The sequence below is a fragment of the Lingula anatina genome, chromosome 2, assembly GCF_051362555.1.
Source record: "Lingula anatina isolate TDL-2025a chromosome 2, LinAna3.0, whole genome shotgun sequence".
Taxonomy (NCBI): domain Eukaryota; kingdom Metazoa; phylum Brachiopoda; class Lingulata; order Lingulida; family Lingulidae; genus Lingula; species Lingula anatina.
This window is the reverse complement of record NC_141768.1, coordinates 17,191,929-17,406,878: the sequence shown is the minus strand read 5'-3', so window position 1 is coordinate 17,406,878 and position 214,950 is coordinate 17,191,929. Positions and strand designations below refer to the sequence as shown.

The window sequence follows — 214,950 nt, the reverse complement described above, 5'->3', positions numbered from 1 at the left end:
CCCAATACTATTATCATTCCTTTATTGATACTAGCACATTTGCAACAGTGACTATGATCTAACAATTTTGTACGTGATATACTGATGAATGACATGAATGCATAGTAATATTTTGAGATGAACAATAGTATATATTATTGCTGTTCATATATATAATAGAATGATGTGACGATCAGACATGTATCATAGAGTGCATTCCCAGAGATTTAGATCGATCCATCCGGATCGACCTAACTCCCTGGGGGTTCACGCTAAATTGCAGTCAGCCGAGCGCTCACGGTAGTTAATTATCCCTTTACAGCCTTTAGTAGGCGGGACAGCCGGCTAAGCTGACAGTAATCTAGTGAGACTCCCCACAGGGATAGATCGATCTAAAATCTGTGGGAATCGGGTACTAGACCCCATTCCCAGAGATTAGATCGATCTACTTTAGATCGACCTAGCTCCCTAGGGGTTCACGCTTAATAGCTGTCAGCCGAGCGGGCACGAAAGTTAATTACTCCCTTACAGCTTGTAGTAGGCGGAACGGACATTTTTAAAAGCCGGATTATCTGACAGTAATCTAGTGAGACTCCCCGCGGGGATAGATCGATCTAAAAGCTCTGGGAATACGCCCTTACACTACTACACTACTTAGAATATATTTGCCTCTACATCAGTGCGTTGACTTTGTGGTTGTTCTTGTAGTTCTGATCTTATTTTACTAATTTTTGTGATGAAGTTTGCAACTTTTTTTAAAAGGTTTTTATCATATTCTTTTTTGTTGGGCTGTTGAAATTTTATACTTTAGATTTTTTGGAGATAACCTGTCATTTAGTTTTGAAACTTGGACAGTGGAGGAGGAAGTGGAGTTCATATTCATCCCCTGCTTTCATAGTTTGCACTTTTGTTCTGATACTATACAGGCAGTACAGCTGGCTTCTGATGTCTTTCCCTCATAATTTCAAAATCGTGGGCCCCAATACGGATTCTTTCCAAATGTATTTCCCATTTAAAATGATCTGTTTCAAGGAATTTTTATATTTTGTGTTTTGTTTGAAATGTTTTCTATGTCCTCGGCATACTTCTCTCCCTTTTATTTCTGTGAAAATAAGGTTTTCATGATATTCTTTAAAGGCCCATCAATTTTGTTTAATGGGGATTCTGTAGTATTCACTTCTTATTTGTTTAAGATATCTCCCATCCCTGCTACTCAGTTTGTACTGGTTTTATGTTAAAGCAGGTCGTTGAGATACATAAGCTTTGATAAACTGTTGTTATCCAGTTTGCTTATGAATGTTTTCAAAGATGTTTTTTTACTGAAGTGCTTCTATGTGATCCATGCACAACTTTACTATGTAAACGGGAGCATAAAAATGTCCCTTCGCTGCAATATCGTCTGCTGGACTACGTTTCGAAGGCCAAACACACGTCAATTTTTCAGATCAACTACCTTTGTTATCTATTAGATTTATTAACTTAGGTTTCCTGTGTGCAAACAAACAAACATAACTTTTAATATGGCAACTGTGTGGAAGGTGATCAACACACCTGCATGTTTGGCATATTTTATTCCCATACTTAAACAGTTTGTCTAACGGCTGTCTTATGGCTTAAGTTTTACTGAAAATAATTTTGCGAACACAGCCATTTTTTACATTTGGGGGGGGGGGGGGGGGAGTAATTTTTTTATTTTTTGAGTATGTCCTTTATTAAGTTATTTTCACGCAAAGTGCAATTGTCCATTTTTTCTTTCATTTTTACTTTCTTTTGAACTCCTTTTTCTATCTCTTTCTCTACTAATTATAACGTTACAGTACCAAACTTCTCCGGCTTCGGGTCTTTGCAATGTTTCTGTCTATACTTTTGCCATTTCCTAGTTAAACTTTTTTATGTGATTAACCCTTTGACATATGTATGCCTGTCCATTTGACAGCTTTGCTTCTCCTGTTTGCTGTAATACAGCAGAAGATAAAGACACAGTTTATAAATCATTCTCCAAAGCATTAATTTTATGCAGATTATATTATCCTTAAATTCGCAGGATTATTGTTAATATTTCACCTGGTGCTTTCTAATAATTACCAGTTCCGTTTACTGATTTTAGTCTGTGCATTTTACAGCTTTGATACCTTGTTTTCAAGTGCTACTCTGCCTCAATTATTACCACCTTGTACTTAATAAAGTTTGCATGGCGTGCTTGAATATATGACACGGTGAAGGTGGAAAGACTTTGTTGAATCTAGCTGGGGATATGTAGGCCCTGACATCAGGCCTTGAAAAATAACAGAATGACGAAAACCCCGTTCTGTCCCAGATGTACTAATAACTGGTAGGGTCATGCAGGCAAGATAATACTGGGACACTGAATCTATGTAGCCGCTTCCAATATGAAAGTGTACGTTATACCCTGGCATTCCGTACGTACAGAATGGTGTGTATTAAATATGTTCAAAGCTGCTAGTGAACACAAGCAATAAGTAACGTTGTAATAACGGTAAATCCTTTAAAATTATTATGACAGCACGTGCCATTTTGCCACTGGGGTTCTCGGTGAAGACAGCATGTCTCGCCAGTGCTCAAACCCCTGTCCCGTGGCGTACATGAAGGGACCAACCAGCGTCTTTCCTATCAGGCGCGAACTGCCCAGTCCACTCCTCGTGCACGCACAGACCATGATGCTGACCTGGTTGACCAGTGACGGCTGGACGGTCATAACGAACTCTTCGTTAAAGACCGGGTTGTGCGTTTTACGGTGCGTTTTGGTTCTTTTGGCCTTGATGACTCTTTCTGCTACCGTGAGAGAAACTTTGAAGTACGTTCCCGCTGGAAGAGAAATCGAGCGCTCAAACACATTTCTGAAAATACATTCAAATCCGTTTGCTATTAAATAACAGTTTTATCTTAGATTTGATATCAACAAAAAATCTAGACTGATATTTTTGCAATTCTTTACAATCAAGTGACATATTCCTCTGTACTTAAGTTGAACGACACAAGATAATACCTGTTTCTCTCTCTGCCTCTGGCGGCTGCAGTTCTTTCGCCTTAATGATCCCAACTGTTAGGGAACCGACGTGCGAGTCGAAACATAGGGTTAGCAGGACTTCTCCTCGATACAGCTGACGCTGATAAAAATATAAACATATCCTAAAAACTCAATAGTTTATAAAGCATAACATTTTTTGAAATATTTTTCTCCATTGATGTATAATACAATGTACATTGGGTTAAGTCAGCTCATTAAACAAATAAAGACGGGATCTTCAATTATACAAAAGCAAAGAAATCGTGATGTTAGTTTCAATTTTTTTGAAATTGATATTAACTATCGCGGTCTTTATGGTCCCTGCATGCTATATTCTCACAATTTATATATAGCCATGAAAACCAATCAATGTACTAACTATGAAATCTACAATGTGACCAAGAGGCAGATAATATGAAACAATGAAATCTTCATTCGATTAAATGGCAACCCTATGAATATTCTATATTTCTAGTTGCTTCTCAAATCTGTATGCTTCTCAATATCCGAGCAAGACATTTATTTAGGAGGTGGGTCAATTGGTAGATTTAGGCAACCGTGTAATGTTTACTTTCAGGACATTAACTCGATTTTATCGTTCGCCTCTCTCTACTATATCGATCAACCACGTACAAAAAATATATTGAAGTAAATAGCAATTTTATTTCAAACCAAACTCATCGTGTGTGTTTACATGTATTTGTGAAGCTGTTTTGATACCCCAACGAAGTCATCGTAAAGGCTCACCGCGAGGAAAGTGGTCTCCGAATTGGGTAGCAACTATCTTCAAAGCTCACCAGACAGCAAACATTAAATGATAATATTGACAAGTTGTCCTTGTTTTGCTAACTTGATAAGCTAAGTTGTCATCAAAATTTTGAAAGTCCGTTATTTCTTTAATCAGAACTTATATCGATTAGCGGCTCTAAGTTTAGAACGAGTGTACACAATATTTAAGATAAGTCAACACCGCAAAACGGTGGCATCTGTGCTCACTGGATAAACTACACGGACCTACCGCTGAATCAGCTGACGGCGCGGCTAAATTTCCGTAGATGGAATGGCATGTACATTAAGTTGTTTGACAGTTAGATTGAAAAACTACTGCTTGAAAAAAAAAAGATTGACATTGATTTCAAGTACTGATTTTCAAACTGATTTCTGTTTGTGTTAGGATTAATTCATTTTGAAAATAAATGAAAATAAAAAAATTATTTGCAATATTCCCCCCGTTTTTGAAGCTTTTTAGCTTTCATACTATTGAATGTAGAACATGAACACCGATTCTAAACAAGTCTGATTCTCTTCTTGGCAGAGGGGGGGGGGGGGGGTAGATATAACTGTTTTTTGCAAGACATGATGACAGTTGGTTTTATCGTCTATGTAATAGTCCCGGAGGATTGTGTACCTGTGCTAAAGGTTTGAGATACGTGACAATTGATTCCATAGGCGATATTTAACCCATTAACAAATTATCGACAGCTTACCGGTATGTCTTCTGTAACTTCTCTCCAAATGTCGTCTGTTTTGTCAACTGCCAACAGGTCAACATCTTTCAACGGGAACGATATATAACCGATCACTACTTGGCGGGAAAACCTGTCATAGTCGCAGACGACCATCCGGAGCGTGCGGGATTTGATATCGTCTGGCTTTATAAAGAAATAAAAAGTTTCCTCAAATATTGGACTGGTGGTTCCCCGTTTTATTTTAGATATAAACTTTGGCTTTTTGTCTGGGAGTAAGAATAGTTTTACGTATGGATCAGCTGTTTCTTTTAGCTGTTTACAAGAAAGATGGACGGCGCGAATCAACTCAACACTTAGTCTTTCTATACTTCGGTCGTACGCCAGGGAAAAGCACACTTTACCAAGAGCAGAAGTAGGAGTCATGTGGTATTCATCAGCGCTGTCGGATCCTGGGTTATACAAATGCACAGCCAGTTCATCAGGCTGTATTTCAAATGTGCTCATGCTGCCTCGTCTGGGTAGAAACCCACTTGAGCTACCACGTCGCATGTACTGGCGTGGGGTTTGCGGGCCGGGCGCCGAACCAGGCGTTGAACTACCTCCGCCAAGCCCCGTGGAACTGGCTCTGCGATGACCAAGGTAGTTTTCCAAGTTAATGCCACTCTGGCGTCTGCCCGCTAATGCAGCAACAATAGGTTTCTGAGGTACAGGTTTGTTATAATCCGTCTCCTGGCTAGAGCGTCTTTCTTCTTCTGAAATCACTTCTTGTGACAGATTAAGTGCCCTGCCAGCGAGACTGAATCGACGCTGTGCCAGTCTAGATGGTTCCACTTGCGCCCCGGACTCCAGGTCAGAGTCAGAGAAAGTCGGAGAAATGGGCACTATGAAGTCGATGGGATTTCTGTTCACACCCGGACGAAAGGCATTCGCTATGGAAAGTTTTGCCTGTGAACTTTTTCTGCTGAGCAAAATCTTCCAGACGCAAATTCCGATGCAAAATATCAACAAAACCCCCGTGACAGCGCCGACCGCAGGATAAAGCCACGACGGATAGTCTTCTGGATAACTTGATATATGCCGCATTTTGGTGATTAGAACATCGCTGTCTTTGTCATATGTTGTGGTATCCATTTTGTTTGAAATCATGTCACTTTTCCTGGTGCACGGGGAAGTATCGACATACCTTTAAAACGAAACAGGATCTTTTTAAAAACATCAAGGCCATGGTTACTGGTGTGTGACGCTGTAAATTACCCGAATCACAATATTGTGACATCTTCAACTACTACCCGTATTTATGTGACATATCCTGATGCTATGACGTCGCTGGATAATGGTGAGGGTCGTTATCTTTCTACGTCGAGACACGCCAGAGCAGAGTGACGGGGGAGCGCTCAACCCTCTGTAGGGAGTTTATGAACTACCTTGGGTTTGGTGGCCATTATCTTATCTCGTGGGAACCACCTGATTAATTTCAGGTGCAAGGGAAGTAGTTGCGATGAGGCCTGGTATGGGGGGAAGCCCTGAAAACTGTCAAAAATGGGATTTCTACAAATTATTCACGAAACACCTCTTTTTATACCTCTTTATTTGAAACATTTTATGTCAATTATGTAAATACATAAATACTTAAAATGAGCAAATATTTGTGATGTTACACTGTTGGCTTCTTTTCAAATGGCAACTTTTCAGTGTCATTCATATCGCATAAGACTGTTCATTTTCGTGCCTGCCCTCTTAGAATTTATGGATCGTGCCACTGTGTAATCTTGAAAATCACTACGGATACTTCCCCGTGTATTGGCAACACACGCTGCGGATTCTAATGTTTACAGCGGCACACGTGTTGGTGTTCTCAACATGGAGATTAAGAAGTCATTATTAACAATTACCCTAGAAGCTTTTCCTCGTGCTGTCTGTATTAACTAGTTTGTTTTTTTACTCTGTACTTTCTTCTTTCCGTCAAGAACCGATGTCGTTAAAATTTCACTTGCTTATCAATACCAAGGCTGTTTGAAGCGTGATGGATTACTTTAATATTGAAGTGTTATTAGTTTTCTACCACGAAGATAAAACATTCTGTCACCTTGCAAGACAATTGCAAGCACATTTATTTCAACAAGAAAAAGACACAGCAAACAAAACGATTTTCTGAAAGTCCTTTTGTATCCTCGCTAAACTCTCAGATTAATTATGGGCGGGAGTGGGGGATCTTGAATCGTATTATCTCCACTTGTGACAAGTGCGTAATAAGCAGTTAGTTGCCCCCCTCGATGAGATGACAAGAGGGTGTAATTTTATCTTACCATTCTTTTTTCTTTTTGCATAAATCAACAATATTTTAGTTGTTAGTAGTTCAATCAAGATTTCTTTTGAATGTTTCGACGTAAGAAGTGATTAAAATCCAGATAAAAATCAATTTTATTTTTGTCACTGGCAATTTAAAAACACCGTTCTTGTAAGGTTTCAAAAAATGGGACAGGGGGCGTCAAGGGCTGGGTGGAGACCTTATCAATCAAATCAAATGTTGTTGATTCACATCTGAGATAAGTGAACCACGATATAAGAATATGCGAAATACTCTTTATCGTCTTGTAATCACAAAAAGAGTTATGGACTTGAGGCTTAATTGATTTTTGACAGGTTGGCAAATATAACAGGTGACAGACTGACATCGATTGCAGTGACATTGTTTAAACCCAAGAATACTTAGTTGTTTGAGTATCATCACTTGTATAAGCTCTGTAAAAGTTTGGTTTTTCAAGTAGTCAGGCAATCTTGACAACGTTGATACATTGTCGCCAGTGGCATTTAAGTTTGCCTCCGAATGAAAACAAATTGTAATTCCATTTGGTTTGAATGAGATGATGTAGTCCCATATTTTCTTTAATAGAATAAGGATTCATTATTCACTTTTTAAACTCTTTTTTTAAAAGATCTTAATGGATTCTGCACATGAACAAAGTAAGAATGCAAGTTTTAATGAAATGCCTTTGAATCCATACGTCCTTGAAATCTACCTAAACATGGCGACCAAACCTTGCACAGATCGAGTAAACTATAAGTCCTGCAAAACATAAAGCTGTCACCAAGCACCAGTGATATTTAAAAAATAAGCCCCTAAGTAGTATTGCTATCGAAAAATTGGTGTTTCGATGCAGATTTGCAGTGCTGAGGAGAAGAAATATGGGGTGCTTCTATGATTTATGGTGTCCTAATCTGCTGTGATTATTGATTAAAATGAAAAGTGAGGACGAACTCCGACTCAAAATATAGATAAAAAGCAATTATTGTAAAACACGAAGACATCGCTAGAAAAAAATCCTTCAGAGGAGATCATCTGTGTGTTTTGTTTTGTGGGATGTGTTGGTGCAAAAAGAAATCTCCGCTACAGCAATGTACGGTAAGACCCCCCCCCTCTCCCCCAACCCTACCAGGCAACATACAATCATAAACGTCATACAGTCCCCATTACAAGCTTATAAGCAGGCGAGTCGTCTGGTTACGTCAACAAGACTATTCTTGGACTAAAATCTGTAAAGTACTTTCACTACCTACAATCAGCCCTGCAGGAGTCCATCTCCGTAGGCCTACTGCCTTTGACTGTTGGGTTGCTCATAGCCTGGGCATACTCTTACTGTTCAAGATTATCGATCCTTTGAGTTCAACGAGCAAAGAAAATTGCTCATTTTAAGCAAAGAAGGGGTCTTCAAAACATACATGCAGTACATTTACAGTGTATAAGATGAACGGTGAAGAATATATATATGACCTTGATTGCTGGCAAACAATTATGATATTTATGTGAAAGATGACAGACGACAAAGCCAAGTAGACTGTGTAAGCTGTGTAACTCGTCTGCTTGCTATATTCTGTGTAGGCTCTGACTAATAACACCGTCACGCTCAGTAAAACTACTCGTCAGTGAGACCTTCAATGTCCGGCTTAATAACAGTGATGCAAAATAAAATAATTAAAATAATACTAATAAAAATAATAAAATGATTTTTATTATTCGGTTTGTACCTTTATTTGTAACAGAAAACATAAACTTAAATTTTTAATTGAAGGTGGAGGGTAATTTAAGACAAAAACGCCTTTTTAAGTTTAAAGCCTAGTGATTACATATTCTAAACGAACAACATTTTCATGGTTGATCTTTCATAGATTTGAATTTAACGAACATTAAAACAAACGAGACGTTTTCTTTTCTGTGCAGTTGGATTATCCAATACAAGTCCAATAACACAATACTGCGTGCGCACTTCGTTCAAACTAAAATCGATATCGAGTTCACCTTCGCCCTGATCTTGATTCTTGGTCCTAATTGATTGTTCTATAATAGATGAAAGCCACAGCCTGTTATACACGATTGCCTCAGTGAATAGCGCATATAGAAATATCGATCAATAGTATTCAATCAGTGCGCCACAATATGTTTATTTTATTTTGTGCGTGTAGTACAATGCGCGTTTTGCCAAGCAACTAGGCCATTACTGTAACTTGAGAATTAGCGGGAGTCCACGAACAACAAACAACTCTGTTTGCAGCGAGGAGTGTAAGTACGTCGTGGATATTTAAGTTGCTTGCTTGATTTGAAGTTCAAACACAGCGTAATATATATATATATATATGACACTTTAAAGTCACAGGTGATAGGTTCCTTAATATTGTTCACTTATCAGTCTGCTTCAGTGTTGTCAGCATGCTGAGGAATTTAAAATGCACGATTGACTCGATTTACTTCCCGTCGCGAGATTCAAAGTATAATACACCAAACAAAATGCCTAATATTGGCGCTATTCTTGTTTACTGGATTGCAGCAGAGTTGTGCAGAAATTAATTGTTGCTAGGGAGGTATATTTTCGTAAAATATTCAGTGCTTGGTCTCTCAGAGCTCCCACGTTAAGTCACAGTATTTTTTTTTTAGTTGCGAGGGGTTAATTTTCAATATACTTCCAGTTTCAGTCTGTGTTGTTAGCCCCAAGACGCTGTACCAAGATGTCCCATAACGGTAGCGAGTCCTGCAGCAGCAGTTCTGTGGGACTCCCGCCACTTCATCTCTCTAACCATTACGTTCATCAGAAACATTCGGAGGAGTGGGTGTTGCCCAGGCATTGGAAGATGGACCTACGTGAGCCGTATCAGGTACATGTAATAAATCACGCAGAATCCGAAAATTTTAAGAAAGGGTGGGTCTACTAAAGCACTTGACAGACAGTGTACTACTTTGCAAGTGGAGAACTGCGTAGGGTAAAGGGTGGATGATATAAATACTGGTGGCATAGCAAAACTTAATCTGATGACAATTAGTTGAAGAGTCTCACTTCGACGTAGTCCCGAAAAGTCATAAAAAGCTATTACAGTACCTGGGTCCCACTCTACCATCCCAGCCCCCTTGGCAAATCGCCCTTATTTGGTATGTTGCTATGACAGCCAACGGTAACATCTATCTGACCATTTTATTGACTGAGAATCTCACATTTTAGTCTAGAAACCCATACATGTAGCAGTACAATCCAAATACTGCAATATCAACTTAAAAAATTATTTTATAAAAAATATGCTGTGTCAAAATGTGAAAATGCAATGTTTCATTGTCAGAGGCAAACAAGTTCTCTATCATCAAAACAAAGACAACTTGTTTCACGAGAATTCGAAACTACCAGTATAACGGGAATGGATACCAACAGGTCAATTACACCAGGCCCGTAGCCAGCAATTTCAGAAGGGGGGTTCTTTTTCTGAAAAGTGGACCTTTTCCCATAAAAACTTCATGCACCTAGATCAAATTTTACCCAGAGTGGACCTTTTCCCAGCAAAAGGGGAGGTTCTTTCGAACCCCCCGAACCCCCCCCCCCCCCCCCCCCCCGCTACGGGCCTGTACACCCCATCATAATTAACATTCCTGCTGTCATGCATATCACTCTAGCCCCCTTCCTCTTTTCAATATCACGAATAACCATGTACCTATTCTTCGATTGATGCAATTAATATTTGACTCATTGCTTTCAGAACTGGAAATATGACGTATGTTGCCAGGTGGCGAATATGGAACAGCAACTGGTGAGTATATTTAGTCCATGCAGATAATACATATTTTACAGACATCCAAAAATGAACAAACACCCACCAAAAAGTTGTAAAAGTGCATTAAGCTATATAATCTCGTAGTCTGATTTACATGTAAAAGAAAGGAAACACAGCAGCAGAGATTCTCAACATTCATGTTTAATTTAAACGATTTCAATTATACCACGTAACTACAATTCATGAAGAGAAAAAAAACTTAAAAATTAATTTCATTTGATTTATTGTCACCAGTCACCCCTACTGACCTTTTATTCTATGCAAGTATTCTATTTTATCAAATGTCAGTTGACCAAACAAGCACTTACATGTATTAGTATTATTACGGCTGCTAAGTGTCTTTTTTAATGGCACACTTCAGTTATTTTATAGTATTGCACCTTAACATGATTAATATAACCACATTATGTTGACTTAGGCTGCCTCCCTCAGACAGTATGGGAACCCAGATATCTACGACACCCGGGGTAACAGCAACACACCCTGGAACCACCAGCGAGAACGCGAGATGGAAGAAAAATTTAGAAAAAATCAATTAGACAAGCACCGAGGAATTAACTTCGGTGGACGGCCATACAGATATTAAAATGCAATTTTATTAAGGAAACACTTTTTAAAATCAAACCCAGCTTCAAGCAGTGTTGATTGTTTTGAGCACCTTCTTTCTGTTTATCTTCTACTGAAGGATAACAGGCGGTTTATCATGTCGACTCTGCGTGGTAGACGGGCGGTCATGCTGCTGTAATATATGGAGGATTCAGTTTTGCGTTTTCTAATTTAGGATATATCAGATAACAATGAACTTGCTCCATTCAGCCCTTTCATATGAAATACGTGTCAAATTTATGGATGGATTTTAAGAAAGGGAAATAGCTCACACCCACTGTGCCAAAGCGAGTGCAATCTCGATTATCGAGACGATCTATTGTGTTAGGAGTGAAAGGAATTTGATGAAATGAATTTATTGTGTTTAGGACACGCTTTTCTTTTGTCGTGTTACATTTGGTGCATTGCTTGTCAATATTTCATTAGCAGATATCTAAGGATTATCGCAGCGTTTTACATCAGTCATTATTTTCAAGGATACCACTGAATGTGAAATGGAATCATTCAGTTATAACATGACGACGGCGTCGTCTTCTAGCGATAGCCACCTAGAAAGCGGATGCGTTGTGCATTTGTGTGCTATCGTAGCTTAAAGATATGTAGTTACACAATAGATATTTGCAGACAGGTAATTGACTTGAGATGTGTTGTTTAGTGTTCCGTGTATTCATAGCCTTTGGACAAATCGTGCCAATTTTGTTAGATCATTGAATAAATCAGGTAGTTTTTTTTTTTTTTTTTTTTTTTTTTTTTTTTTTTTTTTGAAATGATTTTTTTTTTGGGGGGGGGGGATTTTTTATTTTAAATAAAACAGACGAGCCAAGCTGTTCATCGGGTTTTATGTCCCTCGGCGTTGTTTTCTTCAAGACGTGAACAACATTATTGTGTCCATGTAAACGGGGTGTTAAATACATGACAGTCTATGAATCATTCATTTGTTGGTAACATAAGAGATGACTGGAGATTAGGTCACAGACTACGCTACCATCTGCTCAAACATCTGTGGCGTCTTCTGCTACTCTAAGATTTCCTGTGAAATAATAAAGAAGGACGCCTGTCCCCTTCGCGTAACGAGTGTCTTATTTAGAACATTAGTTCAAATGATAAATTTCCCTTAATTTGAGCATGTATTGAACAGACAATTCAGGATATGCCCCTCCCCCCTCCCCCTCTCTCTCAGCGTTTTCCTTTTTTATATTTTGTCCTATAAAAGTTTCCTCTCGACTGAAAAAGAAAGCCCTGATTGTCCACATATTTGCTTACAAATTTCGAGCATGCATGCTTGCACGGTATTGTAGATATGCTTGCCTGCCTGTATTCAATTTTAAATCACTAAATCACTTCCTCGATTTTGTATGGCTTCACATCCCGATTCGAAAAAGGCTGCGTCATGAAATATTTGCCACCTAACCAGGTAATTTTGTAATCACAAAACCGTGTTAATGGATTGCTTTCGACGTATTTGACACGCAATGTACATATGTATACATATCAATATTAAATCTATAGAAAAGACGTTCAACTACAGAATATTTTTCAAATCATCTCATCATTAAAAAAAATGAGTTGGGATGGGTGGGGTTTTGGTACTGTAAACAATCTGTTTACTGGATGCCAACTGCGTTATTTTCAACTAAAATGTAATGAACAGTGTATATCAGGCGCTGACTCCAATTCACAACACGCCAGGAATGCTTAGAATGACATAGCGAACATAGAAACAGTCGTCGCTATTATATGATTAATATTCCCTAAAGACAAAACATAACTGCCACCATGTACCCTTTGAGTTATGACTGATAAAATATGGAGGGCAGTGGTGACATTTGCATCGCAAACTTTGTCACAACAATGGAACAGCAATTGACTTCAATAAGATTCCTAATATGTATTATTATTAAAAAATTACATTTCCTAGCCATCCTAAACACCAACCATAGGTATAACAGGGTGGTTGTGAAACAACACAGTGTAAACTATCTTGCAATTGCCTTCACTTTAGTTTTAATTAATTTGCCACTAGAACAGTAACTAGAACATCGGTTTGATTGTTGTATTGGCCGCTGTTGTATTGATTCCCTCGCACTAGAAATATCTAGGTCTTCATTATGATCTCATGATTACACCATGTTATTGATAAGGGCATTGAGCCAATGATATTATTATATATTGCCAAATTTCTTCGATTCCTCGACAGGTCGACTCCCTCAATCAGACAGTGTTAGTTATGAAAGAAAATACTGCATTAAATGTCCTTTCATTGTCAACCACCTGTTAAAGCGTCACTGACAAAATTCAAATCAAAATATAAACAACCGTTTACTATGCATACCCAAAGAGAGCCAACGGCAGACCGTTAAAGCCATATCTGTTGTTTTATAAATATACGCCAACTGTTTTTCAGTTGTTCCCTTTCATGTTCGCGCATGCGCGTCCATTTATGGCCTAGCATGAAAGGAGGGCCTGCCATATATGGCAAGTCCAATACCATATATGGTCATATGAGTTGAACCGTTAGCTCTTTTTCCTAGAAGAGGAGGCCCCTGACTATAAAAAGAGTTATATTTAAAACTTCCTCATTAGTATACTACAACCTGCCATACCGAGCTCACTCGTTTATCTGCCCCAGCTTTTATTACCAACCTAATACACAATGTGTGACGAAGACGTTGCCGCTCTGGTCATTGATAATGGCTCTGGTATGTGCAAGGCCGGTTTTGCCGGAGACGATGCTCCCCGTGCAGTGTTCCCATCAATTGTGGGCAGACCCCGTCACCAGGTAAGGAAATGTTAACATAAGGACTAGCTGTCAGCTGACTGAAGTCTGTCAGGTTAACTTTAACCACCTGTTATATCGCACTCAACACGGGCTGTACAGGTGGCTGACGGCGCCTTCTTAATCGCAGTTTGTTATTTCCTGCTGTGCATGCAGTTTAAATGAAACAACATTTCACTTAAATCTCAGAAGAGCATGCAGCTTTGTTATGCTTTGTAGAATGGGTTGGTAGAAAGAAGGGCGCATCAGATTTTAATACATTGCTTCAAGTAAATACAATGTGAGTTGAGATTTAACAAGTGGCCAAGGTGAATTCCACCTGCAAATTCTGTATAGAGGTAACGCCTCAATCATATGGCTTAACGTAGAGACTGCTGGTACCGGCTCATTATGCAAACAAGTCACGTGCAATAATTCTGCATTCATTCATACCCAGCAGACTTGTTTATTTATACAGCAAATATGTTCGATCGCACCGATCATTGAGCGGCAGCCTAAAACGCTTTAAGGGCAATAGTTGTCGACTTTTTATTAGTGATTAAGGGTCATAAATCGAAATCCTAATGTGGGCGTTTTGAGATGAGAAAAAAAATCCGCAGCACCACGTGGTCTAAAGCCAAGCTGAGAAGAAATGCTATAAATAGACATTGCCTTTTAAGGCAATCTTGTTGGGAGGACAATATAGTTTTGACATAAAGCCAGCAAATAGATTACTACACGTTTTAATGTCGAGTAGGAGAAAGTGGTGCTTGCCATGGCATTATCTAGGCCCCTGCATTGCAGGGTCGACTTTTTTCATTCATTCATTCAAAATATTAGTAAATCAATCACCCAAATAGGCAGCCAGCATATAGTGATTGCTCTATGATGGTTTGCACGCCCATGTGACTGTATAAAAATTAATGCGGCAGCTGGTTGCAGAGTGAGTCACTACCTGAAGGAAACAGACGTTGAAGACGGTCGTGGGAAATACTGAATCGATTGTGTGAGGTCAAGATCAAAGAAAAACATTATGCACGCTTACTTCCGGGCCGGTAAAAATACTGTATTGTGCCAGTCAAAAAAGGCCCCATTTCCCCTCCCAATCAAAACGAACAATAACAAGTACACACCTGTAAAATATACTTCCTTGGTAGCTTTAATCATATGGATGTCCTTACAAAAATGGAGGGTATTCTACATGTGAGGTCCCTGTGCACATTTATCACCAATTGAGAATTGCTGCCTCTTACTAATAAATTCATATTAGCTTGATATACTTTGAATATTCTTATATTAGTCATAAAGGGCTTATTGATTTTCCAACCTTTTTTTAGTGGTTCTGAAAGTAAAATTCCTTTATATTTTGTAGGGTGTCATGGTGGGTATGGGTCAGAAGGACAGCTATGTCGGTGATGAGGCCCAGAGCAAGAGAGGTATCCTCACCCTGAAGTACCCCATTGAACACGGCATCGTCACCAACTGGGACGATATGGAGAAGATCTGGCATCACACCTTTTACAATGAGCTGCGTGTGGCCCCAGAAGAGCACCCAGTCCTGTTGACCGAGGCTCCACTGAATCCCAAGGCCAACAGGGAAAAGATGACCCAGATCATGTTCGAGACCTTCAATGCTCCAGCCATGTACGTCGCCATCCAGGCTGTATTGTCCCTATATGCCTCTGGTCGTACCACGGGTATTGTGCTCGACTCCGGAGATGGTGTTACCCACACCGTACCCATCTACGAGGGTTACGCCCTCCCCCACGCTATTTTACGTCTCGACCTCGCAGGTCGTGACCTTACAGACTATCTCATGAAAATCCTCACTGAGCGTGGTTATTCTTTTACTACCACAGCTGAGAGAGAAATCGTGCGTGACATCAAGGAAAAGCTGTGTTATGTTGCCTTGGACTTTGAACAGGAAATGGGCACCGCAGCGTCGTCCTCCTCACTGGAAAAGAGCTACGAGTTGCCTGATGGGCAGGTCATCACGATCGGTAATGAGAGGTTTAGGTGTCCCGAGGCTCTCTTCCAGCCATCTTTCTTGGGCATGGAGGCTGCTGGTATTCACGAAACGACCTACAACTCCATCATGAAATGCGACGTCGACATCCGTAAAGATCTGTACGCGAACACCGTGCTGTCAGGAGGCTGCACCATGTTCCCAGGTATTGCTGACCGCATGCAGAAAGAGATCACGGCTCTTGCTCCAAGCACAATGAAGATCAAGATCATCGCTCCACCAGAGAGAAAATACTCCGTATGGATCGGTGGCTCCATCTTAGCCTCTCTGTCCACTTTCCAACAGATGTGGATCAGCAAACAAGAGTACGACGAGTCTGGCCCAAGCATTGTGCATAGGAAATGCTTCTAAATTAACTGATTAATTTCGTTTTTATCTTTATCCATTTTTATCCTTCAAATTGAGAACATTTGCCTGGTGTTGCATGTGACATTGTGGAAGAGAGTTTTGTTATTTTTGTGTTTGACGAGGTGAAATCTCAACATATTTTATTTCTCATTCCTTTTCGTTTCCCAACGAATTTGCGCGCATATCTGACTTTTGTACGCTATAAAAAGTTGTAAAGCTGTTTGCATTTTGTCCAAGCCCAGGAACGAAGGTTCTGGGTTAGTGAAGCTATGAGGATCAAAAGTAATACATTTCGTCCAAGTGTCGAAGCTTTTGTCAAAAAGCGATGGCCACTGAAATCAATTGCTTTATCATGTTTAGTCGCTCACAATTGTACGTATTATATAGTCTTATTTTTGTACTTTTAAAGCTAGAACTATTGTTTAACGTTATTGTTCTTTTTAATCTGTGGTAACGCTATTTATACGTTGCTGCTAACCCTCCAAAGATCTGTCTTGTATTTACATGCTGCTATGGACAGTATTAAACCTGTAAATACTATCAATCTGTGTTTTTTGTTTATTTCAATATAAAAAATTCATTGTAAGTTTAAATTTGTCATAAAATGATGATGATAACAATACATGTAATTGAGAGAACGATGCCTCAACAAATGATTTGTTTTAAACGTACAACTACAATGATGGTCGTGTTTGTTTCGGTAATATAATGACTCCGTTGTATAAGCCTTTCTTTTATCACAGAAATGTAGAACATTTTTGTGCACAAAACCCAAAAGTAACCCCTATGATAACATTGGATTCTTGATCAAATGGATCGGCATGTGGTTTCGGTCATTAAACCGTAATATGAATCCTGGATCAATATGACTGTCTGGGAAGTCCGTACTGATGTAGTGGGGTCAAATTTAAATGCACCCTCCAGCACGCGAATTTTTCCTTATATTAAGGCCAGACGAAATTTGATAAATCGGTTAACGAGCAGTGACTCTCTGAAACCAGGGACAGTAGGCTAATTTTGTTTTTGTTTTTTAATCAAAATGTTTAACGAGCATAACAGCTAATTTTTTTTCTTTTTTGATCATTTTAGAGAGGGGGCGCGAAGATTCTAGATCAAACATCTGGTTTCCTCAATGTTAGGGTCTTCAAGGATTACCTGATTCTAATTGCTCCAATGAATCGGTGATTATAAATGAGAAATTATGTTGAATTGGCTGCAAAGTATTCTGCATCATGTATGTATATCAGCTTTTATGGGGAGGTTAATTAAATGAAGATATTGACAATGTTGAACAATTATTATTGTTTTTGATTTGTCTAACGTTGATACAGTATAGAGACTGTAAATTCTGTTAGTTGCGACAAGCGCTATACTGGTGGACATCCCACCGCAATTACCTCCAAGATAATCATATAGGAACGCAATGAAATATAGACCGAGCAAGAAAATATGGTTTGGTGGGTCTGTTTTGGTGAGACTATTTATTTTAAGTGATGTGTGGGACTATTTACTTATTTTAAATGAAGATGAAATATCCCAGAATACAGCTTTCGAGAGAGAGAGGGAGAGAAGGCAACACAACAAAGTCGAAAGCCACAATTACAATAGTTAACTAATTTCAACCTCTAACAGCAATACAAAAAAGGAACAAAACCCTGAAATGATCTTGTTATTGCATCATATTCTTGCAATTATTGGCCTACGCCGCCCCTCTCCGCCACTGACACTCACACACACACACACACACACACACACACACAAACCCACAAACTGTACACAGTTGCCGTTGATACATACTGTACCTAGGGATGTTATATGACAGTGGCGATATGATGATCACTGAAGCCTGTCCATTTAGGCAAGCTTCAGTGAAGATCGAGGGCAACCTCGAGCCGCTACCCAAAAATGTCTCGCTTCACTCGACATTTCTGCGTAGCGTCTCTCGGAAAACTCGGATTTAACCTCGATGTAGTCTAGAATTTCGCGACTACATCTTGCTTAAATCAGTCGAGGTCTCTTAAAATGCTGGAAGCCAAAGACAGAGTGATCATGTGACCTTCTTGGCATCAAGAGAATAGTGACGTTGCTTGCGTTATATACCTACATGTACCAGTAGACAAATTTAAAATCTCTCACGCTCTTAAAAAATTAGCATAAACTTTTCATGTTTAACAATTATTATTTATCATTTTATTACACTAAGTCATATCATATGTGGGTATGGTTTGAAAACGGGAATTAGTTTACATTTAAGCCACACGTGTATACAAATTATTTGTAAATCTATAACTTTTTAACGAAGGTTGTGTTATTTACCTTTTGTTTTTAAGCTGTTCATTCTTCCTCTTTATCAGATATATCGGTAAAAATCAAATGTATTCCCCTTTTGAACTTGTAATTACATGTAGCACATGAATGCTCTGAAAACCAGCACATGTATATTCCGAAACCGCCTCGTAGTAATAAAATGTTACCAAAACGTAGAATTATTACGCGTGTGGACTTGAAATAAACATCCGTTTGATTTTGACTATATTCCGTAACCGCCTCGTCGTCAGAAATAATAAGAAAAAACTAGAAATATTACTCCCGTGAACTTGTAATAAACATCCGTCGATTTTGAATATATTCCAAAACTGCCTCGTTGTCAGAAATATCACCAAAAAGTAAATTTATTTCTCCTTTGCACTTGTGAAAAATTAGTTTGACTATATTTCGGTCCGACGCTCCTTTTTTATCAGAAATGTCACTAAAAAGTAGAGGTTTTGCCTTGGGACCTTGTTTCCGCAGCAGTCCCAGCTAGGTGTGGCTCAGCTGAGACGTGCATGGTCAGTGTCGACGGTTGATTAAATACATCTCAAGACAGTTGAATGTCCACGACAAGTATTTAGCAAAAATTGACCAAATTGGTCAGACATTACGTAAGAATTTGGCGGGAGGTGACCAGCGCACGTGGACGAGTTTATTCTGTATAACATCTCTAGAGCGTGATATAGGGTCACTTTATTCGGTTTTAGGGGTGTTTTAGGATGAAATGACTGAATTTTTTCTCGGTATGTATGTCAAATAATACACTGTCACCTTCTCGCGATATATGCCATGAACACCTCTCGCTGACGCTCGAGGTGTTATGGCATATATCGCGAGAAGGTGACAGTGTATTATCTCACACGTAACACCGTTCTCAGTTGGCAATGTACCCAAACCGAGTTAAGAACTTTTGTGCCAAATTGCTATGCCATCGACCAGGTCCTATTTATAACAATTATATACCGATTTTTAATAAATTTTGTTGAGCTAATTTATAATTAAGTTTTGGTATTTAGGTAAAATAGGAAGTCAGTGATTCGGTAATTTATTTTACATGTGTCTTTCTGCTAACTTGAATGTATTTAACACTCCACCACCATCTGAATATCTCCTTTTTTCAGACAAGTTCGCCGTTATTGAAGCATGTGCAAATAAGAAATTTGGAGAACTTGAAAATTATATTCATTATCATACTTATCTTCTTTCTTTTATGAAAATCTTGGATGAATGAATCGAATTATTCGTCCAAGTGTCAGTCAACAGACGAAAATACGTTTCATTTCAGATTTAGGCACATCGCAATTTTCTGGCGTTAAGGAAAGCATTGTTTAAATCGTCACACCAGTAGCATTCATCAGTGGCATCAGCCTATTATCTTTCCAACACTGTGCTAAAGTGAGTGGGTGGAGCGTCTCTTTTCTTGACTGACAATCTACAAGGATTAAAAGAAAACAAATATTTTTTTTTGATTCAGAAAAAAAATTTAAAAAACATGCCCCAGCCATTAACTAATTATAAACGAAATCTTGGCCAGGTCCTACATTTGTACAATACCCAAAGATACGATTGTTTCACTTGCTGTGTGTCTGATTTGACCAATAAGAACAATTTTTTAAAAAATCTAGATTAAATGTTTTAAAATGCATCTGCCCAACTAGGCTTTGGTATCTGCCTGGGCTTATGATATGTTATTAAGTTCTTGTAAGAGTATAAGCCGGCGTTGGAGCGAATACAGCTTAGAATTTACCCCCTAATTTCACGGGTTTCTTTAAGTGTTATCAAATTTAAAGTATCCAATAATTTTGTACATGTAACAGGCTTTTATCGGACCCTGTGGCCAGAGAGTACTTATAATTCATGGCTCAAGCCAGTCGTTAAGATCCTTCATGCGTAAATTATTCAATTAATGCAAATATCAATTTTATAGAAATACTTGCCTCAAACCCTTTCATCTATGTAAGAACACACACGCACACACACAGAGAGATATGTAACACGCACACACACATATAATTTAATATACTTTTTTACAAGAGAGAAAAACAAAGATGTTACAATGTTATTGATATTCTTTGATTTACGCTTTGCCATATTTGATTAAAGTGCCAAGTTACTATTTTTTATTTACTGTTAACAAAAAAAGCTGCTGTCAAATATAAGACGCCTACAGTGCATTTCACATGTCTCTGGGGGCGGGGAACGTTTCCTATTATTTTCTGTAATCCCGAAATTACATTGACAGTTTGAATTAAACATGAAAACGACATTCACTTGCACTGGCCAAACTACGGGCGTTATGTCAGTGTTAAGTAAATGGATTGCTTTAAGGGCAATGGCTATATTAGTTGTCAGCACTGCTTCTTGGTGCAGGTGCACAGCTATACTTCTTTATGTTAGATTACTAGAAGTGTATAATTGTACGCGTCAGGTAGTTATGACATTAAAACAGTTGTGAACTCTTATGAGTTTATTTTCTACCGCAAGGAGCTCAGATGCAAACATGTAAATGCAATATTGGCGTGTAGGAATGTGGAACTGTCTAAAAGCGCCCCGGTACCAAATTAAAAGTCATTTATGATCATTTTTCACTTCTTTTGGCAGATAGTCGATACGTTATCTACAGCCTCTGCGGAACGTTACATTCACTTCTACACAGGAGCGTTTTCTACGTGCACAACATAAAGATTGTTACGATATTGTGGTAAGAATTAATCTAGCGCCCTCTTAGAATCAGAACGTGTCATCTTTGTCTAAATCTGTGCGTCAATGTACAGCCGATTAAAGATAGCGAAATAAATAAGGAACGGTTATATTGATGTTCGTGATAGTCAGGCAGATACCACCGAAATGTTGCTGGATGCCTTCGTTCTATGAAGCATGAATCTTGAATCTTGACCAAAAAGTATAAGACAACTTTGTCAGTTTAAAGCATTGCGCAGCTAGACACAAGACACAAAGCTAGATACAAAGCATGACCTTATAAAGTGTTTTCTCATTCTTATAGTGCCTGCAATCCCTCTCTACCTGCCTACTTCCTTTTATGTAGCAAAAGTGTAACGCAGTCTTTACCACATATCTCGTATATAATGAAAATACATTATATGAGGCATAGCCTCTCTAATGTAATATCTACATTTTGCAAGTTAAGTATCGTACTCTTTCTCTCTTCTTTTCCTCTTACATGTCCAAAAGTTCTTTGCAGCTACCGCCATATTTACAGGTCTTAGTCACGTGGTACTCACTTGGCTAAGCCGTTGAAAAGAAATGTTATAATCACATGTTCAAATGGAATTATTTCCTTATTTGCAAGGATTGTTGATATACATTGTTTGAGAGTGTGCTCATGGTATTTGTAAAATATTTTTCTGTTTTAATGCATATTTGAGAGTCATTTTGTGCTCCCTTTAAATAGTCCTAATATGTCAGTCCTCGTCCCAACATGTTTTAGACATTGGCACAATGTAATAGGCAATTTATATAAAACACAACACAATCAACAAAGAGAAGGCAAACTTGACTTGTAGAATGTGTGACTTATTCAAGATCATTTTAAATTATTATGAATATATAGAATATGATGGCAATATGATTAACACTGATGAAGACACAATGGTAAGACAGTGACTAGCTAAGACATAGCATTCTTTCCTCAAGTAATTAACGCCAAATCCACGCATCACTCAGTGCAACAACTATCTGAAAGTTGGTGCAGAGAATGTCACAGTTCTTGCACCAGTGCTGCGTAGCTGACAGATTATATACATGTTCTTTTGTACTTGTACTTTAATGGCTGGCATTACTCAGAATTCCCGATACCTTTTTCTAATGCACCACAGTGTCAGGGATTCGCTAACAGTAATTATCAATAATTATTGAAATGGATCTATCAGCGGTTATAAATTGACGGCATTTGCACCATCTGGAACTTTTTTATCTGCGAAGAAGGAGAAGGCACGATAAACATGGGTGCAACTGATAAAAAAGATAGCAAATTTAATTCTTGATGCTATTGTCCTCTATTTATGAAACACATTGTTGTAGATCACATACCATCATTCCCATCAATGTCTTGTTACAATGTCTTCTCTATCTTTTTTTTTTTCAAATAAAACATGTCACTGTAACTTTATGACATCACACAGCACCTTACAGGCACATATTGCTCGTAAAATTTTGAATTTCAAATAATAATAATAATTATTATTATTACATAAAATACAATGGTAAAAATAAAAATTAAGACACCAGAAACGGGGTTTTAGGTCATCATTTTCTGAATAGTTTTGGATAGGATTGACCTTATTAATAAAGTGCAATTTTTAAAAATTTCAGCTCTTCACTGTTTCTTTTACTTCATAAAATTTCATATTATATGCATTTAACTATTTAGATCAGGCACCTTTGCCTTTGTCAAATCATTAACCTTATTTTAAATGGTCTTATCTTGAAGTTTTTAACTCTTTCGGACATTAAGTAATATTCAATTCTGTTCGAAAAGTTTCTTTCGTGCAATGCAATTGGGTTCTTCCTTTCCACTCTTTGTGGGAGGCATTGAAGGTTACACACACACACACACACACACACACACACACACACACACAGTGTAACACTGCTTAGCACTTCAGTACAAAACTCATGCGAATTGCCTAGATTCGAGAACCACGATTTTTCATTAATCAGAAGACGGGCGCAATGAGCCATCACCTTGGGTTCAATGCCTATGTTTCAACACTTCACGTTCATTTTCCTTCGCTACTGACGTTGACCAGAAATATTAAATATGGATAAAAGATTAAAAAACAAGCTGATGGTAGAAACAATAGCTTCATTCGCGGTTTATGTTATATTATATTATATTATAAAAATGGAAGTGCGAAAATCAATATTTAGGCATCGTATTAAAAACAATACATGATCATAAAGTGAACTTTCCCTAAAAGGTATTCTAAAATCTTAAATATTCCATTTTACTCAGGAATCACAGAAGTCGCTGGTTATTATCCAATGAGATCTTGTAGTTTCGTGACGTCTCCGTACTTCATCAATGATTTCAGACCATATATAGATGATAGGCACCAGGCAGATGTGGCATTTCCAATACCTCGTCTTGTGGCTCGTCTCTGGCCTCAGTATTCGCACAGTCTGTGCATTGTGAGCGCTTGTTAATTAACACAGAGTAGCAACACAAGGAAAGTACAGGGAGCATTTCTAGGAAACCAAATGCATTAAATCGGTAAGTGGTAAAGAAATGAGATTTCAATTATGTCCTTTTTGAGAACTGTGTGAATCGTTGTTATTGTTTTTTTTTTCATGAAAAGTAAAATAGTTCCTCGGACTTTGTTAAAATATTATTGTCTAATGTTCTACAAACTCAGCAGTATGACGCTTTCAGGTTGTTCCCATAAAAATGGAAAATTTTATTGTAATTTGATAATTTACATTGCGTCCAGAAAAGGCTGGACGATTTTATTCTACTTGACCATGATCTGCTTCTGTTAATAATCAATGGTGAACAGGGACTTCACGTGCCAGTATGTGGGTCTGAAACAGTTACTATGAATTAAACTTTTTATGCTTATCATGGCTTACATTGACAAAGGTTGTCCACACGCACTCTGTGGTTAAACAATGCATAGTAATTTAAAGCTGTTCGTGATAATCCTGATAATTCCAAGATTTTGGGTTTCATTTCAAAATTGAAATGGAAAATATGAATTAAAAGGTGCATCTATCTGATGAGGCTTATGTTTGTATTAAAAAGGGGGCGCACCTGGCCTTGGGGAATCCTGAAATCTGGGCACTACAATGTCTATCGCGTGCAGACATGTCTCCCTTATAACTTCACTTTAGTGCCTTTCATAATTGTGTTAAAAGAATACTGGGCCATTGGGCATATTCCCAAAGACGACCCACGGGTGTTTTATTTTTAGTTCGGACATGCTTTTTAAAATGCCTCATTTGCATTCTGCATAGATTGCCAAGGAATCCTCACGCGTGCACAGGTTGTACTCGTCCCTACAAAACAAAAAACAAAAACAAAACTTGTCAATAATTCTGATCGTTCAGATTTGTATAGACATGCACATAATAATAAAACAAGCATTAAACATACAACACCGTACATTGTCATTTTTGGAAATAATTATGTTTATTTATCATTCTGGATAAGTCCAAAAGTCCAAATTATTCAGAGAGTGGAGACATAAAGTGAGAGATCCGGCGCAGCTGGCGGACTGCGTCCTGTGCATCCTATCAACCACGACCAAAGTGGCTATGTTAAGGCCAATATGATGATACGTTTTCCTTTGAAAGTTTGATTTAGAAAAGCAGCATGGTATTGTTATTTGTAACATATTCTTGTGAAAAGAAGTGTGTGTGTGTGTCAGAGAGAGAGAGAGAGAGAGATGAGGGAAGGAGGGGGCTCAACACTCTGCTGAGCAAAAAAAAAACTTGATTACAGCATTATGCATTTCAGGCAAAAGCCCATGGAGAGGCTTCATTCCTTGCCATCTCAATCATTTTCCAAAACTGAAGTATAGATATAAGAATAGGCTCAAGAAGCCGTCAATATCCCCTTATGTATTGAAACGTATTGGCACATTTTGGGTTACAGGGGTTGTAAGTGCATGTATGTCACGTGGAACGAAAACGATTATTTTATATATTATTTAAGTTTGTCTTAAAAATAGAGTGCAAAAATCGAAGTAAAAAACTCCTATGTTACCCATATCCTTATCATAAGCTCAGTTTAATAATTGTATTAATCTTAAAAATCAATTTTGACAATAAAATTGGATATTTAATCAACGGTTAATACGTGCGTGTGTTGTGGGTGTCATGAAGTTATCATTTGTGGGACCAGTCAGACGGTTGACAGATTAATAACCAAATTACGTGTTATAAGCTAAGACGTGTAACTAACATTCTGTGCACCAAAGAAATTACTTCACAAAGACAAACGCTGAAGTTGTATGTGCTGTCATGATCGCAAGTTTAACACCAAAACATGAAACTCGTATTTATTGTCAATTTTATTGGAGTATATGTGACGGCAGACATAACAACAGAAGTAAAATATTTATATATGTGTGTGTGTGTTGTCATCTGAAAGTATAGTCCACTCCTTATGCTTCGCAAACAGCTTTTTAGCACATGTGCAGAGTGAGAAACGACATACACCTTGAGGATAAAAGTAATCTAGTAGGTACACTGGTACACCAGTCTATTAAGAATGCATATTGACTTCCGTGATTTGGTCATGTATAAACGTCAAATTTACGTGTATTTAGACGTGAAATAGAATAAAAGCAGTATCTTACTGTAGTTTTATTTTTAAGTGAATTCGCTTTCAGCTTTAGAGTACTGAAGGCAATTTTCCTCTATGCAGTCAACGCTCTCCGTTACCATGACGCAACGGCATTCGCTGATGATAGAGTTGAGCTCCTAGCCAACGCTGAAACTTTAATGCTGGCGGAGAGCGTTACACCCACAAGAATCAAGACAGGTTGCTAGTCCATGTAAGCTAAACGCTCTGGTGCTTAGGACACTTTTTACTATGAATGAAGACATGTTATGAATGTTAGATCTTCCCACTGCTAATTCACCAGTCATTAGCCCCGTGTTCAACGCTTTCAATGTTTTGTTACTGTAAAAGGTCGTTCATCATGCGAGGCAACTTATGTTTTCGTTACATCTCACATTTTAATAACGTATGTTTCATTCTAACAACGAGAGCAACCAGATTTGTATCACGTTTGTTGTGACACGTAATAGCACCGCCGACACTCCCGTCAAACGATTAATTAGATCCTCTTTCCACAGTTGTCGAAAACAGCCTATTTAACAGAAGTTAACGGGTTTGCGATCTCCCCAGAGAACCAGTCGACATCTACGCTGGCCAAGGGTAAATGGCCAAGGGTAAATTAAATATTTATAATGGTACAGCCACAAAATGTTACAGTTACTCTTTACCTCGGAATTAATTCTTCTGAGATATATATACCTATGAATAATAAGTAGGGTTCCTGTCGGAGTGACACTAAGTGGTTTTCCCTGAAGCGGAGGATTGATAGAAAACAAAATAGGCCTACATGTAGCAAGTTAGGTCTTCAATCAAACCATGCAATTTTAATCGAACAAATGTATTTTCTTTTTGGACTTCAAAGCGACCATCTTTTGATTTCATTCTCATTTCACGGGCCTTTCTAAAAATTCTTAAGGATCAAGAGATATTGGAACACTCAACAAGTCACGTGGTCTGATTATCCTCAAATAAGGATATTCTTTTCTTCGTCCAATAAAACAATACAACCCAAGCAAATTGCGTTTCTGTTCGATATTTTATTAACTGAAACTAAAGCCGCAGGATAGGTGTGTCTATTGGCGCTTTCTGTTATCCCGAAAGGAACATAATGGCGCATTTGATGTAATAGTACAACGCCACATAGCGAGGATACAGTCCCTGTACAGCAATAAATATCGTAATTCGATAAAACAAAAACAATACTGGTTAGCGGCAATCAACTTATTAAGCTAGAGAGCAGGTGGTTGGACATACAGGTCCACATGCCAGGAAGGTCGATATAGTGCCGTTGCCTTGTTCTGGTGGTTGCACGTTTTAATTTTTTTACGCCTACTGCGTACTTTAATATTGCTACTCCCGACAGATTAAGCAAATCGAATTAATCCCTCCATCCAAAAGAAAGAAATCACCACATTGATTAGATTCCTCCTTATTCGTGAGATGTTTACTGCATGCGCGCGAATGGGATGCAGATGCACGTGTGTGTGAAAACGTACCTGAGTGGGTCAAGCACATACGTTAAAACGTGAAGGAATAAGTGTGTACGTAGTGCGAAACTGTTGGGTTGGACGACCAAGTGTTGATGCCATTATATTTCTACTGACTTTGAATATTAATTGCGGCTATCTGTCTTACTAATACAGTCATTTCCAGACAGGAGTCATTTGCTGAGGATTTCCAGGACGTTTTAATGGCGGTCACGTGGGGACCAAGTAGACACTGTAGTTTTAGTGCGCTCTCTTGCATATGAAAAGATTTGCAGAGTACAAAAGCAAACCTAGGTGGTAGTTTTGATCCTGGTTATCGTTTTGTACATGTGTATGTGTGTATGAAACTTGCAAATGACTATATTCAGACTATCGTACTTTTTTTTTGCTTTAGGACTGCATAAGAATTATTTGTCAGACAGACCTTGAGACAGTTGTTTAATATTCTAGATAACTAACAAAAGGTTTTCAAGACGACGAACTTCATTATTTGAAAGTATAAGATCATTTTTAATGTGGTGCATATTTCATTCTGATTTTAATAGTTCTACAACAAAAAAGTTGCATATTGCAGTTATATCAGAGAGAGAGAGAGAGAGAGAGAGAGAGCACATATCATTATGTTAGCCATCGCTAGGACACGTCTAACACATAATTGAAACCTTCAGGCAAAGCAGGCATATCTCGCTTCAAGCAAAGACTATATTTGTAGAAATCACGCCGAACAAATGGGATAGGACCCATGTACTTTTATCACCTTGACACCATCCTCTCAGAAGCTGAGCAGAAAAGGCTTGCAATCGACCAAATATTTTTGTGAAGGATTTTTGTTTTTGGAATGGAGTAAGAGCCTGTATATGCACATAGCCTACCGAAAGCATGCAATGATTAAGTTCGAACTGACAGTTTTGTGTATGCTCAATATCTTAACGCTAGTGTTGTTGGTAAGGAACTGAAAGCTCATATCTAGCACCTCTATGTAGACATGCACACTTCATGTACTTTATGTTATTTCGAATGTCATACACAAGTGATTAGGCAACTTGTGCTTGTACTAAATATATTATCATTGCATTAATCTACTATTTTTGACACATAATTTGCTTAAGTGAGGTAACATATACAAAAAATATTCAGAACGTCGCTGAAAGTAACCATACATAACTGAAAGCTGTCAAATTGTAATTGACTTTGTGCATGAGTGGGTTATTTGAACATGGCCGGACTACCCGATTTAGAGAAATTAGAGGAGAGCGCTTTGAAATCAATCAGTGATGTACAAATGTAATTAAGCTGCTTGAATTTTAAGTAGAACTGCTAAAGTCCAAATGAACAATAGGAAGTTACACTCCTAGAATTGCTAGACGAGAACATCGCTGTCCATTTCCAGGTCGTTAAATTGTGAACTTCATTCTGTTACTTCAAACTGGCTAACAATGCCAAGATTTATAGAAGTCTTTTTTTGCTTTGTTGCTTCATATAATAATATTTAAGTCATATAACACAAAGGTGAACTTACTAATTTATTTAATGTCCAATGTACAAACGAGCTGCTTTATTACCCGTTTCAACTGGGACGAAAACCACAAATTAAGATACCCAGGTTGTTACCGCACTGGTTCACGAGGCACTGTGATTAATATTAGATCAGCCTCTCTCCTTATTTTCCCATAGCAATTAAATTTGCAACTCAATTGTTTCTTAATTATGTCGTAAACCCAAAGACACCAATGGGACGAGTTTAAGTGCATTTTGCGACATTTGGTTCAACTCTAATATGGATACACTGGCAATGCCTGTGTACTTTTAAAGGCAGGCGAATTTGAACATGTATATTTGTGTTGTGAACAATAATGTGTTAATAAAACAACGTGGATAATTTTTTCAAAGTTTATTGCAATCTAAATTATAATAAGTTGCATAAATGAAAGCATGTGGTGCTCAGTTTCGATAAATCACGCAAGGGGCGTAAGAGAAGCATTTACTCAAGGACAAGTCAGTGGTGAGGAGAACTTAAAGGTATAGGGATGTTGTCCAAGCTTAAAAGCCAAGCACCTAACTCCCTAGCATTATGTTCAGCAAATTTCTCTTAATTCGGCATTTCGACATCTTGACTTAACTTTTCACTTGTAAGTCGCCCACTTAAATCCACAACTACATACAAGCTTTGATCATACAAGGTAGTCGTAGCTGTAACCTTCCCAAATCGGCCCATTTTCGACCTCCGGATCAATTGAAAATAGTATCTCCACTAGAAACTTAAAGGCAGATAAAATAGTTAAAACCACCTATGCAATTCTACTTAAATAAGATACCTAAGCGTAATGTTTATGCAACTATAACTTGATAAGAAAGATTTTATCTACGACACGAGCCGACCACCCCCATACAACACTGAGATTGGGCTGCTTCAATTCCATGATTCAATTAGCCATGCTTGTTATTTTGAAGTGTCCATAGGGAGACTGAGGTAGCTAATGTTTTACTTGCCCTTCTATCCCCTGATTGTGCATTCTGGTACTATGCAAAAGTGTGGCATTGTAAAAGAAAAAAACTGCTCTGAACCACGTACTGAATGGCCTTGTGCTCTGGTCAAGTAACGGTGGAAGAGTTGTCCTTTGCTAAAGTGAACTAAAAAGCATATTCTTTGAATACATTTCAAGTGATTAAATTTTTCATTTTTTAAAAGATTCGTTTTGGGAAATGATTATCTTTATCAAGAACTTTTCTCTCCAATTTAGTCTACAGGCTTTGTATTTCTTCCCCACCCCCCCACCCCCAAACAAACAAAAAAGCTCCATTGTTACGGTTTTTAAATTCAACAACAACACAGAATACGTAAATATTAAAGGCGTTTTATTGCTATTTCAATATCAAGACCTACAGGGTTTCAAGTTATTTAGCTCTATACCATTATAAAAATACACTGGGCAAAACTTTAATGTACTGTTTACAAACAACTACTGTAACTGTACTGTAGCTTATAATTAAAATGTTATAGATAACATAAAATGGCTAGATATTCCATAGGCATAAAATGACACATATAAAGTATATGAAAAGACCGTTCCAAATATTGATGCCGTTATGGTCTTATCGTTCCCAATGAGATCTCCTTCCTCCATTCTAGACTCTTTTGAATAACCAATTAATGAGGTAGTCCATTTGCCTGTGTATACGGCATATTATGATATATTGTTTCTTAGTGATGATATATTGTTTCTCAGGAAAAGATTACGATGTGCATGGTTCGACCCAAATGTCAAATGGCGTTTCCCAGAAAAATAAATAAAATCAGATCATACTTCAATTAGGACGCATTCAAAACTCTTGTAACTTAAAACAGTAATAGCCAATGAAATTCATCCGAGATAACCTAAAACGAGGCTTTCGGTACCGGGTGACCTCATACGAGGCTTTAAAATGTGCCAAAATCCGCGTGACTCTGAAAGACGGAATGTCGACCGTCTTAAAAAATAATACATGTAATAGGTGTAAGTGACACATAAAACATGTTGAATTTGTGAAGATAAATTGTAATTCGACAGAACTTCAGAGAAAACAACTATGCAAATATCTTTTGACAATTCTGTCAGCTTTTATTTCTTGACGCACAGCACAAGCTAGTCTGCCATTATTTCTCAAGCCACTCCTCTCCAAATGCCGAGAAATTTCGCTTGATTTTACGCTTAGTCGCGATACTTTGAGTGTCTCGTTTGATTTCCATTTGACGTCACCCGACGAACAGTTCAAATAGGAACCCCTATAGCGCTTAAGAATTAAAACCCCCAACGGACACTCAAGCCATCATGTGATGTCAGATAAATTATATCTACTTAGAGATAGGCGCGCCATTTTAACAACGCGGTTAATCTTGAAAGTCAAACTTCTCTCTTTATATAAGAAAATACCACATTATAATTATCACTGTATAGGCTGTTTTTTCTAAGAGTTAAAAATGCAGAAAAAAGAGGATTGTTCAGGCAAGTTATGCACAAAAGATTCATTCACACCTCGGTCATGCTAGGTTAACTGGAGATATTGCTGGAGATATTGTAGGTAGAACATACATAACAGACCTACCCAATCTTATCATTTGTAAGGGCCAAACAAGGAAATGGTAATTCAGAGATCTTTTGACATTTTGAACTGTCCTGACAAAAAGGGGTTATCCGATGGTTATAGTTTTTCATCTAAAACATTTCCTGGTGCAATATGTTTTATCAGAGTTGAAGAAAAGGTTGGACACCGTGTACTGCATTGAAAGCATAGCTAGTGCCCTTTAACTATAATTCACAAGGGAAGCATTGACTGGCAGTGCCCGCAATACCTTCCCCGAAGCTAAGTTTGGAAGGCGCTATCTCAAAAATTGTCAGTCGGGTATGGCTGTACAACTTAAGTCGGAATAATTTGAGTGACAGACAGACAGGTTGGCTAATTAGACAGGTATTTTAATGTCTATCAGACATTCAATCCCTTGGCCTTTGACCTCTTACAGATAATGATAATGGGTCCAATCTTTGACTTACCAAATTGTCTTTAGTTCTAATTCTGCCTTAAGTATAGCTTTCCCTGAACGAACCATTAGAAACGCTCAAAGCGGTTATTGTCGAAGTTAAATTATAGAAAAAACTTTCATTATTGAAAGAAAATTTTAAACTCCATTTGCCTCATGAATGTGAATAGTTTTTCACTCTCGTGTCCATAGGTTTTTGCCTCACTTTTTGAAGCAAGGGAATAAAACAAGATAAACAAACCCAAAGCATAAACAGCGTCAAGTAAATTCAACTATTTAAAAAACAACAACACGTGTACGAACAGTATGCTGATAAGGCAGAAAATACAATTATCGATTACGATGTCACAGCGACAAAAATACAAAAGACAAGATGAATTTGTCCCTCTCCTTACAAATAGAGAAACTTGGTGTAAAGCGGTGCAGATGTCGGCCTGAATATTATGTTTCGTTTGTTTAAAATTTTCAATGCTTCCATTCTTTAAAAGATCCTCTATAAGGCTTTGTCGTAATTTTCACCTTCCGGTGTTAACATGTGGGGTTAAGTCTGTGAATTATTCCATCGGTAACCTGCAGCGTTTTTCAGTAGCGTGACGGAGCATTTATCGAGTTCAGCCACAGCTAATATTTGTACAGTGCTAATAAGCGCTTTTTTGTCGATATTTCCTGAAGCAAATAGTGATAAGTTACCTCAGCTTTGGACATTCCTTCATCTGGGCTTAAATTCCCACATAAAATAATAATGACGATAACATAATCGAAGGATTCTTTATTGCCACTCCTAGAAATAGTTCTAATAAACAGTCGAATACCATTAAGTCTGCCCTTCGAGGCAAAATCCCACTTTAACGATGTGTATTTTTACAAATCGTAAGTATTACAAAAAAAAAACTGTATAACGGATCATTCACATATTCACAACCCATAAAAAATGCCAACACACATCATCTCAATAAGTCTTACTCCAACACAATATTCTGTTGATGCACCGCTTATACCTCGTCCTTCTGGAATAGAACCTCCCCCCCCCCCTCCCCACGAAAAACTGAAATTTAAACCTCAAAATATCAACAATAACGCAATATGAAACCTTTCAAACAAGTTTCGATTGTATTTGAATATTTACTCTGTTGTTTTTTCCTATAGAAAGTCCTTATACTGTATTACTACCGTCCTTGAATTTGAGTTTAGTCTCGAAGTTCAGTAAAGAGCAAAATGCTAAAAGTGCTGATGCAAGGTTAACCAAACCATTCACCGAGTGCGATATATTGTATTATAGGTGTGGCATCAAATGATGTCCATTATTATATCATCTTTGTATAATAAAGAACCCAGCTGAGCGCAATGACCTATGTGAAAGTGCAAGGATCGCACAATGGCCGAAGTTTCTTGTGTGAGGAGGAATTCTGTGCATTACTGATAAGGGTAGTCAAATAGATGTTTTGCGGCTGGAGGAAATTTCCAACGTAATAAGCATTCTAGCGGGTTGTTCATAAGCCCAAAATCCCTTCCCTGTTGGTGAAAGTCCAGTTCTAACCCCATACCCATTCAGCTGTATATGATTCTTTTGTGAACCACTGAACCAAGAATCTGTGCACATATGAGATAAAGCATCTCTGAAGCTACAGCGCGCCCCACTCTTTTCTTCAAGAAAGAATTTAAACTTCGACTGTGAATAGTCTCGTGTAGGCAGCAGACTCATTGCTTTATTAAATCATGCAAGCTTTAGTTTCATATAGGCATGTACTACTTTATATTACTTTTCTTCCGATTCTTTTTTTTTTTCATTATTTCAAACGATATGCTGATTTTAACCCATGTGGTGGTTTCGCAGGGCATCACTTCAAAATGTATATTTAACTATTTATATGAAGTCTTTATCATTTTAACCCAACTCTATGATCCCACAGTATTCGTGACAGGCAACAGCGTGACAGTTCCTGTGCAAAAGGTTCTTTGCTTTTTGCCAGTAATTCTACAATGTCTATATTATATTCTATTCAAAAAGGGCGAAAACACAGAAAACAGATCGCCAACGCTGAACTTTCCTACACTAAACTCCAGCACAGTAAAGGCATTCAAAGAGTGATCGATTTAGTCCGTATCAAAATATCAAACTACGGCAATCGTGTGTCACAGGGCGACATGAGACAGGAAACGGGTAACGGCTGGCGGTACAAGGAACAATGGCGCTACAAAGGAAATCGTTAGCGATTTTGTTGGATACAATGAATAGGCAATCGACTTTGATTACCGGCCAATTTCTCCTTGTTTCAATAGAAAAATCATAGTTAGGGGAACTAATAATGAAATTATCGGCCTGCAAGTATAAAAGAGAATATTGACCGTATTATTGATTGTTACTCGATTACACGTCAAAACGACTGACCCGTTTAACCCGTGTTGAGAAAGGGTCATTGTTGTGATCCCAATTATGAAAAAGTTTAACAATATGAGGGCAGCGTTAATGATCTGTAATGTAATAACCTATCTAATGATACATTTCAAGAGGTTTCAAAACGTTTTTACCATAATACCTAGGGCGGAGGTATGATGGACTATTTCTTTTTTTTTCGGCCCGTGCCGACTGCGCTTACACTTTGAACCAGCACTGGTAGCGTGTACCTTAAGACGCTGAGACGCGTGAAGGGCGTTCAAGTCCCACGAACTTGGAGGCTATCGGCGTCATAGTTGGCGTTAATTCAGCTATTTATCTTCAGCAACTCAATTAGATAAACACAATTTCGGGAACTTGCTAATCCAATTGAATAAGATGAGCCCTAAACTTGCTAATCGATTGTTTGAGCCGCTGGTTGAAAGTTGATTTCGCAAGAGATTTTGTTTTGTAAAAGCTAGATTTGCGTTAATAACGTGAGTCTGATGATGTTGTAAGAAGTAAGCTTTGTTCATTAGTTATACCAGTTAACTACCATGCTAAACGTAATATTTTGTGTATAATCATGAATTTCTTCGTCCAAAATCGATGTTCGATTCAAATCACTCTATAAATAAAGATGTTAAAGAATAGTTAAAAGCCGTTTTGAAAATAAAAAAATATTATCTTAATGATGTCATAGATTATAAAAAAATTGTTGTTATAAAAACCTTATTATCTAATCTTCTTGTATATAAATGTAGTACAAACCCCGACAATTTAAGAAAAAGGTCAATTTAAGCTGATAAGATTCTCAAGATTTTTTGTATCAAATGCACATTGTATTCTGTACATGTTCGAAATAGCATAAAAATTAATTGTTCAGGTTGAATAATGTTAATTTCAAGGAACAGCAATACTATACACATATATTAAATGGATAAACTCTCTGATAAAGTAAAAATTGCCTTTTAAACTACCTTAAACGGCATACTGGTTTTAGTTCAGCAGAAAGTTTTGACAAACACTCTCAGTATATTGAATGTCACTGGCGTATGAATGACATCAAGAAATGAGTGCCCAATCCCTATGCCCCCATTTTCACAGCAGCTGTAAAAATGAATTTTGCAGAATTTGACACTTTTTCTGTCGACCGAAGATCATTTTGTTATCCTCTTCGTGGGAAAGGCCCGGGTCTGAATCCAGCATTTCGTTTGAGTAAAAAGGGAGAAGGTGCATCTCACCAGTGTTACAGGAATGGTAGTCCTACGAACGAAAGTCTGAGGTCCCATATGATTAGTACAGGTTAAGGTTAGTCAAAGTATTGGGGCTAGTTAATAAGTATATGGGACGAATGACGCCTGTACAAAGTAATGGGGAGCGGACTACGGTTCTTAGCGGAATATGGTACCTGTCACACCGGCAATGTAAAGACTTTCTACAATAACCTAATTATGTGGCTTTCCGATATGTTGATAACGAAGCAAACGTTATGTCACAATATTTTCAAACAGTCAAAATATTCATTTTTTGCTTTGATTAATCCATGGAGAATTTGAAATAACTCAATACAAATTTATACTTATTCCTCAATTTTTTGGAGAAGTACATTGTGTGAATCAACTGGGACGCACCCCACCCTCTTGAGGAGTAAGTTAAAGAGGCCAGCCTCTCATGGGGCCCTCGACACATCTTAACTTCTCTCATCTGCAATTGACGCTGGTCCCTTGCTTCACCGAGATAAATTGGCCGATATTCGGGTCGATACTGTTTTCTTTCTATCGAGCGGTGCAGTCTAATGAGACAGCATATAGCTCAAAATCTATTACTTTATACGCTGTTTGGATGTAATTGGGAATCTGGCAGCTGAGACCATCTAGTTTACTTAGCATCCGATTGTCTATTACTTTGAAAATTACTGTGCCTTAATCTGATTTGTATGTATAATCTATTTCGAGTGCTGTCAAGTTCTTTGACGCTCCCCACTAAACTGTCGGTTTTTGTGCACGACTTTGACGGATTTGGGTGACTATTATTACGACTTTACACTAATACCGCTGAGCACATTAATAGGCAGTTCAAGCCCGAGTCCTTATCAAGCTATCACTTCAATTATTACCACTGTATATGTCTTCTTGTAGCAATAAACCCGAGCTGCTATCTATATACTGTATTCATTTATTCAAGTGTGGAAATTTCAAGTTTGAAAAACCACTTGAAAAACACACATTCCCAGATCTTAGCCTTTCTCCCTTCTGAACAAAAAATTCATTGCGTAGATGTTTTGACAAAACAATAAATTCCTGGGAAACTAAGACCTGGCAAAGACAAAGAACGTATATATTACTTTCGTGAGTAGGTTGTTAAATGCGTGCCTTAATTAATCTTATTTCCTAGTTTTATCGAACATTCCAACGTGCGAATCATTCTTCTACGTCACAGTTTGGGATAATTTCTTGAGTTATTGGACCCTAGTGCCTGCAAATCCCGTTACTTTGGGTTACAGTGGTTGAAGAATGATACATCAACCCCCAGATAGAAGTAACTGACTAACAGTCTGCTCACGCTATAAAACAGTTTCCATTTATAAATCCCAGATATTAATTAAAGAGTTTCTTGATACTCATATACCATTGCCTTATTGGTCCCCTGAGACACTGCTGCGACTCTAGCTGTTAATTTATAAAACTGTGTGGGTCTCTAATTGCCTGTCGTGTTTCCAGGATAACAGAGTCTGGAAAGAAACTTCTGATTGATAATTTGATGTGATTTTGCTGATAGAAGTTCGTTTTAGATATCCGCAGCCCAAATGTTTTTGGGACGACTTTGCAAACTGAAGATATACTTATGGCTGGAAACGTTGGGGATGTGAGCAAACGCTGAATCGAATTGGCACAGAATCAATAAAATTCGAACAAACTTTGACGAATTGAGGACTGAATTACATTGGATGTTATTCTCCTTCTTTAAGGAAACCAACAGCTTACTGACAGGAATGAGGAGTCGACAGCGACCACTACAACCGCGCATGCGCAAGCTTAAAATATCAGGTGACCATTAGCAGAACTTGACTCCAAGGCAGAGAAGGCGTCGGCCCAGCTGTCAAATTACCAATATTTCCTACAAGGATTGTTTGGATACGGCTTAAGAAAAGTAAGGAAAATAAAACACATCGATTTAAAAATCCTGAATTATTAATCATTTGAGAGCGAAAGTTGTCAATACGAACCTTTCTGGACTCATGTTGGTTTGGAAGCAATACATCACCCTGACTTAAACAGGAAACGGGAGTCAGAAAAAGGCCAATTTGGAGAAGTTGATTTTTATTCTAAAGCTTTTAACTTTAAGATAACAAGTAAGGGGGAAACGAAGAACCAACAGTGAAGGTGAGATTGGGTATTTTTCACATTCAAAAATTGTCAGAAAAGTTAACCTAAGCATTTTTAAAATGTAGCATCATTTAAAAATAACATTTTGATCATATGCAGGGATATTTTATATTGCCAAACATTTTGACGAACTTTTTACATTTATTTTTAGGTTTGAAAACAATATTAACAGAAAAACCGTAATTAACCACATCATCAAAATGCCTGTCGTACCCATTCTCAACGTGGAAGTGTCGGAGCTGTTCAGGAGGATCAAGACTAAAATTGAAGACCCAGTCAGCCAGCGAAGAATAATCTTAGTCATTGTGTGTATAGTTCTCTTGCTGGACAATATGTTATATATGGTCATAGTCCCCATCATTCCGGACTACCTTCGCAGTATCAACGCATGGGGCCCTCCCGCGATACTGGGGGGAACACCAGCCCCGACAATGGCACCACAAGTAAACTGTACCCCGCTTAACGCTACACAGTCACCTGTAGACTTTACAATAGACTATACTGTAGATTATAATTCTACTGATAACTTTACAGAAACAACCAGCGTGTCTATGTTAAACAATTCCGACACAACAACCTTGTTGCCGCCGTGCAATGCCACAGCCAACGCCACCACACATAAGCGCAAACTGCTGGCAGTGCTTGACTATAGCGCGGAAGACATCTCCGTTGGCGTACTTTTCGCCATCAAGGCCATCATTCAGCTTATGATAAACCCGTTTTCCGGAGCTTTGATAGACAGAATCGGGTATGACATACCTATGATGATAGGACTTGGTGTCATTTTTTGTTCCACGTCACTGTTTGCCTTTGGAGAATCCTATGCCGTGCTGTTCATGGCACGGGGATTGCAGGGGGTAGGATCCGCATTTGCCGACACCTCAGGCCTGGCCATGATTGCCGATCGGTACCACGAGGAAGGGGAGCGAAGCCAGGCCCTTGGTATCGCTCTAGCCTTCATTTCATTCGGTTGTCTGGTTGCCCCGCCGTTCGGCGGAGGGCTGTACCAGTTCCTGGGTAAAAGGGTACCCTTCCTCACTCTTGCCACAGTAGCCCTGTTGGACGGCGCCCTTTTGCTCTTCGTAATGGGACCTATCCGTCGGGAGCGTAAAGCCAAGAAGGCGGCGCAGAATTTGCCAAAAGGTACTCCAATATGGCGTCTTCTGATGGACCCTTTCATCGCCATTGCCGCTGGCGCTCTGGCCATGTCAAACGTCTCTCTGGCCTTCTTGGAACCGACCATTGCTATTTGGATGAAGGACACTATGAACGCCACAGAATGGGAGATGGGTTTCATTTGGCTACCGGCATTTATTCCACACGTGACAGGTGTATATTTGACAGTTAAACTTGCCAAGAACTACCCTAAATATCAATGGCTAATGGCTGCCGTTGGTTTGGCTATGGAAGGGTTGAGTTGTTTGGCCATTCCGTTTTGCAAAACGTATGGTATACTCATTGTCCCCATTTGTCTAATTTGTTTTGGTATAGCTTTAGTAGACACGGCTTTGTTGCCAACACTAGGTTACCTTGTAGATGTACGCCATGTTTCTGTGTACGGCAGCGTTTACGCAATCGCTGACATATCTTATTCATTTGCATATGCTTTTGGTCCCATAGTAGCCGGGCAGATTGTTCAAAGTATAGGGTTTACGTCCCTGAACATCGGTATTTGTCTTAGTAACGTGCTTTATGCACCGCTTTTGATAATTCTGAAAGTAATATACAAATACAAACCTTTTGAGAATGAAGCCGGTGTTTTAATAGACGGTGCTCCCAATATGGACTACAAGACATATATGGTGAACAATACAGACGGGACGAGGCTAGTGGATAACGAAAAGAAAAATCATCTGGAGTATACCCAAGGTACTAGGTCATATGAGAGCATCAACGGCACCTCCAACCCATTCAACACGGGAAAACCAAGCAATATAAACCCGTTTATAGATTCGGAAAAGTTGGACACAAATGAACCATGGATGCCCACTAAAATGGCCAAGAATGACCCTTGGGCAGCACCCCCTCTTTATCAAGAAATGAAGGCAGAACCTAAACAAGTAGAAGCGGTTAATCCGTTTTATAACCCTGAAAAGATTTTGTTCGGTGATAGCACGGAAGCCAATGGTGATTCTAGCTCGCATGTGCGTGCGCGTGGAACGTCGCGCGTTGAGCATGACTCTTCAGACTCTGATTGGTGATGCGGTGACAAACAGCATTTCAAAATAATTAAGATGCAGTAGCTGCTTTTAATTTAAACACTCATCAGCAAGTGAAATTAAGTCAATCACAAGTTATTTTCATCACTATAATTATAACTGGCACTTGTTAGGAAGGCATTATTGTAATTAAACTGTCAGGCCTTCTAGTATATAGGGTGCATTCTAATAAAGCAAATCACATTATTTCCCATGTTCTGTTTTAGTTTGTTTTTGTGTGTTCATTATCAAGAACCAGTGACCGCTTTTCAAGTGATGCTTCTCGTGCGTAGATTTGACATTCGGTTTTCGGCCTTTTGACTTTTGATTTCCTTTTGAATATAAATGCTACCGTTTCAAGTATCTCCCAAAAATGAATAACATTGTGCAACTATCAAAAACGTTCAGTCTACCCAACGTAAACATGATCCTTAAATCTTTCGTCGTCAATTGATATTTTTTCTCTTTCGCCCACTTTTGCAGACTTATACATAATAGCCACTTCAAATATATGGTTCCATCTCAATTCATTAAGAAAACTGAATTAGGGATAGAATGTTGTTAGGATGAGTGATGTGAAATTAAGTTAAGGATGAAGTATATTATTTCCAGCAAATCAAATAACATTTAATTAAGTGAAATAATGCCTGGCTGAAGTATTGATATTTCAACTGGAAGTCAGCCTGCAAAATCTCAAGTTTATGAGAGGAAGAATGAGAGATGAACTGTAGACGCTTTAGTGACGGGACCTCAAAGTACACAGTTGAAGTTATTTTCGCTGAGAAGTCACACTGAAGATAACGATTTCTGTAAATATGGAGCTAAGTTAAATAAAATTCATTTAATGTTGTTTTATTGCCCGTATTGCTCCGTGGAACTGAAGTCAAATTTATCAGACTAAAAAGTGGGGCGTCTTTTTCGCCTTATTTGACGCAGGTTGAATATATATCAGATTACATTTCGTTGAGCGAGAGAGAGAGAGAGAGAGAGAGAGTGAGAGAGAGAGATGAGGTTGTTCATATCATACCATATACCACATACGGTGCAGTGTGCTTCAACAGAGATCTCATATCTCTCTCTAGAAATTAAAGAAAATTTAACATATAAATTTATTTTCGAAACCAGGTTCAGAAGTGCAATAAGCATTACTCCCTAAATGCCGACTGGTTTGTTTGTAAAACATTGATTAAGCATTCCTTGGCAATTGAAATCGATATAGTTTTAAATTGTGTGTCAAGCGTGAACCGCCGGGCCCCCGGGGATTCCTCTAGTAATCAACAAAAACGTCGTGCTGGGATCCAAAAGTAGAAAGCATTAATACAGATCGGACATGCTCTGCTAGCACGGAACACGTCGATGTAAGAAGATCCTGCATTATAAGTGTACGAAAGTAATGTATAGACCGCGGTTAATATCTATAGTTTTACCTTTCGGTAGGTGTATTTTTAAGAAATAAAAAGAAATGAAACCTATTTCAAATGATTTTTCTGTTTTTCTTGTCTTCATTTAGACGACTATATCCCAATGGCGTCAGGATGTATACATATCTGATAGAGAGTTGAACTAATAACGTGTCTGTCTGATGGAGAAAACACAAAAAGGGTTCAAAGCATGGTTTGCCTTTAGCACTGATATGCACCGATAATGTTTTGCGCTAACAAATAAAAAAGATACAACAGGGTAATCAAAGACTGGCAAATGCCAATTTCTTTTGGGTCAACATTAAAAATATGTATATATTTGAAATATAACGCGGCCTTTTTGTTCCCCCACTGGATTCAAATGCTCACTTTTTATTTCATAAAATGTTTCGAATGTGTTCTTCTGACCCATGGATGTTAGGCAAGGAAGTAGCACGCACAGGGTGGTGACAGGGGATTCCATCCGTTTTGGAATCTCTTCATTAGTTGGTAATAAGAGGAAGTGCTGCATGAGTGAATTACTTGAGAGGCAGAGCAGAACACGAAAATTGATTTCGGAGGTTGATTGCCAGAAACTTTAAGTCCCGTACCAAGGAGAGGATGTCGTATTTCTCTCTGTTTAGACGACTTTTCAGTATTAAACAAAGTGCGAGCAGAGGCGGTCGTTTATCAGGATGATGTGATGTAAAACAGAAACTAACTACAATAAAGAAATCCGTCAATCCCTTATGCCTTGTGACCTGTTCGTTAAGATCAAATTTAACATAAATCATAGTTAACAATATTGCACTTGAACCGATACGTTTATTCAAATATAACTGACTTTCAATCACTTGCATCACTGGCATTTTCCCTGCTGTATTTCGGGCCCCTTGGCTCACAAGCACCTTCGTGGACCTTGGAATCAAATAATACGACAAAAACGAGAGGAAAACTGGGTATTTCAAGAGGATTGAACTATTTGCCAGACCTGATATAATTTAATTATCAACCAAAGGTTTAATTTGCAGGCTAGGTATTTACTAAAGTAAAAAAGTAAGAAGGATAACCTGATCAATACACTGTGTAATTCTTTATTTGTGGATTTTAACTTTAGTGTTCATGGAAATAGCAGGACTATTTTTTTTTTTTTTTTTTTTTTTTGCACTCTGATAAAAACTAATTTCGGAAGGATTTGCAAAGTTTTATATCAATATTCCTAGAGGGGCAATAATACGAAGGGGGAAATGTTCACGCCTGGAGTTGAAATCGACAAATATACCTAAAATATACTGAAATTGATCTTGGAAGGTGTTTTGTTGACACGGATTGATTAAAGACTAAGCTCCAGCCCAATCCTCAACGGCGACATTATTGGCATTACATCGTTTCCTCTACGGAACACATTAATAAGTTGTCGACTTAATGTTCAAGACTTAATGAAAGGGATGTTGATTCCAGTGAAGTGCATTTATGAACTAAAGTCAAATCTATTAAGCCGCTGAGATATTAAGCTTGTTGTTCTTCTCGATGTTAATGCCTGTGGAAGTGAGAAGAGAATGTAAACATGTCTTCCCCTTATTGAAATGCTTTAGGAGTAAGAAAAAACCATATTTAAATTTGATCACACAATATGAAAATAGCCTGTTTTGTATAGTATTATTTTATAAATCATAATGGTACATACGTGTATAATAATTTATCCTAAATGTCTCGATCTAGTAATGAGGTTTAATTGAAGTTCTGGGAAAGTTTATTGATGGTAATCGTGTTAGATTTCTCCAGCTCTTAGAACAATATCAATTTGGAATTTAAGAAATACTGAGATCGTTGACATTTTAGCATCACACACAATAGTAAAATTACAAAAATAGCAATACGTGGTTTCCTTTTTATGTCCTTTTTTCATCCACTACTGATTCACAGGATGCTTGGAGGTGACCAACGTGAGAAATGCCATTTAACAGTATTAAATCATTTATGTGCCTGAGTTATAAAGAACAATACAGCATTTAGAATGTATCTTCTCTGAACTTCACCCCTCCAGGAAAACATGGCCTTCATTGTGTATCACAATGCTCGCTTTAATATTAATGGAAATATCCATCGCTTTTTGTTGACAAAATAAAAGACACGCGATAAGATACAATTATTTAAACCAGTTCAATCGAATTTGTTGAATGCACTTACGGCAGGATATCGGAAGATAAAGCAGACAATTATCAAATAGGGGAAATAGTTTGTTAATTATTCAGAAAAGAACAGCTGCACCTGATACAGTTTGTGTGCACACATAACATAGTTGCCGAGTGGAACAGATTAATTACTGTTCACAGAATGGTTTAACACCTTTACATCAAAGTTATTCTAGATCAAAATGAGAATACATGAAAGCGAAACTTGTGATATACAACAGTAAAACACATTGTTATGGGGAGTTTGGAGCATCCACCCCTGTTACTGTCTGCAAGTGAAATCATGGACAAATATTGACCGCCCTTTGGAACATTTACGACACTATTGATCTGCTGCGAAACTATCAGATGGTAAACAAAACCCAATCGACAAACTTGCTGCGACTTTTCTTCATGCGTTCTTTCCTCACTACCAATTCTATTATGAACCAGTCATGCCAGCATCGAAAGTCGATAGAATCAAATTATTTCAAAATCCATTTCTCCGGCAATGTTGTCATTGCATAGCTGCGTTCAAAAAGGGTAGAGCCAATAGGAGCGTGATGACTGGATGCCAAAGTCGTGAGGTTAAGAGACATAGTAAGATACTTACTTAATTAACTTGATCTGAAACTCACGCATTTTTAACTTGAGTTAAGCGACCACGTCTCATTTTCAGCCAAATTTTACAAATCAAACAACAACATGCATGAGGCAATCGTTATCAAGCGTGTGGCCATTCAAAGGAACTGCTAAAGAAAACCTTTACTAAAATCTAAATTTTTGCACCATCAGCCAAGAAGATAGAGGATCACAGAAGCCTTTCCTTTCGTGAGATCTGAGACGGTAATCCTTGGCCGATGCTGTCGACGATATTTGCCCGCTTCTGTAAGACCGACGACGGTTGAAGTCCTGCACTGCTTACTACCGGACGTGGCACCGCACACGCACCATGCCCCATCCCGTGAAGGATTATGTCACCAGGGTGGCCTCCTTTGACGAGGAAAATTTTCCAGAATGGGACCTAGCGGTAAGTTTGAAATGCCCTTACATTTATTCTGTTATTTAAAATTTTTATGATCTTTGCAAATAACTTGAGGTGGAAGGGGAGGGCCGTTTTTTTTTTAATCTTTGACCGACTTTTCAGCTGTTCATTTTTCCACAAAAAGGTGCATTGAAATTCAGAAAGTTGCCATGGGGAAGGAAAAATAGTTTGAACAATCGAACTTTGATGAAAAACGGTCGTTTATGAGGACAGCTGCTTTATCATACATTAAACGTTTCATACAAGTTGACCACACCCTTCTTACATACGCGTGAGACTCATCATTATATCTAATGATATCAAGCTGTTAAAATTGAAGATATACAGATCAGAGGAATATACACTGACGAGTTTCATGAAGCAATCTTTTAACCTGCTCACTTACCCCACCATATAAACTAGTGGAAGGGCACCAGTTTCCGTGTATTTTCAAGGTACAAATACATGTACAAACAGCAGCTTTGCATCAATAGCACTTACGTTTTAGATGTTTTCTGCGCACTATTTACCCCGTTCGATACGGCAAGCGGCTTGGTCTTTTTCAGTTCTATTCATGTCGCTAGAGTTGCTATTGTTTTTATTTGAAGTGCTGCAAAGAAGGTCTAAGTAGCCATGTTAGAGTTTATCAGTCGATTCAGTATTTCAGAGCATTGGAGGTAGTTCTATTCGTGTTTTCACAAATAAAATTCTGCGTTTTGTCTTAAATGGAGCTTTTGAAACCTTTTTCCTCTTTTAAAGATTACAAAAAATATATAATCAGCTTGTTTGCCAGAGGGTTTATCTGATGGTCAGCGTTTAGTCTAAATATTTATATTCTAGTTATCTGTAATTTCCCAAACTGAAACCGCAAAGACAAAAGGCCCGTTGGGTTTAATTTTCCAGATTGTCATTTTATAGAATGATAACTTTTTAATAACCTGCGGTGTATCTTTTTTTTCTGTGGGAAAACGGGCGTAATAAATTGCAACTTGCCGGTAGGTTTCTTTTCTATTCGAGCAGCTCCAACATTTTATTAATTTTTTGTAACTTGTGTCAATCATTTCATGTAGTTATGAGGGTAATTTTTAGAAAAGAAATAATCCAAGTTAGAGGTAATCCCTCTCCAATATTTATTCTGTCATTCAATACTGTGAATAATTATTGCAACTGGTATGAATAACTCAGAACAAATCAGTTAATGTTTATATACTTTACGCAATGTAGGAGTAGTTTTGATTGCCGAACGGCAGTCGCGCTGCGGCTTAGTTCCAATTATGGCTGTTTGCATGTGAAATAGGGGGTGTGCTCTCCTCAATAAAATTCACGGTAAAATAATACCAAGGGGACCAACACTGTTCTAATGAAAGTTAATCTTTATTCAAAATGATAGAAATGTATCCATAAACTCCTTTATCAAATTATGCCCGATTTGATTAAACTTCATGCCAGGTTGCTTGAGCATTGTTTTCGTGAGAAAATAATATTTCAATTCTTAAAAATATGCACGTTATCTATTTTCCACTTTGTGATATTATAAAGCAAATTGTAGATGGTTTGCAAGAAAAAAGTAAAAAAAAGTGTTGTTAGACATCGTGAAGAGTCAATTCTGGCAAACAAAACACTCGGGCAGAAATCAAAGCTTGTCTCTCGCTAATTTAAGAAATGCAATCATAACAAATGAACTTATTTCGTGCAGTTTATTGATCGCCTCGCTGATGGGACGAATGTAAATGTGCATCTGAGAGTCCCACACGTCCAATCAACATCCGATATAGATATAAACGGTGGATTTTTTTCTCGTCTGGTAGAATAGCTGGTAACTTTAAAATTCGTTGACCCAAGATGCGAGTTTGTTTTGCACTCTCAGCAAAAAGTCGTTCCTGATTTGTGTATCGAAAATGTACCTTCTTTAAAAGGGACAGACACTCAGACGGTCAAATAGGGTTCATTCAATAAAAACAATTGATTTTCCATTATGATCAAAAACATTTATATACTCATGATTTATTTACATTCGTTTTGGTTTATAGCTGAATTATCAGGTCGAATAAATGTTCAACATTTTTCCAATGCACATTCATGAGACTACAAAATAAATGTGACTGGAAATAAGCAATCAATTCATTATGCATTCCCTTTTACTACGATTATATTTTATTAAATTTGAGGCGAATACTGTGAACGCTTTTTAATTTAATCTTATCAATCCATTTTTTATATCTTCCTTTTACCTGACGGTGTGTTAATACAGTGGTTAACTATAGAAAAATCAACGACGCGAAGATTTGACTTTTTTCTTATTTGATTTCCTCAACACGAAATGCAAATCTGATGCTTGGAATAAGTTTCGCCGTACCGCAGTGTCCGATATCACGGCTCAATACTTAAAAATATGTAAACTAAATATTTAATTCACTAAATATGTAAACTAAATATTTAATTCATCGTAATTATATTATTATAATATTATACTTTTATAATAGTCAATTATCTTTCTTGTCGCGTTATTTTGTGTTCTAATGTTTTATGTATATTGCACCAATGAAATTACCTTTTCATTTATGTCCACAGCATTTCTATGTTTGATGGCGTGAGTTTTTCCCCTATATACCCTTACACTTGATCTGTATTTAAACAATATTCATCAGTTCTGAAAGTTTAAAGATAAATTAACAGGTAAACCAGTTTTCCGTTTACTGTGTTATCAAAGACTGCATATAGTATGATATATGCTGAAAAAAAGCATAACTTTTTTTTCATTGCCCATGATTCCCTTGCATGTTCTAGAGAGAATAAACCACGAAGTACCTTTGGTATCACGCCTCATATCTATTTTTACTTTTAATTCAAGACCCCGCTTCCAAAGCTGCCTGTCCCGGATCTCCGTCGCACTATGGATAGATACTGTAAGGTCCTAAAGCCCATTATACCCGAGGACCAGTACAAGAGGGTAGAGGAGCTAGTAACGGACTTCTGCAAGGACGGGGGTGAGGGCGAGTATCTGCAGACGAAATTGAAGGAACTTTCAAAGGAACAAAATAACTGGGTACGTGATATTTTGTTCACTTTAGTGATTTTGAGGCACCGCGTCATACTGTAGATAATTTACAAATGGCCAAAAAAAAAAAAGGCCTTCCGTACATCGATTCTTTCAGAACAGTGAACTGAACGAAATTTCAAACATTCAAATTAATCACCGTTATTGATTTTGGTCTTTGAGCAAAACTGCCTAAAATAAACTTCAAAGCGGTAACATTGCTTGATAATACATTTAGTTAAATGATTTGGATTTAAGAAATTTGAAATGGTCATTTATCCGGATAACTGTTGCATGTCTTTTGATAAAGTTGCATTTCGCGTCATGAAAAGGTAACTTATGGAGAATTTATAACTAGCAGAGAAACTATCTGTTACTTTGCCTCTTTGTTTTCTTTCTCTTTTCTCATTTGAGATAAATAAAAGCAAACATAAATATCCTCGACTTTTCGGCCCTTTATTCGAAATGACATTTTAAAAAAGGCCGAGGGAGTTTGTTTGATTCCGGTTACACATTAAGTACATGAAACAAGCATGAAGCAATTTGATCAATCGCCCAAGGGGCTCCGACACTATTACCAGCGTCCCTGGAGATTCTTAAATCTTGTGTTATGAACTGGATAAAAACATGATATATTTTCCAAGGAATAAAAAACGAAAAACAATTACAGACCAGTTGCAGTGAGGGAGATTACAATAATATAATCATGTTAAACTAAGCAGTCGCTCCACATGTATCCTGCAATTTTGCACTAAAAGGATTAAACTGCGCAGTATTTTGTTCCACGAAATTCTTACGTTCTGTTCACTGAAAAAAAAAACAATATACAATATCTCCCTTTAATTTCATCGGTAGTATTTGTTATATATTTTCCTTTAATTTCATTTGTAGTGGGATTTAATCCACTTTTTATATGATTGAAGATGATTTACACAAAGAAAAATAGAAAAACTGGTACGTATATTTCCTTCATTTTATTCCTTTTTATACTCTCCGTAGGCTTATAACTGGTGGTTGGACGATATGTATATGAAAGCCAGGCTCCCTCTACCGGTCAACTCCAACCCAGGAATGGTGTTCCCTCGGGTACATTTCCAAGATCAGAAAGAACACTTTAGGTAAAGTAGAAAATATGTCGCTGTTGTGTAATGATCGTATTTTGCGGGAGTTGGAGTAAGTACGTTAGAATCTTAATTAAAACCACTGTTTTCAAGTGCAAGTTAGCAATGAAATATGATTATGTGTCTTTTATAGTTTTTATTTTTGGAAAGAAGATAACTCGGTAACACTGACGGCGTAAATGGAAGTTCGTGACTTAGCGAAATGATGTCTTTTTTCTCAATCAGTTGGGAAGGGAATAATTCAAATCAGTTTTTTTTTTGTTTTCACGACCAATACTGTCTTACACTTGTGCACGTAAAAATACCGCGGTATTATTTTTTTATATACTGATTCCTGTTTGATCATTTTCAGGTTTGCGGCACGACTGATATCCGGAATTTTAGACTATAAAACTATTATTGACGCGTACGTATCACACCATTACTGATATTAATTTATAGGCTAACATAACATAGTATATAATCCTAAATGAGTAAAAAGTTACCAAATTTACACAGTGACATATATGGTAATGTCTTAGACCATAACTTTTGTTTTTTATCTAATCAAATTCAGATGAAATTACGTAAAATTACAAGCGTATCCATCTTAAATGATAGGCGTATTGTTTCAAATAAAGATAACTGCGTACGGTCGAAAAAAAAACGCTTGTGGAGTTCACTTTTTGCTCATCGCTATGGCGTATACTTTGCCGTTTTAGACGAGGGTTGCCAGTGGACAGGGCTAACCACTTAGAGAAAGGCCAGCCGTTGTGTATGGAGCAATACTATAGACTGTTCTCCAGCTACAGGATACCTGGCGTTAATAAAGACACGCTCGTGACTCCTAGTGGAAAACTGCTGCCGGAACCAGAACATATTATTGTTATATGCAGAAACCAGGTAAATGGTATTTGAACATTTAGTCTAAATAACTTACTTTGTGACATTAATATCGACTAAGAAAATGTACTTTGTGTATTTTCAGTGGGAATTCAATGTGCACATACTACTATTGTCACGTACTTTAATTAAAATATCCCAATACAATAGTTTGCATGTGCTTTTGTGAGTAATGTTGTACCCGAAGTTTGCAAAGTATTACATTAAAAAACTTTCTTTTTCTTCCAGTATTTTGTGTTAGATGTGATAGTGAACTTTATGCGGCTGAGCGAGGACAATCTCCACTCTCAGTTGGAGCGGATAATGAAAGAAGCTATAGCGGGGGAGGGCGAGGCAAACAACGAGATGGTGGGGCTGCTCACCAGTGCTGATAGGGACAGCTGGGCCAGGGCGAGGATGAGACTCATGCAAGGCAAATACTCGTTTTTTTTCCTTGTCATGTTCTTTTGACTCTCGTTTGAATTCATATCTATCCCGTAGTCTGGTGGACCATTGTGGGCACCACAGATGACCTGACAACCAGCCCCTTCCATTCCACTCACATCTCTTGCCTACCTCATGACTGCACCCAATTCTATGTCTGTTTACTCCCAGATTGTGCCCTCCTGGACTACTGAAAAAGTCACGTAAAACATTAATTAAAAATGATCCAATACATGCTTATTGATTCTCCTGGAAACTCTTCTTTTTCAGATTCCACCAATCGAGATTCCTTAGACATGATAGAGCGCTGTATATTCATTCTCAGTTTAGACAAGGGAATCCCGTTGTCCTTCAACCATCAGAACAGTATTGACGAAACGTCTATGAATCTTCGTGACGACGTGTCCCTGGCGTGCCAGATGCTACACGGTATGGGGAGCAAACTGAACAGTGCCAATAGATGGTTTGACAAGACCATGCAGGTATGACACGAGTAAATAACAGGGTGACGGACTTGTAATAGGCATTTCATTTATCACTTTCAATTTGTGGTTTTAGAAAAGTCATTTTAGTACGGTGTTTTAGATTTTCAAGTACCATATATAAATGGTACGGATTTAAAGAATCTGTTGATTTTTCAATGCAATTACAGAAAATCAGTGAAGGTCAAAGCAACGAATAGATAGAAGATTATTCATTGATTCTCTGCAGATTATAGTCTATTGCTTTTTCAGTTTATCGTATGCGAAGATGGCGCTTGCGGATTGAACTACGAGCATTCACCGTCAGAGGGCATTGCTGTCATCAAACTAATAGAACATTTACTGACGTATATGTGAGTAACGTTTCAAAATTTGCATCCTGTATCCAGTTTTTCCATAACTTATCCATAAGATTTAAAACTGAGTAGATAAGTTTCGCGAACGTCATGGAATCGATAAATACTGGGTCATATCAAAATTCTGTTTGTAAAATCTACAATGTTAAACAGCAGTTATGTATAATTATGCTCTAGGGAAGAAGTTCGAGTGAAGAAGCTGGTAAGAATGCATTCTCTGTGCGAGTTACCGTATCCCAGAAAGCTGCACTGGAAACTCACCCCAGAGACCGCGCAGGACATTGCCGCGGCCGATGTTCACCTTAACAAGTTCGTATTGTCAAACTGTAAAAACTAAAATTTTGAATACTTGCAGTTATCGCATTGGTACTGTAAAAACTTAAGTGGTCAAAACATAAATATTCTATGTCATAAATAACAAACCTTTTTAATTTTCATTGTAAAATACAGGTTAAACCCCAAACACAGTTAATGGATAAAAAGACAAAACAATAGATTTTAAAAAATAATAGTTAAAGCTAATGCATGTAGTCAAATAAAGATATGATGTTAGTATAATTGCGAGAAATTAATTTTTTCAAATATTATATTTCTCTCTCTCTCTCTTTTTTTTTTTTTTTTTTTTGCAGAATCATATCAAATCTCGATTTATTTGTGCTACGATATGAAAAGTTTGGTCGAGATTTCCCCAAAAGTCAAAAGATGAGCCCAGATTCATTCATTCAACTAGCCCTCCAGTTAACACAGTACAAGTAAGATTTAATTTTTTTTTCTTTTTTAAGTGTTACTTAATTTGTCCTTAATACAAAGACTTTGATTAGAATCGTTCGTGCATAAGATATAATTACAAACAAATTACAAAATACAATTGCATAAATGGGTATCCAGTGAAACCTTTATTTTCTTTTCTGTCTATCAATTCGTTAATTTATTTACTTTGAACATTAATTCAGATCATTTATTTATTCGTGCATCTTTTCATTATTCTCCATTTTACAGAGTCCACGGTCGGCTGGTGTCTACGTACGAGAGTGCTTCCACGCGCCGCTTCCGTGAAGGAAGGGTGGATAACATCAGGGCCAATTCTGTCCAGGCGCTGGCCTGGGTAAAGACTATGACGGGGGAGGTAACAGCCACGGTATGTAGAACACCGTGAACGTGGTTTTCTCTTTAACGGGAGAGGAGGGAGAGAAGGGAGAAAAGTAAGGGGTTGCCTTCGTTTCAGTCCCAGGGCCTGGGTTATGGCTACGATAGGGGAGGCTCCACCTTTGGTTAGTTGCTAAGCGCAGTGACTATCTAGGCCCTTTTTAACTTACATGTATATTAAAGGGATAACAACTGTTCATTTTGGTCAAAAAATGAATTTTCCTGGTGTAAACAACAATTTTCCCATGCTCACCAAAAGTTAATGAATCCATTTCTACATTCAAAGTTAGTCCATGTTTTTTTCTAAAAAGATTGTTTTTTCTAATACTCTCTTAAGAGATTATTACAGAGTATAACCATCTGTGGAGGTCACATGGTCCGATGGCAACACAGATTTCAAAATTATTGCTTTAACTTGCTGTTTTTGTGGTAAAATAGAATATATATATTATACTTCTATGAGTTGTTTACAATTTTTTTACTGTAAAATATAGATCTCGTACGAAGAGTTGTTATCCCTTTAAGTGTAAACTGATTATTTCATAAATCTTATAAAGTAAGAAAGGAAAGTAAATCAGGATACGGTCAACGTTGGATACCTTGGTACAGATATATATTTCCTATATAATACTCGTAAAAATCGGTATGCATAATATCTGTCTAAGGTCAACCCCTTTTGTTTTAATAGATCTATATTGTTGGATTTTAAACAAAAAGAATCATCTTATTTATAGGACGAAGAAAAAATGACACTATTCCGAGAGGCTTTAGAGTCGCAACAAGAATTTATGATACAGGTTCGTCTTTATATATACATTATGATGTTAAGACTTATTATTTCAATAAATGTTCATCCTTTTGTCAAATACAGATGAATGAAATGAAAAGACATTTTAAGACCATGAACTGTGGTTTAAAAAATGGAACCGTGTGGCAGTGAACATAAGTAGGCCCTTTTTATTGTACACTATCTCAAATATAACAAATACACTATTGCAAAAGAAACAACTAGAATTGTCTTAAGACACATGGTGTTAGCATTAAGAATTTTATTATTTTTTCCCTTCAAGACAATCTTGGGTCACGGCATAGACTGCCATCTACTGGGCCTGAAGGAACTGGCGTTGGAGTTGGAGCGTCCACTCCACGAACTTTTTACCGATGAGACCTACACGATTGCCAATCAGTTCCCCCTCTCCACCAGCCAGGTAAGACAATCGAAAAGTTTGGCGAGAATTATTTGAAATGGAGACACTCCAGCCAAATAGATATCAGACAAACGAAGATTCACTTGTAGTAGTGTAAAAACAGTAATAAATCATTCCACCGGGTTAATTTCGTACCGTAATTCAATTCAAAGATCAGTAGGCTACTGGAGTACATATACTTTTATGCAAACTGCAGTTGAGCAATTAATGTTGACATGACATTTTATTTACTTACAATCTATGACCGCAAGAAATGTTCACGTTACTAAAAAATCCCGGTTCATTCCTGGAGCGCATACACAATAGTATAGAAACAGTTAATAAGATATGATCGACACCGTTGCCAATCAAATTATTTCACCTGTAAAAACGCCATTTGCATAATGTAATGTCCACGACCTCAAAATTGTTCTGCACAAAATCAAATGCTTAATTTTTTGGTCAGTTATTTCTGATCTTCAGAACTGTGTTAACAAATGACCGGTGGCCAACCTTTGGACATAACCAGCCGTTAAACCACACATACCAATCTAAAATTACATCGTTTCTTCAGGTTCCCACAAGTATGGATGCCTTCATGTGCTACGGCCCTGTGGTCCCAGACGGCTATGGCTGCGCCTACAACCCTCACCCAGACTACATCCTTGTCGCCATCACGTCCCTCAAGGACAGCGAAAAGACGAGCTCCGATTTATTCGGTTATACGCTGGAAGGGTGTTTTAATGAAATGTACGAGCTCTGTATGAGACTTAACCCTACCCAGACAGTGCCAGTGGAAATAAAAAATGGCTCAAACGGTGTTGAGAAACCGATGTCCTCGCAGAAGTCGAGGCTTGTACGTCAGAAGGAAGCGTGTTCTGAGTCGCCTCCACAAAATGGGATATGAATATGATTAACTCAAGGAACAGACGTAATTGCGTAAAATATAAGGCTACAAGTATGACAGTAAAACGAGCTGTTGCAAAATGCCAAATGTTATGGTGTTAAAGTAGCAATATTAATGTGGTGTTTTGGATGTGCAAACCAGATAGGACACCTTATTAAACGTAGAAAATATTACTGAAGAGAATATGACTGTTTGTTTTATCGCACAGGGTTACAGTAGTAGCGTAACGTAGAATTTTGACGCTTAGGTCTAGTGCTACTTGTATATACTGTGTTAGAAACAGATCACTCCAAAGTGCCAAGTTTAAATACACCTAGGTGAGACCTCTGCAATATTGTACAGAAGCCTTTAGGTGAAGAAATGTTTGGTGTGTTTTGAAAACATATTTATGATAATGATGATAAAAATTATGTATCCATGGAACGTATATAAATAACCTTGCATGCATATTAAATATGCATTTCGTGTTTATCTTTTGTGTAAACAAATGATACGTTACTGCATAATATTTTTGAGCACCGTGTTATGTTTCTTGAGAGAGAGAGAGAGAGAGAGACTAGTGATATACAAATTGTTCTGTATAGATATGAATATGGGAAATATTTTCCTTGTTATAAAATGATATACCGCTAGCGGTTGGTGTTACTGTGCATTCATCATGTGGTTGAATAATTATTAAACATTTATTGGCATGCAATAAAATAAATCACGGATATTTCAGAATGGAAGTGTTAAGTTGTATATAGAACTTTTTCCGGTCGCAACACGCATACGTCTACATATTGAGACTTTTCTTACATGATTTACCTGTACATACCACTTGACTTGCATCTAATGCAAAAAATTAAGACGTTCAGTTTACTATTTTGCTGAATTACAGTATTTGATTCATCACAAAAACTCTTGCTTTATATCCAAGGAACGTGTCTAGGGTTTTATAAATGGGAATTCAGCTACCTTTTAGGATTTTTTACTTTAAAAATGTCCTCTCACATAAATTCGATATTTTTCATTTTTATATACACAAAAACCTAGCAATCATTATTTAATTCGGCTTTTGGTCGTATCTTTAAAATCTAAAGCGCCAGAAACTCACCAAACCACTAAGAACTTCAGTCTTCAAAATAGGCACAGAGGCAAAAACAGTTTTGTGCAATAGTGTAATTTACTTTAAAGAAAAGACCATCTCTAGACGTAAACTGGTAGATGTTGTTATCAAGAATCTTGATGTCTCAGTCCCAGATATACACTAACGTACTTTTCTTTCCTTCTCTTATTAGAATCTCTGTCTTTTTTTGTGTCCTGGAAATACAATTATATACACACTTTTTGTGCACACACACACACACACACACACACACACACACACACACACAGAGAGAGAGAGAGAGAGAGAGAGAGAGAGAGAGAGAGAGAGATAGGGCAGCAGTTTATGTACTTAAAAACTGCTTAAATGCATTGCGCCATGCACTGTAGGGCCTATAGTTTTAATTTTTCAATCACTGCTGTTAAGTGCCAAATAAGAGTTACTTACATCAGGGAATTATATCCGATATAATTCCCTGCTTACATAAAGGCCTCCACAGCATGAATTGAGTATAACGGAAATTCTTTATTTGGGGCTCTGTCTATCATTGAGTTAGTTGAGTGTTGTAGATTGTGAAGCTCAGTCACATCGCTGAGGTTGTGGGCAGTATTGTGTTAGTTAAGATGAATGTGTTACTGACTGCACCTACCAGTGCCTGGTGAGTAATTAACCTGTTCCCACCAAATTGCGATTAGGACATTCAAAATTGATAACTTGTTTAATGAGAAGTGACTCTATAAATACAGGGTGAGTAGCAGAAATCTAATCATCATTATTTAAATACAGTGGCGGATTTAGAGGGGGGGTCAGGGGGGTCCTGACCCCCCCCCTTCGGTTTCTAAAAAATATGACACCAATATTCCCCTCTTAAAATGAGAATTTTGACTAGCTAAATCATAGTTCTAAACCGTACCAAAGGGTAATGTTTGCTCTCCAAAACACCAAATGATGGTCGGCTTCGCATCCGAGGCCTCTCGTCCCCCCCCCCTCCCGTCAAATAATCCTGGATCCGCCCATGAAATATGATGTTTAACGAGCATAGCAGCTAAGTTTTAAGGTGGATTTCTTTCCTTCATTACAGTGTTGGTAATTTTAAAATGTAGCCTATGTAGAAAAACAAGTTTTCCCAACTTAAGATACAGTGTACCTATATCCAATGCATTTTCTGTTAGGAAAAAAAAAAAGGATTCGGTAAATAAAAGCCAATAACTCAAAATTAGGCTGGATCACGCTCGTTAACCGATTTATTAAATTTGTCCTACTTAAACGCTGGTCTCATGATGCAACTCGTCGAAAAAATAAACATGCATGGGCTCTTTAACCAAAGAGTCAAAATTGAGAGAGAGATGCAATGCATGTATGTTTTAGCGAGTAATGACTGATGCGCCTTTTCGCTAATAACCCTCCTTCTTCCCCCAGCTCCTGCCCCCTCTTCCTCTCTCCACATGTGTGTTATACGTGTAACGTTACATAGTTATATCAGTGTTTATGTATAGGTATAGTTTGTGTATTAAGGTCTGTAGCAGGGTTTGTAGCCCATTTCATCTCACGTCAATGCATTAAGAACAGAACGTTGCATACTGATTCTTAGAAAAATAATACTTTTTACTTTTTTGAGTTGGTGTGAAATGCACAGCATAAAGTTAATAAAGTTGGGGCTCAGGTCATCAGATCAATATTCTAAACCCAAATAGGTACGTGTAATACCAGCACATGAATGTCGCTTGTGTCGCTTCTTGGAAGACTGTTGCGCCTCTGGCGGCATCCGCAAATTGTAAACTTCCGGTGCAACCTCCGCCATATTGCTAGAGCACTGAACGAGGGTGTGCCACGGGCACCAGTATAAATCTAAGAAAAATATAGCTGTCTTGTCATTGGTAAGTAAAATATTGCAAGAAATAACTTATTACACTATTATCTCCTCTTGCAGCGACTGTAAGTCATTAGAAATGCCTGTCGAGGGAGAACGTGTCTAATCTTGAAGCATGTGTGGTTCTTCCCATTCCAAACACAGTTGCTTGAACGGTAGATTCATTTCCGCACAGGTTGAGTCAGTGTGTGTGTGTGAATGTTTGTATGTTTTACAGTCTATATTTCTTCAGCTGTGAATATAAAAAGAACGTCCGTGCATTTTAAAAGCTTTCTGAAATCTGGCATTCGTTATAAATACTGTGGCTTGCCAAAAATCAATTTATTGTGAATCAACATTGACTGGAGTCTAGTGTGTGTGCGGAGCGTGATTTACCTAAGCAGTCCCAAAGGCTATGGTCAGCACTGCTTTAGGGCTTTTAGTGAAGGGTTTACATTAGGCTGCTGTAAACTGCATACTAAAATCAAACTGACAAATGCCATATATCATACCACTGTTATCAACTCCGAGTTGATATTTTTTGGCATATTTTTATTTTGATTGAGAAACGAAGGTCGGTTTTTGCTGATATAAGAGGGCATGGAGAATCGAGATAGTTAATCATTGGTTTACATTAGATAAGAATTGGGTTGTTCCTTAATTTAGAAATATGATGTATATTGTTCAAGTCACTGGATTTATGTTTACAGTTGGTGAAGTATGTGCAGAGGCAGGAATAAATGTGACTTGTTATTCTAATCTAAACAACAAAGCTCTTCATTTATTTATATAAAGTTTTTTTTCAAATAGAAATACAGTGCTTGAAATTTTACTCTGGAATAAAAAAAATGCTTCTCTTATTACTTAAAAAGTTATAAATCATTGTAGACAAATTTAGATAGAGTGGCCAATACCATATAATTTATCTTAAATTTATTTGTTGTTTGACATTAATAATAGTAACAACTTCTCACACAAGCTTTTCTTTGCAAATATCTTCTGGCAAGATCTTGGTATGTATGTATTTAAGCAAAATGTCTATATAACTGATCATGAGGACATGGTAACATGCTTATTGTAGAGATGGCGGTGGGGGTAAAAAATAAAGATAAAAATGAAAGAAAAATTGAATTTACTAGTCATCCTAAAAAAAAAAGAAATAAGGAAAGAAAATTAAAAGAAAAAGTGAATTAAAAGAAATAGTCTGATTTCATCATTTACCACAAGTCATGAGGTTATCTTCCGATGGAACATGACAAAGTGTACCAGATAAAAAGACAAAATGAAAGAAAAATTGAATTTACTAGTCATCCTTAAAAAAAAAAAAAAAAAAAAAAAAAAAAAAAAAAAAAAAATTAAAAGAAATAGTGAATTAAAAGAAAGAATCTGATTTCAACATTTACCACAAGTCATGAAGTTATCTTCCAATGGAACATGACAAAGTTTACCAGGAAGTGATAATGTTTTTTTTTTTTTCAAAAGTATTTTGTCAACAAGTTTTGAGCCGTTTTGTGATTGTGATTGTTTTATAAGCATTTACTCATTTCCTGATCTTATTCAGCCTGGCCTCTATATACCAGTACAGAATTCATATTAAGAATTTTAAAAATCATGGCAGACTGAATATAAATGCAATAAAATGAATCATGCAATACTTTTTAGAGTTGGGTATATTTGCTTAAATCAGAAGCCTTGCAAGTTTCTTTGCTAGAGAATGAATTAATGATTAATCTTGGTAAAAATCCTGAAAAAAAGCGAGTTTGACATAGAGGGGGTGGGACATCAAAAAGAATGTCTGTGTGAAACCAATGGGGAATAGCACAATGGGAATAACGTTTTTGTCTTACAGTAATTCATATGATAGAGACTAGCATTTCTGAGTCTCCTGACTGGCTGCCCAAATGCTTCTAGTTTAAATTGCTGCAGACTTGTGATCAAAATGATGACAAAATTTCTGTTGGTGTTATTATTACTCTTCAAGGACTACAGTGTTATGAAAAATGACCACCAATTAAAAAAATTCTAATGTGAAACCTGGGTGAACGTATGTTAAAATGATAGCTGATTAATTTTCTGGTTAGGACATGCTGTCATGTATCACTTTTGTGGTAGATTTTTGTAGATATAATCTTTCAGCAAATCTCTTTAAATTTCCCCATGGCAGTTTGATAGCTTTGATTTAACTACATATCAGAAAAAGATCTGTGCTACAACAAGAAAAACTCATACCTTCAAGACAAGCCAGCAGTTTCAGGAAGTGGCAAAAAAAGTTCCAGACTAGACTCCATATAATTGAATGTCTGGCTCAAACATTTTAACAGACTGGTCTTTACCACCTCAGCATGGCACAGAGCACTGTATACATAAACAGAGTCCAGCATGCTCTCTCTCCCAGGCACTTGGGTTCAGCTCTTGAAAGCAAAATCTATTGTTATGACCTCAATGTAGATATTGGTGATGTTAATTGCATTTTACCTACTTGCGCAGTAGCAACATTCTTTCTTATGTCATCTCCATTATTTCCAAGCAATTTATGGCCAAACTGTATGCTAGCATTAAAGAGTAAAGCCATAGGCATCAGCAGAATAATTTTGTGTTAAAGAAAATCAGTCTATATTATATTGCCTCAAGTCACTGAACAGACTTGTTTCAATCCTTAGCAATATCTTAAGAAAGTGTGAATCAGACATTGGTATCAATAATAAAGCATTTAATACTCTGTGATAACCAGTGATCTCCCATCTAGTAAAATTTTCTCGGTGTTTTGTTGCTTCTGTGTACCAAATGTGCGTTTAAATGGTTATTTCATCATCATTGTCTTCAGTAATGTTGAATCAAAACTTCCTTCTTTGTGTCTTTTAAAAGGAATGTTGTATACTTTGCAGAAGATTGGTCCATATGTGATTACATACATTAGGCCTATGTACTTCCTTGGAGCATGTTGGTTTAAAATTGATAGTTTGGTTTGAATGAGGATATAAAACAGTTCATTTATCAGAATCTTCCTAGTATCTGACTGTGTAGTTGTATTTATTTACAAAAATGGCCATTTTGATGAGGAAAGAACAAGCCTCTCTTTCACCAACATTTCTTGGATTTTATTTTAGCTCAGTGTATGTGGTGGCTTCATTAATTTCAGAATTGCATAAAAGAGATATAACTATGATATAAGCTGTATCATATGATTAAACTTATGGTCACTTACATGTGTATATACATTACATTTATCTACTGAATGTTAAGATTGTAACTTTTGAGAATAATATTGTACAAGATAATCCAGTTTGATTTTACTTCTACAATATTTCTTTGCAGTGGCAGCTGTGGTTTATATGTTAAATTTGGATAGCCATATATATATGCTAATGTGACATAACATTAGCAAAAGTATCACAGATTACTAAGTTGTTCATTAGGACATAAGGCCATTATTTATTGTTTTAACAATGGGAGATTAGATTAAGATTTCATGCCGATCTGGCAAAGAATTGTTCATCACTTGTAGTGAACTGTATTGATCTTTATCTTGAAGCTGTACAGTATGTGAATGTATAGCAGAGGTACACATGGTAAGAAGGCACACATACACACACAAGGGAGACTGGAGATCAGAGCTTCAGAAATGGTTTATTTATTATATTAGCTCATGCTTTATGTACATGAAGGGATTCTGATTCAGACCTGAGGTGAAACAAATTCCTGGATATCAGAATATTCCTTGCAGGAGGTGTGGTGGGGGAGATACTGGAATCTGCCTCTGAACACATGACTCAAACCCACAAATGCACCTGTGAATGTGCCCCAAAATTCTTGGTTAACTAGCTGACAGATAATGGTGATGATTTCATACACATATATGCAGGTACGCACAAATGCACGCATGCTTGACGCATAAACACATAACACACAAACACACACACACACACTAGTTTGGTTAGTAATGGGTTTTCTGGGTGATGGCTAGCTTGATTATTAGTTTGCGGAATCTGTGCTCACCTGAATGAAAAAAAATGAGAATTTCAGCTGGAATGTTGGAATTTATTATCACTGCTGTAGATGGAAAGTAATGGCCAGGAAAGTTTTTTTTATTGTCATTTAGATGCATGTGTATATCCCACTCCCTGTCCAACACACTACCAGTCATATTCACTGGAAATGGTTTCAAGCTGCATCTAGGACCTCAAACTGCAGCTTTTTTTAGACTGCAGGAAGAAGACAATTTGATTACACAATTAAATGTCTGGGTCACATGCATTCTACCAAATACTTTATCATTGGGCAACACTTATCAAAGGGGAAAATGGATGCATGTCCTGGTAATCAGTATAGCTGAGCATGTAGAGATTGGGGTCTAAGTTGAATGAATGTCATCAAATAAAAAGAGGAAATTGAAATTAATCTCTCTGTCTTTCACTGATAAAGGCAATCATCATCATCATCCAATTTATTAAAAAAATTTCCTCTCCCTCCCCCTTTTGGTAATATATTACTTGGATATAAATTGGATATAAAATTGAAAATTTGCTGGGGGTAGGAAAAGATGGACTGACAAATTAATCAGAATTTGTAACATTCAGGCATATACTTTTATAAAAGTCAGATATAATATATATATTTTCTTGCCAAACTGATAATGATAAGGTACTTTTCTGAAACCAAATCTATTTTTAAAATAATATTTTTGTAGGTAAGCATAAGTTATGCTGGGAAAAGTGTTGAATACTTGAAATAGGACAGTATTAGTGTGTTGTTTTCAATAAGTACTACAGGATAAATGGAAAAAGTTTGAGATTTCCCCATATTGATGTTCATTCAACATTTAAATTTTAAAAGTGATGGTTAAAAGAATGAGGAACAAGTAGATAGGATATGACTGAATAATGAAGAATGCAGAAGTTCCTATGACTTGGTATAATATCCTACAAAGTTCATGCTTGCTCTTTGCTTCTAAAGATAGCTCTCAGGTTAATACAAGTTCTGCCTCTGCTGAAAAGAAGAAAGTCAGACAAAATGTCAGAATGATTAAACAGAGTGTTGATTCCTGCCAGAAAATCCCCAGGTCCAGATTGGGAGGATGGTGGTGTTAGCATTGAAAGGTGAGATAGTATGTGGTCGAAGGGGATAAAGCACTGGTTTGCTCCTCTCCTGTAAGCAGTATGCCTTCCCAAGTGAAAACAGATAGTTTGGACAATACATATGGTTTCTGCACCCGTCTTATCAGTCACCACCCATAGCAATGTGCATTGGAGATTATCATACCCTTCTGCTGCTATCGCTGTGTGTGGAAGGGTGGGAATGTAAATATTATCAGAGAAAAAAATATGGCCATCTTGCCTGCTAGTCATGCTCTTTGGCCAGGTTCACCAATGGATGTCTTATCTCTGCTCCCCGGGATCCAGAACCCTGCCACATAAACCTCAAAAATGCTGAAACAAAAAACGAAACTTTGCACAGGACAGAGCATGTGAGAAGGAGATAAGTGTTACTTTCGCAAAAAACACATCACTTTTGAGGAGCTAGTATTTCATTGTGATGAGGAAGCTATCTGCTGGAGCCACAGGGCAATGCACTGGGGAAGAGATGGTCACGCTTATTATTAGCTGAAGGAAACCTAGATCTTAGGAGCTTTCTTGGTGACAATTGGAGATAAAGGGAATGGAGGAAGAAAGCTGTCAGTTTGACAGAGATCTCCGTGGATGTTGATTGAGATAGTGACACTTCATCTTGTGTACTGAAACAACCTCTGATTTTCACAGCCAGGTTCTAGCTTACTGCTTATAGTTAGCTACACTGGTGGAAAAAGGTAATGCTGTTTTAGCGATGCTACAGTCTTCTCCAAATCCATGAAGACTTGCTGAAAATGAGTTAAGCATGTTTTGTTTAGCCAAAATAAATCATTTTATGGAGTATTTACTTTCTGGTATAGGCCTAGAATCATTACCATGAAGGATGAAATTCTGCTGCATATTAACATGCCATCACTGATCTGATTTGTTTTACCTCTTGCAGAGTAAGTTATTTTTTCCACCAAAAAAAAAAAAAAAAAGAGAGAATGCAAACAAGGTTATAAATACATGTGGTAGTGTAATACAATGGTACTATCTGATGTGATTCCATATGAACATTAACTTCCCTTTGTGTTTTCAATACAGGATATAAAAAAACATTAATCCATAATACTGTTAAGTAGTTATAATCTGTAACTGGGTTCACCTTGTGACACCATGTTAAGGCGATGTATTGTTTGCACTCAGCCAGAATGAAGAACACATTAAGGTCGTGTTGGTATGATTCCTACATATTTTATGGCCCAGTAATGTTTACCTGAGAGCTCAGGTGGACTTGGTAGTGAATGGAGAGAGTGGCTTAGTGTTCCAGTGAGTGCAGTTAGTCTTCTCCCTACTCACATCAAGGGGGGTGCTGTACAACATCAAAGACTTGGTTTAAGGGTGAGAGAAAAAAGATGTTTCTGCTGTAGTTTAGATTTGTGTTACCTGTGGTTAATATATGACTTCTTCCAGAGGTTGGAGATGATGGAGGAGATAATTAATAGATGGTACTATTCAGGATTGTCTTAGTAGTTATAACTGATGGTAGTTTTTCTTTCAATGGAAATTTGTGGTTCAGCAAATGGTATGTAGATGCTACTTGGCCTCTATCAATATCATTGCTGACGTTTTCCAGACTACAGATGATTTCATAGTTCATCTAGTTGTAGATAAAAAAGAGCAGTCTAAGTACATGTATAGCTTTCATACAATGATGGGTAGACTCAAGAGAAACTCTTGGCTGACCATCAGTCTCAAGTGACCTCTCTGGCAGAGGTCAGCCAATCCTCTGCCAGTGAGTTACTGAAGCAGGAACATCTTAACAAATGCCACTAGCCAAAAATGGAAATTCCAGGAGTGCTTGGGCAGCAAAGGTCATCTGCCTGGCAATTCCTGTTCACTCTATTCTGATAGAGATTATCAGTCTAAATGAACTCATCTCTGCAGGGATTATGAACCTGTTTCATTAACTTGATGATTTCAGTTAATTGCTTAGTTAGTGGTTGCTGACAGAGTACTATTATATATTTATATTGAAGCTTGGTAACCCAGCCATACTGAAATGATCCACATAAGCTAAAACTTACACTGTAGTGTATAAATCCTTTATTTCCATATTAATGCTTATTTGACAAATTGATCTAGAGGGTGAATCTGTGATTATGAATATATTTCAAGGCAAAATGGTTTCACCAGAACTTTGTCAGTAAGATCCAGGCTTGTCGGTGCAAATTTAAACAATCAGATGATGAAATCAAAGCTCAAGTCATTAATACAGCAATCAAAATCACCAATTTGTGGCTCCAAGTAACAAGCATTGATTCTCATTTATGAGGCTTGAAGCTGTATTAATAGACTTAAATTATGATAACCTTTTTAACCATTATCTAAATGTGTACTTGGAATTATTTTATTGGAATACAATTTGAAAGTCTTGTTCTTAGGTCATATGGTTTTAAGCAAAACGGTAAAAAGGAAGTTCTAAAACCTGACTTCAAGAAACTGAAAGCTTATTGAGATTTCAGGTTTCTTGGTTTGGAATTTCCTTAAATTACTTATTAAATTACCCCTAAATTTCTTGATTTGGCGACATTATCAAGGACCCCAATTTATGATATTGAATATTATATGTGTAGGCAAGATCCAAGGGTTTTATGCCAGCCTCAAAGTAACAGAACCCAGGCAACACTTATGCAGTTTAATGAGTTGAGTCTTTAAATCAACATTTGGTAGAACAGCAGCAGTAACCTGAATCACCTGCCTGGGGAAGGAGAAGCTGTTTTAACTATGCAAATACCACTAGGTTTTGGAAGCACAGAAGTGAAGGGCCGCATTCAGACAAGAATGATTTGGGATCGAAAATATGTAGGACATTCATTGTTTGTTAGATTATGAATTTTTGAGAAACAGTGAATATTTTTGCTCAATGACTTTCTCTTTAATATTGTGTGATTTGCTCCTTTTAAGTTAAGTTTGACTGAATTTCAGTCCCAAGCTAATCTTGTCTGATCTGGCCTTCAGGAGAGGCCTCTGCTGTGATCACCATGGCTATCATCACTGTCTGAAAACATTTTAGAATATAAAAATAGATACCATGACGTCTGGCTCCTTGCTCAGAGCATCAATCTTGCTTAGAGGTGTGCTGTTTGCTGGATGTGTGGTTCTCATTAATTTTGAACTATTTTAAAATGCTGAACTTAAAGGTTCTAGGAATTGGGAAATATAATAGTGGAATTTTTAAATACAAGTAGGCCATTTGTGTGATGGGTAGGTAGTTATTGTAAAATTTAAACTATAGAAAATATAATGAACAAAAGCGAAATCCAGCATTTGATATTTAATACTTGCTTGGATCTATGCAGACATCCTTTAGCTTAAATTATAGAATAAATGACTCATTCTTTCAGAACTATTTAAGAGCTAATCTTGTGAGAGGAAACTTCCTAAACCCACTTATCAAGAATAAACAGAAAGTGAAATACTACGAAATTTAAACAGTGCTTTGTTCTTTTGGCTGGGTTACATGAAACCTTTCATTGCAAATGTGAGAAAATGTAAGCTGAATTATAAAAGTCACCATAAAAGTATAATATTACACAATGTGACTGGCGAAATAAGAGAGCTTCTTATTGAAAGAATTTTAATTTATTAATGGATTCCATGGGAATAATTAGTCAATTTACAAGTAATTTCAGTTTTAATTTCACAAATATAGAGGAAGCACATGCACTAGAAAATGAATACCATGGCCGATATGGGTGTTATAAGGATTGTTGGAAAATACTGGAAAGATGTATGTCACACAGTTAGACCAGTTCAGGACGTATTACCTTTGATGATACTTAAGTAATAAATCAGAAAAAAATCAGAATGATTTTAACATGGCATATATGCGTACTGTAGATCATGTAATGACAATCAGTTGCAAAATTTGCTTTATTTTGATGCGAAAAATTCCCTCCTATGCATTCAGTCATTTGCACCTACTAAACAATAAATAAATTCTATTTGGAAGTGGCACATTGAATTCATTGCTAGGCAGTTTGCAGGTCTGACTGTTTCAAAGGAAAATGCACTTACAGCAGTATAGCTTCAAACAGCTTCAGAAGAAAGTCTTAATCATGGGAGTTCTGTTGTGTAGGAAAAGCCTGATTCATCATCTTGGACAGAAAGGTATATAAAAATGTCCTTCTGCCAAAAGATGGAATTAGAGGGTTAGAAATTCTTGGCCCTTTCTCAAAGCTAAAGGTCAAAACGAGTTTCAGAGGCTTTTCAATTCAGTAGTAATTGTACCACCAGCGTTAGCGCTGGCGGTACACATGGTTTCGGTCTCGTCCGGATCGTTCCGCCGGCTCCGCCGGCTCCGCCGGACGGCTACCGTTACCGCTTCTCCTCCTAGACGGTAAGGCCCCCCATACCCATCTCATGGATTTAGGTCACCTATAATCTCAACTCGTTCCACGTAAAATTTGGGCTTTGTCGGTATTGGGGTCTGGGTGTGGCACTCATTGCAATGCACCCTTGTCCAAAAATGGCAAAATTAAATGCTAATTATCTACCCTACGGAAGGAGTTACGGGAAAAATTTCTACAGACGGCTTTCCAAAAGTCATATGTGTAGATTTCAAATATACCCTCGGATTTGACCTTTGACCTTTACTTCAAGGTCAAATGGGCCAAAATTTTCAAAAAAATGAAATTTTTTACGAAAAAAAAATTTTTGGCCCTGTTATTCAGACACCACACAGACTTAACCAATAATATTATTGGAAAGTGTTACCCTTCAGGTCATCTTTCATCTCCGTGAATTTGGGGTCAATCGGTGCATTTTCACAGGAGTAGCGGCCATAAGATACCGAAACTGAAAACTGTCTCTAATTCGGGAACCGTTAATGCTAAAGACCCATTCTTTTTTGCATTTTGTAGAGCATGTAAAGCCCAACACTGGAGGTGGTCTCGGTTTTTTTGTATTCCATACGGTTTTCGAGTTACGCTGTATCAAAAAGTACATATTGGTGGTGAAAGGAAAATGTACGGAAGCCCACTGGTGCCATATGTAGAAAAAAAAATTATCTCGAAATTTCGAGATACTATTTTGAAATTTGAACAAAAAAATTTACCACCAGCGTTAGCGCTGGCGGTACACATGGTTTCGGTCCCGTCCGGTCCGTTCCGCCGGCTCCGCCGCCATGTTACCGTTACCGCTTCTCCTCCTAGACGGTAAGGGCCCCCGTACCCATCTCATGGATTTAGGTCACCTATAATCTCAACTCGTTCCACGTAAAATTTGGGCTTTGTCGGTATTGGGGTCTGGGTGTGGCACTCATTGCAATGCACCCTTGTCTAAAAATGGCAAAATTAAATGCTAATTATCTACCCTACAGAAGGAGTTACGGGAAAAATTTCTATAGACGGCTTTCCAAAAGTCATATGTGTAGATTTCAAATATACCCTCGGATTTGACCTTTGACCTTTACTTCAAGGTCAAATGGGTCAAAATTTTCAAAAAAATGAAATTTTTTACGAAAAAAAATTTTTTTTGCCCTGTTATTCAGACGCCACACAGACTTAACCAATAATATTATTGGAAAGTGTTACCCTTCAGGTCATCTTTCATCTCCGTGAATTTGGGGTCAATCGGTGCATTTTCACAGGAGTAGCGGCCATAAGATACCGAAACTGAAAACTGTCTCTAATTCGGGAACCGTTAATGCTAGAGACCCATTCTTTTTTGCATTTTGTAGAGCATGTAAAGCCCAACACTGGAGGTGGTCTCGGTTTTTTTGTATTCCATACGGTTTTCGAGTTACGCTGTATCAGAAAGTACATATTGGTGGTGAAAGGAAAATGTACGGAAGCCGACTGGTGCCATATGTAGAAAAAAAAATTATCTCGAAATTTCGAGATACTATTTTGAAATTTGAACAAAAAAAATTTTTATCTCGAAATTTCGAGATAGCATTTTGAAATTTGAACAAAAAAAAATTATCTCGAAATTTCGAGATAGCATTTTGATATTTGAGCAAAAAAATTTATCTCGAAATTTCGAGATAGTATTTTGAAATTTGAACAAAAAAAATGCTATCTCGAAATTTCGAGATAATTTTTTTTTCAACATATGGCACCAGTCGGCTTCCGTAAAAATGTGCAGTACGGTAATGGATAATAAATTTTGAACTCCGGAAAAATAAAACATAATGCTTGGCAAAGCAGACAACTTGTGGTCAAAAATGACATTATTTTATCAAATTTAAACTTCTGCAACTTCAGAGAACCTCCCATTTCAAGAACTTTGACCAAAATGACCTTTTCTTTATTTTAATTAATTTTTTCTGTAGGAAATTTATGGCACATTATGGTAACTCCAAAATTATAACATTTAGTCCCTTATATCTCCAAAACTGGCAGAGATAGGTCCATAGTTACTATTGAAGTTGAATAGGAAGTCATATACTGGCAATCTTACTGTGACCTTGACATTGACCTTTGACCTACTTTTCACCATGAACTGAACTTTGCAAATTTTGCTTCCCTTTTATCTCCAAAACTGGCAGAGATAGGTCCATAGTTACTATTGAAGTTGAATAGGAAGTCATATACTGGCAATCTTACTGTGACCTTGAAATTGACCTTTGACCTTCTTTTCACCATGAACTGAACTTTGCAAATTTTGCTTCCCTTTTATCTCCAAAACTGGCAGAGATAGGTCCATAGTTACTATTGACGTTGAATAGGAAGTCATATACTGGCAATCTAAATGTGACCTTGAAATTGACCTTTGACCTACTTTTCACCATGAACTGAACTTTGCAAAATTTGCTTCCCTTTTATCTCCAAAACTGGCAGAGATAGGTCCATAGTTACTATTGAAGTTGAATAGGAAGTCATATACTGGCAATCTTACTGTGACCTTGAAATTGACCTTTGACCTACTTATCACCATGAACTGAACTTTGCAAATTTTGCTTCCCTTTTATCTCCAAAACTGGCAGAGATAGGTCCATAGTTACTATTGAACTTGAATAGGAAGTCATATACTGGCAATTTTACTGTGACCTTGAAATTGACCTTTGACCTACTTTTCACCTTGAACTGAACTTTGCAAAATTTGCTTCCCTTTTATCTCCAAAACTGGCAGAGATAGGTCCATAGTTACTATTGAACTTGCATAGGAAGTCATATACTGGCAATTTTACTGTGACCTTGAAATTGACCTTTGACCTTCTTTTCACCATGAACTGAACTTTGCAAATTTTGCTTCCCTTTTATCTCCAAAACTGGCAGAGATAGGTCCATAGTTACTATTGAAGTTGAATAGGAAGTCATATACTGGCAATCTAAATGTGACCTTGAAATTGACCTTTGACCTACTTTTCACCATGAACTGAACTTTGCAAATTTTGCTTCCCTTTTATCTCCAAAACTGGCAGAGATAGGTCCATAGTTACTATTGAAGTTGAATAGGAAGTCATATACTGGCAATCTTACTGTGACCTTGAAATTGACCTTTGACCTACTTTTCACCATGAACTGAACTTTGCAAATTTTGCTTCCCTTTTATCTCCAAAACTGGCAGAGATAGGTCCATAGTTACTATTGAAGTTGGATAGGAAGTCATATACTGGCAATTTACTGTGACCTTGAAATTGACCTTTGACCTACCTTACAATGAACTTAACTTTGATTGCACCATTTTAGTTATATATATTTTTTGCATATTTTGAAAATTCTTGTTGATTGCATTTTTACAGCTTGTCAAGCACAAGACTGGTGGCTGCACCCCTTATTTTGTGTATGTGGGGGTCTATACGAATGCGCTTGCTCCAGCTGGTGGTACAATATTCGGAGGCGGTATCGCCTCTCTGATCCTCTAGTTTTTTTAATTATTCATTTCCATTTTTAGGCTGAGAGGCTGTTCTCTGCCAAGGCTCCAAGATGGCGACTCTTTCACTGAAAGTAAGCATCGTGGGGAGCAACATTGTGAAGACAATGCAGTTTGAGCCCTCCACCATCATATATGATGCCTGTCGCATGATAAGAGAAAGAATACAGGAGGCAAACCAAGGAAACCGTAAGTAGTCACATGACAGTGAGGGAGAGAGAAAGTGGTGGGTGAGACGTGAAAGGTGTATAAAAGTAGGTGAAAGGGGAAGTTGTAACAGACGAGCACATGGCAAGCTTAGAGACACTGCTGGTATGAAAGTGAAGAGAAGGAAATAGAAGACACGTGGCTTCAAGAGACTAGGGGACAGAAAAGAAATATGGTAAATTGCATACTGACAGATGAAAAATCATAGATTATATTATATGTAAATGACTAGATTTTATTTTAATTTTTTTAAAGACTTTTTAATTAGATTTTTAACTATGGTTTTTAATTTGTTTAAAGAACAAATACATATTGCCAAAAAAAATATTTCAGCTAAATGCTTCTTGATATTTTTATACAACTTAAATAGCAGATCTATACAGATTAAAACATTTTGAAAGAAGTACCATATTTTTAAAGGGGAAGGTGAGTTGAATAGCATTTGTTATAATAGGACAATTGCACGTGAAATTCCAGCATGTTCAAATACTTAGTCAAGATGGAACATTTTGTACAAGATATTTCTACCAAATTATTTTAATGGAAGCCAGCCTGATGGGTTATACCTATTGATCAGCTGTAAGTTGATGACTTCCTTAGATGACTCTTATTAAAACCAAGGAGTTATAACAGAAGGAGATTACACGCAAGCCTTTCTATTGTCCGATGTCTGTTACGGTGGGCGGAGCTAGCTACGGGGGGCCTCCGGTCTCAAGGTTTCGTCTGCGTCGCTCTCCTCCGCTTGGAGATAAATTTCATATGCGTTATTTCGCGTTAGAATTCGAGATCAGTAATGTCAAAGCGCCGCTGTATGCTGACGATTTTTTTCACAGGTAATTATTTGGACGATGTGCTGGAAGGGAACTATATCATAGAAAGCGATTATAAGGTGGTGACTGAGGATGGTCGCCATGAGCTTTTTTTAGTCGGTGATAGATGGCTTTTTATGGCACAACCCGGTGAAAAATCACCAAGGAGAAGTCAAAAGAAAACGTCCCAACTGTGGTTTGTGAAAATGACATTCAAGTGAACGTCTGTCCTCACTGCCAAAGGACATAATATTAATACATTAACGTTTGGAACCTCCTGCCCTTGGGTCCCATAAACATATACATTGTGACAGTGCCTACGCTTTGTATCTGGTTTTAAATTTCTTAAAGTATTTTTTCTCTCACTCGGTATAATTTTAATATTATAATGCATTTAATTAAAATTTTAATCCAAGGTTGAGGCAATGCCACGACACGTCAGTTTACTGAAAACTCATTATAAATTTCTTTATCTTGGAAATTTCCCTTTTTTTCAGGATTATTTGACACGTACTAACACTGTTCATATTTGTCGGTAAACAAGTGCACAGTGCTATACATTAAGAATAATTTTTATTCATTCATAAATATATTTATGTACAAAATATATCAGAAATTTTAGTATTCACTGAGCTCTTTAAAGTGAAACAAATAAAGATGAGAATATTGAATTTCAAACTATTATTTACTATATTAACTTAAAATATCTTTTAAGTCAACTCTATACTCAAGCACTCTATACTCATGAAAGTAGCATCTGTGAGTAAAACTATTTTATTATATCAATAGAAGAACAAAAACAAAAATTTTACACATAAGCAGTAATAAATGAAGTCAAAAGAATGATTAAGTTGCTACAGTTTTCCAGTTTTATGCAGTCTATGATGGCATTTTTTTCAACCGTGCAAATAGAAATAATTATATTCTTTTTTATCTGACTTGCTGATACCAGTCTGTGCCAGATACTATTCCACTTACAGGCCAGCAAGGTCTGAGAATCTAATGGGCCGAATGAAAAAAAAAATCCTAGAAGATAAAGTGGTTAATTCTTACAAATAGGATAAAAAACATGGGATTTTCAAAAGGTTATTATAGATCAAGACAACACTTAGTAAGAACATTTATAAAATGTAACAGCTGAAAAAATTAACTGGTAAATAAGCAGTAAGTGACTGCTTTAAAGAAATTTCACTGAAACAGAAATTTCACTGGCAATCAGGTAGACTGTTATACCATGGCACTCAACAATTTATATATAGGTTTTGAATTTTTTTCCACGTAACAGTAACATAAAATTTTTGTCCACTTTTGCAATGTATAGAGTCAGTTAGGTGACTGAAAATATTTTAAAATGTCATAAAGGAGCACTATTAATTTAATGCAATCTCTGGTGGCCAGTCTTATCCAGTTTCTTCTCCAAAAAGGACAACTCAAGTGAGAATTTCTTCAGGGCCTTTTCTTCTGCCTTGCTAATGCCATACCACTCAGAAAAGAGAGAAACCTGTAGGTTAGAAAAAAAAAACATAATAATAGCATTATGAACTACTAGTATCCATGTAGACATTATGGAATTACGCAGTGAAGTTTAATGTGTCTTGTTATGACTTGACTGAAATAATGTTCACCACATAAATGAACAATTTACAACTAAATTTATATAGAACATCAAGATTCATGATCACAAGCTAATAACCCCAAGAAATTGAAAGAAATTGTACTTATTACAAGAAATTATTTAAATCCGCCCTGGTTCCTACTCTTCTGACAGGACAAAAAGGGGATTTCAGAGAGGCTGGTTGCTAAAAGGAAAATGCCCAAGGTTGTTGTATTTTGAAAAAAAAATTAAAAAGGGTACTGTTGTTAGTGAATGTTTAATGCATCTTGGGCATTATGACAAAAGTAACTTACCCCAGACACACTGACCTCCTTTTTTCATTGACATATTTTAATTTTTTCCAGCCTGACCATAATTCATATATTCAATGCAGCCTTCTCCCATATCTATAATAGAAAAAAAAAACTTGAGTACTGTTAAGATATGCATGTCAAATTCATTATCAATTTTGAGAGAATTTCTGTTTCAACACTACAAGATGAAATATTTAATTTCAAGTAATGAATAAACCTTAATAGAGTTCTATTCTTTTGTAACCACCAAGGCAAAGCTTCTTTCTTAAAATGAACTGAAACATCCAAGCTTGCCACCTAACATGCCAAAGTAGTGAAGTATAATTTAAGTAGAGAAGCAAGTACCCCTTAATTATAGAGGTGTCTTACACAATAAGGTGTGTCTTACACACCTTGACTCAAAGAGAGATGTGTAGTGAGATAACAGGTAAAGTAATTGTTGGAGCCTAGGTGAACTTAAAACCTTAAGACTTTAAATTAAGAAGCACCAGGATTCATGTGTGTTCTTTTTTCAAAGGTTTAATATGAATTAAAACATATATAATTATGTAAAAAGAAGACGAAATAAGTTAAAAATAACTATACCAAAGACACTGTGAAGTCAAACTTCCTGTTAGACCGCCATGATGGAAAATGCTGGGTGGAGGCAAAATTTTCCAGTCAAAAAAACTGAGCACTTTACTTTAACAACAAAGTTACCACTCCAAAGCCACCCACCATGGTGAGAAGAAAAATGATGACCAACTGTCATGATAAGTCTTTTTAGATTTAAACATGAAAAAGGTAAAGGCCAAAATGGTACATTTACCCATAACACTAGAGTAAAAAATTGGTATTCTGAACAAATCAGGTCATTTTTTTCAAGAAATATTGGAGCAGTATCCATGCAATATATACCACGCCACGACCAAGATGTTCAAGAATCTAAACACACCAAATTTTTTTATAATCTTGCATTTGAAAAGTACAAAAAGCGGTAAGGCTTTTGGCCGTAACAAGCGTAACACTTTTTGATCGGAACTCATGAAAATTGTCAATTGTCGTATCCAAGCTAGACCACATGTAAAATCGCAAAAAAAAAAATACTGCTCAAGCAAGTGTGTTGCACACATAACAATTGGTTAAATTTTATGACTGTCATGTGACACAAGTTTTAAAAAGTAGGAGGAAAATGTCTTTTGGAGTAATTTTTTTTCGAAATATTAACAAGATGGCGGCTTAAGCATCTGCTTGTTATTCGGCTACTGAAAGTGCACGTAAGTTTTATTCTTTGCTATTGCCACAAATTACTTAACATTCGCAACTGTATAAAGACCAAACTTTCTTCATCTGATACTATATTTATAGGCACTTGTTATGAGTGGGAAATATTTTTCGTGCAATATTTATTCTCCACACACCACCTCGCGAGATCAACGTGTAGCTGGACACTTACACAGTGAGACCCTACGACATAAAAGTTGCAATTTATCTTCATATTTCGTGTATTTATGCATTTAAAAGCACTTACCTGTTTTTTGAAAACCTTGTCCAACGTAATATCATATAAATTCTGTATTTCTCTCATTTTTTAGAAACTTGGGACTCCGTTTCTGTTTCTGTCCTCAAAAATCAACAGACGAAGGCACAGATACTAACAAACGAGATTTAAACGAGAGTAGCAATTAAGCGTAACAGAGATAGGCATCCATTGTTCTCTGGGTTCTATTCATTCCGACCAATGAGAGACCGTAATACGGGCTCCGCCCCCACGCGTGTAATCTCCTTCTGTTATAACTCCTTGTTAAAACCAAGGCTGTTATACAGATGTTAAAAGAGAATAATACTACTCAACTACTGACATGCAAATGTATTTTTAAGGGAAAAAAAGGTGATATTATCTGCAAATTGAACTAAGAAAGAAATTCTTCATCCCAGCAGGCAGTATTGTGTAGAACTATACTATGTATATTCTTGGCAATGCTCTGGGGATACAGGGGGTGTTTAATATCATGACATATGGCAAGCAGTTCAGATCCAGTTTCTTTTGATAAGCATTTTAGATCTGATAATTGCATCTGATTGTATGCTGCAAGAGAGACTTTCAGTATAACTGAATTTATTCTGCAAATAATGCTCATTTGAGATGTATTGAAGGCTTAGACAAAAGATAGGGAGCGATAGGAAATTCTTTGATCTTCAAAGAGGACATAGATACTAATATGAATATTGTAGCACAAACTGATTGGTGATCACATTGTGTTATTGGAAGATTTTGTCTTGCACAATTTCGAGCCTAGTTCTGATTAGTTGTCTCTAGGCTTGTTGGGATAATTATCCGTAATGTGTACTTCCTTTTTGATGTTACATGTCTACTAAACTTTTTTGTTGCATTGAGCACATAAATAATGATGGTATTTCATTGCCATTGTGTATTTACATTGGTGAACAGAAGGTACCATTTGCACAGCATTTGGTATAGAAGTTTTCAGCCTTCTGTCCAGACTGATGATTTCAGTGAAGTATGGACAGATGTATTGTATAATGTGAACAGAAGAAGGCACTGGTCATAAAGTCTTAAGTCTTTATTTTTGGCATTTTAAAAGATTTTTAAAAAATGAAAAATCATCACTCTGACTAAATACACTATATTCCAATGATAAATACATGTAATGTGAATTATTTGTCAAACTGAGATTTTAGTTGGTAATTGTGGTTCCAGTCTATTTGGAGCAAGTGCACTGTTTAACCTTGCACATAAAAGGCTGCCAAGTTGCTTCTTGTCTAGAGAAAACAAGCTTCAAGAGAAAGTAAAACAGGTGGCCAAACATTTCACTTTTTATTCAAGAAAGAAAGAAAGAAAGTAAAACTGATAATTGGACAAAGCCCTCACTCTCAAAACAAGATCATTATGAATTCAGCATCCAGGTTTGACATGATTTTTCCAAGTCAAAACAAGCTGCTTGCCTGTGATAAGAATTGCTGGTTCACTATCTCGTAACACACATCACAGGGAAAACAACTGAACTAGCTAGCCCACAGACAGCATGGAAGCTGAGGAAAAATGATAACAGGAGTAAAAAAAATAGATGTCATTCAGCAGTAGTTATATATACCACAGTAGATAGATATTTTTTTCGCAGCAGCCAGTTTAACCACTATAAATCTTATGGTTAAAAAAACTGCACTGGGCATAGATGCTCCAGGCTCTTTTATACTGTAGCATGGACAGTGGAATCTGTCAAATCTGCAATTGATGAGGTATTTAATTATTGCATTTTATTACTCGTAGTAGCATATGTGAGAAGAAAGAAAGGCATAGAGGTCAGTGCATGAAGTCCATTAATAATTGATTCACAGCTAGATGGTATTTTTCTAAATGAACTGTTTGGTTATGTATGGAAGATTTACAGATTTTGTTTTATGGGTTTATTCATATAATATGGCTTCTTTGTAATCACTCTATAGCAGTTGATAGCTTTGGGCAATGTAGAAAGCCAATTGTTTATTTATTTTTATAGGGCTGCTTATTTCATCTGATGTTGAGGAAATGAGATCCAGCTGCTTGACTGCCAGTTTTAGAACTTTTTGGCACCATTTGTGTGAAAAGGGGAATTTTTTTTAGTCCCTACTTATTATTATTATTTTTTTTGTAAAGCTACTTTATATCTAGTCCATAAGGTATTAAAAATATATATATAAAATGCCAGGTTAAGATTTAAGTAACTAACAAATAGATAATTATGATTAAACAATTTTTGGAATTTTCTTGTTGAATTTTCTTGTTGAACATTTTTTTGATGACAAAAATTTTAAAACATAAATTGACAAATAAATGGCCTTTATCTATATCGTAAAAGATAATCATATTCTCCGTCCCCTGTCCAACCACGGTAGATAGCCATCTTAACATAGTTTGAAAAAAGCGTGATTTATGGTACAAGAGTTTCAGTAATGCTGGAAGTAGAGTAAATGAAAATGAATAGCGTTTTTGAAAAACCTCCCCTTATGTGCAGGTTTTGATCTTTGGCTTTTTCCTAAAATTGTTACAGAGTTATGGCGAGTGTCAAAAAAGGAAGATTTCAAAAAGGTTGGTAAATCCAGGTTTACCCTGGGATAATTCGTGAAATATGAATTTTGGTGCCAACATCCTCTTTTGTGTACCTTTAATCTTCACATGATGGACTGACAATATGACCTTGGCCCTGCTATCAGTTAAACTACAGATAAGGAAAGTGGTTCAGGAAGCCTATAATATTATCAGGATATTTACAAGCAGTGTTAATCCGAGTCCTCTTAGTGCTTTGTAATATTGGGTTTGAGGTTAAGTAGATGGGGTTCTCTTAAGGTCGTGGGAATTAATTAAGAAAGAAGAACCTTATGTTATCTCAACTGACTACCTTTTAAGATGTATGACTTATTTCACTAGAATTTTTACAGTTAATTACCTACGCTTTTTATATGATGTTAACTGGGACAGAAAACCCAATTATGTTCTCTTCTGTTTGTGTTCTGAATAGAGCAGTTTCAAAGTGTGGATTTGTACTTGGTTTCTCTAGCTGCCCAACTATCTGACTGAACTAGATTACTTCTTAATTGATAAATACATCTTTATCTTGTCTCACTTGCTATAGATACTGTTGTGTACTTGTATTTGATATTCTAATGATAGTTATGTGTTAGTACCTATGCTCTGACAGTTTATGATTAATTGTACTTTCTAGACAATAACCATTCATCAATGAGGGTTACATTATGGCAATTAGTGCAAGATTTGATATACTGGAAACTCAGTGGAAAACGCTAGATTTGTGATAATTATGTATTTGTGATGGACACTGAGATTAGATCAGAAACTTTGAGATTCAAGGAGTGCACTGTTAACAACTATCACATATTTCTCCGGGGACTAGCTTTCATTCTCATTTTTCTTTGAAATTGAAAGTGCACGTGTGTAAATGTTGGATATTGGACTGTCATCACAATCAGATGCACTTGCAAAAAAGTTAATGAGCGGAATTTTTAAGGACAATAAACAGGATAGCCCCGATGTGGACACTTCAAGATAAGTTTATCTTGGTATAATTGGAGTTTGATTTTTGATTTAGTTTAAAATAAGTCATTGTAAATAAATTGTGATGTTTTGAGTTGTGTCATTGATTTTTGCTTGCATTTTGGAGTATTCTGACTCATAACAATACACGTATGAGGAACTAATTTAACCACAACTTCATCACATACCTCCTAACGATATTAAAAACTAGTTGTCAATAGTCTTACACTTACTATAATGTGTACTGTGCAGAGGAATTGCATTGACATTGTTCTTGTGGTTTATTCATACCTATACATTTCTGATTTAATTACAGCCACAGTATGTATATGTCAGCCAGTTTGTGGGTGAAAAAACATTTTGTGTGTACAACTCTTGATTATGGACACAATTCCATGCCTTAAATCAAATTATCATCTACTGAAGTATATTGTGAGATAAAATAGGATAACCAATGATGAAACACCAACATGGATTTAATTTATCTTATTATATTAATCTGTTATTGAATTGTGAAAAATATTTACATGCGTTTCATATCAGTGGATCTGACAAATGATGAGAATTTTATTGAAAATAATATTGCAAACAGAGATGATGCAGACTATCTGTCTTTATCAAATGCATTGTTTTAAAAAAGTGAATCATGGTCATCCAACAATAGGTGTCGCCACAGTCCAGTAAGGACAATGCTGCTATCCACGGTTTAGAGGTTCTTGGTCTGAGGATTTAGTTTGTGTGTATGTATTGTTTGTTTGTATGCCTATGCACATACTCATGGGTTTGCATATGCTTGTGTGCTCTTGTACTGTGCATATACATCTTCACATAGGAGTCCTAATTGATTATTAAATATGAAATATTTGTGTAAGAGATGTATGAATTCCCATCGTATTCATGTTATGTTATTAAACATTCTTTGTTAAGGTTCACTTAAATATTTATTTACAAGACCTGTAAATTTATGTAAGTGGCTTGACTAAACGAAGTAAAGAGAATAAGACTTTAGAGAAATTATTTAGATATTTACAAGTTAAGTTGAAAATAAAACATAATTAAATACTTACTTATTACTATATAAATAATTAACAAAGTAGAGTTAAATAAGAAGAATGTCCTACTAAAACAAAACTTCATGAAAAGACAAAAAGAAAAACTCATGGGTTGAGACTTTTGCCAGTAAAAAAAAAGACTGTTTAAAGAAAGAAACAAGGATTGGGATTAAGGAAGGGCAAAAGAACAGGATAGACTGAAAACAAAGAACGGAAATAAAGAAAAGGAAAGGCTGAAAAGTAAGAACTAAAAAATGATCCTAACTATTATTACATTTGAATGCAGCCTTGCTTACAAAGGCAATATCAGAGTAAGAAGTCACAGATATATTTTTTACTTCAATTCCAGCTGCTGACTATGGCCTGTTTCTGGCAGATGAAGATCCCAAAAAGGGGGTGTGGTTAGAGCAGGGCAGGACCCTAGAGTATTATTTATTGAGGAATGGGGTATGTTATCCATAGACAATATTTTAAACCACAGAAAAAACAAAGGAACTTTTAATTAGTTAATTTATATTGTGGTAAAAGTTAAAGCAGTTTGACTACTTAATTTTAAGATTTGACTTGTTGTAAAATAAAGCTGTTTGAGGTGCTTTTGTGGGGACACGATCAGTTCATAAACATAAGAAGGTTTTGATATCAATTGAATTTTCAGTCAGTGCTTTCAATATTGCTTGTGAAAAATTTTTCCATGGTTTTGAAATTGAACCTTAATAAATTTGCTTTAAATCCTGTATGTTGAATCTCAGTAACAATTTTAAAATTGCTTCTCTACAGGATTTGCTGGAGTACAAGAAGAAGCAGCGTATCCTGCGAGTACGTATGTTGGATGGTACAGTGAAGACGCTGCAGGTGGATGACAGCCATACCCTAGGACAGCTTATGGTCACCATTTGCACCAGAATAGGTGAGAAATCAACGTGTTACATAATCCCCACGGGGAATCTATTCAGTGTCTGTTAGGGGACTAGATGGAAGGCTTTTAAGTGGTTTGCCATATTTGATCTCCAGACTAGTTAGTCTGCTGTTGTGAATGCGGACAATGTCTCAAATGTTTATTATATCTGATGGATTCAGAATATAAAGAAGATGTAGAAAATTTTGATTTGCCACAACCCATTTGGAAGATATGATTCATTTTTCTGCATTTTGCAGTACTTTTGTGGACCTTAAGTTGTTTGTTCTCTCTCTGTTATCATAATGTAATAGGAAACCATAGCTATGCTTTGGAGTAAAATGCTGTAGATCTGCATGTGCCAAAGAAAATTTTATGTGTTTTTAGGGGTAACGAATCATGATGAGTTCTCATTGGTGAGAGATTTGTCGGAGGAAGAGAAGGAAAAGACGCTGACATTGAGAAGAGGCCAGTCTTTGGCCAGGGACCAGAAAAAATTAGATGAATTGAAGAAGAAGCTGCATACAGATGATGAATGTAAGTTATACAGGATTTTTTACAAATATTTTTTTCAGGTAAGAAAATGAAAAAAAAAGTTTTTGGTGTGGTCATTTTTAGTGAGTAGGAATGAAAAGTTATTAAAGTAAGATATTACTTTTTGTAAAACTGAGAAAACATCTCTTATTTAATCAATTTTACATGAGTCTTTGATTTTTTAAATCATGTAACTTTGTAATTTAGCTGGTATATATTTCATAACACAATTTTAATAGAGTTTTGGAAAAAAAAACACCAATTGCTATCTTAATTTTTCAGTGAATTGGCTGGACCATTCTAAGTCCCTGAGAGAAGAAGGAGTTGAGGAGAATGAAACTTTATTATTGAGGAGGAAGTTTTTCTTCTCTGACCAGAATGTGGATGCCAGGGATCCTGTACAGCTGAATCTGCTATATGTACAGGTAATAAGAAAAATGTCTGATTTGAGAACCTTTTGCTTTCATCCCATGTTTTAGTAGTTTCATTCAATGATCACGTGTTAAAATCAAGGTTTGGATCTAATACAAACTGAATGACTAATATGATTCATCTGAAAGGCCTGGATTAGTGTTTGAATGTCAGGGGGATATTTCAGCAATTGATTGTGAGCCTTTTGAGAAGAAACCTTTACCTCATCTGTTTTTTCACAAATTTCAGAGTCGTGATGGTATTTTGAATGGCACTCACCCGGTCACACAGGAAGAGGCTGTGCAGTTCGGAGGAATACAATGCCAGATACAGTTTGGAGATCACAATGAACAGAAACACAAGTCTGGATTCTTGGAGTAAGATTGTTTTTAAATCGATAAGGGTTTAAATGGAAAATTTTAATTGCAGTACATGGTAGAATAATGGTTACTGTAAGTGAAGTGAAGTAGAAAAGGAAGTTTACATCTTCTGAAAAAGTTATGGTCAGACCAGTTGGGTCTCATTTATTGCTGGCACTATCATTAATTTGATATTCTGTGTAGAGTTCAGTTTTTTTTAAAGGAAAAAATTACTTAAAAATGATGAAAATATTTGAATTATTGGATATTTTATTGATTTTGTGAAAAATCTTGTTTGCTAGGTTGAAAGAATTCCTTCCCAAGGAATATATGAAAATTAAAGGAATCGAAAAGAAGATATTTGCAGTAAGTAAAAAAAAATCCTGTAGCAATCAGACTTTTACGTGCTCTATTTTGGCCTATTTCCACACTTTTTTTAAATCAAATGAAGTTGGTGAAATTGACTACTGCTTTCACAAGCAGGAAACCAGAAGATGTTATCTAGCTTTTGGTGGTTTGACGATGGATTTTGTATACAGGCATTTTCTGAAAGTAACAATATAAGCCTTTGTTTAGACAGCAAGTAAAAATACCTCAAAAGTTTCAACACAAAACCTAAAATATTTTGATTTTCTGTTTAGGAACACCGTAAGCTGATAGGTTCCAGTGAAATTGATGCCAAAGTTCGCTACTGTTCCCTGTGTAGGTCTCTGAAGACCTATGGTATCACGTTCTTCCTGGTCAAGGTAAAGAATGGAGATCACACTTGACGGTTTGATGCATCATCTTGTCTTATGAATCACAATCAAAAGAAAATATTAAAACAGTCTATGAATTTTTCATTATTAAGTTATTTGGTTACAGTCAGGTATTGCTGTATTCCTAATTAAGCAGTATATAAGATATTTCAAAGCAGATATTTTTTCATCAGTATAATTCATATTGATTGTTATAAATTCAGGTACACTACAACCATTAGTCATCTACGTTTGAAGTCATAACTTTGGTGATTAAGAATAGTATTTCGAATACATCAGGTGGTGTATGGAAAAACAAGAAAATTCCACAAAATTGGTCCTAGTCATGCATTATTTTAATTTATATTGATATTAAATGAGAATTGAGAATAATGACATGCCCACATTGAAATTCTTGTTTTGTAACCTCAGGAAAAAATGAAAGGCAAAAACAAGCTTGTTCCCAGGTTGCTTGGTATAACCAAAGACAGTGTGGTCAGGGTGGATGAAAAGACAAAAGAGGTATTGGACAGTGTTATATTGATTTCAATTTGAAAGAAAAAAGTGTTACGCATATTACACTATTATCAGTGCCTGGTATTGTAAATTTAAAAAAAAATTAAGGCTAATTTTTACATTAACCATTTTTACAGTCGAAAAAAATCACAACACAGTTGTAGCCTATCATTTCACATGAAATGATAATTTCTTTTTTCAGATCTTGAAAACTTGGCCTCTCACCACAGTAAGAAGGTGGGCAGCCTCACCTAACAGTTTCACCCTGGATTTTGGAGACTACTCTGATTCCTATTACTCAGTGCAGACCACAGAGGGTGAACAGATTTCACAGCTGATTGCAGGGTACATTGATATCATATTGAAAAAGGTAAGACAACATAGAGATAAGTATATCTATCCATAATTTTTGATAAATACACTGGTTTTGAAACAGTTTGTGCTAGATAAAATCTGGAAAATATCAATATGTGACTTTCCTGTTTGACTAAGATAGAGACTATCTTTAACTATAATGACCACATAATAACAGAATACTTTGACTATTTGTCGATATTTTTTTTTATCAGAAAAAGGCCAAAGATCACCTGGGCATTGAAGGCGATGAGGAATCCACTATGCTTGAGGAGAGTGTTTCCCCAGCAAAGTAAGTCTTGAGATCAAAATGTGCTGCATTGAAATTACCACTGTATTGCATTGGAGAGGAATAGTTGAAAGTTAGAAAATGATTTTTGCCTTTTCCAGGAAACCAGTAATCAGCACCAGTCTTCCACAGAAAAAGAGAGAAAGAAAAAAATTGTTTATATTCTTTATGACAAAGCTTTATGTCCTTTTCAGGGCCACCATTATTCAGCACCAGTCGTCCAAGACAGGCCAGGCAGTGACGGGCAATGTGGCCATGCCTGCAGTGCTGAGAGCTGGGGGGCAGGGACAGGCCCAGTTCTCTCATGGCAGCATGCAGCAGCCACAGTATGGCAAGATACAGAACCAGTTCCACCAGGGGCATGCTCCTCCAGCTGTGAGTAGAAGACAATTTGCAGGCACATCACCAGCAATTTTAAAAGGGGTTCTTTTTCTCAATGAAACCTCTGGCACTTAGATAAAATATTTCCCAGAGGGTACCTTTTCCCTCGCAAAAAGGGCAGTTTGTTCCATAGCCACCCTGGCTATGGGCCTGATCTGATACTTTTTACAGTCACCTATGAATTGCGTGTATAACTTAGTAGTGTGAATAAATGTAATGGTTTAAAACACATTTGAAGTTTTCCAGTAAATTAACAGGTTTTAATGACTGAGGTATGAAGTGTATGAGGTATTACAATCTCTTCACAAAATATCAAAAGATGTAACTGCTTTTGAACAAGGATAAGGGTTCTTGGCTTTCTTTCTCCAGGGTCAGAATGCTCAGATGCAGGGAATGTCCCATGCACAGAGAGGACTGTGGAGCTCTATGAACTCAGCTATCACTGATATAGAGACAGTAGAGGGCAGCATGCACCAGAGAGCTGAGCTGCCTCCACTAGGACCTGATCATGTAAGACAACCTTCCTCACCATCTTATTTTTTGATTAGTTATATATGTGTGAAAGTTGAGACAAACATGCAGATGAAAAGTATTGTGCTTGGAAACAAAGAATGATATTCAGCTGTGTATCTATTTGGTAAAGTGTAGTGATGTTTGCAATTACTAATCATTTTCAGTAGATAAGAAAAATACTTCTGTCCAACATTGATCAACTAATAGGTATCAGTTTCCTCACAGAAGTCATAATTTTGTACATTTACATAAAATTCTGATATATTTTTTATATATTTCCAACTCCCCAGGCCTCTAAGAAGTGGAAGGAGAATGCACTGGATGTCTCCAAGCACCACATTGGCTCTCAACTGTCCGCCATGAATGCTGCCACGGCGCAGGTGGTCACTATGACTTCTGGTGGACCAGACGACACCGACTACACCGCTGTAGGATCGGCTGTGTCAACCATGTATGTGATCAGTTATTATTATAATTAGATGATGTGGAATTGCGTATATAATAATGGTTATGATGATTCTGTAGTAAAAGTGTAAGGAGTTGTGGCTTTATGTTAAAACCTAAAAAGTGGGTATAATGGCATCATGTTAAAGGTCTTACATCTGTACATATTTTTAGAATGATAAATATAAGGTGCAAATATAACATTTTATTCTGTAAAGCATCATTGTATTATAAAATAGATTACAAAATCATTTATTATTCATTCTGTAATTGTACAGACAAAATGTAACTCTTATACTTCTGTATATGGAGCTATATTGTGTCATGTGTCTGTTTTTGCTTACATCAAACTAACGTTTCGTAAAATAATTTGTAAACACTGTATGATGCATTACACTTAATACTTACATGTGCAACAGCACTTTTAATTTTTCATTTATTTATTTATTTTCAATCTCTACATTCCAGTACTGCAAACATGACTGAGTTTGCTAAAGATGTCAGAATGCTGGCTGCACTACAGGAGAATGATGAAGCTGGAGATAATCTCCTGGATGCAGCCAGAAGACTTGCAGGTGCATTCTCAGATCTCCTGAAAGCTGCCCAGCCTGGAAGCTCAGAGGTGAGACAAAAATAGTCTTCTTGAAGTGTTTTTTTTATTTCAATAAGAAAATCTATTATTTAGACAATACTTCAGTTTTTTTCTTATCACAGAAATAGATTTTTATTATTTTCAAATTTGAAAAATAATAAGATGAATGGCTTTGTGATGGATATTGCATTAAGTCATATTTGTATTATTTTTAAGACAAACATAGTACCCACATAGAAGTAATGAAAATAGTAATGAGAATTCATTGGAGGATTTTGCATGATATATTTGTACTTGGGATTTGTGATGTCAGAATTTCAGACGATATCAAAAGCTCCAGCTATAAGATGTTGAAGTATGCTAGGGACAATGGAGATATAATGGTCAAATTTAATTTGCTGTGTAATTTCAGCCACGTCAGAACCTGCTGACGGCTGCCAGTAAGATCGGAGAGGCCAGCAATGAGGTGATGAAAACTGCAGGAGATGGGACAGACGAGGTGGACAAGGCGTTCCAGGATGCCCTACTGGCCTTAGCTAAGGCAGTGGCCAATGCCACGGCCGCTCTGGTCCTGAAGGCCAAGGGAGTGGCCAGTAAGTGTGATGACCAAGCTTTACAGAACCGTGTGATCAGCTCAGCCACACAGTGTGCTCTGGCCACCTCACAACTTGTAGCCTGCACCAAGGTAAGGCTACCAGCCTTATGGTAGATTTTGATCTGTTGATAATTAAAGGATACTTTTAACAAAATGCATATTTACTTTTTGTGTAATTGTGGATGTCTGTGTTGGGCCTTACAACAACATAATTTATCTAAAACATGTTTTTCTTATCAAGTGCTGTGAGAAATGCTGAGGTATTACCTCCATGAAAGTATTGGACAGAATACCTTTCAGTTTTTCATAGTTCTCGACAATAAGAACATTATTCATGTATTAGATCCAACCTGTCCATAACTTATGAAACTGTTCACTCAAACACATTGTATGTTGTAACATTTTGTACAGTCATGTAGTCTAAAACAGTAACTTAAGTTACTTGTCATTTAAGAACAGAATTTTTGGGGGGTCAAATTGTTCTACATGTGAAAAGTGTTTCATACATTTTAACAGCTTGTACTGTGCTGTTCCAGGTTGTAGCCCCTACAGTTAGCAACCCAGCTTGCCAAGAACAGCTGGTAGAGGCAGCAAAGTTAGTGGCAAAGTCAGTAGAAGGTATTGTGGAGACTGCACAGGTATATGAATACATAGATGTATTTACAGTATATTTCAATACATGCAGTTCACATTATATTTAGGATTAATATTAGATTTCAATTTGAAGAAATATGGCAGTGTTTTGCTGTTTTTAAATCTAAACATGACAGTATTAAGTGGAATTCATTGAATGGGATTAATCTTTAAAGAAAAAATGCAGTATTAGTTATTTTTTGATTTTTTACTGTACATGCTCTGTGCCATTTGTTTCAGTTTTTGCTTCCACCAAGGCTGTAAACGATTAGATTATCTAGTTTGAATTAATAACCTCAGGCTAATTCTTTACAATATTTTCAGACTGCATGTAAAGATGACAGACTACTGCAGGAGTTGGGAGCAGCAGCCACAGCTGTCACCAAGGCTTTGAATGACTTACTACAGCACATTAAGCAGGGGTCTGGAGGAGGACAGGTAAGGGGGGTGGCAGTGGAATCAGCTGTTAGAACAATTGCCTTCACCTTTTATTTTCATGGGATTAAATTTATGAACGTCCCTTTTAATGCTAAAATGGGCGGCAGTGGATTGAGCTGTAATTGACATTTGCTTTAACTTTCATTTTCATAAGATTGCAATTATGAATGTCCCTTTTATGGCTGAAGGCTTATTTTTTGTTGCCAACCTATAATTTTTCCCCCACAAATTGGTCTCCTATTGTGATTATTAGTGTATATGAAGTATGTGTATGTTGTATAGGGAGGCCAGCAAGAGGTAGCTGTAGAGGCTATACTGGGAGCCACAGACCGTCTGTTCAGTAGCATGGGGGATGCCCCTGAGATGGTACGACAGGCAAGGGTACTGGCTCAGGTGAGTAGAAAATCTTCATTTATCTCTTTGATTAACTTGCAGTACAAAAATGAAAGCTAATTTTTGATAAAACAACAGCAAAAATAGACTTTAGTCAGTTTTTGGTTTGTATTTTAAGACTGTATAATGATCATAATGATAATCATTGGTATTTATTTTTCCAGGCCACCTCCCAGCTTGTGAATGCTATCAAGGGGCAGGCGGAGGGTCACTCAGAACCAGACATGCAGAAACGCCTGCTGGCAGCAGCTAAAGTATTGGCTGATGCCACAGCCAGGATGGTGGAGGCAGCTAAGGTGAATATCATCTGTTTTATAATACAAAAAGACTAGCCTTGTTAAAAATTATGAATTTTCTCATGGTTATTGTCAAATCATAGCTGGGTTTTATTTTTTCCTTTGTTAGAGAAATTAAGGACAATACTGCATGTTGTGTGAAATGTACTTAGACACAGAAAAATAAAGTAAGTCAGAACAAAAAGTATATCAATTGTCAAAATCGTAGTAGTTTTCATACCTAGCCAGTGTCAAAATGGCAATCATCCACTGCAGGTAATTTTGTAAAGTTCTGTAATGAATTGATTTTCATTGGCCAGTTAGGCTTTAATCATCTTCTTATCTCAATGTCAAAACATCTGTGACTGTGAATAAATGTTTTTATTCACTCTAGGGCTGTGCCTCCAACCCCAATGACTCTTCCCAACAGCAGCACCTGAAGGCAGCCGCAGAGGATCTGAGGTCTGCCACAAATAAAGCGGCCAGTAATGCACTCAAGAAGAAGCTAATTAAGACACTGGAGGTAGGCTCTATATGCTGTTCAGTACACCATAAACTTTGAGACGTTAAAATGATGCTTGATGGAGGTTGTTTATTACATATTATTATAAATTCTAAATTTTTGTATATGCAATATATGCAGTTAGTTTTTTTGGATTGCTAATAAATTTATGACCCAAGTTGTGGATATTTTTGTAGCAGTAGTAGTTGTCCATCTAAACCTGATGATGACTATATCTGTGCATTATAATTTTGTTTATAGGTGGCTGCCAAACAGGCTGCCTCTGCTGCCACCCAGCTGATCAATGCATCTCAAGCAGCTGAGAAATCAAACAGGAACCCTGCCTCCCAGAACCAGCTCAATGCTAGCTGTAAGGTAAGAACAGTCAGGCGCTATTGGCATTCATATTTGCGTGTGACATTTTATGTTTAGATTGTAAGGAAGTTTGCAAGAGTCTTTTGCTAATTTTTATGTACAGACACAGATGTGTCTGTACATATTGCCATCACCTGCGTCTGTCGTCGCCGTCGCCGTCGCCGTCGCCGATCATGTTGCCGTGCACTTTCAGCGTTAACACCATAAGTGGAAGACAGTTTTACTTTTTGGCTTTATATTTACAGAGCTGATGAATATTCATAAAACGCAGGTCAAGTTCGAAAATCAGCATGATCGGGCCATTATTGTAGAATTTATGCTGTTTTTTTCATTTTTCAGCATATTTTTTAGTTTTTTTGCTAGTGTGCTGGACAAATTTCAAGTTCACAATGGATTTCAGATTTGCACTCCTTGTGAAGCAGAAAAATCATATTAATAGTGCAGTAAGATTTCTAAAGATGTATTTTTTTCTCTTAGAGCACAGCTGATGAAATTCCCAAGTTGGTGCAGGGTATTCGGGGCACCTTGCACTCTCCAGACAGCCCTACAGCCCAGCTGAACCTTATCAATGCCAGTGAAGATATGATTCAGGTACGTGTACGTGTGACTGCTTTAGTGTATATGTGTGTGCACGTGTGGTACATGTATATACATATACATGCATATATATATATATATATATATATATATATGCTTACCTGTGTGCATGTTTAAGTGCCTGTGTATGTGTGCATGTATGTTAACCTATAATGCGTGTATCCAAGTGAAAATATGATGCAGGCAGGTGTGCACAGTCTGCAAGTATTGGCATAATATAGATGAGGATAGGTGTATATGTGTGCACATGTAGTATGAATGTGTGTGTATGTAAAGGTATTGATATAGATGGTAAAGTGAAATATTTTAATGTGATAAACTGTGATACTTCAAAACAGCAAGTTGCATTTTATGTACTTAGCTGCTTCAAATTTTGAAAGTCTCAAAGAATTTCTCTAGGCAAGCCACAGATCCTAGTTTCACTAATGTCATTGGCCATTGTTTCTGCTGTATACCAGTAGATCATAGACTCTGGTGTCCCAAAGGGCCACTCAGTATACAAATTTATATATATCAATATATATAATATGTGATATGATCTTCTCCCTCAGGTGAGCAGTCGTCTAGTGAACAGTGCTAAGGCTGCTACTCCCACTGTCTCAGACCAAGCCACTGCTCTTAGTCTCACTAATGCTACCAAGAACATGTCAGCAGCCCTGGCAGAACTGAGGACAGCTGCAGCAAAGGTAGGGTGAATCTGCAAAATGATATATCAGATAGAAAATAATAACTATCAAACTTGATCATCAAAAGTTTTTAGTCAGTGGTACAGTAACCTGTATTGTGATATGAAATTTTTCTATCATCGTTTAACATTCTTCATTGCAGAGTGAGCTTTTTTGCCTTATTGTACCACATATTTTTATTAACAAGGTTTTCTATGAATGGTGTTTTTTTTTTTAAGTCTTTAAAATGTGTGCTGTTCAGTTATTATATATTTACTACATTCAATCCATTTCAGGCACAGGAAGCTTGTGGAACGCTGGAGATAGATGGTGCTCTGGCTCACATCAATGACCTGGAAAGGGAGCTGGAAGAAATAGAACAAACATGTCAGGCTGGTAAACTGCTGCCACTGCCTGGAGAGACGGTATGTAGGACTTCAGGCTTCCACAGTGGAAACTTTCTCTTTTTAGTTGACTAAGTAATATTTTTTGTTTTTGAGAAACCATTGTGAAACCATTATTACCTCCTACATGGATAACATGTAACATGAGCCCCAAAGATGCATATGTTAAGATCTTATATGAAAGATGTCTTCATTATATTATGCATTTACTTTATTTTTGGTTTTTAGTATGTTATAGCATTTCATATACAGGTCTTACAATTCTATTATTTATTATTTTTGTTGTATTTCCAGATGGAATCTTCAGCCCTCCAGTTGGGTCACACCTCCAAGATGGTAGGCTCTTCCATGGCTCAGCTCCTCACAGCAGCTGCCCAGGGAAATGAGAACTACACAGGAATTGCTGCTAAAGACACCGCCAATGCCCTTGGTGTCCTCACCAATGCTGTTCGTGGTGTGGCAGCGTGCTCAGATGACAGGAAAGTCCAGCAGAATATCATCGATGCGGCCAGAGATGTCATGGATAAATCCGCCAGGTTGATTGAAGAGGCAAAGAGAGCCGTCAGTAGTCCTAACAGTCCTGATAACCAGCAGAGGCTGGCACAGGTGAGGTTTATGTCATGTTATTTGATATCTGAGTGCAGTGACACAGTGTCCACAAAGTGTCCACTTGACAATATTTAAAGTATAATTGCCAAAGCTGCATGTTGTGGCTGTAGGGTACTATTTCATGTATGAACTGAAGTCATAATTTGAACTTAACATTTAGACTTATATAGTTTTCTGCTTTAGCATACTAAATTAAAACAACAGTGTGGCATATCAGCAGAGCTCAAGATTAGCACCATACACACTTTAGCTGTAATTCTCTACTTCTCCCCTTACCTTGGTGATATTTGTAGCTGTTTTCTCCCAGGTTGCTAAGGCAGTGTCTCATGCACTGAACAACTGTGTGAACTGCCTCCCAGGACAGAGGGATGTAGATGCTGCCATCAAAGAAATCAGCAGCATGAGCCAGACCATATCTTCAGGACAGGTAACATTTTAAACAGTACTGCAGCAATACATTGTGGTAGTTACCAAATGAAATTCTAATGGAATAGAAGGCATTTTATTTAAATTCATCAATGCATGCTTGTAAAAAGATAGCATGAGGAAAGGAAAGAGCAGATCTGGAGAAAATAGAAGACTAAAATACAAACAAATACTGCAGTTCGTTGTTTTATTTGTAATTATTTATATTTGTTTCTTCAGTTTTATGAATTTTAGCAAAAATTATTCTCTTTTAAAATTCCAGACCAACAGTATACATGATAATGTATGTGACTTCAAATTTCAGTTTCCACACACAGACAAGAGCTTCTCCGAGGTTCAGAATGAGATGAGTGCTGCAGCCAACAACCTGAACCAGGCAACCACAGATGTGGTGGCAGCTGCCCAGGGTACCCCACAGCAGCTGGCTACTGCCTCCAACAGCTACAGCAAGTCCTATTCTGAACTGGTCAGTGAAGGTCAGTATTCAGACTCTAGTCTATCTACTTTAGTCTAATCTATATCTGCTTGCAAGTCCTACTCTGAACTGGTCAATGAAGGTCAGTATTCAGTCTCTAGCCTATATCTTGCTTATTTCAGATATGATCTTCTCAGCATGTATAATTATACATATCCTTTTTGTATTCCAAAATATTATTTTGTCAATTTGATATTGCCAGTATTGTGACTTAAAATACATTTATTATAAATTGGTTTTTAAACTTAAAATAAAATGTATTTTTTTCTTGTACCCTGATATTTTTTCTCTTCAATCTATTTTGATAAAACAACAATCCAATATTTCATTCTTAGGGATGACATTTGCTGGAATGACCAAGGAGAGAGAGGTCCAGTCCCAGATAGTGAGTGGTCTGAAAAGTGTATCTATGGTTTCCAGTAAGCTGTTACTGGCTGCCAAGTCGCTCTCGGCTGACCCCAATGCTCCCAATGCCAGGAATCTGCTGTCCCAGGCAGCCAGGGCAGTCACTGACAGCATCAACCAGCTGATTGATATATGTACCACATCAGCACCAGGACAAAAGGAGTGTGATAATGCATTAAGGCAGATACAGGCAAGTTGTATAGGAATATAGTGAGAAACTTAATATGTCAGCCAGTATTTGTATTGATAACATATTGTTTTATTGTAACTGCAATATTTTGATAATACATTGTTAAAATAACATGTTACACATTAGTCACACGCATTCTGTTATGTTACATAGTTCAAGTACATTTTCAGCAGCTTGTCTTATATGGTGGTGCTGTGTTGTAACAAGGATTATTTTGGGGAGATATGAGTAATCATTGTATTTCATATGCTTTTATTCCATTATAGGTGATGCATAATGTGCTAGACAACCCAACAGAGCCTGTTAGTGATGCCTCATACTTTGATTGTGTGGATTCTGTGATGGAGAAATCAAAGGTAAATTAATGACAAAATAAAAAATATATAAATTAGGATGCACATGTTCAAGAGAAACAATCATTTATGTCATAGATTGGAAAATGTTTCCCTATGAAGGCAACTTTAATTCAGATATGAACCTGGCTTGAAAATTAGACATAATAAGCACTCTGGAATAATAAGTGAATAATGCAGGAAACAAATTTTAATTAAAATGTTGTTCCAGGCACTAGGAGATAGTATGCTAGGTATAACAGACCATGCCAAGAGAGGTGCACTGGAAGAGTTTTGTGGCTCTGTCAAGCAGTTTGCTGGATCTGTGTGTGGACTCACTGAGGCTGCTGCACAGGTAAGAGTATGCTTTTATTGTCTTAAAGAAGACTAAAGCCGCAGAAAAAGATTAATTTTAAGAGGAAAACCAGTCATTGCAGTGCTTCTACAATTTGTAAAAGTGGACTCTCAGTCCTTTGAATGTCATAATGCCATGTACAAGTCTTTAGGAGCAAACTTGTGAAGTTTTTGTTGTGTTACAGGCAGCCTACTTGGTGGGGATATCAGACAGAGCTTCTGAACCGGGAAAACCAGGCCTGGTTGACCAGTCCCAGTTCTCACGGGCAAACCAAGCCATCCAGATGGCATGTGAGACTCTAACAGATCCCTCCAGCACGCAGCAGCAGGTGAGTGAAGTGCCATATTGGATGTTGCATGATGGTTAATGGAGTATTTGGTGGTCATTTATATGGCATGATCCCTATTGAATGGAGTTATTGTATGGGAATTAATTTGTTGTTTATTTTCATTTTTATCAAAGGGAATAGATGGCATTTTGTTTAAGATTAGCCATAGGATTTTATGTAACCATATTCAGGATTTGCAGCATTTGTTTTCATTTGTGCAAACTTTTAACTCTTTTTCAAAACATGGTTTTAAAGACTGCTTGATTATTTTAGAGTAGCTTGTAGTTGCACATTTAGAGAGTAGTTATGTCATTGAAAATTTTCTGAAGTATCATGGGTTTTCTTTCAAAATGGTTTTAGTTGGCTAAATGTGTTTTTGCACATTGTTGGCAAAAGGTTGTTGCATTTCTGCACTGTTAAAAGTTAATTTGTAGGATCAGGTCCTAGAATAATACCTTGGTGTGGTAGATACAGATTTGCTGTTATATTATACAAATTAGATATTGTATTTGTTGTGGTAGCTCATACAGTGTCCATGCACCAAGTGGATGAGGCCATTTGCTTACTGTTCCACAAGCTTTTTGGTATTATTTTTGTTTCTGCAGGCTTTTTAACAGTGTAATAATTTTCTGTATATATGTAGCGTATAAAAATGTTTTGTAGAAGTATTCTGTTAAAACCCAATTAGTAACTCATGGGATAGGACACCTATTAGATAATTATCTAGTTAGCATGAATATCCATAATAGATGAAACAAATGTTTCTTTTTTGTTTTATTTCTGAATCTTAATAAAAGGTGAAGCACTACCTTACCTTAAGCACCTTTCATAACTTGTTTAAAGTAATTGTTAAGACAATGTTCAAATTTCTTTACCCATTTTGGGCACCATTATGAGAGGTCATTTGTCCTGAGGTGCAATTAAAGTAATTATGATATTGTACATGTAGACTTCAATTCTGTGATAAAATTACCTACAATACCAGCATACAAACTCACATTTTTGACAATCTCTATGCTTCCAAAAGGAATTCAAGAAAGTGGTAAGGCTCAGTAGTATGGTTCTTCAAGAGTTTTATTGGATCTTATAAACATCTTTCAATGTGGAGGCAGTGTGATGATGTGGTTGGATAGATTGTTTGTTTTATTATGTAACTTCACTATGTAACTTCAGAAAAAAAGGTGGAGTTGGGCCATTTGTTTAGAATTTATTTCACAATTACTCTTGATTACATTATTGCACATGTAGAAGTTGTAATTTATAATGATGAAAAGTGGCATTTTATAACTAGTTCTACCATTTCTTGATCCACTAGGTGCTGTCAGCAGCTACAGTGGTGGCCAAACATACGTCTGCGCTGTGTAACATCTGTAGAGTGGCGTCATCAAAAACAACCAACCCAGTGGCCAAGAGACATTTTGTGCAATCAGCTAAAGACGTAGCTAACAGTACAGCAAACCTGGTGAAAGCTATTAAGGTGAGAGAAAGGAGATCCGAATGTAGATTATCTGGAAATATTTAAGAAATGATATATATGCATTTTGAGCAGCGAAGTATGAAACAAGTTCCTTCCATTTCTTTCTTTGAAATTTTACTATGGTAACATGAGAAATTTCAAATTCTCAAGAATCTGCCGGATTTTGCAAATCAAAAGCATCTTCTATATCGAATAAATACACAGTGGGGATTAAAATATTTGTAAACTCTGTGTTTTGTTATGGATAGGCATTGGACTCTGACTTCTCCGAGCAGAACCGTAAGAGATGTGCAGATGCGGCCAAGCCTCTGATTGGAGCAGTGGAGGAGCTGACCACCTTCGCCTCCTCCCCAGAATTCACCAGCGTACCAGCAAAGATCAGCAGAGAAGTCAGTAACTGGTGCAAATGGGGAAAATATTCCTGGCTGATAATAGTTTTAAGGGCTTTTTGTCTTTGATGTTTAAAACTACTCAGTTTATTTGATAAATCAAAATTGATTTGTGTGACACTGTTAATATTTCAGTTTACAGATTGTTTATTTAAGATTTAAGAAATTCATAACACTAGAAACAAAATGAAAGGACAATATGGCTTGACATGTATTTCTTATACAAAAAAATCACAGCTCTTCTTGCAAAAGACTCTGCATTCATTATTACACATTTTGACTTTGGTTTTTGTTGGGAAACTTGGTACATAGTTTATTCTCATATCATTATCTCTCAAATATATTTTATTTCTTCTTGAAAAACACCAGGCCAGGAAGGCGCAGGAGCCTATCATCTCCTCTGGCAAGGCAATGATCGATGGAGCCTGTCATATGGTGAAGGCAGCCAAGCAGTTGGCAGCTCATCCTAAAGACCCTCCAACCTATTTACTGTACTCCAATCACTCCAAGAGCGTGTCTGATGCCATCAAATCTCTAGTTGCTGCCATGAAGTAAGTGGTGTTTTCTCACCTTTACAATATGTATAAGGTCCAGTTTTAGCTTATAAGACAAAATAAATGCATTACTCTTGTGCCAGTATTCCTCAGACATGCCATAGGAACTTTAGGTAATAACTTTAGGTTAGTGGCACCTCACATTTTCATAATTCTTAAATATAATTTTGAAAATTTTTTAAAAACACTTAATGTCTTTTATGAATAACAGTTGGCCAAATTAGCGTTTTGAATTGATTTTTTTGTGTGTGTGTTTATGCCCTACTTTTATTTTGGCCCTGTATTGATCAAAATTGTCTCTGTTCTTCCAGGGAGAGTGCCCCAGGCCAGAAGGAGTGTGATGATGCTATAGAGAAGGTGACCTCTACCATCAAGGATTTGGACCAAGCAGCTCTGGCTGCCATTAGTAACAGCCTGCCAGCTAGGAATGACAATAACCAACAGGTAATGGAGATAGCATAGACCATACTTAATAGGTGGCATGTGTTGTATTCATTTAATGTCTTTTTTTACATGCTTTAAGTTTTTGTACTCTACTAGTGGCATCTGTCAGGATGTGAAGTCTTTATTGTTGTCAATTCTCTAGCTTTGTATATCATTGTGTGACGTCTGTGTGTGCATGTGTGTGTGCGTGCATGCATTTATAGCACATAACGTATATTGTGTTAACTTGAAATTATAGGGCTTCCAGCAGCAGATGATCAGTTGTGCTCAAGAAATAGCAGATAGAATAGACCCTGTGAGGACTGCAGGCAAGGGAGAGGCAGAGAAACTGGGCCACTTGGTGAGAAACCTTTCTTAAATAGAGAATTGTTTTGATTAATATTTGTTAGCTACATTATTGATCAATACCAAAAAGATGTACATAACACAGGTTTGAAAGATAGTTCAAAAACAACATTTCTGAATGATATGTTGTTTTCAGCTATGATAATGACTGCATCTCAGTCAACAGATTTTATGTACTTTCTTTTAATTAAGTCTACTAGAGTAAATTGATGTACATCAGTTAAATTACTTGTTTTTGCTAGGTTACCAACATGGCCTCGTATTTGGACCCCCTGGCTGATGCTGCAGTGGGCACCGCCTCTAAGATCATGAACTCTAAGAGACAGATGGCAGTATTAGACCAGACAAAGACTGTGGCAGAATCTGCTCTACAGTTGATATATGTGGCCAAGGAAGGGGCTGGCAATCCAAAGGTAGTTCATCATGAGAGTTGTATACCAACTTGTAAAGGATAAGTGGATGTAAATAAAGCTGCGCCTCAAAATAGAATCCCCATTTTGTGGATGACTTTTTTAAAAACCACAGTAATAAGCACTTGTAAGAAATATACATGTACAAATATTGTGAGGTCTTCATGCAGTAGCAGTTTCTTAAGAATATATTCCTGCGCTGAAAACCCTGTTCCAGTCTAGTGATTCCCACACAGTAATAAGTGGTTCAGTATGTACAATGAATATTGTTAGTTCCTGTATCTGTTCTTGTCTAATGATGTACACACAGTAGAAAGTGACTCGTTGTGTAGAATAAATACACTAGATACTATTGGTTACTGTGTCTGTTCTAGTCTAATGATGCCCACACAGCCATAGATGATGCAGCAGACAATATGAAAGAGGTGATGGCAGATCTCCTGCAGACCATGGAGGAGGCCTCAGCCACAGCTGGAGTGGTCACAGCAATGGTGGACAACCTGGGAAAGGCTATCGCTAAGGTAACAGGGCAGGGAGGCTCAATTGTGATAAAAGTTGAATTTAGACAAAGTCCATATTTGGGATGCTGGTGTGAAAGTATGTTTAAAGATGTAGCGTAGATGAACTTGATAAACAGGAGTCTAGCCTTTCCTGTTATAATTGAATTTGATGAAAGTGGCTAGAATTTCAATTACATAAATATCAATACTATTGCACATAAATTTACACATTTAATTATCTTGCTGTATGCTGCATCTAAATTTCAGACTGATGACAGAATAGTGGTCCATGAGAACCTGTCTTTTGTGGACTACCAGACCAACATGGTGCGCCTTGCTAAGAAGATTGCCCAGATTGCTCAGGATATGGTAAGTCATGTGGCCAAGACTGATAACCTGAACTAGTAGTATCCTCACCTTTTTCCTTAATTTCCCAAATCAAATATTTACCCAAATCAAAAATTTACCCTCTTTACATTCTCTAGTTTGGTTTGCCTGATCTGGTGACATTATATAAGACATAAGGCATCACAACATTTTACTATGTTATCTATGACTTCAGGTTGGCAAGTCTAGTAACAACCCTGAGGAGCTAGGTGGCCTAGGTAACCAGTTGACCAGAGAGTATGGAGAACTGGCCTCTGAGTCTCAGGGTGCAACATCATGTTCAAGTACTGCTGAGGTAATGAGCTCAGACTGGGGAATGTTTCATTGCTAAAAAGCATTTATTTAATGGCAGTTGCTCAGTTCATTGTCTCAATCTATAGTATTAATGTGATTCAGCAATCTCTAGGGGCCGATTTCACAAAGACATCATTGTTTAATGACATCTTGCTCTGGTGTTCGTTTTCTAAACTTGTGTTACAAACAGAAATTCAAAAGGATAAATTGAGCCTAAGCTGCTATAAGAATAACACTCCCTCCTCATAATATTGCTCTACATGTAACACAACTCTGTTAATCTTCTGTGATCCAGATTGGTCACCAGATCAAGAGGACAGTCCAGGACCTGGGCAGGCTGTGTATAGAGCTGGTCCAGGATGCGGGACATCTACAGAGCAGCCCTGGAGACAGCTTTGCTAAGAGAGACCTGGTGGAACATGCCAGGGCTGTCTCAGAGAAGGTGAGTTCATTACTGAATCAGATGAAAACCAGTCCATTACGTTACATTTGCCTGTTTGGAACAAAACACAGAGAGAAATTCAGTGAAGCGCAGCTTTTCTGTACCAATTTGAAGAATGGAAAATACATGATGGCTGAGTGGATTAGTTTATCACTTACATATATGTTCCTTCAAACAGCTACATTAGTTTCTGTGGAGCTCTTGCAGAATTTTTCCACTCAGTTTTGAATAAAGAACAATTAATCTATCTATCATTCTGGGAAAACAATTTGCTGTGATACATCTGTGAAACTGCAATAATTCCAGGTGTCCCATGTACTAGCAGCTCTCCAGGCTGGAGCTAGGGGCACACAGGCCTGTATCAATGCTGCTCACACAGTGAGTGGGATCATTGGAGACCTGGACACTACCATCATGTTTGCCACAGCAGGGACGCTCAACCCTGATGCAGACACGGAACAGTTTGCTGACCACAGGTGGGATTGCTGGATGATATAAGACAATAAAGATAACTTTAAACTGAAATTATTATCAAATGTGAAGCGTTTGACTTTATTCATTATTGGCAGTGAGGCATTTTCGATTTGTGGCTGAATGGTTTTAAGGTCAGGCTGAGAGAAAACTGTGTTATAAAGATTCTGAATGGCACCCAATATTTATTTTATAAATGCCCTTGATTGCAGTATATTGAATGCATCATTAACCTGAAGTTGATCTGGGACAGTATAGTAAGGGTAACATGTTGGGCTAGAAGGGAAATATATGGAATAAGCATTCAGAATTCCTTTTCATTAAGTATTACGTACCAGTGGTTAGCCTGCACCATTGATGTAGGAAAGTTGCTTGTTTTAGAGTTATTGATAAGGTGCATTGTTATATCTGGTGTGTGTTAATTTGTGTTATCACTCTCTCAACAGAGAGGCTATACTGAAGACAGCCAAGGCTTTAGTAGAAGACACCAAGACTCTAGTAGCTGGTGCTGCTGCCAACCAAGAACAGCTGGCAGGGGCTGCCCAGAGCGCAGTTAGGACAATAACTCGTCTCACCGACGTGGTCAAATTTGGAGCTGCATCCCTGGGCTCTGAGCAGCCTGAGGCACAGGTGCTCCTGATCAATGCAGTGAAAGATGTGGCCTCTGCCCTAGCTGATCTCATCAGTTGTACCAAGAATGCTGCGGGAAAACCTGTGCAGGACCCGTCTATGTCGAACCTCAAGGACTCGGCTAAGGTATGTGAAATAGTAGTTGCTAGGAGTAGTATTTTGATTTCGCTGTAAGCATTGTGTAACTTGATTATGTTAGTCATTCGTTAATGACCACATACAAATGCATGTACACACACACACACACACACACACACACACACACACACACACACACACACACACACACACACACACACACACAGATGGTATTAAAAGTGTTTTATGCTAAATATCCCTTTTAAATGCATGATACCAAACTATATGGCTACCATGCCTTTTTTCTCATCTCAAGACTGTTTTACTTTATTTCCTCTACGAAACTTATTTGTTCTTTGAGGTAATTAACCCTCTTGTCAATTCCTAGTTAATTTTATAGTTATTTAAAATGTTTGTTTGCCCACCCTAAAGTTTTTTACCTCTCACCTTATTGTTAACCTTTAACCTTTACGTTATCCCCTGACCTTTCCATATTTAGACTATGGTGACCAATGTGACATCCCTCCTGAAGACAGTGAAGACAGTGGAAGATGAGGCGGCCAGAGGAACCAGAGCACTGGAGTCCACTATAGAGGGCATCGCACAGGAGATTAGGGTGAGGGGAACTGTCCTCTGAGTAGATTAGCCACATTGCTTGACATCTTTCTCTCTGCTTGCATTGAATATACATGTTTCTTTGCATCTTTTTATCAAGAAAAAATTATTTACTGGTGTTTTAGTGATAATAATCGTTTACTTTGGAACAAAATTTAAGTGAAATGGCTAAATTTCACTCTTGTCACAAGAGCATCATCAGGCTGAATGCCCACAGGTTGTTGGGTATTGGTAGACCTGTGAACAAATCTCACTTGGACAAGACAAGAGTGAAATAAGGCTGTTTCACTAAAATTTTGTTCCAAAGTAAAGTGATCATTATCACTAAAATACCAGTAAATACAATCCCTTGGAACCATGAACAGTCTTATTGTTAACAAGAAATGATTTGAAATTAATAAAATGTGTATGTTGGCAATTACACAATTATAGAATATCAGTCTGTGCTTTGTGGAGTTAGATACAAATCGCAGACATAGCTTTATTCTTTGCGTTTTTTTTTTGTTTTGTATTGTCCTCTCAACCACTGAGGTTGAAACTTTGTGTAAACACAAAAATGCTCTCCTTCAGGCATATGAGAGCAGTGACAAGTCTGACCTGAAGGCCACCCCAGAAGACCTGATCCGGCACACCAAGGCAATCTCCAATGCTACAGCCAAGGCAGTGGCTGCTGGAAACTCTGGCAGACAGGAGGACATCATTGTGGCTGCAAACATGGGGCGCAAGGCAGTCTTTGATATACTGGTGGTCTGCAAGGTATTTTACTGATTCATTTGATGTAATCTTCTGCCAATACTTAATTATTAGTCAGGAGTAATGATACAGAAATAAGTGCATAAGCAGAAGTCGGTATTTCGAAGTCAGTTTAGATATATTAATTTTGAAATCATCCATACTTTATCTCTGAAACATGTAGATTTTGTTCTGAAGAACTTTCCTCTGTACCCAGATTTCTTTCTCAGGAAAGTCTAATCTCCAAATTGATTTTGATATTTTTTTTCAAATGGTCAGAGTCTGTATTTGCAAACACTATTTGGACAAATCCAAATGTAAATATGTAGTGACACAAAGGCAACATGTAATAGTTGCTGTGTTTATAAACCAGGCTGCTGCTCAGAGTGCAGAGACGGAGGAGATCAAGCATAGGACGCTGAGATCTGGACGTGACTGTGCTCACAACTTCAGAGAGCTGCTTGACTTGGTGCACCTGGTAAGACAACAGAATTGTAGATATAATATTTAGTTGTAAACTGATGCCTTTGCACACTACATTTATGCACTGATTAAATGTATTTTATTTTGTTAGGTTTGCAAGCTGTTTAGAGATGATGTTGGAAGTCAAATAACAGATGTTCATTTTATGATTTTTAAAGTGAACAGTAGCTCTTGTGCAAAGAAAGCCATTTTAAATTTTATATTTCTTTATTTACAAAATGAACAGAAATTACCATGGCATTACACATGGAAGACAACATGGTGTTTGCAAAGTGAAAAATAATGGGAATAATCAAACACTCATGTTCAGCCAGTATATTAAAAGCCATAATTTTATTTATCAAATTGAAAGAATTTGCTTTGATTTTCAGGCCATCCAGAAGCCCACCTATGAAAACAAGCAGAGTCTTGGACAGGCATCCAAGAAGGTGGCCAACGCTGTCACAGAAATTGTACAGTCAGCCGAGGCTATCAAAGGTAAATTATCTGTTTATTGATGTTTGAATATACACCTACAAATCAAGGTTTTTTTTTTCTTCTGCCAACCTGATATAGTTTCTGATGCTCTTATGAATGTACATGTATGAGCTTGTGGATTAAATAATTCTTAGCAAGCAAGAGTGCTCACAGTAAAACTTGGCCATAGTCAAATCTTCTAATAATGATCATTATTTGCTTAAACAGCATAGTTGAAAGGAGAAAAAAAATCGATGAACAACTTTTTAAATGCTTGTGAAACACAACTTAGTTTGCTTAAAATTTTAACTCACGAGCTTCATTGTATTCATGGTATGTTGTATTGTTCCAGGCACAGAGTGGGTAGATCCAGATGACCCCACAGTGATAGCTGAGAATGAACTGCTCACTGCTGCCAACTCCATTGAAGCTGCTGCAAAGAAACTGGCAGCTCTGAAGCCAAGGCAACCAGCCAAGGTAGGAGTCGGTGTGATACAGCTTAATATATTTCTTAACTTCTACAATGATCAACTCTGTGAGAATTAGACCATTACTGATGTATTATTTTAATTTGTTGTCCACTATATTTATTTCACACTGCATGCTGGCTATCATAACTCACTAAAATCACAGTATAGTGCATGCTTCAATAGTTTTTTTAAAAACTCCTAATGTCAACTTGATTATAACTTATACTGAAAGGTGTGAAAAGTAGGAGATAATTTTTTTAATTCATATCCTCTTAATGAACTTAATTAAAACAGTAAAAAAAAAAAAAAAAACTATAGGAATTTATCAGAAATTCAGCATATACAACAGACTTGAGTAACAAATTTAGTCACAAAGTGACTCCCATGTGTTTTATATAATCAGCCGTCCTCTTATCCCATAACAATGACCGTGTCCACGCGACACAATGAGTACGAGGATGATGAGGTAAGACCATTAGCCTGCACCTGTTTTTACAGCTAGTCACGTACCCACGTAGGAGTTCTATTCGTAGTGGAATTGAGTGCTAACTCTTGTTTTATTAGCCAGTACATACTGACGAATGCACTGCTGACTGACTACTAGTTGTTTACTGAAGAGAGAGAGAGAGGGGTGCAGTTTTCAATGAGATATGTTTGTAATATTTGGTGGTGAATCTGATAGTCACCAAATAGACAACATATCATGTGGAAAACTGTGATACAACAGTGGAATAGAGTTGTCCGAATTTTTTTGATTGATTGATTGATAAATTAATTGACTGATTGACTTACTGATAGAAAATTCTAACAAATTATATGATAAGTTAGTTGGTCTGAAATCTGCTGATAACAAGAAATATACCACCCAGCATGTATGTAATTAAAGACAAGCAAAGATTTCAGATTAACTAACTTTGGAAAATGAAATAATTTTTTACTTCTTGAGGATTTTTGACATGTCTTATTTTCTCCTTGCACCGATTTCATCTTGATATGGAGTTAATATCAGTCTAATCTAGTGCTTTCCATTTCATCTTTTCATTACTTAGTGTGTTCTCTTTTGATTTCTTTTATTACTCAGAGGGCTGATGGCAGTCAGGTAAAATAGATTGATCTTTTACTGAATTAGCATAAGATGTAGTATTTGTTGTATCGCATAATATCATGTCTTGGGATTCTCTTGTGTAGTATGTTTTGATGTTTTCTATTTAGCAGTGTTGTTCCAGTGTATGATTTATAATATAGCTTAAATTAGCAGTAATGAATGTCTAGTTATTTCATGTTTAAAATTTTGCCAGTCAAAGGACATTTTGCCTTTGCAGTCTGACTGGTGTATTATGTGACAAGGATTTTGTCATTTACCATCTTTGCTTCCCCCAGTGACAGTTGATGTTGTAGCTTGAATACTGCCTTAGATATTGTGATATCCCTTTCCTAATGCACATATACACTTCAGTCTCAAGATTTAACCTAAAAAAAAAATATGCTTATGCTTTAAAGGGACCAATTGTGTTTTCCCCTTTGTCTTTTATATCTTCCAATTTTCTTTTTTTTTTTTTTTTGTCTCGAAGGTATTTTGCTTACATTTTAGATCATGGAATTACTGTCCCTGCTAAAAATTGAATAATTTACATGCTAAGCAAAATTGTCATGAATTAAACTAAGCCCCCCCCCCCCCCTCCAAAAAAAAAAAAAAAAAAAAAATCTTAAGAATTACAGTTGTATTTTTAGTTCAGAACTTCTTTGAGTCATGGTCAGAAAAAATGTGGAATTTTGTTGTATTATTTTCATGTCAAGAGCCCACATGTGGTCCTTTTGAGGGTTATTGTAAATTGAACTTTGAAAATAACAAGCTGACTTACAATGATTTTATAGAAAAAGTGGAAAAGAACAAACATTGCTTTAAAAAATTATTTGCAGTTTTTGAAGGCAGCATTAATTGCTTTCTTCAAAATATTTGGTATATATATTTTTTATCTTTCCCAAAGTAGCTTTTCACAAAAATGATAGATTTCTCCATACATGTAGTATCAGCATGATTTACTGATATAATATTATAACTTACTTGGCTGTTGTTGCTTTGTATTTCCCCCCTCTTATTTTATATATCTCTGTTGTAAAAAAAAAACATGTTGTGTTAGATCTCTACATTTACTCTGGTTGTACATGGCTAGTGAAACTTGGCATGGAATCAACAAAACAATATCTCCATTTGTGGTTAGGATTTATCATATTCCATCGGCCATGTATACATATTTAGACATATTTCAAGTCTTTAAGTCACTTGGTACAGTGCTTTAAAAAAGGTAAAAAAAAAAGTTTAAATATTTGTCTATCCTTGATTCAACCATGACAGTTGACTTTGGTGCTTTTCTCCACTTTAATTTTCCATCCACTTTAATTTTCCATTTATGAATATAATTCATAAAGTGGTGCTTTTACAGATTTGTTTTACTTTTGATGTGGGGAGTAGTTGTCAACATTTTTTAAATGAATGAGTAAAAAAATAGTAAATAATTTATAGAATTTGATGTGCAAAAAAAGCCCTTAGCCTGACCCTTCCCCTTTATCTGCTTTCTTTTATTTGCTTAAAAGCCTGTTTACCAGCTTTCTTTTTAGTTACCATAAGCTAAGAGAGAGTTGTCCACTTAAAATAAAATTCATGTTTATACGTTTTCCATGTATGACTGTCAGCAAAACAACCTGAAAATTGACACCCTATTGCTCAGCGCAGTACATATAAATTGAAACCATTGTAAACAGCTACTGTTAACTTCCAGATACAAATGACAAGAGTCCTGTTGTTACCATAGCAACTGGGTGTAGTCATCTGCAAGCAATTCTTATCACTTAACTGAGCACCTGTCACATTTAATGTCTAAATCTATGAATATATGACAGTGACAAATGAGATGAGGGCCAAAATTGATTTATACACCCTGAAAAGATATGGCATTAGAATTGTAAATGTCGTGACAGTGAGATGAGAAAGACTGAAGTGGAAATCTGTTTTAACTCTGGGTCACCTCCAAATTTGCATGACTGCCTCTTTGTGGTAGATCAAAGGAGAGAGAGAGAGAGAGGTACTCATTTATCAAGTTAACACATACCTTTGTATCAGGCTGCACACAGTAGCATTCTTCTTCAGGATCTTTTTTGATACTTCTCTTTCTTATTCTGGCCCTGCCACTGGATACAAATGTGACTTGTCCCATTTTCAAAACAATGCTATTTCTGGCCTGACACATGTTAGACCTTTCCCCTAGGTTGGGACTATGTATGCAGTCTGTGTACAGGGTTATATTGCAAGGTCTCCACTGGCTTAGGAAGAACCCTTTTTTTGTTTGTGACAGGGATATAAGTTACTGGATATGTATGACAATGTTTAGGCCTTATGCCTATTTGCAAGAATTGTATTATTCCACTTCTGAGGATGAAGAGGAGTCAGATGAATGGGAGGATGAGTTGGTAGGGTTCAGGGAGGAAAATGGGTTGAGTTTGATTTGTGAGTTCTGGAGTTTTATCTGCTGGAATGGATGTTAAAAGCTGACCTTTGCCAACACCTTGATCTTTTGTGATAGAGTTAAAAAAATTTTGGTTGCAATATGCTAGATTAGGCATAAAAGCAATCGTGAACAAGTGATTTTTAGTAAAAGCAAAACAATTAAAATGCTATATGACACCCAGGATTGTTAAACTAAAGGGAAATAGTGTATAATAGGCAACTTCTGGTGCACTAAGACTTTTTTATTAGAACTGGCAAGTCTGGTCTAATGTGTGGTACATGTAACGTAAATACTGTATCACTGTGTGTTCTGAAGAAATGCAGACTTTAATCTTTTCAGATATTTAGACTTTGCTGAAGGATTATTGCTCATGTTGTAAGTAGTGAACTTCTATATTCTGTTGTTTTCTTTTTTTATGTTGCAAATTTGAGTATGTGCCAGGTTTCTCCTCTTTTCAGGAGGCAGATGAAAGTCTGAACTTTGAGGAACAAATCTTGGAGGCAGCTCGCTCCATTGCTGCAGCCACAGCGGCGCTGGTGAAGGCTGCTGGTACTGCACAGAAGGAACTTGTATTGCAGGGCAAGGTAGGATTAGTACTAAAGTCAGATAAATTTTCCCTCATTACCCGCCTTTGGCAGGCTTGAGAACTTTGCTTCATTTTGACTTGTGAAATTTTGCTCTTACCACTCTTTCATTCATTTGGCTTTTAATTCTTGGATGGCTATTGAAATTTAATTTACCTGTGCACAGTAACGTTGATTGCACCAATGAGTTTTATACATAGCATTACATTATCATATAGTTTTATCAGGGTTTATAATCTTTGGAGGGTTATCCTACTTTTATCATGATAGATGAATATTACCAATCAGCAGGGTTGAGTTATTAGTTTATTACCATGGTAATTAAGTCCCTAAAATTTGAAACAAAACTGATTTACTGTCGTCTGAAGTCAATTTTACTTTTAAAAATATGCAAAAAAGACATTTTAAGAAAAAGTAATTCTTTAAAATTTTTGGCGTGTATGGAAATTGTGAGTAATTACCTTACAGTATAAAAGTGCCTGCTGTCACATAATTTATTTGCCGCAGGTGGCTGTCATATAAAGTAGGTTAACAACCGTATGGTTTTATAATATAGATGGGTGTTCACTGTATATCAAGTTCATATAATGTGTATAATGGCATTAAAAATATATTATTGTAAAGGAGATAAAATATTTTGAGGTTGAGCATTTGTATGGCATGGCTACTGGAGTTTATGACTGCAAACTGAACCATAGAATAATGAACCAGCATTGCATTAGAAATTATTTCCGTTATTTGTTATATAAAATATATAGCATATATATTGAAATAGTTGCATTGCCAGTTTTACAGTGGTGTTTTAAACTTGTACAAATATGGATGTAATCTTCATATGCTCACCTGTAGTAAAATGAATTTGTTGTTTTGTGTATCTTTTCATGTTATTTGACTTTAATTGTATCCACCATGTATTGATCTAGGTGACAGCAGCCTACAGAGCCTCTTCTTTCCTGGATGAAGATGGCCAGTGGTCACAGGGACTCATCTCAGCAGTGAGTACATGGTCTTCAAGACTCAGAAAGTAACCTTAAGCTTTATGGGGAAACATGATGGCCATCTGAAAGATGGTGAAGCACAGTTGAAAAAAATAATAAAATACTGCTCAGACTGTACCTTGTACGATTGATACAGTGGTTCTCTATAGATGTGTATTCCAACATTTGATTGGTTGATGGTTAAATTTCCACCAATATGAATCAAGTTGACACTATCATATTTTTAGTCGCTGAAAATTTTCAGTTAAGGCTTTAAAATTTATGGTTAAATTTGGGAATTCCCACTGGAATAATAATAATAATAATAATGATAATGATAAGTAAATTATTCTCTCATTTCAGGCCAAGATGGTTGCTGCGGCCACTCACAACCTGTGTGAAGCTGCCAACTCCATGGTCCAGGGGAATGCCAGTGAGGAGAAGTTGATCTCCTCTGCCAAACAGGTGGCTAGCTCTACGGCACAGCTGCTGGTGGCCTGCAAGGTGAAGGCAGATACTGACTCTGTGTCCATGCAGAGACTACAGGTAAGTAGGGGGGTGGTTCAGATATAAGTTAGATGATTATGTTTTCAAAACCTACAGTAATTATGAGAGCTTTTCAGTGGGCAAAATTTATCGAACTTGCCATAATTGGTTTACCTCATTTGTTTTGAGTTTCTTGGCAAATGAAAGCAAAGTCTACTTGGTTATTATGTTTGGTTATCTGGAATGGACATCACATCTAATTCGTGTGTTTCTCATTTCCCTTGGGTACATTTTGTACAAGCAGTTGACGACATTAGTCCAAGGCTCTTCTCAGTGCATTTCTCCCTCAGTCTCAGCTGAACTTTTTCAAACATTTAGAGTGCTATTTGAAGCATTTAAACAATATTCCAGTGATAAATCATCCTTATGTCCATTCTGGCTTTAGGTTTTCTGTGATGTGTTCATTATATTATCATCAATATTAAAATCATTATTACCAGATTATTATTTACTGTTTTCAAGTTCTGCCCACAATGTTAAAGTTATCCCTTCTTTTCCATGTCCCTCTACATAGGGAGCTGGTAATGCTGTGAAGAGGGCCACAGAGGCCTTGGTGAGGGCAGCCCAGCAGGCCAAGGAACTATCTGAGGAGGAACAAAGTCTGACTATCAACAAACGTATGGTGGGAGGAATGGCACAGGTGAGTGAAAGATTTTCATCATTGACATTGCCCCAGTTTCGCAAAAAAAAAAAAAAAAAAAAAAGAATTTTTGCTCTTAAAGGAAGAACATTTTCTTTCTTGTGTTTATCACACTAATGTCTTCTTTTGAGAGACATTCCATATAAAATAAGAAGAATTTTCAATAAAAATTAACGTAATTACTTTTGTACTAAGTGGAGTTAAACAAGTAAAGGTTTGATTTTCATAACCAATATTTGGGAAAGATTTTAGAAGGGCTGGTTAGTAGAGGAACTTGACATAAACATTTCTTAATTTTTTTTGCATCAGATCATCATGGCTCAAGAGGAGATCATACGCAAAGAAAAGGAACTCGAGGCAGCCAGATCGCGGCTGGCAATGATCAGAAAAGAAAAATACAAGGACAACCCACCAGAGGAAACAGATGCTGTGTGGTGATCACATGGTCATAAAGACAACAATATTAAAAACAAAAATGTATAAATCTATATAGTGTTTAACATATGACATCCATTCGAAGTATAGATACTCCATGAACTTCTGTTGGTTAAGTGGCAGAATGGACCTGATCATGTTGAATGTGGATTGAGGCATTGAGATGGGAGACATTTGACTTAATGTTATGCGTAAACATTAATTTAATACCATGCCTTGTACACCATCGAATTTGCCATTTGTGGCACCATTATGCCAAATTTGAGATTCTTCAAATCTAATATATAAATTGTTATATACACCATTGGAACCATGAGGATGGAACGAATAGACTTTCTTTTTCCTTGTGATTTAAAGGTAATATTATTTGTGCCTACATACATATCATGATATTCAGTGCCTACTATTTGGTGCTATTCCAATTTAATTAAGTAGTATTTTTTTCTGTAGTGATGTTTAAAGAAGATCACATTTATATTAACACAGGTAAAATCATGTAGAACACAAGCACCCAAGAGTATTCATTTTTTCATTATTGGATACATTGACAATGGTCATATTTCTGTATTCTTTTAAGTTTACTAGTATTTTATTGTTCCAATATTAAGAGCAACCCCCTCCCCAAGAGATAACCTCTATTGCAGTAGTAGTAATACTAGTACTAGAATTTTAGGGCTAAAAAATTTAGAACTAGAAAAGTAGGAATTTTGAAGGGGTCAATTGATTTGGTTCTTAAATTTGAGTAACAGAATGCCATTATTATGTATAAAGCTTTTTCATTTCATAACATTGTTTGTTTTTGTTCTTGTTCCATCACTCGGCCTGCTTTGGAATGAAAAGCATTTCTGGCATACCACACATCCATTTTTTGAAGAGAGTTCTTTTGATGTGTCCAAAATTTGGACAACCTTGAAGAACGTGCTACCAAAATTATTCAACCAAAATGGTCTGGAAAATGCACTTTGATTTCATGCGTATTTACAACTGAATGGATGTTAAGTCACACTTCTAAGGAAAGGTTATACCTTCAGGAATTAACATTTACCAAAAACTAACCTTACAACTGAGAATAAATCCACTTTATGGTGCAATTTTCCAGGCAGATTTTGTTTGAACGTGCTTGGCTTAACATTCTCGTGTATTCAGTTTGACAACCAATTTAAGTTGGTTATGGGTTACAGTATAAATGTAATAGAAATATCCCCATTCCATGTGCCTTTGAATACATTTTGTGTTCACTTCCAAATTTAATATGGATTGTACATTTAACACATTAATATATAACAAGTCAGCAACAAGAACTTTTTTCACTTTACTTTTATTGCCATCGTTTGGCAATGCACCTAGTGTTGGCAGTAACAAAAGTTGGCTTTCTGGAGTTGAATTTTGACAGCAATGCTGACATGGGTGCAAACAAATTTACAGAAACTAAAAATATGCTTAAAAAAAAAGAAAAGAAAAGAACCATGCAAGGATATGAAAAAGGCTGGAATTGATTTATAATTTAAAAAATGAACTAATTCGAAATAATACTAAAAAGATAACCAGATCTGTGCTTTCTCGGAAAAGCCTGAACAAGGTGAAGGAAAATGGTGGAGATGACAAAAATATGCACAGACATATGGTGTCTGCACATAAAACTAGAAGAAAAACCTGCTTAATGATTTTCAAAAGAAACCCCACTTTCCTAAAATAAAGACATGAAAATGTGCTGGAATATCTATTAGTTAACTGAAACATTAGTTACATTTCTGGTATTGCATACTTACACGCCATTGAGTAAAGTCTTACTACAAAATATAACCATGAAATCTGAACATTGTGCAATCCAAGATAGGTGATGTTATCTGGGCCATACTATTTTCTTGCTAAAAACAACTTGAAGGTAAAGAATCATATATCATCAAATACAAGATGTAAAATAATTAATTTGTCCATAGTTGAAATTTTCCAAAATTGGCCTTTACCTAGACAAAATTGATCCTTTACATAGTTTACCTCTGAAATGAGGTATATTTTGTAAAGGCTCGTACAAAACATTGTCAAAGTAACAATGTCGAGCAGGAGAGAATTTTTTTCATCAGATAACTTGGATCCCACAATCTAATCTTTGACAAATGACGCTTACATAACTTTAAAACAAATCATATCATGGTGCCTGTAAATTTGAGGGAATATTTACAGACTTGCCAAAAAGTTGGGAAGATGTTCCAAAGGGCTGATCTCTCAAACTTGACGTACGTTGGGTAGGCAGGCGAGTCTTAGTTTAGACAAGAAATACATTCAAAACAAAATGTGCATGGAGTAACTACACATATTTGCTTTCTTCTTCCCAAATTTGCCCAAATAATGTGACCCAGGTGATGAGCTATTAAATACCCTGCATTTAACAAGCCTTCCCATGCACACAAAAAATCGGGGCATTCAATAGTCAGTGACATTTTATGGACACCTTTGGGATGTAGTAAACAAAGGTGTGTAGCTTCTCCACGCACATATTATTTTGAGTGTACTGTGTGTTAAATACAAAGAGACAAAATATAATGACTATCTACCTACTACTCAACATAACTTTGGCTTGAGAGTTTAACCCCCTTGATTTTTTTGACACATGTCCAGTTTCTTCCAGTTTCTTCCAACTATTAGCTCCAGATAACAAAGGTCAAAAGCTTATTTACTTAGTGTCCTAAAATGGTCATAAGCTGGTAGAGGTGCACAACTGCAATGACAAGTAGCTTTTAAACTAAAATAGTACCCTGCTTCTAAAAGTACACAAATTGTGTAGATCTTAAAACCTGAACTGAAAAAGACCCATCATTTCTGTTTGGAAAAAAAAATGAATAAAATAAAATCAGATGGAAGAAACATGAGTTACCACTAAGGTACAGCTGCCAAACCATTTCTACACAAAACTGGCACGTGTATAGACAACATACAGCACACGAGTACCAAGTGTCAGAGGCACCTTGCACATGGTAACGTAATCGATATTAAACTCCCTGAGATGCGGCCATGTGCAAAGATACTGAGGTAGAAATACGAGGCTTCATGCACATGGGGAAGGGGGGGGAGGGGGGGGGGGGCAAAGGAGGTCTACTTGCTTTACTGAAACATTAACAAGCATACTAACATATACATATATAGATAAAGATATAGATATATATAATATATATAGTTATAATAATAATAATGCTTCCTGTTTACAACTGACTGTTTTTGTAAATCGCAAATGTCATGCTTCTTCTTGGGCCTGCCACAAATACTGTGGAAGGTGTATATATAGTATTTACACATATGTATGTTGACTAAAAGGTCGCCTTGATAAAACAACAAATATATAATATTTATATATAAACAGTGTGGTTAAAAGTACACATACTTTAGCATTATGGCCAGAGGACCACGGACAGCTGGGTCATTAACATGTACCTATTACATTAACAAGGAAGGGAGTGCTCTTTGAAGTTGTCAAATAATAAGAACAAAAGTAATACTAAAAGACATAAAACACTGGATATGTACCATCACATATTATACTGGTTTTGGACAGTTGAACAATAATAAAATATACTGATATTTGAGCTGTACAGGAAGACTTCAACCCACCCTTTCTTACATAGAGTCCAAAGTGTGATTACTTGATCTAGGTAGAGGAACGACTTGATGAGAGCTGCCACCTACTGTTAGTAAAGAGTGAGCACAAAACTCCATTTAAAAACCAACAAAAATGAAAGGACAAATAATGAATGCTCCCAGCTACCCCTGACGTCTGGTCCCTAGATGCTAGAATAGCTGACAGTTAAAAGGCTGACACAGATACAAAAAATAAGGAAAGCCTATGGTTAAATAGCTAAAATATTAATAGTATAATGATATTATTCCAACCACTATGCACAAGACTAAATAGGGCCAATTTCTAGTATATGTGAAATCAGCTACCCTTAGTTTGCATGATTCATGTAAAATGACTAAATCACTACTTAGATTACTTCTGAGGTTACTCAATACCCGTGAGAAAATCTATTGAGGTTTTTTTTTATTTATTTTATTATGTACATGCCCTTTACTCTTACTCCAGACAAACACATGTAAATGCACTTCGACATGAAATCGATAATTGTCTATGTGTGACTGAGGTTGAATTTAAATGCATCTTTCTGTACAGGTTGCACTAGTTGTCTAGTTGAAAGCCCCTATATCCTTCATCATGACTACCGAAGACTTTCAGCTTGGGAAGTGTGTGAATACAGTTGCCTTATTTTTTTACTTGCAGTAGGCGAACATGGACTAGAAGAGCCTGAGCTTGGCCTTGAAAATTTGTGCTACGATTTCTTGAAAACTCGTTGTAAACCCTGCTGCTGCGTAGACTGGGAGAATTGGTGTATGAGCACTAGATGTGGAGGGCAACAGCAGCAAAGCTCTGTTGTCACAGCGACTAGAAATTCCTCATTATCAACAGAGCAGCACCTTAGATATATTCCACTATTCGTTGTATGCACAAGCATGGCATCAAAACCTTGCCAGCATATGTGTGTTGTCCACTTCATCCTCCTCATCATCATCATGGTCTCTCCCTGCTATGCCGCACTCCACTCTTACTCTGCTGAAGTTTAGGGCTGTAAGAAGCAGGAACCTGGTGTGAAGAACATAATAAAAATAAGTTTATACCCGCAATAATATCCGAAGTAAATGCAGTGCAATCAGTGTCCCCTGCATCGCTGTTTTATACTGAGCGCCCCTTCTTTTATCCTCTTAAGTCTCCTTCTGTTCTTCCCTGCTGAATACTCCGCAGCAATCTGTCTTACAGCTGTGATCTGCTAGGCTACACCTAGACTGTGGTGATAAATGCCTGATCTTGTGTTAACTGAGATGCTGTCCCTGCAAACTCTGTCTCTTCTACCTGAGGCATTGCTGTTGGGAAATGTGTAGAATTCGAGAGCTTTGGCAGAGGCTCTGGACCCTCTTCCATGGTATCACCCTGAGACTGGAGTTGTTCTGTTGAGTCTGTAAGTTGTTTGGCGTGAGAGGTAGACTTGCTATGCTGAGAATCCTGCTGGAGCTGCTGCTGCTGTTGCTGCTGAAGAGGCTGAGGATAAGGAGGAGGAGGAGGTGGAGGTGGAGGAATTTTACCCGTATCAGAGTGTGTGATATCTCCCTCCAAACAGCCTGGAGGACTCTGTGACGAGCCTGGAGGACTCTGTGAGGAAGCAGAGTCTGTGTTGGGGGACAGATACTGTGAGGAAGTATGGTTGCTTGGCTCTGGGCTGCTGACGCTACTGCTGCCTACGCCGCCATGGAAGCTGCCTTCTGGCTCACTACTTGTGTTTTGCAACAAATGCTGGCTGTCAGGGGACTGAGAGAAAACAACAAGGATATGCATGAATATAATATTTAAAGAAAAACACAAATAATAAATTTTGGCTTACTGTAACAACAGAAGTGTCTTTAAAAATTTCAAACCTGTCTAACTTACAACTATGAATCAACACATCAGAATTACAAAATTTAATTGGAAATGTCAAGTTGTCATCTTATACTTTACCAGAATATGTCTATGTTCACAACCAATCTGCAGACTAACTTATCTGCTGATCAAATATGGCTGACCTACTTGAAAGCTTGCTGCGTAATCCCCACAGGGAATCCATTAGTGGATTGCAAGGAAAGCTTTCCAATGGATCATATTTAATAGAAGATCAACTTGGTTGTAAACAGAGTCTATCATTGCTTCACAATATACATATTTCCATTTAAGTAGTTTTGATAATGTGTTAAATATCTTGCTTATGTGTGTGGTTGCTCATGAATAAATATGGCTGCTATTGTCTCACCTCCATGTTCCGTCCATTTACCCCATATTTCTGCCCCAGTCTGGAGGAGATGGCAATGCCATTAGGCCTGTAACCTTGGTTGACTGTAGGGATCGCCTTCCTTCTCAAAATTGGGGTTTGAATTTCAATCTGAAGAAAAAAAATCAACAAAACTTAGAATATTTGGAAATCACCACTTTTGCCAGATTAAAAAGAGAAATTGCTATCAGATAAGCCAGTGTTATGGATCACAGTCAAAATATTAGCCTCGAGAAATATTGATGACTGAAGTAGGAAAAATTATAAAGTTTACCCACAGATTAGGCATATGGGAAAACCCACATTAACATTGAAGATCTGTTTAAGCAAAAAAAAAAAAAAAAAAATGTTCATACTGTGGGGTCATCAGCAGTTGTGCAGTTTGCTGGTAACATGGGTGTGATGCTATCTTCATGCCCATTTGCCGTACACTGGTGGTACAAATTGCCACCGTTTGACTGAGGTAGATGGCCATTGCCATAATAACGCACAGCTTCTGGCTCACTAGGTCGTTGACGGTTCCTAAAAATATATCACAATTTGTATAGTTTCCTCTTCAAAACATCTCAACCTGGAACACTGCCAGTTCCTTTTAAAATATCAAAATGTGCATGGTTATATCTTCTACAAATATATTTTCATTCATGAAGTCAGTACAAATATTATACCAAACAAATGAGTTGAGGTTGTCCATACTGATAACAACTCCTGGACATATCCTCTTGCACACTCTCATCATATTGTGGTGTTATGACTCTTACCTTGCTTTCAATATGATGAGGACAATACAGATAGCCACACACACAATGCCAATAGAGACCCCAGCTATAATACCAACTTTGGTGTCATCCAGGTTGTCTAAAATGAGAGATAATAAGGAGTTTGCCTAATGGAACGAAATATGAACAATCCTTTTCATGATTATCATACCAATGACAATCTTATTCATATTATACACAAAATCCTTCAACTTCCTCAACCTTCTCACTCACTCACTCACTCACTCACTCACTCTCACTCACACACACACACACACACACACACACACACACACACACACACACACACACACACACACACACACACACACACACACGAAAATACCAACTCATGGTTACCAGGAAGTGCAATTCAGATGGCTTACATATTTTTGATCTCAAAACTGCGAACTTACACAGCTATAATACATACCATGATCCCACTGCGCAATTCACAACATGTCCAAGTTTGTAATCTTTAACACACAATAATACCATCAATACTACCACAATCTCTGTGACATTACCTATTGGTTCACTAGGCGGAGGTACCTCCAACTTGAACTCCAATTTTTCACTGCGAGGCCCATTGCCTGCTCTGGTAGAAGCCTGTATTTCCACCTGATACACTTTGCCTGGGTGCAGTTGGGCCAGCTTTGCAAATGTTGCTGAGCCTAGGAAATGGTGAATATGACAGTTAATAGAACTGGTGGAAAATGATGGTCTGAACTTGAATGCTTGCCTAATCACTCTGCTAGTGTGAATATTACTTTTGCCTGTTAGAGTTTTATACACAGTACATGAAAAAACAGAATTTAATGGAAAAAGTTTGATGGAGAAAAGAGTTAAAAAATGATGAGAATCTTCTTTGTAGTTAACAAAAAAATCTTAACCCCTGTGAAAGAGAAAATTCTGTTTTGTTAACAAAGATGTCTGTATGCAAAAATGTAAAAAAAAAAACTGTACCATTCAATATTCTGAATGATGCAGATCCTTGATCCTGATATTTGTAATGGACAGTATACTCCCGTATTATTCCATTTGGGTTGTCTGGGGCCTGCCATGACACTTCCACTGATGTTGGACTCCTCACAGTCACCTTCAGATTTTTTGGCATACCAGGCTCTGAAAAGTAAACCATTCTTTTAGAATCAACAAACACTTATCAGGAGAAGAATATAATTATAAGAATATAAGTTTTGATATTTTCAGGTTTTAAGTAAATGCCCAGCTCTTTTGATGATATACGTACTTCCTTCTTTTGTCCTACACATGACTTCCTTGCTGTATTCACTGTGGGCATTGTGGGTGAAGGAGCGGACAGCTATCCTGTACATGGTATATGGCTTCAGGCCACTCAGCTGGGCACGCTTTTCTTTCCTGAAATACAAACCATACAAAATACCATTCAGTGGCAGATCCAGAGATATTTTCCAACAGTCTTAAAAATATCTTTGTTGATCCATCCTCCACTAGATGCCCGTCAATTTAAACTTGTGACTTTTGAAAAAGTCTGACCATCTTCTGGAAGACCCAGAAGACGGCTTCCATCTACCCCTGTCACCTTTTTCCTTTCTGTTGTAGATTCTGTACTTGGATAAATTGTAGCAATTGATCAAGTGCTGTTTTATGTCAAGGTAAACTGTGATTCGCTTTTAAAATGAAGCAAGATAATTGATGATAATAAAAAAGTTTCCATGGCAAAACTCTGATCTTAAAAGTCACATTACTGTAGTTTGTCAAAATGGGTTAAAATACAACACTTTGCTCATCGTCTCTTTCTTCTCATTGGTAATTTTAAAATACTCAAACAACTGCCATTGACTGCCCATTCAGATACATTATATACTTTGCGCTGATAAAAATTCAATACTTTCTAGTTATTTTCATCGATCTCGGACAGAATGCATTGTCATCAGAGAAATACTCACAATTCTAACAATTCCTGGGTGTCTTCCTTGTTATCTTCCATGTAGCGTAGTTCATAAGAATAGATGATAGGTTCGGATGCAACCCGCCAGTTGACAAACATGGTGGTGGAGTACTCTGAGTGTGCGTGGACATCTATTGGCACAGGCACAGCACTGGTTGGAACTGGATAGGACATACGAAACCAGTTACAAACAGTTGTGGCAAAACTCCCAACATGATACCAATGAAATTTGGTTACAGGCAACCCAAATGGGCCAGTAACTATTTCAGACACATAATTTTCAGCTATCAGATCTTGCTCTTAATTTCAATACTGTAGTTGAAGTAAGATGTGGCCCCAGTACCACAGACTAATTACATGTCAGAAAGATGTTTGGGTGTGCAATATTTTGGTAAGGCCTGTGATGTCTAGATTTCAACAGGTCCTTGATCCTGCAATACAGTCAGACTTAAACCACGTCTGTACAAAGATGCACTGCTTTATACATTGCCATTAAAATAAAACAGTCAAATATAAACAACGAAGGATCTTTCAAGAATTTCTGATCTTTACAACCTGCATCTTACATGATAGCTATATTTACCTTCAAGAGTTGAAGCATCTCTGACAGCTGCCTGTCCATCACCATAGGAGTTGTATGCCACTACCTGGAACTCGTATTGAGTGCCCATCTCTGGAGACAGAAGAACTTCACAGTCATCACCCCAATTATTTCAACAGACCAATTATTTATAAAAGACATGAGATGATGGACTATATCATGGAAAGTAACCAGGCTAATTGTCTGGAACATATGTTACTGGTCACTTTATAGCCTCTGGCATCCAATTTGCATGTTATACAGATGTAAACTAACACTGGATAAAATTCTGATCCCTGCATTAAAAACCCTTCCTGAACAAACACAGTTAAATATAAATATGCAATAAAAATAAAAATAATCACCTAAATTTGCTATGATCTTCTTGAAAACATTTTTCGGTACATTGAAAGTCTGTCCAGAGCCCTCCTCATCTCCAATCTTCTTACATTTCACCTTGAACCCATCTACAGGGGTCTGGGAGGTGTTGGGATAGCGCCAGGAGGTTTGCACAGCTGTAGCATTCAGCACAATCACCTTCAGGTCTGGAACCTCAGGGGCTGAGGCAGAAAAAAAAAAAAAAAAAGAAAAAAAATTCAAAAGTGATGCTCATTCTCAGACATATTAAAGGGATAAAAAAGGCACTGTGAATGATCATGCAATTCTGAGGCAACAAAAAAGGTAGGTGTTTGTTGGACAATTTTAAGAATTTATAGTATCAAATCTGAATCACAAATGGTGAGGATGTTATGCTTCTTCAAATACCCTATGTTATGAAACCTGTAGACTCAGAAACATAAGATGTACAACTGATTGACATCTACGTGTAATCAAATCCTAACATAAAGCTCATTTCCAGAGAAAGAGAATAAAAGAATCATTTCCAAGAAACACAGGCCCCATTTCTGTGCTTCACGATGAAAACAAAGTCTTATTTCCTGTTAAACATTTTGATATAACCGGTTTACCAAGGTTATAATCATCTTCCAGGCATAATTATGCCAGTCACCTTGAGCAACTGACAGTTTGATCACCACCTTATCCTTACTTATTCTAATTTCAACATGACAATTTTTTTCCGTCTTTGCCCTTCTTATCCCATCCTTCTAATCCCTCACCTCCCTAATTAACCAATTCAGATAAGTTTTGAATCAAACGTTTAACCCAGTGTCTACCTTGTGGATTTGGTGAGTTGGTGGTGGTGACAGTGGCCCATGTCTGTCTAGGAAGGTCAGGGTAGCCCTGGCTGGTTCTGGCCAGCAGGCGCACCTCATAGGTTGTCCTGGGGGCAAGGCCTGCAAGGTAAAACAAGGTCATAAACTATCTGTGGTTGTCTCTGGAGCTGAAGCAGATATGGTAATGAATCGATCATTTCAACAGGGAAAATAAAGAATTTTACATATACTGTATTTATTAAGTAATAAATTCCTACAATTTGAACATTCTTATTGGGTGGTTACATTACAAATGAAAAGTAGTCTACCTAGTAGTTCTATTTAATAAAGTGAAAGCACTATGTACTTTTAATGATTCTAAAACAAGGCAGCAAAGCTGTCAAATGTACAGACAAAGAACAGAAAATAAAGATGCAAATAAGTGAAAAATTAAATTTTCACAAAAAACTGTTAAATTGCCAGAAAAATTTACCAAACAGACTGCATTGCCTATTGAAGCTGTATTTTAGTGCCATGTTTCTTTCCTATATGTTTGAGAACAGTAAGTGACATGATTTCCCTTAAATGGTCATCATAGGAGCAGTGCCCAAAATAGGGGTTTCTTCAAATTTTGATACAACATTAGAAAATGTTTAACAGCATAATGACAATCAAATGTTATTAATAAAATATTAGTAACATGGACATTCAGAAAATGTGACAAGCAAAAGTCTTCAAGATCATGGAACTTTAAAGTCACACCTTGAAAATGCCAATATGTGAAAAATTAAATTTTCACAAAAAACTGTTTAACTGCCAAAAAAAAAAAATAAATAAATAATAAAAATAAAAAAAAAAATAAAAAAAAATACCAAACAGACTGCATTGCCTACTGAAGCTGTATTTTAGTCCCATGTTTCTTTCCTGTAAGTTTGAGAACAGTAAGTGACATGATTTTCCTTAAATGGTCATCATGGAAGCAGTGCCCAAAATAGGGGTTTCTTCAAATTTTGATGCAATATTACATAATGTTTAACAGCTTAATGACCATCAATTTTTAATTATAAAATATTTGTATCACAGATATTCAGAAAATGTGACTAGCAAAGGTCTTCAGGCCCATGGATCTTCAAAGTCACGCCTTGAAAATGCCAAAATGTAAACAAGACAGCACTGTTCTGAAATGGGTTTATTTCCATTTTTAACACTTTTTTAACATAAAACAAAATAAACATTTTACTGCCATTTTTATATGACCAACTAAAAAAATTGATGAGATGGGAAAAGTATCAATAGAACAGTGTTAAATGTCCAATTTCCTCCATTCTGAGATTCTGAACATAGTGGATGATTGAATCTGACAAACTGCAATGATATGAGTTTATTTCCATTTTTGACACTTTATTACACAATACATGATAACAAGTTTACCATGTTTTTTACATAATCAACTAACAATGTTGTAAAGATGCAGGAAATATCAAACAAACACTTTTAGGCATCTTATTAGTTAAATAATGAGACTGTTAACATGCTTAAGAATTGAATCTGAGGAAATGTGAAAAAAACAGTATAACTTCTAAAATAATGGCCCGATTATGCTGATTTTTGAACTCAACCTGCGTTTTAGTAAGATTGACCACTCCTGTGAGTATAATTACAATTGGCCAATCCGTTTTTCTTATATTGTGTTATCAGTGTTGCATTTATATTGAAAATAGTGAAAAAACAGCATAAATTCCCTCAAAATAGCCCAATCATGCTGATTTTCGAACTTGACCTGCGTATTATGAATATTCATCAGTTCTGTAAGTTTCAAGTCAAAAGGTAAAATGGTTTTCCACTTATGGTGTTATCGGTGCTGCATATATGCTGAAAAAAGTGAAAAAACAGCATAAATTCCCTAAAAGTGACCCGATCATGCTGATTTTCAAACTTGACCTGCGTATTATGAATATTCATCAGTTCTGTAAGTTTCAAGTCAAAAGGTAAAATGGTTTTCCACTTATGGTGTTATCGGTGCTGCATATATGCTGAAAAAAGTGAAAAAACAGCATAAATTCCCTAAAAGTGACCCGATCATGCTGATTTTCGAACTTGACCTGCGTATTATGAATATTCATCAGTTCTGTAAGTTTCAAGTCAAAAGGTAAAATGGTTTTCCACTTATCGTGTTATCGGTGCTGCATATATGCTGAAAAAAGTGAAAAAACAGCATAAATTCCCTAAAAGTGACCCGATCATGCTGATTTTCGAACTTGACCTGCGTATTATGAATATTCATCAGTTCTGCAAGTTTCAAGTCAAAAGGTAAAATGGTTTTCCACTTATCGTGTTATCGGTAAAAGTGCACGGCGACGGCGGCGACGACGGCGATGGCTACGACAGACACAGATGATGGCTATATGTACAGACACATCTGTGTCTGTACATAATTATGTATCTGAAAAATTGATAATTTTCCTGGTTGAAATGATAGTCATTACCGTACTTAACACTATTCCAGATATAGAAGTATGTGTTAAGATGTGATTGATGATGTGATGATGTGATGATGATGATGATGGTGAGGAGCAAGTAAAATCTATACACTATTACTATCATTCTCATTATCACTCTTGTCATTAATTAAAATACTGCATTTTTCTGTGCCAAAAAAGTAACACAATAATACACAGAATGATAATTAAACGTAATTATTTTAGAGAAAACAAGTTCTGAATTTTCAGTGCCAGATCATCGTTTAAAACTACAAACTCATGTTTTTCCATACCTAGTGAAAACAGATGTGAAATCATGGAAAAAGAATTCATTTGGAAAAGCACATTTTATGGCAGAGTTAAAATATTTTTATACAGAACATTGGTCTACAACTGCTTAAGACAACCTTCGATGTTTGAAGTTTCTATATGAATGACACATCTTGTTATTATCCTCACTGCCCATGCCTGGAGGTGTCAATATTAATAGGTACATTTATGGGTCCATAAACTCTGTGCTGTGAATATATAAATGGGATGTTTCAGCTGTATCTAAGGTAAGATATGTGAGTGTCTCAGGATTTGTTTACACACAGGTATTACGATATGAGGTATTTCAAGGCCATTTATCAAATAGGAAGTGCATATAATGTGTGATCCAATTGCCCCAACTAATTGAGTGCATTACCTCATACAGCTTCTTTTTTTATAAATCTAAAATATCTTTTATGATCAACTATAGGAAATTATTATTATATACATGAATTGTTTTGGTAAAGTCATTTTGAGATAATTGTTTTGTGCAAGTGCTTGAACCACACTGTTTAGACAAACCCCCACCACCGAGGAGGAAAGAACCACCTTGGCTGAGTCACAATGTATGAAATAACTAGACCAAGACAGTGTGGAAATGAAGCTGGTTAATAGTACAGGTCACTTCATCCTTGTTTATGTGCCCACCCTGCCACAACTCACTGTTTGACCGCCAGTGCCCTGAGTGGAGTCAGTGAAGACCTCCATTATCACTTCCTGCTCGGAATTAGTTCCACTTTGCACATGCCATAAAACTACTGTGTTATTGCTCTGCACCGGTCTATTTTCATTTGTGAAGGACTTTAGCTTACTGGTGGGTTGGGAAGTAAAGTCTCTAGTTTTGAGTACATCTTCCTTTGGAATGTGGTGAGTTGAGTGCAGATATATTGAACTTGTTTGACCCTTACCTTGGCTCAGCATACCAAAAAGGGGTTGTGCCTTTCTGATAGTATCTTAACATTCTTTTATTTTCTCTTAATATTTCTATTTCCACCTTTCATCTTATGCTAATGGAGGTTACTTAGGTCAAAACAGGATGTGTTTCCCTTTGGAAATTCAATTATCGAGTCCCTTTTTCATGTAGAGAGAGATTCCATTGTTATGGGAAAACTTCCCCAATTTAAAATACCTTACTCGAAACTCATTGAAAATTTAGCTGCTACCCCACCCGACCCCACCCCAAGATCATCACATCTTGAGTCACTCACTATAGCAAACCACAGGACATGAAGCCAACCTATTTACAATCACTTTTAAATTGCCTACTTCAGGCATTACCAACCAAGTATCTGGAATATGCAATTCATCTATTCAGTTCAAATTTAAAGGAAATAAATGTTCCAACCAACCTGTGATCTCATAAGAAGTTTGATCCCCTGGGACAAGTATGTAGGTTTCTTCATCCACATTCTTTCTCCTGTATATAATCTTGTACTGAGTGATTTCTCCTCGTGCCTCCTTAGGTGGGAGTTTGTCCCAGTAAACGTTGATCTTGCTGTCAGCATGGCTTGCCAGCGTGACGCTGGGGGCAGATTTGGGAACTGGAAAAATTTGATATAAAATATATTTGAATAAACTGATCTAAGTGCCCCATGATGATAAAATACATGGTAGATTTCATAATAATAGTTTACTTTGCCGTGTTGATTTTTACTTCATTAAACAAAATCTGCTAAAATGTATAATGAAAGAACTCATAATTTCAAAGCTGCAATCTGCCTTCATGAATCAATTTCATCTTCAGCAACAATTTGTTTAAATCATCACCAATGCTTTTATCCTTGTTTAATAAAGGATCTCATATTTCACGGTTCCTTTTTTGCTGAAAAAAGAACTCACATCTGTTCCCATTAATAAATATCTAAAAAATCAGGACAATATATCATTTATAGGTCAGAAACACTGGTGCAGGGCAAGACCATTGAATTAGAAAATCTGGGATATAGCCAAATGTTAGTAATAAATTAGGCTTTATGTGCAAATATTCTTATCCTAAACTTGCATTTCATTATTCCCTATTTTGTGAAAATATGGCCATAAGTAAATCTAAGTGCATGAAAATATATTTTACAGCTACATATACATAAACATACATATGTGAACATTCACTAAAAACAACATGGATTAAAGAATGCTTTGAGTCAAGTTTTAATTCCATCAACTTGAGACGAAATTTCCAGTATATGGTCACAAAACACCAATAGATTCCTGTACAAATGAACTGAGATCTTTATTTATGCTTTACTTCTACAGCTGACAAATGGAGGAAACATTTTTTTTTTTTTTTGTATACATTCCAACTCAAATCACTGGAAAAATACCCATCACTAGTAACAGCATCAGCTCGTACACAACTTCTTCAAACAAAGTTCTGTTTCATTTGGTCACCTTTCTAACTCTTAATGATAAATCTATGTCAAGACATCAATGTCAAATATCCCCTTTTAATCCCCACCTTCAAACCACAAACTACCCATTCTACATTTGTTAAAGACACCCCAAAATCCCAAGTATTTTAAGTGCACCCAGTTGCACACGAGTTTAAACCTGCAACTTTCCCATGAATCAATTTCATCATATTAACCCTTAACATCAAAGACATATGTTACAAACATTCCTGACCCCAGTGACCCAAAGTCCATCCATTTTCTCGATTAACCACATGTGTTGCAATATTGAACAACAGACCATTCTCCCACGCTGTTGATTTGTAATCAAACCCAGAGATTATAATAATGTCTTCAGAAGTTTTTTTTTTCTTTCTAAAAAAAAAGATCTTTGGGGGTTAACTTGGGTTCGCGAACCTCCTTGGCCTTAATGAAAACCCCAAGGGGAGGGTTGCGTTACCTAGATTATCCAGCCTTGCATTGAGATAACTGTGGAGAAAAGCCTTTTTTTTTGTTACTTTGGAACAAAGAACCAAAAACAAACCCTCTTTTTATGTGTGTTAATACTAAGAGCATCATAGCAAAACACCCATCCCAATCCCAGTAAAAAAAACTCCACATGATAAGCCGCATTATACTGGCAAGTAAACCAATGATAAAAAAAAATAATAAACAAATAAATAAAAACCAGAGAAACAACCTATCAAAGGCTAAAACTGGCCATACCATCTTCAGCTGTCATCTGAGTGATCTCTTCGGACTGGCGACTGCTGCTGTATGTGTTATATGCCCTGACATAGAAGGTATAGTTGGTATGAGGTAGTAGTCTGGTGATTATTTTGTGTGGTTCCTTGACAACCTCCTGATGTTCTTTGCCGCCTGGAATATACAGTGTTTGAGTCACAGGACATAATGCTCAATCAAACAGATATTGTGACTAATGAATCTGATATTTTGTTTCCTAAATAACATGAACACAGCATGTATTAAGACTCCTTCTGTTAGAGTGTGAGGCAAGAAAGAAACAACTCAGAAATAAAGTTTAAAATATGCACAGCTTAAATAATCATAATATCAACAAACTTACATTTTTAACATTTCACCTTTATTTAGTCTTGCCTTACATAATTTTCCACTCATAAATTTTTGTCTAAGGTCTAAGTGATTACCCATGAATGTATGATTCAAGAACTGGACATACCTTGTGTGGGCAGATAGTGTACAGAATAAGCTATGGTAGGTACTCCATTCACTGGAGGGGATTCTGACCAGCTGACATTAATGACCTCACTGGAGATGGTCACTGCCTTCAGGTTGGTCGGTGCACTGGGCTCGTTAGCTACAACAGAGAGAAACAATGAAAAATCTGCCATGCATGCTGAAACTCTTGTTAAGCATCAGCTTTCATGTATTTCCTTGAGTAATAAATCTTGCATTAGAAGGTTACACTGACAGAAGAACAGAATACGGAGATGTTTTAGTTAGCTGAACAAAAACATAAAAAGAAAGAAAAAGTAAAGAGAGAGAGAGAGGGGGAGAGAGATGAATCAACAAATATAACCCTTTGATGACAAATCAGTTTAAAAAAAAAAATTAGTTCCATCATGGCAGATGAGCACATAACATGCCCTAACAGTTGGCTCTGTCCAGCTGTGTCGTGTGATAAGATGCAAGATGCCTGGTAGTAATGAACAAGGTCTGAACCAAAATGGAGGAGTAAATAAACAAGAGAATCCTCCAAAGAAAAAATTAATACCTCTGCCATGACAGACATGGACTCTCGGACAAAGGACAAGATAGATGACACAAAGGTGGAAACTGATAAATTACACACGAGATTTGTTTGAAATCTAGCAAGTACTGGATATTCTAGTCAATAAAGGAGATTACTTAGTGATGGACACAACGTGAGTTGCCAAGCTGTACATGAAATATTACAAGTGTATTGTTGAGTCACAGCAAGACAATGCACAAGTAATTTTCATCTACAGCTTGGTGAAGAGTGTTGTATATCTGGCTTAAACCACAGCCAGTGATTTACTAACACACGGCCTTTGCGATATATTACTCATACAAGTTGGGGACCTTCTCTATACTAGAGGCCAGCTAAGTTATGCAATTAATTCCATGTAAAATCCTCTTTGGACAGAAAAAAAATTGTTAGGAATTATCTAGAGACATATTTGTGAATATCTAGTGAAAATCAATCTGTGGCACTGGTATAGGGTATTTTTGGCTCTTTGTGGTCCTTATTTTTTCCCCATTTCTTAGACAATAAAGGACAATACAGTTGCAAAAGATCAACCATCAAAGTGATTTTAAGATGCTCTAGATAATTCTACATTCAATGAGAATATAGCTATAAGAATGCCAGCACATATGCAAAGAACCACCAAACAGACCATATTTTTGGTCAGCAAGTGGCACATTTGAGATAATCTCAGAGAGGTGGCACTGAAAGACTATAGCCAGAAGACATAACCCCACCTCCCATCATGGAATGAAAATAGTGATAACTTGGCACTCGCTACTTCTTTCCAAATTTAGACATTGTTTATTGTTAAAAATGGCTGGGAGTTTACTTTAAGAGCAAGTAAGTAACAATTTGAAGACAAAAACATGAGTTTTCATTTTAGCATGGTGCATGGTGAGTAGATACTGCATCATAGTATTAAAATTTGAAGGAAAAAAAAACAACTCGAATTGGTCTTCATTTTTGCAAGATTTGTCGTGTGAACTAGGGCCCAATATACCGATACAGGACCTTATGGCGAAGATGTATAACGAGAGTACAGCTAGGTGTGGAATATATCTGTACTCGATGTGTCTGTATATCTTTTGTCTTACCCGTGGTTAAAGCCATGGTTTATAGTGAACCAAATGCTACAGAAACATACTAAACTGTAAAAGGACTAATAAAAGAAAAGATCAAGGAAGCAGTAGGAAAGATTAAAAATAAACCAGTCCCCCTTCTTCTTAAAAAGTAACTAAAATGATCAGTATTTACATAATATAAACATCGAAATATCAAAATCTGCCTTCAGAAAATCAAAAAAATTTGAGGAAAGACTTTCTAAATTTCTTAAAAAAAGGAAAGAAATGTTGAGATTCAGATCCCACCAATAGTCTAGACATTCACAAAGTTCTCGCATGTCCAGACTGAGAAATCCAGGAAAAGTTAATTTAGTGTGGTATAAAAATGGTAATGTCAATGCACTGAAAGCTATGGAAAACATGTTCAAAGTCAATCTCGTCCAAAATATAGAAATATTATATACATAATTATATAGATGATCTGCAATCATCTGTACAAAAAAAAAACTGTCAATCTTTAAATCTATATCACAATGACAATGATTAGATAATAATAGTAGCAACTATTAATATTGTGAAAACAGCTGCTGGTCATCTAGTGCAACTGGCCAGTCCTGGGCTACAGTCATCATCTTACCCTTCTTCTCGATATTCAACTTGGCCACTGCACTGATATACCCTGCCTGGTTCTGTACCACACACTGATAGTAACCCGCATCGTCATGGGTAGTCTGGATGATCACCAGCGTATAGATATTGTTAACCTGGAAAAGCAAGAGACATGAATGAAGAATAGCTAGAAACATCCTATCTTTCCACCTTAACTATTGATTCAATTCAAGAATAAGATGAAAATTATAAAAATAAATAAAAAATAAAAAAAAATTATAAAAATAAATCGGGAATATTGTACTTTTGACATAAGCCCAGTTTGCAAAGTGCCCATCCTGTCAAGTTGAAAAGTTTGCTGTTTCTTCATTAGACAACTCAAAAAGTTTCTAGTTAGAGTAGACTTACAGTTATTCTTCCATTCAGGACAACTGGTTCCCCATTGTGTAACCAGTGGATGGAGGGCACTGGTGTTCCTTGAAACTTGCACTCAAAGCGCCCAGTTCCTGCAATTGGGGTGTTAGCATCCACTGGGAGTTCTGTTATCTTTGGGGGAACTTAAAAATGTAAGAAGTTTCACACATAGTTTCAGAGATTAATATATCACTTTATGCCTCCTTAATCTAGGCTAATTTGAATATAATGACATGCAGATAAAGTAATGTAACAAACTCAAGTATGATGTTCGAAATTTGGCCGATGACGACTGCATTTATTGAAAGTCCCAATACTAAAAGAAATGAAGCAGATTAATGATAAACACTGAATAGTGTTGACAAATGACACTTAACATTAATGTGTGCGCCTGAAATATCTACATTCAAAATATAATTTAAAAAGAAATAGTGCACAAATTTCATTGTGGGGTTGCAAAGATGCCAAAAAGTCATGATTGTCAAGTTTTTTTTTTCATGTTCCAATTGTGCTCTAACATCTAAAATAAAGAAATCTAAGCGGTCTCTTGAAAATGTTTTCCTGCCAAATAAATAAGTTGGTTAAAGGGATAATAACTCTTCGTTTTGGCCAAAAAATGAATTTTCCTGGAGTAAACAACAATTTTCCCATACTTACCAATGGTTAATGAATCCATTTTTACATTCAAAGTTAGTCCCTGTTTTTTTTTTCTAAAAAGATTGTTTTTTGTTATAATCTCTTAAGAGATTATAACAGAGTAAGTTAGTAAAGCCATTAATGGAGGTCACATGGTCTAAAGACAAGCTCAGATATTAGAATAATAGCTATAACTGCCGTTTTTGTGGTACAAAAGAATATATTATATTTCTATGAGTTGTTCACAATATTTTTATTGTGAAATATAGATCTACTACGAAGAGTTATTATCCCTTTAATGATACATGGTTGAAAATGCGCCCGTTATGTTGCAGATAGATAAACTTATGTGTATTTTCATCTTTGTATTCTTTGTGAATGACAAAGAAGCCTGTTTACATCTGCTATATAACTTATAGACAACTACAACTGCTATGCAGATAGGAGATAGGTTCTTAACATTAGAAATGAAAGTTGGAACAGATTCTCCAAAGAGTTCATTAGATAATCACAATGCCAGGACTGTACTAAAGTACTAAGACTTACCATGCACTGTCACAGTAGCCCTGGCAACGACCACCTGGTCATAGGCACTACTCTTAGCAGTACAGGTGTAGACTCCAGTCTCACTGACATTAACACTGGAGATCAGCAGGTTGCCTCGGCCCAGTATAGTGGACACTGCACTGGAGATGGGTTGACCACCTGCAAAATAAAGTCACGGACTCATTTGCACTGAATTTTTTTATTATTATTTTTTTTTTTGAAATTCTTTTAAATGCTTAAAGATATATCAAAATGTAACAATTAGGATATTTCATCATATGAAATCACCAGGTTTTGTCAAGTATTAGAATTGAAAGAAAGAAAGCAAGATTTTTTTATTGTTATTTGTAGTACTGGTTGCTGGTGTTAAATATTTATATCCCTGTATCATCTGACTTTTTTTAAAACATCAGCACATGGCCTGGTAACAAGATGAAGATGTTTGAAATTGCGTGATAGCCTGAAAGAAACATCTGTCAAAAGGTTGTAGAACACTGTAAACAGAATCTTTTCACATGTTTTGTGAAGTGAATACCACAGATTGCATTAACATGGACTTTTCAGACTTTGCAGTAGAACGTGTACAACATGAGACACCAGATCCCTTCTGCAAATCAAATGACAGAACCAGATGATTCTGTTTAGATCTATCAGCTGGAAAGAGCTCCAGATTGCTCAGTCAACTGAATGCAACAGTGGACTAGTCAGATAGAAACATGGCAAGCCATGTGCCGCACACAAGTACAGCTTGATGTTTGTATATAAATATATCAACTGGAGAAGATTACAGTTTATCCTCAGGTTAACTTGTATTGATTTTTTGATATAAGGTCCTTGGTTACTTAAAATTACATGCTGGGAATAAAATTTTTATTCTGCCTTTTTGGAATACCCTTCTCTTAACAGCCTAAAATTAAAATCTATCAGTAATTTTACTGATTCGAAGTTCCACGTTTTTAAGAGTAAACAAAAATATAACAACTGTGATTTTTTTCTTTTCTTTTTTTTTTTTTTTTGAGATGCTTGTCAAGTCCTACACTTAATGATTACATTATTTTTAAATGAAAATTTGAAAAAATGCAAGAAGTTTTTGGCACACAGTGTAACAAAATGGATTGCATGCCTGTGGTTTTCTTCTGCCACCCACACTAACATTAACAACATTCATTATTACCCCAGGGTTAAAAATTGTGCAATGTTTTTGTTAAATCAATCAGTTCGCATTGAAACTAGCATATTTCAACAATATCTTAAAAGTCACTTCCAAATACCTGGATTCATCTGATATATCATATGCTGTTCAATACCCATCATCATTTTTCAATGACAATGGACATTTTCACAGAAACCTTAACCGTAAAAGGTTCCTGATGAAGTATTGCAGTTTCCAAAATGTTCTTGGCAAGACTTCCACTTTGTTGACTGCCCATAGTGGGAGCATCCCTGCACAATAACACAGAAAATGTTAATTCCAGGGTAGTCCAGATACTGGAGAAATGGTAACATTATATTAGCATTAGGAGAGCACCTGGACATTCCTGGAACTTGGAGCCTTGCCCAACACTTTCTGGGATTTCTGGCATAGAGACTATGTTCGCCAGATCACTGACATCAGTGGTTCTACAATTTTGTGGTTCGATACAATTTATATATATGATCAACAAAATCTAATCTATATAAAAAATCAGCAGGGGCTTTTGTATATGGTCCAAAATATCTTATTTTTATCGTTGGTCCAGAAAAAAAAACAACAACAATGCCATGGACAACATTTTAACATTAACACCGCTACATCAGCTTATCTTTTCTGTTTTTATTGGGACTATGTTATTAGGTTTAAGGCATACCAATAACTATCTTAACATTACAAGTTGTAAAATCTTATCCTTTTTTGTCTTTAAATCTAAAATATCACCAAACTAATAAAATTTTTAAACATCAGCACACGTCATCAGTCTGAAATAAGAGTTACCAATGTAGCTTTTCTCGCCAAACCCTTACTATCCATACTTGCTTTCTATATTAAGTGCTATTACATTGCATTCTCTTCCAAAAATAGACATCCCGTTTTGAATACATTATGTATTGATTATTTTTACACATGTAACTGTATGTGCAGAGTAAGAGAGACATCATTCATTTTTACATATGAACTGATATGCGTGTTTATATATATATATATATCCTATGGTATCAACAACGACTTGGGTTAAAGGATGTGACAGTCTTTGTTATGTAAAAAAAAAAAAAGAGTAAGGCTGATAGAAAGAGAGACATTATAAAATACAAAATCAAAGAAAGTTTCTGAATTTTTTCTGCAAGCTGCAATTTTCACCTCAACGCCCAGAATATCTCATCCGTGAAATGGTTAGATGTTGTTGACATAGGTCCATAGAAAATTGGCGAAATTGGTGAAGTTATTAGTTAAAAAATATAAACAGAGTGGTTTTAAGAGATTGGTCACACAGTCCTATAGTACTCATGCCAGCCATTGAACTTTTTCTTATCCAAGCCCAGGTATTAGAGAAGACCTAGAATCCACATCACCAGTGAAATGGCCATACTTTTTCTTTAAACAAATAATGTCCATGAACATTATATGTTACTATCAAATCAACAGATTTTACATAAACTTGTTGTTAAGCCTGATTTTGACAAATCAAGTATAAAACTTACATAAACCATACATAACCCAATCCATTGCATTAGTGAGGACGGGTGAGATTTCATCACAAGTGGAATTAGAGCACTGGATACAAGAAATGGGGTACATGCATTAGGTTAAATCATGATGGCCAGTATTACCAATTTTCGGAATAGGACTTGTATAACAATGTTGTTGATAGCTGTTCAGGTGAGGGAGATCTGTTTAAAAGAAATGGTACAGTTTTCACCCCAAAAACACTGCTGTTATGTCATCAGCTTGGCTAAGCAAATTTGCCCTTACAAGTTATTGATGCCACAGCAATATCTCATAACATGACAATGTTTATTTAGAACTACATAATCTAAGCAGATAAGGAAAAAAAATCTTAGCATACTCAACAACATTAACCTCATAGCCTATGTCCACATTAACTCATACAAATAATGAATGCCTTTAAGCACGAAAAAAAAAAGTGATCTTCATATTAGGACAAAGTGATTCTGAGAAGGAATTCATAAAATAATCCTTGTAATAGCGAATCAAAGAACTGCAAAGATCAACGTTCAAAGATCAACATTCGTCATGACATGTAAATGTATATTGATTCATCTAAATCCTTTAAATAATTAAGGAACAAAAAAAAAAAATCACGGACTTTTTCAGGGAACTAAACTAATTGTCACTGTTGTAATGTGCATGTAGTCCAATTGTCCATTCCTTTAATGTTTCACTGAAACTGTTTCAAAAGGTTAAACATCAGAGTCCCTACTATATACCCCCCATAAAATAAAAGTATACTACATAAAGAGTACTACATAAAGAGTGCATGTAACCTAGATGTCACCAAGGGCATCTATTAAATTCCAGGGCATCACTGAAGAGGATAGAAAAATCAGAGGCTGCTCACTCTATAATGCCTGCTTTATGATGACTGTGTGCAAATGATCTGCTAATGCTGCAATTTCTGCAGAAACAATTAAGAGCAGAACAGAAAGATTGAAAATCTTATTTATGAAGAATTGTGCCTCAATTATCATAACTATGTAAGTACACATTCTCTCAGGGAAGGAGAGAGAGTTGTTTGCTCAACATGTTAGCACTCATGACCTTGCATTAAACCATCATGACAATGACTGACCATAGCACATTACAAACAAATTTTGGACATCATATTCCACAGTTAAGCAACTGTATCTATTAGTCACTTAATTTTTTTAAAGATGGCAATTTTTTTTTTTTTTTGAAAAATCATTTAAGACCTGTGCATATAATAAGGATTTTCAACAATAGCATTTCCACTTTGTGGAATAAGAATACATATTCTAGGTAATTTTTCCTGACCTCCTGCAGCAGCCATTTCCAGGAGTGGGAGGGATCTGTATACAGAGAACAGCTAGCCTAAGTAGTGCAGCTGTTACCACTGGCTCTTTTCCCTGTCATTGATTATTCCAGCACAATTGGCCTCTCAGTCCTTGACCTTGTGGGGTCGGTGCTCTACTTTCCCCCGACCTAAAACGCCGCCTCGCCACCAGCTGCTGCAGCACTGCATTAAGTACGCAGCAATTTGAAAATTCTATGCAGCAAGATATTGATCCACTGCGTCCGCTACTGCTGCCACTGCTCCAGGGTTTGCAGTGGCCTATCACATAAGATTATCCCCCACTAGGCTCCAGAGGCTAGAGAATTCTACAGCCTTGCTTTTACTCGCTGGTCTGATAAGAGAGTGAGCATGGACAGAACTCTAGGGGAGAGCATTTGTATGTTACCCTGCTATGCTTGAAGCCATTTCATTTATTTTATTCAACTCAGTTTGAATTCAAAACTGTGCATCTTGCCCTTAACTTGGTGAATTTATGCTGCAGTTTATGTACATTTACAGAAAGTCAAACAAAGTCACTAAGCAACATCTGCAGATGTATATTGGATGTTTTCTCATGAATTAATTCTGGTTTCATAAATATCTCCCCAGAAATATGGGTAGCCTTATCTCTGACTGTTCTTCAGTGTTTATTACATGTGACCCACATCCCTGGTTGTCAACTTTATAGAAATCATAGCAATTTATTTCCATTTCGATAAAAATCTATTCGATCCAGTATAGCTTAGTTGAAATGGCAGATGTTGCATATTCTCAAATCCATGTTTTCTGACAAATGTACTCACAATCATGCTCAAAAGGCCAAATACATAGTCCAAGTGCTCTTAAAATAAGATTACTAAAGCTAGAATGTTAAAATATTTAAGATTCAATCTTGTGTAGTATTTGTCAATACTCAATGAATCCCAACTTTAGAACCTGAAAGAGAAATGCACTGACTGACTTTGACATAATTTAATTACTAAGTTGTTCAGGCTATAGCCACCTGTTATAGTTTTCTGTTTATAAACAGAAGTCTACGCCAACATGCAGCCAGGAAGTGATATATAAAAATATATTATTTTATTAAAAACATTCACAATCAAATTTTTTTCTGCGTCAGTATGATATCTGATCATACAAAGACTGAGATAAATTTAGGTGGACTTTAGTGACACTATAAATAACCAAGTCATGTCACTTAAGAGGCAGACCTCAAAATACAATGGCAACATTATTTTTGTAGATAAGTTTAAAATAACCTCTCTTGAATGCTTACAAATGTAGATAATAGTTCTAAATGTCACTTTAAAAATGTCAAGTTTACCTGCAAAAGTGACATTCAACTTGAATGTGAAACTTCACGTAGGATATCTCTGCAGAAACATTACTTTTAACGAATTTTCCTGGGGTAAACGGTACTTTTTCATGATGAACCAACCTCTGATTTTTTTCTCCTGACATTTGCTACAACCCTGTAACAATCTGAGAAAATCAAACAGTCCTCAACTCATGCTTAAGTGATACTTTTTCAAATTCCACCATCCCTTCAAACTCATTTCTTGCATCAACATCAATATTCCTAACAGTTTAAAACTGTGACAAAATGGTCGGTAGGTGTAAAGGTTTTTCAAAAGTGGTAAATTTGATCATTTTTGCAAAATCAATTCACCAGTGATTATACTGCCATTTAGAGAAAAAAGGCGGGGGTCCAGGGGACTGCCTAGGCCAATGATATTTTTGGCTCCCGAAATGCCAGTGTACCAGGAAAATCTGACTCCCCTAAAAGGTGACTCCCTAGTCAAAATTTCATTATGAAATTTTGCCTCCCTTCACAAAACTTCATATATCTCATTTTATTAGAGTATATGACTTTTATCTTGTAGTATGCATAATGGCAGATACATTGGCGCTTTTTTGTTAAGTTGTTAAGTTAAGATGGTGAAAGTTTTCATGAGAAAATAAGAAATTTAACAAGCCAGAAGGTAAAACAGTTTCTCACTTATCATGTTATCGGTGGAAGTGCACGGCGATGACAGACGCAGGTAACAGCTATCTGTGTCTGTACATAAAAATGTGCATTTTACCACCCAATGACTCCCCTATGAAAAAGCTATGTATTTGACATTTGGTATTTGTGTTTGGTGCATCTATGTCAAATGACAAATATCTCTGTTAATCAAATTAAAGTCAATCTTTTTCTTCTTTGATGACCTAAAGGTATCTGGTTTGATTTTGGAAATGGGGATCCCAGGAGAGAAGAGAGAACAGCTATGGACTTGAAACATTAGTACTATGATACACCTTACCTTCACGATGCCATTGAACATCAGGCATTGGGTCCCCATCAGCTAGGCATTCTAAGATGGCACCTTGTCCAACCACTACTGAAATATTGGTAGGCCGAGCAATGATTGATGGTGGCCGATTAACAGCTAAAACAGAGAATAAACGAATATTTATTTTACCTTAATTCTAAATGATATTTTTGCTGTATTCATACATACATACACATGTATGCACATTTCTTTCATCAATTGTTCAGCTTTCATAAGAGGCTTTTTTTTTGGTAGACCAGATACTTTTTTGTGGTAAAAATTTTCACCCAAATAGAAGTCAACAAACAACTGTAGCCACTGGCTCTATTAGATGGACATTATTTAAAGTAAGTCAGTGGAGTGTTAAATTCCATTTTGATGTCTAAGTGCCTCAACTTAAAAGATATATTTTAGCTCAACATAAGTCCAAGTGCCCATGTAAACAAGTAGCCCCAAAACAAAAGGGCTCTGTCCAAGGAAAAGTGGCATTCCATATACTGAAACCCTACAGACCTAAACATTCACTACCCTTTCCCACTGGGGAGGTTTAATGAAACCTACTCTGATGCTTCAGATTTCCCTTCACTACTGAGAAAAGTACACCTGATATTCCCGATGTTACAAAAATGTGGCAAAGAGGTCATGAAACAGAGTATCCTAGCAGGCCACACAAGGCTAAACTTTCCCTAATGATGTCAATAAATCTATACCAAGTAGCAGCCACCTGGCTGCACATAGCTGTTCTACATTCTGATGCCTTTCTTTACAGGGATATGTCCCCGAATGTTTTTTTTTCTTTTTTATTTCAACACTCAACTCAATAAAAGATAAAATTAAAAAGCACATAAACAGACTTGGATTTCTCTACAAAATTAAAGTTTTCCACCTCAAAGATAACCACTATGTCACATGCAAGGTTTAACTTCCTCTGTATGTTAGCTAACTTACACAAACTTAGCTTTCCTTATTAATTTTGAATCTTGCCTTTCAAATACCACTACAACTATTTCTTGGAAAAATTAACCTGGGAATATAAAATTGTGTGGAAATATACACATTTATTCACTATTGTTTCAGAGGACTGAATATTAAATTTGTAACTTATATGTAAGATTGAGTTTTTCTTTTATCTCTAAATGTTTATGTTGTAAAGGATACCTATGATAAAGGATAAAGACAGTATATAGGCATCATGGACTAATTATACTCTACATTCAAATAATATACAAATACATAATATGTGTAAAAATAATACAGAGAATGCTAAAATTACCACTATAAAGAGGGAAAAGTGAGAGTCATGAGAACTCTTATGTGTCTATGTGCGCTGAGTTAAAAAATTAGAGCTATAACCATCACAATGTATAGAACGCAATTTCCACAAATAAAACATGCAAGCTTGGGTTACAACAATTGTGGCAATATATGCAGTTCTTACGTAAGGTTGTAACTTCCTGTTTGTGTGTGCTTGTATATATGCTTGTTGATGTGACAGGGAATTATATCCAGAAAAATAGAACATTTTGTAATGGACTATAAATTAGATACATAGTCAGCCCAGCCTTATAAGAAAATTACCCAAGTTTAACTGTGTTGTGAAAAGTGTCTCTTCCTATTCCTCAGCACAGTGTAAGCCACAATAAATATTCTTCTTTAGTACAACCTGTAAATTTCACCCTCCTTACCTGGCAAAACCCTCAGTGCTGCAGGCTCACTGAGTCTCTCTCCTGCTACATTAGAAGCCTTACACACATATTGACCTGCATCTGAATCCTGGACTTGATTTATTTGAAGCACCCCTGATGGCAGCATCACAAGCCTGCAATTGGAGAAAAAATGTCCAATAAAATATATACTATGTCGTGCAGGATTTGTTCCAACCACATGTGACCATGTTATAACATCATGTTATAAAATATGTTGATGGATAAATTGCCCATCACTTCATTGGTATGAAATTGAAAAAAATATTAAGGAAAACATTTTGTTTTTTGACTTGCCCTTCAATATTTACTTACAGTGAACTGTGAAAGAATTTCATTCAGATATTTCATTGGAGTGTGAGTAATCATAAGTATCATAATATTGTCATAAAAGATATCATACATAAGCAAAAGATCACAATTATAACAGATTATCGAAGTTTAAATATTAAGAAAAACTGTCTCCATACATAGTCAAATCATGTGCTTTCAACCTTGACAACCTTTAGTTTATAGATGGATGTAAAGAATTATAGCAGACACACTACTAGTACCTACAGTCTACTTACCTGCTGTCTTGTGTTAAAGTTTGATTGTTTTTTAACCATGAATAATGAGGTAAAGGTAGGGATTCTTTCACAGCACATGACATTCGCGCGGCACCTCCTCGATGTACAGACACAGGCGCGGGGTTGGTAAAAAACCTCCCCAAACCTGGAAATGACAAATATGGCTTGAAAACATTTTTAGAATCTTTACAACACACCCTGTTATTCCTGTTTTTATGTCATCTCAAAAGTGTACATAATATGATGCTCACCCACATAAAACACGCAATTTCACTCAAACCATGCACTAATGCCAAGGGCAAACTTCTCATATAAAAATCAGCTTTAATTGTATAAATGTACTTATTCACTACGACCCATAAGAAGTGATAATATTTGTGAAACTTAACACTAAACTTGCATATAAGAGAAAATTTATGAAAAAAACTTTTTTTCCCAATAATGTTAATGTTGGGAGGCATGTGAGATGCTTAACTTTATTTTGAGTTTTCTTTTTTAATTTTCTCTCTTCCAATGCTCAATACTGAAAAGTGTGATTGATTCACATCCCAATATCTTCACCATGTTTCTCTTGCCCCAATTTCAATTTCATTCAATTGCTACAGATATATTTGTAAAGTAATACAGACCACTTTACCTAAATGGTTTGACCTATCAGGTTTTCCTTCTGATAACCTCTTTTCCTTTATAAATTCCAGGCAATATATTCTCAATATCTTGTACAGCTGGTAGATTTCATAAACAAGATACATCAGTCATTAAAATAAAAAGATTTTGTCATCACGACTCACTTGCTATGGAAATCCTGGCTGGCCTGCTACTGATTATTCCCTTGTCATCCTTAGCAATACAGTGATAAACCCCTTCATCTGTGATATCCTTCCTTTTTCTACGCACTACTTTTTTTATGTACAGAGTTCCATTCTGGAAGGTTATTCTTTGAGTCTGTTGCAAAAATTCATTATTTTTCTTCCACGAATAAGTGACAGGGCTGTGTGGAGACCGGGCCAAGCACTCTAGCCGAATTGGCTGGCCCTTCACACCCACAACATCCTCTGGTTCCTGGAGAAATCCCAAATTATCCAAATTTGATGAGTGCCTTATTCCTAGAAATAAGAAGAGAAACATATTTAACTTCTGTAATCAATTTCTCAGTACTGTATCCATGGGGCATTCTTACTTCTCTTACTTTAATACTGCTGGTTTCAATAGTGCGCATTCACAATAGCTGACTAACAGATCTGCTGATCAAATATGGCGACACTCTAAAAAGAGTGCCACTTTTAATTCCAATTAGTCACTGAATAGATTCCCCACAGGGATTATGCAACAAGCATTTAAGTGGGTCAGCCATATTTGATCTGTGGATCTGTTAGAGTGCATTCCCATAGATTTTTAGATCGATCAATCCCTGTGGGGAGTCTCATTAGATTGTTGTCAGCCTGACCGGCTTAAATGTATGTCCCGCCTACTAAAAGCTGTAAGGCGGTAATTAACTTTTGTGCGTGCTCAGCTCTCGGAACCTGACAGCGATTTAGCGTGAACCCCCAAGGAGTTAGGTCGATCCAGTTAGATCAATCTAAATCAATGGGAATGCACTCTTAGTCTGCTGTTCTGAATGCGCTCTTTATTGTTATTATTATTTTTTTTATTATTTTATTTTATTATTTTTTTTTTTATTTATTTATTTTTTTTGCAATTTAATACCTCATGAACCATTTCATAAAGGTACACATGTACCAATGCATTGTGGCTTTATGATAAACTTTACATGATTTCCCCCAAGGATGTTTTGAAGGATACATAAATCTTTTGTTATTTGGAGTATGAAAAATATTCCTTAAAGGCATCACTGCTACCACCTCTCCCACCTACCCCCAACATAAACATATTAATTGGAAATTTGAGTAGCAAACTATGAAAACTCTCGAAAATAATAACACAAGGAATCTGGAACCCAGTGCCCTCCACCCTTCAAAAACAGTTCTATGCTCACCACTAATATTTCAGGTGTCATTTGATGCTTTTGTTATGATCTTGTTCTTACTAGACCCCTTTACTAATATGTGGATGTTGTGCATAATTTCAAAACACAGGTGCCACAGACTGTTTACAATTAAAAGTGTCAGTGTGACTACAATAATCTGAAAATGGACATTTTACTACAAGGAGATATTTGGATAAAAGTGTAATGGAAGCAGTGTCACTGAAATTTTAAAAGTGCATTAGGGATTAAAGTGTAGTGAAAGCAAGTTTTAAATTTGGTGTGTATTTATCTTTTGTGTGATCTTAAAGGTCAACTAGATAAGATTGTTCATTTTAAATGTGATTTAAATTGCAGGTTATCTTCCTACAAATATGCCACTAATACTCTACAGGCAGACATGCTCTGAAATCTTTTCAGCCATTGTTTGGTGCTATTTAGCAGGACTCACAGGTTGGCACTGTCATTTTCACTCGTTTCATTCGTTGCACTAAAATCAGTAGGACAGGCAACTCAAAACTGCCCATTTTCAAAGATATAAACATACTAAGTTAAATAATGAAGATATTAACATTCCTGCCTCCAACATCAAAGCCTAGAGCTCCTATCAAATGAAGGGCGTGGTGGTTATCATGGACATCACTTCCGCTCTGTTCTAATATCTCTTTGGCCTCCCCTGCATAACCCCCAAGAAGATCAGTGAGCTGATCATAAGCCATAGCTTCATGATAACCTGATTGAACTTGATAACACTAATGGTTTTTACAGTTATATCAGTTCCCCCACTGAGTTTAACCAGTGTTTATATGTTGTATTACACATTGTGTGTCATCATATGCAGAGAAGTCTCTGATGTGTGTTCACAATAAGACCAACATTAACTAGACATGGATACAACGAGGTCACCAAATGACCAGATTTCTTCAAATAGAATGAGACAGATGGACGAGTTTTCAATTCAACTTTTTTTCTTTTGTTACATCATAGGATCTAATTCTGTCCAAATTAGTCCAGCACTTAAATGCCCTCCAGATATCGGTTCCTCCCACCAAAGACTGACCTATAACAATAACCCCAGGCCAGCATAAAAATGTTCACCAATTTTTGAGAAAATGAAATCTATGATCATCTTTTTTAAACTATCATTGGTGTGTAAAAAATTATTATTTTTAACTAAGTTAAAATTAAAGCCAGGTGAAGCATTATTAAATATGATTTATTTCACTCTCAAATATAATAATAATAATAATAATAATAATAATAATAATAATAATAAATAGCTAAAAAGAAAAATATACATCACAATTCCAAAATCTTTCAGCAAAGGTTGCACCTCCATTTTATCACTTCACATCTACTAATAAATATACATTACATTTTGCCATACACTTAAAGAGCTCAAAATAGTCCCTTTGGAGAATTAAGAGCTCTTAAAAACACAGTTATGTGCTTCTCTAATTTGAAAATAAGAATCTCCCTGTAGGAGGGGCTACATATATTGGACATAAAACACTGGTTGCTGTAATGTCCTGAAAAAAAAAACAGGGGTATCTAAGGGCAAAGCATCAGTTTGACTTCACATCTCCCACAATACCATGCATCTTAAATCCTGTGCAGTTTCAAATAATCTCAAACTGAGCAGGACACTGGTGTTCACCCACTGACTCACCAAAGGACAGGTTTACCAAAACTAGGTCAGCGGTCAATATAGATCACCACTTCATCGTGGCCCAGATCAAATACAGAATGCAATTTCTATTCAAGAAATTATTCCATGCAGGGTTTCTATTCATTCTGGGCCTAATCAGCAATACTGCCGACTGGGGAATTACAAGGTTCCGACTTAGCATGTGGACCTGACATAGGCTTATGTTATGGCGTGGGGTTTAGAAAATGTTTTTTTTTCAAAAATGTTTCGAGGATTTTGAAATTCATAGCATTATAATGGGATTTCATCTTGCCAGCATATACATTCAAATCTCCAGAAAGGGTTAAGTTATCAGTAAAGTTATGATCAACCTAAATAATGAAGTTGTCCTGGAGAATATACACTCTATGTTAGCTGGCACGGAACACCCACATTTCACACAAAATATTTAAAACTGGGGCACGACCTCCCTGTAACAAAATCTGGGCCAGTCAAGTGAATATTTCTGAGTTTAAACATCTCAATTTCAAGCAAAGCTCTCAATATAAACCTTACAGAAATAGTTTTACTAAACCAAACACATTAAACATCTGTCAGAGGATTTCTTAACAAAATGAAAATGTGCTGAGGAAAGACTGAAAATAAACTGGCAAATGATTTTATTTCTCCTATTCCTCAGGGCGCACAAAGGGCTGATGACAAATATTTTTAACAGAGTATATTTTAGACAACATCCACCCTTCCTTAATATATGTTCTCAGGGCAGCTTTGATGAATAGAATTTTACTTTTCATTCTTGTCTCAAAATACTTCATGAATGACCAAACTAATTTACATTTTGTTTAATACATTTTGTTAAATTATCCTGAAAATAATTATCTAAATTCTAGTTGCCACTTGATTGTAAAGTACATCAAACTGAAATTTATGCTGTTGGTTATGGCAATAAACACAAGGACTGATACTCTTTGACCTCTCTGATAAAGTCTCAGCAAAGGTTGTTGGTTGTCACTGTCGCAAGTCACTTGCTTGTGACAAGTGAGTGTCTTAATAATGTGTTCAAGTATCATACATGTAATTTAAAAACAAATTACTTCATTCCACCATTAGGTTTGTAATGACCTGATTGGCTGCCAGAATCTGGCCCATACCGAGTTTGTCTAATTGCCAGCACAGCAGCCATTGGTCAGATACAAAAATAAGACAGTTGATCTATAACGGAAAATATAAGTCGACCAAAGTTATGAATATTCTCAGAGGACATAGAGATAACAAAGGCTCAACTAATCCAAATCGAAGAGGAACATTAAGTGTATTAAAGATACTAAAAGAAGCCTCAGTTCATGGCATGCCGCCTTGGTTCTGTTAGGGCAATAAATCCAGTCAGCTCCGATATAAATGTTGCACTTTCTTAGTGCAAAACGTACCTTGTAAGGTCAAGTCCAGGCTGTAATCAATTACTGTCAAGATAGAGGAAGAACCAAGCACTACATTGACCCAGCTTGGAAGCCAATTACCTGGAGTGCTTGAAAGCATTTTGACACAATGGACACAAATATAAAAATCATTACCTGGCTTACCTTTCAAGTTAAGGCTGACACTGTAATTTGTATGTCCGAGTGGCCATATTATATATATAAAATCTACTGTTGGCACTGCTGAAATTTTACATATGGATTTTTTGTCACAATGGGGAATGTGAGCTGACAGTTTTATTGCATACAAATATGAAATGTAAATTGGCATTTCTTATATCTATGAGAACAAGATTCATAAATCATATTTTGGGAAATTTGTTTAAAAAACTTTTGACAAAGACCAAATTGAGTACTAGTACTACAGTATTCTGTGGATTTGGTAGCTGTGTGCCAGCAGCATGCCTTGTCACATACCCTATCTCAATTCAAACTTCATTTAAGCCTCCATTTTTTAGCTTTTTGATCAAATTCTGAGCTTTTTTGCCACTTTTTCATATTTTTTGTTGTCTCTGTCCATTTATAATTTTTAACCATAATTTTATCTATTTTATGCATACATATCTATCTATCAAGACTACAGATTATTAGAAAGTTTAGTTTACCTATCCTTGATTCAATATCATCAATCCTCAAGTCAAAAAGATATACAAATATGCATAATAAGATCTTTTATTCCCAATAAATGTACAATAAGATCAGTTAAGAGTAAAAGTTATAGCAGAATACGGCTCTGCTGTCAATGAATTGATAAAAACAATTTAAAGCACCGAAAACATTCAATCTACCAACAGAAAAATCAAACATTCCTCAAAACAAAAAAAAAAAACATGCTTGTACACCTGGGGTTCTTACTAAATTGTGAGCAAAACAAAGTATGAGTTAGACAGTGAGTGACGAAGCATTCAGAAATATCCCAAACATTCAAATAAAATTCACTGCAGAATATAATATTGAACATGTTGCAACTCAGCATAAAGATCACATCACAATACTAGAATTGTACTTTTCACCACGAGCATTACAACCCAGTTCAGCCAGGTTCTTTCAATTACATAAGTTTCATTAATGACCAATTTCTTTTACCACAAAAATTGTGAAAAATGTTAACAAAGAATATTCAACTGAATCAGGAACAATTTAAAACACAATAAAATCAAATGGAAATCATCCAAGGCAGCCTCAAATGAGGATGGCAGCACCAAGTGACATCATATGAGATGATAAAACATGAGAGAATCCACACAAGATGGGGAAAAGCTTATGGCAAAATGGATAAAGCTCTATGCACTGAGAATGTCATCTTAAAAAGCAATACGAAAGTAACCAACAAAACGTGCTGTACCATTGTTATAAAATTATACAGCACTTAATGGAAAAAACCAATCCCAAGGAATACCCTTGTCAGCTTTAGTTCTTTGCTTCATTGTACTCCCTGCTCTGACATTATTTCTGACCCCACTGTTGCTTGGAAATTTTAATTTTTTTAAAATTTATGCACAGGGTGGAAACTTTGACTCATGATAGACACTATTTGCTACCCTTTCAAGAATATAGGTAATATTTGTCCCAGTCATTTCATTTGCTGTATCAACTAACGTTTCTAGTTTGTTTGTTTTTCTCCACAGTTCTATACCAATTTGATACAATAAAGGAATAAATTAAATTACTTTCTATAACACATTTGTAAAAGTTCTTTTAAATGAACATATTCATGGTAAAAGCTTTCAATTTCGACATGGCCTTAACCTCTGATCACTTCCAAACTATTTTCAAATGAATGAATATGTCTTTGATCACTGGAAAATCAAATTACACCTCATATATTCCAACAAAGGCCACTTATCGCCAGTGATGTTTACTTCAATACCATACCCAACAAATTGATGGCCATTTTGGATTCTGAGACCTTGCCATGGGTTAAAATTTGTCTGTGCATTACTGGGCCCCTAACAGCCCAGATTCAGTTGAGAAACCTTTGTTAACATTCTTTCTAACCAAAGTCATTTATTTACTGGACTATAATATCCAGAGGGAATAAATCTTGCTTTTATTTTCCATGGTTGCTGAGGTCGGCAGCACTGCCCCACATTTGGAGGTCAAGCGACAGCTTTGCAAGCTGAGTCAGCTGTAACATGATGCCTAGCACTGACCTCAATAACCAGAGAGAAAATAGTGCGTAATTCACCTCCACAAAACTAGTTTTCTCCTCAATTCCATATCAAGATTTTTCACTGAAATGTTCAGACCTTACCTATGAGCCATTTATGTTTCTAAGAAATCTGTATGCTTTTGAATTATATGTGTACATAAGTCTATGCATTAGCACAGGCAAGATGCTCTATCTCTGGCCTAGTGGACTATATGGAATATCAATATGATGAGTCCAACTGCCAGCAGTAAACAGCTTAAAAATATTGAACAGCATCACATTTCTGTCCAGCTCATATGCCAAAACATCACCTTAAAACAGGAATGTTGGATTTAACAAAAGAAAGAACAGTTGCCTGCACAGTTTTGCATTAAACATGATAATGTTCAAGGCACTATATAGCAAAATGAGTGATTAAATTACAACATAAACAAATACACCAGGGTATCAGTAGGAATAGAAGAGAACCATGTTATTCTTCACAATCTCCACATGTATGTATCCCTAGTAATTTGACCTTTCATATCTAGAGTACAGGATTCGTAAAATTTGCTTCTCCAACAGACACACTGGGGCACACTGATTGGGTTCACAGTAGCATTTTCTATCGTCTTTTTCTTCTTGTAAAGCTATATCTTTAATTGAACTCCAATTTGCTCTGATAAACTGGCAAAAATAGCTTAGTATTTCTGTAAGTTTTGTCAAGGTACATTGCATATCATAGTAACTGAAAAATTGATTTCCCACTGCAAACCTATGTCGATGTTTTAGCATTGTGAATAAATAAATGACAAATTGAAAAAACTGTTTTAGTAATAAATGAAGGAAAATTGATAATTGCAATCCTCACAAATGCACCCCCCCTTTAACCCATGTGTTCTGTGATCAGTGAAATAAGGGATGGTCAAGCTTAATGGAGGAGGGGGTGTAATGTGTAACCGAGCCTTTCCTTGCTGAAATTAGAAACTAAAACTGTATTTGATAAAATTGATCCAAATACACTTTATGTGGTTTTTGTCATGGTTGCAAATATTGTCAAACTATGTTGTGTGATCACATACAGAAATTTAGTCAATATTCCCTTTCACATTACAAATGGCATCAAAAATAATGGTTTCCTTTTACTAGGTAAATATTTGACCATTACTTACATACATAAACACTGAATGAAAGAAGCAAGAAATCAAACAATTTTTGTTATCATTTACACCGTAAACTTTGAATGTGGGGAATTAATCCCCTTACCTTGTTAATCCATAAGGCAAGAACCATTATGAGTCAAGTTTAAAAGCTACATGTTTTCAGCTATGAGACTTTAAAATGACATTACACTAACTGATGACTTGATTTTCAAACTTTAACACTGACCTTTAAACTAAAAAATGGTTTATCACCATAGCATCTTTTCTCATTAAAGGGACAAAATTAACATATTAAACACACATTTCTTACTTAAAAAGTACTTCTTATTGAACCCATTTTTGGAAGTATGTAATACTTTTTGATCATTTAGCAGATAAATGCCATTAATTCATGTCACCAAAATAATCAAATTAATACCTCCTGACAACTTTCATCATTTGTCATCCATATTGACAAAGTTCTAAATCACACCATCCCAGAATTCAGTGCTCAAAGTGATGACAAAATGAGAAAAACCCACACTTGAAAGACAATTAAGGACCTTTCAATCTTTCCAGATAGCTACAGAGTTATTGGAGCTCAGATGTCAGGAAAGGAGGGTAAAATATTAGTTAGTTAAAGAAAAATATCATATACTCCAGGAAAAAATTCCACAGTCACAGTTGAACAGTTTGGGGAAAAACATTTTAAAATGAGTAAAACAGTGCACATAATAAAAACATGTTATTTTCTCATGTAAACCCTTCAGTGGGAGAAATAAAAAGCACCATACTTCGGCATTTTTGATTAAGTGATTTCACAATAATCCAGGGAACTTTTTACTACAGTGTTTTTATATGACAATAATATGACCACACTTACAATTCACATATATGATGTTTTACCAGAACTATTTATGAATTCAGCTTTTCCAATACCATAAAAAAAAATTTTACCTACAATATTGTTGGCATTTTAATCTGAAATAAAAATCCTGACCCACTGACATTATAGTAAATGTTTATAACAAAGAATGGAGAAAATTTTGTGATCAATTTTAAACTGAAGACACATTTCAATCTAATACTATATCATATATATTTTAGAATAAAAATAAAGCAATTTATGAAACTGTTAACCAATATACAAGAGAAATTTTATTATTTATACACAGTGACCACTTCGGCATTAAACAGTTACAGTTCCAATTTTGGGCTTGACTAGAGCAAATTAGACAAAAACCACTACATTTTCATATCACACATAAAAAACAAACATTATTGGTCCGTGGAGTTATTCACTCTGATGATGATGAAAAAATTAATTTCTGAATCTAAATTATGCCCCTTTCAATTTGTATAACAAACAAATTGGCCATTCAGCTTCAGTATACAGTTTGAAAAGAACAGGCTAGATCATAATGTGGGTTATTGAAATATATAATTCAAGCTTTTAGACTGTCAACTGAAAAAGAAACAGAAAAACTGAGGTGTGACATGCCAGCATTGACGCACTGCTAGCTGTGTTTGCTTTTTCACCTTTTGTAATATTGTATACTAAACATTTGAAATATGGCCATGACCCATCTATTCTAGCCCAAATTGCTGTCAATTTTAGAGAATGCCATTGTTTATTGATACTGTGATTCAACTTTGCTTTTATTATATTCATGAAAGACATTAATATTATAATAACCCCCATAAACAGAAAAACCAGGTGCATAAATAGGTTAATGTAAAAAAATCATATGTACTATTCAAATGTCGCACACAACGTTAGGCAAATGTTGATTGATCGGCATTCATAATATGAGTCAAACAATGGATTCTCATCGACGTAGATGCACTTGTAACTCGGACAAAAGGTCACGCGGACATTAAGTCCGTCCTATCGTTGTGACCAATCAGCGTGAAATAAAAAAACTGTGCTAAGCACTGGCTTGGTGACCTGACCAGGGCAAGTCAGAAAAAAATAACGAAAAACACTAGCGCCGTAAGCTAAATTTTCATTGAAATCGACAGTGTTGCTTAACAAGACCAATGTAAACAACGGCGTGAATTAAGAGCAAGGTTAATCGGTTGGCGCTACTGGCCAAGCATGGACGGCAAAATGGCGAGAGCAAATTTCGAGGGTTTTCACGTTAGCGAGTTTCCGGCTCGCAAACATGCCTTAAACACGGGTCGTTGGAGCGTGACATTCATTCATTCATAACACTAACACTGTATTGTTCATTACTGCTGCAAAATACACAATGAAAACTATCTTATTTCACTCGATCGTTGTGTTTAGTAAAGGTTTGACCCTAAATCAGGTCAGGCCAGGGCAGCCATGTTGTTTTTTCTTGCTGCCGATCGCATTCCGCCAAGAGATTTGCACACTGACAATTTAACTCACCTTCTGCAGCGAGGACGAGAGATGCTGCACATGCCCACAAAATGAGGTAGATAAGTTGGGACGCCATATATCCCGAAACGTCAAGGCTGATCTGAGCGATCCATTTCGTACTAAAGAGAGGGCCATCGAGAGCATGAATACATTCACTGAACCGTACTACAACCTCTAATCCTAAATAGCTATGCGCAGCTTTCCCATTTGCTGGAAGCACTCCCTGTTAATATTTTATTTTAAACAAAATATGTATTAAGAGAGAAATCGTTTTGTAATAATAAAAGCTTAAATTATTTAATTTTTTAAAAAACTGTATCCTAAGTTAATGCAACTGTCAAAGAAAAATTGATAAGGGAAATGTATTTGAAACAAAAGGGAATCAGAAAAGGGTAGGATATTTCAATAATAAAGAGCGCTGACCTTGCATATGAATTAAACGACGGAGTGACTTTATTGGACAGATTCGAGTTCATTCATGCTGTCACTTGATATTTCTTTTCCCGCGTTTAAGTTCAATCTGGAATTGACGCCACATATCGGTGACATATTCATCAAATTTTGCATTACATGCTAGTTTTTGTATCAATGCATGTCGTTATTAATATTGCTGACGTCTAATTTCGAAGTATGATGGATTAATCCCTTAATTACAGATTTTTCCTTTCGGTTTGATTAGAACAATGGCTACTACCCTATGTAAAATGGAGCCGTAAAGAAAAGCCAACTCGATAATGACTGATTACAATCAAATAAATGAACTATTGGCAAATAATAAAAAACTTTCATAATTGTTTTATAATATTTTTTTATCTAAAATAGACGTCGACTTAAGAACGTGCCTAAAAACATGGCACAGGCATTGCTACTGAATGCACCGATTTGACTTTAGCGAGCCTTCCGAAAACGGAGGACAAAACATCCTCCTTTTTATTATGCACCGCACCTCCCTGTTGTAAAATCCAGGAAACGCCGCAGCAAATGATCAGAGGGAGCAATGATTTGCAAAACGATTTTAGATGCGTATCATTTATGCAGAGGGATTCATTAATCTATTTATTACTTCTTTAATTAACTTATTCATTTGGTACTTCGTTTGCTAACTTATTTGTTTATCTAGACTTAATTCATTCGTTTGTTTGTTTGTTTTTCTCATTCTTTTTTTGTATTTCTTGCGGTTAATAATTTTTTATTCTTTATCTTTTTTCACTGATATGTTATCAGTAATTTGGTTTAATAATTAACCAATAACTTGCATTACTCGGGGGAAGCACTGGGAAGGTCTGGTTAACAGAGTGAAATTTTGAGTTTTACCTGTAATAAAAAAAGTGTGGGGATTAATTTTTACAAATTAACTGTTTCGTCTGCTTACGGTTTGCTTTTGATCAATTTCCGATAATGATCCACGTTCTCGCTACCATGAAGAATGCTAGAAAAAGAACACTATTTAGACGTGAAGAACTCGATCAAGCTGCATTTGATTGAATGGCCTAAATTTTCCCCTTCTCCTTTTTTTTTTTTTTTTTTTGGGGGGGGGGGGGGGGGGTACACCTGACCGATCCAAGTCTGACACTGATGTACAATGTATCAAGTAATAATAACTGCCTACATCCTTGATCGACTATTCATCGAAAAAATTTGTACCAAAACTGCCAATCTCTTATTTTTCCTCATTGGCATGATGCTTTTTCTTTAGAAGGTTGGCTAAAGTATTTAATACACTGTGACCGAATTTATAGTTATGGTTTTCTCGGATGTTTTTAATTGCGCTTTTAGTCACAGATATCTCTGCTATTCTAGTGAGAGGAGGACATAGCAACTCATGTTTAACTTTTATTCTTTACTACGCATATATATGTATATTAACAAATAAATTTTTAAAAAACGACATATATATATATATATATATATATATATATATATATATATATATATATATATATATATATATATATATATATATACTACAGCAGCATCGTCATTAATTACTGATCTTGCTTGTGTTATTTATAAGTTTCTAATTTTAAATCCGGTTCATGGCTGAGGTTGATTAAAAACTTTCATTTATTTTGGTAACATAACCGTGTTATAATACAAAAAGGTAATTACATCTTGGAACATCGGTTGGTTGGTTGAACCTTCACTAAATAAATTTCACAAAAATTTCATCTAAAGACACCAGGATTATCGAAAAGAAGAGAGCTGTAATATGCTTTCCCCCATCGTCTCATTAGCGTTTTCATAAACATATTCCCCATATAGGAAAATAATCATACAAGTAAATATAGATTTTCCGTTGCAAAATTTGGCATTCTGAATTTGATCACCCATGGTGCAATAATAAACTCTAATGTACAGACCGACAATGAACTCAAAAATCCACGTGAAAACGATTGAATAAATGTCGTGTTGAGTACGGACCCAGGAAAAAAGTGTCAACCTCAGGAAAATGACAAGATAAAAGTATTCTTATGCATCAGCACTGCGTACATCCTCTCCGCAACAAGCCAAGCACCAGTAATTAAGGTGGTTGTCAATTTTCCACAGTATTAGGGCCTGTTCATAACGAGCGATACAGAATTTTATATCGCACCAGTTTGAGAGCGAGTGACAACGTAAGAGTCACCAAAAATGTGCCCCTGCGCTCGACACGGTCAGTTAACCGGATAATATCGATTGGTACATTGGGGCTCGTAAGAGGGAGTAAAACCCTCGTGGCGAAATGTTAGAACCTACTGGGGGTACAAGGGTGGGTCCAGGATTATTTGAAGGGGGAGGGGGGGTCCGCCCTTTGGCGTTGGGTTCGGGGCCCTTCAGCGGGCCCTGAAAATTTTGGTATTTCAGAGGGCGATCGGCGTCATTTGGTACGTTTAGAACTATAATTCAGCCAGTCAAAATTCTAATTCCAAGAGGGAAATATTAGTGTGATTTTTTTTTCAGAAACCGAAGGGGGGGACTCCCCTGATCCCTCTAAATTCGCCACTGGGGTAGCCGGCGCAGTACAGAGAACCGTTTCACTCAATTTCTAAGGGCTTTAATCTTTCTACGCCTAATTCGGAGGCATACTCCTGGCTGGGTGCTGATATCTCAAAATTAAACGCGAGGAGAATATTTATAATTCCATGAAAATCGACAACAAGTTTTCGGACAACACACTTTGAGAGTAGTAGAAAAACACCTGAATCAGACATCCATTGCGATTTTGAAAAATCATGTAAACGTAACAACAGCACTGGCACCAACCTTCTCCAGTAAGGCGCATGAACACTACATGTAGTAAACACGTACATGTATGAAATTCCTCAGTTACACCGCAAGTTTTGAAAATGCTGGCATGATATTCTAAAAAGTTATCGTCAGTGCCAGTGATTACTACCATAGGAGGTAAAATAAAAGGATGTTCAATCGATGTACACTTTTATCGATTAATTAATATAAATTTTTCAGTGGTAATTCACATATTTGTTTAAATACGTAACCGTAATACGAGATCGCGATAGAAGTGAAAATACAAAACGTACACCTTTTTTTTTTCAATGCTTTTTATTCTGCTTGCGTACAAAAGCTAATCATACAATTTTCCAAATGTTAGCAACTGAACAGTATTCCACTGATTTTGTCTTCTATGCCATTTAACTAAAAACAGAATCAAAGGGGTGGGTATTTCAGAATAGGTTTTATGTATGGATTTCAATCTAGTTTACCGTCAGTCCAACCTCATATAAAAATCAAAGATAAGAAAATAGTTAAAGATTCAGAAATATGAAATCTAACTGAAACACAGTTATGAGAAAGTCAAGGTTTTGCTTAAATCGAAAGTTTGGTACTTCTTCTTGAAAAAAGTAAGTGCAGTACAATGGATTGCTCTAACTCATTATTACAACCAAAGATAATTCTAAATTTACTTGAAATGCACACTAAAAGAAACGTCCGACCTTTAGATGTGTCTTGTTAACGCACAAGACCGCAATGCTAAATGTGTACCAAACCAACCATTACATAAAATAACATGCACGCCTCCACTAAATGTTTGAGACTGGATCAACATTAAAAGCCAAAACACAAAAAAGAAAACACAATAGCTATTACAAGTATTACAAGTGCAGGAAAAGACAACTTGGAGAACTGTCTCAGCAGACGCACTGTCATGCTGTCGTCTTCGCTAGCTTAACACGTACTAATCACATTGCGCAACTGAAGCACGTTAAGAAGGCTCCCATAAACTCTTTAACTTATTCATTTGGACGGATTCGTTCTAGGGCTGTTGTATCTCTTGTTTCTTGTTTTCAGTCACACAGTTCATAGCATCGCCAACTCCTCGGCATCATTACTGGAATTCCTGCTAAATCCTCGCTGAACGCGGGCTTTCAGCTTGTTGTCCTTCAGCATCTTCTTAAATGCGTCCTTCCCGCTGGCGGTGTACAGATCAAAATAAACGCGGCCGATGGAGTTCAGGAATTTGTCCACCTTTTCCGGGAAATGACTGACATCCAACGCATCTTTCTCGCTACCATCTTGAAGCTCGTTGTTCAACTTATCCGGTGTGGGTGCCGAGGGGAGGCTGGGGGAGGGCGTTCCAAGTCCTGTCCACGTTTTGAAGCGGTTCACGATGAAGTCCACCATTTCGTGTTCATTGGGCTGTTTAGACAGATCGTTCTTCACCGCTGTGAAACTCTCATTGAGGATGGACAGCAGCATATTGAGGGTTATCCAGGTCACAAGCACGACGAAGAGAACGAAGAAATATGGCGCAAGTTCGCTGGTGGAGGCCAAACGGTAGAAGTCGAATTTCCCAAGCATCATTTGCATCAGGGATTCAGAGGCTAAGAGAAGGTTTGCGAAATTGTAGTCTTTTGGTCCCATATCCAGAGTGAAGAATTGCACAAAAGCAAAGAAGATGATAAAGAATATGACAGAAAAGGCAAAAAGATGCGTTGTAGCGTCTTTCAAAGTTGCTGCAAGGAAAGACATGCGTTTGTTAAAGCGCAGCAGTTTAAGGAATTTGAGGGTACCAAGGAAGCAAAGCAATCCCAACATGTAGCTAAAGGTTTCATTCCAATAACCAGCATATTGAAACTTGGTATATTCATTCCCGTGTGTCTTCTTAAAGGTCTTCGTCAGGGCATTCGTTATAATCATGCGGTAGAAAAACACCACTGCTCCTCCAATAGAAAACCCGATGACAGAAAATTCAACCAAATTCCAGAATTCAGCAAAGTACCTGCAACGCAAATGCCAGATTTTTTTGGATTCCTTGTAAATAAAGAAGAAAATAAAGATAAAGTAGATTATTTCGCATGCTATTTGAAAAGCTGCCGCAGATCCGACGTAGTTGAGAAGTCTAACTGGCTCAAAGCGGTAGTTGGTCACTATGCCCCCCGATTGATGAAACTCCACAGCCATGGTGTTAATTGAGAAAAGGTTCACCCCAGGGTTGTAGCATGTGAATTCGATCAGTACAGCCCGCGTGTACTTGTCTATCCACCATTCCCTCTCTAGGCGCTCCCCTAGCTCAAGTAATTTGTGGTAGCTTCCTCGCAGTTGCGCTAAGTACCCGCCGCCGCCGTAGATGGTCAGTTGGCCGTAGAATGGATAGCCGTCTAATTCAGACGACGTACGGTACTCGTACTCAAACCTGACCAAAAACAAAACATGAAATAAATGTAAAGGGCAATTATCCCACCTGCTTTTTTTCAATCAGGTCACAATATGTAGTCTAGTTCTTCATTAACAGTAGTTTGTGAAAATAAGCATTAGACGGAAGAGCAAGGTACCAACACCATCTGAATATTTTGAAAATATACAAAAATATAATTCTAACCATTCAAATATCCATTTAGTTTTGACCCACAACGAATCGAATAAAAACCCTACTTTGTTATTGAAACTCCATAAAAACGTGGATTTGACCGGGGGAGGGCGAGGGGCACTTAGATCAATACTCAAAGGCAAAGGGGGCGCAAGCACGGTCTATTAGTATGGTGACGATAGCAAAACTAATTCTTAAATGGATGAACAAGGCTGCCTTCACAATGGGAACCAAGGTTAAGGTACATGTTGTATCGTAGAATATACCACCAACCGTTACTTGTCTTTCTCGTCTTTTTTACTTACGCAGAATTATTGTGTGTGGCTGATCCACTGAACGGGACCCATCCCACACCATATGGACTTTCATCCTCCAATAGTAAATTGTAGGCGTCATTGCATTCGGGTATGAACTTCGTGATTACATCTTCTACTTTGCACTGGCCTTTGAATTAAAAAAATAAACAGAAAGTGCATAAAGAAACTGAACTATTCATAAGTCATAATTATTTGATTTACCTTAACAGAATCATTTAAAAAAACTGTTATATACTCACCTCTATTTAACATGTCGATAAGATTATTATTTAGTAAATTCCAAAAAATTCCACAAGCATCATCTTGGGCGACAATGTCAGTTTTCTGAACTTACCAGGTTTCACTCTGACCTGCCTCATGGTGGCGTATCCCATCATTCTGCAAGCCCTATCAGCCAAAAACCCTCTTTGCCCTACTGGGAAATCGTCGTTATACCAGTTCAGGGCACGCAGTGCTGGGGCCAGCCCCTCTTTGTACCAGAGCCAGAACTGGGTACTGTTTTGAAGCTGAAAGAAATGCACGATATGCTTTAGTCTAGCCAAGTTTATGCCAATGTCTGTTGTTTTTTATAACAGCTACGGATTTTTGAGGAAAATAAAAAGGCGAGGAGTTTTTGCTCTGTTTTATGGTTATATTTCAACTTTTGGGACTTTGGAGTCACTTCCTATTCTGTGTTAATACAATGGGTGTTAACCCATTGTCCTAATTCCAAACCTTGTTTGGGTAAACACACTTTACCAGAGATGAACAACTCCTATATATATATTTTTTAACCTAATAGGTAAAATACTTGCTTCCTATTGTGTAATGTGGTGTCATTTTCTTTAACCATAAAAGGTGGGGAGAAATTTGTGTGCTAATACTGCAATATTATGTTTACTCATTTATATGTCTAAAGAGGCACTAGTACGTAATATGCAGGACCGAAGACTGAGAGAATGCATTGGCAGAATTTGCAAAGATAAAAAATTAAGCTACGGTTGTGATATATAAATAAATAGATAAATTAATTGATCAACTAATAAAACAATTAACATATTGATGACTAATCTATTAGCTAAACCGTCAATATGGTTGGATCACATGAACTGTGGGTGCTTAAGAAGTTTAAACATATTCATTTTTGTTTCGCAGTCAAACCCATTTTGAAAAAAAGTTGGAAATGCAATCTTTTTCTTCTAAAAGGGAATCGAAACCATTTCTTTACGTATACAGCGTCATATTCACCTTAGTAAAGTCGATCGTCGTATGGCCTTTAAACACAAACTCATTCTCCATGTGTTCTCGTAAGTAAAAATTGTATGGATCACGATTTCCATAACTGATCACCAGCAGCATCCACACAAACACACTATAGAATATAATCTCCCGCAGAATGTCGTACATCCTCAGTTCTTTGAGGCGGTTTTCACGGGCCTGTTCAAGAAAGGAGGGGTCGGGTGGCTTGTAGGCGATCTTCCTTGGTTTTGCGGCGCTGTAAGCTGAAAAGATGAATACAAAGATGCTTGCATGGTATTACCGTAAATACAGTATGGTATTGCATAAACAGAGTACCCTCCCCACTGCCCACTTCTTCGGGTGGATGCGGTTGCCTGTTTTATCCTTAACATCAGCGCTTACTTTCGTATAGGGATACATTTCTGTAAACATAGGGGTTAGACTACAAAGGCCTAGGGCGTGACAAGCGACCCTAAATTTAGATGCATTATCCATAACCCATAAGAAAAAAATTGTTCTTAAATGTAAGTGTTGAGAATACTAACTGTCTGGCGGGTGCAACAACAGCTCATCATGTTGCAACTGAGGATCCTCCTCATCTTCTTGTCCCTCCTCCTCCTCCTCGTCCTCGTCTACCTTCTTGATGATCATCGAGAAAAATATTGCCAACAAGAAAATCTGAAAAGTACACCAGGCAAAGTAAGATGTAGATGAACTATTCAACAGACAAAATTAACAATTTCTCAACCTAAGAAATATTGATAAAAAAGGTCAAATCTCCAAAGTTCATGAATTAAGCGGAAGTCTGTTATTTTCAAAGCAAAAATGACAGAAAGAAGATGATAATTTTCAAGGCTATGATGCTGTGCAAGTATATATTCAAATAAAAGTGAAACTAGGATTGTATTTTGATTAATCAAAACGTTATGTCTACCGACCTTAATTGGTTCCGTGAGAAACACTGACGTCACAAAAGAAATCAGCATTGACGTAATCCATTTCCGAGCCTTTGTATCCCCGAACGAAATACCGAAGAAAGTTACCATAGCAGCGGCGCCAAACACACATATCCACAAGATAACCCAGGCAACAATTCTACACCACCATGGGAGTTCAAATTTCTTCTTTTTCTTGCCAGTTTGTAGATAGTCTTCGTGGGGATGTGTGATCGACTTTTCCAGTTTTTCAATTTCACTAGAAAAGGATGTGTCTGGACGTGCCTTAAATGAGACATTGGTATACACTGTTGAGGTGGAGGCGCCTCCCCTGTTCCAGTCAGCTATTTGGTTTTTCTCTGGATGGGTATGGGTGTGAATTAGTGTCTCTGTGGACATAGCCGCGGAGTTCAGAGACGCGCTACCCTGGTTTAGGACATTTCTCTGCATGGCCGCCTTAATACGAGATGGGCGCTTCTTTCTCGGGCGAGATTTTCGAAACAAAGTGATGATCAATAAATTCACCGGGAAAACGATGACAGTTCCAATTATTCCGACGAAAATCTGAAAAAGAAAAACGGCAAAAATCTGTTCAATTTGAAATTCGCAACGGCCAAGAATAAAATTTTAGTTCTAATTTATGAGAGTAAATGACCAATGGGGAAAGGGTGTCTTCATGATAACACCATAAACATGTAGTTTTAAATTAAATCGAATCAAATATCATCAAGCTGCTTTTCCACCGACAGACAATGTTATAAATCAAACTTTACAAGTAGCATTGTACGCTACATCATAGCCTACCTGCTCGGGAGAAAGACTAAATGGCCCAAAAGTAATGGCATTGGCCCCCGGGCTTTCGGGAACCTGACCATAGAACATAGCGCTGGTCAGCATGGTCAAAAATAACAAACAGAGGCAGCAGGACACTCGCTGTAGTCTAGTGAAACGACTCTGTGCTGGACGAGCGATGACAGAGAACCACAGATGGCCATCGCCAAGATTCTTCTGTGTTGTCTTGGTAAAGAGGTGTCCGAACTCTGCCATCTGTTCTCTGCCGGCTACCGGGATGAGACGGTCAACCTGAGGAGAAAATAAATCGGCAGTTTTTATTGTTATATGATTATCTTATTAAATTGGATTATTAACTTGAAAATTAAAGAGTAAAGAATGGTTTACCAAAATGCTCTCAGCCTAAATATCTTCTCATGGAAAGTGTGTTATCGCCGTTCCTCTGATACTGCTCTTAAATGCCATCATAATATTATTAAATATTTGCCATTAAATATTTTCCATTAATTAGGAAAATCCAGCAGCGAAAAGATGGAAGATACTTTTTACGTATAACACTATTTGATAACAATCTTCAAAATTAAAAAAGAACATTATCTGACCTGGCCGTCATCTTCTTCCACAGCAAACCAACGGTTACATATGAAGTAGTACTTCTCTTTTGTTTGCAGGTCTATGACCAGGAAATACTTGAGGTACCATGACGCAAATTTCCCCCTGCCAGAGTTGTCATGCCAAATCCGGGCGTAGTTAAGTGTGCCAAGGGGCCTGAGTGAAGAAAGAAATAGTCCGTTAAACAGGATTTAAATATTCGTGCAGCTGAATATTTCCCAATTTTTACAGAATATCATAAAGCAGGAAATGTACAATATTATATGGAAATGTTTCAGAATACATGATGCTACACTAGACGCGGCGACACTTGAATAAAAAGTTAAATAATGAACCGACAACTGCGGTTAAACAAGGACATTTAAAAAACAGGTACAGGGTGTGATTGACATCGGATATAAAACGGAAAGCTCTGAAAATCAGTTTGAGGAAATTTTTGTAATTCGCTTCCTATGAGTTAAAATACTGTATCGCTTTATAAATAGTGTTTTAATTAAGGTAAGGATTTTAGGGATTTCACCTTGTGACCGCCAGCAAGAAACGATCGACGGCACCTCGCTTGAACACCGAACGCTTGTCATCGGACAAAACACGAACATCAGTCTCGTCGTGCTCCCCAGAGAGAATGAAACACACCTGGAGTGGTAAAAATGGAGGACTTTATTAACATGGCATTTGTTTTCCTCTTGAAACTAATATTCCTTGCTGCTTTCGAGTAAAAATGTATTCCAATTGATTAAAATTCTAGAAAATCTGCAGACTCAGAAATTGCGTATAGCTTCATCATGCTATAACTGAAGCATTACCGCCCCCCCCCCAAAAAAAAGGGTATAACAAGTTCACACAAAATTGATAAACTTTTTTTGCAATACAACGTACGTGTGTATTCACCGACAGAGCCTGCAAGGTACTTCTAACCAATATATGAACCTTTTAAAACAAACGGTTTGCAAATTCCTTGGATAGGATTTTTCATATTGCCATATCCAGGATCGACAGGAAAATAAAATCATTGTTTACACAAATTTTAAGGTAGTCAAACTTATATATTTGTTTCTGGTCATAGCGCGAATATCTACGTTACAAATAAGATGTTTGATGATAAGATGATTCTATGTAATATGTAATCTTATAATTAAAGTGTTTTAAACATCTAAAAAACTTCATAATTTATCTGCTTACTTAAAATCAAGGATGATATAAGATAAAGGTGACCTTACCTTGGATTCTGTCCCCGCATCCCTGCGCAAGCCAGTGAACACAACGACCTCGTACAGATAGTGGGCGCTTGGGTCGTTGTCCAGTAGGGGAGTGACTCCCAACTGAAAAAAAAGTAAGAAAAATGTTTAACAGGATTTTTTCTTGGTCGTTGATGATTAATTTAATTATTGGAATCAGTGTAATTAATACACTTAAGTACGGATTAACTTAGACAATCAAATGAGTGAGATAAGAATTATGTTTAAGGTTTTACGTTAAATACCTTTTCAATATCTTTCTTGTCCTGTCGTCTTGCCCAAATTGCCATCAGTATGTATATGACCCCTATGATGATTTCAGTAATGTAAAGGGTTGCGTTTTTATCGAAGGAAGCTGCTCCCGAGAACACAAAGTTCCAGTCAATAGTGTTCGGCATAACAACCCAGCCGCCAAGGAACGTGGTAAGATGGTTACACAGACACTGGGTCACGTCATGTGTGGTTGCATTGCCGACCTGAAATAAAAAAATGAAATCCATCCAGTTAAAATCCCCATTCTCGTTTCGTTTTGATGTTTTATGTTAAAGACATATTCACGTCATGTTATTCGGTCCTCATTCGGTAGAATTTGATGCTTGATGTACACGCATTTGTAGAAGCTTTCAAAAGATGTGTAATACTAAATATATATTCAAGCCATGTATTTCTCGAGTTACCCGTGTATACGTATTAAAATATAACGAGTTAAGCCCACTATGCATCGTTTGAGAAATCAATGCATTACAATTGGCACAAAAATAATTTGTTCTCAAATTCACATTATGTCTTGGTTAATGGATTAACTGGTTCACTTACAACACATCCATCTTTTCTAAGATTCGGCGCTAGCCGCTTGACGAATAAACATGAAGAGGTGTAGACACGCATGGTGTAGTTAGTGGTGATCTCGTTCACCCCAGTAAACGGCTGCGTGAAATTTCCTTGAAAGTCAGCCCAGTCTGTCCCATACATGTCCGTCTCATTGGGCAGTAGCTGTCTCAGGCCGATGAAGTATTTTCCTGTTTTGTTGCCCACACTGTCCATAAATACCTCGTAGCTATTCAAAGCCATGCCTGTAAAAATGATGATGCACTGACGCACAATGAATTTACGGGCTCGTTGTTTTTCGAAATGGAACACAAAAGCTAAATGGTTTCTTACCCTTGATTTGATTGTGTTGTCAACTTTTATTTACAGAAGAGGACGAGGAAACGAAATGGCTTTGTGCAGTATATCCTGGCGAATGTTATGCCAAATATAACCTTAGTTGTTTTTTGGAACTAGTGCATTTCCCAACGGTTTACTCTGTAATGGAAATGCAGTAAACATAATTCATATCATGCTTTAATCGATAAGGACAGCAGCATCGTACCGTTCTTGGCTAATCGAACGCTCGGGACGAGTTGCCAAGCGTCAAAGCCCCCCTCTTCAAGCTGTGGCGCCGTCTCGTGCCTGACAAGCACAAGGAAGGTGACCTGTTCCTCAGGGACGATCTCAATATGAAGGGACACGTCTGTCTCGTTCACCCACAGCGACCTGTAGGATAACCTGTCATATTTACTCATTGGACTTTGTGACGCAGTGACATAGAAAGGCTCAGGGATCGGTGCCGTGTGGTCCCTCTTCACCATGATCTCTATGGGTTCCTGGGTGTGGGATACTTCTACTATCCTGCTTGCATTATCCAGGATGTCTATGTAGACGCCCTTGGAGACGTTAGAGACCAAGGCACTGACACTGCTCTCCAGGAACTCGACTGGGTTGAAATTGAATTCTACTATCTGAAATGGTCCAAATTATGGAAAATGAATTTAATCTCAAGACTGACACAATTTTTTAAACTGCGATGCTATTTAGGTGTGTTTGTCTAGTGTGTATAGAATTTTAATAACATATTATTGCAAATACACAAACAAAACGACTGATCATTGATGCGTCGTTTTTAAGGTCAGTCTAATTATTGGAATATGTCCACCTAGCTCACACTCATATCCGGTAGGCCAGCTCATTGATGAACGCGATGAACGCTTAGTGTGACTCTTTAAATCAACTCACCTGTAAAGACAGACCGTCACCTCCATCCAACCCTGCCAATGACCCCGGGTGAAAATTGACCAAGGGTTGGTCCAGATTTTCGAGGTCAGTGGCGGTACTCTTCACTAGTATCACCGTCATGTCCGGAGTCTCTAGGGTGTACGTCGGTTCCCCGAGGACCATCTTATTTGAGAGGATACTCAGAACACTGTCCATACTCTTCGTCATCTTTGTCCAAGCACCATCTGCCTGTCAGTGGAAAGGTAATGCATGTATTACAGTTCAATTTACTTTGCATGGAGATGGAAATATTATCATTGTTTTTATTATTGTTGTTGTTGTTCAAACATTGCGTCAGGATAATTTTTTTCGCCAGTCTGCCAAGGCAATTGAGAATTCCTGATATATGTTAATAGTTAACATAAAATGTACAACGTGGCAAAGCGATGATAATTGCAATAAATAAATAAATTAATTAATAAATACTCCCAACATTATTAACTCCAAATCTGACTTAACTTTTATCAGTGTCATCTCGCCTGTACTGCATAAGTTTGTTCAATGGCAATGGAATAAAAGCGTGGGTAGTTATATATTCATTAGCCATGTATTTCGCAAATTAAACCCACCTTTCTTTAATGCAACATATTGTGAATAATCTTTGGCCAATTCTGCTAAAATGAGGTTTTATTTTGTACCAATATATCCTTGATCTTACCACTTCCTTTTGGTTGTCATTGTTTGTCATTTTTGCAAAACCGTTCACGGCATCCTTCGCTGACAATCCATCTATGTCTGAAATAATGAATAATGACCAGTCATGAGTAATCTCTAAAATGTAATTCAGTATCATTTAAATTTAACAAAAATATACATGAATAAATAGAATTAGATAGATATAAAAACGAAAAATGAATTAGAATGATGTATCTGTAAAAATGAATGTACACTTGCTTAAATGAGTAAATTTATACATGTAAATAAGTTGCTATTGTATTGTACAGAAATTACTGAATGGACAAATATGGATAGTAAAAAAGTTAAATACAACAGTGTCCTTAAAACTAAATGAAACAAAGAGTGATAATATTCATATAATATTTCATAATCATCTATGCTAAGAAGGTTATATTCACACATAAAATAAATTATGGAAATACTTTTTAACTTAGTGTCCTCCAAGTCCGTGTTGTAAAATGCAGTTTTCAGAGATTCCTCAACATCTTTCTTTAATGGATTTTGGAGATGAATCGTTGTTGTCTGAAAGAATAATGCAAATGCGGTTGAGTCAGTAGGAGAGAGAGAGCGCATCAGGACGAGAGCGAGCGAGCGAGAGAGAGAGATAAGAAGAAGAGCGAAAGAGAATAGGAGGGCACAGATTCAACCACACACACACACACACACACACACACACACACACACACAGAAAGAGAGAGAGGTATTAAGCCAATAAAGAAAGATAAGAAGAAGAGCGAGAGATACATGTAAAAGGAGGGGATAGATTCACACACACACACACACACACACACACACACAGAGAGAGAGAGAGAGAGAGAGAAAGAGAGAGAGAGAGAGAGGGGGGGGGGGAAGAAAATATACCTCCAGGATGTTTCCCATGGTACCAAGAATTAAATTAACTAATGTAACAGTCTCCTCTATTGTCAAGTCTTCTGAGAAATCTTCGAGGCATTTGACAAAAGATTGGATGACTTCCACGACGACTTCCTAAAACAGATCGTTATACAAATGGGTTCAATGAAAATTAAAAAACAAGTCTAAACTAGTTAATGGTTTCTTTTTCACGTACAAGTAGTTCAAAAGCATTATTAAGCCCTGGTGTTTTCCTTCTAGACTCCTGTTATCATTATCTAAGAATTCAATTCAGGAGCATTGCACAAACATAGAAGAAATTCTAATAACTGACTAAACTGATACACCGTTTTTTATAACTTTTAAACTCTGCTTACTTACTTGACTTTCTCGGTGTATTTCAGAGGGTTTGCTCAGCACGGGGGCCAGGGTGCTAGCTTTGATTATCACCTGACTAGGTGTTTCTGAAGGGGTTGCATTTATTGCAGCTATCATTTGCTTCCGGATCTGAGAAGAACAGTAAATTATTCGTCTTTCCTAATAGTAAATGGTGGCATTAAAACCACGAAATAATTAAATTATGTCTCTGAATTTGAAATAGAATAAAAAGAACGATAACCGATCTTCTAATGTAAAGGGATGAATTTATTTACTTTTCTCACAACTTACGTCAGCGCCAGTTTGACGAATGTTTTCATTTTCTTCATCGGTTCTATTCTGAGCCTGAAAATATGGAACTTTGGATACATTACTAAACAAAACGTAAGGCAATTATGCATAGAATTTAAACACAAAAGAGATAATTTAAACATTTCTTAAAATAAATATCCTTTCCCAAATTGCTCTGATATCTTACCGATGTCCCCGTTCCCGTTCCTGCGCCTTCATCTGCAAAGAAAAATCCTGGAATCATACATGTACGTAAGGTAACCTAATACAACCTTTCATGTATGGACATACATGAATATACACACATCATTTAAATCTAATATAACAGTGTTAAATAATAACAAAATCTGCTTTAACTACCCCCGATACATCCTTGACTGTTAATAATCGATGCCCATGACAGTATTGACTGTGCAGTGTCGTCCAGGTTGCCGTTGGCCTCTATTTCTGACAACGGATTCTGGTCACCAGGAGCAGACAGCCTGTCACACAAAGCTGAAGCCTCTGATGCAGACACTGGGTTCACCTAAAGCATGAAAATATTGCGGAAATCCACGGTGTTCTCATATAACGATATTCATCAAAAAGATATATTAGGAGTCGGAACTTGCTTTGTAAAGGAATTTGATGTTAAAATGCGTTTAACGGATATTTAAGTTGCTTTGTGTGAAAAAAATACAATAACAAATTGAAACGTGGAGTTTGGGTGCTATTCTATCAACAACAACGCAAAAATGTTACCATACACCTATTCTCTAACTAAATATCTTAACTCGTATGCCATAAAAGACTTCTTTTTTTCTAGAAGCGCGTGTCAATAGTCAAGTCATACCTTGTATAAACACAACCGCATAAAAAAACTGAGTCATCGATTTACCTGTATCCGGCCTGCTTCCACGTTTGTGGTGCTGCCTTTAGTGTCCGATATATTGACGTAGACTGTCATCCAGTAATCGTGGGAAGATGGACCTAGTGGCATGGAGGTTTGGAGCAAACCCGTGGTCTTCATACCTAGTATCTTGGGATCGCTGGAGCCGTCCAGTATTGCTGTAAAAGATACCATGCCCTATGAACTGTATCGTTTGTCAACGACGTTATCTTTTGTGTAACTGGCTGGTTGGAAACCAAGACATCTTTCAAATTTATATTTGTCGTTAACTGTGTTCATGTGTTCCAGCATAAAAATATCAACAAAAATACTCAATCAGATCTCCAAAACAAATTTTAAAAAGATCCAGATCCAGATGGCTATTACGTATGGAATTCAAAACAGTTTCAAATGTGCGCTATATATCGCTTCTGATTGGACTGTTTACTGTAAAGATTTTGGCATCACCAAAATATAGCTGTACACATAGTTGCACATCATCTCCTTTTTTAAACTTCTTTTTAAACTGGTTAATATACTATTCATGTATAATTTTTATGCTTACTGTAAAAAGTGTATGAGGCTATTCCATCGTTGTCATGCCAGTTGGTGCAATTTACAGTCCAATTCTTTGCTGCAGTGGCCTCCGATATATTTGGTCCTGCTGAGCAATAACCGCCCTGCGGTGGGGGGTTCACTTTAAGAACAAGTTCTGCCAGACCACTCCGCGAGGAGCCGATTCTGCTGGCTTCCAGTTTTACCCTTATCTTGGTGACGTTGGTTGTGACGGTGAATATGTCTGCCTTTATACTGATAGTACTGGACGAGCTTCCTAAAAAAAATAAGGGGTATGTTGTATTACGTAAATTGTCGAAAGACACCGGTTATTTTTTGGAACATATCACTTATGTTCTGTAACGCATATTCACAACAACGGCAAGTTGTATATAAAGATTAACATTTTTTATTGAGAAGACATAAATGAAGAAAATACATTCGTGTATGATGATTTCGCATAGGGGCTTTATTGCAAGAAAACATAAAACCCTGGGAAAATGCAGTGCGGTATGAAAGGATTTTTACAGTATTGTATTGTATCTGGAAATGGATTCAGCAACGCTTCTGTCAAAATACACACGTTCTTAGTGACTTACCGTTATGGCTGTCAAAATAATTTTCAGGAGCAGCAATCTTATGCCAAATGGTGAATTCTCCCTCTTGGCTTTCTACCTCGAGATCCCATTCATAATGTAAATTACCACCATAGCAACCATATAAACATTCACTGGTGAGAGCGATTCGCGAACGCCAGGGGACCACTTGACTGTTCATGGCAGGGCTACATGTTACTGTATCCCCAACACCGCACCTGACAAAACATGGCGCCAGTTATATTTAGAATGTAGTACTTTGTCTTTTTCCTTTTGATATTAACATTACTGTTGACCTTTTTAAATAGCCGCATACTCTTTTCTTTACAAAAGTAAATAATCTTCATTTGAAAAAGAAGCTTTACGTGAGGTAAGTTAAATTCAAAATCGCATAGTTTGAGAAGTCAAGTACATGTACATCTGAAATCGAATCCGAAGTGCAGTTATACATGCTGAGGTTATTTCTTCCTTTGCCAGGCAAAACCAAGCTGGCTTTAAGGAGAGGAAGGAAATGACGAAGGGGCACATGCTCGTTTCTGCTTCTAAAATTATTTGTATTATCAAAAACGCTGAAATACTGAAAAAAAGCTTGCCTACCCCTTTCAGATTCAAGATCTCCGGTTTAAACACGTCTGCGACTCACCTTATAGCGACCTCTGGAGGATCGCCTTCCACAATGTCTACCAGTAACACGGTGTATCCCTTTCGGCTCCCTTTATATGCGACCACAAAGACCTCATAAGTTGTGTTTATTCTCACATCGGTGGTGTTAATACTTAACTCCCCTGATGAACCGTTGATAAAACCTGGTCCATCCCCAAAACATCCACCTAAGTTAGTGCCATTTGCGGGGTCCCCTTGATCGCTAATGTTCCTTCGTAAGACATCGTACGGTACCAAGCCCCCAGCAGGAACTTTGAAATTCTCTCCGACTTGCCGACACAGGTATTCGAATCCAGTGAAGTTCTGTTGGGACAAAAATGATTGGTTTTGTGTGAATTGAGAAATATGAGCGATGCTTTCTCCACGAAAAATAAAAAAAATCGAAGGAAGGATACTTAAAACATCTCCTAAATTCTATATTAAGGTTGTGAGAAAACATGAGTGACGCTAAAAAATTGGGCACCGACATTCTGAACATTTTACCTGAGGTTTGTCTGGGTCCAGGTCCGGGTCTTTTGAGTAAGTGCCGGGTTTTAATGTCAGAATTCTACCATGTCCCAGACGAATCTTACTGGAAACTTGATCAATAGCCGCAACAACGATAGGAGTTTCCATCACCCTTACGTATGTGAATGCGGAGTTCGAAAAGTCGTCGTTACCAGAAGACTGGTCCAAAAGCATTCGGGTTGTAAAAGAGAATTTGAAGACACCGTAATCTAGAAAATGAGGCTTTAATGCAATCTCGGCTTCTTTTGCCGAAGATATCTCATCTAATGTTATTTCTCTTATAATATCTCCTGTTCTCTCGTCGACTTGATGAGCAGTCCACTGTTTGGAATTGCGCAAAGTAACCCCACAGTTGACTTCAGTTATCCCCTGAAGGTTAAAATAGCTACTTTTATATTCGATCCTCGGCTTGAAGAAATCAGGAGCTGGTTGGGAAATCTGGACATATGGAGGTACACAGTCTATATAGGAAATAGTAAAACTGAACGTACGGGTTTCGTTGGACCATTCATTAAATCCGTGCACGACCATCTGCTTCCGTCCGCTTTCCTCAAACGTCGTGGTGACTGAAATCAAGCTACTGGTTATGGCGCCCTTGTAAGTTGTATTTCCGACCGAGGCACATCTCGCTCGGGAGCCGAACGAAGCAAATCGAATCCCATCGAATTCAATGTAAACGCAGGAGTCTGTGCCCCTTGACTTCAGAAGGATGTCTACAGTTTTGTTCTCTCCTGGCGCACGCACTCTGCCATCATCGTAGATATCAGAGATCTCTACAGGTTCAAAGATGTTAATGTTGAGAGCGGTGCTCGCTGCACTGAATGGATTCTGGGCAGTTATATTCACTGTATAACTACCAACCTACAATGAAAAGAAGATTGAATTTATTTGAAAAAAAACAGGTAAATTTATTAGATACAGGTAGATAAAAGTAAAGCATGTCGTTTGTAATATTGAGTTAAACTCTCAGTTGCGATCTTTTATATACATTCCCTTTATCATACACGAGTTTCATCAAATGACTTAAATATGTCTATACACAGGCCTAACCAACTACCAGACTCGGCACATAAGGATCCCGAATTAACCGGTATATTGGACCACACTACCCGTTTTCAAGGTGTGTGTCAGATCGCATTTCGGAGTATCATACCCAAGAACAAATTTTGTAGGATGACCGCGGGCTCATCCTGTCGGTATTCTGACTGATACTCCGAAATGCGATCTGACACACACCTTGAAAACGGGTAGTTTGGTCCGATATACCGGTTAATTCGGGATTCTTATGTGCCGAGTCTGGTAGTTGGGTAGGCCTGGTACAGATTCCTACCGCTGGGAACAGCACTGCCGGCGGGTTATCTGACTTGACACATTGGACGACATGACTTATGTCATCTGTGTAAGCAGTGATATCGACTTTTTCAACGATGCCTAGAAAACAGAGATTATGTATCACAAAACTGTATATAATGTACACATGCATCCCCTTTTCGTTTTGACTTAAAAGGACGGAGCAAAACCTGGAAGTAACATAAGTTTCGGCTACCTCATTGTACTGGCATACACATTAGCATGTGCGTTTACTGATATATCTCGTCAACACCAGGCGCCTCAACTCTGGAAGTTCATGTAAACTTTAAGACCAAATTTTAGCCTACTGTGATTCGAGATAAATCAGCCCAGTCCAACTCAATGAATTTATGAACCTGTTTGCAGACCAAATCTTTTTGTAGAAAAATAGTTTCTGCATGCATATCACAGTGGAATATGTACATTTAGTACCTAGCATTTAGTAAAGTTTATTTTTGCTTCGTTTGCTGAATACTTTTGCCTACTAAATATGATTCAAATTCAGTCTTCAAAAAGTCATTGGATTTGGTAAGAGCGTTGCAAAAGAGCCAAAAATGGTAAAAAAAAAACTCGCCAAACTTGACATCACTGTCTTACATCGAACTTTTTAATCTTTTGCAACAAGTGTAGTGAAACACACACATCATAGCTACAGGCATATTTAGCCCCGATCGTGAAGTCTCTAGTGGCGCCACTTTTGTTTGCTCTGCTTAATTTCAACAGACTAAAACGTTCACAAATACTATGTATTATTATGTCATTACATTATGTACCGGTGTTATTGATGTAGAACTTAACGTCCCTTGTCAGCGGAAACGTGTCTCCGCCAAACCCCTCGATGTCTGGGCCACCTATCGGTATAAATGGCTGATACATCGCTTTGGCAGATATCCAGGTTATTTCTTCATAAAGACTTGTCTGGAAATACAATAACTTAGGTTGATAATTATCTTATTAATGCAGTTATACTGTAGTTTCATGTTTTTATATTTTTAGGGAAATTTAATAAAACACACAGTTAAAAAAGTGAAAAAAATATATATATACATAGTTGAAATTTTTTTAAAAATTCCTTTCGTGCCCACTTATTGGAAATTGTCCCATGTCTGACTTGTTCATGTCTGATTTGTTGCTAAATAACATATCAAAGCCTATATACTGTATTTTGGTACATATATTTCTTAATCTTAACTTACATCCACGGAGAACTGCACACTGGTAGCTAAGTTGGAGATGATAACTGTGCAAGAGTAAACCCCCGAGTTCACGGGCCTGGGGAGAATTCGTGTGCAGGGAGAGGTACTGCAGTCCAAAGGGGTGTACGCCTGCCCTCCTCTCCCCCACAGGACGGTAATAGCGGCCTCTGTGGGCACAGTACTGCCCGCGAACACCACCGTGATGTCAACATAACCTTGAAACATAAATTGTCCATATATGTATCTGCAAAAACATACTGCGTTTTTTCGGAAATGACATTGCAAACCGCATGTCAATTTACAAGGAATGTATGTTTTATGTGGTTTTGATAAAAAGAAAGTGTGAGACAAATAATAAGAGGTAAAACGGCTGTACGGCTTGGCAAGAGACATCGGAAAGCTAAACAAGTAAGAATGAAGATTGATTCTTCAGATCTCCTGAATAGGACAACAGAAATTTAGGGGCCTACATAACGAAAGCGCATACGTTAACTTCTACACGCAGCTCCAAATTTATCCTGACCACAAACCTAAAATCAAATTAATAAGATCTAATCATGGAAATGCCTCACCAGAGCTTCCCAAAGTAGGAGCAGATGAGGAAACACTAAAGTCGCTCTCAATGACGGGGTGTTGTACAGCAATGTAGTAGGTCTTTGTAGTGTTACCAAGGGGACTAGTGGCTGTTACGGTTATGGTGTAGTTCCCCACATATGTATACGTGTGGTCGAGAAGGTCTTCATCCTCAGACCTTACACCTACAACATAAAAAAAATTAAGCACAGAAAAATAAAATGGTTCATATCTGTATATAATAGTATCGGTGTTGTTCACGGCGGTTCAGTAATGGCAAGATTAGGTGACAACAATCTTTTCATTTTAATAACTGGATTTTCATTGTGCAGAATCTTTTAAACACATTGTGCAGAAGAGACAGCTTTTTTTTTTTGAAAATCTAGCCACTTACTAAAGGAAAATGTATAAACATTGAACATGATATTTGCAGAAAAAATCATGAAGATCAGCGTTACCTTGTCTGTCAAATTCATGTACAGTAGCGTCATCCCCAAAGTGAACATAGAACCTGACGCGTTCGCCTCTGTACATTTTGATCTTCAGTGTGATTGGCTGGTTAACGGTGGCGTGGGCGGGCTCAGAGGACAGGCGCATATCCTGAACCGGTTCAAACACCTCAATGGCTGCATTCAGCACCATGGAACTCATCAGATTACTAACGTTCACGCGCAAATCGTAGGCACCCTTGGCTTGGTATTGATGTCGGTATACTTGATCTACCACAAAGTTCTGGAGCACAGGATCTGTACCGTCTCCATATTTAATTTCAATCTGAGCACCCGCAATTGGATCGCCACCTGTCTGTGACACGAAAATGTCACACTGGCCCGTTAGGAGGAAAGATACAGGGCTGTTGGTGGACAAGCTTACGTTAGCAATGGGGGTGAGGACGTGGATTTCTTTTGTAAGTGTGTGGTTGCCCACTCCATTGTAGACCGTCACTGTTACGGAATACGTGCCTCCACGAGAGAAAGAATGGTTACGGGTTATCTCTTGCGTCGGGACAGCCTCTATCCAAGAAGATCTTGGTGGTGTAGTGAACAAGAACGTTGTGCCATCATTGAAGTCAAATTCTAGTTTGACACTGGTGCCGCCCTCTATCCTCAATGTGAAGAACACTTCATCCTCAACCAGAGCGTACAGATTGCTGCTGACAAGAGTTGGATACATTATCGCTTCGTCTATGGTGAAATCCACACTAATCACGTCCTGGCTAAAATCATTAAATGCTCTCAACGTCACATTTGTCACCGTGACCGAGGGACTTTGGATGGGACTAGCCCAGCGGCCCTGTTTAGAAAGAGCATTGTATTCAACCGAATACTGAGTACCATTGATGAAAAGTTCAAACTCTAGGTCAGTTCCAGTGGCGACTTCAAACTCGATATAGTGAAGCTGGTTAACTCCCCCTCCCTCTTTCAGCAGACGCAGTCCCGTTACCACCTCTCCCAGTAGGACGGTCGCTGTGGCGCTGACGCTACTGGCCAAATTAAAACAAGTAACGTTGACGACAAAAATACCCGACGTATTGTACATATGCGAGATGCTAGCCCCCGTCAACAAAGCAGCAGACCCCAAAATAGTCTCCGGCGTAGTACTGTCCCCAAAGTCAATCGTGCATTTATAATCAGTGCCTCCGGTTGTGTTGAAGGTGATGCCGTGGGCTTTAAACATCTCGCCGTGAGAATCTGTGGAGACGTGAACACTTGTGACCGGATCAAGTACTGTGACCACCGTAAAGTTGGTCTTGTCTGCCAGAGCATTGAATGCCCGCACGGTGACATTGTACGTCCCGGACAGACTGAACGTATGCACAAATGTCGGCTCGGAAACTGTTACGGTGTTGCCATTAGAGATCGTCCATTGGTAGGTGAGCGGTTGACCTTTGTGGAGGAAAAGTAAAATGAGTAGGGTTTTGATAAGCTCGTGCTCATCGACATGATTTTTTGAACCTCTATTCATGAGGATAAATCATGAATTAAATAAAATTGGAGTTATATTTGTGATCGTTTTGTTTTAATACTCTGTCTACGCAATAATTCTATTCGTGTTACACAGTGTATATAACTTTTTGATTAATGGGTTAAAAAGTCAAAACACGCACCTGTATGGGGTGTAAGTTCGAAAGTGATAGGTACCCCAGTTTGGACGTATTCCGGGCCGATGATGACGGTTTCGTTAATTCCATCCAAGACCTCTGTAGTTGCCGTCAGGTGCACTGCATTTGGGATCATTTTATTGGTGACCGTCAGGTTTGTGGTGAAGTTCCCAGTGGCACGGTAGGAGTGGCAAAGCCGGACAAGAGAGGGCCGACTGGTCGCGGCACGGAGATAATGACGGTGGTCATCTGGTGGGTGAACGTCACTGGACGTGTCTATTACCTCGTTAAGATTAGCCGTTGCGTTAGTGCGTTTCAGGTCAGATTTTTCTCCTGGGAAGAGTGGCCGAGTCACCAGGCTGCCTCCACGGTTCACATACCCTATGACATCACCACACGCCGCCTCAAATGACCCAGTGGCACTAGAAAGAAAAAAATTGGTGTACAACATCGAAAAAGACCGGTTTGTGTTGACATCAGTCTGTCTTGTCTCCTTTATTATAAATAGCTAAACCCGCACTACCGGTATGTTGGAAAGGTGTGTACAGAAAATATACCTTCTTGAAAAACAGAGCGACGCATGTTGCTTAAAAGGTGTGATGATGTATCGGTTATTCAACAGACATTGAAATCAGGATCGTTGCGTGTTCAAAAATAACATTGTTTTTCAAGACATCAGCTTATTTTTTCCAATATTCAAATCCCTCCCCCTCTCCCCAAAGAAACCAAACCCTTTCTTCTTACCTTGCAAATCCGTACCCACCAGAGCTGATCGTATGCGACATGACGTACACAACTTTGTAAGCGGCCGCTATGGGAAGTGAAGAGCGGCCAGGTTCAGTGCAACTTCCCCCAGGGGTGGAGATACAGCAGGCGCGGACCGCGGAGAACAACGCTGGACAACTGTGTTGAAAGGGCGTGGTGTCACACGTTGCATTGCAGATGTTGGCTGAGCAACAGTATTGTTGGCCACCAGGACAGGAAGGTCTCAGCACCTTAGAGGTGAAACCAAGTCTAAAATATTTTTTCAGCAAAATATTGTAAAACTACTTAAAGTGACTCAAGAATCGATACAATAATACCGTTATTAAACGGAACAAATAAATTTTTGTCTATCCATAAATTGTTGGTAATGATAGAAAAAGAATAGTGGTATATTCACAAATTTAAATTTCCTGTCTGTAGACTGTAGATGACAACCGCATCTTTTGCAGAGAATTTAGTGTTTTCTAAATTAAAATGTTTAACAAAACATACTGTACGTTTTATTTTCACATTTTAAGTAGTATTGGACAGGATGCGTTTGGATAGTAGTATGTCCATGTATCTCTGTAATATAAAATCATTTAAAGTCTCCCTCTCTCTCCTTTATTTTGTTTTATGTGGACCACCATTTCCTTGACAAAATTAACATATGTGAATCGTAAAACAAAGGTACAAACCAAGAAGTCCACATCCCCAGGACTGCCAGCGTAATACTCAAAGTTGACTATGGTACCGGGTTCCAATATTTCTGATTGAGGCATAATGTGAACGCCAGATGAAGAATTGGTCAGGGTGGAACCATCCACAGGTACTGCAGGACCAACGCTTCTGCGCCTAGGTTCTTAATCACAAAAGAACATGTCACTTTGTTGTGTTTGAACTCCAAAAGAATTGGCTGCCACATACATTATCCATCATTAATTTCTATTATTTTAATATTATTTGCATTAATTTCGTAATGTGTCTTATTATAAAGTTAATTTACAAAAGCGAAAAGCGTGCATTTATCAAGATTGGATTTCTTTTTAACTGAGGAAACATTTGTACAACTGACAAAATTATAAATAATGAATAAGAAAATAAAAAAAAACAAATACCGGCAACGGAGAAGGACTCGTTTGATCCATCACCATAGTCAGCAGTTACTTTCATCTGACTCCCCGCTGCTATGGAGGCGTTACAACAAGCCACGTCCCAGGACACTGAGACTGGTGGACAGGACAGTTGAACCCCAGCAGCAGGCTCTTGTACCGATACAGATACAGCAACGGCAGCGGTCTTCTCCTATATTACAAAATAAACCAGACGTGCTTGACTTAAACTACCTACACCCGTGGTATTCAAAACTACTGGGATATTTTAGCTGTTAATAGTTGATGACAGACACATACAGCTATTGTAACGTGCATAGGAATATTGTCACGCTGGAACTTTAAAAACAATACCATCAAAATAGACTGATATAACTGGAGTGACTTAAAAAAAATAAATTATTTGGAATATAATGATGATATTTCTTCGCGCATAATATTATCTTATAAGGAAAAGTCTGCTAAAATATTGAACAAACTTTCGTATTTTATATAAATTTAGACAACAAAAATCTGGTTACCTCAGGTGTTCCACTTCTATCGCTCGCAAACATTCTAACAACATAGCTTCCCGCTTGTGCAAAGGTCTTGCTGAAAACACCTGTGGCACTCCACTCCGAAAGCCCTGCACCGTCACCAAAGTCCACACGGTAGGAAACGTTGCCTTCTGTCACCGTTGCCCGTACTATCCCAGGGGCACCCACAAGAAATTCCCCTGTCGTCACCGCCAAACCACGGATCTCCGTTGTGGCGCGATAGATACTGTAATGTGATGGGCCACCGCACGTCTCACCGGAAATAGCGCCAGGGCAGACGTCAGTGCAGTTGTCGTCTGTTACTAACACCGGCGGGAGTGTGTCTGAACACAGACAGTACTTTCCAGCGAATAAGACAGCATTTTTGTAGCCTAAGGTACCACACTGCGTCTTGCATATTGTGGGATTGATGGTAGAGGTGTTATAATTCCCCGCAGAAGGAAACGGCTTTGATTTTTTGTAGCATCCCAAATAGCTATCTGGAATTATAAAAAAACAAAGTAAGAAAAAAAATGAGAGAAACGAAATAAAAATAATATTAGGTTACAATATACAGAGGGAGCTTTTTTCCAGAATGAATCTCCAAAGTGTCAAACTTTCAACAAGTTTCGTAGAAAAGATTTTTCAATACAGACTAAAATTTAAAAAAAATACAGATGATGCGGCATTCATAGATTGTTTATGTAACGACTAAATGAGTAGTTCGTAACACTGTCCCAGTCGTAATATTTTTTTTTTAAATCTAGATTTATGCACGACAAAGCAAAGATCATAAATAGATAATTCAAATTTATTACTGGCCTTGCAATCCAGGCCAATTGACGAAGCTGAGTCTCCCACTCGTATGCTAAAGTCTGTCCACACACAATGGTCAATAGAAGTGTCACCCCTACTGAACCAATACTTTGGGGGAGATAAATGACTGTGGAATGATATGCTCCTGGTATCATTTTATTAACATCAAATTTCACCAAAAAAAAAAAATGTAGACCAGGCATTATTACTACTCAAGATCTACTTACTTTGATTATTGATTAATTGATTATTATTTGATTACTCTGATTCAGGGGGTGACACTTCTATTGTCCATTGTGTGTACTTAGAATTCAAGTAGAATTCTCAGCGACAAACGACAAGATCCATATATTTTCCATGAACTCACTCCGTTGCAAAAAACACATAATGGCCATTAGCGCTTCTGTTTCATATATTATGCAATGTTATTATCCTATAAATAATATATATGTCAATTATCTAAATTAACCTCTCAGAAGGAAACTGATATGCCGATGCACTACATTGTATCACAAGACAACAAGACACCTTTCATTACAAAATCCTACAGGCGTTACTAATAGTTACTCATAGTAGGCCTAAAATGCTTGTCAGTATACCCTAGACATCAACATATATCTACATGTAGTAATCTAGAACAACGGACATAAGCGACAAGGGCGGCACATGCCTTATAAAAAACGTGTATTATGTATAATCTCAGCTAGGAACAACGACAAGATTTAAGTTAAGCACAGCAAATAGAAAAAGACTGCACTGTACTGGTTTATTCGTTACTGTATGGCGATGAATGACCGATCAAATCAACTTCGTGAAGACGTTATTCAGCTTCACCCGTTGTCAGGTGAACAGAAAAACACAGTGAAGCGCCAATGCGGTCTCTATTGAAACAATGTCGTACATTTTACGGCAAATTAAGGGAAAAAAGTTTCAGAAAATGGCATGCTCTTGCGATCGATCATGTGAACAATGGGGAGACTTGTGTTCATCGATCTTGGAGTGGTTTACTGCCAGCAGTTTAATTGCTTTTTAATTAATAGCCGAGTGTGGATGTTTGGTGATCACCACACTTTTAGTAACAAGGAAATTAATCTTACTGTGGTCGATATAAAACTAGAAATGTTTTCAATATCAGGATATCGTCTAATGGCTCAATTTGTTGTTGGTTTGAATGGGACGAAACTGGCATATATACAGTGTGGGACTTCATGAAAAGTGGCTTCCAAAACATGGCTACGTCTTTTGTACAGAACTTGGTACTTTACTCAACTTCTCAATCTACAGGGTGGGGCACAATACGAGGAACAAAAACAGACTCATATTTTAAAGAGAAGTAATTTTTCACTTTTCTTTTTCCGGTGAGTTACAGAACAGACCTGTAAATTTTATCTGATACCAGGATGGTCCACTACGGGAATTTTGGTGGTAGAGGGGACTCAGATTGTGGAACTGTATTTTGCAACAAAATCACATACTTTTGTTTAGAGGCAATTTTGACGTGCATATCATGGGAAGAATATTCCACAACAATCTTTTATTGGTTTTACATCTGGTTTTGTTGTATAATATAGCTTACATGGAAGTGTTTTCTCTATGCCCATGTACATGCTATTTACATTATATACATATATATATATATATATATATATATATATATATATATATATATATATATCAAACATTCAGTTTTCCGACCTGCTTTTCAAATTGAATGATGCATTTTATCCTGCTGAAAAGATACAATTCTAATTTTTTGGATAGACCTTTTTATACAATTACACAAAGCAATTAATTATGTTGTATTTCAAATAATATTAGATGTATGTCATGTAAGAACAATGAAAATATGTGCACTCTTTGTTTGAGTACTTATTTTTATGCAAAAAAATTACGTAATTTTGATTAATTCAACATTATCTAATGCTATATAATGATGAACACTAACCTTTTACTAAAGGGATCTTTCAATAAAAGCGGCCGCTACCGGCCAAATTACGAACACCATATTTGTGTATGCCCTTTACTTATACTTTCGCTAGGGTTAATAAGGAGACACAAATGTCTTAACTTGAATAGGAAAGTTGTGTAAAAGAGGTGAGTACTAGTACATGTACACCCGCAAATTCAAATGTCAATGACAATGACAACAGCAACACTCATTTCAGTCTGGAGATAAAACTTGCGTTTAGCATAATTTGAAAATGTATTTAAATATATTTAAAAGTATGCAATTTGTGTTGGAAAACAGAGTAGGGCTTATCCCTTTGGTTCCGCCTATACACTACTAAACACTTAATATCTGAGTATCATATATCAATGTTATATATTCTCTAGACTGCAAATTGGCCACATAAACATATAAATCATGTCAACTTCTAGTGGTCACTATTCCGTATGTGGTGATCTCTTCCTGTTCCGGTTACTCTTTAATTGCATTGTAATGAGTACAGTACCACTTAAGTTAGTGGGCACTTAACTTCCGTATGTATTATGTAATTTTCAAACTGCAGCTTAGGTCAGTCTTGCCACAGTTTTTATTGAATGCCTGTAATGCACAGGGTTTTTGATTGTATAGTGTATGGAATCATGGCATGCTTATATGCACGACTGAAGAATTAATGTAAATAGAAAAATATAAATATGGCCATAGTGTTGGCAAAATGAAAAACTTCTTTTAAATTATCAGTGCCAAGTTTAGTTTATTGTATTAATAATAATAATAATAATAATAATAATAATAATAATCTTTTTCATAAATTGCAAACCATTGCTTGAAGATTTAAAAAAATGTCTAAAAATATAAATTTTAGGAAACCAGAATAGAAAGTGGCATTTATTATTATTGTTGTTGTTGTTGTTGCAGTTGCTGCAGTAACTTTGACCCAAACATACACATACATGTATATGCAGACTTGACATTGAATATTTCAGTTTTAAAGGTATTTTACAACATTGTTCACCCGTGCCAGAATGGTGCGAAAAAGTGAGCCATTGCCAGACTGATTATAGTGTGTGCCTCGTCTAGAATGACCAGGGTCGTTGACAGCGTATTTGGAGTGGGTATCACATTGGTGCCAAAAAGACAGTGGTAGTCATCGATGAAAACCAGAACCACATCAAATGCAAAAATAATTTGGGAACCACTTGACTACTATATGATAGGGGCACCTATAAGAAACAATTTTAGGTTGCACGAGGAAAATACCGGTTCACACAGAGCATTTTTAATCGCAGATAACTTACAGGGCCAAGGGCATGACTAGCTACCTTGGCCATCAAGATTGCCAGATTTCAACCACAGAGACAATCTGTTTGTAGGTCATTACAAGCCAAGGGCCTACTTGTCCAACAACAAAACTGAACCAAATTGGACAAGTTTTGACCGATGCCTGAAATGTTATTCCAGATTAAACTCTAAAAACCTATCCCAAAAAAATGCTTTGTAGCACCCAGATGAGGTCAGACGCACTAACGGCACTGGCATGAGGGTCCTTTGTGGGGCATGTTACTCTTTTACAGATGAATACTTGGAAAATATGGATATTCAAAATATGACTTAGAATCAGCAATGTATTTTTGTTTGCCTCACTGGCGAATTCAATTAAAGAACTGATATTACCGTGACATCAAACAGATTATTAAAAGTTATTAAAACTAAATTTCAATCTATATTTTCATTTATCAGTCCAAAAAATTGGAAAAAAACTGATGAAAATGATTTGGAAAATATTCCATATTAAATGTCAAGTATATATATATATATAATTTCACTTTATTGTAAGTCATTCATTGCAATTATAAGTGTTTGTTTATGGATTTGACTTAAAATATATCAAATGTGCTACTCAATTGGCGACATTTCCTACATTTGTTAAAAAGTAAGTAGGCCTGTATCAGATATACAAGCATCATTTTCTTTTTTTTTTTGTTCTCAGTGAAACTGAGGAACAAACCTTAAGTGTTTGAACTATTTCAGGCCTTTAAGTAAGAGTGCATCTATCTATCTATCTATCTATCTACACTTAAGTACACCCGTCTATGTCTACATAAATGAATAACATCTGCCGTACATTGGAACAAGTAAAATAAAAAAGTTTACTAAATAAGCCATAAATTTTCAGGCATCTTTAGCAGTATGCTTAACAGTATCTGCTGACACAGTCTTACTATCTTACTTACCCGCCTCAGCGCGCCACACCTACAAAAGATAAAAAAACATTCCAAAAACAAACCGTCTGATAAAATTTGTTGAAATCAAAGCAATTGAGAGTTTTAAATGAACGGCTACTCAGATATCCAAATAGTTAAATATTCTGTTTATTTTTATAGGCTTATAATTAAAAAAAAACAGATAGATAGACGAGAAATGTTGGAGGTAGCTGCTAGGATTAACATGCATTTTCCTCCTTACATCATGTCAAACAATAATTATTTCAATCCACGGCAATATAAGATAAGTCTTTCATAATAAAACACATGTAGTTGTCTATATCTATTGTTATGATGGTGAAAATACGTCATTCAAACAACGCTTTCTTTGCTTTCAGTTCGTACAGATGGCATAGGAATGGCCGGAACAATACATTTTTTGCATCTTGTTAATTACACATGGAGTTAACACGGATAATTTAACAAGAAGGGAAATGTTTAGCCCTGAACCTTTATACACTTTTCATTATGACAAATTAGAAAAAAATGCTACTTACCAGACACACCAAAGAAAGCAAAGTCCAAATTGGTGCCACCAATTTCATTTTTACATTCTGATTTCTATGTCAAATCATATCTCACTAAGATTCTACGCAGTTCTGTGCCCAATGCTTCACGCAGCAGTATTATGATGAACAAGGACCAACGCAAAACTTGGCAATACAATAAATTGAATATGAATAAACCATCTGTGTTTTACGTTTCAATTATTCAAACAACCATCCCGTGAGCTGTCTCATAAATTCGATATCTAGAGATCGAGCAGTCTTTCAAAGCGTCAGCAAGACAAATACTTCACCTAGTTCATATGTCCACATTGCTGACAGACGAGCAAACGTCAAGTAAAGATTAACAATAGAAGATTGTATAAACAGAAAAAAATCGACTTTTCTTTTATATCAACCTATATCTAAGTTTGGAAGATCCATTTTGGCAAAACGATATGTTCCATTTGCACTGTTAATGAACTGGTTGTGCTGAATAAAAAGGGAACTCTCTTGAGTGTTGCCGCGAGATCGATTGGTGCCATTATCTCCTTCCGTTCGCGTCATGGACGAGTTCGATGTAACAATCAGTAAAAACAGAGCTCCGAGTTGAAAGGATGCTGCATACACACCTGGAATAAACAGACATGCACATCTCACATTAGATTGTCAGGGGCTCTGATACGTTAAACATTTAATTGATCAACTTTTATCTAGGGCTTACAGGACGTTGCTCGATATTTGTAATATTTCCAACAATTTGTAAAGATAGAATGTCCATGGTAGCTGGATAATAACTGACATTGGCTGTATAAGGTGATTGGCTTTGATTTCAACCATTTGTTACAAAACTACCTTCGTTTGAATTTGAATTTCAGAATAATCTTATTTTAGTAACAGTTAGACGTGCAGCAACTGGCTAATAACAATATCGGGAAGTATCACATTTGAATTTTATGTGTTAGATGATGCACGTTAGCCACCGTTGGTTTTATGTTTCACACAATTACCCATTCATTTAGCAAGATAGGAGTTTTCTTTTAAAAAAAGCCAAATGCCTTCAGTACAAAAGCGGACCGTAAAATAAAGGTTCTTATGTTCCATTTGTTGTATTGACATAGGGACAGGGGTGCAATTCTTTTAAAGTAAAACCATGTTCTTATCTGTGTACATAATTTATAGATACTTGACGTAAATTCAAAGTGCCCACGACTTTGACAAGACTGCTGTTACAGGTATATAAATATAACGGCATATACATGTATACAGAGGGCGATACACACGCGCCGATTGCCTTAGTTGATACGCTAAGCTACCACAATGTAGAAGGCGTGCAATCTTCCAATTGCTTGTTGCTTTGTCTTCTTAAAATATTCACAGATGTTACTTCTATGTGGCTAGTGGATCCGTAACATTAACACATGCCACATGTTAGCTTAATTGGTGATAAAAACGATTGAACGATATAATACAATTTTTAATCCTGAAAGGCAACATTAATGATGAGTGTGATTTACTATGAAAAGGTAGAATATTTCTACAGGTGGCGTATTAGTGAAAATGTAGTAAGTTCATCTTTTTAAACCATTTGCGTTTTTTATGTATGATGTTGACACGTATGCGTGACCTTTTAAGGTTAAAACTTCTGATGACTACCCAACTATTTCCAAGAAATTGGGCATCATCGCTAGTTGGAATTGAAAACCTACGTGTATAACTACCCTTTCGGTATCTTGGTTCAGTGGAATACTTACCTAAATACCAGCTCCCATGCAGTAGCTGTCATTTAGAACTTTTTGATAAAATTTGACTTTACCAAAGATGAAATAGATGGGAAATTTGATTGTACTCTATTGGTCTCGCCAAGGAACCATACTCGTTTGTCTTCTCGTTTTATTACAACCTCAAAGTTCATATACAGTTTAATTATGATATTGCTGTGTTTAATATCCTTCGGAATCCTTACAATGTTTTGTTGACACAAAGGCATTACATAAATGAAGATGTATGCGGATGCGTTATGGTGGCGTACGTATATGGAGGTGTTTTAACAACAGAATGATTTCGTTGTTATATGCACATCTATGTTTCATGAACATTCCCAATATTGTATTCGTCTGATCTCCATTATCAGAGGGTCGTTATAAGAGGCCCTTTGTTTGAGAAATATGCGATTTCAATGATTGCTACCGTCAACTTTTAATATTCTCCTTTTTCATTTCCCTTACCGACGTTATATTTATACGCGTGCTAGGAATACATATCTTCAATTTTAGAGGGGTATTTGAGGAAACTGAGCACAAAAAGGCCCATTAAAGCCACAGGAGGCGGATGGGGCACAAGCTTTCATAGTGACAAACCATTCAAAAATTCTATACCGCCTCTCATAGTATTTTGTATTAAAAAAAAAACAAGTCTACGTCAATCACTTATAGTGGTTAATGCAACATTTCATGCCACGTAGAAAAAATTCAGTCAGGGGATGATTGGCCTCCTTCACATTTCCTCTTTTATCCCCCAAGGAGTTCGACGTGGGTGCAAATTCAGCTATGCCAAGCCATGGAGTTACTTACAAGAATGTATAAATCCTCAGGGTCTTTGTTTATCAAATGACTACAATGTTTTTGCTCTGTTAATGTGATTCTAACGTTTCAGCACCTTATTAATTTGCCCACTTTTAACATATGAAAAGCACGAACAGGACTGTGTTTACATGTCAACGCAGGAGAATATTTTTTTTTCGTTTGTTGTATGCTATTGAAAGAGTAAATGTAAAAGCTTTGCATATCATTTGCTTTTAAATGTTACCGTAGTGCCTACGCATTCCTTACCCCTCCTTTAACTCCATAACACAACAAAATGTCTTAACATCGTATGCATGTTACATGAACATTTATTGTTTTCACGCGTCATTCATATATTTTGTATCTACAATATGTAATGGAATGTGTCTTAATTTTGTTATAACAACACTGAACTCGTTAAAAAGTTTATGCTTTACATAGAGTCAACAAATTAATACTTTTAAAAGAGGATAGTTCTTAAAAAAGACGACTTCACTGTATGATGCCCCTTCACAACAGCTAGGATCCATATATTAGGTCCATATATTGGGTCTAAGTACAATATTATCTTCTTTTTCCAAAATATTCGGCTTTGGTGATCCTCATGCATTTTGCAATCGGAAACAACGCTATTGCAAATCCTGTCGGGCATTCATTGGCAAGCAAAAATTAAGTGGTGGGGGAGGAGGGTAGAGAAAAGGTCACCTATAGTTCACTTGGCCACCATGGGCCACAAATTGTACGACAGAAAATAATGGCAGTTTAAACGCACAGCTTGACTAACATGACGGCGGAGTGGAAATCATAATCCCGGTCCAAAAGACCCCAAGAGACTCTTATACGCCAACGACAAAAAAGAACATAAAATGGCGTGAAATCGTAGACTCTGCACTCAGACGCACGGGAAATTCTTACAAAAATAAACCTAAACCCATTTTCTTTATGGTTCGAAACCTATGATTGACTTTTATATTGACTCACGCACTTTAAATGTTAACTTAGTGCTTTATCTTGGGAAATGAATGATTGCCAGCTAATGACATAGATGGAAGGTCACGATCTCATAGCTCGTGTGAAAGATTACAGAGTTAAGTACTCTCTAAGACTTACTACAACACTGCCCTTTGTTTGGCCTAGCTGCCTGTAAAATTGTATCTGTTGTCTTGTAAATAGACATGGCTAAAATAAATGTTTTAAACGAATGTTTGAGGGGAGCAGACAAAATGCAACACAGATTCCTTGAATTTACAATCCTCAAAATAACGCTTTTCTGGAACGCCGGAAATGCTATCTAGTTTAAACTGATTATACCCGGTACGAGTATCTATTTATATACTGATAATCATCCTACTATAAAAATTTGCAAGGGGCTCATCATAGACAGAATATATAAGGTAAGCAAAAGTTGTTTTCCGAGACTGGCCTAATTACGTCACGCTTATCCTAACCTGTATGAATTAGTGAAGGTCGGACGCTGTTAAATGGATCCTCAGTTTCTTGACATTGGGCATGATCCCTTTCCGTTTTCTGTTTCATTTGTTTACTCTTATTTCACCCCACCTTTATGGCTCATGTCCACATGACTACCAATTTTTCTAGGCATGCACTTCACAATATTGAGTACTTTTATTGTAATGCATTATTATTTATCATGTTTATCTCGTTATGCTATTTGCTAACATGTGTACATGTATGTGTTCTTTAACATACATATGGAAGGCATAACTCTAGCAACTTATTAAGTATTTGTATTTTTTTAAGAAAACTAGATCTTCATGTCTGATATTACTCTTAACAATTAAGAAAAATGTACATAAACCGCCAATATATATATATATATCATATTCTATACTTTGTCAAAATGTTATAGACGACACATATGGGTCAAGGTGTCTGGATCAAGGTGTGGGCTAGAAATGGGGTTAACAAACAATATCTCGTGGCTTGTGTAGGGGGTATTATGAAGAAGATTTTTTTCGTAGTTCAACCGACAGTTATGCTGAACGACCAGTTGACCGAAGACATGCATAACATGGAAACATGGAAACAGCTTGTAGCCTCACACCAGCCTCCCAACCCGAACTCCTTTTGTTTCTAACTTCTTGATCCAACCAACTTTCGAAGATAACAATATGACAAATATTCGGTCGCGATCAAGATGCAATTCTTGTCGCATTTTTTGCAGAGTTCACTTGTTGTGAACACGTTGAAACCTTCTGTGTTTACTGTTTGTGGCGGACCGATTAGGTTCGCAACTTCTCCAGACCTGCCTATCCTGCTTATGAGGATGACAATTACCATCTGATTATCAGTGCATGAAGACCTTTTATTACTGTACTTTGCTAATTATTTATTTTCTGGAGATGTTCTTAATTGGCTCCTCGGGGTAGAATTGATGAAAAAATAGGTCTATATATGCATTGACTACCATCGCATTGGACGCCGTAGGTTGCACAGGGCACACAAGTTGCTCTTTAGACGCATAGATTGCTCGTAGTTCTACAGGAAAAATCCACATTTGATTGACAAAGGATGCACATGCAAGGGTTGCAGGAGCATTTACACAGAGACACGATTTTCTTTCTAGAATGGACTAAAAGGTGTCAGCTCAGTGTAAAGGGGGGGGGGGGTTTATGTAAGTACATAATGTTGATAATGCAGAAAACAGAACCATTACCCTTTCATGTTAACATTAGGCTGTGTTCAGATTAAAAGTTATTGGTCCAGCACGATCGATCTATCTCTCGATCTAGGGCGCAGTCATCGTAATCAGCTTTATTGTCTGGCACTCAAACAGTAAAGTCAAATGGGATAATTAAAAGGTGTTTGATGCCAGCAATATTTAAAAATAGTGTACATCAGACCGTGATTGGATTAAGCCAAATGTTTTCGTAGAATTAAGGACGCCAGAGATTGGCTTGATAGATGAAATAGACAAAAGCCAACAAATGTATATAACATGAGATGAATCGCTCGATTAAACACATTTGTGAGCGAGTAGGATGCTGCAAAGCAGTAGCACATGCTTCCCTGAGACGAACGATAGACAGATTATTTATTATGAGCAGAAAATACAAAGTATTTTTTACAAACCCCTAAATACACTTAGTATATATACAATCACCATAACATAAACAAAGTCATAATTTTACCTAAGTTGGTTGACTCAAGTCGGTCGAGTCAATATGGCCTACATGCTAAAACATGCTAATAAAACGGTAACACAATGTTAGCATTAGGAAAATAAACAGTTTACAGCATATATTTAACGACACACGTCGCCGAGCGTAGTCCCGCCTCCCCAAAGATTTTCTGCCGAGCTAAAAATCTAATGCAGGATACTCGGCGTAAACAGATTGCCATAGGGCAAAAACACAAAACATGTTGCACTGTTTGGATTTCACCGGTACCACAGGTACATGTCCGATCCTCTAAAGGGACGCAGGAGCAACGGCCCATCTTCACTGTCAGGCCACAATGGCTAAATGGAAGTACTAGTATAAAAATAACAGCTGCTTGTTTGGAATTCGATTTGCCAGTAGGCTCTATTACGCACACTCACACAAGCATGCACACACGCGCACTGCACCATCTATGGCTGTTTATGATATGAAATAAAATTCCACATACGTGGGACGCTTTGAACTCTTCAGTCATAAACGGAGTATGTAAAATAAGGCTGCTTGGGCTTATTACAGTTATCTTAAGAACGCACTTGACGAGGCTTTGGTATTGTCAGCTAGCAGTCCCACGCATTAATTCAAAAAATCAATCCAGCACCCATTGGAACTTCACTTAATGGTTTTTCATAATCAAATTTCATAAAGACCTTCATGATTTATCTATTATTAAAGATAAAGAATCACTATGATGCATGGCACTGGTAAAATCCAATATCAGTTGAGGTGACTAAACATTAATCTACTTAAAAGGGCTAGAACTTTATGGATCATTTAGAATTCTGTAAACCCACAGGTGCGTGCTGATGAAGTGATTTTTTTCATTCATCCTTGTGAATGTTTCGTCGTCTTGGTACTCAAACATCTACGAAATGCTTTGTTTTTACATTCATGAGCTGCAGACAAGTGTTCTGCTGTAGCAAGAACGTCAATCTTCGACGTCCTTGACTGTAGTAGCGAACTTCATAAGTCCCCCTAAGTATGCCGCAAGGGATTCAAAAGATTACAACTTGACATCCCTTGTAACACGTCGCTTACTGTACACATCTCCATTTGTAACAACGCCAGGCGCCTGTAACTGAAATGTCACAGTATAATTGACACTGAATTACAGAGGCTTACATATATTGCAGAATGTATTATAATCAATTATGATAACATCTTTATTGCGTTATTCAATACACGGTTCACTTATTGATATTAAACGAAGTTTTGGCTGATATTGTTAATTTGCAATCGTGGATGACAGAGACAAATTTAAAATTGACAAATTTGGATCAACGTATTTACCATTCCTAATTAAAAGGAAGAGAGAAGAACTGAGATGAGGTTTAAGTTCACGGGCCAGAGGCTCGTGTTCAATAACTACACAAAGAGCTCTTAACGTGTGTGGGTAAATATTCTTATAAGCGCGTTGCTATGCTGATTCCAGCTGTCTTGCAATTGCGTTTTGTAGTTAATCGACGATTTGCGTGATAGATCTATTTTATTAAACCCAACAAGACAGCGTGGATTTTATTGGCGTAGACGCATTCCTCTTGATAATTGCAACACTATCACAGACTTAAATATGAATCCCAAACCTTGTTTCAGCTCTCAAAGTGACCCTTGACTCGATGGGAGACTGCCAGATGGCTTGACTCCACAAGTGGCTGCTGTTGATAGCAAGTGTCTCCTCCAGATCAATGCTGGGTCTCTCTACACAGCCGCATCGCTTGTAAACAGTTACACCAGCGTTGCCGTACAGTGCAGAAGGGGAGGCAACCTGTGTCATCAGCAGTGCAGCAGGTAATAAGTTTTAAGGCATGTTTAGACTGCTATTGAAAACAGAATTTTAATCATATTTTCTGTTTGCTGACACGCGATATTTGCGTGTCCTGACTCAAACAATATTGTATGGTAACATATCGTGATTTGAATACTTCTATGAAGGGTAGATATGGCTCAGCTCGGCTACCTGATTTTCCTTTGCAAAACCGATGGCGTTATCTATTAGTTACCTGTTTAGTTTTAACTTGGAGTAACGTTAACAGTCTCACGTAATCGTCAACAGAATCACTGTTTAGTAGTCCAATTATTCAGAGAGAGACTCTAAATGATGAATTTCATACTTGAAAGTCAAGTTTGCCAGAGTTCAGTCTTAGAGGGCAACTTAAAGTTACCATTACAATATTGGCAATTGCAATTGTCTTTCGTTTTTACCTCACACACACACACACACACACACACACACACACATAACGAAACTAGAATAAATCCAATGGAAAAGTAGTAATGCCAATATGTTTTAAGAAAAATATAGATAGTGCCTCAAAAGGTCAAACATGACATAGCCCCGCACTCCACATCTCGGTTAAACAAACAAAATAGCGGAATAGTTCTAATCAAAACACGTCAAGTAGTTTTGTCTCTGGACGAGAAAAAACCGAAACGTCAAAATCAGGTTGATTTTATTGTAGCAATTATTATAATCGTGCATCTCAGAGTCTGGTTAAAAACGACAGTGTAGGTTCTTTTGTCTCGTTAATAAGGAAAAAGATATCTCATCAGTGCACGACCAGATAAGCGGTATTTTCCCAGAAGCCATGGCAACTAATTAATGAGGTTCTAATACAGCTTTCTTATGTTTGCTTAGAGGAAAAGTGGTTGAAATTAGATTTATGTCAATGCAAATGGCTTATTAAATTAATGTAAGGTTAACTTATTTCTAAACATGGTTTGATGTAGTTATCGAAAATATCGATATTACAGATCATGCTTGGAAGAAAAATTGGCGCGGGTTTTTTTTTTACCCGGCCGACCAAAACGAACGCAAATGACAAGCTTTAAGACTAAATTTGGTCTTTTTCGTAAGGCATCGATAAACGATCGAAATCCTTTTCGTAGAATATTTCTTGTCAAAATGATTCTAAATTAGGTTTGGTGTAATGCAGGCATACACAGTATATATATATTGTCAATTGCCTACACGATAATATGATGTATAATGATAATAATGAAACCAATAATGATATAATATAATATGACATTTCTCAATAACATGGCGTTTAGGCACGTTTGTGTTCAGAGTTTGTTTTAAGAGTAAATGGATGAGGGTAATATCCTTCCCTCATTGCACAAGCAGCATGTTGCTTTGGTTTCAGCTTGATTTCTCTAGATGTTGAATTTAACAAAAAATTGGGTAGAAAAATATAATGTATGTATATCCTAAGACCATGTCTATGACGACAGCACCTTTCTACTCAGCCGTGTGGAAAGTCACCGTGTGGAAAGTCATCGTCAGCGATCTGAAACTCGGGTAAGGTCGAAATGTGTATTCTTTTCATGCGACGCCGATAATTGTGATGCTGCGACGTTATTTGCCAATGAGATTTTACACAAATCTGGTTTATTTCTTCGGAAAGGTTGTCGCTTTTAATATGTTTCTTCTGTCGTATCATTGCATCTCGTGTCATCTTGTGTCAATTTTTTGCGAACATAAAGTGGAAAACAGAATTTCCATTAAAACACCCGTCATATAATTTTGTGCACTAATAGATATATGGTAAAAATCAAGTTTTCAAAATGAAAAATTAAATTGTTTGTTTCCAAGGGTGAAGGCAATGATAAAATATGCATTTAGCCAGACTTACTCGTATATCCCCTCTGTCATTCCAATCTCTCAAAGTTATTGGTTAAGATAAAAACGTCGTTCAACAGCCTAAAACCCTCATGAAGAATGACAAGTACACGGTTGTGATATTATCAGAAAATAGTTGTTGTAATCATGAAAAGCGGGACACGATGGCCAATCTCCTTAGGAATACTGTATGGCAGCAAACGACCGAGAGTGTTCTGTTAAATTCAAGTTTGAGCACGATTCAGTCGCAATTTATCTTATTGTCTATAATTGTTTTACAACCTTTTAACGGAGCTGCGTTCAGATAACACGATTATGTTACTTTGGAACTGACCAAATGATTTACCTAAATAACGTTCTTCCAGAGAGTCTTGGAGAGAGGGAAGTAGTCAACAGTGTAGTGTACACAGTGGAGATCCACTGGCTCACGTAAATCAATACCGTTATTTGAACTATGCAATATCCTCACTATTTTATGTCTAATACCTGTAGCTCAGTTCATCAAGGAGAAATGGGTGGTTAGCCACTAATAATCCGAATGGAAAAATTGCGTCGAATTCCGCCAATGTTGACTCACTAGACAAAAATAGGCATTCATCACGAAAGCAGAAGATGCACGAAGATATTGACAGGAATAATACGACGGGATTTTCTCACTAAATCATTTTCCTAAAAAGTGAGCAATTTTCTTCTACTCACAAATCATTGTTCAACCCGTCCCCGCACTAGGGTTCGTTCTTTTATAACAATGCCACTTAAGAGGTGAAGTTCTATTTGAGTGCCAGTCAGACATTTAGAGTGCCATGTCTTCCTAACATTTCAAAAAGAAATATCGATATTGCATACTTTTATTCAACAGCTTTTAAGGAGGTTTAACAGCTTTTAAGGTGTGAATTGGGAAAAAGAAGTAGCTTTGCAGAATGTGCGCACCAACAAAGTATTACTTTGGGGGCAATTTCGAATGCGGAAAGTAAACCTCAAAGGAATTTTTTAAAAATATTGACGTTCGAGCCATTCCCCACGAATATTTTACATTGAGTTTTTTTTTTTTGCCAACTTCTTCAATTCATGACCCTCTTTTTTTCTAAGGACAAATGCTCTCACAGATTTTCAAGTCTGCGCCTTGTGTGGAATCTGCGTATGTTGAATTAAGCAGTGCTTTATTTCCAAAATATTTGGATTAAAATATAAAAAATTCAGTATTGACCTAATATTGAAGCTCTGCTGTAGCTGCGACAGGAATTGCGCATGGATGTTCACTTGGTATTAGTGTCACTTGACAGTACATTAATTATCCTCTATCACATTCAACGTTTAGTTTGTCTAAGTGGGACAGATCCACTTGAAAGTAAAACGTTTATTCCGATAGCCATATTTGACTGTCCGTTTTGAGGAAAATCTTGTAGTCTATTGTCTCCAAGTGTATTTTTTGTCTGCTAATTGACTTTCTGAGTTTAGTATTTAAAAAACACATGTAAATATTATACAATTGATAGAACGAAAATGAAAACATTTGTCAAAAGTGACATTTGGATCCCAACAAAGCCTATGGTTTGCAGGCACTAATGCTCTTGAAGCACGAAGGTTAGGGACAGCATGGATAAAGTCAAATAAATTCTATAAAGTCGGCTCAATGAGAATATGTAAAATATTAGTCACTGATATGTATATTACACGAGTTTCGTTCGAATACGTTTAAACGTGGATGAGAACAGGTAGGAAAGACAATGAGAAGCGAAGGGTGGAAGACACTCGACATAATGTATCCAATTGCTATAGTCACAGTGCATCCGTACCCTCCATTCAGCAAGTTATCCGTAAAGAAGCATAGATGCACTATTAAAAGCAACTTGCACTACAGAGTACAAATGTAGGTGAGGATAGCTGATCTTGAGTGTCACTTTCCGTTGATAAAAGAGACTCTAGCTGAAATCCCCTTTACAGACAGAACATTCCTATTTGTTTCATCGTTTGTTTGTTTTCTAGCTGTTCCTTTGTTTCTAAGATTATTAATTTTTTCATTTATTTTTCTCTTTCTCTCCATGAGTAACAACAGACGGACAGTTGGAGCAGAATTTAAGTAATAGTATAGACACAACATTTACTCTAGCTTGAACTTAACAGACCGGAAAGGGTAACGCAGACTAAGAGTAACTGGTTCGTTTGCCAGCATTTATTGAATACCTGAGAATGGAAATCCTTTCAATTAATTAGAGTTTGGTCCGTATAATAAATCATTCATCCGATTACTTATTCTCCGTGGCGACCACTCACCCGGCACACCAAGCCAAATGTTACCTTAGAGAATTCAGTTACCTTTGCCCAAACACATAATCTGGTCTAACCATTCATTGATCTTTAGTCTGAATCCAGTTGGCTCAGCTGAATTAGTCTACTGGGGTCTGTTTCATAAAATGTTGGAAGTTTTTGGGCTTAGCGTACACTGGTAAACTCGGATAGCCGACTACAATAACTCGACTGTGATGTTGAAATTCCATGGTATTTTACAAACAACTGACCTACAATTAAAATGCAATGGGGCACTGTCATCAAAATTTGTTAGGGGTGTGGTATGTTTTATATTCGTCTTGAAACACAACTAAGTCGGCTAATATTCTTAGTAGCTTTAGCTGAAAGACAGATGTTCGATTTTAGTTGTTTTGTGAAAGAGCCCCCTGGACCACAACCTCAGTCTGCCTGGCCGGAGAGGCTGTTGTGCGAGAGGCTATTGATCTCACAACACTGGATTTATTAAGCCAACCACTGTTCCTAAAGTCAAACTTTTTTCCAGGGCTGCAAACCTTGTAACGCGTGAATTGTTTTCGTTGAAGGCAGTGATCATAAACAAGACCGTGTTACGCAGGGGTGTGTGCATTATTGGGGAGTGCAAAGCCAGACAAACGCCGCAGTAGTACTCTAAGTACAAGCAGGTGGGTCCAGAATGGAAACATTTTTGTTTAAGCGAGTTTATCCAAGAGAAGGGCTTGCGATATATTTACTTCTGGTAATAGAACATCTGGTGACACCGACAGCATGACATACATATTTCACTTGTTATCGATGCAGTCTACAAACTTAACACTTGTTTTCGTGGCACGGGCTTTTTATGCCAATGTATTCATTGGGCAGCAATTGGTTTCTTTAGGCCTACAACGTGAGGGAATTGTAAGAGAAGGCATGTCAAGCCCATGTACGTGAACCCTTAAAATAAACAATCCATATTGGCTTTAATGTATAATGTGATGCAACGAACAATAACTCATTTTTCATTTTAGCTCCCGTTGTTTATGGCCTATACTCATACAGTATATGCTGTCATTTGTTTTATGCTCAGTTTCATTTTCATTTAGGATTGCATATATATATATATATATATATATATATATATATATATATATATATATATATATATATATATATGCATTCCTAAATGAATACCTGAATACCTGAATATTCCCCTGAAATACCCGTTTACAAACACACGATTTTGACTTTGGTTTTGAAATCAGTTCACACCAACTGGGGGACAAGTATCGCGTTAGTCATTACATATATGTACATCAATCGATCGATAAACTACAAAACCACGTGTACAGGATAGTAAGGTTAATGAACCTTTGGTAATTACTGATGTACGGTAAGGTTGCCGAGATTTGATACAGCAAAGCACGCTGCTATAAATCCTTCCTTTTGTCTAACGATGTCATGAAAAAAAAAAACACATGGTATTTTGCTATATTTGCAGAAATATTCAGAATTCCCAATATTACCTCGGGTATGAAATACAGACAGGGTTTTTAGCTCTAAATTTTAATACAGGTCGTTCTGTTTGCCAGCTTGACTAGATGAGTGATGACTGCTTTGAAATACCATCCTTGTGATGGTTCTCTGCAGTACTATCACCCATCAGTCACGTTATCCATCACGACATGACACTTCAAACTGGCAATTGTGTGAAAGGCAAAAGGCAACCGATTGAAACTAATGACAGCTTTGATGTTGGAATACCTTGTAGTACAGTGAAACTGTTTTTTTTCTCTCTCAGCAGATTTGACTTATCACCGTAGGGTTTCTATCAAAGCTGATTTAGATAAAAGATAGTGGTCCCGTTTTAAAATCCAATTACTTAATAAAACATTGCTTTGACAAGTAATCTAGTAACAAAAACAATTTATGCCACAATAACAAGACGTATGTGCCATTTGGATTCGCGCCAGCACAGTTCTATTAATGCAATCAGCAGAGACTGCGTAATCGTGGATGGATTTAGTATAATGACATAAATAATTTCAGGCAAAAGTTCATCGTTAAAAAAATTATTGACCTGTGAGTAACAAGGTGACTTGGTAGGATTATGTCGGTCATTCCTAAATAAAATGACAGTGTTGAAAACGTGGGGGTGTCACCAAATGTTGATAATAATAATAATAATAATAATAATAATAATAATAATAATAATAATAATAATAAAAACTTAATCTAAAGATTGTAAAACAGTGTACACTCATCTTCCAAATGGTTCTCTTTGAAGGGTTAGATTAGATTACTGTGTTAAGTTTTAAATATTTATAAAATAAATTAAGATGAAAATAATAAAAAATAGAAATAAAAATTTAAATGAATAAATAAAATGAAAATAATAATGAAGTAAATATCAACAATAGAATTTCCTTTGCTATATTTCTAGTATTTTCCAAATTTTTTGGTTACTCAAATGTTTGATACCATGAGCCCACCATGTATGACAACTTTTATAAAGCGCAAGTTGCGCATCGGATGTTCAAACAAAAACATGCTTGAAGGAGGGGGAGCTGTTTTGGGTCAACAATGGACATGAGATCAGGTTATTTGTACCGCCTGTCCAGCATGGCTTCAGACTTAAGAGGCCATTCTGAACTGATGATCCGCGGACTTACTGATCCGCGGGTTAAATATGGCCGACCCCTCATCAAAGGAAGCCGCTTAATCCTCTGATGGTCTCACCGCCTCCACACGCGCCACTAAATGGATTCAATCTCGGCTCCGAGGTGTAATTGCTAGGCTCCTGCAGGGACGGCGCATGAAGAGGCGTCGAGACTCTCAGGGGATTATAAGCGGCTGCCTTTTAACTGGGTCGGCCATATTTGATCCGCAAATCTGTAAGTTCGAGGATCAACTTATTCTGAATGCACTCTTATTACTCCGGATACCCACCCTACCCCGCACTTATCCTCTTCTGCTGTATAGCCAACGTTTAAGGGGCGAGTAGGGGCGGTGTAGTTACATAACATCAGACAAGCAGATTGGATATTTTCCCACAGGGGCTGATAGTTTAATTTTGTATGCTATGTTAGAGGCCCCTGATATTAGAGGGTATAGGTAAAAAGCACGCTATTCAGATTTAAGACAACATTTAAAGTAATAAAGATTCGTATATGTAACAACAGTACGCAGCACATGAAACGGGTTTCTGAATTGCCCGCAAGTTATGAGGATTTGGAAGTAGTCGATATTAATGGTTCAACAGCAGTTAACACACTGACATATCTAATTCTAAAAGTAAAGTAACTTCAGTGTAGACAATGTCCATTAGCCAAAGTCTATGCCAGGCAATCAGAAAAGTTATATTGGGTATTGCATGTAAAAATACTACGTGTTTTCATAATGTTATTATCTGATGTTAATCCATTGGAAACAGCGGGAAAATATTATTATGTGAGGGTCTGGGGACGGGATATTTGACTATTGTCTGGTATGTATACGGCACTAAACACATTACACAGCTACACTAACTCTATTAAACGCATTTTATCATGTATGAATGTACCACTTAGAAGAAATTGTTTTCAGTGCAGCCATACACAGTGACCGCACCGTAACTAAGACAAGTAGCCTGCAAAAATCTGCCAATTTACACACCAGAATGCGCCAGGAAGCTCACATATTCACCTCTATTGCAATTTTAACTATTTTTACCAGAAATATCCTTTATGTTGTATAAAACTAGCATCATTCCGAATATTTTATGCAACGAGTACTTGTTAAAAAAATAAAAATTGCGTCGAGGCTAACAGTCACGGCTAACAGTGGGTAAATAAAAAAGGAGCAACAAAGCGCAAACCTTTTTGTTTCTAAGCAACAAAGTGTTCGTTTTCCTTCAAAACTCAAAGGGCATCTGGCACACAGTGATCGTCATAACAGTACAATAAATCACAGTGGGGAAAAGGAATGGCAACGGCTAGTGTGGACTTGACTAAGTTGCAATGTTTTTAACGCAACAAGAATTGGTTGTAGTCGCGAACGGTTTCTTTGACGTAAAGAAAAAGTAGAGGTATCTAAAATTTTGTTTTCACCTTGCTTTGCATTACGCAACTTGCTTTATTATATCCTGTATTGTAGTTGCATCTAAAGCAATCAATACGAAAGATACTAGTCTTGCTTCGTTTTGTCTGGTAGCGTTTTTGCAAGATTCCTATGATGCTAAATGGCGTAATCTAATTCTGAAACAATATCCCAAGGATAATCTGGTATCATGCCGGAATCATAAAATTGTCTGACGGTCCCTTTGGATCGTGGCCTCAAGGTTATTTGTTCAGTGCATTTGGCAGTATGGTACTATCGAAATATTGTCGAAGACATGATTAATTCTAGGTTGCTAGGTAACGTTAATTAACAAATGGATACGGTTGTAATCCAATTAACGTGTAGCAGAAAAGGTGCTAAGGCGTAGCCAAGAGCTCTACACTGCGGACTAATTACGATTGGAAAATAAAATAGGCGCTTCATTGATAGCTGGCTGGGTAATCAAACTCTAATTTAAAGGGCATCTATACAAGTTTTCCCCCGCAAATACGAATTTTCCGCGGGGGAAAAAAAGGAAAATTTCTCCTGCTCACAAATCATTATTCGACCCGTCCCAACGTTTTGTTTTATTCCATTTTTTTCATTTAATGATTGAGCTCTGAATGACTGCACAGTTTTTTTTAGAATGAATCAGGTGCTCTGTTTTGAGTCCATTTACAAAATTGATAAAAAAAATTCTCAAGCAAGAAAAAGTTGACGTATATTTTAACATCCGTTTACTGTCAGTACGACTGATTTTTATGTCAGGTATCAGGTACGATAAGATCACATCATCGTTCGTAACATAAATTCTCAATGAATGAATATTCCGCTACATATTTCACGTCAAATTAATTAATAGCTGTTGCAGACGCAGCACTAATTTTGTAACAGTAAACATCTTATTGAATATCAATCGTAATAATTTTTATAAGTACATGCAATGTACTTCTGTTTTTGTTGACTCATAAGACAAGTGAATTAAAAGGATAAAATTGGTCAATACAGCAAAGACTTGCGTACAGTAATAAGTAAATGTACTGGGGTAACATGTTTAAAAAATCTTGCAAAAACAGGAACGATAAAATAATAACGATAAAAGTTTATTTAAAATCACTGCAACTACAAAGTTGAAGTTGTAAAATATTTATTCAAATGAAACTTTTAAAAAAGATTAACATTAAGATAAAATTAAGTTAAAAATAAATACAGACCCCTAAAAATTATTTAAAAAACGGAATCTTTCAGTCTCGTTCTTTGGCACACAGAGTTTGGATTGCTTTTTAAGTCTTAACTTTCCGTAAAATATGGCGGTTAAAAGGTTCAACTTATCCTTGTCACTTTTAATGTTCTGATAGAAAGAACTGCAAAGGGAGCATTCACAACCAAATATGGTGTACACTTGGAAGCAAGCCACCTAATCTCTTAACAATAATTTAAACCACGGCGAGCGCATTAAACCAAAGACTCGGCCGTGGTGTATTTGATTTACAAGCACGTCGCGTTCCACGGTCTGTTGCACTCTTGTTACTCAATAGTGTAGTAGCCAATAAGAGATCGTGGTTTAAGCCAGATGCAAACTCGTCGCTGAGCTGTACGTGAAAATTACTCGTGCATTGTTTGGCCTGTGGCTCGACAATACACTCGTAATATTTCACGTACAGCTCGCGACTCGTATTGTATCTATCACTTATATCATACAGATAGTTCACGGGAATTTGAGCCGTTTAGAGGCGGTCATCATAAATGACAGGTGTGGCAGCTTGTTGATAGTTGCTATGCTTCACCTGTCTCTGAGGCTCTCTCCTAGCCTCTCTCGCAAATGTTAATATTTAAAAACCTCATTTTTTAAAAATAAACCGTTACCATAATCCTAATGAAAATCAATAGGATTCAGTTTAGCTTTATTAACAATCTACGAAAAAAATTTAAAACCAAAATCTCTAAGATTGTCCCCTATATCGTTACAAGAAAATCTGGCCAAAAACAAACAAACAAACAAACAAACAAACAAACAAACAAACGGGGCAATATACTTGAGAAATTAATAAAATATTTGGATATCAGGGAGTTTCGAGTTAATCTGAAACATTTTACCCCCATAATGATGCATATGCTTCAGTATGATATTAACCTGCCAGGCTCCCATATTGCAAATAATATGATGCGGGTCATTAGGAATGCTAGTAAAAGTAATAGTAAAATGGAATGGATCTCGCATCTGCGCTGGTGAAACTAAGATTCATATTACGTTCATCAGGTTTATATATATACGATGATTTCGGTGCTTATTGCGTGATATATTCATCCATGAAGAGTTCAGTTTAAAGGATTACTGCATGATATTAAGCAATGCAAGTTTGCAGTTAATTATGGGAATTATCGTCCTGTATACGTAAACTTTAGACAGAAGGGGGAAGGTAGGTCTAATGTAAAGGCATTATGATAGTTAGAATAATGATTTCATAACGCCTGTTGTGTCATTTAAGCAAATAGCAACTGCACATTTAAGATCACAGTGACATTCCCCTCCCCTAGCTCTCTCTCTCACTCTCTCGGTAATTAGATCAAATCGAAATAATGTGCTTCATTAAGCTGATAAGATATTGACAGATGGATAAAGGACTAAAAGAATCTGCGAAGACCGTACGCAATGCAATCAATCCAGTTTGAACCAATGCCCTTTTTATGTTTCAAATGAGAGGCATTTATTTCTTCGTGTAGATGTTGATTTTGATAAGTATAGTTACCTAGATATTAATCCCTGAAGAGTTAAATCAACGCAACATTTCCTCATTATTTTACAGATCCACTGCGATCCATGGCAAAGGAAGTATTCGTCACTAATTCAGTGCATTCTACCTACTAGGTTCTACGTAGCGTCATATAAGACAATTAGCACAACTTTTTTTCTTAGAACAACAGAATTCCCAACAACTCGGGAGTCAGACTGCCAATCCGTGACATCTACTCTGGGATTGGGCAGACCTTGCAGGTGCCTAATCAGAACACTGCCAATCGACTTGAGTAATATTATACATGGATGTTATTGGCCACGGCGGCTTCTGTTACGTTTTCTGTTTCATATCTGAAACAAGCCAATTTGCACCAACTGGGGCTAGATGATAAGAAGTTATTTGAGATTTGGTGTTCACGACTGTTAACATTGAACGAACAATGGGTGAATTTGAAAACAGACATCGCTTGGTGGTTTTAGGATCAGGGCGAGTAGGAAAGACATCTATCATTAAAAGGTTTATGAAACATTCGTACACAGAAAAATATAAGGAAACCGTGGAGGATTTATACTGCAAAGAGTACGATATCAATGGCGCCCGGATAAAAGTTGATATTTTGGACACCGCTGGAAATTTTGCATTCCCTGCCATGCGGCGGTTATCTATCTCAACGGCACACGCCTTTCTGTTAGTGTATGCCTATAATGACCACGCTTCTTTCGAGGAGGTAAAAACCCTTTGGGAACAAATAAAGGAGCAACGTCACAATTTCCAAGATATTCCTATTTGCATTACTGGAAGTAAAAATGACATTCCCGAGAACGAGAGGCAAGTGGGAGAGGAGGAAGTCCAAGAATGGGTCGATAGAGAAGCTTTATTAAATTATCACGTTTCCGTGTCTGCCAAAGAAGACATTGGTATATTAGACATATTTCAGAAGCTCATTGATCAAGCCAAGATACCGGAAGCGCAGCATCTGGACTTCATGCTCAAACAAAGACGCGCCAGTGCCAATGTGGAACTTGAGAAAGAGGCGGTACCCCCAAAAGACACGTCCCAATCACCGTCTTTGCTTGCGCCACCTAGTACGGGAGAAAAAGGTAAAGGACGGCGTAGAAGCGTTTTTAATTTGCCGACGTTCAGTCCCAGTAACAATGACGAGGAACAAACAGAAATCAGTGACAAATTCACGAGAAGCAGAAGCTTGGTAAGAAGAGGTAGCAAACCCAAAAATAAACAATCTAAAGACCCTAGAAAAAACGACTGTGTCATATGCTAATGGTCACTGAATTCTTTAGCCTACACAAGGCATCAAGACAATTCAGATAATAAACAAACAGGTATGCCTTTCAAAGGGACCAGAACTAAAGTGTAGCTAAAGATGAACGACTTTGTCTCACTTGGACAAGAAGTTTGATATTAAGCTTCATAAAAGTTATTTACACTTACTAATCTCGACAATGTCTCAAACTGCAAAACGCATGCACGCTATAGCTCATTGAATAACATAGCGTGTAAGGTGTTCTCATATTTTAATACACACGGCACCACTGAAATTGTTGTAATTATGGTTTTCAGCACGCAATATAGCGCCACGTATAGGTTGTGACAGCCCACGTTGTCTTTTACATTTACGCCCCTGTCACATATTCACTTTGTACTGAACAATAATAAAAAAATCATGCGACAATGCATCATCGTATTTTCAAATCTATCTCCGCTGTAAGTAGCCCCTTCCTCTCCGTACCACTTTGGTTATAGTCTTGGGAGATGCTCCTCCATCGGGTCCTGCCTGAAATTTTATCACATTACCAACAGGCAACATGTTATCAATACCACTAGGACTGAGTGAAACACTCACTGCAAGGCATATCTCATACTCCATACTGTCAAGAGACCTTCCACTACATCAAAACGTAACTTAATTCTCACCACTTTTTTTTAATGATAAAGCATTTCCCGGGCTCAGCAAAGATCTCGGAAACAGATTTGACTCTGAGTTTTTGAGTTGAAGAAAATAGGCGGTGATCTGACACTCAATGTTTTTGTTCATAAGTGCATCTTAGCTCGCTGGAACTCTTCAAAACGCAATTCGTGCCAAAACCCTTTGACTGCTCTTATCACTGCATGGCAAGAAAAATAAAAAATAAAAAGACAAGAGCACAAACACAATGCGTCATATTTCTTTTTGGGAGATCACAGTTTTATGACCTATTAACATTTCCTCCACCGAACGCATGCTGTGCATGTAGGTTAAAAAAAGGACTTGTTACTAATTTCTAGACTCAAACGAGAGTCGAATTCCGCCTGAGATAAGCCACGGAGAGGTCGTGTCTCCTTCACTTGTTTTAACATTTTTTATTTTTTATCTATCTGGTTTGAACTTTAAGCTAAGCACATTCTATGTAAATGACATACCAATTTTTATTGATGCACCAACAGTCTGCACTGACTTTCAGAATACTTAGACATCAGATACCATTTACATCTGTGGTCCCTTTCCCGTGCCATAAAGGTCCTATCAGTGGTCAGAAATGTGATGACGTTGTGTTGTGTAAAATGTTTACATAACAGCTAATGCATAGCCAAAGAAATATCTGTGAAAATCTAATGGACAGAATTATCGCTGTCGCCATGGTAGAGGATACCTTAAAGGATAAACCTCATGTGAAAGATTCGCATTTTATAATTTACAGTTTTGCTTTCATTAACGTCGAAGATGGGAACCTGCAATTAGATGTGTGCGTGTATGACAGTGCATGGTTTTGAATAAGAATTGCCCATGCACCCTGTTGTGCATATCCACCATTTGTGCTCTGCCAGTTGTGTAGAATACACTAAAGGAATTTTGTTTCAGGATCCCCACTTGAATTGAACTAAAGGGTGACGAGGCGCTGGATATCATTGCCTTTGCAATTATTTGGCGTAGTGGAGATATAAAAGAACAGAAAGCTAGATTTTAAAATTATCAAAAGAAAAGAAGGGAAGAAAAAATAGAAAGAAAGCAATCTGATGTATGGCTGCAGCAAAACGGAAAAACGGAGAAAAACAAAGAAAGAAAGAACTCTGATATATGGCTGCATCAAAAACGGAAACATCTTTCCTTAAATAGAAGAGAAACTGAGGACACGTTTTATATTTGTTTAAAACCATGGAAAGCCAGTGCGTGCATTTTTAACCTCACATTAGTCTGTTTCTGTATGCCAGAGCATCATCTAAACCCTTCATCCACCATGAAATTCGTTCTATCCGAGCAACCGATTTCACTTTTTCGCGGAAGAACAAGAAAAAAGGCTGAGGACATGCTTTGTTTGCGAATAACGTCATGAAAAGTCAATACCTGTGGTTTCCCCTCACGGCAATTGCATTTCTAAATACCTAAGCACCACTCCAGCCCTTTCATCCGCCAAGCAAATCGTTTATTTCATGCCATTGATTCATTTCAAAATACATGCATTAGCCAATATTGACAATTTTCGGTCTGTTGAATAATCCTCTTAAGTCTGTAAAACAATTTAACCATCCGATAGTTCAGCGTCATGACAGAGCAGCATTCTGCAGAATCCTGGTAAAAGCCGAGCCGATGGTTCTTACGTATGAGATTGGAAATCTTATTTTTATCCCAGAAATATTGGTTTGGCAATGTGTTAGATAAAATGGGCGAAAAACAATTTTTTTCTAAGCGATAAACTTTTTTCAATTTTTCTCTTATCTACTGAGTGACTTGTACCCAGCTGATTCCCTGGATGCGCATTAGTAAAGGCTGCGTAAATATGTGGGTATGACATATGTGGGTTTTAACTTGGTTCATACAAGTATATATATATATATGGGTGCCACGCAAGTCTGTATCCAACTAATGAATATAGTAGTCGAGGTGCCAAAATGCTTACCCTGCAATATCTTTTTTGTAACTTTTTTTTTTTACAAAAGTGCGTTATTTCAAACTAGAGAATTAAAATTAGCTTGGTTGCTACTTGGAGACATTGAGCATTTTTCACGATGGCCGCCGATTCGAAATCAAAAATAGAAAAACAATCATGGATCTTGTATAATACGACTGAAAAAAATTTAAACAAATGCCCAAATACATATGTTATGGACAATAAGTCTAATTGGATATGCTATTGTGCCTCATTATTTTATTTTTCGTAAAAGATGACCACCAACGTACATTGATAAATGCACAGAAAAGCTGCATTAAATGTTTCTGCTGTCAGGGATTCGTATAACTCCATCTCTATGCCACAAAACACGCATTTTTTAACTCAAAGGAAAATGAAACAAAACTTTTAAATCACCTTTTTTTATTATCAAGATGACTGCCAATAAGATACAACTTCAAGGGGGGGGGGGGAGAGAGAGGGCGATAAACAATCAGTGGCACTTTGGCTACCTGACACAAGAATTATTGAGATGTCGGAAAGAACATCTTAGCTGCCTTTTGATACCTTAAAGTGTAAAAACTACGTTTTGTTCTAAGAAAAAAAAAACAAAGATGATCAACAATATCTGAAGTCCAGTTGGCTCTCACTTAGGTTCAGATTTCATTTTCTCTCATTCATTTTGCCCAGTTGACTTGAGAGGTGATCCATTAATTTCTCCCAAGGGTTAAAATGTACATATTATGCACTTAAACCTTAACCTTAATGTACTCAAGACAAGTCCTAGCAATTAGGAATCTTTGTGGTCGCAGCAAACCTACCCTCATTATCAGTATGCCTTAACCGTTTCCGAAAAGGGTGCAGCTGGCATTATGAATATCACTAAAATCAAACCTTCATTATCACTATGTCTATGTCCTTTCCATGTAATGCGAGGACATACAGATAAAGGTTTTCAGAGAGCTTTAAATCGCAAGGCCTGGCAATTGCATCAGCTACGGACAGGTCGACTTTCATGTGAAGAAAAAAAAGCAATTACATTGAAATTACTGCCGTTTATTGCCTTAATATGTTTACTCTAATAAATGGCGGTTTAATTAGTTTAGTCAAACTTTTATGCCAATTATATATAGTTTTCTCGTGTGCTCGACCGTCTTGTGGTGATTATTATTGCAAAATACACTTTGCTACATCAGGTCAAATTCATATGCGGACCTTTATATTCACAGGTTTACAAACACATGTGCGACCGCAAGTGAGATCGATGGTGTCATAAGGATTTTAATATTGAAAAGGAATAAACTTTATGAACAGACCGAATCAATGACAAGAGTAGAATTTGTGTATTGGAAATAAGTTAGTAACTTGATTGTCAAGAAAGGTAAATGCATAAAAATGAATCAAAAAAGTAAAAGTCAGTAAAGAAATATATGACAGCCTTTGCTGTTGCAAACAATTCATTGGCGATGGCGATGCAGCTTCAAATGCTTTTTGTGAATGTAATTTATTTTTAAAAAATCAAACGTGTCCACTCTGGCATCTCCACTCTTTGGAAACCGAATGCCGTTAAGTAAAGTTGAAATTGTTTGAAGGTAATAAATACAGCTACTTATTATGCTTATACATGTACTTGCAGCAAGTGTGAACGTCCAGGGTTAGCTTCCCAATTTGGAAACAAACAGCTCGGAATCTATTCCGACTGTGGACCTTTCATAGCCACCAATCTAGGAGTTTTTTCAGGAGCGTGTGTTAAAAACATATAAGTGGAAATAGCATAAGTGCATGTAAATATACTGGAGCATGCATCTATCAACGTGTCCTCGCTGTTGTTTTTATATGCACATGTTCATCCCATACTGGTTGATCAGACGACAATGCTGAAGATATTGATGCCGATAGAGATGCTGCTGATGATGGTCAACTCAATGACTTGGAAGTGCAACGGTAAGTTACACCCCTATCAGTCAAAGCATTTCAGTCAATAGATTCAACTGCTGCATCCGCGATAAAACAATAAATAAAATTGGTGTCTTCATGACGAGTTTGACGTAAACTTCAGTGATGGCAGTAGGCTAATGGTCAGGTCCGCTTTTCTTATTATATCTATTGTTTAGAAGCCAGTGAGATACAGCGCTTATTTAACACTTATCACTGATTAGAGCGCTTATCAAAGTCTAGTACATCCGACAGCTGGAGCGTTTAGAAAAGACTTTCTGTTTTCGGTCAGTTTGTTCTAAGGTCCTTTCTACACACAAAACCGATGTCTGTAGATCACTGTATTTCTTAAACGTTGTTATGAAAAGATCTACTCCCAAGATCGTTTCGGGTCCAAATAAAAAAAAAAGTATCTGAGTAAGGGTTAATGATTTATTTAGGGTCAGTACTGTGAATACAGGCTCTCGGAGTGTGACCCAGTCTTTCAGATACAAAGAAAATCGTAGATTTACACAGCTCTACACGTGTATAAGACTAACAAAAAATACAATTATTTTCAAACACGCGATTCCACGAACAGCGATTTGAAGAAAAAAGAGACAAATACATAAAATATAGTATATGGGAAAAGCACATAACCAACATGGAGACTGCGCACATTATATATTAAATAATGTTTCCAAATGATTGTGTTTAATTCAATCACCAGAGCAGACTACAAAACAACATATTGTAAAATGTGACCTACATGTATGTTCACCGTCATTATCACCATTCTAGTTTATAGCGAGGGAACAGGTGCGGAAAAACGAGTCTTACGTAACCCACTGTGGTTTCCTGTATCAAATCTAGTTGCATGCAGTCTTACATGGGCATACATTATAATGAACTGGATCCATGCTACTTTCATGATTGCTGAACAACATGTCCAAAAAAAAAAAAAAAATAAATAAATAAAAAATAAATAAATAAAATAATAATAATAATAAAGAGATTATGAAATTATAATTGAAATTACAAACAAAGCGAAAGAACACCTTATAAATCGGAAGAAGTTCTTGACGTTTCGTTTCCGATCAGTGTACTCGAACAGCCCACGTGCCGCAAAATTTGCGTGCCGGCTGTTTGTGGCTGCACTCAGAACAGTGGGCTATCTCAGTGGCGGATTTAGGGGGGGGGGGGGGGGTTAGAGGGGTCCTGACCTCCCCTTCGATTTCTGGTCCCCTCTTGAAATTAGAATTTTAATTAACTGAATCATGGTTTTAAACCGTACCAAATGGCACCGCACCGTTCACACTCTAAAATACCCAAAAAAATTCGGGGCCCTTTAGCGGGCCGCGAACCCCTCGCCAAGTGTGTGTGTGTGTGTGTTGGGGGGGGGGGGGGGTCGGTTTTGCATCCATGGAAACCCACCCTTCAAATAATCCTGGATCCGCCCCTGTTGCTAGTCCAAGGGTCAAATATGGCGACCCACTAAAAATCTTGCGGTCTAATCCGCTAGTGGACACTGAATAGATTCCCAGTGTCGAAGTATTCGAGTGTGTCGGCCATATTTGACCCTGGGACTAGTTAGTCCACTGTTCTAAATGCGACCTGTGTGTGTTGTGGCATATGAATAGGAAACATCATACATGCAAACACGTTGCCTTACACATGTGCGTCCCAATAACATATCAAAGAATCAGGTCAATTGACTTTCTTTGGCGTTCCTCTTCTAATGAATGATGCAAGCACAACATGTGCTCTGAAGTGTTTAATCTAATTATCTGATAGCTGTACTTAAGGGGGTTTCTGTACGTTACGATTTTAGCCTTATCCGCGTGCCCCTGTAAATAATGCAGAAATAAAACATTGTCATGCAATGAGATGATGCTGCCGCATTAGAAAATACACCGGGGTGAATTAGCTAACTCGGGCAGATGACGTACATGTAACAGCAGCGTTGTGGGGGCGGAAACAGTTATATCCTCTTCTTGTTTGCATAACCGATGCCTGTAAACGATGTATTTTAAGCAAAATGTGGTTAGGTTCAAAACACAATGATTTTACGACCTCTGCTTTTCTTATGTTAGTTGAGAACAACATGCATACTATTGTTCCTAAGTGACGATTGAAAACTGCTCTCGTCCCTTTGTGGAAGAAGTCTTGTAGGAGGTAAAAAGCTCTAAGTTTGCTTAGTCTCTTGAAATTAAAAATTCAAGATGTTAAGTTGTTTCATTCCAATCGCTAAAGTGAATAATCTAAAGCAGATATCATAGTGTTGTATCTCACCTATAGAGTGCGCTGGGGTCTGTATCGTTTTCATCTACGTAAATCTGAACAGGGATGGGAGTTCTCGCCGAATACAGTCATTTGATCCCACTTTACATAGTTATTAATTAGCATTAAAAGTATTGAAAGTAAGGTAATTATTATTCCAAATGAGAAACTAAATAAAAATGTCTAAAAAATTAAACTTGTGTAATAGTACAGTACCACAAAAGAGAAAGTCAAAACCGGAAGACATAGATGAACATGAATGAGGGTAAAAACAAATTGAAATAATGGATGCACACGTATTTAGTGTGAAATATACATTTACATACTAGTACTAGCACTTGTATGGGCCCTGCAGGTAACCGTCCCACTAGGAAAAGAAAGGAAATGTGGTAAAAGCGAGGAAGAATACTCGTTCACGTTCTTGACAATGTTTTGTCTTGGAGACCATTCCCGGAGACTATCGTACTAACTTTAGGTCGAACTTTCTCCGAGGGGATTCTCGCCTGCAGTTAAAATTGCAATTAACTTGGGCAGCTTAGATGCCTGTCACACCTGCTGAAGCTGATAAAGGGTAATTAACTTAGGAGCTTTAATAGGCGTACGTCTAAACCACTTGAGCTGAAAGCAATTTAGCGAGAGACCCCGTGGAGATGCACCGATCCTGTTAGATCGATCTAGGGATGGGAACCCAGTCTTGGTAGATCGATCCAACTCCGCAGGGACTCTCACTGAATGCAATCAGATTAACTGAATGACATGCCTCCTCGAGCAAAAAGAAGGTTGTGCACGTGAAAGTTAATCACCCTCTGGCTGCTCAAGGAGGCGTGTTTTTCAGTTAACCTGATTTCATGGGAAAGCGTTGTGATGCCTGTGTGGTTTCGAGAGACAGACACCCTTTTGATACTGAAAAATTAAACTCTTAGAACTGTGATTCAACTTTTTAACCACCCCCTTCTTTTAAAATTCATTTGCATAATTATACTTGAGAGTGAAGCCCAAGATGATTGGCAATTATTATTTTTACGTTTTTAGTTATTGAATAGTTAACGTACTTTTTAAATATTTTTTTTCTAAGTGCTCCCTAACTTCTTTTGAGTGGTATGCTTTGTCACTTTTCCATCTGTATATTGTGAAAACGTATCTGTCCATATATCAACTTTAGCTGGTTTGTATACTAGTAGACAAATGCTGCTGTGACTGCTCTACGCTGAGTAAAAAATGATATTCCATTGAGAAAGGATTAATAAATTGGCTTCTATATTTTTTATGAAACTTCGTGCTGTCTCCTTCCCCTTTCCTTGTTATCAGTTTAGTAATAATAATGTGGGCAGATCAAAAAAGTTCAAATGCCAATCACTGACAAAACGTAATTGGCCGCATACCGCGCAATGCCCCGCAAAATTGTACGTATAATGACCAGATGGCGTTTTTCTGTCGTCTTTTTCCTAAAACAATTGTTGATTATATATTTGCACTGTCCTGCAGTGTGTTTGCCCATAACTGCCAATGTTTGTCCCTGCCCTTCTCATCAAACGTTGCTCCACAGCGTTCTCTTGTAGCCACCTATGTGCGTGCGTTAAGCAGATGGTCACTTAATAGCGTTCTTAATTAAGGGCAGCATTTCCTATGAAAGAAAGCCGCAGGAGAAAAATGATCAATTACGATATTGCTACTTACACCGTAAATCAAAACCAATACAAATACATGTGGTCATCTTGCACAGCTTGCCAAATTATATCATTATTTAATCAAATATTAATTTTGTTGAAGTTTTGCTCGAGAACACTTTTCTTTTTAATGAAAAATGTCCCTCATGCAGTATTATTTTTTTATTTAACAATTTGAAAGGTTATAAATTACTCACATTGAATAAAACACTACATAATAGAATCCAATGTTATTGTCATTGGCCGGTAACCTTATGGGCGGGAAAACAATTGGTATGAAATCATGGTGATTTACGACTAATACGTGTTTGGCATCAAACTTGTTGTATATGAGACATATATATGTAGGATTTGTGACAAACCAGACAGAGATAATGACACGAACACGACGCTGAAGATCGCTGCCTGCATTTAGACAGAACTTCAATGAAGAGAACACCAATTTCTTCCCAGATTCATTGCAAGGTCGCTTGTGCTAATAGCTCTCGCGTCTAATCTAGTGTGTATAGCACCATAAATAATGGATAAAAACAAGAGAATTGGTTCTCAAAATGTGTTGCCGGGACCCCTTCCACTGCCGAGGGATACACACCCTTCTCTACGGTCAATCATTTTTTTTAAGTTAAAAATTAATAAATTTTTTAATCGACTTTGTGTTAGTCTCAACATACTTCTTATATCTGATATCATTTGAGAGAGATCGAGAGCAAGGTAGGAATAGACAAGAAGTTGCAGTATTTGTGTTGTGGAAAGAGGCTGCTGTTAGAAAATAATCGAAGTAGGCCACTACGCCAGCTCACAAGCTCATTTTACTTATCTTATTGCCATCAGGTGTAAACGCAAGAACCATAAATAATTTTTTTTATTCTTTTCAACTCATTTTCCTGAGACTGTCTACCAGATCCTTTCAAAATTGCTCATTACAACCGTAAACCCTAGTGTGGTTGCTTTTGTACGCAGGCACACTAGGGCTTTATACACTTGTTGATCAGCTAAGGCTGTGTTCAGAACAGAAGCTATCGTACTAACAAGAACGATCTACCTCATTCATTAAGGATTCTCGCTTAGGCAGTGAATGTAATCAACTTAATTGTCTGGCACGCCCCCTCGCAAAGCGACGTGAACAATATCATGGACCAAAAAGTTTTCCCGACTTCACCCAAGTACTGTGAGTTACGGGGAAGCGTGCCAGACAATCGAAGTTCATTACAGTTTAAACTTCGCCTTAACGAGAATCCCCCTGAGATAGATCGATCCTGCTGGTAACTTCTATTCTTAACACAGCCTAAAATATTAAAGTGTGATTTGTGTAAATGCTGTGTCTGGAGTAGATGGTGCTCCAAAGTGAGAGGCCCCAATGTTCAATTCATATTGTCTTTAACAAGACCACAAGGTATATTATTTCTATATATCCACGTCTCAAAGGCACATACAAGAGTTCCAAATACTGAAATAGTTACATAAGAATTTTACCATTTCCTTGTGTAAGCTAACTGATAAAAGTGGTAGGAGTATAAGGAACAAGTGCATGTACCAGTTTTTTGTCTGTATAAATGCGATTCTCAACAGACTGGCCTGATGGTCGATTAGTACTAGAAAAAGACCACGAAAAGTCGTTTTTTGATTGGGACAAAAAAGCATATCAACAATATTTTAAAGCTGACGGAACTACATTAGCAAATATAGGGATTATGGATGATGATGGAAATATTAGCTCATTAAACTGTACGTATGAACGGCCCTCATGTGCCGTATGTGGTCTATAGGAAAAAAATCATAGATAAAATATCCATACCAAGCTTTTTATGGTAATCGTCTTTATTTCTCTGTCATAAATTGTCCTACTTAGCAGTAAATGCCACGTTTTACGGCCGTTTGGTTTATAATTCACGTTTTAGAATACCATAAGGTTTTATTACAGGTGTCTGGATTGAACATGTAGCAAATAGTCTTGATCGGAAATTACGTTTTAGTCCGAGACGGTTTACATTTAACGCTACGTCTAGTAATAAGGATGCTAAATATGCTATTATTATGGGTTTTTTGTTGGTGTTTATTTAAGATAATCACGTTTATGCATATTGAAAAATGATGAATGTCATATATCCGCTGTTTTGTGCCTCAAAGCTTGACAATTTGCTGAGCGTTTTTAGTACATGTAAGTCTATGATCATCGTATTATTTTACCCCTGTAGTTAGCAATCAACTCGTGACTGTCACCATATACTGGTATCATTTTACCAACAATAACCAGACAGTTTTTCCATTCATGAAATGACAGACAGTCAGAAGTAATGGTTACATTAATACCCAGTTTGTTTAAACCACCAGTAGCCGTCTCTTTTCTTTTTTCTCAATCAGTGCACATCGAACTACCCTCGATCTTCCACGCTCTTTTCCCCACCTCCTTGTGTATTACGTGACCATTTCTAAAGCTCCGCATTTGAAACAAGCCAGGACACAATATACTGCGTCCTAGGAACAAGGCAAAGTGACATTATCGGATTGAAAAAGACATCCACGAAACGATGTCAATGACGATTCTAAGAGCTTTTTAGCTCTTGCTTGTAATTACCTCTTGTTTGCATCTGAAGTGATAGAGCCCCCCCCCCCCCCCCCCCCCACAAGGCCGTTTTTTTAGTCAAAATGGCAATTTCAATTTTTTAACGAGAAATACATTTAGATGAAGGATTAAAGTAATGGAAACACGTTGCCTGTGGTATTATTAATGCCTAATTAATCATACAAAGGTTGACAAACAGTGAAATAATGGTCCACAGTATAATCAACTTGTTCGTCTTAATTCATCATTGTCATCCTCATACCTAATTAACATTGATATTCTTATAGGTGTGTCATTCTTGTGCCGAGAGCAATTTAATTATGAGAAAAAAAAAAAACTGGAAACCAAATTTATAATTGGCGCACGTTTCGTACGAGTATCCCTTTTACAGTATTACATGTACCGTACGTGAGTGATAGTCTTTTAAAAGGAAAAAAACTGAAGTATACATACTTTTACTACCAGTAAACAAATTACTCCTTCCATTAATTCGACAGTCTCGTCTTTCGAGTACGTTTAAATACTGTACCATTTCACGTTATTTGTATTGCTATTTTTAAGTTAGATTATTTTATTAGGAAACAAAACCACTGCCATTTACGAAAGAAATAGACGCTTATGATTTATGACTTCGAAACAGTCATTAATTTCTCTGCTTTTCGCGGCCAATATACGTATACAACATATCAAGTCTTTTGATGTTGCGGTTCATCTTCATCTTAAGAATTGTTCGGTAATGACGAGCGGTTTGGACGTGTAATAACTTTAAAGCAATAACTACGGATCTTTATCAAAAGAACGTATCCCTAACTTGAATTGAGTTATTTGTTAGAAGCGTCATTTAGCTCTAAGTTAATGTGTATTTGCGATTAAGAATTAATCCCCCTCTTCGAGTTTTTGTTGTACTTGATAATAACACTTGATGCGCGTCAGCGTTGCTACTTTGTGCTAACAGTGAAATCGTTTTGTCAAGTGGAATGTCACCAAATGATAACAACAAAAGAAGATAATTAAAGTTTTATTGCCATCCCCTAACTTACTTAAGACAAGCTTAGAGTGGAAACAGATACAGGTTTGGTCGATTGATCGAGTTAGCCGTTACGTTCTGTAGCGAAATTTAGACTGGCTAATTTAGAACGAGCCATCACAAAGTAAGCTGATCACGAGTCTGATGCTCTGATAAAAGGAGCTCAGTTTTTACATATCGCCGTCAGGTGCTTAGTTAAACGCCGACTGCGCGTTCTCTCCACTTCACACTGTGTCGCGGCCATGGCGTACACGGAGAGTAGGCAGCGTTTAGTCGTGCTTGGCTCGGGCAGAGTCGGAAAGACCTCCATAGTAACGCGCTTTCTCAAGGAGTCGTTCTCAGAGCAGTATAAAGAGACTATAGAGGACCTGCACTGCAAGGAATATATCATCGGATCGACGAGAATCAAAGTGGACATTCTGGACACGGCTGGATCGTGGTCATTTCCAGCCATGAGACGCTTGTCCATCTCTACAGCGGACGCCTTTCTCCTTGTTTACGCTTATGACAACAGTGACTCGTTTGAAGAGATAAAACACATCTGGGAACAAATTAAAGAACAAAGAGAAAACTACCAAGATATTCCTATCTGTATATCAGGAAATAAAAGCGATATCACAGAGAACGATAGGGAGATTGAGGAGGAGACTGTGCGAAACTGGGTGGAAAGTGAGGGATTACAAACCTTTCACATCCAAGTGTCAGCAAAAGAAAACATAGGGATTCTAGATATCTTCCAAATGCTCGTTGGTCAAGCGAAACTTCCTGAAGCTCAGCATTTGGACAAGTTATTAAAAATAAGACGAGCGAGCATGCAGTCCCTGCCCCCTGCTCACGATGATCATGTAGAGTTGATGGAGACCACCAAACCAAGCGGACGCCGAAAATTTAGCCTAGGAGTTTTGGCATTCGAAATGCCCCGCAGAGAAAAACGAAGCCATAGCGTGTTTGCACTCCCCAATTTTAAAAAAGAGACAACTGTCCCTGGCAGTGCCACATGCAACACGGAAGGACAGCCTATAAGGACTAAAATTAAGATTCCAAAAGGAGCGTCGAAAAAAGACTGCATCATTTCATAATTACAGGAAATTAAAAGGCATTTATTTAACATGGACAGAGAAAACAATGACTGTTATCTTGCTTATCGATTGCAGTGATTATTGCGGGATATTCATAAAGTGAAAATTACTCATTCTGTGTTTGTGCAAATACATACACTAACATGTGAACTACACGTTCATCTTCAGTAACATAAGGTCACTTTAGTGCATTCTTAGCTATTTTCTTAAATACAGCTTGAAGAATAATTATGTATTAATTGTCTTTTTTTTTTCAAAATTATCAAATACTACTTCCAGGTATGTTTGTTGAGGAAAGTCCTTTAGACGGATATGTTAAGTCGATTGTAGTTTCGGTCCTGATATATGAATGTACACTTAGCCTTGGTCTTTTTGCTCTTATCACCTTATGCTATATTTTTCTTCACTGTAAATTCTTTCAGTACTGTGTCAGGTCAGACAGCAATGCTTTGCATGGAACTACCTGTAAATTAGTAATGAGAGATTTCGTCAACGGACGTATATGTGATTCAAAGATATGAATCTAGCAGGTATGAAATGCTGAAGATAGCAGCGTATACTGTTTCCCCAGGTCTTTAGGATAGATTTAATTACAATGTCTGGTGGTAATTGGTTACCCAAGTGCTGGAGGTGTAACGATATATCTTGCAGATAAGAACTGAGGGAGCAAAGGAAGTATGGAAATTCATGTATATATGTTTAATACATGGCTGTAGGGAGCTTCTTTTCACAGGTCAAGTAGTTGCAATTTCGTAATGCATTCCACCCCCCTCCCCACAGCCCGTTTTATCAAAGATTACAGTTCAATAGACCGCAAAATAGATAACTATCTAACTACATGTAACTAACTAACTAATTAACTAACTTTAGAAATAAATAATTATTCAAGAGGCCACAAGTAAATAAATAAATAAATTAATTAATTGATTAATGCACAGAATCACACCATCAGATTGGACTGACTGCTTACGTCACCACATGACAGGTTGTCAAGAATTGATGTCTTACTGTCTTCATGTGATATCGTAATTAGACAGATTTCCACCTTCTTTCCCTGAAGCTCTCTCGTTTCCGAAACGTTTATTTAAGGGATTATTTCTCTTTGCGCGTCTTAATGATGTATTGTACTGGCATATATTATAGCTTGCTATGCTCCGGTACTAGTATACGACTTTATATTTTTACGTGTCGGGAATAAACATGTCGATTCATTTTCAGATTTTTTGATTTAAGGACAAAAACTTTAACAAAACAAGTCGTATAACGTAGATGCATCATCACGCTTTGGATTTTTAAAAAATGCTCCTCGTTCACTGGTAGGTGTTACACAAATAATTTTGCAAATAACGACTGGGGGTTTCATCCTAAATATATTATAAGTAGCTGTACGTGGCGAACTAGAGCTTTTCCCTCGAGCACTAAAATCTAAATAAGAGCCAATATGCTTTACATGTTCTCAGTTTAAAACAACACGCGTTTGGGCTGAAGATATCTTTATTCCAACACCGCTAATGCTACTTCTGACATTGTAAACTAAATATACTACATTATGAGGCCTCGTGTCTTTGGCACGAAACTGCTAAAATACCAAGGGAATTCTTAAAAGCATGTAACGTTTATTTAGCAAAAATGCACTTTCCTGGAAATTTCAGCATTTTTTCCTTATTACTAAGGTATACCCTATCCAAAATCGTTAACAAAGTTTACTCTACACGCATGAAACGTTTTGTAAAAGTATTGGGTACAGTGTGCTACAGTGTGGTAAATATCCGTAAATGTACTTTATACCTGTGCCAGTAGCGTGCCATTATTTGTCTTCAAAAATGCTTCTTTTGTATCCGACTTTTTTTTTAATAAATCGCATTTTGCATCTTAATCCGACCAACCAATCACATGCTGTCGCTGTGTCCTTAATTGTAAATAAAAAACAAGGAACTTTAACCTTTTCCTAATAAGTTGATTACAATAAGCACTTTCTTGAAAAACATCTTGCGAAATAAAT

General features: G+C 37.0%; 9 protein-coding genes and 2 long non-coding RNA genes across 23 annotated transcripts; 6 read left to right on the top strand and 5 right to left on the bottom strand.

Moving 5' to 3' along the window:
* Positions 1-1,535: 1,535 nt before the first annotated feature.
* LOC106155835 (synaptotagmin-7) lies at positions 1,536-5,923 on the bottom strand. The gene is made up of 3 exons (XM_013530850.2): positions 4,495-5,923; positions 2,987-3,107; positions 1,536-2,805 (listed from the first exon to the last, which is right to left on the bottom strand). The coding sequence occupies exons 1-3, from the start codon at positions 5,620-5,622 to the stop codon at positions 2,495-2,497; spliced, it is 1,560 nt and encodes a 519-aa protein (XP_013386304.2). The 5' UTR covers positions 5,623-5,923; the 3' UTR covers positions 1,536-2,494.
* A 2,955-nt stretch (positions 5,924-8,878) lies between these two features.
* LOC106155857 (uncharacterized) lies at positions 8,879-11,902 on the top strand. Of its 2 annotated transcripts, none has more exons than XM_087004902.1 (4): positions 8,879-9,038; positions 9,439-9,624; positions 10,492-10,542; positions 10,985-11,902. In XM_087004902.1, the coding sequence occupies exons 2-4, from the start codon at positions 9,478-9,480 to the stop codon at positions 11,150-11,152; spliced, it is 366 nt and encodes a 121-aa protein (XP_086861028.1). In that variant the 5' UTR covers positions 8,879-9,038; positions 9,439-9,477; the 3' UTR covers positions 11,153-11,902. The 2 variants fall into 2 exon arrangements, with proteins under 2 accessions (XP_086861028.1, XP_013386330.1); XM_013530876.2 differs by having other exon boundaries at positions 8,888-9,034.
* A 1,838-nt stretch (positions 11,903-13,740) lies between these two features.
* Positions 13,741-16,845, top strand: LOC106155868 (actin, adductor muscle). Its single transcript, XM_013530891.2, has 2 exons — positions 13,741-13,951; positions 15,300-16,845. Exons 1-2 carry the CDS (start codon positions 13,826-13,828, stop codon positions 16,302-16,304), a joined length of 1,131 nt encoding a protein of 376 aa, XP_013386345.1. The 5' UTR covers positions 13,741-13,825; the 3' UTR covers positions 16,305-16,845.
* A 6,797-nt stretch (positions 16,846-23,642) lies between these two features.
* Positions 23,643-54,734, top strand: LOC106155833 (vesicular acetylcholine transporter). Of its 3 annotated transcripts, XM_013530846.2 has the most exons (15): positions 23,674-23,844; positions 44,248-44,482; positions 47,328-47,522; positions 48,513-48,631; positions 48,987-49,040; positions 49,336-49,516; positions 49,745-49,928; positions 50,210-50,421; positions 50,674-50,774; positions 50,955-51,086; positions 51,407-51,529; positions 51,777-51,915; positions 52,658-52,720; positions 52,994-53,131; positions 53,685-54,734. In XM_013530846.2, the coding sequence occupies exons 2-15, from the start codon at positions 44,405-44,407 to the stop codon at positions 54,015-54,017; spliced, it is 2,052 nt and encodes a 683-aa protein (XP_013386300.2). In that variant the 5' UTR covers positions 23,674-23,844; positions 44,248-44,404; the 3' UTR covers positions 54,018-54,734. The 3 variants fall into 3 exon arrangements, with proteins under 3 accessions (XP_013386302.2, XP_013386300.2, XP_013386301.2); XM_013530848.2 differs by lacking the exons at positions 44,248-44,482; positions 47,328-47,522; positions 48,513-48,631; ... (9 more) ...; positions 52,994-53,131; positions 53,685-54,734 and adding exons at positions 37,263-37,444; positions 37,832-41,365 and having other exon boundaries at positions 23,643-23,844; XM_013530847.2 differs by lacking the exons at positions 23,674-23,844; positions 44,248-44,482; positions 47,328-47,522; ... (10 more) ...; positions 52,994-53,131; positions 53,685-54,734 and adding exons at positions 37,469-37,677; positions 37,832-41,365.
* Positions 54,735-56,853: 2,119 nt separating this feature from the next.
* Positions 56,854-109,564, top strand: LOC106155859 (talin-1). Of its 6 annotated transcripts, none has more exons than XM_013530878.2 (56): positions 56,854-56,981; positions 69,904-70,071; positions 79,240-79,337; positions 79,668-79,797; positions 80,173-80,322; positions 80,602-80,744; positions 80,980-81,107; positions 81,392-81,455; positions 81,731-81,835; positions 82,259-82,348; positions 82,545-82,712; positions 82,912-82,988; positions 83,180-83,360; positions 83,736-83,876; positions 84,170-84,330; positions 84,792-84,945; positions 85,328-85,600; positions 86,047-86,148; positions 86,468-86,581; positions 86,864-86,974; positions 87,139-87,270; positions 87,644-87,772; positions 88,013-88,126; positions 88,604-88,717; positions 89,275-89,409; positions 89,685-89,813; positions 90,087-90,398; positions 90,709-90,828; positions 91,132-91,303; positions 91,638-91,897; positions 92,164-92,253; positions 92,462-92,584; positions 92,769-92,912; positions 94,228-94,389; positions 94,638-94,778; positions 95,148-95,329; positions 95,644-95,776; positions 96,015-96,116; positions 96,364-96,534; positions 96,906-97,052; positions 97,299-97,400; positions 97,594-97,713; positions 98,008-98,154; positions 98,461-98,630; positions 99,072-99,381; positions 99,833-99,949; positions 100,519-100,704; positions 101,054-101,158; positions 101,535-101,640; positions 101,972-102,096; positions 103,171-103,188; positions 106,054-106,179; positions 107,103-107,174; positions 107,520-107,702; positions 108,217-108,342; positions 108,652-109,564. In XM_013530878.2, exons 2-56 carry the CDS (start codon positions 69,936-69,938, stop codon positions 108,778-108,780), a joined length of 7,680 nt encoding a protein of 2,559 aa, XP_013386332.2. In that variant the 5' UTR covers positions 56,854-56,981; positions 69,904-69,935; the 3' UTR covers positions 108,781-109,564. The 6 variants fall into 6 exon arrangements, with proteins under 6 accessions (XP_013386332.2, XP_086862782.1, XP_013386334.2 ...); XM_087006656.1 differs by lacking the exon at positions 103,171-103,188 and adding an exon at positions 102,493-102,555; XM_087006657.1 differs by lacking the exons at positions 56,854-56,981; positions 103,171-103,188 and adding exons at positions 62,462-62,756; positions 102,493-102,555.
* On the bottom strand, positions 71,455-74,588 carry LOC147763442 (uncharacterized). Of its 3 annotated transcripts, XR_015333089.1 has the most exons (4): positions 74,317-74,588; positions 72,807-72,899; positions 72,624-72,697; positions 71,455-72,399 (listed from the first exon to the last, which is right to left on the bottom strand). It is a non-coding gene; the product is annotated as an uncharacterized LOC147763442 (long non-coding RNA). The 3 variants fall into 3 exon arrangements; XR_015333090.1 differs by lacking the exon at positions 72,624-72,697 and having other exon boundaries at positions 74,317-74,582; XR_015333088.1 differs by lacking the exon at positions 71,455-72,399 and having other exon boundaries at positions 72,413-72,697; positions 74,317-74,581.
* Positions 109,565-110,076: 512 nt separating the features above from the next.
* LOC106155860 (protogenin B) lies at positions 110,077-148,782 on the bottom strand. Its single transcript, XM_087006661.1, has 22 exons — positions 148,619-148,782; positions 138,635-138,949; positions 137,844-137,988; positions 137,257-137,390; positions 135,563-135,688; positions 129,250-129,408; positions 128,062-128,210; positions 127,682-127,808; positions 125,432-125,569; positions 124,957-125,109; positions 123,193-123,384; positions 119,073-119,192; positions 118,263-118,457; positions 117,901-117,990; positions 117,316-117,478; positions 116,637-116,764; positions 116,351-116,509; positions 115,912-116,058; positions 115,388-115,484; positions 114,983-115,148; positions 114,609-114,737; positions 110,077-114,130 (listed from the first exon to the last, which is right to left on the bottom strand). The coding sequence occupies exons 1-22, from the start codon at positions 148,683-148,685 to the stop codon at positions 113,606-113,608; spliced, it is 3,624 nt and encodes a 1,207-aa protein (XP_086862787.1). The 5' UTR covers positions 148,686-148,782; the 3' UTR covers positions 110,077-113,605.
* Positions 148,783-152,133: 3,351 nt separating this feature from the next.
* LOC106155845 (polycystin-1) lies at positions 152,134-180,549 on the bottom strand. Its single transcript, XM_087005342.1, has 38 exons — positions 180,126-180,549; positions 179,599-179,617; positions 174,610-175,103; positions 174,095-174,281; positions 173,675-173,838; positions 172,977-173,227; positions 172,239-172,654; positions 170,590-172,017; positions 170,131-170,316; positions 169,559-169,773; positions 169,136-169,280; positions 168,343-168,443; positions 166,989-167,873; positions 166,486-166,808; positions 165,846-166,060; positions 165,257-165,523; positions 164,701-164,870; positions 164,184-164,349; positions 164,011-164,042; positions 163,824-163,877; positions 163,536-163,661; positions 163,164-163,289; positions 162,725-162,824; positions 162,283-162,359; positions 161,586-161,813; positions 160,903-161,311; positions 160,347-160,603; positions 159,776-160,006; positions 159,513-159,614; positions 158,813-158,928; positions 158,283-158,448; positions 157,693-157,971; positions 156,892-157,452; positions 156,499-156,631; positions 155,963-156,216; positions 155,070-155,241; positions 154,724-154,862; positions 152,134-154,244 (listed from the first exon to the last, which is right to left on the bottom strand). Exons 1-38 carry the CDS (start codon positions 180,171-180,173, stop codon positions 152,909-152,911), a joined length of 10,578 nt encoding a protein of 3,525 aa, XP_086861468.1. The 5' UTR covers positions 180,174-180,549; the 3' UTR covers positions 152,134-152,908.
* A 5,019-nt stretch (positions 180,550-185,568) lies between these two features.
* On the bottom strand, positions 185,569-187,630 carry LOC147763441 (uncharacterized). The gene is made up of 2 exons (XR_015333236.1): positions 187,440-187,630; positions 185,569-186,934 (listed from the first exon to the last, which is right to left on the bottom strand). It is a non-coding gene; the product is annotated as an uncharacterized LOC147763441 (long non-coding RNA).
* LOC106155856 (GTP-binding protein Di-Ras2) lies at positions 187,505-200,226 on the top strand. 3 transcript variants are annotated; one of them, XM_087006755.1, is made up of 3 exons: positions 187,520-187,644; positions 192,307-192,405; positions 198,604-200,226. In XM_087006755.1, exon 3 carries the CDS (start codon positions 198,974-198,976, stop codon positions 199,811-199,813), a length of 840 nt encoding a protein of 279 aa, XP_086862881.1. In that variant the 5' UTR covers positions 187,520-187,644; positions 192,307-192,405; positions 198,604-198,973; the 3' UTR covers positions 199,814-200,226. The 3 variants fall into 3 exon arrangements, with proteins under 3 accessions (XP_086862880.1, XP_086862881.1, XP_023930811.1); XM_024075043.2 differs by having other exon boundaries at positions 187,538-187,644; positions 192,267-192,405; XM_087006754.1 differs by lacking the exon at positions 192,307-192,405 and having other exon boundaries at positions 187,505-187,644.
* An 11,711-nt stretch (positions 200,227-211,937) lies between these two features.
* LOC106155839 (GTPase KRas) lies at positions 211,938-214,159 on the top strand. Its single transcript, XM_013530854.3, has one exon. The coding sequence runs from the start codon at positions 212,112-212,114 to the stop codon at positions 212,946-212,948; it is 837 nt and encodes a 278-aa protein (XP_013386308.2). The 5' UTR covers positions 211,938-212,111; the 3' UTR covers positions 212,949-214,159.
* The last annotated feature ends 791 nt before the right edge of the window (positions 214,160-214,950 follow it).

Coding starts and splice junctions, on each gene's coding strand:
- LOC106155859 (XM_087006656.1), top strand. CDS start 69,936: ATGGCGACTCTTTCACTGAAAGTAAGCATCGTGGGGAGCAACATTGTG. Junction 83,877..84,169: donor CTCCACTAGGACCTGATCAT/GTAAGACAACCT, acceptor CCAACTCCCCAG/GCCTCTAAGAAGTGGAAGGA. Junction 97,714..98,007: donor CATGTTCAAGTACTGCTGAG/GTAATGAGCTCA, acceptor TCTGTGATCCAG/ATTGGTCACCAGATCAAGAG.
- LOC106155833 (XM_013530846.2), top strand. CDS start 44,405: ATGCCCCATCCCGTGAAGGATTATGTCACCAGGGTGGCCTCCTTTGAC. Junction 48,632..48,986: donor GATCAGAAAGAACACTTTAG/GTAAAGTAGAAA, acceptor GATCATTTTCAG/GTTTGCGGCACGACTGATAT. Junction 52,721..52,993: donor AACAAGAATTTATGATACAG/GTTCGTCTTTAT, acceptor TTTCCCTTCAAG/ACAATCTTGGGTCACGGCAT.
- LOC106155868 (XM_013530891.2), top strand. CDS start 13,826: ATGTGTGACGAAGACGTTGCCGCTCTGGTCATTGATAATGGCTCTGGT. Junction 13,952..15,299: donor TGGGCAGACCCCGTCACCAG/GTAAGGAAATGT, acceptor TATATTTTGTAG/GGTGTCATGGTGGGTATGGG.
- LOC106155835 (XM_013530850.2), bottom strand. CDS start 5,622: ATGATTTCAAACAAAATGGATACCACAACATATGACAAAGACAGCGAT. Junction 3,108..4,494: donor AAGTTACAGAAGACATACCG/GTAAGCTGTCGA, acceptor TATTTTTATCAG/CGTCAGCTGTATCGAGGAGA. Junction 2,806..2,986: donor AGAGGCAGAGAGAGAAACAG/GTATTATCTTGT, acceptor TTTCTCTTCCAG/CGGGAACGTACTTCAAAGTT.
- LOC106155839 (XM_013530854.3), top strand. CDS start 212,112: ATGGCGTACACGGAGAGTAGGCAGCGTTTAGTCGTGCTTGGCTCGGGC.
- LOC106155857 (XM_087004902.1), top strand. CDS start 9,478: ATGTCCCATAACGGTAGCGAGTCCTGCAGCAGCAGTTCTGTGGGACTC. Junction 9,625..10,491: donor ACCTACGTGAGCCGTATCAG/GTACATGTAATA, acceptor CATTGCTTTCAG/AACTGGAAATATGACGTATG. Junction 10,543..10,984: donor CGAATATGGAACAGCAACTG/GTGAGTATATTT, acceptor ATGTTGACTTAG/GCTGCCTCCCTCAGACAGTA.
- LOC106155845 (XM_087005342.1), bottom strand. CDS start 180,173: ATGAAATTGGTGGCACCAATTTGGACTTTGCTTTCTTTGGTGTGTCTG. Junction 160,604..160,902: donor CGTTCGATTAGCCAAGAACG/GTACGATGCTGC, acceptor TCATTTTTACAG/GCATGGCTTTGAATAGCTAC. Junction 160,007..160,346: donor TTAGAAAAGATGGATGTGTT/GTAAGTGAACCA, acceptor TTTTTATTTCAG/GTCGGCAATGCAACCACACA.
- LOC106155856 (XM_087006754.1), top strand. CDS start 198,974: ATGGGTGAATTTGAAAACAGACATCGCTTGGTGGTTTTAGGATCAGGG.
- LOC106155860 (XM_087006661.1), bottom strand. CDS start 148,685: ATGGCGTCCCAACTTATCTACCTCATTTTGTGGGCATGTGCAGCATCT. Junction 125,570..127,681: donor GTTGAATATCGAGAAGAAGG/GTAAGATGATGA, acceptor TCTCTGTTGTAG/CTAACGAGCCCAGTGCACCG. Junction 115,149..115,387: donor CTCATCATATTGAAAGCAAG/GTAAGAGTCATA, acceptor ATATATTTTTAG/GAACCGTCAACGACCTAGTG.